Here is a 288,358-nt window from a genome sequence, read left to right as displayed (position 1 = left end):
CTAATAGGTGTTCAATAAATGTGGAGCAAAATGGTGGAACTCTATAGTTCTCTCCCCACCACAGGATCGACCCTTCCAAAAATAGAGGAACAGTTAGTTAGCTTAACATGTTTACAACAAATGTTAGCACAATACATTAAAAGTGATTAAAAAGAGAACATTTCTTGGTCTACCTACTTCTCTAATACAAATGTATATGTTATATGTATATATCAAAAAGGAAAAAACGTAATAATACATCACAAATGTTACCATGTGGGAAACCGGAGGAATAGAAATTGGGTTCCAGATGGTTGATATGCAGGTGCAGCTATTCAACTGCCAGTTCATTCCACCAGTCATTTCCATCTCTGAGGATTGACACCCCTTCACGTTCGATCTAAAATGAGATTTATAAATCAGCCCATTTGGGGAAATGACAAATCTACCATTTAAACATCTCGTCAGGATATAGCCTTTGAGACAATGTTTATGGCCATCAATAGGTAAAATATAATAGGAAGGAATCACAAGAAAAGATTTTTAAAAAGACCACTGGCTATTTTCTATATTAAGTTAAGGTATCATTACAAAACTAAATATTTCAGCTTACTTTTTATAAATAATGCCGAATTTAAATCTCCCACTAACAAAGTTTGAGAGTTCATAGAAGGAATTCAATAGTACCAGTTGCCCATTTAAAAAAGTGACTTGGGGCTTCCCTGGTGGCGCAGTGGTTGAGAATCTGCCTGCTAATGCAGGGGACACGGGTTCGAGTCCTGGTCTGGGAAGATCCCACATGCCGCGGAGCAGCTGGGCTCGTGAGCCACAACTACTGAGCCTGCGCGTCTGGAGCCTGTGCCCCGCGACGGGAGGGGCCGCGATAGTGAAAGGCCCGCGCACCGCGATGAAGAGTGGCCCCCGCTTGCCGTAACTAGAGAAAGCCCTGGCACGAACCGAAGACCCAACACAGCCAAAAATAAATAAATAAATAAATAAAGTAGCTATAATTTTTTTTAAAAAATAAATAAATAAAATAAAAATAAAAAGTCACTTGAACGAATACATTTAATTCTAAACTATTTTAATAGTTTATATAGAAGGAAAAAAACCTAGTATTCCCCATGGTGGTGGGTCAAAAGGGCACTAGAGTAAGAAGCAGAAGTATTGCATTCTGAGCTTCACCAGGCTATTAACTAGCTGTGTAACCTTTACTAAATAACTTAACCTCTTTCCTCATTTGTAAAATTGGGATAAACTATGCTTCATAGAATTAGAGTTATTCAGAGAATAAATAATACAAGATGTGTAATATTTTGTATAAATAGAAACAAAAGGAAACAAACTCTCATTGAACATTTATTCTTACTAGGCTCTGTGTTAGGTGTTTTCACAATCTTAAATATCATTTAACTTTCATAACAACTATGTGAAGTAGGTATTATAAATTCTCATTTTATGGATGAGGAAACAGACTCAGAGAAGGGAAATATCTTGCTCAAGGTCTTACAGTTAATTAATGGCAGGACTAGGAGTCTATATTCTATGCCAGTGGTTAAGATTATTATCCCTGTTTTCTACATCTATTTCAACTCCTCTACCAAATTATGTAATAATCTATTCCACATACACTTTAGTTTTAATTCTAAGAAATGGTTCTTGTATCTAAAAGCTCATATTTATTCTGTATTCATTTGACTTATTGAAATTTAGTTTTTATCCACGTGATGCAGAGTTTAAAAAGTCAACCAGTGCTAAAAGATCTAAAACCAAAAATACCAGTCACCGCTTCCCCTTCGCAAAAGTAGCCACACTTTTCCTTATGGTATTTAATTCCATAATCCTAAAGAATCTCTGTATCTCAGTTGTCACATATGTGAAATGTGGATTCACTGCATTCATTCAACAAATATCCATTCAATATCTACTAGATGCCAGGCACCATCCTTGGTGCTTGGAATATATAAAACAGATGAAACTATTTGCTTTCATGGAGCTTGTGATCTAGTGGAAATAATAACTTTCTCAAGTAGAAAGATTGAGTTATTATGTGTAAAATACTTAGAATGAACAGTATCTGTCTCAGAGTAAACAATAAATGTTAGCACCAAATAATACGTCATTTTGATTTTTTCCAGGAGACATCTCCCCTGGAGCTCTACATCCTTCGGTTCCATTCTAAACTGGCTGCTGTACAAGTAAATATAACTTCCATTGTTTTTATATTGTAAATTCCCTCCACCTCTCACTTAAGTAGGGTACTCTGTTTCCCTGAATCCCATGTGTTCCTCTTTCTTAGTTTACTTCTCTGTTTTGTTGGAGCACACCCTGTAGGATCTTCCTAAGCAAAGGTGCATGGTAGGTAATTTTTTTTAAGATTTTGGGTGTCTGGAAACGGCTATCCCTTTTATTTCCTCGAGAGCTTGTCTCAGTACAGAATTCCATCCATGTAGTAGCTCAGGCCAAAAACCTAAGCACCATCCCTTGGTCCCGCTTTTCTCCTCACCTCTGACAGCAACTGCTATCACCTCTACCCCAGAACATGTGCCAGGTGCATCCACTTTCCATTATACCTAACCTCTACTACTGCCATGCCAGACAGGGTGCTTCATGTGGCACACTCAAAAAGAAAAGGGGCACTCTGTACAGGTAGTGGAATTTTTTAATATATTCCTGGATTTTATTTGTGAATATTTTATTTAGAATTCTGACATCTGTAATGAATATATGAGCTTAGTCAGCACTTTCTTCTATCTTTACTGGGCTTTCATATTAAGGTCATGTCACTTCATACACTGAATTGGAGATCTTCCCTTTTTTCTATAGCCTGGAACTGAAATTTCCTATTCTTTAAGGATAGATAAAGCTCTACTCTATGTGGCAATTGGTCTATGCATGTTTCTGTTTCTTCTTGGATGAATTTTGTCATTATATTTTGCTTGGAAATCATCAATTTCCTTTAGATTTTCAAATATGTTGTTACCAAACAGTTGCACAAAGTATTCACTTATAGTTACCTTAATCTCTCCTACGTCTGTGGTTACATCAGCTCTCTTATTCCTCATGTTGTACACTTTTACACTCTCTTTTCGGTTGAATCAGAGGACCTCATTTTATTGGACTTTAAAGAAATAAGTTTCAGATTTACTTTTCTTTGCAATTTTATTAATTTAAGCTTTTATCTTTATAAATTTTATCTTCCTAATATATTTTTATTATCTATCTTCTTAAGAGAAAACTAAATTCTTGTTAATTTATCTTTTTTAACAGTGATGAAATCTTTTTCTGTTCAGCTTTCACGGTGCCCCATTAGCTTTGGTATGAAGTTCTCTTTTTCATTACCTTTAGATAGTTAACTTTCCTTTTGATTTCCTCTTTGGCAAAAGGATTATATTTTTGAATTTATAAGTAGTTAAGATTTTCATGGTCAACTTTTCATTAAGTAGTTATAATTTTATTGGATGAGAGAATGTAGTCCATAAAATTGTTTAGGAGTTTTTAAAGGTTTTCTTTGTGATTGCTTTGAAGAAAATGAACATTCTGTGTGTGTGTGTACACTTAGGTTTATTATTTATTTATTATGTATTATTTAAATTCCTCTGTGTCCTTTCTTGTTTTGTCTACTAAATTTGTCCAACAATGAAAGAGGTGGTTCGAAACTGCCCATTTTAACTATACTTTTCTCAAGTTCTCCATGCATAATAGTTTTTGCTTTATGTATTCACCTTTGTGCATAAACTGTTAAGACTGTTGTATCTCCCTAAATAGTGTCTTGTTCTGTTCACTGCTTTTAACCTTACATTCTACATTATTTGTTGTTAATATCACTTCGTCCTTCCTTTGGTTTCCATTTGCCTGGTTTTTTTTTTGTTTGTTTTGGGGGTTTTTTTTGGCTGAAAATGTAGGGAAGCACTCACTGAAGTAACATTGATTACCTTACGATGCTGAGGCACTCCAACTGGTAGTTTCATTGTCTTTGTTTAATAAAATAAAAAATTATTACCCATTTAATACAGTTTATATCATAAAGTAAGAAAAGAACCAAGAATACAAAGAACTATGAGGAATGCCAACATTTAAGATGTGCTTAGAAAACCATCCTTCCAATGAACCATGAAGGGTTAAATCTACGTTAAAAATAACTCTTTTCAGGTATGAGTCTCATCCGTCCTTCCTCTAACATGTATTTATTGGCTGTCTTTTTTAAATAATAAAAAACTTACCTGTTGACTGGGTTTTCTCCAAAGTTAAGATCTGTTTTGTAAAACAAACACAAATTTTACATTATTTTTGTATAAATACTTTTTTTAAAAATGCATTTAAAAATATATATCTCAAATATTAAATTAAAAATAGATGCTTACTTCTTACAGGGCTAACCAGTGAGCCATCCAGGTTGTTTGCTACAACTCTTCCACTTTGCTGTCTGGCTGCAATACATTTGTGGACTTGTGAAGGCAATGTCAGTTGTAATATATCACATAGAAAAAACAATCTGAAAATAAGAGACAGAATCAGATGAAACCCTAAACCAAATTTCTATCAATACAGTAATTATATATATATGTACCTTCCCATTACAAAGCAACAGGACTTCAATTTATTAGGTTAATTGGTATAAATAAGGTCGTTTAAAATGATTAATTAAATAAATTTTAATTGAGCACTTGTGTGCTAGACACTGTACTAGGTGCTAAAGATACAGTTGTGAATAAAGAAGATAAAAATCTCTGCCTTCATTTAGCTTATGTTCTATTGGAGACAGAAAATAAGCAAGACAAATAAAGTACATAATATGTTAGATCGTGATAAGTGCTAAGGAAAACATATCAGGGAAAGGATTATGATATGCTGGTGGGAGAGTGGGCACTTAAATGCTAGACAGGAAAGGCTCACTGAGAAGGGGACTTTTAAGTAAAGAGCTGAAGCATGTAAAAGAGTGAACTGGGCGGATCCAGCAGAAGGAACAGCATGCACAAAGGTCCTGAGCAAAGAGTGTCCTTGGTGTGTTTGAAGAACAGGGAGGAGGCCATGGAGGGGTTCGTAAGGAATTGTAAAGACCTTGGTCCGCCCAACTGTTTTACTCTTCCAGCTCCAGCCTTTTCTCTAGTACTCTCCTCTCCTGGCACCCGTCCTCTAGCTCAGTCCTCTGTCCCACCCACCTTCCTCATTCCTTCACATTGGTCCTAGTCACATTCTTCTTAGAAAAAATGAACTGCTATTTGCCATTAACTGAGGTGGGGAAAACCATGGATAAAGCAGGTCTGGGGTCAAGTATCAAAAGCTTAGTTTTGGACACATTGAGTTTTGGAATCCTACTAGACATTCAAGTGCTACCACGGAATAGACACTTGGATATACAACCCTGGAGTTCAGGAGGTATGGCTGGAGCTGGAGATAATAATTTGGGAGTTCTTATCATGTAAATGGTATTTAAGGCCATGAGCTTGGATGAGGTCATCTAGGAAATGTGTGCATATAGATAAAGAAGAGAAATGAGGATGAATCAGTGGAAAACAGTCTAAAAAGTAGCCAAGAGTTAGATAAGAAGAAAAGGAGTGATGAACCATGTCCAGTAAGATGAAGACTGATGAAATTATCATTGGATTTGCAACCTAGAGGTCACTGGTGACTTTGACTAGAGCAGATAGGGGAAATGTTAGCACACCTTTCTTAGGAACTGTAAGAACAAGCATAGAAAATAATCAATGAAGATATAGAGGATTTGAGCAACAGAATTAAAAACCTCAACAGGATACAGTTTTCAATGGCACATGAAACTTCTACCAAAAAGAAAAAGGTTATATGCTAGGCCATGAAGCAAGTATCAACAAATTCCAAAGGACTGAAATACAGAGGTTCTCTGACACAGTGCAAGTAAGCACTATGTCAACAACAAAATTCAATAACAAAAGAAAAAGATAATTAGAAGGCCCCCATATACATGAAATTTTAAAAATACACTTCTAAGCAATACATGGGTCAGGTCCTGTTCTAAGCACTCTACATTTCTATTGACTCATTTATCCTGACAGCAACCTTCTGAGGATAAGGAGGCTGAGGCACAGAGAGGTTAAGTGATCTACCCAAAGTCACACAGTCCATGAATGGTAGAGCGAAAATTAAAGTCAAGTACTCTGGTTCCATGGCCAGTATTTTTAAGTCACAGTGACTGAAGAGAAAAAGTGGTTTCAGCTGGCCACAGGCTTTTTCAACACAACTGGCTCAAGCAATGACTGTTAGGCAGCCTAGGCTAAGTCCTCAGGACAGCATGCGCAGACAGCACCAGAAGCCAGTTTTGGGCTGTTGGGAACCAGGCCCAGAGGCCTTTATAACACCATAATAGTACTTCCCCTCCTCCCCCTCTACCCTACTTGGGATTCACATTCACATCAGACTGAATCCACAGCTTGTCAACCACTACATTTAACCTTACAATGATTCCCAAACCATAGGGCCTCAGAAAAACAGTCCTTCTTTTGGAAATGAAGCAAATGTACAGTTTTTGCTATACATACGGTTTTACTCAAAGGACTTATGTTCATCATGGTTTTGGTCAAACTCACCCGTTGAAAATGCAGAAAGTGTGTCCATTGAGAAAATATGCACAAAAGAAAAAAACAGTTAAAATAGATACAGTTTAAATCTTCAAGTTGAATTAAGAGCAAACAAATTCTAAGACATATAAACCCTATGATAGTATAGCTCATTATTACAGGGATTTTCGTCTAGCATAGAGGGTCAAGTAACATCACTGAATCAAACTCAACCATTAAAAAACAGAATATGGCTGATTTTGAGCAGTTGCACGCCAGGAAATGTATAACAGCCAGCTCTCCAGGAAAAGGCCTGTTTTATAGTGTTTGTCCATTTTTGTGGTATACATACTTCCATCATAGCCAATTTCAAGTTGCCAATGTGTCATCAACCAGCTTTCAAATTTCCTGACTATGAGGCAAACTAACCTTAGGAGCTTACCAAGGACTTACCTGGTAAGCATGACAAGGTCTGTACACAGACATCACTCCGGATTTACGTATGTCTCATTTTTTTTGGTAAAATTTATCTTTTAAGTAGTAATTATTTGCACATTTTATTCATTTCTCAGATATCCTTCCAGAAGTATTCTTTAAGAAATGAAATAAACATATATATTCTTTCTTTCTGTTTTGGAAAAGAAAAAGTGGTAGCATACTATGCACTGTTTCCCACCTTGCTCATTTTCTATCTAACAATACACGTTGGAGACCATTCCATTCCGGTACATTAAAACAAGACCCTTATGAAGAGTCATTTTGTTATTACAATGTTGTAATGGATATCCTTGTTCATATGTCATTTCACAACTATGAATATATATACGGGATAAATTCCTAGAAATGAAGTTGCTGGGTCAAAGACTGCTTTAGGAAGAGGCAGCAGACATAGTAGGTGGTTAGGAAATGTAAGAATTAAAGGTTCTAATCCTGCCCTCAATTATCACTGACATCATAATCATACAATAGCGTTATATTACCTTCAAGCCAAGCTCTGCTTGCTGAAGCTTTCACAACTGGACAATTTGGGATGGAGGGAATCAATGCACGCTGCACACTGAAGAGATCACAAGAAAGATGAATAGAGTCACATATATCCTACCCAGCTGAGCCTGCATTTCTTTCATTCACTCATCTATCCATCCATGTATCAATCTATCCATCCAACTATACACTAACTATACATCCATCTATGATAAAGAGATAATTAAGAAATAGTCAACAGGGCTTCTCTGGTGGCACAGTGGTTAAGAATCCGCCTGCCAATGCAGAGGACACGGGTTCAAGCCCTGGTCCGGGAAGATCCCACATGCCGCAGAGCAACTAAGCCCGTGAGCCACAACTACTGAAGCCCATGTGCCACAACTACTGAGCCCACGTGCCACAACTACTGAAGCCCACGTGCCTAGAGCCCACGCAGCCCAACAAGAGAAGCCACCACAATGAGAAGCCCGTGCACCGCAACGAAGACCCAACGCAGCCAAAAATAAAATTTTTGAAATTTTCACAATACTGAAAAGTACAAACAGAAAACTGAAATCAACCATAATTTTTCCAGTCAGAAATAGCTAACGTGAACATTTTTGAAGTGATATACCTCAAAGTTTATATTATTCAATTTGTGTATGTGTGCACATATAGAGGAGCACGTGTATGTGGGTTTGTGTATATGCATGCGTACACACACATTCATCTTGAATGTTACTATGCACAACAGTTATTCTCACTAGGGGAGTCCCCAAGGGAAGAAATCAAATTCTTCAAAGAGGGGTTATTCAAGTGCCAACTTCTGACTTTGAGAACCACTCAGTATAACAAAAGATGTTCCTTTGTGAAGCGTATGGAATCCCACAAAAGACTGAAATACTGTATCCCATATTATCATTTAAAATGGCTGTATAGCATTTCACCATATTCAAAGCCTGTAATTTATTTAGTCACTGTGATGTTGCTAAAATGAGAGAAATTACTTAGATGAAAACAAAATTAACCTATATTAAGACATTTATCAACTTACCTATAAGGAGGTAAAATGTCATTTTTCTCTTCCAAAGAAGCTAAATGCTGTGTTAGTGCTTCAAGTAAATTGCAGGATACCTAAAAATAAAGTTATTAGGAAAAAAGTTGTTTTTTGATAGATAGTTCTTAGCAAATTCATACTCTCCTATATCATAAAAAGATTTTGAATAAAATTAAGATACCTGTATAGCAAATGATTAAAGCTAAATAATTGCTAGAAGTAAATTCATTATTAAAAGTAGCAAGATGCTGCTAAAATATGTATTTCCTTTGGAGGAGACATTGGGCTTGAAATTATTCATTACTTATGGTTCCTTCATGAGTCACTAGATTACTGAATAAATTTAAGTAAAACATTAAGCCTACTGGGGAAGAGGGAGAGAGAATCTCACTCACCGTCTCTGGTCTCTCCTGAAATGTCACCTCCTCAACTGGGATTTCCTTGGCCATCCTAGATAAAACAGTACCTACCAACAGTCTCTGTACCCTCACTAAGTTTTCTTTTTCTTCCTGGCAATTATCTTCCCTGAGATTATAGGTTTCTTTCCGTGTATGTTTATTATCCGTCTCCTTGCAATAAAATATAAAACTCCATGAAGACAGAGATTTGGTCTGTTTTGTTCACTGTAGACTGGAGCTTCCCAGGTCATGGAGCCTGCAACTAGGTTGTTTTTGCTTGTGGCCCCAGTCTACAGGTCTGGCGCAGGAGAGGTATCAAATAATCCAACAACTAAATGTAAAATGAAAGTTGTGAAAAGTACTGTGAAAGAGAGGTGCATGATAGGTAGTGTTTAAGTAAGTGAATCTGACCAAGTCAGGGATGTCAGAGAAGCAAGCACTCCTGAACAAAGTAACAACTGAGCTGAGAGCTGAAGGATACCCAGGAGAAAAGTAGGATACTAGGAGAGGAATGAGCATGGCAGGAGGGCATATGGCACAGACCACGAATAAAGGTGAACCATGTTGCCAAGGGGAGCGTGGAGGAGATGAAGCTGGGAGGGATTCGACGATGCAAGACCTTAAAATCAACGCAATGTTGTGGAGTTTGGACTTTAACTTGAGAATACCGGATGACTTCGAAGTGAGGAGTGATCTGTATTTTGGAAGTTCTCAGATCAGCATTCTGGTTGCATTGCGGAAAAGAAACAGCAGGGGGCAGATATATGGGGAAGCGAAAGGATCCGAGTTGAAGCTAGGATGATGGTGTGGTGGCAAAGACGGACATAGATGCTGCTGAGCTAGCAGCTGGAGAAGGGTTTAATGAAGGAACTGTTCACAGAGGTGTGGGCAGGGCTGAGGGACCATTCTGAGAGGAAAAGGGAGTGCTATGAATGACAATAATGGCACAAGAGGTATACACACTCAGAGGAGCCTGGATACCACTCAGTGCGGCCGGGCTGCCGGGCTGAGGCATCCAAGCAGAACTCTGCTCAGAGGGATTTCCTGCTGGACCAAATATGAGGACCAGGAGAAGATCCCCCTAGGGACGCCTCTTAACCACGTGGGCACCCTGAACACAGAGGAATTGGAGAATCTGTTCCTTGCCAGAGCTCACAGGCCCCTCAGCAGCAGGGACACCAGGAAGTCTGGAGTCCAGAGTGAGCTTCAAAGGTTCAAACATACTAGACAGCAAAGAGGGGCGGAGGGAGCCCAAAATGACCAGGCGACTCCCAGCATCACCAGGGCAACACAGAGCATTTCTAGTTCACTCATTCAGTCACTCAATAAATATACAACAAAATAATAAATAAATAGAAGTTGTCACTACTTGCACAGTGTTGGTTGGCAACATTCTTTTTCATCCGATTTGCTTTCAGATAATTCACCGACAGCTATAAATTTGTGGCAAAGCTGTCACCCGTGATTAGCAGAACCCTGCTCGGAACGACCGAAAACTTACAAGGCCCCAAAACGGAGCTTCCCAGCGAAAGGGTAGGCGTGAGGCTGTCAGAGCGCTTGTGTGAGGCACACAGTGGCCCTCCGCCCACCAAAACCACGGCTATGCTAAGGCAAAGCTGGTACCCAGCAGGGCGGAGCCATCTGGTAGGTCCCCGAGTTTGTGCCCCTGGAGCTCTGATGAGGGGTGTGGCCCAGAGACGTAGGTTTGAACGGCTCTGGGGAAAAATAAAAGTGCATCGAATGGCAGACAGAGCAGACGCTGCTAGCGAGTTTCCGGGAGTTGCACTCAACATGAACGGCAGGTGATGGTGGAAAGAAGACGCATGGACACAGGCAGACGCACCAGACAGCCACTCGCAGGAGGCTCTGTGAGCCCTAGACAGTGTCGAAATCAAGGAGGAAGGATCAGCCGAGGAAATGAGGGAGACGCCCCTTCAGAAGACACAAGGGTTTGGCAGAGCCTGAAAATGGTGAGCCTGCACCTAACAGTTTAGCAGCTCTTGCTTCACATAAAGACTGTTGCAAGCACGAGAGAAACTGGCCGACCGACAGTCAGATGTCCCCTAGAGCTCTGGCCACAGGTGCTGAGCACTGAAGGAGGCCAAGGCCAAGATGCCAAGCCCAGGTCAACTGATGCTCCTCTGGGCCCCCATGACAGCCAAGCTGTGGTTCTCAGCACAGGAACCCTTCCCAGCTTCACCACCTCAAGGAAGTGAGGTCTCTTTTGCAGGAACTCAGGGGCTAGGAGTGTACCTCATTCATTATAGCTCCTTCTTCCTGGTAGGGGTCAGGCCTGTGTCTGTGAATGAATGTTGATTTAAATCCACCAATTATGGTGACTTTGGGCAATGAAATTCCATCTTCTCCCCTACTAACCCAGATATTCTCATTGTCTCTCCGTCTGGTTATCTGAATTCTCATTCAGGAATTTGTGCGTTATTTCATCCAACAATGGTTCCTGTTGTGGACCATTCTGTGGGGTTCAATGTCTGTGCACAAAATAGGTCTCTTTCGTACCTATCTGTACATGAAGGAATGCTTGTGAGGACACATTTCTTTCCTTGAAAGATTTTTTTTTTACATCTTTATTGGAGTATAATTGCTTTACAATGGTGTGTTAGTTTCTGCTTTATAACAAAGTGAATCAGTTATACATATACATAAGTCCCCATATCTCTTCCCTCTTGCATCTCCCTCCCTCCCACCCTCCCTATCCCACCCCTCTAGGTGGTCACAAAGCACAGAGCTGATCTCCCTGTGCTATGCGGCTGCTTCCCACTAGCTATCTATTTTACGTTTGGTAGTGTATATACGTCCATGCCACTCTCTCACTTTGTCCCAGCTTACCCTTCCCCCTCCCCATATCCTCAAGTCCATTCTCTAGTAGGTCTGCAATTTACAAGCAGCTCATGCAGCTCAACATTAAAAAAACAAACAACCCAATCCAAAAATGGGCAGAAGACCTAAAGAGACATTTCTCCAAAGAAGATATACAGATTGCCAACAGACACATGAAAGGATGCTCAACATCATTAATCATTAGAGAAATGCAAATGAAAACTACAATGAGACATCATCTCCCACCGGTCAGAATGGCCATCATCAAAAAATCTACAAACAATAAATGCTGGAGAGGGTGTGGAGAAAAGGGAACCCTCTTGCACTGTTGGTGGGAATGTAAATTGATACAGCCACTATGCAGAACAGTATGGACGTTCCTTAAAAAACTAAAAATAGGGCTTCCCTGGTGGCGCAGTGGTTGAGAATCTGCCTGCCAATGCAGGGCACACGGGTTCGAGCCCTGGTCTGGGAAGATCCCACATGCCGCAGAGCAACTAGGCCCGTGAGCCACAATTACTGAGCCTGCGCATCTGGAGCTTGTGCTCCACAACAAGAGAGGCCGCGATAGTGAGAGGCCCGCGCACCGCGATGAAGAGTGGCCCCCGCTTGCCGCAACGGGAGGAAGCCCTCGCACAGAAACGAAGACCCAACACAGCCATAAATAAATAAATAAATAAATATAAAATAAATGTGATTTGAATAAAATATTTAAAAAAAAAAAAAAAAAAACTAAAAATAGAACTACCATACGACCCAGCAATCCCACTACTGGGCATATGCCCTGGGAAAACCATAATTGAAAAAGAGTCATGTACCAAAATGTTCATTGCAGCTCTATTTACAATAGCCAGGACATGGAAGCAACCAAAGTGTCCATCGACAGATGAATGGATAAAGAAGATGTGGCACATATACACAATGGAATATTACTCAGCCATAAAAAGAAATGAAATCGAGTTATTTGTAGTGAGGTGGATGGACCTAGAGTCTGTCATACAGAGTGAAGTAAGTCAGAAAGAGAAAAACAAATACTGTATGCTAACACATATATATGGAATCTAAAAATAAAAATGGTCATGAAGAACCTAGGGGCAAGATGGGAATGAAGATGCAGTCCTTGAAAGATTTTTGAGAAGACATCAGACAGAAACTCTCTCCTTCTCTGCCACCAAACCCAAGATTTATTTGCATCTGCAACTACCTTCTCCTCCCAACCTCCTCTACCCTCTCACCTGAGGCCACTGCTGGGTGCACCGTGTTCTGGATCCCAAATCCTCTCAATTTCCTCACCCCACATCATCACCCTCTCTCTCTTTACAGACTTCTCCCCATTCCTCCAGTCCCAACCAAGGCAGGTCTGCCACACCACAGTCAGGCACTGGGAAAGAGTAAAAGCCCTGACTCATGGGATGGGGAGATCCAGGGGGATGGCTGTGAAAGTCCTGAGTCTCCCTTGTTGGAGACGATATGGAGACCTCTACTCCACCCCCCTTCCTGCCATCCAGTCGCAACAGTAAAAATAAACAAGATCCTCCTAGGAAGATGGCAGCAATCAGTGCCAATCTTAAAGATAAAAAGGATGCAGGGGTGATGGTCCCCACCCTATCTCCATATAATTCACCAGTATGGCCCCCAAACCAGTCAGGCCCTGGAGAGTGACATACTACAGCATAATCAATCAAGTAGTAACCCAACTGCAGCCACTATAGTTCCTTTGGTAGAGGTGGGTTAATGTAGTCTCAGGAACATGGTATGTGGCTAACAGTTCGGTCAATGTTCTGCTTTCCATTGCCATCTAAAGTGTGGATCAGTAAGAGTTTGTAGGCACGTGGAATGGGCAATGCTATACATTTATACTCTGACCCAGGCTGTGTTAACTCTCTCAACCCATATGTCAGAATATGGTCAGAAGAAGTCTAGACCATCTGGTCACGCCTCATAAATCGCATTGATCCACTTCTGTTCATGATCTTCATGCTAAATGGATCAGATGAACAGGGAGGTGCCAGTACAGTGGAGACCTTGGAAAGTTATATGCACTCCAGATAGGAGGTAAACCCTACAAACATTCAGGAGCCTTCCATAACAGTAAACTTTTTAGGGTTTCAGTGGCCAGGGATCTACCAGAAAATCCCATTGAAAACAGAAGACAAATGGTTGCATCTTGCACATCTCATCCCAAAAAAGGAAACATGACTATTGGTAGGTCTCTTTGCATTCTGGATACCAAGGAAGACTGCTTTGGCCCATATTCCAAGTGACCTAAGGTGGCCTGCCATATTAGTTTGGGGCCCAGAGCAGGTCCAGGCTGGGCCAGCAACCCCTGCTGCTCAAGCCTTATGATACACCTGGGATGGGGTGCAGGCTGCCAGACCCTCGCTTCATCCTCACCTGCTGCATGGCCACCTCTGCCTCACATCACACCCACTGCGGAAGGAAAAGGCCTGAGTTCATTTGATTCTCACAACCCTGCTATGAGGTAGACAAGAGTAACACGCCCATTCTGCATTTGCATAGACGAGGGACGGAGAATGGAAATGAGTTGCTTGAGATTACACACCTGAAAGGTAGGCAAGGTGGCCTCAAGCCTAAATTCATTATTCCCAATAGTCTCCTGTTTCCTCCAATCAGTTCTGTCCATTTAAAAAGCATGCTGGCATATGGTCACCTTATCTTTGATAAAGGAGACAAGAATATACAATGGAGAAAAGACAGCCTCTTCAGTAAGTGGTGCTGGGAAAACTGGACAGCTACATGTAAAAGAACGAAATTAGAACACTCCTTAACAGCATACACAAAAATAAACTCAAAATGGATTAAAGACCTAAATGTAAGGCCAGACACTATCAAACTCTTAGAGGAAAACATAGGCAGAACACTCTATGACATACATCACAGCAAGATCCTTTTTGACCCACCTCCTAGAGAAATGGAAATAAAAACAAACAAATGGGACCTAATGAAACTTAAAAGCTTTTGCACAGCAAAGGAAACCATAAACATGACGAAAAGACAACCCTCATAATGGGAGAAAATATTTGCAAATGAAGCAACTGACAAAGGATTGATCTCCAAAGTTTACAAGCAGCTCATGCAGCTCAATATCAAAAAAAACAAACAACCCAATCCAAAAATGGGCAGAAGACCTAAACAGACATTTCTCCAAAGAAGATATACAGATTGCCAACAAACACATGAAAGGATGCTCAACATCATTAATCATTAGAGAAATGCAAATCAAAATTACAATGCGATATCATCTCCCACCGGTCAGAATGGCCATCATCAAAAAATCTACAAACAATAAATGCTGGAGAGGGTGTGGAGAAAAGGGAACCCTCTTGCACTGTTGGTGGGAATGTAAATTGATACAGCCACTATGGAGAACAGTATGGAGGTTCCTTAAAAAACTAAAAATAGAACTACCATACGACCCAGCAATCCCACTACTGGGCATATACCCTGAGAAAACCATAATTCAAAAAGAGTCATGTACCACAATGTTCATTGCAGCTCTATTCACAATAGCCGGGACATGGAAGCAACCTAAGTGTCCATCATCGGATGAATGGATAAAGAAGATGTGGCACATATATACAATGGAATATTACTCAGCCATAAAAAGAAATGAAATGGAGGTATTTGTAGTGAGGTGGATGGAGTTAGAGTCTGTCATACAGAGTGAAGTAAGTCAGAAAGAGAAAAACAAATACCGTATGCTAACACATATATATTGAATCTAAAAAAAATAAAATAAAATAATTGGTCATGAAGAACCGAGGGGCAAGACAGGAATAACGACACAGACCTACTAGAGAATGAACTTGGGGATATGGGGAGGGGGAAGGGTAAGCTGGGACAAAGTGAGAGAGTGGCATGGACATATAGACACGACCAAATGTAAAATAGATAGCTAGTGGGAAGCAGCCGCATAGCACAGGGAGATCAGCTCGGTGCTTTGTGACCAGCTAGAGGGGTGGGATAGGGAGGGTGGGAGGGAGGGAGACGCAAGAGGGAAGAGATTTAGGGATATATGTATATGTATAACTGATTCACTTTGTTATAAAGCAGAAACTAACACACCATTGTAAAGCAATTATACTCCAATAAAAGTATTTAAAAAATAATAAAAAATAAAAACAAAATAAAAAGCATGCTGGAGTTGTTATACTATGAGTCGCCACTTAGCTCTCAGAGAGGAATGCTCTCTTTTATGAGACCTACAGCTCACAGACCTGTTCAGAAGACACAAGCCTATGTATATATAAGTATAAATATAAATGTTACTCTTGGGGAAATGAAAATACACATGTAAGTATATGGAAAATGATGGAGTCTCAGATGATGATTAATATAATAAACACAACATAAAAACAAAAAGTCACTTAGGGACTTCCTTGGTGGTGCAGCGGTTAACAATCTGCCTGCTAATGCAGGGGACACAGGTTCGAGCTCTGGTCCAGGAAGATCCCACATGCCGCGGAGCAACTAAGCCCGTGCACCACAACTACTGAGCCTGTGCTCTAGAGCCCATGAGCCACAACTACTGAGCCCGTGCACCATAACTACTGAAGCCCACGCATTAGAGCCAGTGCTCCACAACAAGAGAAGCCACCGCGATGAGAAGCCCACGCACCGCAACGTCAAGTAGCCCCTGCTCGCCGCAACTAGAGAAAGCCCGCGCTCAGCGACGAAGACCCAACACAGCCAAAAATAAATAAATAAATAAAATTAAAAAGCCACTTAAACACAGATGAGAGATATACTGACCTGATTAAGATATGGAATGTCATTCTGGTCAATTCCAACTTGCTGAAATCACAAAAAAAGGGGAAAAAAGAAAACATTACAGCCAGGAGTGTTAACAAAGAAAAGTAAGTGTGAGACCAATTTGTACGCTAAAGAGAAAATACTCCAAGAGCATGAATGCCTTGCTGGGCTGGTTCACACCCTGATCAAGAAAAACATCAGGCTAACGTATACCTTGCACACTTAAGCATAAACTTATATTTGTTCTTAGGATAAAATTAAAAAAGAAAGGACTCACCAGATGTTGAATCTTTGCTGTTTTGGGAAGAGCTAAGCTGCATTTTGGATATCATACAAATGTGTTCTAATTTTTCAAGTAGTCAGAATCAGCTATTGGGGCAAACATGCGGCTCACCTCATATATTTCCTTCTCTCACTGATCACAGACCTGTTCTACCTATTATCCGCTGCCTTAAAAGACTCATGTCATATATCTTTTGGCCTGGTTTTAGAGTTTTTTCTGGTGGGAGGGTAAGCTTGGTATCAGTTATCCTCATGGCCACAAACAGAAATCCTTCTAAGATTGTTTTTGACCACAAACGCATTGGAAGGTACATTTGAAGTACCTAATTCTAGCTTTTAGCTGTACTGTTTACAAAATAGTTTAAACTACCAATGTCTGTGTGTTTGTGTGGCATGGTGGTGGGGTAGAGGTATAGTTATACAGGATACTAAACTAATACAGAAAACAGCACAAAAGCCTCGTATACAAATAGATTTCTGTACCTTTGCAACTTTCAGGAACTGTGCCAATTTGGTCCTTCTTTCAAGGAACCTGATGTAAATACCCAAACTTTCCTTGCATTGGTTCTTCCTCATGTCAAAATACTTGCCTAAAAATAGAAAAATAAATTACAACAAAGGAGCTAATATCGTAGCAATTCCAAGTTTCACTCCATTCTGATGATTCTGTGTTAAGTTGACTCTGGATATGATTTTAACTTGCTGAAAACAATTAGTTTTAATCTAGTTATTTTCTGCTTTAACAAGCAACAACACTGCTTGTATAAGTATAATCAACAGATTTTTATAGAGGAACTACTGCATGCTGAACAGTGGTGCTGGTAATATGTATGGCATGTAATAGTGTACACATATAATTTAGATAGTTTAATTTCTACAACTTCTGGTCTGGAATCTTTTTGATTAACATCAAGCTCTGATGGTCTCTGACGGAAGGGGCTGTGTTTCCTACCTTTATAACTCTACAAATGTATTATACACTTCTTCAGTATGAGAAATATCTCAAATTCTCATCAACGAAGTTTGGAGAACACCTCCTATGAAATGAATCACTCATTAGGGCTAAATGATGACTGAAATTTCCTGAAAAGCCTAAGAAACATACGCTTGTATATGATCAAAACAATTAGTTATATTATAGGCTATATCTTAGGAAAGTCAGAACTGTATTATCTGACCTTGGTGGAGTGGGACTTAGTGTGTAATGTATAAATATGGCAACCCATGTTGATTTCCTGATAAGTTTCCCAGAAATAACAGTTAGCACTTATATACAAACTGAAAACTTCTGTGGCTGATTAGCCAATTATTTTTAACCAAAAAAAGGAATATGATGTCTCATTATTTAAAAATACGTATGACCCTGCAAGGATCTTCTATTTTGAATCTAAAACACATATGAGTCTAAATGTAGAGATAAAAGATTTTTACAAATAAATTATTTTTACCAGTTTATTTTTTTTAAGTAATGCCTATTCTTTAGCTTACCTAGCAGATTAAGGATCCCCTCATTATAGGCTGCAAAGAGGCGAAGAAAATCCTTAAAGAGGAGCATGAAAGCAGCATGTATTATACCATTAGTTATTTCGTCAGGATTTGCCTGGAAATTAAATAAAAGAGTAATCAATTACCACCACAATTTTTAAAAATTCCCTCTCCCACCTACAGGTAAACAATGCTGTTTACCAATATTTTTCCAAAGGATTTATAAAGCTCTTACATTAAAATAAAGAAGAGCATCAAACTGAGTTTGAATAACCGCAAGAGTGTTCAGCAGCTCCTCAGTGTTCATCGTTCTCATCACACCATCCGTCCTGTAAGAGAGAAAAAAATTCATAACAGCAATAATAATTGAGTGTGAGAAGCACTGTGACACTGGCATCTTCAAATAAAGCTGTGTTTTTGACAAACTACATATCAGAGCACATATGTATTTCAGTACTTCTTGCTTACAAACCAATGATATTTACCTACCCTCTCTTGGTTTTGGTGATGTCATATGCAATCAGTCTATATGCGAGTGACTTTTCATTCAAGTACCTGCTATATCGTCTGATGAAGGTTGACATAGTATAGCCTAAAAATGAAATATTTTTATTATTTCCAGTTTCACCAATGTTAACCATTTACCATATATGTGAATAAATGCAAAGACTTACCATTTTACATTCACCCATATAACTCAACAACATCTTTGAAGCACAAAGACTAGAATGGCTTATTAATCATCTAGTACAACATTCCTCAAACTTTCTGTTAAAGATTATTTTTTATTTCCTCAAAGTCTTGATATCACCTCATGATGTAGTATTGATGGTGACATTATTGAACAGGGGAAATAACTGAACTTTATTAGTTCCTTTCACATTTCCAAGGAAACTATTGTAAATTCTTAGCATTTTCCTGACACTCCCTATCCCATTGGTACCATCCCTCCCCCACCCTCCTTCCACTCAACAAATGACCTTGACCCTACTTCATAGACAAAATGGAGAGAGACAGGCCATGATAGAAACTCAGCTCCTCATTGAATTCATTTATTCAATTTATTTTTTCATTCAACAATTGTTCAGTGCTTCCTATGATCCGGGCACTGTCCTAGATGCTGAAGGTTCAGTAGTGAACAAAACAGACAAAAATCCATGCCTTCATAGATCTTACACTCTCAATGGTGATTCATAGACAAACAAAAGAAAAGAAAAACACGAGATGGTTAGTTGCTGAGAAGCGGAAAGAATAAAACTCAGGCAGAGAAAGGAGACTGACCCAGGAAAGCCTCACTGAGTAAAGGCCTGCATATTGTGTTATTCTCAGTAACTACTCAAATATGTGTTGTATGAATGAATTTAGAAATTATTTTCCATCATAAAATGTACACCACATCACATCGTTCATAATTCAGAACGATTTTTTTTTAACCACGGATGGTTTTCAGAACATTTCCCTCCTTGCCACAGAGAAATATTTCCATCAAAGAATCAGCTTACCTTCTGTGACACTTTTATCCAGGAAGTTGTATAAAGTGAACAAAGAGTTTCTAGATGCAAGATGTTGGATGAATCGCTATGAAAGAAATGTGCCAAATTCTAAAATTAGTTTCTGTCCACAAAGAGAGTTCCCTCATGATTTTGTCATTGTGAATGCATACTTAACATAATTCTATCATACAGCTTCTATCTATTTCAGGAGCATTGATTAAGGCGAGCACCATCACACCCTGTGCTAGCCAACTGAAGGATATGCAATGCTGCCTAGTCTGTTTATATACCCACTAAATAAACGAGGGGTTAAACATTAAAGCTAATGTGAATACACACTTTTCACCCATGACTTTCTATCTAGTCACTTCTCCCTTTTTGAATTTTGAGGAATTTGAAATACAGTTGACCCGTGAACAACTCGGGGGTTAGGGGCACCAACCCACCATGCAGTCGAAAATCCACATATAATTTATAGTCAGCTCTCTGTAGATGCTGTACCTCTGTAACCATGATTCCACGTCCACGATTCAACCAACCACAGATAGTGTAGTGCTATAGTATTTACTATGGAAAAAAGCCACATACAAGTGACCCGTGCAGTTCAAACCCATGATGTTCAAGGGTCAACTGTAATTATAGAATTATTTTAATAATTAATGTTAAATTATTTAATAATTTAATTAATAGAAAAATAAAAACAATAATCTGGTACATCTGTGTACCCCACTACCCATAAATGACAACTACTAACTTTTGGACATATCTACTTCAAGTCTATTTTTAAAATAAGAGGAATAAAGTCTTACACGTAAAGTTAAAAGTGCCCTTTGCCCCATCCCCAAGTTCAATTTCCTTCTCCTACCTGGAAGTAACCATTATCATAATTTTAATGTGTTACCTTTACAGCCTATTTTCTTTATAGTTTCATATATATTTGTTCCGTGGACAAATATTTACTGTGAATTTTAAAAATTTATATAAATGATATTGGACTCTACTAGCATTGTTTTTGAGATCTAGCCTTGTTGGTATACATCCTATTAGTATTTCATTGTATAAACACTTCATTTTAGTTATCTGTTGCCCACTGATGGAAATTCAGGTGATTTCCAACTTTTAATTATTATAAACATGCTATGAGAAGTGTATTTGCTGGGTCACTGGGCATTTTCAATTTTATTAAACATGTCTCAAGGCACTCCTCTCCAATCCTTCACCCAGCATTAGATACAGAAGTACACAGAGTTGTTCATAGTATTCCTTTATCATCCTCTTAATATCCATGGAATCTGTTGTGATGTTACTTCTCTCATTCCTGATATGGTAATGTATGGATGGCATCCACAGGGTATGCGAGTTCCCATTTCCTCAGGGTCCCAGCTCTTGATACTGTCACACATTTTATTTTATTTTATAAATTTATTTATTTTATTTTATTTATTTTTGGCTCTTGGGTCTCCGTTGCTATGTGCAGGCTTTCTCTAGTCGTGGCGAGCGGGGGCTACTCTTTGTTGCGGTGTGCGGGCTTCTCATTGCAGTGGCTTCTCTTTGTTGTGGAGCACGGGCTCTAGGCACGCGAGCTTCAGCAGTTGTGGTGCATGGGCTCAGCAGTTGTGGCACACGGACTCTAGAGCGCAGGCTCAGTAGTTGTGGTGCACGGGCTTAGTTGCTCCGCGGCATGTGGGATCTTCCCGGACCAGGGCTCGAGCCCACGTCCCCTGAATTGGCAGGCGGATTCTTAACCACTGTGCCACTAGGGAAGCCCTGTCACACATTTTAAATTGTGCTTATCTGAGTATGTTTTCAGATGGTTATCAGCCACTCTGGTTTCCTTTTCTATGTACTGTCTGTTCATTTCTTTTGTCCATTATTCCAGTGTACTGCTTTTTTCTTACTGATAATGTAGTCCGAATATCAATCTTTTGTCTGTAGTATATGTGCTGCAAACATCTTACTGCAACTTTATGGTGTCTTCCCTACTCAAATGTCATAAGCATATTCTCCTACATTTTCTTCAATTTTAAAATTTAGATTTTTGCATTTATAGATATTTCATTCATGTGGAATTTATTTTTTATATGGAGTAATATAAAGATCTCATTCTATTTTTTCCATAGGGATGTTATTTGTACCAAACGGCTTTATTTTAAATTGCATACTTTCCCCCACGTTTTTAGTGCCAGCAAGCTCCCATATAAGTACAGTTCTACTTCTGATCTATTATGCTCCCTTTATATATATATGTTTATTTTTACCAATACCATACTGTGTAATTACTGTTGCTTCTTAATAAGTGTCAAAACGCAATCAATTTCTAAATCTTAATTTTTTTAATGCAAAGCTTACTGAGACAAAAGTTAATTTAAAGTAGGAAATAGGGCTTCCCTGGTGGCGCAGTGGTTGAGAGTCTGCCTGCCGATGCAGGGGACACGGGTTCGAGCCCTGGTCTGGGAGGATCCCACATGCCGCGGAGCAACTAGGCCCATGAGCCACAACTACTGAGCCTGCACTCTACAGCCCGTGCTCCACAACAAGAGAGGCCACAATAGTGAGAGGCCCGCGCACCGTGATGAAGAGTGGCCCCCGTTTGCCGCAACTAGAGAAAGCCCTCGCACAGAGACGAGGACCCAACACAGCCAAAAATAAATAAATAAATAAATAAAATAAATTAAAGTAGAAAATAATAAGTAATTGAATGTTGTAGAACATTTCAGTTGTTCTGTAAAACACAAAGAGTGTGTGTGGGGAGAGGTCTTGTGGTGATGCTGTAGTAACTCTGCTTTACTTTACCTGGTAAAGTAAAGCAGTTATGCAGCAATACGTTTTTGAGGGTTTTCTCTTTTTTTGGTCTAAATCATCTAAAGAATTGAGAGAAATAGCCACTCTATTATCCACTTTATTATCCAGTGGTTAAAATAATATACTTTAAATACTGATTGCAAAGATATATTCATAAGTAAAAATGGAAAAATTTGTTTTTTAATATCTACCGTTACATACTTCCCCCACTTGTCACTAATGAAAGCAAAAGCAAGAGGTAGGATAAAAACCGATAACCATCTTTAAAATAAAATAGAGAGCATCATTATTCTCCGTTTTAAAAAAATGTAGTAAGCCCTTGACAAACTAAGCATATTCAGCAAGTGTGTACTGACAGTCCTTTGTAATAAAAGTAAGGAAATGACTACCCTTTGAATAGAGGCCATGCTCACCTCATTTCCATGCACCATAAGGTGATGCACAGTAATCAGGGCTTTGAACACCACCACCCAGCTGCTGCTCCTAGTTTTCTCAGAAAGAATATCAGCCAGATGTTCAACACTCCTTTTTGTTCCATTTATGTATTGGATTAGATCTAAATTAGAGACAGTGACAAGCATTAAAATATAGACTGAGAAATAACTTTCAAAACCAAAATTGGTAACTTTAACTTAAATACAGATGCAATCAAATCTCAGAGAAGTGACAAAGGGAATAATCCAAAACATTTTCTTCATTACGAGTACTACAATTTGTACTGACATGTTACATGATATTTAATGCCCGTCTATCCTATTGTTCTGTATACTTGATGAGGGTTGGGATTGTGTCCATTTTGGTCACCACTGTCTCCCGAAGACCCAGCACAGTAGCTGGCACATAACAAATTATGGTAAATACTTCTTAAATGAATGAATAAGACTCAAGAAGGTAAGTAATATGCCCAAGGTCATACAGGTAATTAAGTGGAAGGGCTGGGATTTGAAATCAGGTTTGTTTGACCCTGAAAACCAAGGTATTAACCATCATGTCATTCTGCCTCTCTCAAGAAAAGTGTCATTCTATGAAGATTCAGTCAGGAGCTTTCCTTGTGGTGTCTCCCAATGTCTGACCCTTTGGTTTGCATCTTTTAATTCCTTATTGCTTCTTCTTCTTGAGTCCACTTCCTCATAGCCTTGTACCTGGTTTATTGCAACAGCTTCTGATTTCCTGCCTCAAGTTTATAACCACTAATCAACTGACTTTATACAGCCCCTCAAAACCTAAGTTTCATTGTTTCGTTTTTCCTATTGAAGAATATGCAATGATTCCCTGCTGTTTATCAGCTGAAATATTCTCCTTGCTTCCCAAACCATCTATAAACTATAATTATAAAACAACTTCATCCCTAGCACTTATTCATTACTTAGCATCTTCATATGCATATATGTAGGATAGGTACTGAGAAGGATGCTTAACAAATATGCTAGCGGATTAGCGCAACAGGCTGACCCTGTCAAGTCAGATTCACTTATTCAACAAATGTATGTCCTCAGCGTCAACGCCTTACCATGTGCCGGTTGCTGTGCCATGTCTAAGGTTATGAAGCATGAGATTCTCTGCTATGTTGTAAATCTCTAGGTCTGCTTCATTCCTCTTCCTGTGAAGTTTCCTCTGCAAGTCTTTTATTTCTGCTTTTGCACGATTTCAGCCTTTGGACTGAATCTTTCAGCTATCCTGGTACTGATTCAAGTGCCCCTGTTTGCTTCCATGCATCATTCACATCGATAACTATTGCTCATCCTTCAGGTCTTGAGAAGTCAATTCTGGCACATGTTACATCCCAATCCAGGGCTAGATTCCATACATCGCCCCAGAATCAAATATGGGGCCTGTTGAGAATAATGCTCAGGAAGCTTTAAATATACATATAAAGGAAATTAATCTACTTAACTTGGTGAACTGTTAGTTGCTGTAATACATGCCCATTATCATGATGATAAGAAGATAAAACTTTAGAAGACAAATGCATATTAAGTCAATGAAAGCCAAATACGAAAATCAAGAGGTGATCAAAAGGTTGAGTCGGCTACGAAGGTTTCAAAGGCAGTAGGATTTATGTATATTGCCAACAGCACAGATTGCGAAGTCACTGTGTGCTGGGGCGTCTTCGGGCAACAGCCAACGTTAAGAACGAGACCCTTCTCAGAAGCCTGGGTTGTTACTCCACTGCCTGTTACGTACTAAGGTACATGAGGAACTCGTAAAGAGTTAAATGTTTGGAGTTAAAGAGGCCAGTGGTTGTGTTCCAGGCTCAATCAAAGCCCCCCTCCCCCCCCCCCACGAAGTGCACGGCGCGGGGCGTGGTGGGGAAGGGGCTGGGAGGCCGCGCGCGCCGCCGCCATTAGAGGCACGGAGATGGCGCCCTAGCAGGGCCTACTCACCCGCCAGGTGTTTCGGCCCGGGCTCGGAGGGCTCATCGGTGGTCGCTCTGAGGGCAGCCTTGGATGCGGACGACCCCATGCGGGCGTCGCCAGCCGCCGGCTATGAGGGTAATGGCTGCAAAGGCTGGTCCCTCCTCTTCTGGACCAGCGGACTGATCCGGGAGCCGCACCGCGGACGACGAAAGGGGCGCCTGAGGTAATGGAAGAAAGGCCTGGCCCCGCAGGTGGCGTTCACCAGGCGACTCTGTCCCCGGGCCGCCTGACACGGGCCTGCATATTTATGAGGTGAGACGTGATGTCGCGAGGCGCCGGGGCCGGAGAAGCGGGTTCAGGGGACAGGATCCCACGTGGGACGGAGCATCTGGGGGGCGGGGCGCTAATGCAGACCCTTGGCGTGGTAGACGCTCAGTAAGAAAATAACCACTATTGAAAGAATATCATGAGAAAGAGGGACATATTGGGGACTCCAGGTGAAAGATCTTGAGATCTTCAGGTCTTGGGAAGTCAAGCAGTCCTGTGATAGTGCTTTGGAAATCCTTGACGTGGCCTCGTTAGGGAGGCTTCGGTCACGTGTGATGGGAACTGTATCCTGCCCGAGTCCATGTCCTGCAACCCTTCACCCAGCATCACATACCGAAGTCCATAGACTTGTTCATACTATTCCTTTTATCCCTGGAATCTGTAGTGGCGTTACTTCTCTCTTTCCTGGTACTGTTAATGTATGTCTTCTCTCTCTCTCTCTCTCTCTCTTTTATTTCTTGGTATATCTGGCTAGCCAGTTATCAATTTTATTGATCCTCTCAAAGAACCACCTTTTGCTTTCACTGATTTTCTCTATATTCTCTTTTCTATGTCATTGATTTCTGCTCGTATCTATGTTACTCCATTGCTTCTACTTGCTTGCAGTTTATTTTGCTCTTCACTTTCTGGTTTCTTAAGGACATTAGCTTAACTTATTTAAGATTCTTCTTTTATAATATAGGACTTTAGGGTTAAGTACTGCTTTTGTTGTTGTCAAAGAACATGTTTCTTATTATTTAAATCTTTTAAATTTTGTTGAGATTTATTTTATAGAACAGAATATATGCTCTAAAAGGTAAATCTTCTGTGCACCCTTGAAAACTGCATATTTTTCTACTGTTGGATGCAGTGTTCCATTACATGTGTATTACAGTTATTGATATTGTATCACCAGTGACTGAGACTCTGTTCATTTGCATTTTTAACAGCCTTTTTCCCCCCTGCACTTTACGTTGCAGACTTTCTTTTGCTATGTCGTCAAGTTCACTGATCTTTTCTTTCTTTTTTTTTTTAAACATCTTTATTGGAGTATAATTGCTTTACAATGGTGTGTTAGTTTCTGCTTTATAACAAAGTGAATCAGTTATACATATACATATGTCCCCATATCTCTTCCCTCTTGCGTCTCCCTCCCACCCCCCCTCCCTATCCCACCCCTCTAGGTGGTCACAAAGCACCGAGCTGATCTCCCTGTGCTATGCGGCTGCTTCCCACTAGCTATCTGTTTTACATTTGGTAGTGTCTATATGTCCATGCCACTCTCTCACTTCGTCCCAGCTTACCCTTCCCCCTCCCCATGTCCTCAAGTCCATTCTCTAGTAGGTCTGTGTCTTTATTCCCGTCTTGCCATTAGGTTCTTCATGACCTTTTTTTTTTTTTCTTAGATTCCATATATATGTGCTAGCATACGGTATTTGTTTTTCTCTTTCTGACTTACTTCACTCTGTATGACAGACTCTAGGTCCATCCACCTCACTACAAATAACTCAAATTCGTTTCTTTTTATGGCTGAGTAATATTCCATTGTGTATATGTGCCACATCTTCTTTATCCATTCATCTGTCGATGGACACTTAGGTTGCTTCCATGTCCTGGCTATTGTAAATAGAGCTGCAATGAACATTGTGGTACATGACTCTTTTTGAATTATGGTTTTCTCAGGATATATGTCCAGTAGTGGGATTGCTGGGTTGTATGGTAGTTCTATTTTTAGTTTTTTTCTTTTGCAGAGTATCTTCTCTTAATCCCATTTAGGACAGTTTGCATTTCCAGTAAGGTATTTTTCATCTCTAGAATTTCCATTTGACTCTTTTTATCTTTCAATGCTCTCTTCATTATGTCCACATTTTCCTTTAAACCCTTGAGGATATCATAACTATCAAGGATATATGCTTATCAACCATTTCCTTCTAGCTCTGTTTCTATTGACTTATTTTTCTCTTTGGTATCAGTAACATTTTTCTGCTTCTTCCTGTGTAATTTTGTATAGATGTCAAATATTAATTTTAATTCACTGAGTGCTGTATTTTTATGTATTACTTTAAAGAATGTTGAATTTGGTTTAGAAAGGCACATACATTACTTTGATATCACTTCTATCCTTTCAGAGCATGTTTTCTCAAGTAGCTGTGTTGGTATTTAATTCACATATCATACCATTCACCCATTTAGTCTACAAGTTGGTAGTTTTTAGTATATTCAGAGTTGTACGACCAGCACCAAGATCAATTTACAACATTTTCACCACCTTAAAAAGAAACCCCACACTCGTTAGCCATCACTCCTCATTTCCACCTAAACCTCCCATCCCTAGTCAATCACTATTCTACTTTACGTCTCTGAAGATTTTCCTATTCTGATCATTTCATATAAAAGGACTCAGTCAATATGTGGACCTTTGGGACTGGGCTCTTTCACTTAGCATAATATATGCCAGCTTCATTCATGTTGTAGCATGAATCAGTACTTCATTTCTTTTTATGGCCAAATAATATTCCATTGTATGGATATACTACAGTTTATTCGTTCATTCATGAACACTTGGGCTGTTTCCCTTTTTGAACTATTGTGAATACTGCTTCACATGCAAGTATTTCTTTCAATACCTGTTTTCACTTCTTTTAGGTATATACCTAAGCATGGAATTGCATGTTCATATGGAAATTCTGTGTTGAACTTTGTAAGGAACTGCTAAACTATTTTCCATAGTGGCTGAACCATTTTACAACCCCACCAGCAGTGTATGAGGGTACCAATTTCTCCACATCCTTGCCAATATTTGTTTTCCATTTGTTCAATTATAGCCATCTGAGTGGGTTGGAAGTGGTATCTCTTTGTGGTTTTCATTTACATTTCCCTGATGACTAATGACTTAGAAAATTTTTTTCATGTGCTTATTGGCAATTTGTGTATCTACTTTGGAGAAATGTCTATTCTGATCCTTTGCTAATCTTTTAATTGAGTTTATCTTTTTCTTCAGCTTTACTGAGGTATGATTAACAAATAAAAATTGTATATATTTAGTTTGTACAACATGATGTGTTTTTTTTAAAGACACATTTTTATTTATTATTATTATTTTAAAATTTTATTTATTTTTGGATGTGTTGGGTCTTCGTTGCTGCACGTGGGCTTTCTCTACTTGTGGCGAGCGGGGGCTACTCTTCGTCGCGGTGTGCTGGCTTCTCATTGCGGTGGCTTCTCTTATTGCGGAGCACAGGCTTTAGGCATGTGGGACTCAGTAGTTGTGGCTCGCAGGCTCTAGGGCACTTGGGCTTCAGTAGTGGTGGCACACGGGCTTAGTTGCTCCGCGGCATGTGGGATCTTCCTGGACCAGGGCTCGAGCCCGTGTCCCCTGCATTAGCAGGTGGATTCTTAACCACTGCGCCACCAGAGAAGTCCCAACATGATGTTTTCTTTTAAGGTGTACAAGATGAGGATTTAATATATGTATACATTGTGAAATAATCACCACAGTCAACACATCCATCACCTCCATACTTAAAATATTTTCTGTGGTTAGAACACTTGAGATCTATTATTTTAGCAAATTTCAAGTATACAGTATTATTAATTGTGGTCACCATGCTGTATATTAGATCACTAGAACTCATTCATCTTTTTTTTAAATGAATTCATCTTATAACTGAAAATAAGTACCCTTTGACCAACTTCTCCCCATTTCCCCCACCCCATAGCCCCTGGCAAACATCATTCTACTTTCTGGTTAAATAAGTTCAACATTTTCAGATTTCACATATAAGTGAGATCATACATTATTTGTCCTTCTGTGCTTGGCTTATTTCACTTAGTTAGCATAATATCCTCGAGGTATATCCATGTTGTCACAAATGGCAGAATTTCCTTCTTTTTAATGGCTGCATTTTATATATATATAAAATATATTTTATATATATACATACACATTTTCTTTATTCATCTGTCAATGGAATTTAGATTGTTTCCATATCTTGACTGTTGTGAATATTGCTGCAATAAACATGGGAATGCATATATCTTTGAGATCCTGACTTCATTTCTACGGATATATACCCAAAAGTTGGATTGCTGGATCATATGGTAGTTCTATTTTTAATTTTTTGAAGAAACTTCATACGTTTTTACATAATGGCTGTACCAGTTTATATTCCCATCAACACTGCACAAGGGTGCCCTTTTGTCCACATCCTTACCGACACTTGTTGTTGTCTTTTTGATAACAGCCATCCTGACAGGTGTGAGGTGATAATCTTATTGTGGTTTTGATTTGCATTTCCTTGATGATTCGCAATGTTGAGCATCTCTTTATGTGCCTGTAGGTCATATGTATATCTTCTTTGGAAAAATGTTTATGCAGGTCTCAGGCCTATTCTTAAATTAGATTGTTTGTGGGGGTTTTTGCTATTGTTGTATAAGTTCCTTATATATTTGGGGTACTAACCTCTTAGCAGATATATGGTTTACAAATAACTTCTCACATTCTGTGGGTTGACTTTTCATTTTGTTGATGATTTCCATTGCTGTATAGCTTTTTAGTTTGATGTAGTCCCACTTGTTTATTTTTGCTATTGTTGCTTTTACTTTTGGTGTCAAATCTAAAAAGTCATTGCCCAGATGGATGTCAAGGAGCATCCACCTAGGTTTAATTCTAGGAGTTTTATGCTTTCAGGTTTTACATTTAAGTATTTAATTCATTTGAGTTAATTTTTCTGTATGGTGTAAGACAGTGGTCCAGTTTCATTCATTTGCATGTAGATATCTAGTTTTCTCAACACCACCTGTGGAAAAGACTATCCTTTCCCCATTGTGCATTCCTGGCTCCCTTGTCAAATATTAGTTGACTGTGTATGTGTGGGTTTATTCCTGTACTCTATTCTACTCCATTGGTCTGTGTGTCTGTTTTTATGCCAGTGCCATAGTGTTTTGATTACTGTAGTTTTATAATATCATTTGAAATCAGGAAGCCCCCAGCTTTGTTCTTGCTCAGGATTACTTTGGCCATTTGGGGTCTTTTGTGGTTCCATATGATTTTTGGGATTGTTTTCTTCTATTTCTGTGAAAAATGCCATTGGAATTTTGATGGGGATTGAATTAAATCTGTACATCACTTTAGGTATTATGATCATTTTAACAACATTCATTCTTCCAATCCATGAACACAGGATATGATATAATTCTTTTTTTTTTTTGGCCGCACAACTTGGCTTGCAGGATCTTAGTTCCCCCATCAGGAATCGAACCCGGGCCCTTGGCAGTGAAAGTGCAGAGTCCTGTCCACTGGACCGCCAAGGAATTCCTCATGAACACAGGATATGTTTCCAATTATTTGTGTCTTCTTCAAATTCTTTCATCAATATCTTATAGTTTTCAGTGTACAAGATCTTTCATCTGCTTGGCTAAATTTATTCCTAAGTATTTTTTTGATGCTATTGTATATGTGAATGTTTTCTTAATTTCTTTTTCAGATACTTCATTAGTATATAGAAATACAGCTGAGATAGGTTCAAGATGGCGGAGTAGAAGGACATGCTCTCACTCCCTCTTTTTTTTTTTTTTTAGGGTGATTTATATGTTTGTATTTCTTTTTAACATCTTTATTGGAGTATAATTGCTTTACAATGGTGTGTTAGTTTCTGCTTTATAACAAAGTGAATCAGTTATACATATACATATGTCCCCATATCTCTTCCCTCTTGCGTCTCCCTCCCACCCCCCCTCCCTATCCCACCCCTCTAGGTGGTCACAAAGCACCGAGCTGATCTCCCTGTGCTATGCGGCTGCTTCCCACTAGCTATCTATTTTACATTTGGTAGTGTCTATATGTCCACGCCACTCTCTCACTTTGTCCCAGCTTACCCTTCCCCCTCCCCATATCCTCAAGTCCATTCTCTAGTAGGTCTGTGTCTTTATTCCCGTCTTACCCCTAGGTTCTTCATGACCTTTTTTTTTTTTTCTTAGAGTCCATATATATGTGTTAGCATATGGTATTTGTTTTTCTCTTTCTGACTTACTTCACTCTGTATGACAGACTCTAGGTCCATCCACCTCACTACAAATAACTCAATTTCATTTCTTTTTATGGCTGAGTAATATTCCATTGTATATATGTGCCACATCTTCTTTATCCATTCATCTGTCGATGGACATTTAGGTTGCTTCCATGTCCCGGCTATTGTAAATAGAGCTGCAATGAATATTTTGGTACATGACTCTTTTTGAATTATGGTTTTCTCAGGGTATATGCCCAGTAGTGGGATTGCTGGGTCGTATGGTAGTTCTACTTTTAGTTTTTTAAGGAACCTCCATACTGTTCTCCATAGTGGCTGTATCAATTTACATTCCCACCAACAGTGTATGAGGGTTCCCTTTTCTCCACACCCTCTCCAGCATTTATTGTTTGTAGATTTTTTGATGATGACCATTCTGACCGGTGGGAGATGATACTGCATTGTAGTTTTCATTTGCATTTCTCTAGTGATTAATGGTGTTGAGCATTCTTTCATGTATTTGTTGGCAATCTGTATATCTTCTTTGGAGAAATGTCTATTTAGGTCTTCTGCCCATTTTTGGATTGGGTTGTTTGTTTTTTGTTATTAAGCTACATGAGCTGCTTGTAAATTTTGGAGATTAATCTGTTGTCAGTTGCTTCATTTGCAAATATTTTCTCCCATTCTGAGGGTTGTCTTTTGGTCTTGTTTATGGTTTCCTTTGCTGTGCAAAAGCTTTTAAGTTTCATTAGGTCCCATTTGTTTATTTTTGTTTTTATTTCCATTTCTCTAGGAGGTGGGTCAAAAAGGATCTTGTTGTGATTTATGTCATAGAGTGTTCTGCCTAGGTTTTCCTCTAAGAGTTTGAGAGTGTCTGGCCTTACATTTAGGTCTTTAATCCATTCTGAGTTTATTTTTGTTTATGGTGTTAGGGAGTGTTCTAATGTCATACTTTTACATGTACCTGTCCAGTTTTCCCAGCACCACTTATTGAAGAGGCTGTCTTTTCTCCACTGTATATTCTTGTCTCCTTTATCAAAGATAAGGTGACCATATGTGCGTGGGTTTATCTCTGGGCTTTCTGTCCTGTTCCATTGATCTATATTTCTGTTTTTGTGCCAGTACCATACTGTCTTGATTACTGTAGCTTTGTAGTATAGTCTGAAGTCAGGGAGCCTGATTCCTCCAGCTCCATTTTTCGTTCTCAAGATTGCCTTGGCTATTCGGGGTCTTTTGTGTTTCCATACAAATTGTGAAATTTCTTGTTCTAGTTCTGTAAAAAATGCCAGTGGTAGTTTGATAGGGATTGCATTGAATCTGTAGATTGCTGTGGGTAGTAGAGTCATTTTCACAATGTTGATTCTTCCAATCCAAGAACATGGTATTTCTCTTCATCTGTTTGTATCATCTTTAATTTCTTTCATCAGTGTCTTATAGTTTTCTGCATACAGGTCTTTTGTCTCCTTAGGTAGGTTTATTCCTAGATATTTTATTCTTTTTGTTGCAATGGTAAATGGGAGTGTTTTCTTAATTTCACTTTCAGATTTTTCATCATTAGTGTATAGGAATGCCAGAGATTTCTGTGCATTGATTTTGTATCCTGCTACTTTACCAAATTCATTGATTAGCTCTAGTAGTTTTCTGGTGGCATCTTTAGGATTCTCTATGTATAGTATCATGTCAGCTGCAAACAGTGACAGTTTTACTTCTTCTTTTCCAATTTGTATTCCTTTCTTTTCCTTCCCTGATTGCTGTGGCTAGGACTTCCAAAACAATGTTGAATAGTGGTGAGAGTGGACATCCTTGTCTCGTTCCTGATCTTAGAGGAAATGCTTTCAGTTTTTCACCATTGAGAATGATGTTTGCTTTGGGTTTGTCGTATATGGCCTTTATTATGTTGAGGTAGGTTCCCTCTATGCCCACTTTCTGGAGAGTTTTTATCATAAATGGGTGTTGAATTTTGTCAAAAGCTTTTTCTGCATCTATCGAGATGATCATATGGTTTTTATTCTTCAATTTGTTAATATGGTGTCTCACATTGATTTGCGTATATTGAAGAATCCCTGCATCCCTGGGATAAATCCCACTTGATCATGGTGTATGATCCTTTTAATGTGTTGTTGGATTCTGTTTGCTAGATTCTGTTTGGAGAGATTTCCCTTTCTCTTCTGTGTTCGCACAGCTCCTGGGGTTCAGCTTTGGATTTGGCCCCGCCTCTGCGTGTAGGTCGCCTGAGGGCGTCTGTTCTTCGCTCAGACAGGACGGGGTTAAAGGAGCAGCTGATTCGGGGGCTCTGGCTCACTCAGGCCGGGGGGAGGGAGGGGTACGGATGCGGGGTGAGCCTGCGGCGGCAGAGGCCAGCGTGACGTTGCACCAGCCTGAGGCGCGCCATGTGTTCTCCCAGGGAAGTTGTCCCTGGATCACGGGACCCTGGCTGTGGCAGGCTGCACAGGCTCCTGGGAGGGGCGGTGTGGAGAGTGCCCTGTGCTCGCACACAGGCTTCTTGGTGGCAGCAGCAGCCGCCTTAGCATCTCGTGCCTGTCTCTGGGGTCCGCGCTGATAGCCGCGGCTCGCACCCATCTCTGGAGCTCCTTTTAGCGGCGCTCTGAATCCCCTCTCTTCGCGCACCCCGAAACAATGGTCTCTTGTCTCTTCGGCAGCTCCAGACTTTTCCCGGACTCCCTCCCGGCTAGCCGTGGCGCACTAGCCCCCTTCAGGCTGTGTTCACGCCGCCAACCCCAGTCCTCTCCCTGGGATCCGACCTCTGAAGCCCGAACCTCAGCTCCCAGCCCCGCCCGCCCCAGTGGGTGAGCAGACAAGCCTCTCGGGGTGGTGAGTGCTGCTCGGCACTGATCCTCCGTGCGGGAATCTCTCCGCTTTGCCCTCCGCACCCCTGTGGCTGCGCTCTCCTCCGTGGCTCCGAAGCTTCCCCCCTCCGCCACCCGCAGTCTCCGCCCGCGAAGGGCCTTCCTAGTGTGTGGACACCTTTCCTCCTTCACACCTCCCTCCCACTGGTGCAAGTCCCATCCCTATTCTTTTGTCTCTGTTTTTTCTTTTTTCTTTTGCCCTACCCAGGTACGTGGGGAGTTTCTTGCCTTTTGGGAGGTCTGAGTTCTTCTGCCAGCATTCAGTAGATGTTCTGCAGGGGCTGTTCCACATGTAGGTGTATTTCTGATGTATTTGTGGGGAGGAAGGTGATCTCTACGTCTTACTCTTCCACCATCTTGAAGCTCCTCCCCTTTTCATGTTTATAAGTCATTTCTCTGACACTGACAAACCTAGCTTCCACTTTCCTCAACACATTTACTTATTTGCTCCATCAGTTGACTTACTTGTTTAATGTACCTGACTGCTGGCTGCACAACACAGCTTTCACTAGATGTCCCCCACCAAGGCCCTCATGCAGTAATCCCAGCCCTGCTTCCTCAGCCACCAGGTACTTTGACACTTCCATGTACCTGCCTCCTCTCCCCACATTCCTATTTTACAGATTACAGCTCGAATTATCAGGTTAGAAAAAGAATTTCAAATTGCCGTAACTCTGTCAATGTAAATAGCTTAGAAGGGACATGTGCAGAAGGTTGGCCTGTAAAAATATTCAAATCATTTTATTCCCCTCAGATTTTATCACTCTTTTCTTATTTCACAAAATATGTACCATACCTCCTAGTTCCTTATTTAATACTTAACAACTTTTTATTTTGCAATAATTATAGATTAACAGGAAGTTGCAAAAATAGTACAGGGAGTCGCATGTGCCCTTCACCCAGTTTCCTCCAGTGGCAAGATCTTACACATAACTATAGTACATCTTCAAAACCAACATATTGACAATGGTAGAATACTGCTAACTAGATTATAGACCTTATTTGGTTTCACCAAATTTTACATGCATTCATTTGTGGGTGTGTGTAGGTCTATGTAGTTTTAGTACAGATATAGATTCATTTAATCAACACCACAATCAAGATACAGAACTGTTCCATCAGCACAAAGGAATTCCTTGTGTTATCCCTTTATAGTCACCCATATCCCATACCCCCTCCAGTCCCTATCCCTGTCAGCCATTAATCTGTTCTTCACTTCTATAATTTTGTCATTTCAAGAATTTATACAAATGCAGTCATACAGTATGTGAGTTTTTAAGACTGGCTGTTTTTCATTCATCATTATACCCTTGAGGTCCATCCAAGTCATGTGTATCAAGTCTGTTCCTTTTCATTGCAGAGTAGTATTGCATGGTGTGGATGGTTGGTTTAACCACACACTCAACTGCAGGTCATATAGGTTGTTTCCAGTTTGGGGCTATTACAAATGAAACTGCCAAGAATGTCTGTATAGAAGTTTCTGTGCCAAAATAGGTTTCATTTCTTTGGGATAAATGTCCAGGACAACAATTGCTGGGTAATAAAGTACATGTATGTTTAACTTTATTAGAAATTTTCAAACTCTTTTTTTCAGAGTGGCTTACCATTTTACATTCTGTTCAGCAATGTATGAGAGATCCAGTTTGTATGCTCAATAGCATCTGGTATTTTCACTGTTTTTTCTTTAGCCATTCTGATAAGTATGTAGTCATAATTCATTGTGGTTTTAATTTGCATTCCCTGATGACTAATGAAGTTCAACATCTTTTCCTGTGCTTGCTTGCCTTCGATACACCCTCTTTAGTGCTGTGTCTATTCACGTCTTCTGCTCATTTTCTAATTGGATTGTTTGTTTTTTATTCTTGACTTTATTCTAGATAAATGGTTTGCAAGTAATTTCTCTCAATAATTTCCTCCTCTTAAATTTTTGGCAGAGCAAAAGTTTTTCATTTTGATGAAGTCCAATATACAGTATCAACTTTTTCCTTTTACGATTGTGCTTTTGGGATGAAGGCCAAGAAGAACCTGTTGCCTAGCCCACGATCCTAAAGATCTTTCTATGATTATTTTTCCTGAAAGTTTTACATCTTACATCTAAGTTCATGATACATTTTCAATTAATTTTTGTATAATGTATGCAGTTTAGGTCAAAGTTCATTTTCTTTGCCAACTGCACCAGCATCATTTGTTGAAAAGACTATCCTTCCTCCATTGAATTGCTTTTTTACCTTTGTCAAAATCAGTTGGGCATATACCACACTGTCTTGATTACTGTAGGTTTATAGTAAGTCTTGAAGTCAGGTAACGTGAGTCTTCCAAATTTTTCTTCTTCAAAATTCATTTGGCTTAATTAATTTTACACCTGGATATTTTCATCCTTCCTACAAGGAAAGAAAAGAATAGAGAAGAACTGTGGCTGTGGGAGATTAGGGAAAATACAACATTTACACTACATATGCCCGAGGGAGTTCATGAAGATTTCTGGGTTCCACTCCCAGAGCTCAAGTTTGACCTCCAAATGATTATGGTGCATGTAGTTCTGGACTGTACTTTGAAATTTGATAAACAATAATTTAGGGAGAAACAAGAAGAAAAAACAAAACCAAAACCAACACTTTGTCACTGTTGTTGGGATGGGGGCTTTCTTTGTTTTCTTTCTTTCTAACTCCTCCAATTCCCACTTTAATTTCTGATCTGCAGTAGGCTTAGCTCTTTTCTGAAGACACACTTAGCATTTGTGGTTACACATGGTAAGAAGCTTGCAACAGAACTTTTTAAAGCATGATTTTTGTTACATCCTAAGTCCTGAGTGTTTCTGGAAAAACACATTTATATTATACTGGAAATTCTTAGGGAAATAGGATCTGCTCAACAGGAATTTGCTTCAGAGCCAAATATGCTAGAACTCATGTTTTTGGTTAGAAAGAGCACCCACATAGATTCAACCTTTGCTAGGTATCTCAGAATACCTATTTTAGAGATCAAGAAGGAAGACATAAGACATATGCCTCTCAATGGGGGCAAAGAATAGAGGTGGGGTGCTGATGAGTCACCTTCACTTCATTCCACTAACCCTTGTGTACTTATTTATTTGTCCAACATCAGCATCATAACTACAAAATTGAACATGAAATACTCTTATTCCTTTAGCTTACTCTAGGGAAAAAATAAACATTTGAAATATGCTCCCCAGACATTTTATTACAGGATGTCCTTGCCAATGTACCTTGCATAGCCTTTAAAAAAAAACTTTCATATTCTACTTAAATCACCCTGCATATGCTCTTTGTAGGCCAGTTCCAGGTAGGAGGGTTCATTAAGCCCTAATGAAACTTTTAGGAAGACATCTTATGTTTGTTTATTGTATGCATAAAACGCACCCACTGCGATATAGAGAGCTGCTCCATCGTCTGCCTACACATCTCCTGTATACGAATTTTCAGACCATGTTTAATACACAAATTGGAAAACAAAAGTTTTTTACCCCATTTTGTCTCCTGCTTTATTCTAAGGAAGAAAGTTCTTGCATAAGCTCTTCCTTTTCTTGTTGCAACTCCTGCAAATGCTGTTGGTTTTGCTCCAGTCTGTCCTCCAGCCACTGCAGTAGAGGCCCGCTGACTGCCGACATCTGACTGCACAGGTTCTTGGTAAACACTTCAATAGGAAAAACACAGAGATAACAATCCACCACCAGTAGCGCCCAACAGTGAGTACAGAAAGAGGGGGAAGGAGGAGGACGTAGAAAAAGTGCAGAAGTAGAACTGGCAGACAACTTTGTATGGGCAGCCAGGGGAAAGGCAGGAGAGCTGAGCAAAGAAGATACCTATTCGGAGGCCATGCTGAACATCCCTGGATCCATAAGCCAGACGGAAGCCTTGCTATGCAGAGAGCAGAAAGATATCCAGCTTTTTACTTCCATAGCAAAAGGGTAAGAGCTACAGAAGGGTCTCTTTCCTCAGCTCTCAGACCTTCTCACTGTGAATGACCATAGCTTCCCAGTGAGCTAGAACTCTGTCTTCTGCAACTTAATTTTTCACGAGTTCAGAAAGAAAATTGCTTACCAAGTGTTACATACATTGAAGAATACATTAATGCAACTCACCTGAAAGCTCCTCTTTTAAAATGAGGAAAAACCAGAGAGATGAAGGGAGTGATCACCTTTCATGTCTTCCTAGGAATGTTCAGCTTCACGGTGAGACAGAGATTCTGTGGCCCTCTTTTTAAAACAAATTCTGCCTAATGGAAATATCTTTTTCTCTCTTATGATACATGACTTATTAAAATGACCACTGTAATATTGTGGGGTATACCTTCCAAGATATATGTATATGTATATGTGTGTGAACCTGTGTGCATATGTATATATACTTTTGAATAAAAATGGTTCTGATGAACCTAGGGGCAGGACAGGAATAAAGACACAGGTGTAGAGAATGGACTTGTGGACACGGGGAGGGGGAAGAGTAAGCTGGGACGAAGTGAGAGAGTGGCATGGACATACATACACCCCCAAATGTAAAACAGATAGCCAGTGGGAAGCAGCCACATAGCACAGGGAGATCAGCTTGGTGCTTTGTGACCACCTAGAGGGGTGGGATAAGGGAGGGCAGGAGGGAGAAGCAAGAGGGAGGAGATATGGGGATATATGTATATGTATAGCTGATTCACTTTGTTAGACAGCAGAAACTAACACAACATTTGTAAAGCAGTTATACTCCAATAAAGATGTTAAAAAATTTTTTTTTAAATAAAGTTAAAAAAAATATGATTTTGGACGTTACTTTTTTTTTTTTTTTTTAAATGAAATGGTGGTTGTTTTTTTTTTTTAATTTATTTATTTATGGCTGTGTTGGGTCTTCGTTTCTGTGCGAGGTCTTTCTCTAGTTGTGGCAAGTGGGGGCCACTCTTCATCGCAGTGCGCAGGCCTCTCACTATCGCGGCCTTTCTTGTTTTGGAGCACAGGCTCCAGATGCGCAGGCTCAGTAATTGTGGCTCACGGGCCCAGTTGCTCCGCGGCACATGGGATCTTCCCAGACCAGGGCTCGAACCCGTGTCCCCTGCATCGGCAGGCAGACTCTCAACCACTGCGCCACCAGGGAAGCCCGTTGGACGTTACTTTTACCTCACACAACAATAAGCCATAGACATCTTCCTGTGTTGATAAAGATCTACCTTTCCTTCTTAACAGCTGTACAGTATTCATCAGAATGGATGTACCAGTTTAATAAGTCTTCTATTGATGGACCTTTCAGTGGCATCCAATTTTTTGCTATTATAAAGACTGCGATTAATATCCCTTAATTTTTGCGCACTTGTCCTACAAATTTTTGAAGGATACGTTTTTCGATGTGGAATCGCTAGATTCAAGTCCACATATATTTAAAAATTATACCTCCAGGAACAGTATATGGGAGTGTTCACTTCCCTCACATCCTCATCTAATTCTCTCTCAATTTAATCTTTGTCAAAAGAAAAGGAGAAAACCTGATGACTTTATCTTAATCCATACTTCTTTTATAGATTATTATGAACAATTTGATTTTTCTGTAGGGATCTATAAAAGTCTTTAATTCTTATTTAGTCAGTCTTTTGTGACTTCCTTATATTTTCCTCCTGTATTTTTTTTAACTTTTAATGAGCTTTATTGGGGTATAATTTACAGACAATAAATGACCCCACTTTAAGGGTACAGTTCAGTGAGGTTTGACAAATGCATACCCCTTATAACCACCCTCCAGTCAAGATACAGGCCGTTTCCATCAGCCCAGAGGCCCCTCTGGGTTCCCTCTGCAGCCGGTGCCCCTCGCCCAGCCCCAGGTGGCTGCCCATCTGCTTGCTGTCACCATAGGTTAGTTTAGCCTATTCTTGAATTTCATATAAATGGAACTATAGAGTATGTAGCACTTTGTGTGATGCTTCTTTCAGTTGGCATAATGAGATTCATCCAGGTTGTTCATGTATCAGTAGTGTGTTCTTTCCATTGCTGAGCAATACCTTGTTGTATGGATGGATCACACTTCGTTTATCCATTCACCCACTGACAGACAATTGGGTGTTCCCACTTTTTGGCTATTGTGAATAATGCTGCTACAAACATTCCTATACAAGTTTTTGTTTGAACACCTGTTTTCAACTCTTTGGGGTATATGCCTAGGAGAGGAACTGGTGGGACATTTGGTAGTTGTAATTGCCAATCTCTTTTCCAAAGTGGTTGTACTATATTTAATAGTAAAAGTTTAAATATATCTGGAATTTATTTTTTGTGTAGGACATTAAGTAGGAATTTATTTTTTTCCCAAATGGAAATAGAAGTATAAACTAAGAAATAAATGAACTGTCCCAACACTATTTAGTGAACAATCCATCCTTTTAAAAATTGATTTGAAGTAACATCTTTCTTAGATATAAATTCTTAAATACATATACATGGGCTCTATTCAGTTCTGATTTATCTGTCCATGTCTGAATTATCAATATACTTTTTTAGTTGCTGTGGCTTTAGAGTACGGCTACATATCATACATTACCTTATATTATTAACTCTTTGCCATGTTTTACCTCCAGATAAAAATTATGGGACAGATAAACCAAGCCATCTCTGTCTTTTTTCTCTCAAAGTACTTGCCTATAATACTTGGAAGCCTCCTTTTCTTCCTTCCTAGTGACTTTGCCAGAATGGCCTGGGAGTCAGGGTTAGTCAGAAGGTGTGGGTGGGTAGGTGTGTATGTTGGAAAAAGTGATTTAGTGTGTATATTGAGCAGAAATCCTTGGCCTTGTATAGGAATTCCTTATATATTTATTTACATGAAAAGATCTCCCTCATGCTCTCCCTTTTATGTCTGTCTGTCTGTCTATCCATCTCTTTCAACTCCCACCACAATAGGCTGGTATTGATATTCTGGAAACTGGCTCACAACAGCCAACTGTTGAAATTTCAGGAAGTTTGCAAACTGGTTACAGCCATGTTAGTTGTTTGAAATCAGCCACAGTAGGTGTGTTACACTATGGAAACTTGCAAACACAACAAATCGGGGCCCTCCCTGTCTCCCTGAGAACTGGTGTTAAACATGTCCAGTCATGTATAGTATTCAGTGGTCCACAGGATTCAATAGAAAAGTTGGGAGCAGGATTAGTAAATGGCAAAGCTCTTGGGAAAGAAAACTCAAGGGTAATTTGTACTCATCACTTCAGTCACTTCAACTAAATTTGCTTCTGTCATGTGAGTATTTCACTGCCTGTACTTGAGAAAAAAAATCTTACCTGAGCCATTATGGATCTTGGTTACTGAGTCCAGATGTGTAAGGCTAAAGGGATAAAATAGTTTAGGTTAGTAGCAAAGCAGCAGTTCATCTAATCCGTTTGGCAGTGGTCTGCTACAGACCTCTGCCAACCAGATTAGAGAAATATGTATCATTGAATTTCCCATTATTGTTCCGTGTTTCATGATTTGGGGGATGTAATTTTATTCAGAACGTTGAGATAATTCAAAGAAATAATTTTAAAATTATTGTTTCTCGCTGGAGCCTTCCTGTAGTACACAGTACTTGGCAACAGGGCTACTAAGATGTTAATGTTTTTTAACAACTAAAAAAAGTGTCTTTGCCCCAGAAGGATCCAAAGTGCACCAGGAGAGAAACAAGTGTTAAAGAGATTGTTATCACACAGGGTGAGACATGTGATGACTTTCTCCCAGAGAGCTGAAAGGAAAGGGGGCTCATGGCTTGAGCTGCTAAAGATGAGAGGACACGAGAGAACAGGGACCAGGCCCGAGAAGTGGGAAGAGGAGCAGCGAGGGTCTCTACCTGTGGATCCTCCTATATGCATCCTGCTCCTCTTGGCACAGGATCTTGGGCAGCTCAACTGCTGACTCAAGGCACACTTTCCCAATGGTTACATGAGGTACAATATGAATTGGAATTTCAATTCTCTCATACCTGTAAGACAGTCAGTTCAGGTCAGTTTTTGTTTGTTTGTTTCCAGCTTTACTGAGGTATAATTGACAAATAGGAATTATATGTATATATTTAAGGTGTACAAATTGATATTACGATATATATACACATTCAGAAATGATCACCACACTCAAGCTAATTAACATATCCATCACCTCACATAATTACCATGTTTTGTGGCGATTTAACATTTAAGATCTACCTTCTTAACAAATTTCAAGTACAAAATCACCATGTTGTACATCAAATCGCCAGAACTCATTTATCCTAAAACTTTGTACCCTTAGACCAGGGGTCCCCAACCCCCGGGCTGCGGACCAGTACCGGTCTGTGGAGGAGGAGGTGAGTGGTGGGCGAGCGAAGGAAGCCTCATCTGCCGCTCCCCGTTGCTCCCCAATGCTCGCATTCCCGCCTGAACCATACCCCCTCCACCCACACCCGTGGAAAAATTGTCTTCCATGAAACCGGTCCCTGGTGCCAAAAAGCTTGGGGACCACTGCCTTAGACCAATACTTCCTCATTCTCCCCTCTACCCCCCGTGCCACAGCACCACCATTCTACTCTCTGGGTCTATTAGTTTGACTCTTAGATTCCACATATAAGTGAGAACATGCATTGCAGTATTTGTCTTTCTCGGACTTATTTCACTCAGCATAATGACCAGGTTGATCCAAGTTTTTGCAAATGGTATGTATATATACATACGTATACACATACCATATTTTCTTTATCCATTCATCCACGGACAGACATTTAGGTTGTTTTCATTCCTTGTGAATAATGCTGTGATGAACATGGGAGCACAGATATCATTTTGAGATACTGATTTCACTTCCTTTGGATATATACCAAGAAGTTGGTAAGTTTTTAATGCTGACTTGTCATAATCAGAAGTTTTCTATAGTTTTAATAGAAATTTTGGGACACAGTAAGCTTCAAAGATTAAATATTCCTGTTACTTATTTAGTAACTCAACTCCAAAGGGGACACAGTTCAAACTGAGTTCATGTGGGGAGCAAATTGGAAGTACATACATTTGCAGAGCCAATATTCTCATAGAAAATCTGAGGCCACTTTGTAAACTTAACAGAAGCCTTGGGGGTGCAAGGTCCTTATGCTCATTCCCCAGACAAGGGAAATAGCTAATTAATACTGTTTTCAGCCAAAAAGTTGCCAGTGGGGTTGAACACATTAATCACAAAGCCTGGGGAAGAGGAAATGTAGACTCTTCAGTGACTCCATCAGATTCATTATGTGGAAGAGATTACTCATATAAATACTCACTTGTTCTAACTCAGTGTTCACCAGTGGCCCTCACTTCCCATTTTCTCCCCTGGAGGGAAATAGGTAAGTAATTTACAAATACTTCCATTTTCATGCTAGAGTGAGGTCAACCAATCTACCTCTCAATACTTCTCACCCCAAATCCACCTAAACTCCACCTAACAGTGGGTTCAGTGGAGCAACCAGGTTGAGGGTCCCTGGCACTGTGTGACCTCATTGGCACATGGTGGTATATCAGCATAAGATCTAGCTCCCTCCTCTCCCTTTCCCACCCAGCAGAATGCGTCTGGCCCCCTCACCACTTCTATTCAAAATAATATTAGAAGTCCTAGCCAAAGAAATTAGGCAAGTAAAACAAAGGTATCTAAATAGGAAAGGATGAAGTAAAATTACCTCTGTTTGCAGATGACTTAATCTTATAGATAGAAAACCCTAAATACTCCTCCAACCCCCCCAAAACCGATTAGAACTAATAAATTCAGCAAGGTTGCAGGTGTCTTCAGGGCCCCACATCTGAAAGCTCTAGAGGGGGAAATCCTGCCTTGCCACTTGCAGATTCTCGTGGCTTGAGGAGATTCTTTGCTTGTGGCAGCGTAACTCCTATCTCTGTCTCCATCTGTGCATTTGGGAGGTGATCAGGTAATGAGGTTGGAGCCCTCATGAATGGGATCTTTATAAAAGTGTCTTTATAAAAGAGGGTATATTTCTGTAATCTCTCTTCTGTTCTATTGAACTCTGATCCTTTCACCAGTACCACCTGTCTTGATCATTATAGCTTAATAGCAACTCAGTATCTGGTAATGTGATTCCTCCCAATTTATTCTTGTTTCCCCAGATCTTTCTGGCTATTAAGGTTCTTTTGCCCTTTCATAAAATTTTAGAATCTAGTCCCTCAAAAAATTCTGCTGGGAATTTGATTGCTATTAAATCTATAGATTTGGGGAGAGTTGACATATTTGCTACTCTCACTGTTCTAATCCATGAACATGATATGTCTCTCCATTTATTTACTTATTTTTTATTTATTTTATTTCTTTGGCTGCGTTGGGCCTTCATTGCTGCACGTGGGCTTTCTCTAGTTGCGACGAGCAGGGGCTACGCTTTGCTGCCGTGCGCGGGCTTCTCATTGCAGTGGCTTCTCTTGTTGCAGAGCATGGGCTCTAGGCGTGCGGGCTTCAGTAGTTGTGGCTCACGGGCTCTAGAGTGCAGGCTCAGTAGTTGTGGCGCACAGGCTTAGTTGCTCTGTGGCATGAGGGATCTTCCTGGACCAGGGCTCGAACCCATGTCCCCTGCATTGGCAGGCGGATTCTTAACCACTGCGCCACCAGGGAAGCCCCTCTCCATTTATTTAGATCTTTGATTTTATTCATGAGTTCTGAATTATTCAACATACAAATCCTGTATGTGTTCCTTCTATTTGCACACAACATGATTGTCTATATGAGGTTAGCAAGGTCATAAAGTACAAGATTAACACAGACATACAAATCAGTTTTGTTTCTATATTCCAGCAATGAACATTTGTAAATGGAAGCTTTTAAAAAATGCCACTCAAAATAGCTTCCCCCAAAATGAAGTACATTTAGGTTGGTTCCACATCTTGGCTATTGTGAATAATGCTGTAATAAACATGGGTGTGCAAATCTCTTTGAGATCCTGTTTTCAATTCTGTTGGATATACATAGAGATTGCTGGATCATATGGTAATTTTAGTTTTAATTTTCTGAGGAACCTCCGTATTGTTTTCCATACAGACTACACCATTTTACATTCCCAGGGCACAAGGGTTCCAACTTCTTCACATGCTCACCAAACATTTGTTCTTTTCTGTGTTTTTGATAATGGCCATCCTAGTGGGTATGAATTGATATCTCACTGTGGTTTTGATTTGCATTTTTTAATGATTAGTGATGTTGAGCATCTTCTCATGTTTGCTGGCCATTTGTGTATCTTCTTTGGAGAAATGTCTGCTAAAGTCCTTTGCCCATTTTTAAATTGGGTTATTTTGTTGTTGAGTTGTAGGAATTCTCTTTATATTCTGGGTATTAACCCCTTATCAGATATATAATTTGCAAATATCTTCTCCCATGATGTAGGCTGCCTTTTCACTCTGTTAATTATTTCCTTTGATGATCAAAAAGTTTTTAAGTTTAATGTAGTGCATTTGTCTATTTTTGTTTTTGTTGCCTGTGCTTTTGGTGTAATATCCGAGAAGTCATTGCCAAATTCGATCTCATGAGCTTTTCCATTTTCTTCTGGGACTTTTATAGATTTAGGTCTTACATTTAGGTTTTTATTCCACTTTGAGTTAGTTTTTGTATACTGTGTAAGGTAAGGGCCCAACTTTATTCTTTTGCATGTGACTATCCAGTTTTCCCAGCATCACTTATTGAAGAGAATGTCCTTTCCCCATCAAGTGTTCTGGAACCTTGGTCAAAGATCATTTGACTACATACATGAGAGTTTAATTTGGGACTCACTATTCTGCTCCACTGGTTTTTATGTCCGTTTTTATGCTAGTACCACACTGTTTTGATTACTGTGGCTTTTTAGTAAGTTTTGAAATGAGGAAGTGTGAGACTTCCAATTTTGTTCTTCTTTTTCACAATTGTTTTCGCTATTCAGGGTCCCTTGAGATTCCATATGAATTTTAGGATAGATTTTTCTATTTCTGTAGACAAACAAAACACAACGCTATTGGGATTTTGATAAGGACTGCATTAAATCTGTAAATCGCTTTGAGTAGTATTGACATCTTAACAATATTAAGTTATTCAATCCATGTACATGGGATGTCTATTTATTTGTGTCTTCTTTTATTTCTTTCAGCAGCACTTTGCAGTTTTCAGTGTACAAGTCTTTCACTTTTTGGTTAGGTTTATTCCTAAGTATTTAATTCATTTTGATGCTATTGTAAATGGATTGTCCTCTTAATCGTCCTCTTAATTTCCTTTTTGGATTGTTCATTGTTAGTGTATGCAAACACAACTGATTTCTTGGCACTGATTTAGTATCCTGCAACTTTGCTGAATTCATTCATTCTAATAGTTTTTTTAGTGGAGTCTTTGGGGCTTTCTATGTATAAGATTATGTCATCTGTAAACAGAGATAATTTTACTTCCTCCTTTCCAATTTGGATGCTTTTTATTTCTTTTTCTTGCCTAATTGCTTCCAGTTCCATGTAGAATGCCCATTTTTAAATTGAGTTGCTTGTCTTTTTATTGTTTAGCGTAAGAGTTCTTTACATATTCTGGATGCTATACCATAATCAATTGGGAGAAGCCACAATGGGGGCTTCTGGAAGGATAGTAAGTTTCATTTCTTGATATGTGTTGCAGTTTCATAGACACATTTCACTTTGTGAAAATTCATGGAGGTGGTGATCTGTGTTGAGGTTGTGTGGGTATGTTTATGAAAGTTGATTGAGCTGGACACATAATTAGTGTGCTCTTCTGTATGTGTGTTATACTTCAACTGAAAAGCTAAAATCAACAAACCAAACTAAGGTTATGAAGAAGCTCTAGAGGTTGCTAGAACTCACAGGTCAGAATACTAGTTTTGAAGTCTATAGCTGAAGGGATATTCAACAATTATTTATTGAGCACCAGGGATACAGTGATTAAAGGGAAGCATTTGTTTCAAGAATCTTACAATGTTAATAGAGAGACAAAATATTAAAATATACTGTTACAAGTATTATGAAAAAGGAAATATAGGATTCTATTTAGTTCTCAGAAGAAGTACTAACTGGGTTGGTATTGGAGGTTGAGGGGTACCAGAGAAGAATTCCTAAAGTTGAGCTTAGTCTTCAAAAACGAGTGTTAGCCAGGCGATGGCTGGAGAAACAGGCCAACTATGAAGGGCTTCAGGTTTGTTTTCTGTTTCTTTTCTGAGGATGTTATGGAGAAGGACCATTTCAGAAAAGCTACAGCATAGATACAAGATAGAAGGGAAGGAAGACAGGAACACAATGGGTGGGTGAAATGGAAACCAAAATTAAACGACTTTTAAAAAAATAATGAAAATGAAAATACTGCTACTATCCTAGCATCTATGAAATATAAAGCAGAGATCAGCAGAAATTCATAGCCTTAAGCACTTATATCAATAAAAATGAAAGACAAAAAATATATTAAATAAATTCCAAACTCCAAATGCTAAGATAAAGCACAAGAAATAATCAAAATAAAACATAAGGAAGGAAATAATAAAAGATAAAATAAAAATTAATGAGGGTGGGAGTAGGAAAAAACAATCAAATTAATAAACAAAAACGATTGTCTTGGGGGAAATTAACAAAATAGACACACTACTAGCTAACATAATCAAGGTGGAAAAGGGACAAAGCACAAATATACAAAATACGAAATAACGAGGGGGAGATAACTGTTGAAATAGAAGAGATTTAAAATACCATAAGAGACTCTCTGGCAGATAGATCTCTATGCAAATAAATTTGAAAATGAGACAAAATGGATAATTTCTTAAGAAAATACAGTTTACCACAATGGACCTCATTAGGAAAAAAAGCATAAATAGATCAATTACCATAAAAGAAACAGAGGAATACATCAAGGAACTATCCCCCGCCCCCCAAATAAAAGGCCCTATTGCTTTCATAGAGGAATTGTCAAAGAATACATTGTCCCCAATGTTACATACATTGTACCAGAGCCTAGAAAATGAAAGAAAACTTCAAACAACTCTTATGAATCAAGTATAATATGGAAACCTAAACCTGATAAAAACAATACAAAAAAATTCCAAAAAGTTATCACTTATGACTGTTGATGCAAAAGTACTAAATAAAATATTAGCCAAAATAGCCCAATATCATATTAAGAAAACCTAGTAGGATGTTTTTCCAGGAAGGCAAGCTTGGTTCAATAGTAGGAAATCTATTAATATAATACATCATATTAATAGATCTAAAGAAAAAATTACCTTCATAGGTCCTGAAAAATTAACAAAATTCAACAGTCATTCCTGATTAAACACAGAACAAAAGAGGTAATTATGGATTTATGGATATTTTCTTAATAGGAAAAAGTACGTATACCTTAGTCCTGAATACAATCTTAATAGTGAAATACTATAGGAATTTCACAAGGATCAGAAACAAAGTAAGACTGCCTACTATTTTCCACCGTTATTTAAATATAAAGGAGATACTAGGCAATGCACTTACACATAAGAAATCAATTAGAGGCACAGGAACTGGAGAAGTAAAACTATTTCTATTTACGGATAAGACATAATATTTATCTGGAAAGCGCTAGAGAATCAAAGGTAAAATTAATGCAAGGAATATAATCATTCTGGAAGGTAAAAACGTTAATACAGATGTAATAGCCTTCAAATATACAAACAATAAAAAGAGTCACAGTGGAAAAAACAAACCCATTCAAAATGCAAACGAAGAATCCCATGTGCAGCAAAGTTTCAGAACCACTGTGTTAGAACACACAACCTCCTTCCCTGTCAGGCCTTCCAACATGCTATGTCCTCTGCCTGGGGTTTCCCCCTATTTTTACTTGACTAATTTCTACTCACCCCTCAGAAGCCAGCTTAAGAATGCTTTCTTCAGCAAAGACTTCCCTGATCACCTTACAGCACTTATCACAGCTGCAACGAATTAATTGTGTAATTAACTTTTAAATTTCTTTTTCCCCTATTCTTTTTTCCAGCTTTTTTGAGATATAATTGACATATAAACTGTGTAAGTTTAAGGTGTACAATGTGTTGATTTGATACTTACATATAGCAAAATGATTGCTACCATAGTATTAGCTAAGCCTCCATCAGGTCACATAATTGCCACTTCTTTTTTTGTGGTGAGAACATTAAAGATCTCTCTTTTGTAAGTCCTGACACTCAGGCCTCATCCTTTACCCCATTATAAAAATCACCATCTCTGGAGGAGGGACCCACACAGAATAATTTCACTGCCCTAAAAATTCTCTAAGCTCTGCCTATTCATTCCTCCCTCCTGACAAACCCCTGGGAACCACTGATCCTTTTACTGTCTTTCCTTTTACAGCATGTCATTTTGTTGGAATCATACACTAGATAGCCTTTTCAGATTGGCTGGGTATAGTTTTTAAACTGCTTAAGTGATTCCAATATTCAGCCAAGTTTGAGAATGAATGGTCTAACTCACGTTTCTTCCTCCACATCTTCCAATCTACTCAGGTCAAACCTTCCCTAACTTTTGGTGAAAAAATATTCCCTAGAGTTGCAGAAGTAAAGCTTATTAGCCATTCTTTGGAAAGAAAAAATAAGGTCAGGTACATGAGTTTTCTAACAGTAAAAGAAAGCTTCTGATTAGCAAAGTGCTTTCTGGCTACATGTGAAACATCAAAGAGACTTGTAGTTCCATTACTCCCTAAGTCACAGACTTTCAAGGGGGCGAAGGTGAGAACTCTGCTAGCTCTAACAAGCTAGTTTGTTTACTTTCCTGTGACACTCACTTATATGGCTTATTCTTTCAAAATTGTGAGATAGGTTTTAGAGAAATTATGTCATAAAAAGATGGCTATTGTAAACATTCAGTTGATTCAAACATTGTATTAGTTATATAAATGATTTGATAATGAGCTTGCTCTGCTTTCTGCAAGATAATTTGTATTCAAATTTATAAAATCCTCTCATTGTGAATATGATGTTAAAGGACCAATCACATTATTCTCTTCCCATTTGTACAGAATTTTAAGAAATGAAGTGATTTTGAATTTAAAAAAAGGAAGATAAAATAGGAATAAACCTAAACAAAACATGCACAAAATCTATATAAGAAAAACTTAACACTTTCTTGAAAGACACAAAAGTAGACTACAGCAAATGGAAAGACATCCAGTGTTCTCAAAAGGGATTATGCAAACATCATAAAGATTAATTACAAATTAATTTATAAATTTAACACAATCACAATAACAATACCAAAAAGTTTCTGCTGGAGCTAGCCAAGTTGACAGTAAAGTTCACATGGAAAACTAAACATGTAAGAATAGGGAAACACAGAAAAAGAAAACCTATTGAGGACTGGCTGTAGCAGACAGTAAAACATACAATAATTATGTGCCGGTACACAAATAGACAGCCAGACAGAATAGAAAGTCTAGAAATTGATCTAAACAAATAGGGAATTATTGAATGTGATAAAAGGAAGCATCTAAAATAACTGGGGTAAAGAATAGCTTTTTAGTAAGCGGTTTTGGGACAGGTGGATAGCCATTTAGAAAGACATAAAATCAGATCCACATCTCACAATACACAAAATAAACTCTAAACTATATAGTTCTGACTTTTGACTTTTAGAACCATGTTGATATTTCACATACCCCAAAGGGAAAAAAAAGTACGGGTTTAAAAAATTCTAAAATGGAAAACAACCAGGAAAAAGCCCTGTCTTTCAAAAGAATAATAATAACCACAGGGAAGCGGTGGAGGGCAAAAAGACAAAACTCAAGTAACTTTTGAACACATTTGAGTATGTACTCTCAGGAAGAAGACAAAAAGAACTTCAAACAAATTTTGATCTTCAGTTAGTAGGTTAATACTCAGTTCAGGCTGCTACAACAAAAATATCAGAGACTGGGTGGCTTCAACAACAGGATTTTATTTCTCATAGTCCTGGAGGCTAGGAAATGCAAGATCAAGGTGCCAGCTGATTTGGTTCCTGGTAAAGGCACTCTTTCTGGTTTGCAGATACCTTCTTGCTGTGTCCACACATGGTGGAGAGAGTGATCATCTCTCTTGTGTCTCTTCTTAAAAGGGCAGTAATCCCATTCATGAGGGCTCCACCCTCATGACCTAATTATCTTCCAAATGCTCCACCTCCAAATACCATCACATTAGGGATTAGGGCTTCTACATATGAATTTGGGGGTAGGTGGGGGGCCACAGACTGAGTCCACAGCAGTTTGTATAGGTTAGCAATTCTGAAACTACTTTCTGTATATTCTAGGATTGAGCAATAAGTTAACATATTATGGATAGCAGGAACAAAGTTTCTCTAGGTCAGAGAAGAGAATTGTAAGTATGGAAAGGGAGAATGCTAGAATGAACCCTAAGATGTGGGAAAGGATTGGAGTTATTGGTTTGAACTCATGGGGTGTGTGTGTGTGTGTGTGTACATGAATATGCACACATACATACTTCTTCCTAGCTCTATCTACTGAGAGAGTCTAGAAGCAATGACACTCTAAGAGTAATGAGTATACCTAGCACCCAGACCTTGGTTTCTAAATAGCATTGTTAACTTAAAAGAACCACAGTACAGGCTAAGATGGAGGGATGGGGACCAGACTTATCCCCTTCTTGAAACAACTAAAAAAGTTTAAAAAGAAGAAAAAAAAAGTGAAACAATGACTCACAAGACCTTGGAAAACAGGCAGTGAAGGACAGTGAAACCTGGGAGATGAGAAGCAAGATGAGTCTCAGCTTACTACACAAAGAAAGTTTCCAGGCTGCAGCAAAGGGAGGGGAACCCCACCTAGAGCTTGAAGGTCTCAAGTTGAGAAGATAGAGCTGAGGCTCTGGGAAAGCCAAGGAGGCTTGAATTTGCAGGGCAAAGGACTGTAGAGGAGAAAGCAGCAAAGAGAATTCCAGAGATCTTTAGAGGGTCACCTTCAAGTGTTCAGTTGAGTAGTGATCAGGGCACATATGTGAGGAAACTACATAAGGCCAGGGAAACAATAACCCAGAAGGATTAAAGGGAACTATCCTCAAAGTATACCCAGGGCCAGTAATACTGCCTGTCCCCAAAAGCCTTAATGGGAAATCTCATAATTCAGAAGACAACAGAGTACTAAAAAGGGTCTAGCCTCAGGAGTAGAGAAAATGAACCTTACGTTAAATACTGTTTTGTTTTTGCCTAATAAAACTTAAAAGCAAGACCCAAAAGGATCAAACTATTTCTATTAACAGTATCTCAAAGCAAAGCTCAAGAATATTTTTAGGAATATAAATATATCTAACACCCAATAAGGTAAAATTCAAAATGTCTGCATTCAATCAAAAATTGCCAGGCACGCAAAGCAGCAGAAAAACCCAATCCATAATGAAGAGAGAAAATCAAATGAAATTGACCCAGAAATGAGGCATATCTAGCAACAGTAATTAGCAGACACATACATTAAAACAGATATTATAACTATTCTATATTTTCAAGAAGCTAGAGCAAAGACTGAACATGTTAAGTAGAGACAGAAAGAAATAAAGACCCAAATCAGACTTCTGGAGATGAAAATTACAACACATGAGATAAAAAGTACACTGGATAGGGTTAACAGAAAATTAAACATTACAGAAAAAAGATTAGTGAACTTGAAGACACAGCAGTTGAGACTCTACAAAATAAATCACAGATTTATTTTCTGTCAAAAAAAAGATTAAAAGCAACGAACTGTCAGACAATATCAAGTAGCCAAATGTATGTGTAATTGGACTATCCAAAGAAGAGGAGTGAGTAGAACAGAAAACATTTTGTAGAAATAACGGCTTAGATTTTTCTAAATTTGATGAAAAATGTAAATCCACAGGTCTAAGAAGCTCAATGAAACCCAAGCACAGGACACATGAAAACAATTACACCATGGTACACTATAATCAAATCGTTTTAAACCAGTGATAAAGAGAATCTTAAAAGAAATCAGGAATTATTAAAGAAATGCAAATCAAAACTACAATGAGGTATCACCTCACACCAGTTAGAATGGGCATCATCAAAAAATCTACAAACAATAAATGCTGTATAGGGTGTGGAGAAAAGGGAACCCTCCTACACTGTTGGTGGGAATGTAAATTGATACAGCCACTATGGAGAACGGTATGGAGGTTCCTTAAAAAACTAAAAATAGAACTACCCTACAACCCAGCAATCCCACTACTGGGTATATACCCAGAGAAAACCATAATTCAAAAAGACACATGCACCCCAGTGTTCATTGCAGCACTATTTACAATAGCCAGGTCATGGAAGCAACCTAAATGTCCATCCACAGATGAATGGATAAAGAAGATGTGGTACATATATACAATGGAATATTACTCAGCCATAAAAAGGAACGAAATTGGGTCACTTGTAGAGATGTGGATGGACCTGGAGACTGTCATACAGAGTGAAATCGGAAAGAGAAGAACAAATATCGTATATTAATGCATATTTGTGGAATCTAGAAAAATGGTACTGATGAACTGGTTTCCAAGGCAGAAATAGAGACACAGATGTAGAGAACAAAAGTATGGACACCAAAGGGGGAAAGGGGGGTGTGGGATGAAATGGGAGATTGGGATTAACATATATACACTAATATGTATAAAATAGGTAACTAATGAGAATCTGCTGTATAGCACAGGGAACTCCACTTCACTGTACATTAGAAACTAACACAACATTGTAAAACAACTCTACCCCAATTAAAAAAAAAAGAAATCAGGAAAAAAAGACAAGTTAAGTAGACAGGAAAAAGCTAAAGATGATAGTCACTTTCTTGTTGGACAGTGGAGAAATAGCTTTATAGTTCTGAAAGGAAAAAAAGTCAACCTACAGTTCTTTACCCATCGAAAACATGTTTTAAAACTGGAATTGAAGTAAAGACTTTTTTCAGATATATAAAAGTTGAAAGAATATATTGCTAGAAGACTTGCATTATCAGAAATATTAAATGACATTCTTCAAGAAGAAAGAAAATGATGCCAGATGGAAACAAAGAAATGAAGAGCACTGGAAACTGCGTAAATACAGACATTTTTTTCTTAATTTAAGTTTCTTGGAAAGATAATCAACTATTTAAAGTAAAACTAATAACAACATACTATGGGTTTATAGCATACATACAAGTAAAATGTATGACAGTATTAGCACAAAAACCAGGAGGAGAGAAATGGAAGTACCGTGGTGCAAGGTTCTTAATACTGCATGTGAACTAGTATAATATTACTTCAAGGCAAACTGTGATAAGTAAAATATATATATATACACACACACACACACACACACACACACACACACATATATATATATATATATATATATATATATAATATATATATATATACCAGTGCTTTTCAACCAGGGGTGATTTCACCCTTCAGGGAACATTTGGCACTGTCTGGAGACATTTTTGACTGTCACAACTAAGGAAGTGCTACTGGCATCTAGTGGGTGGAGGCCACAGATGCTGCTTAATATCCTACAATGCACAGGACTTCTCCTTGCCACTATAGTTGTCTGGCCCATGATGTCAATAGTGACAATATTGAGAAACGCTACTAAAGTAATATAACAAAAGATTATCACTAATAAACCTACAAAGGAGGTAAAATTAAATCATAAAAATTACTCAATCCAAAAGAAGGCATAAGAAAGAGGGAAAAGTGAACAGAAATTAGATGAGACAAATACAGAAAACGAATAGACAATAGAAGCAAGATGGTAGATTTTAAACCTAACTTCTTTAATAATCACATTAAATGTAAAGGATCCAAATATGTCAATTAAATGGCAGAGATTGTCAGATTGGATAATTCCTAGACCCAACTATATGCTAACTACAAAAATCACACTTTAAATTTAAAGACACAAATAAGTTAAAAGTGAAAAGATACAACATGCTAACAAAACTCAAAAGAGAGTAAGTGTGGTTATACCAATATCAAAGTTAATTTCAGAGAGAAGAATATTAACAGAGATGAAGATAATTTCCTAATGATAAAAAGGTTAATTCATAAAAAATACATAACAGTCCTAAACATGTAGGCACACAATAACAGGGCTTCAGAAGCTATAAATAAAAAGCTGATAGAATCATGAGGAAAATAGACAAATCTACAATTATAGAGATGTCAATACCCTTCCCTCAAAAATTGATAGAACAGTGCACACAAATGCCAGTAAAAGTAATGAACTACATTATAAAACATCTTGATCTATGAGTCTCCTTATTCCTAGTCATTGATATTTTTTCAAGGTTCAGGCCAGTCATCTTGTAGAATGTGCCACACTTTAGATTTGATTATTTTATTATTACACCAAGGTCTGGCAAGAATACTACATAGGTATTGTTGTACCTAGGTTTGTTATATACATGAAGTTTTAAAAACTCATTCTTATAGAAAATTATTAGTAAAAACAAAAATATAAAGCATGAAATTAAAAAGAGAAACATTCTAGCTTGGTTTAAAATAAAATTTCCACTCTCTTTTTCCTTGTGCCTAAGAAATGAGTACAGTGTTCACATTTGCACCTGTATATTTGCTGGCATTCTGTCACCTGTGTATGTGTTGTATTTTAACAACAACAACAACAAAAATGTCTTAAGGGCAAAGCTTTTCTCTTCCTTTATTTTTCACAAAATGTGTATTCCAGTCTGCTAAGTCTTCTTATTACCACAGAGTAAATTATATTTAAAGAATGAACTGGGGAGAGAAAAATCTGTACTGGAAATATTTAAGGGATGAATTGGAAGGGAAAAAAATCAGTATTGAAAATGAAGAGAAAAGGGCAATTACTATCTTAGGCAGCCTTCTGAGTAATTAGTGCTATACAATCTCAGACTGCATACCAGCTGTTAAGTTGAGTAAATGTCTTTATTTTTATTGGTTTTGCCCTTTATATCTCTAAATGAGAAACAATAAAGAGATTTTGATTAACTTAAAAAAAACTTAATCTAATTGATATTTCTAAGCATACTCTACCCAACAGCAAAATACATATCCTTTTCAGGTGTACGCAGAAAAGTTACCTATATAGACCATTCTGGGTCATAAAACATTCTCAATGTATGGCATGGGGAACACAGTCAATAATATTATAATAACTTTGTATGGTGACAGATGGTAACTTGACTTATCGTGGTGACTGTTTTGTAAGGTATAGAATTATTGAATCACTGTGCTGTGCACCTGGAACTAACATAGTATTGTAAGTCAATTATACTTCAGTTTTAAAAATTAGGACTTCCCTGGTGGCACAGTGGTTAAGAATCTGCCTGCCAATGCAGGGGACATGGGTTCGAGCCCTGGTCCGGGAAGATCCCACATGCTGCGGAGCAACTAAGCCCAGGTGCCACAACTACTGAGCCTGTGCTCTAGAGCCCGTGAGCTGCAACTACTGAGCCCACGTGCCACAACTACTGAAGCCCGCATGCCTAGAGCCCGTGCTCCGCAACAACAGAGGCCACCGCAATGAGAAGCCCGCGCACCGCAACAAAGAGTAGTCCCCACTCACTGCAACTAGAGAAAGCCTGCGTGCAGCAAGGAAGACCCAGTGTGGCCAAAAATAAGTAAATAAATTTATATAAAAATTAAATAAAATATAATTAAACAAAACATTTTAAATAATTTTAATAGGATTCAAGTCACAAAAAGTATTTTTTCTGACCACAATGGAATTAAACATCAATAACAGAAAGATATCATGAAAACCCCAAGTATTTAGAAACTAAATAACATACTTTTAAATAACTTGTGGATCAAAGAGGAAGTCAAAAGAAAAATTAGAAAGTATTTTGAACTTAATAAAAATGAAAGCGTACCAAAATTTGTGGGATACAACTAAAACAGTACTTAGAGAAGGAAATTTATAGCGCTCAACATTTATATGAAAAGATAGGTCTCAAATAATGGAACTCAGCTTCCATCCACCTTTTAAAAAACTAGAAAAAGAAGAATGAAGGAAGTTCAAAGTAAGCAAAAGTAAGGAAATAACACAGATCAGAGTTGACATAAATGGAAAAACAGAGAAAACGAGTGAAACCAAAGTTGATTCTTTGAGATATGCAGTAAAACTGTTACACCTCTAGCCGGTCTTATCAGAAGAGACACAAATTACCAATATAGAGATGAGAAAGAAGATGCAAATTACCAACATAGGAGTCAGAGATGACATTACTATAGATTTTACAGATAATAAAGGATAAAATATTATGAACAACTTTATGCCAATATATTCAACTACTTAGATAAAATGAATAAGTACCTTAAATGACACAAATTACCAAAGCTCACTCAAGAAGAAATAGATAACATGAATAGCCCTATGTCTATTAAATAAATAAAAAGGTTCCCACAAAGAAGCCTCCAGGCCCAGAAAGCTTGAATGGTGAATTCTACCAAATACTTAAGGAAGAAAGAATATCAATTCTACCCAAACTCTTCCATTAAATTGAAAAGAAGGCTAAGCTATCCAACTCATTTTCTGAAGCCTGCATTTCTCTGACACCAAAGCCATAGAAAGACTTTCCAAAATTGAAAACCACAAACTAATATCCCTCATGTATACAGATGCAAAAATTCTTAATAAATTTTTAGCAAATCAAATCCAGCAATACATAAAATGGATAATTCATCATTATTCATGGGGTTTATTCCAGGAATGCAAGGTTGGTTTAGCAATCAAAAAATCAGTGTAATTCATCAATATTAACAGACTGAAAAAGAAAAAAACTATATGATCATCTAAATAGATTTTTATAGAATAAGCATTTGATAAAATACAACATCTATTTTTTTTTTAATACAACATCTATTACTGATGAAATAGAAAACTCTCAGCAAACTAGGAATAGAAGGAAACTTCCTCAGACTGATGAGAGAACCTATGAAAAACCTTCAGGTAACATCATACTTAATGGTGAAAAATTGAATGATATCTCCAAAGATCAAGAACAAGGCTACCGTGACTGCTCTCACTGTCATTAAACTGTATTCAACAGCTTATTAGAGGTTCCAGTGAATGTGGTAAGGTGACAAAAATAAACATAAGCATCCAGATTGGAAGGAAAGAAGTAAAACTGCCTCTATTCACAGATGATGACCTGTGTAGGTAATCCAATGGACTCTTCAAAAAAGCTACTAAAGGGCTTCCCTGGTGGCACAGTGGTTGAGAATCTGCCTGCCAATGCAGGGGACACGGGTTCGAGCCCTGGTCTGGGAAGATCCCACATGCCACAGAGCAACTAGGCCCATGAGCCACAACTACTGAGCCTGCGCGTCTGGAGCCTGTGCCCCGCAACAAGAGAGGCTGCGACAGTGAAAGGCCCGCGCACCACGATGAAGAGTGGCCCCCACTTGCCACAACTAGAGAAAGCCCTCGCACAGAAATGAAGACCCAACACAGCCAAAAATAAATAAATTAATTAATTAATTTAGAAAAAACCTTTATATAGAAGGCAAAGGGGCTAGCATCTGTTAACTCCTTCCTTTGTGCCAAGCCCTTAAAAAAAAAAAGCTACTAAAATTAACAAGTGAATCTAGCAAAGTTGTAGGATACAAACTCAATATATAAAAATCAAATGTATTTTTGTATAGCAGCAGTGAACAGTAGGAAAATGAAATTAAAACAATAGAACAGTAGGATAAACATATGAAATGTGTAGGGATAAGTCTGACAAACGATATGCAAGACCCGTATACCGAAAACTACAAAAAATTGTTGAGAGAATTAAAGACCTAAATAAATGGAGAGATATGCCATGTTCATGGACTGGAAGACTCAATATTTTTAAGATGTCAATTCTCCCCAAAATGATCAATAGAGTCAATATAATCCCAATAAAAAATCCCAGCAGGCTGTTTTGGAAAACAGCCCCTGGTAATTTCTTAAAAAGTTAAATATACACCTACCATATGATTCAGCCAGTCTGCTCCTAGGTATTTCTCCAAGGGAAGAGAGAGCATATATCCAATACAAAGACTTGTACACAAATGTTCAAAGCAGCTTTATTTGTAGTAGACAAAAACTGCAAGTAACTCAAATGTCTATCAACAGGTGAATGGATAAAAAAATTGTGGTAATAATTATATCATTTAATACTACTCTGTAATAAAAATAATGATACATGCTATAACTTGGATGAATCTCAAAATAATTCTGTTGTTTGAAAGGAAACAAAGAGTACATATTCTCTATATATATATGTATATATATACAGATATATTTCTACAAAATGCAGAGTAATCTATATTGACAGCAGGTCAGGGTTTCCTGGGGTTAGGGAAGGGATATGAAGTGGCAAGGGGGAGGAATTACAAAGGGGCACAAAGAAAATTTGAGGGGTGATGGATATGTTCATTATCTTGATTGTGGTGATGGTGTGTATAGGTGTGTATATGTCAAAACTTATCAAATTGTATACTTTAAACATGTAGTTTATTGTATGTCAATTATACCTCAATAGAACTGTTAAAAAAAGTAAGGGAACCAGGGCTCCTTGGAGAAATGCTGAATACAGGGCTGAATGCAGGAAAGGAGGAGATGAAGCTGAAACGTCTTCTTATGCCAGAAAATCAGGTAGTACTAAAAAAATGATGGGAACATGTCAATAGAACATCGGAGGGGCTTCCACTGTGTGTGTCTACTATGTGTCTCAAAGTAGCTAATGACAATAATGGGTTAGAACCTATTGGTAAAATAAGAATCCAGGTGTCCACACTAATATAAAAAATGAATGAAAAAATAAACAAATGGGAAGAAGGAAAAGCCCTTCTCTGGAGTAGAATGCTAACTAGTAAATGTAGACGGAATGATGGAATTAGACCATTGCCTTCGATAACCATCTTAATAATAAATAATTAGGAAAGGATCACTGATGAATGCTAATACTCCCCACAAGATACTTATTAATTTCAAAGGGAAAAATTTATAGTGGAAAACCTCATAGACACTTCCTTAAGGGCATGGTCAAAGTTGCAATCACATATGATGGGACAAATTGATATCATGTGCCTCCTAAAACAAATCACTGAGAAGAACACAACATCACTTTTGTGGTCTTATTGCCAAAGTATATAATCTCCATATAATTATGATAAAACATAAACAAATCCAAAATGAGGGACATTTTTCCAAAATAACTGGCCTGTAGTCTTCAAAAATATTAAGGTCACAAAAGACACAGGAACTGTTTCCAATCAAAGGAGACTAAAAAGTCATGACAATTATGTACAATGTGTGAACCTGGTCTGCATCCTGGACCAGGATAAAGGTTTTTTTGTTTTGTTTTTCGTACTGTAAGGGATGTTATTAGGAAAACTGATGAAATTAGAATACCATCTATGGATCAGATACAGTATTATATGAATTTTAATTTCCTGATATTGATTATTTTATTATTGTTATACAAGAGAATGTCCTTGTTCTTTAGGAAATATCCACTGAAGGGACATCATTTGTGTAACTTATCCTCCAATGGTTCAGGAAAAATTATCCATAGGTATAAAGAAAAAAAGATAATGGAAATATGATAAAATTCTGACATTTGGGGGATCTGGGTGAAGGGTACACAGGAATCCTTTGTACTATTCTTGCAACTTTTCTGTAAATCTGGAATTATTTCAAAACAGAACGTTGTAAAACATTAAGAGTATTAACTAAAAGAATCAAAACAGTAAGGACAATTTCTAAAGCTGAAAAAACAGGTAATGGAAAACTCAATCAGAGTAACAAATGGAAGGAGAGGTAAAAAGAATTAAACAAAGTATGGCACAAAGAAAGCAGAAAAAAAATAATGGCAGGAATACTGCCACATATACCAGCAATGATAATAAAATGAATGCATTACACTCACCTATTAATAGACAGATGTTCTGATTGTTTAAAACCAAGTAATTCAAGATCTTGCTATATTCTATTTAAAAGAGACATACCTGAAACAAAATAACTGAGGAAGGTTGAGAATAAAGGGATGGAGAAAGTTATAACAGGAAAAGGATACTAACAAGAACTACAACATGCACCAAACAGGGAGTGGCAGAAGTTGCTAGCTGTCCTAATCCAAATGTCCTTGGTAACAGTGCCAATTTTTAGCTGACAGAGCTATCTGACAGGCCTCCCTGGAAGCGGAGGTGTGGCCACTTGACTAAATTCTGCCAATGAGATGAAAATTGAATTGTTTTCTGGAGCTTTCTGGGAAGGTCACTTATTAGAAATTGGCAGAGCTGGGACAGGCCCCTTTTTGCCCTCCTACCTTTCCTCTTCCTTCTGGCCCTCAATGGAGATGTGCTGGCTGGAGCTCCAGAAGTCTCGTGGACCATGAGGGGACCTTAGGATGGAAACCATACACCGAGATGGTGAAGCAGAAGATAGGAGCCTGGGTCCCTGATAGTATCGCAGAGCCCTTGAATACCTATCTCCAGACTTCTTCTACCCAAGAAAAAATCTTTCTTCTTTAAACTAATTTTATTTATTATTTTTTTCCTAATATATGTAGTTGAACCTAATCCTAACAGGAATAGTAACATTCTTTACAAAGAAAGAATTCAAGGCATGTATAAATATATGCATAAATAAATGGGACAAAGAGGGCTACTTCATATTTTATGAAGGAAAAACATACCAGGACAATATAAAAGTTATGAACCTTTATAACAAATGGGAAACAAATTCCCACTAACAATGGGTATTGTTAGTGCATTCTTTATGCACTAACAATACAGCTTCAAAATATATAAGGCTAACCCTGACTAAAATATAGGAAATAGACAAATTTAGTTATGATGGGAGGTTTATACATATCTCTCTCAATGAGGAAGGATATAAGGATCAGTATAACACAACTTAACAAGCTTATTCTAACAAAGCTATAAGGGACTTTTACTCAAGAGACAATATACATATTTTTCAATTCATATGAAAAAGTTACAAAAATTGACCATGTTTGAAGTCAGGGGTCAGCAACCTTTTTAATGGAAAGACCAAACAGTATATGTTTTAAGCTGTATGGGCCACAGGGTCTCTGTTACAGCCACTCAGCTTTGCAGTTGTAGCTGGAAAGCAGTCATAGGTAGTATGTAAGCAAATGGGTGTGGCTGTGTTCCAGTAAAACTTGATTTCCAAAATAGGCGCCAGGCCCATGTGGCCTACAAGCTGTAGTTTGTGGATCCCTGTTCTAGGTAACAGAGGAAGTATCAAAAAATTTCCATAAAGCTGATATCACACAGGCCACAATTACCATAATGTAGTGTTAAAAATGAACATAATAGCAAAAAATATCCCCCCCAACCTGGCCCAGTTCTACACACCTGGACGTTTTTAAATGCATTTCTAAATAACTCTTGAGTTGAAGAGAAAATAAAAACAGAAAACACAAATGAGTTAGAAGTTAAAAAAAACCACTGGAACTACTATACAACAAAACCTATGTAATGGAGCCAAAGTGAGGAGGAAAATATATGGCCTTAAATGTATTTGTTAGAAAGCAAGGGAGACAGAAAGTAAACTTAGTTTTCATCTCAAGAATTTAGAATAAGGATAACAATAAGAAGAACAATGCAGCAATAATAAAACATACAGAAAATACAATTAGGAAATTAATAAAGAGAAAAGCAGACATTTTTTTAAAAAGAAAGCAAAGAAATTGAGTTGATCAAGAGAACCTAAAGCTGGTCCTTTGAAAAGACCAACAAAATAGATAAGCCTCTGGAAAGAGAATCAAGAAAAAAGAGAAAAAACAAGTAAATAGCATTAACAATGGAAAAGGGGACATACTTAAAGAGAGATCACACAATCATCCACTCAAGAAATATTTACTGAATGGCTACTATGTGGCAGGCCGTGACACAGTCCCCACAGTCATAGAGACAACAATCTAGTGGAGAAACCATAAATAATGAATGAAAAATTAAATTACATTAGTGATAAATGCTACAAAGAAAATAAAACATTTAAAAAATAAAACTACATATTTCCTCAAGTCAAAAAAAAAATGGAAAACTTAGATGAAACAGACAATTTTCTAGGAAATATAAATTACCATAATTGACTCAAGGAGAAGTAGAAAACCTGAAAAAAACAGAAACCAAAGAAGAGATTTAAATAGTGAGGAAAGATCTACACCCTCAAAAGGCATGAGGCCAAGATGGTTAAGGAAGAGAAATTCCAGTCTGATATAGCCTGTCCCAGAGCATACAACTACTACAATAAAATAAAACATAGCTAAAATATAGCTAAGAGAGGAATTTTCTTAAACAGATAAAGAATATCTGTCAAAAATCTACAATAAACATCACTTATTGGTGAATTATTAAAAACTGTCTCCCTGAACTTGGGAATAAAAAAGGATGCCTAATATCATCCCTGAAAGTCCTAGCAAATTTATAAGGCAATAAAAGAAATAAAAGGCATGCAGATTAAAAAGGAAGAAATAAAATTGTGATTATTCACAAATGACCTGACTGTGTTTGTAGAAGATTATAAAAACCCATACACTATTAGAATTAATAAATAAATTAGCAAGGTCACTGGGCACAAGACCAACATAAACAAATCCATTTAATTCATATATACTAGCAAAAAATAGGAAATGAACTTTAAAAAATTATGCCATTTATAATAGCTTTACAGTATTTTTAAAATAAAGATCAAATAGCTAGGAATAAATCCAACAAGAGGTACAAGGCCTCTATACTGAAAATTATAACATATTACTGAGAGAAATTAAAGACCCACATAAAAGGAGGGATATAACATGCTCATGGAGCGGAAGACCTCACTTAAAAAATGTCATTTTTCCCTGAATTGAGCTATAGACTTAAAGTAATCCAAATCAAAACCCCAGCAGGTCTTTTTCCTGTGGATATTGAAAAGCCAAATTCTGCAATTTATGTAGAAATGCAAAGGGCTAAGAATAGCTAAGGCAACATTTGAGAACTACACAGCCAGAGGACTCATGTATTGGGTTGGCCAAAAAGTTCCTTCCATTTTTAAAGTTAAAAATAAAAGACACATTTTTGATTTTCACCAAGAACTTTATTGAACAACGTATTCACCATTTTGTTCCACTAACTTTTGCCATTTTTCAGGCAACTTCATAACTCCATCTTCCCAAAACTTTTAATCTTTTTGAGTGAAGAACTGTTCCAGGTGCCTTTTACAGTCTTCCAGGGAACTGAAATTTTTTCCATTAAGAGAATTTTTGTAAAGACTGAAACAAATGGAAATCCAAAGGTGCAATGTCTGGTGAATACGGCAGATGAATCAGAACTTCCCAGCCAAGCTGTAATAGTTTTTGCCTGGTCATCAAAGAAACACGTGGTCTTGCATTACCCTGATGGAAGATTATGCATTTTCTGTTTAATAATTCTGGACACTTTTCCTCGAGTGCTGCTTTCAGTGGTCTAATTGGGAGCAGTACTTGTTGGAATTAATCATTTGGTTTTCCAGAAGGAGCTCATAATAGAGGACTCCCTTCCAATCCCACCATATACACAACATCACCTTCTTCGGATGAAGACCGGCCTTTGCTGTGGTTGGTGGTGGTTCATTTCACTTGCCCCACGATCTTTTCCGTTCCACATTGTACAGTATCCACTTTCCATCGCCCATCACAATTTGTTTTAAAAATGGAATGTTTTCATTACGTTGCAGTGGAGAATCGCATGTGGAAATATGGTCAAGGTTTTTTCTGCTAACTTATGTGGAACCCAAACATCAAAGCGATTCACATAACCAAACTGGTGCAAATGATTTGCAACACTTGATTTGGATATTTTGAGTATGTTGGCTATCTACCACATGGGTGTAACGTTGATTGTTCTCAATTAATGTCTCGATTTGATGGCTATCAACTTCAACTGGTCTTCCCTACCGTGGAGCATCATCCAGTGAGAAATCTCCAGCACGAAACTTTGCAAACCACTTTTGACACGTTTGATCAGTCACAGCACCTTCTCCATACACTGCACAAATCTTTTTTTGCATTTCAATTGCATTTTTACCTTTCTTGAAATAATAAAGCATAATATGCTGAAAATATTGCTTCTTTCTTCCATCTTCAATATTAAAATGGCTATACAAAAATTCACCAATTTTGATAAATTTTCTTTTAATGCATGCTGATATGACAGCTGTCACAATGCAATCTAACAAAATTGTTTTGAATGAAGTTAAAGACAACTAAACGCTACTAGAGCCATCTTATGGAAAAAACCAAATGAACGTTTTGGCCAACCCAATATTACCACATGTCAAGACCTGTTGTAAAGCTACAGTATCAAGACAGTGTAGTACTGGTACAAGGATAGACAACAAACCAAGGATAGAACAAAGTAAAGAATCCAGAAACATCAACACATAAACAAATGCCTGATTGATGACAAAAAAAATGGTCTTTTCAATAAATGATTCTGACTCAATGGACATCCATGTGAAAAAGAAAATGAATCTTGACCCCCTGCTTCAGACCATACACAAAAATCAAATCCAGGTGTATTATAGATATAAATGTGAAAGGTAAAACAATGAAACTTTTAGGTAAAAAGTAGAACATCTGAATGAGCTTCGGGTAGGAAAAATTTTCTTAAACAGAACACAAAGAGCTCCAAAATGGGGAAAAAAATGGTACATGTTAAAATTAAGAACTGGTATCAAATATTTGCAAACCATATATCTAATAAAGAGTTAATATCCAGAATACATAAGGAACTCCTAAACAGAAATAGAGTCACAGATGTAGGAAACAAACGTATGGTTACCAGGGGGGAAAGGTGGGGGGAGGGATAAATTGGGAGATTGGGATTGACATATACACATGATGCCACTTATATGACGAATCTAAAATAGTCAAACTCAAAGAAGCAGACCATACAATAGTGGTTGCCAGTGGATGTGGGTAGGGGAAAGAGGAGTAGTTATTCAATGGGCATACAGTATTGTGCATTTCAAAATTTGCTGAGGGTAGATCTCACATTGTCTTCTTAACACAAAAACAAAATTATATGAAACAAAACAAAAACAACACAAGGAAACTTTGGAGGTGTTGGATATGTCTATTACCTGGATTGTGGTGATGTCAGCCCTATGCCTGATTTATATGTAGGTTCTAGATCCTATGTAACCCAATAAAGGCAGAAGCAAAAATTTAAAAGCAGAGTGCAGATAAAACAAGGATAAGGTTCAGGAATTCAAACAGTGCTTCTAGTGAGGACTTCGGTAATCTTATCCATGCCTTCTTAAGTTAAATAGATTTGGGATTTGACATTCTTAAAAGGGGACACAGAATGAGCACTGGCCTTGCTCTTGCCCAGCCACGTGGTCTTGGATGAGCCCCTTTATTTCTACAGACTCAAGTTTCTGAAGGACACTCAATGACCTTTTAAAGTACTTTAGGCTCTAATGACTAAGAATTCAATTATTCTTCTCTTTTCTTCCATTCTGATAGCATTCTTCCTTTACAAGATCAGCCACCATTTATTGAGAATGCAATGAGAAACACAGTCTAAAACTTGTAGAACACGGAGAATAAGTTTCCAGCTAAAAATAGATTTTTTCAGATCTCTAATCTTCACCATGTTACAAAAATAAATTTGTTCTTCATGCTTAAAATGTTTCCCTTACAGCATTCTGGAGTTCAGAGAAAAGCAGTGCTCTTTACTTCAATTAACAGTAATCACCAATCATCCATAAAAAATAATATCATCAACAAGAACAGATAGTTACCTAGAGGAATTAATAAGCATTTGTAGACACTTTCAAAAATGAGAACACGAGATGCAGTATCCCACTTTTGCAGTCCCCGCATTTGCTTTTCATCTAGTGAAACAGCTACTGTCTTTTTCTCTTCCTGAAAGAATGGAGACTGAAAAAACAAAGAGGCTTTCACATCCTAATTCTGCTTCTGTTACCTTTTATTTATGTTCGCGCTCTCATCTTGCATGTAATTTTTTTTCAGCTTTACTGAGGTATAATTGACAAATGAAAATTGTATATAATTAAGGTGTACTTCTTAATGTTTTGATATATATTGTGAAATAATCACCACAATCAAACTAATATATCCATCCCCTCACATAGTTACCATTTTTGGTGGGGAGGGGCATGGTGGTGAGAACACTTAAGATTTACCCTCTTAGCAAATTTCAAGTACACAATACAGTATTGTTAACTACAGTCACACTGTTGTATATTAGATGTCTAGAACTTACTCATCCTGAATAACTGAAACTTTAACCATCATCTCCCCATTTCTCCCTCCCCTCAGCCCCTGGCAACCACCATTCTACTTTCTGGTTCTATGTGTTTGACTATTTTAGATTCCTCATATAAGTGGAATCATGCAGTATTTATCCTTCTGTGACTGGCTTATTTCACTCCAGGTTGACCCATGTTGTTGCAAATGGTAGGATTTCCTTCTTTTGGGGGCTGAATATTCCATTGTGTGTGTGTTTGTGCGTGTTTGTGTGTGTTTGCACACATCCCTGATGACTGATGATGTTGAGTACCTTTTCATATACCTGTTGGCCATTTGTATGTTTTTTTTTTGAGAAATGTCTATTCAGGTCCTTTGTCCACTTCTTAATAGAGTTATTTGGGTTTTTTGTTACTGAGTTCCTTGTATATTTTAGGAATTCACTCCTTATCAGATACACAGTTTGCAAATATTTTCTCCCATTCCATAGGCTGCCTTTTTACTCTGTTGACGTTTCCTTTGCTGTGCAGAAGCTTTTTATTTTTTTATTTTTTATTTATTTTTGGCTGTGTTGGGTCTTCCTTGCTGCACACGGGCTTTCACTAGTTGCAGCGAGCAGGGGCTACTCTTCGTTGCGGAGCATGGGCTTCTCATTGCGGTGGCTTCTCTTGTTGCAGAGTACAGGCTCTAGGTGCGTGGGCTTCAGTAGTTGTGGCACACGGGCTCCAGAGCGCAGGCTCAGTAGTTGTGGTGCACGGGCCTAGTTGCTCCACGGCATGTGGGATCTTCCCAGACCAGGGCTCAAACCCGTGTCCCCTGAATTGGCAGGCGGATTCTTAACCACTGTGCCACAAGGGAAGTCCCAGAGCTTTTTAGTTTGATGCAATCCCACTTGTCTATTTTTGCTTTTCTTGCCATATCAAATAAAAATTCATTGCCAAAACCAGTGCCAAAAAGCTTTTTCCCTATGTTGTCTTCTAGGAGTTTTATGGTTTTAGATCTTATATTTAAGTCTTTAATCCATTTTGAGTTGACTTTTTGTATATGGTGTGAGTAAAGGGTCCAATTTCATTTTTCTTGAAGTGGATACAAAGTCTCCCCAAAATCATTTCTTGGTTTTATTGTGTATTCTTGGCAGTCTTGTCGAAGATCAGTTGACCATAGGTGTATGGGTTCATTTCTGGGTTCTCTATTCTGTTCCATTGATCTATGTGTCTGTTTTTTGTGCCAATACCATGATGTTTTGAATACTGTAGCTTTGTAATATCATTTGAAATCAGGAAATGTGATGCCTCCATCTTCATTCTTCTTCCTCAGGATTGCTTTGGCTATTTGGGGTCTTTTGTGATCCCATATGAATTTTAGGAGTTTTTCTTATTTCTGTAAAAAAATAATGCCATTGACATTTTGATAGGGAATGCATTGACTCTTTAGATCACTTTAGGTAGAATGGACATTTTAACAATATTAATTCTTGTAATCCATGAACACAAGATGTCTTTCCATTTATCTGTGTCCTCTTTAATTTCATTCATGAATGTTTTTATAATTTTCAGTGGGTATATGTCTTTGACTTTAGTTTATTCATAAGTATTTTATTATTTTTGTTGGTATTGTGAACAGGATTGCTTTCTTAATTTCCTTTTTGGATAGTTCATTGTGTATAGAAACAAGACTAATTTTTGTACGTTGATTTTGTATTCTTCAACTTCACTGAATTTATTAGTTCTAACAGCTTTTTTGTTGAGTCTTTAGGGTTATCTGCACATATTATCATGTCATCTGCAAGCGGAGATAAATTTTACTTCTGATTTGGATGCCTTTTATTTCTTTTACTTGACTAACTGCTCTGGCTAAGACTTCCAGTATTATGTTGAATAGAAGTGGAAAGAGTGGGTATCTTTGCCTTGTACTGGATCTTGGAGGGAAAGCTTTCATTTTTCCCCCCACTGATTATGATGTTAGCTGTGGACTTTTCATATATGGCCTTTATTGCATTGAGGTAAGTTCCTCCTATACCTATTTTGTTGAGAGTTTTTACAATGCTTTTTCTGCATCAATTGAGATGATCATGTGGTTTTTATCTTTCATTCTATTAATGTGGTGTATCATATCGATTGATTTGCATATGTTGAAACATCCTTATATCCCAGGCATAAATCCCAATTGTTCATGGTGTATAATCCTTTCAATGTGCTGTTGAATTCAGTTTGCTAGTATTTTATTAAAGATTTTTGCATTTCTGTTCATTAGGGATATTGGCCTGTAGTATTCTTTTCTTGTGGTATCTTTGTCAGGCTTTCATATCAGAGTGATGCTGGCCTCATAAAATGAGTTTGGAAGTGTTCCCTCTTCTGTGTTTTGGAAGGGCCTAAGAAGGATTGGTATTAATTTTTCTCTGAGTCGTAGAATTCATCCATGCAGCCATCTGGTCCGGACTTTTCCTCCTAGTCCATCTTGCATATGTCGCCCTTCATGTAATTTATAGTTTATGCCAGTAGTTACTTCCCTCCTGGATATATCACAAAGATGAATGGGTATTGTTTTTAAAGTTATTTTTCATTATTATCTTTCTGCATGGTGGGAGGTTGGCCTTATCTGTAAATACGCAATACCTATAAGCTTTGGAAATGTTGTTGCATTTAGGGAAGGGAGGATTTTGCGCAATTGGAATATTTTTTAATTATCTAATGCCTCGCAACATCCGTAAGATACTGGAAACATTCCACTTTTATCCCTTTTGAAAAAGACAGGAGTACAAACTTCAAAAAGAATGTTTATTAATACAAGGTGTATAATTGATTATATATATGTTATTGCACTAATCCCCCAAAGTATAACCCGTCATTATAAGAAATTAAATGTTAAAGTAACTCCCTCACAGTATTGTGTGACTTTCAGCTGTTCTCAACTGAAAAAAAAAATTAGCCAAATGCTCATTTACTCTTTCAATTATCTATTCATTCATTCAATTAATGTTTATTCTGTGCCTATGTTATATTTTCTGTTTCTGTCCAGGCTGCCCCTTTCATGAATTCCTAGGTCCCTTAAATTTCCTACCACAATGTTTATTCTTTGTACTTTCTGGTTGAATCTTGCATTACAGTCTTTACTACTCAATACATTTGAGATTCTCTTATGAATATGGACTGCGGCTTTTACTTCTTTGAGTTCTCTCTACCACTTCCTGTATGAAAGATACTGCTCTCAATATCCTTTAAGTATCTTTCTTAGTAAACAGAAGCTAATTTTTAGCTAGTACGTTCCTGTAAGCTAAAATATTTCTTAGTATCTCTTGCAGCTAGTTGTTACCATATAATTGCTAGCCAATAAGACATTTATGAAAAGGTTATATGTACAACCAGGGAGATTCCTTAAAAGGAAGGTTTTGGGTTTTTTTTAACTTCCTTCCATTTGCTGTTTAGAATATCACTGTATGTCTGAAATTTTAACATCTATCTTGGACTATTTGGAGACCCTGTAAATGGAGCAATAAGATATAAGATACCTATTTCCCTAATAACAGCCATTTACTGTCTACCCGTTTACTTTTTTTCCATGATGGAGGATTAAACTTTAACTTTGCTGAAGGCATTATTTTTAGAGTTTTTGCTTGGTTCTCAACCAAATGTAATTTTAACTAATACAACCTAATAAATTGTTATGCACATGTTATGGACCTAAATAAAAACATCCTGATTATGACTTTAATTTTCGGGCTATGAACATAGGGTTTAATCCAAGGACTATATCCATGTATAATACGGATGCTATTCATATAATAATAAAATGCTAGAACTAAAAAAAAAATATGAAAAGGTTTTCAACTTTATTAGTGGCCAACAAAATGGAAATTAAAGCCACAATGCAATACTACTACACACTTGCCAGAATGGCAAAAATGAACAAGACAGACATTATTAAGTATTGGCAAGGATGTGGAGTGAAAGGCAGTAAAGATACTTCAGGAAAATTGTTGGCATTATCTATTAAAGCTGAACATATATACATATGTATTCCACTCCCAGGTATGTATCCAACAAATGTACATATGTTCACAACAAGAATATTCATAGCAGCGCAATTTGTAAAAGACTTTTAAAAACTGAAATTATCTCTTAATAGTAGAATGAATAAACAAACTGTGGTATATTCAGACAATGGAACACTATACAGCAATGAGAATTTCTAAACTATTGCTTCATGTAACCACACGGATGAACCTCACAAACATAATACTGATTGAAAGAAACTAGACCCAAAAGAGTACATACTGTATGGCTCCATTTATATATGGTTCAAAAATAGGTGAAAGTAACCTATTGTGCTAGACATCAAGATAGTGGCAAATCAGGATTCCAACCAAAGCATCTGGCTACAGAGCCATGTTCTTAATTATTATGCTATATTGTCTTTCCAAAAAAGAGAAAAAAATCCAACTCATTTTATAACTTAATAAAATAATCCTGATACCAAAACTAGACAAGAGGAGCCCAAGACAAGAAGAACACTTTAGACTAATCTCACTTATGAACATAGATGTAACAATCTTAAGCCAAATATTAGCAACTAGAATCTACTTTGTATTAAAAGAACAATAATACATCATGGCAAAGTAGGGTTTATCTGAGGAATGAAACATCAGTTCACTGTTTTAAAAGCTTTCAATGTTGGAAACTTTTAAAACAATGAAACAACCACATTGTCATCTCAGGAAATGACAAACAGGCATTTGATAAAACTTGAGACATTCATGATTAAAAATTCTCAGTAAACTAGAATTAGAAAGAAACTTCCTTAACTTAATAAAGGAATAGAGGGTGTCTACCACAAAATCATAACAAACTCATACTTAATGATGGACAAAAGTATTCCCATTAGAGTCAGAAAGAATGATATTTGCCACCCAACTCTGCTATTCAACTTTTATAGGTCCATACCAATGAAATAAGAATGCTCCTGAAAAAAAGGATACACACACACACAAATATTGCAAAGAGTCAAACCTGTCATTATTTGCAGATGATATGATCATCTACTTAGAAAAAAACCAACATAACCCACTGACTCTACTATTACTATTAAGAGTGTTCAGCACTATGAACAGAAGAACAAAAACTATGAATCTAATGAGAAATACCATAGTAAACATCTGTTGGTTTTGCTGCCATGTATTCTGTCCTCCTTCTGGAAATAGTACCTCTGAAAGTAGGATTACCAAACCCCTTTCTCCCTCGAGGTGAGGCACTGACCTCGGATTCACTTTCTAGTTTGGTTGCCCTGGAAACCTGATGAAGGTGGATGGTCAGCTGTGGGATGGGCGGGCCTGCTTCCGGCAGGTGTCCCGGGAGGTACCCTGCGCCTGGTCTGGGAGGGCTGCGACTGCACATCAACACCTGCTGGGAGTCACAGCTCAGGGTCCCTGAGTGCAGTGGGCCTATCGTTCCTGGGCCCTGACCCTGGCTGGGACCGAGGCTACACACAGGGAACAAAGACAGAGTGGTCCCTAATTTGGGACATGGGGCTTCTAAGCCATAGTGGCTCCTGTTCTCCCCCATCACCCCCCCCATATGCTCTCATTTCTTCACACCTGAGCTGTTAATGGGGGCAGAAACAAGCCCTAGACAGCTGAGAATGCTTGCTGATGCCGGCCTGCTGGCAGGCTGGGTTTCTTATTCTGCAGTCTGCAAAGTTGAATATATTCGGGTGCCAGGATGGCCTATTTGGGTTTTGTGAGTGTGAACTGTCTAGCTGAACCTGCTGATTGAACAGAGTGGATGTGGCAATATGCCAGTTTTTATTGTGAAGAAAATGTCAATATATTTCTGAAAAAGATAAAACGACATGAATGAAGGGAGGGACATACACCAAGTTCATGGATGGAAAGACCCAATGCTGTACAGGTGTAAGTTCCTCCCTAAATTAGTCTATAAATTCAAAGCAATCCTAATACACAATTGCTGACTACGAGATACTTTTGAGGAAGTAGAATGGCCTGTGTGGAGAGTAAGTGCCCTACCAAGTCCAAATCCTGGAATAGGTTGCATTTACTGAGTCTTCCCCTTTGCCATACATTATCCTAAGTGCTTTATTTCCATTAATTCATCTTACCCTCACAATAACTCTAAGAGATGAGCAGTGAATTAATATCTCCATTTTACATATAAGGAAACTGATGTAGAGAGAGCTTGAGTCATTTGCCCAAAGTCACATACCTAGTTAAAGGTAGTCTCAGGACTCAAACCAGGCTATCTGGCTCAAGGCCCCATGCTCTCAGGCTCTGTACACACTGCCTTTCTGTTTCCATGCTAAAAAGCCCTAGTAACTAAAGTATGGTATTGGCAAAGGAACAAACAGATCAAGGGAATGAAGGAGAAACCAGAAATGGGCTCATGTATATATAAAGAAACTTAATATATGATCAAAGTGGCCTTTCAAACCAATGGGTGTGCAGGCAACCGCTCAAAAAGTGGTGCAGGGACAACTAGTGATCCAGTTGGGATAAAATGAAGTTAAACTCCAACTGCAAGGAGTTAACATCATAAGTTCCAGATGACCTAAGGTTCTAAATGCAAAAACCAAAATTATAAAAGAAGAAAGTACATAAAACTCTTATTTATGGTCTTGAGGAAAAGAAAGGTCTTTGAAAGAAGAAAGACAAAGGCATAAAATGAAAGATAACATTGATTCATTGTTTTAAAGCTTTTGTCTGACATATGACACAATAAACTAAGTCAGCCTGGGACTAAATATTTGCAACATACCAGACAAAAGATGAAATTTCCAGAACATACAAAGAAATTATGCAAATCAGCAGGAAAAAAAGACAAATAACTCTATAGAAAATAAAGCAAAGAATATGAATGGGCAATTCAGGACTGACAAACATGAGGAGATGGGCACCCTCACTAAAACCACTTTACTGGCTGGCATACTGTTGTTCATCTGTCAGATTGGTAAAAATTAATGTTTGACATTGAAAATGGCCCTGTACACCAACTCTGTGACTTCGAGCAAGCCTCTTAACCTCTGAGCTCACTTCCACATTAGTAAAAGGGTTGTTAGGAAAATTAAATGAGAGGATGCACATCAAGTACCTGACAGTTTCCACTAGCATGACTTTTATCAGATGTCTTCCCAGGTTTTTCTCCTTCAATTTGTTGATGTAAAGAATTATATTACATTCTGAATTACATTTAAACTTCCTGAAGCTGAATGAACTTTATATTTCTGGATTAAACTGAACTTGTTCATTGTATATTATCCTCTAATACAGTTATATTTGATTTGTTGATATTTTAAATTTTTGTATCTATAGGTGAGATTGGTCAATAGTTTTCTTATTCTTTGCTATCTCTATCCAGGTTTTGGTGTTAAAATTATTTTAGCTATTTAAAAAATTGAGGAGCTTTTAACCTTTTTGTATGGTGTGGAAAAATGTATAAATTGAATTAGAACCACCCATCCTTCAAAGGTTAGAATTCAGCTGTAAAGCCATGTAAACTCACTATCTTTTAAAATCATAGATCCTTAATCACCATTTTCAGTCTCTGCTTTGATAATTGCACTGAATAAGTTTTCTATTTCTTAATTTTGACATATCTTCCTAAGGAATCAACCATTTCCTTTAGATTCTCAAATTATTTGTTACAGAGGTCATGTACTAATGACTTATAACTTAATTTTTTTTTTTACTTTTGTCATACAAAATGACTTATGGAGTACAGTTCAATGGATTTTACATGTACAGATTCCTGTAACTACTTTAATGAGGATACATAATTTTCCATCACCCACCCTAAAAAACTCCCTCATGCTGTCCCTTTATACTCACACCCTTCCCCTCATCCATAAGCCCTAGCAACCACTGACCTGATCTCTATTCCTATAATTTTGTCTTTCTGAGACTATCATATAAATGCAGTCATACAGCATATAGCCTTTTGAGACTGACTTCTTTCACTCAGACTCTGAAATCAAAAGTTCATTCCTTTTTATTGCTGAGTAGTTCTCCAATGTATGGCTGTCTTAGAGTTTGGTAATCAATTCACTTATTGAAGGAATCTGGGTTGTTTCCACTTTGTGGCAATTATGAATATATATATGTGTGTGTGTGTGTATATATATATACACTGAGCACAGGCTCAGTGGTTGTGGCTCATGGGCTTAGTTGCTCCGCAGCATGTGGGATCTTCCCGGACCAGGGCTCAAATCCGTGTCCCCACATTAGCAGGCGGATTCTTAACCACTGAGCCCCCAGGGAAGCCCAAAAGATTTTAGTTTTTATGAAATCCAATTTATCTGTTTTCTTTTGTTATTCATGCTTTTGGTGTCATATCTAAGATTCCATTACCAAATCCAACATCATGAAGATTTACCCCTATGTTTTCTTATAAGCATTTTATAGTTTTAGCTCTTCTATTTAGGTCATTGATCTATTTTGAGTTAATTTTTATATATAGTGCATGTGGATAACCAGTTGTCTCAGCACCACTTGTTGAACAGACTCTTCTTTCCTCATTGAATGACATCAGCACCCTTGTTGAAAATCAGTTGGCCATAGATATGCAGGTTTATTTGTGGACTCTCAATTTTATTCCATTGGTCTCTGTGTCTCTGCTTATGCCAGGTCCACAAAGTTTTGGTTAGTGAAGGTTTGTAGTAAGTTCTGAAATCTGGAAGTATGATTCCTCCAACTTTATTCTTCTTTCTTGATATTATTTTCACTATTCAGGGCACCTTGCAATTCCTTATGAACTTTAGGATCATCTTTTCCATTTTTGTAAAAAGGGCCATTGGAATTTTAATACAGATTTTATTGACTCTTTGGGAAGTACTGTCATCTTAACAATATTGGGTCTTCCAATCCATGAACAAGGGATATCTTTTGATTTATTTAGGTGTTTTTTCTGTCACCAATGTATTCTAGTTTTAACTTTACAAGTCTTTCCCATTCTTGGTTAAATTTTTTCCTAGGTATTTTATTATTTTGTATGCTGTCATAACTGGATTTTTAAATTTTATTTTTTACATTGTTCATTGCTGGTGTGTAGAAATACACACTGATTTTGTGCACTGATTTTGAACACTGGAACCTTGCTGAACTCATTTATCAACTCTAGTAGCTTTGGGGGGTTTCTTTCAGATTGTCTATATATAGGACCACATGATCTGCAAATACATAGTTTTACTTCTTACTTTCCAATTTGGATGCCTTTTATTTCTTTTTCTGCCTAATTGTTTTGGCTAGAACTACCAGTAAAATACTGAATAACAGTGGTGAAAGTGGGCATCCTTGTCTTGTTCCTCATCTTATGGGAGAAAACTTTTCACCATTGAGTAAAACGTTAGCTGTGGGTTTTCATAAAAGCCCAAAAATGTTGAGGAATGTTCCCTAGATTCCTAGTTTTCTGAGTGTTTTTATTATGAAAGGATGTTGAAATTTTGCTTTTTGTGCATCAGTCGTGGGTTTTTTCCTTCATTCTATTAATGTGCAGTATTAATCAATTGATTTTCTTATGTTGAACCTCACTTCTATGCCAGGGATAAATCCCACTTGATCATAGTGTATAATCCTTTTAATGTGCTATTGGATTCAGTATGGTAGGATTTTGTTGAGGAGTTTTGCATCTGTATTCATAGTGAATATCACTTTGTAATTTTTTTTTTTGGTGATATCTTTGTCTGGCTTTGGTATCAGGGTAATACTGGCCTCAAAGATGAGTTAGAAGTGCTCCATTCTCTTCTATTTTTGGAGAGTTTGAGGATTAGTGTTAATCCTTCTTTAAATGTGTGGCAGAATTAACCAGTGTAGTCATCTGGTCTTGGAGCTTTCTTTGTTGAGATGTTTTTGAATACTGATTCAATCTATTTAATTTTTATAGGTCTGTTCAGGTTTTCTATTTCTTTTTGAGCCGGTTTTGGCAATTTGTGTGTTTCTAGGAATTTGTCCACTTCATTTAGGTTATCTAACAATTGTTTGGTTTTACCTTATAATCATTTTTTATTTCTGTAAAGTTGGTAGTAACGTCCCTACTTTTAATTCAGATTTTAGGTATTTGGTTCTTTTCTCATCTTTTTGTCAGTCTAGCTAAAGATATGTCAATTTTGTTGATCTTTTCAAAGAACTAACTTTTGGTTTCTTTGATTCTGTTGTTTCTGTATTCCCTATTTTGTTTGTCTTCACTCTATTATTTCCTTCCTTCTAACTGCTTTGAATTTAGTTTGCATTTCTTTTTCTAGTTCCTTAAAGTGTAGAGTTAGAAATACCTTAAATACTGATTTGAGGGATTTCTTTTTTAAAGTAGGCATGTATAGCTATAAATTCCCCTCTGAGCACTGCTTTTGCTGCATCCCATAAATCTTGGTATGTTGTGTTTTCATTGTCATTAGTCTCAAAGTATTTTCTAATTTATCTTGTGATTTCTTCTTTCTCTTAAACATTGGTTGTTTACGAGCATGTTTTTAAATTTCCACATATTTGTGAATTTTCCAGATTTCTTCCTGTAACTGATTTCAGATTCCATTCCATTTTTGCAGAAGATGCTTTGTATCATTCCAGTCTTCAAAAATTTATTGAGACCTGTTTTGTGAACTAACATGTGGTTTATCCTGGAGAATGTTTTATGTGCACTTGGGAAGGAAGTGTATTCAGCTGTTGTTGGGTGGAGAATTCTGTATGTGTCTATTAGGTATAGTTTGCTTATAGTGTTGTTCAAGTCTTCTGTTTTGTTATTTTTTTTCTAATTTTTCTATCCTTTAAGGAAAGTGGGGTGCTGAAGTCTCCCACTAGTACTGTTGAACTGTCTACCTCTCCCTTCAGTTCTGTCAATTTTTGTATGATATATTTCGGGGTCCTTTTGTTAGGTGCATATATGTTTATAATTGTTATGTCTTATATCATTTTTTGTTCCTCAATTCTTCCTTACCGCCTTTTGTATTAGAAAGGCATTTTCTAGTACACTGTTTTGCTTCCTTCCTTCCTTTCTCTCTCTCTACTATATATCTCTATTTTCTTAATGGTTTCCCTGGAAATTACAATTAACACTTTAGTTCAAATTAATACTAACTTAGTTTTAATCAAATACACACTGTTCCTGTATAGCTCTATTCCCATACTTTTGTGTTACTATTACAAATTACATCTTTATACAATATGTGTCTATCAACTTAGATTTGTAACTGTTGCTTTATGTAGTTGTCTTTTGAATCACATAGGGGGAAAAAGGGAGTTACAAATTGAAAATACATTAATACTGACTTTTGTATTTAACTATATAGTTACCTTTCTGGTGTTATTTCTTTGTGTGGATTTAAGTTATTGTCTAGTGTCCTTTCATTTCAGCCTGAAGGACTCCCTGTAGCATTTCTCATAGGGCAGGTCTACTAGTGACAAAACTCTCTCAGTTTTTGTTTACCTGGGAATGTCTTAATATCTCTTTCGTTCATAAAGGATAGTTTTGCCAGATACAGAATTCTTGCTTGGTAGTTGTTTTCTTGTTGTTGCTGCTGTTGTTGTTGTTGGGTTTGTTTGTTTTCCTAAATCAGTATTTGAATATGTCAGCCCGCTGCCTTTTGGCCTCCCTGGTTTCTGATGAGAACCTGCCCCTCAATCTTACTGAGAATCCCTTGTATGTAATGAGTCACTTCTCTCTTATTGCATTCAAGATTGTCTTTGCCTTCTGACACTGATTATATCTCAGTGTGGATCTTCTTGAGTTTATCCTGCTTGGAGTTGAGATTCTTGGATGTATATAGGTCATGCCTGTCACAAATTTGGGATGTTTTTGACCATTATTTCTTTGTATACATTTTCTGCCCCTTTCTCTATCTCATCCTCTACTGGGACTCCTATTATGAGTACACTTAGAGTGTTTTAAGATGTCCCACAGGTCTCAAGCTCTTTATTTTTCTTCATTCTTTCTTTCTTTCTGCTCCTCAGACTGGGTAATGTCAATTCACCTATCTTGAAGTTTGGTGATTCTTTCTTTTGTCTTCTCAATCCTGCTATTGAACCTATCTAGTGAATTTTTCACTTCCCTTATTGTACTTCTCAGTTCTAGAATTCCTATTTGGTTCCTTTTTATAATTTCTCTCTTTATTGATATTTTCTATTAGATATTCTCTATCATTCTCATGGTTTTCTTTAGTTCTTTGTATATCATTTCCTTTAGCTTTTTGAGAATATTTTAAATAGTTGATTGACAGTCTTTGTCTAGTAAGCCCAACATCTTGGCTTCCTCCAGGAATGTTTTTATTAATTTCTTTTTCCTGCTTTCAGCCCATAATTTGTTTCTGTGAATGCCTTTTTTGTTGTTGTTGAAAACTGGACATTTCGAATATTATAACTATGGAAATCGTATTCTACCCCCTCCCCAGGGTTTATTGTTGCTGCTTGTTTTGGGGTTTTTTAAATTTATTTATTTATTTATTTATTTATTTATTTATTTATTTATTTATGGCTGTGTTGGGTCTTCGTTTCTGTGCGAGGGCTTTCTCTAGTTGTGGCAAGCAGGGACCACTCTTCATCGCGGTGCGTGGGCCTCTCACTATCGCGGCCTCTCTTGTTGCGGAGCGCAGGCTCAGTAATTGTGGCTCACGGGCCCAGCTGCTCTGCGGCATGTGGGATCTTCCCAGACCAGGGCTCGAACTCGTGTCCCCTGCATTAGCAGGCAGATTCTCAACCACTGCGCCACCAGGGAAGCCCGTTGCTGCTTGTTTTATCTGATTTTGTTTGTCTGTTTAGTGACTTTCCTGAACTAATTTTTTATAGTCTATATTCTTTGTTATATGTGGCCACTGAGGTCTTTGTCCTGTTAGCTTAGTAGCCATCTAGTGACTTGACAGAGATTTACTTAAATACTGAGATTCTGGTGTTTTTTTTTTCTGGATTTAGTAATTGCCGGGTTGCTATAAAATATTGATTAGTTTCTAGAGTTCCAATAAAGGTGATTCTGACAGTTTTTGCCAGATTATTCACTGCTTTTGTGGAGGACTTTTGAAGTTTCCTACTCTGCCATTTTTTGTTGATGTCACTCTCTCTAGTCACTTTTTCAGTTTTAATGTTCTGAGGGGGAAAATGTCAATTTAGAATTCTTTATCCATTAGGGTTATTAATGAAGAATAAAAACATTTTCAGGCAAGCACAGACGCAGAAGGTTTAGCTCAAATGCACACCTTTCTTAGGAAGTTACTAGAGGGCCTTTAACAGCAAAATGACAGAGTGAACCAAGAAAAATGACATGAAATCCAGACAACAATGGATCCAACCCAGGAGAATAATGAAGGAGAGCCCCAGGACATCAGCTGAGACCTGATTAGCATAGGAAGATGGAGGGCTTTAGGGAGCGATCCTAGGAATTTGGAACTCAGGGAGGTGATAAAGTCAGAGAAATAAGGGAGAAAAAGCCATTCAAAACCCCATGAAAAAGCAAAAAGCTATACAGGAAAGGAAATGGAATCATAGTATACTACTTTATAGTGCTTGGTTGTACATGGAATAATATTTATATAATCATAACAATATAAACATTTTGTTTTCTATTCTTAGAATCAACTAGTACACAAAGCACAAAAAACACAATTGTGATTACAACATAGAACACAGATTTTTGCAACTGTGAAAATATAAAGGTTTATGGTAAAACTGCAAGTAACACTAGGGAGCCAAGAGATATTGTCTATTGTCTGTTGTTGATAGGATAAATAAAGGGGCAAACTTTATTTAAGATTAGAAAAGTAACAACAGAAGAACAAAAAGTAGTAATATAACTACATTGGGCAGAATGGAGATGGGGCAGTGTGAGCTAAATCCTCATTTGTGAGACCACGATAACATAATAAGAAGAATAATTAATATCTAAAATTAGTAAATCAAGACAGAGTATCAAAAGTATATTATTTAGGGATATCAAAGTAAACAACAGAAGAACTAAAAACAAAATTGGGAGAAAGAAGTGGTTCCCCCTGAGGAGTGACAGTATTTCTCATAAATTCTGTGCCATCTGATATTTTTATGCACGTGCACCTATTACTTTGATGAAAAATTTTAAAATTAACACTTGTGTATGGTTCAACATTCCAAAGCTATGTAAAGGTACAATTAAGTCTCCACACCTCCTTCCTACTTCCTCTCTGCTGAGGTGACTGATGTTTCCTTCCAGATATTCTGTGTATTTCCAAGCAAGTACACTGGTGTGTCATGCGTATATTTCTCTTCCATATCCTTATATGAATGGTAGCATTCTATACAGACTGTTCTTGTACCTTGCCTTTTTTACTTAACAGTGTATCTTGGAGATATTTATGTATCACTACTGAGCGTCCTTTCTTTTTTTTTTTTTTTGGTTGCACCATGCGGCATGTGGGATCTTAGTTCCCCGACCAGGGATTGAACCTGGGCCCATTGCAGTGGAAGCACAGAGTCTTAACCACTGGACTGCCAGAGAATTCCCCTCATATTTTTTTTTTCCCCTCATATTTTTAATAGCTGAATATTATTCCATTATTTAGATGCATCATAATTTATTTAATCAGTTCTGTACTGACAGACATCTGTTATTTTCCCCAATTCTTTGCTATTTCAAACAATGCTATCATAATAAATTGACAAATATTATAAGAAAAAAATATAAGGCATTCTTTGTTTCTGTCTCCCAATTAGATAATGAACTTGGCTTTCATCTCTGCCTCCTTGGTGCCTACCATGGTGCCTGGCATATAGTAGTTACTGTATTTGCTAATTTAGGTTGAACTGAATTTAAATGAGGAAACTAAGCTATGCAAACATTTAAATGAGATACTGTAATTCTAAAATCAAGTTTATGGCACAACAAAGACAAGAGCTTATACAAATCTATAAGACTCCGCACACTCAGTCTTTGTTTTACAATTCATCAGAGAAAGGGAAAGTAACAGTGCAACTCAGTTTAGAATAATGCAGGAAAGGAAATGTGGGACAGGGCTGTGGTGATGTAACTGCAATGAACAGACTCCTTGCTTATATGATCCTAGCTTTCTAGATCCCCGATATCCAAGATGCTAAAGAGATTCTAATTCCTCACAGAGATGTTCACGTGTATAAGTAGACTATAGAATTCTTAGTGTCTTACTAATGAGAGAAATAAAATGAAATAAAACAATCAATTCCCTGGACTGGAGATTAACCCACCAATACATACATATATCTCTGTCATACTTACTCTGAGCTCTTTTGGGCCTGTATGGACTGAAAGCAAGTGTAGAGTACCCGTCCAGTCTAAAAAAAGAAAGAAAACAGAAAAAAAGAAAGGTCACACAGAGGATTAATAGTGAAAAAGGTATAGCAATTTAGTGGGCTCTAACCTAAAACTCAAAGGCCCCTCTGGGAGTGGAAGGTTAGAAGAGACTCCAAAGACAGACTATGCATAAATCAGTTTCTGTAAGAAGGATCAAATACTCAGTCAACATGAGATGGCCACAATCAAACATCCGCTCATGTGACAGCAGAGAATTGCTCACAAACATGAGAACCAAGAAACTAAGAATGAGACCATTCAGACTCCTTTTTTGGAAGCTGACAAACTCATGCAACAGCTATTTATAATGACAATAAATTTATGATGACAAAGCCAGAAGCGTTTCAAATGAAGTATGAAGTTCAAGATAGTGAACTTTAACGTTTTCAGAAAAGAGTGATTTTATGAAGAATATTCATTATTAACATAGATTCTGAGAATATAACTAATGTACTAAACAATAGGAGGACACACTTGGTAAGTCGGCAAAATTCATAGTTGCAGTGTTAAATTTTCTTTTTGTTTGAAGTGACACATAGTAAAACCTCTTGATCTGAACGTAAAATTCAAACAGAAGCACTCTAAATAGAGAATAGCAAGACTAGCCATTGATTGAGCTGTTAACTTCTCTGAGTTTCGGTTCGCTTATCCATAAAAATCGATAATAATAATCCTCACGGGTTGTTGTCAGGGTTCGAGTATATTTATGTAAAACACCTAAAGAGTAAGTGCCATACAATACGTGATAAATGGTAGCACTTGTTACTGTTATTGGCCTCCACTCCTACCACCGTGGTCAAACATCCATCATCTCTTTCCTAGATTACTACAGTCGCTTCCTAACTGGTTTCACGGACACCATGGATTCTGCACCCCCTCCCTCCCTGTCCCCCCAGCCCCACCCCCAGTTGTCTTCCAGACCTCACTGTAGGATGACCACATGAGTTACCATGCAAACCAGGACACTTCCAAGAAGGAAAGGTGCTAACTGAATAGGAGACTGGGACAGTGGGTGGAACTGGGACTGACAGAGGCAAGCCGGGACATGTAGTCATGTTCTGCCTCACTGTGCTGCAGCCACACTGACTTCCTCGATGTCCCCTAAACATGCCACACTCACCTCAGGGTCTTTTCACTGGCTATTTCCTCTGCCTGGAACGCTCTTCCCCCAAGAAATCCACAAGACTTGCTCCCTCACTTTCTTCAGGTCCTGACTCAATGACCCTTCTCATTGAAACCTTCCCTGGCCACCCTATTAAAATTGCAAAAAGATTTTTCTCTATTCTCTGTGTCTGTGTGTTTATACACACACGCGTGCGCATGTGCACACACACACACACACACAATACCTTTGTATTTTTATCTTCTATGAAACAGGAAAATATAAGTCCTACAAAGCCTTGATCCATCATCTGGTACATGGCTTGTGTACGAACATCTGCAAATAAACAAAAATAAAAATCTGCTGTTAAACTGTATCTCCCAGACATGAAAATATAAAGATAACAGCAGCATACAATCCTCGTGGGATTCAGATTCTAAAGGCAGAACAGGGGTACATCCTAATGACAATATTATTGTCAAAGTATAAACATTTTACTAGGTTAGGGAAATACTACGGGAGTCGGCAATTAAATAATAAAATTTATTACTAATTCTAGGCTGCCTAGCCCACAACTAGCCCTGCTATGAAATGTAGCATAGAAAGAAAAAAATGGAAAACTTCCATTATCCCAAAAACACCTGATAATTTCTTCCAGGAGGACTCCAAAAGAAATGAAGGCATTCGAAGGAGACAGCAAGATTTCTTAGAATAAGCCTTTCGATGGACAGCTTCTAGGGAAGTGAATATATTAGACTTGATACTAAAGAATGGCAGTGTAGAACTATTACAGAGGAAACTATTGTATAGAAGTGACTGCAATAGAATTAAACACTGCATTCCAGGGAACAGAAACAAAATCTCACTAAATGGTTATACAATTTTTGAAAAGGAAATCATAGACAAGCACCAAATAACATTTGAAAGGATTAGTTAAAAGATTACCAGAAACTGAACAGAGGCAAAGTTTAAAGATGTGAAGTACTCAGACCATTATTTATGGATACAAAAGATCTGGTATTACAACAAAACAGTGCACAGCATGGTTTGGTCCGGTGACTTATGCCCAGTTAGCTTGTTCTATATGTTCTTAAACATACTTCGCATTGATCTGGATTGGGACTTCTACCCAATATATTCCTAAGTAAAGAGTAAGGCCCAACAATACCCAGCAAAGAATATGAGAAAAATACTGGCTGAAACAGTTGGTGAAAATAAACAGCACTGTTTGAATGATCTCTGTACCTGCTACATGACCTTGGTAAAATTTTTAATACCTCTAAGCCTATTTCTTCATCAGTTAAATAAGGATAAACATCATCCGTACTTTTTCAGGGTTTTGTATTTTAAAAGTTGCAAGATGCTTTTAGCACAACGCCTAGCACATCAGAGGTACTTCATAATAATTCATTACATTTCGTTCCATCCACAGCCATTGTTGATGAATTGCTGAATCTGAAATGGATTAGTATCCATACTGTGCCACCCAAAGTGCTTCTGTCAAGATCACCAACGATGCATTTTTGGTTCTCAATTTACCCGATTGCTCCCTCCTTGAAACACTATCTTCACTTGGCCTCACATTCCCACTCTTCTCATCTCTGTCCTCTTAACTTCCTGGCTGTTCTTCTCCAGTCTCTTGCTGGATCCTTCCCGTCTTTCCATCCTCAAAATATGGCATGCCCAGGGCTCAGTCTTCAGCCATTTTCTCTTCTCCATCTACACTTACTCCCTGGGGGAGTTCATTTAGTTCCACGGCTTCAAATCTCATCTCCATACTGGCCACTCCCAACTCCTACTCAATCAACTCTAGTTCCAGTCTTCTACCCAAACTGCCGAATCATATATCCAATTGTGTACCTGACACTGAGACTTGGTTGTCTTAATACTGTGCTCCTCAGGGCAGTAGGTCCATGAACTATTTGTTACCTGTTCACAAGGAGACAAGAGCTTGAGCTGGAACGGAAATTAATCTCTGCTTCCTTCATTGACAAAGTCTTAAGGAAAATGTAAGCTGAACTAAACAATATGCTAAGTTGACATAGATGATTTCTTTTTTTTTGGCCATGCCAAGCTGATTGCAGGATCTCAGTTCCCTGACTAGGGATTGAACCCGGGCCACAGCAGTGAAAGCCCAGAATCCTAACCACTAGGCCACCAGGGAACTCCCAACATAGAGGATTTATGTTTGGTGTAGGCTCCTTATCGAATTGGTCACAGACCAAAGCCAGGCTAGGTGAGCATCACTTGCCTACCAGACATTTGAAACTCAACATGTCCAAAAGCACACACTTGATTTCCTCCACAAAATCTGCTACTCCCAAAGCCACACTGGCTCTCCTGCTTTTCCTCAAATATTCCAGGCATGCTCCTCCTCAGGGCCTTTGCACTGGCTATTCCTCTCCGCCTGGGACGCTCTTCCGCAAGATATTTGCACGGCCAACTCTCACTTCCTTCAGGTTTTTGCTCAACTGTTACCTTCTCCATGAGGCCTAATCACGTTACTTAAAATATAAACCCTATGCCCCTTACCCTGATTTACATTTTTCCCTGAGGTAACTTAATTACTTCTAAGTTACCTCCTAAATGCCAAATCCAAAAGATACACTTTAGTCTAAATGAGGACCATCCAAGAGACCTTCCTGCAACTGTGCCATCCAATTTTTCTTTCAGCATTGGACAGTCTGAAGGGACAACAGAATCACACCTCCCATTTCCTGGTGTAAAAGTAGAACAGTCTGAGCACCATATTCTTTCATTTACTCTCGACTCAAAATTTTCCTGAAACAGAAACCACGGACCCCAGTTCGTAATAAAGGATTTTAAAAGAATGAGAGACTATATATACAAGTGTTTTTAGAATACGAGCCCTGAGATAGCCATCACATTACAATAAAATTTTGGTTCAGCCTTCACTTATTCTATCCCTTGTCCTAACAGAGCTTCCATCTAAGTCAGTTTGCTAAAGAAGGGCATAGAAATGTATTGTAATATCAAAAAATTTTGTTTGTAATGATTCCAAGGAGTATTGACTTATAACTTCTAGAAGAGAATGTTTGGGAAAATGTAATTTTTAAAAATGACTGGTTATAGAAAACTGCTTAATTAAAACTACAGCCTATATTTGTCATGGGAGGTTGATCTGACCCACCAACTTTGGTAATAAATTAACTCACTATGACATCACCGTAGCAGTGCTTCCCTTCTTATAAAAGGATCAAGCAGATCTTATAATTAGGAACATAACTACAGGTGCATGTCTCCTTGTACTATGCACTTACAAGGACAGGAAAGTTAATGTAAGAGTAACTGAAAAACAGTGCCAAGTCACATGCGATTTACAAAATAGGCTGTGCTTTTTAAATTGCTTCCCTTTTTCTTTTGCAAGCCACGTCCTATAGGTAAAATTTGGGTAAGTTCGTTGCATGGGTATGACATAACTCAACTATATATCTTTTTCCCCACCACCAAACCTATGCTTCCTCCTCCATTTCCTATTTTCATAAATAGCGTTCCCACTTGACCAGACAGAGCAGACGCTGGAGAATGCCAAGGCCTCTGATTCACAGAAACCTCCGCTGAGGTACTGACTCTGCCACTTATTAGCTGACTGGTTTTGCACAAAGTATTTCAGCTCGAACCTCAGCTTAGTTTCTTAGGAGCCACACACTCCTCATGATTATTTGGGAAGTGTTTCAAGAAGTAGAGAGTGGATGCAGTATCAAACGCTACAGACTTGGGAGACAGATATGGTTCAGACCTCAGCACTGCCACTTACTCAACCCATAGGAGCCTCTGTTTCCTCCTCACTGCCATGAGGGGGAAGGTCTCTAAGTCACGGGTTAGACGAGGAAACATTCATTTCCGCAAGTAAAGTTATTCTAATTCTTTCAAAAGAGTCAGATAGAGACAAAAAGTGACCATGATTAGAGAAAAAGGGTAAAGAGAAAGAGAAAGAAAACAGGGCTTCCCTGGTGGCGCAATTGTTAGGAGTCTGCCTGCCAATGCAGGGGACACGGGTTCCAGCCCTTGTCTGGGAAGATCCCACGTGCCGCGGAGCAACTAAGCCTGTGCACCACAACAACTGAGCCTGCGCTCTAGAGCCCATGAGCCACAAGTACTGAGCCCACGAGCCTCAACTACTGAGCCCACGAGCCTCAACTACTGAAGCCCGCGCACCTAGAGCCCGTGCTCCGCAACGAGAGAAGCCACCGCAACGAGAAGCCCTCACACCGCAACGAAGAGCAGCCCCCGCTCGCCGCAACTAGAGAAAGCCTGCATGCAGCAACGGAGACCCAACGCAGCCAAAAAAAAAACAAAAACAAAAAACAAAAAACAAAAAACAAAAAAAGAGAGAGAGAGAAAACAATTTTGTTACATTATACTGATTAGAGGGCTGAGGAGGTAGGTTGACAGCCCCAAGAGCTAGGATGATATATGTATCAAACAGAGATTGTAAACATCAGTTTTATAAATTTCACCCTTCACACCTTTGATTCTTCCAAATGGTGGTGTACTAGACAGTGATAGTCACAATCGGCAATTTTCAGTTATAGCTTATTTATTATTATTATTATTATTTTGGATACCAGCCAATTGTCAGGGTTTAGTCTTGATTTCCTGAATACTGTCAAAATGGAGTGCCAAGGGCTTCCCTGGTGGCGCAGTGGTTGAGAATCTGCCTGCCAATGCAGGGGACACGGGTTCGAGCCCTGGTCTGGGAAGATCCCACATGCCGCGGAGCAACTGGGCCCGTGAGCCGCAATTACTGAGCCTGCGCGTCTGGAGCCTGTGCTCTGCAACAAGAGAGGCCGCGATGGTGAGAGGCCCGCGGACCGCGATGAAGAGTGGTCCCCACTTGCCACAACTAGAGAAAGCCCTCGCACAGAAACGAAGACCCAACACAGTCATAAATAAATAAATAAATAAATAAAAGAACGTGAATTTCAAAAAGAAAAAAATGGAGTGCCAAAATGTTATCTCTATTGAAAACAATCAATATGACATAAATCAGTACTTTTAAAACAGCAAAATAAAAATAAGGACATTTGCTTAAGGATACTTAAATTTTGATTTAAAATAACCATAGCCCATGTAATGGAGAAGGAAAAATGATATTCACTTCTAAGAACAAAAAACATTGCAATCCCATAATACTTACCGACATGTGAAGGCCAAACAGTTATATGGGGATGGGAATGATACCAGCCCACAACTCTCATGGGGCGACCAGTTAGTTCAGCCAACCTGTGTGTCTGTCAAGGTATTTTCAACTTGTGGGAACACAATTTGTGATGCTAATAAAGGCTCAGAAAGCAACCTGAAGTTTAAAATAAACCTATCACAATTTAATGTCAACAAAAGAATGAAAAAAGGTCAATGCCCAGAATTTCCCAGACTTCCCTTCTAAAGCCAAAGGTATTTCTTTTTTTTAAATAGAATCCATTTGGTTTCCATTATTGTATATAGTTATATGCTCTTAATGCAATTTAGCTAATATTTGGTCACTCAAATACTTACCACTGTGCTATCTGAAAAGAAGCTTCTAAATCTTTGGATGTCACATCATTAACTTGAGTAATCTGTCCTCTCTCTAGCCCAACCTACCCTCATTCCTGAAAAAGTACAAAATTTTAAAAATTCATTTCATTTCTCTGTGGCAGGCTGCCAGTGTCAACAATAGCAAGTAGGGTGGTTTCAGAGACCAAATGAACAAAGACCCCCAGTTTAGTCTCCTCATTTGTCTAGAAATATCCCCCAAAAGAACATTTTCCTCCTTTGTTCTGGAAATAAAAATTTACCATAACTGTCTGAGGCTCTGACTTGAGATAAGAACTCGGTTGGAGATAAGAAGCTGTCCCCTTCTGTTGCTACTCACTGTAAAGTGCTGGTTCATTTTCCTGTGAATTACTTACATTGAAACCCAATAGTCCTTTCTATACAGCTAAGTGTAAGAATACTTTCTAGGGACGTCCCTGGCGGTTCAGTGGTTCGGACTCCATGCTTCCACGGCAGGAGGCACAGGTTCCATCCCTGGTCGGGGAACTAAGACCCTATGTGCTGCGCGGCGTGGCCAACAACAACAACAAAAAACTTTTTAAATAATTTTTTTTTAATTTCAAATGCCAAGAGAAGTTACTTAACTTCCCTAAGCCCACTTCTTCAGCTAAGGCGAGGGAAAGGACCGCCCGAAAGGATGGAAGGTGACTCTGCCCAGCGCTCAAGCAGGACAGGGGCTGGGGGCCGTCCCCACCGGCCACAATGCAAACCTCGTAATTCCAGGCGGCCTCGGGCAGGGGGCTCAGAAGGCTCTCGCCTCAGTAGTGTGGGGAAAAAATGACTCCTACACTGAAAGCTGCTCTGGTCCCACGCAGCAAATCTTCAAACAAGTATCAATAGGATCTAACCGTCCCCGGTAATCTAACAGCATCCCAGAACAAAGCTCAGAAAAATATGTCTAGGAATACAAAGATATCCAGCCCCCAGGGGAAAATCATAATGCTGGCATCCAATCTAAAATTACCAGGTGTGCAGAGAATTGGGAAAATCCAACCTATAGTGAGGAGACAGAGAACAGATTCATGGCTCCCATGGTTTGAGGTGTGCAGGGTGAGGGTGGCTATCCAGGGGAAGCTTGAGGCAGATCTTTACGGTAATGGAACAGTTCTGCACCTTGACTGCTGTGGTGGTTTTTTATATATGTATCTCTACACATATGACAAAATGGCATAGAACTACACACATTAATGTCAATCTCCTGGTTTCCATATTGCACCGTAAGTTATGTAACATGTAACCTTTGGGGGAAACTGTGTAAAGGTACAGGGACCTTCCCATACTATTTTTCCAACTTTCCATGAATCTATAATTATTTCAAAATAAAGAGTTAAAAAAAAGATGCAAAAGGTACACATCATAAGAAGAGATTGATATATCTGATTATATAAAAGTGCAACAAGAACAATTTGATTGGGAAAAAACACACACATACCGTGAAAAAGCTGACAAAAATCACTATCCTTATCACAAAAGGCTAACTTTCTTAACATAAACTATAAATTATTAAGAAAAATATTTCCAAATCAATAGAAAAATGGGCAAAGGAAATAACCATATAATTCAGAGAAAAATACAAATGACTCCTAAAAATTAAAAGCTGATCAAATTTACTCACAAGAAAAATGCTAATTAAAATTGCAACAAAGAAGATACAATTTTTTGCCAATCAGGTTGGCAACAACCAAAAACTTTGATTTACCAGGGCCTCGCAGCACAAAAACAAAACTTTGATAACACACAATGTTTGGAAGGGTGTGGGGAAACAGATACTCTTGCACATGGCTAGAGGGTAAACTGGTCAAACTGCTACAGGTGCAAGTCGATATAACCTTTGCCCCAGCAATTTCACATCTAGGAATTGATTCTACAGATACACGCACACATTTGTGAAATGCAATGTCCAAGGTTAGTTGCTGCAGCCCTGTCAGTAAAAGACTGCAAATAACCTAAACATCTGCATGAGGACAGCACAGCCATCCAGGGCTGTATTATGTAGTCATAAGAATGAGACATCTCTATATACTAATGTGGACAAATCTCTAGATACACTGTTAGGTAATGTCATAGCTACCATATGTATTAAATACTTTTTAAAAAGAAAATATTCTTATATGTTTCTGTATGCACAGAATTCATCCGTAAGGACACATGAAAACCTGATACCCCTGGTTATGTCCAGGGAGGGATGGTGGGGGAATTGGGGCACAGAGGCTAGAGAGAAATACTTACTTTGTATACTTTTTTATACCTTTTAAAGGTTGTATCATGCATGTTTTCTACTTTTAAAAGTTACTTTTTAATTGACTACAAGATTAACTTAATCTGAAAGAATGATAAATTACTAAAACCACTGATGCAAATTTAATTTGTTACAGTTGAGGTATGGAGTCCATATCGTAGGAAGCAAATGTCCCAACTGATCGCTCTTTGGTTATATTTAACATGGAATATTGCATTCAGTTCTCAGCACTGCATTTTTTTGAGAGGCAGCCTCAAAAGAGAATCTCCAAAGGAGAGAGACCAAGATAGTGAAAGGCCTAGAAACTAAATGATATTACGAAAACTGTGGGGGCGGGGGGATGGGGTAGACGGGGCAGAGGGGAGTGGAGAGGAAGGAGATAGGGACTCCCCAGAGAGTTCACTGTCATAGTATTGGACCCTGGGATCTTTTGGCATTTCAAGAGCAGAAATGTTAGAAATGTCCAGTTCTTCCAATAAAAGCCACTCAAAAAGAGAAATGGAGAGAAATTCTGATTAACCAAGCAACTGGATCTAAGGGGTAAATATGAAAACTGGGAAAGAGTCACTAGGAAGAAAAGCTGTGAAATCTGCTTAAGCAGCAAACAGAGGAACCTGGAAGCCTCAAAGCACATAAAAGCTTCTTATCGACCAGTAAGGATATCTCTGCCTCTGTCGAGGCTGCAGACAGCTGCTCTGGAGAAATTTCCACGCGATCCTTCCTCTTATCAGAACGTCGCAAGATGATGACAGAATGAATGTGAACAATTCTGACGGTGTCAACCTAAAGGAAAATCCACAGAAACGTTTACTTCTGTCTCTCTCGGATAACATCTCTCCCTGCAATTACGGGACTGCATCGTATTACATTATCAGGTTAAAGTTTCCATCTTAGAAAACAGGCATTTTTTCTCATGAATAACAGAATGTTTCAAATAAAAGACATCGGACCTCAATATATACATTTCAAAACAAAAATATAAAGGCTAATGTTTAGATCAAGGGAGGACTTTTGCAATGATCAACTAACAATCATTTGATTTCCAACTATGTGCAGGAATACAAGTCAGAGTGCTGACAATCCAAGTGTTCAAAATGCTAACATGTGGTTGCACAGCAAGAATCACACATGAAACTACACTAAAATAATACAGTAAATAAATGCTGCAGGAGCCCAGAGGAAAGGAGTCTCTTAGATTAGAAAAAAATCTTTACAGAAAAGGCAGACGAGTGTTATCTATTTCCTGATTGTCGTGTGTGTGTGTGTGTGTGTGTGTGTGTGTGTGCGCGCGCACGCACACATATAGATAGAATTTCTGTAGATGCCAAATAGATGTGAATGACATGTTTGGGAGACAAGTTGGCCAGCTCATTTAGGTAGTACAGAACTTGAGGTGGAATGGCAGACAGTAAGGCTAAGAAAGAAGGTTAGAATGAAAATATGCAAGGTCTCAAATGCCAAGCCACGATCTGCAGGATGACCTAGAAGGAAGGACATTATTTCAGAGAGCTTGACCATGAAGCACTGGACTAAGTGTATGTCAGAGATGGAAGAAACAGACTTGAGGTTCATTGAGAAGCAAGGATCCACAAGATTTGGTAGCTTATGGACCATGGGTGATACAGGACAGCAAACTGTCAAGGATGACTCTGAAGTTTCAGGGTTGAAACTAGGTAGAACAGAGAAGGCAGATCTAAGTTTAGAAAGGATCAAGAAGGAAGGGACATGAGTGTGTTTTCAGATGAGCTGAACTGAGATGAGAGGATGTAAATAAAGGCAAGGAACAGTGTGGGGGCGGGGAGCAGAGGTCCAGGGCGAATCCAGGGGGATACCCATGGCATAGGATGGGGTACAATAAGAGGAGCCAGGAAGGAAGACAGCAGTCAAAACCAGAACAAGGAAATCGTTCAAGAGTTGCAGGAGAGGGCTTCCCTGGTGGCGCAGTGGTTGAGAATCTGCCTGCCAATGCAGGGGACACAGGTTTGAGCCCTGGTCTGGGAGGATCCCACATGCCGCGGAGCAACTAGGCCCGTGAGCCACAACTACTGAGCCTGCGCGCCTGGAGCCTGTGCTCCACAACAAGAGAGGCCGCGACAGTGAGAGGCCCGCGCACCACGATGAAGAGTGGCCCCCGCTTGCCACAACTAGAGAAAGCCCTTGCATAGAAATGAAGACCCAACACAGCCAAATAAATAAATAAATAAATAAAGTCAGGAGCTCTTTAAAAAAAAATAGACTTTTAAAAAATTAAAAAAAAAAAAAAAAAGAGTTGCAGGAGAAAAGGTGGGTATGGCATTGCCAGACGTTGCCCGGACAAGGGTGAAATCTGAGACAAGATTTTGAAGTAACATATAGACCTACACTGTGCAACACAGTGTGGCTACTGAGCTTCAAATGTGGTTCCCTTTCATGCCTTTTTTCACCTCATGAACTCTTTCATAGACTTTAAATTCCTTGCTCATCCTATAAAGAATGAATCATTCTACCCTCACATACAACTTTTCTTATAATACACACACATGTCTGGCAGGCACAAAGTATACAATAAGGAAAATCAAAAGCAGAGACAGAAAGACACTTGACCTTCCAAGGAGCAACAAGACAAAGAGCTGACTTTTGAACAGAAACAATCAAAGCATAAAGAGAATGGGTGATATGTCAGAGTGCAAAAAGAAAACATCTGCCAACCAAGAACTCTATGAAGAGTTCTTTGAATAAGAACACATCCCTCAAAAATGAAAGCAAAATTAAGACATTTTCACATGCAAAAAATTGAGAGATCATTATCAGCACAGAAAATACTAAAAAGAGAAACGAAAATCCCAGATAGGAAAGAAGGAATGAAGAACACTGTAAAGGGTAAAATATGTGAGTAAATACAAATGAATGCTAACTGTACAAAACAGTAATTACAATGTCATGTGGGGGGACTTCCCTGGTGGCCCAGTGGTTAAGAATCTGCCTTCCAGTGCAGGGGAAGCAGGTTCGATCCCTGGTTGGGAAACTAAGATCCCACATGCCGCAGGGCAACTAAGCCCACGCACCACAACTACTGATCCCGCGTGCCACAACTAGACAGCCAGCATGCCGAAATGAAGAATTCGTGTGCTGCAACTAAGGCCCGACACAGCCAAAAATAAATAATAAATAAAAAGTCACTCTGCCCTTTAAAAAAGAAAACAAAAACCAAAAAAAACCCCAAAAAACAATGTCATGTGAGGCTTAAAATGTCCATATAATTAAAATGCATGAAAACTATCATCCAAAAGGTGGGAGGATGCAAATGAAATTTAAATGTTCTAAAGTTCTAGTACTATCAGTGAAATGGTAAAAATAGTAATTTGTATTAGACTAACAAATCAAGAATGCATATTGTAATATGTAGGATAATGACTAAAAGGAGAGTAAAAAATGTTATAACTGATTAATGGAGGATCAAAGGAGAATAATAAAATATACTGATGAATCCAAAAGAAGTCAAGAAAGGAGAAAAAAACAAAACAGAGAAGTGGGTCAAATAGAAAGCAAAAATATGACAGCTATAACATATATATGTATATGTGTGGGGGGGTATATACATATGTAATTACATTAAATGTAATTGGACTAAATAGTCCAGTTAAAAAGATTATCAGATTGGATTTTTTTAAAACTATATGCTGCTAATAAGAGACACACTTTAAAATATTAGTACACAGAAAGGCTAAAAATAAAAGGATGGAAAAAGATATGGCATGCCAACATTAACTAGAAGATAAGGTTGCTGAACTCATGAAGTTTAATATCTAATTTGCATGGTACAAATTGACATAGAATTCAAGATGAGGACACGGACTCTTGAAAAATAAAATTACATCATTAAGACTGGGAATGTATTTTAGTAGGAGTTGATGCCCAGCATGAATTTTCTCTGTCTCAGAGAAAGTTTCAGTGCCTAAGAGGAATGCGTAAAAGAAGTTCAGGATAGGGTGGTGAGACCAGCCCAGGAACAGATCAAAAACAAAATGAAACAAGCATAAATAAAAGTCACAAAGGACTGATGGATGTCCCTGAAAGTCACAGGTAGCTGAAGGGTTTGAGGAACAGACTGTTGTGGTCATAGTCACACAAGAAATAAGATATTCCAGCTGGGCTAGATTGGTCTCTATGCTTTTCCAGTCTTGGAATTAAGGTACTAAAGCCCAGTTCCTTTTGCTCTTCTGCCTTGGTACAGATAAAAGGTCAGCAAACTATGGCCTGCTTGGCCTCCCTCAGGTCAAATCTGGCCACGTTCATTCATTTATGTTCCAGTGGCTGCTGTTGCACTACACTGGCAGAGCTGAGGAACTGCTCTGTATGCCCCACGAAGCTAAACATTTACCATCTTGCCCTTTACAGAAAGTCTGTGCCCCCTGGCATGGCTCTCCATGGATCACAGGCAGGTAACACTAATTTCCTCCTGTAGGGGATGTATGTTAATTCATACAACATGTATTTATCAAGTATGTACTAGATGTGAGGCACTACATGAGGGCCTGACTATACCAAGATAAACAGGATACAGTAGTCACATCCAGGAAGACAGACAGGTAAACAACTCTAAGACAACATATATGCACTGCAATAGATATGCTCAAGGAGCTAGCCTACAGGTCAGGACAGGTTCCTTCAAGGAGGCAGGTGGCACCTGGGATGAACTGCAAGGAATAAGGAGTTAGCCAAGCAGACTTATGTTCTCAAAAGATCACATCCTAAGTAGTCAAAAGAAAAGACTAGAGGTGAGACAGACTCACGGCAAGGAGACCAGTGGAGAGGCTGATGCAGTATTCCATAAAGGAAGTGATAAGGACCTCAACTAAGGTAGCAGTTGTTGGGATGGTGCATTGGAAACAAACGGTAAAGCAATCTACATTAATGGTTCTGAATGGCAGGCAGTGGTTCCCAAACTTGGCTGCACATTAGGATCACCTGGGGAGCTTTTTAAACTCCTGCCACACAGGTCTCACCAAAGACCAACTGAGTCAGTATCAGGATTTTGTAAAGATTACTGGGTGATTCCAAGGTGCAGCCAGGTATGGGAACTACTACGGCAGGAGGAATGCTGGAGGAGAGGGTTTGAGGAAGAGGAAAGGTTCAGTTTTGAACACGTTAGTTTAAGATGCCTGTGTCTGGATAAACGTGGATGTCCAGGAGGCAGTGGAGTATTAAGTTCTGGAGCTTGGGATAATTCATACTAACCATCACCTACGGGCCATTAACAACAACAAGTCAGAATGGCCAACGTTGGCTACCAATCATGCGTCAGGCACTTGGAAAGTGCATTTCGTGTATTAATTTAATTAACTCTCCCCATGACCCAGTGAGGTTGGTACTATTGTTATGCCCATTCTACAGATGAGTGTTTTACACACATTACCCAGATCCAACTCTCCCAACAATTCTACGAAATTGGTGGCTGTCATCATCCCTGTTTTGCAGATAAAGAAAGCAAAGCTCACAGATGTTAAGTAACATGCCCTAAGTCACACAAGTATCAGAGAAAAGTATTTGAAGACAGATCTGTCTAACCTCAATGTCTGCTGCAGGTAAAGCCATAGGGGAGGCAAGGCTGGCCAGGAAGACATTCTGGGAAGAGGAGGAGGTGAAGGCAGAAACTTGGAGAATACCAGTATTTGATGCATAGGCAGAGGAGGAAGATTCCATAAAGGATGAGAGAGAGAGGGGAGGAATGGTAGACACAGCAAAAACAAAACAAATAAAAAACCCCATGAGAGTTCAGAGTTCTGAGGACAAAGATTAAGTAAGATAAGCACCAAGGAATAATCCATTGATGTAGCAATGAGGAGGTGGCTGGAGAGGTAGAACTGCAAACTGGAGGGTGGTTGCTTTCACTGGAGAAGGTAAATCAGGAATGATTGCAGCCTATTCTTTTAAGAGGTCTGACTATTAAAGGAAGGATACAAGAAGCAGTTAACTACAGGAAGATACAGAATTGAGAAGTTATTTTTCTTTCCTTTCTGAAAATGAGAGTAATTTAAGCACAGTTGTATCCTAAGGGAAAAAAGCCAGATGACAGGAATAGGTTGAAGACTCAGAAGAGAGACAAGATATTTGATAAGCAAGGTCTTTGAAGAAGCTGCAACTCTGAATAGGAAGTGGACTTCTTTCCTTGATTTGGGAAGACTGTACATGGGGGTAATAATTAGATGGAGTTGTTGCCTGATAGCTTTTATCACCTCCATTGTCTGCTTGGTGGGAGAAGAGGACATAATTTATTTTTATTGTATTTTACAAAAACGTTGGTCTGCAACAGGTTGGGAAAAAATTAACTGGTCCTACACCACAATTAGGTTGAGAAGCATTATACTCGACCATAAAAGCTCGAGCATGCCAGAAAAGGCAGGGCAGGGGGACTTCCCTGGTGGTCCAGTGGTTAAGACTCCGCACTCCCAATGCAGGGGGCCCGGGTTCGATCCCTGGTCAGGGAACTAGGTCCCACATGCCACAACCAAAGATCCCACACGCAGCAACGAAGATCATGCGTGCCACAACTAAGACCCGTGCAGCCAAATAAATAAATAAATATTAAAGAAATAAAAAGGAAAGGAAAGGCAGGGCGGGAGTGCAGACAGGTTGTCTGTAAGCAGAGAGGGGTTGCCTGAGTAGATACTGGGACTTGGGATAAAAAGATAACAATGATGTGAACCAGATCTCAAGGATGTGAACCAGCCAAGGTCTACAGGAAGATGGGAGAAGGGCCAGAAAGCCAGCAGAGGATAGCAAGGAGGAGAGCTGACAGTGGTTACTCATCTTGACCAAGTAATAATAATTTGCTAGAAAGAATAGAAAATTAGGTCCCATTCCTACTGAGTAGATTCTTCATCTGATTTTCCTAGAGAGAACACCCCACCCAGCCAAATGTGGGTCTGCATGAACTGGGTTAATCCCTGGCTGAGATCATCAAACAGAATACAGAAATCCCTCCCCAAGTGCAAGTTTTCATCATGCAAAATTATAGCACACGTACCTTTTCAGCAACTGTGCGCATATCAGTTCCAGTATATGTAAATTTGGGGTCACTCCTTTTGGGGATAAATTAGAAAAAAAGGGAACTGAGGTTTGGAATATAAAAAGGTATTAAAGCAAAGTAACAGGAATAGCGGTTTTTGCAATGAAACAGCAGAGACAAAGGAGGAGGAGGGAAAGTAAACTGAGGCTAGAGCTGTGCTCATATGTCTGTTAGAAGGACTCTGAGACATATGCGTAAGTGGCGAGTGCATAGTTTTCATGGGCAAAGCTAAAGTCCTATAATCCTGGGTATTAAGGAGGTGAGTTTGACAAGGAGAAACTGCTGTGCTCTGACGTTTAAATAAAGGTAGACCAAAGCTTTCACCACCTCAAGCATTCAAGCCGCTGCGGATCTCTGAGATCACTGTAGGGTCCACCAGGGGGAGGCAGAAAGCCATTGACAATTTAGATAGAGAAATGGATTAATAGGGGGAAATGTCTCCTCATATGCACATCATCTGCCACAGAGAGCTTTCACAGGTTCACTTATGATCTTGGTTCCCCCAACCATATTTTTCACATAGGATCATACATATCTCAACTGAAAATCCTCCTACTAGAAAGTAAGGTGGAAAGCAACTTTCAGGGTTGGGGTGGAATTGAAACTGTGTTCTTGAGGGAGCTCCACAGTCATAATGGTAACTTAAAATACAACCTGTACAAAACATTGCGAAAGTTGTGATAATTTTGAGTTAACAATGACAAAGAGATCAAAAGATAGGAGTAAACAAATATAGTCTTACCTTGGGTCATCATTCAACTAGAGTGGGAAAGAGCAGAAAACATTATTGATCACATTAAGTGTATTAGATGTACATGGATGCAGATAATATGAAAATTAGGTTATGTGTTCCTGTACACCGGCATGAAAGACTGGAGAATTCTTACTTCGGATTGCCAACAAGTAAGCTCTATTTCCTCATCCTCTTTCACCCCTCTGCAATATTTAACGCAGTGGAAACTTGGGATTCTTGGAAACCCTCACCTGTCTTGGGTTATTTGGAACCGAACCCTCAAAATGAATCCTAGAGGGAAGAGTGGAGGCGAGGCTAGGGGCCCTAATCGTGGTCAGCTGCTTCCTGATACACTGATGTCCTCATTATAAAAGATCGTCTTTCTGATCTGACTTGCAGTTTTGGTCAATGGGGTGATAACTCCAGACCTAAAGAAAAGCCACAGACTACAAGAAAAAGCGAGCCTCCCATCCCTCCCCCCCTCCCACTCCCCGAGGCTTAGGAGGATCGCTGGTGGCTTGCGGAAGGGTAAAGAAGCCTTAAGCGACGCGAGGAAACGGGGCCCAGGCGACAGGACCATCCAAAGGATACGTCCAAGGATCTGAGTCAGGAGTGCCTGTGGCCTCCGCAGCCCTGGGCGCTGGCAACACCCAACCAGGCGACACGGTGGGGCTGCTCAGCAGGGTTCCGGCCGGGCTTACTGGCTGACTTACTCACCTCCCCTATGCACAGCCCCATCACCTCCTCCTTCTCTGTGCTCAGAGCGTGGTTGAGACAAACTAGGAAAGCATCCGACTCCAGATGAACCGCCTGCACCGCCTGCACCACCTGCACCGCCATCTTGGTCTGGTCCTGCTCACGTCCGCCTCGGGCCCACTCGGGCCTGGCCAACCGGCTGCTCCGGCGCTTGGGTTCCGTGGGGGCGGGGCCTGGGGCGCGGGGCGGGGCGGGCGGGCGCGCGGGGGCGGAGCTTGGGACGCGGGGGCGGGGCCGGCCCGGCGGCACCTGGGAAACGCCCGCGCCGGTTGGGGCAGGCGTGGCCGTCGGGGCAGAGGGCGGTGGCCGGCCGCGGTCTGGACGTCGGGCCGGGCGCGGGGGGCGGCAGGGAGGCGGCGCTCTCGGGCCGCGGGCGGACGTGGTCTGTGAGGAGCGCCCGGACGGCCGGGCCGGCGCCTCCTGAGCGCCGGCGCCCATTTTGCCCGCCCGCCGAGAAGAGCCGTGCGCGGCCTACACGCTCCGGGGACCTCCCTCAGGCGGCATCGCCGCGCGCGCCGGCCTCTCGAGCCCAAGGGACGCTCTTTTGAAATTCGGTCCTGAGTTAAGGTTTTCTTTTATTTTGTTTTGTTTCCAAGTTAGGGGCCCTGAATTTGGGACCACTCTCTTTCCCTGGACCACTTCCGGTGGCCGGCCCGCGCCCCGTAACTTCGGTTCGGTGACCTCGGCCCGGAATGCCGCTCGGCTCGCCCCGGGCTCACGTCCCGATCCCGGCTTGAGTGGCCCGGGGTGGGTGACCTGAAGTTGTAGCCTCGCTGCTCTCGAGGCGGATAATTAGCCCAAGAAACACTATATTCATGTGAGTAACCTCTTGGCAGAAACAGTGTTATACTGTGTCTGAAAAAGTATCACTCCTAAGCTTGGCGGCTGCTACTTTCTCCAAAGGCTTTTAGGTATTTATTTGTTCGATACAGGGAAGGGGAAAGGGGAACTGAAGTTTCTGTTCGAGGTCGGATGTATCGCAGATCGCAGCAGATATGCACAAGTTTCCTCAGCTCGCCTTGTCTCGGTGATATCAGACCTGGTGAAATTATATGTAAAAGTAATTTTCTTTTGAGGTGTGATAAACATGCAATAGGGGACAGTACACATCTCCCACTCCCGAGGCTAGGAATTACACGCGGATTCTGGGAACGATTCGAAACCAAAGAAAAATCTATGCCGTGCTGCCGCCACGGCCAGTCAGTGCCTCTGTGGGTTTGATCTGCTTCTCTGTTCCGTGTGTAGTTGGGAGACAGGCGGACAGGGCAGTACTGGAAAGGGAACATGCCCAGGGTGCTGCTGGAGGTGTTGATGCTTTGCTCTTTTCTCCCAAGTCAGTTCCAACCCCGATCTCCCCACAAATAGGGCCCACGTCCAGTGGAACTATCTGGAACATCCATGCCAGCAACCTCCATTTTTACCTAATGTTTAAGAATCATATTGCACATCCTTCCATGATTAATTTTGATAATGATGAAGCTGGGGCGAAATGTCAAGTGTGCAATTACACTGGACCCATCTAATTTTTCTCTTAAGCTTCAATTTTACAGCATATATTATTTTCAATGGCTATTCGCGGCTAGTATGCCCTGCGCTGATGGTGCAAGTATGGCTGTTCTTATTTTTATGTTTTGTGATGGGACGTCTTGCGTTTATAAGCACTTTTAGGCAGCTTCGAGAAGAAAAACACCTTTTGTCTATGGTTGGTGTTAGTCAATCTCGTATTCCACAATGATATTCTCTAACTTTTATAATGCTCATGGCTGCATTTTACAGCTCTAAAGTTTAATTGGAGTAGAAAAAAACTATTAACATTTATGGCAAGCTTATCATGTGCTAGACACTCTACTAAGCATTTGTATACCTTGTATGTGTAAACTGCCCCAGTTGGAATCAGCCTCTGCAACTTCCTAGCTGTGTTACCTCATGCAAGTTAGCTAACTTCTCTGTGCCTTACTTCCCTCATCTTTATGTGGGGGTAATAATAGTATCCATCTAATGGGTGACTGTGAAGATTAAAAGAGTCAATATATAAACATGCAGGAAGTGCTAGGTAAGCGCTGACAGTTACGATCAATTTGTTCTTTAATTCTCATTTGACATCTTAGAAAACTGGAGTGTAGAGAGCTTAACTTATCCGAGGTCACAGAGCTAGTAAGTGGCAAAATCAGCATTCATACACAGGCCGGGCTGACTCCAGGGCTTGGTAACTTCACCCATTGTAAGTAGATGAGTTTATTAACTGACTTCAAATAAAATAAGTGTATTCAACTGATTCATGTTTAAAAACTGTTCAAACACCTGGAAATTAAACCAAATTATACTTCTTTTAAAAGACACAAAATAATTCATTCTGTAAATGAAAAATAATGGTTTTACTTGCATTACGTACCTAAGCAAGCCCTTCTGTGTGGTCTGTCTACTTAAAACATAGTTTACAAACTGCCTTACTAAGAAATATTCTGTCTAGGCCAGTGTGGTCCCTGGCCGTGGCATCAAGGTAACCCCCACGGGGACAATCTTTTTTAGTGCATTCATGGGTAATAAAGGTATATAAACCCTTTTTTTTTTTTTTTGGCCGCGCCGTGCGGCATGCAGGATCTTAGTTCCCCGACCAGGGATTGAACCTGGGCCCCCTGCATTGGGGCCGCAGAGTCTTAACCACTGGACCGCCAGGGAATTCCCTATAAACACTTTTTTGAATCCATTTGAATTTGCAGCTGGTAGTATTCCTTGAGTTGAGTGGAACAGGTTTATGTTCTGTGTTTTGTATTGCACATTGTACCTAAGTTTATCTCGAGGTTTTCAGAGATTCATCTTAGTTCAAGGGGTCCTGGATTTTGTGCACAACTGTCATATGGAGGAGAAAGTTCTCTAGTCAAATAAATTTGGGGAATGTTAAAATAAAGGTTCTTTACTGCATAACTTGCCAGAGCTTTTACTGTACTTACGTGCTTTATGATTCTACAAGATTCCCAAACTTATTTGACCAAGGAAAAAGTTAGGGGCAAGTGTTCCAAGGATCACTTTTAGGGAAACTGTATTCCATTCATACAACCTGCGATTTTGTGGCTTTGATCTTAATCCCTCTCACTGAGCCTTGGCTTTTCTCTGCTGAGGCTCTTGATTCGTGCTCACAGGGCAGCTTCTCAGTCCCTTGATCACTGCAGTTGCCTTTCGCTGGGCCTTCACGCTGTCTCTGGTAGCGCATGCAAGTCCAGGGTTGTGTGCTGGCGTTTGTTCCCAGGTTCATCCTGCTGATGCCCAGCATGTTGTCCTTCGGGTCACAGCAGCACACCACGCTGCCTTTCTTCTGAGAATATTTTGTAGTGACTCATAGGCCTCTTTGTAGTGATTCTTACTAACTCAGAGCATCCAATTTGTTTGCCCTCTATGCCAGTGGAATTATTTCCCTTTAATGTCGGTATAACCAGTAAAATTTTGCTTTTCATTCAAAACAGATTTAAATGTCAATGTGTCAACGTGTTAGTTGTTGCTAGGACCTATCTGTGAAGTTGAGATGGTCCTAAAACCCTTAACATTTGGTTTCTACTTTGGGGGGGGCACGTGTTTCTTTTGTACTCAAAATTCAGACTTTAATATATTTTATTTTGACATTAGTATTTACTGGGTTTTGTTTTTATCTCTACTTTCCAAAATCTTGGGGAGAAAGAGAGGCAGAACAATTGCATCTGCTAAATGGAAAAAAATGGCTTTGAACAAAATAATGTATAGCTATATAACAGACCCAGAGAGTCACTCTCTACCCATGCTCATGTGGCCTTTGCCTTCCCTCTCTACTCAGCATACGTATCCATCCACTCACAGGAACACTGTTTGACTAGTATTTGAGGCTTAGGGTGTCCAGTGCTGTATTATTCCTTCTGTTGAGGTGCTTATAACACTGTACTGGGGTGGGGGGGGAGGCGGACAGGACTTGTGAAATAAGCAGAGCAAAATGTGAAGCAATTTATAATTAGCGGTCAAATCTGAGTTTTAGTTTAGACATAAATGCTACAGTATTCATAAGAGGCAGGAAGTTTTCATCAAGAAGGCAGGCACCTGCCTTCTGCGGTAATAGTACTGAGATAGGCAGAGAGGCCCGGGGAGGAACATTAGGCGAGTGGAAAGCGAGAGCAAGGATACGGCGCTAGACATGATGAACCTGGTATTGGGGGAAAGTTGGTCTCAAGTACAGTGATAGTGGTGCTTGCTGGAAATGGTGACAGGTGGGGTGCACCAACTGAAGAAGAGGAAGAAGTCCACGATAACTCACAAGTTTTGAGTCCGCAGGATCAGGAGAGGCTGTGTTGCCACTGCGAGAAATCAGGATTTGGTTTAGGAGAAGGTGTTCCACTTTAGGTGAGTTTGAAATGAGAGAGCCCTATGAGACAAAAGCTACGATGGGCTCGGAGTCAGGTCCACTCAGGGTGCAATGGGCGAGGCAACTGTGATGCTCGTAAGTTATTCACTACAATCAGACCATTTCCTACGTCTATAAAAGACATTTTCCACTTACCTTTTAGGGAAGGTAAACTAACAATGTTAAGGAAAAACAACAACAAATCAGACTCAGATTGTTGTTCTTGAAAAGAAGGCTCGGTTCAGCTCAATTAGTTCTTCTTTCTGGCATCATCCTGTGTTCTGGCATCTCGTTTCCTCTTGACAATCTCATTTTGAGGGTTTAACAACCTCCCAAGCTGTGCTGCAGTCCCTCTCCTACCTAGAGGCCGCCTAATGGGAATAGGAGGCCTCTGGTTTTGGAGCAGATCCCCCAATGCCGTGTCTGCGCTCTGCCCAACGTAGACACCCAGTGAAAGTGCGCTGTGACGCTGTAAGCTGGCTCCAAAAGGTTCATTCCTGTAAAATGCAGCTCAAGTTGTTGTGAGGCCCTGAATGAGATCCAGACCTGGGCGGAGGATCCTTATGGGGTCGGAGCTGAGTCTGCGTTATGGAAAGAGTTTGCCCAGAAGGTGTGCTTCCTTTACACCTCCCAAAGGGCAGATGGGCTTTTCTGACCTTCTGACTTGGGAAAACAGAATTTAAACCCACGCGTCTGTGGAAAAATGGGCTCCTATGACATCCTGAAGCATTATTAAAATGAAACAAGGACCTAGATGGGTGACTATCATTTGCTGTCTCTCAGCTCTGAATCATCATGATCCCCAGGGTCTGTTGCAACTGAAAAATTCCATGATGCGACCATAAGTATTTTCCCTAAAATGAAAACTCCCTTCTGGAAATGCCTAGCCATTATAAGTAACCTTTCTAAGCAAACTGATAAATAGGTCGTTTGCCCTTAAAACAAACTTCTAATTTCAGTTTAGAAAGCCATGCACATTACATGATTTGACCTTCACAGTCTTACCTTTTAAAATGGAAACTGCTTGGAAGGGGCTTTTACCTGGAGAATATGGCATGCATGTGTCTGTTATACTGCTTTCCTGCCCAAATAAGTGTGCCCTTATGCGCACTCCTGTGCATATTCCGTTGCTCACTACATTTTGTCAGATGCTGCTTGCTGAATGCAGAGACTGTGAGACCACTGCCCGGCTTCCTGTAGCGCTAGGCCTACATTTCCACGGAACCCCTCACCTAGCAGAGTTCTTGAGTGCTTCGCGGTCAGCAGCATCAGCCAAGGTTCTGCCTGAGTGTCACTTCAGTGTCTGCCAGGGAGCTTCAGACGTCCTCAGTTCTGTTTAGGCTGTTCAAATAGACATAGATGAGGTTTGCTTCTAGTTGGTGGTTGCTAGTACCAGGTCACCTTGCTCATTGGTGAGTTCATTCCAACCCAAAAAGTCACACCTGTGTCCTGTGCGCGGGTGCTGCAGGCTTAGGTGGAGAAAAGCAGGGCTAGAATTGGAATCCAAAGCCCAGGATGGCAGGAGAGGATGTGGGGGCTCCACCCGATCACCTCTGGGTTCACCAAGAGGGTATCTACCGCGACGAACACCAGCGCACGTGGGTGGCCGTCCTGGAAGAGGTAACTGTTTACATTTTGTTTCTTTCTTTCTTGATTTTTGCTTTCAAGCAACTTGGTTTCTAACCAGTCTCAATATCCTGAAGTCTTTGGTTTTATTTTTGATCGTTTCTTTCCATTAGGAGACGAGTTTCCTAAGGGCACGAGTTCAGCAAGTTCAGGTTCCTTTAGGTGACGCAGCCAGGCCAAGTCACCTTCTCACCTCCCAGCTACCTCTCATGTGGCAACTCTACCCCGAGGAGCGCTACATGGATAACAACTCTCGCTTGTGGCAGATCCAGCATCATTTAATGGTACACATGTTGCTTAATAATTTTTCATTGTACTGGGACCCTTATAACAGAGTACTCTATAAACTTTTCTTTTTCTGACAGGTCAGGGGAGTACAGGAGCTGTTGCTTAAGCTTTTGCCTGATGATTAATCTGGTATGTATTTCTTTTTCTCCCCTGTCCCCACCCCCCCCTTCTTCTTTTTCACCCTATTCGATTGTGATTTTAATGATCTTTTTTTTCCAGGTGCTGGGATTCTAGGAAGATATGCCCCTCTGTTCTGTTCAGTATATGGCAATCACGTCATCCACCACTGCAGTGCACCCACCTGTGGGCCTGGGGGGAGGGAGTGGGTTGAAAAACTGCTCAAGAACACAGAAGTTTAGGAAGGGTCATGAAGAACACCGAAAGTGGAACTGCAGAGAAAGGGTTATGCAGGCAGAAAGCAAGTCAACAAAAGCACTTAGTTAGGATACGTAACTTGAAATTGACTCCTTTGGAAATTGCCGTAGAGCCGTTAATGGACATCATCAGCTGGAACTGGGGTCTGATGAATCCCACAAAAGTCAGCACCTGCCACAGAACAGATGCCCTGACCACCAAGGACTTGGTACTGGTTTAGAGAGAAGAGAGCAGCTCCTAGCAGCATCAACATCTATTTGTCGCTTATTTGCCCTGCAGCAATTCACCTGCCTTTCCTTCTCCCATCCTGTAAATATCCTAGGTTTTGCTCCAGTGTTTCCCATCCCAGTACTGACCTAACTTGGATCTACTAAGAACTTAGGGGGCTCTGAGAAAAAAAAAAAGGGGGGGGGGAGATCATTTGCATTAATGAAATTAGCTACAAAGGCTCCTGGGCCTTTTTCCTTTCTGAAATTGTGTCTTCAAATTTTTAGAAGTTGCTGATCAGAATCGTGGGCACTTAAATTTATTCTCTGGTTACAAATATTTTAAATAAGTTGGTTTCTGTAAGAACTCCAAAAAACATTTTAGCTGCTTACCTAGCACCTTTCTCAGGAAGTAATAATGGCACCAAATATTGCTGATTCACTACCTGATAAAGAATTTCCTGAGTTAAAATACTCATAGCAGTTTATATACATTAAAAGAAAGGTTTTACTTTTTAAAAAATCTTGGGAATAATAGCTATCACGTCTTGAGTCCTTACTGCCTTCCAGGCACTGTTCTATGCACTTTATATACTGTATCACGTTTAATCCTTCCATCAATGCTTTCAGGTAGGTATGATCCCTATTTTACACACAAGTAATAAGGAAAAAGGCTCAAGGAGTTAAATCATTTATCAAAAGTGGTTCTCTGAGTGACAGAGCCGGGCAGTGGGCCGACTTGTCAGGCTGCAGCACCGGCTCCTCTAGCCCAACGTTGGTTTACAATAGTCAAGATGAGTTGAAGTCAAGGGTTTTTTTTCCCTATGTAAAGCTATTTATATCTTCCAAGCCAAATGGAATATTATAAAAATACAGTTAATTCATCCTATGAGGAGGAAGAATATTTTTTAGTGTAATTGTTTTCCAGCAATTGTAAGAGCATACTGCTTGTCTCAGAAGAAAATTCCATCGAGGGGCTTTAAAGTCTTTATGTATAAAAGACAAAATAAAAATCATTTTTCTTATTTTAGTTTTCTGGATATGCCGCAGAAGGATCCGTGCCAGAAACAAGCCTGTGAAATACAGAAATGTTTACAAGGTAGTATGTTAAATGCTTTTCTATATTTATCGACTTTATCTGTGAACTAACAAGAGAACAATTGTTCTTTTTATCAGCAGACTATATTAACTCCTCTCAGAATGTAATATTTCTGTAACTAACTTATCTTAAAGATTTTCCTCACTGTGTCTTCAAGGATGGCAGAAAATAAAAAGTGGCGTGACCTAAGCTCGGGATTTACAATCCTGGTTGTACATTTAGAATCACCTGGAGGGCTTCAAACACTTGCCTAGAACAGTTAAATCAGACTCTCTGGGGGTGGGGTCTGGGCAGGAATCAGTCTAAAAAGCTAACCAGGTGATTTTAATGTGCAGCCAGAGTTGAGAATTACTAAGCTGAACAAAGTCCTTTTTAAAAAAGACTAGTTTTAAATGGGTTGGTTAGACTGCACTGTGGCTGACAACTCACTTTTTAAAAGCAGTCAGGTTAGAAGGGGTGAAAATACAGTTGGAATTCAGGCAGCTAACTCTTAAAGGCAAAAGTAAATCAGCTAAAGCGTATTTGATGTCAGTGATTTGTCCATTTTGTTTTAAATAAGCTGATAAATTTGACCATATGCTAGAGGATTTTACTTTTTTAAATCAGCAAATGGTTACTAGCAGAACAAACAGAAAAGGCTACAAGGCTATCTGAATTTGAAAACTGACTTTTTGGATAACTTTTTCCCATTACTAAAGTAATAGATAGAGATGGATGCCCACGAAAATATAGAAAGGGAGGAGGGAAAAATGTTCAGAGTTCACCCAAAGACTCACCACCAAAGAAAACCCTTGTTTGTATATTTCCTTTGACTTTTAACTTTCATTCTTGGACTTTTCATTTTATGGTGTAAGCAATATTTTTAAAATCTTTTAATCTGAAATGTTAATGTATAATAATAATGCCATTTTATTCATCCTTTTCTTCCCTTCCTCCAAATTTAAGAAAAAGGAAGGGGAATTCCCTGGAGGTCCAGGGGTTAGGACTCAGCACTTTCACTGCCGTGGGCCCGGGTTCAATCCCTGGTCAGGGAACTAAAATCCCGCAAGCCTCGAAGCGTGGCACCCCCGCCAAAAAAAAAAAAAGAATTTTCTTCCCCATTTCTTCTCCCAAATAAATTCTTACCTGATTCTATCTGATTCTTACCTGATTTGAATTAGCAACATACAGCTAAAGGAGAACACAAATCAAGTTAGAACTGGTTACACCCCCCTCACTACAATGTGGGTGGATTGAGAGCTAGAAGGGCTAAGAGTGAGCATTAAGTACTCCCTGGATGACAAGCTCAGTTGTAAGGGCTTTAAATAATATTAAGCTTTAATCCTTGCACCCATGAGGTAGATACTACTGTGACCCATTTTTATAGATAGGGAAATCAACACAGAAGCTATGTAACTTGTCTAGGGTCACAGAACTATTAAGGGGCACAGTGATGGTTTGAACCCCTTTGGTCTGGGTCCAAACCTGGACTTAGCCACCCAACCATACTCTCTTTCTAATCAGAATTGTCTTTCCTATCCCAGGCTAACTCCCATGCACCCCATTTTAGTACTGGGGGACTCATCACCTGCAGTTGACCTAGGACCTTTAGGTCAAGTCCTCCTTGACTTAGGGTCTATGTATAGCAGGGATCTGCAAATGTTTTATGTAAAGGACCAAACAGGAAATATTTTAGGATTTGGAAGTCAGGAGGTCTTTGGGTGTGTGTGTGTGTGTGGGTGTGTGTGTGTGTGTGTGTGTGTGTGTGTGTGTGTGTGTGTGTGTGTCTGTGTGTGTCTGTGTGTGTCTGTGTTTCCAACCTTTTGCAAAACCCATTCTTAGCTCAGCTGTAAAAAAGAGTGGAATTCAACCCTGGGGCTGCAGTTTGCCAACCCCTAATGCACAGACTTGGTAGGGAAGGTTCAGCAGCCACCTTAAACTGAGTGCAAAATAATGTGCATGGTTCCTGCATTTCTCTAATTCACCAAATTAACAAAAGGGATTAGTGACCAAACACACACACACACACACACACACACACACACACACACACACACGAGAGAGAGAGAGAGAGAGAGAGAGAGAGAGAGAGAGAGAGAGGGAGGAGGTTAAAAACCACTGCCCTGGAAAAAGGCACGTAAGTAATCAGCGTTAAAGAAAAGGAAATTATATGTAAAAATACCTTTCGACCACTTTGTACATCATACTTCCTTATTAACCTGTTGATGGGTCTCTAAATCAGAAAGAATTCAGTGGACTTGGCTACACCCTCTTTCCTCCAGGTCTGTAGATACAACAAAGTGAAAAGGACTGGGAAGCTCAGATCTAACCCTCCCTGTGCCCCAGTCCTATGAGATCATGACTAGGGTCTGTGTATCTGTCTTTCAGCCAACAACTACATGGAATCTAAGTGTCAGGCTGTCATCCAAGAACTGCGTAAGTGTTGTGCTCGATATCCCAAGGGAAGATCTCTCGTCTGTTCAGGATTTGAGAAAGAAGAGGAAGAAAAGCTGACGCTGAAGCCCACATGACAGTAAAGTTCTGCTGAGAAGCAAACTGCTGCCCCACATTTCCACCACGCGGGTTTTATCTATCCTCCTGACTCTTTCTTCAGGCCAGGTAGCAGCAAATATCAAATGAAAAAGTCAACTATAAAAGTTAATATGCCATCTATGCAGAACAAATATAAATATATTAAACAAATAAGTAGAATGTGATAAAACTGAGCTGCTAAAATAAACCTTTTAAGTGAAAATTTTTGGTTTGGTATATGTGATATGTTGACTTATTGTTACCGAAGTCAGATTTGGCTGCTTGCCACTCGAAAGCCAATAATGGAGAGACAAGTGTCAGTGGAAAAGGTGCTTTAATCAGAAAACCCGGCAACCTGGGGAGAAGGTGGGTTTGTGTCCGGAGACCAACCCCAAAGATTCTGCTCAGCCATGACATTTTTTTTGGGTTTTTAAAAATTTATTTATTTTTGGCTGCGTTGCGACGAGCGGGGGCTACTCCTCATTGCGGTGCACGGGCTTCTCATTGCGGTGGCTTCTCTTGTTGCGGAGCACGGGCTCTAGGCACGGGGGCTCAGTAGTTGCGGCATGTGAGCTCAGTAGTTGTGGCTCGCGGGCTCTAGAGCGCAGGCTCAGTAATTGTGGCACACGGGCTTAGTTGCTCCGTGGCACGTGGGACCTTCCCCGACCAGGGCTCAAACCCGTGTCCCCTGCATTGGCAGGCAGATTCTTAACCACTGCCCCACCAGGGAAGCCCCACCATGACAGTTTTTAAAGGGAAAAACGGGGTAAGAATCTCAGTGAATCATCAAGGAAGGACGTTGGATTCTGCATCATTCTCCTTTGCATGCAGACTGGCTGACTTTCTTCAGATGTTTTCTTGCCCGTGTGATCTGCGTGCAGGATTGCTTAGGGGGGCTATTGTGGGTAGAGAGCTAACTACTTCTATCTAGGAACAGAATCAACAGGTTAGACAAGGCATGGTGTGCTTTCAGGAGAGTATAAGTCAGGAGTTAGGTTAAACTGCCTGGTGATCTCATTCCTATAATTAGGTTCTTTTAAGGTTACAGGGTAACAGAAATGGGCAAACAGGAAAGGGGTAAAAGAGCTGCTTTCATTATAACAAAATATGTATTTGGTTTTTGTCTCCATTCCTGGCACTGTGGTCCTAAAACCCTTGGAATTTCCTAAGTGATAAGTGCAATAAAGGTGTCTTCTGTTATGTTAATGAGACTTTTGAAAGCCCTTAGGTAACCTTAGGATGGGGGCTGGTTGCCACGGGAACCAACTTGCAGGGTTAGAGGGTTAGAACTTTCAGTTCCCACCCCCACCATGACCTCTGGGGAGGGAAGAGGGGCGAGAGGCTGGAGAAGATTGAGTTCAATCACCAACGGCCAGTGATTTAATCAATTGTGACTTGTCAAACGATCACAGAAAAATAATAGAAAGCCAGTGAATCATCAAAGTAGTAATTAGTGAAAGTTTATTGTGCACACACCAAAAAGACAGTTTGTGAACACAGAGCACTCAGACCAACACGTGGAATGAGCAGTTTACACAGCATGAGGGAAGTGACTGCTTATTCTTCACAGTGATTGGTTACAATATTAGAATTTTCTTAAATGGTAGGGAATTGGTCAGTGGTTAACCTCATATCAGCCTTAGGAAACAGTTTAGCTTATGCTTTCCAGAAGCATAAGCAAGAAATGACCCAGGTCAGGTTAGTCTCCTAAAATAAGCTAAATTAAGCCTTGCTTGTGTGACTAAACTGGTTTTGTCTGTTCACGGAGTTTTCAAGGTAGGGCCTTGTTGTTTATCCATTCTATATATAATAGTTTGCATCTACTAATCCCAAACTCCCAATCCTTCCTTCCCCCACTTGTCCTCCCCCTTGGCAACCACAGGTCTGTTCTCTGTGTCTGTGAGTCTGTTTCTGTTTCGTAGATATGTTCATTTGTGTCATATTTTAGATTCCACATATAAGTGATATCATATGGCATTTGTCTTCCTCCTTCTGACTTACTTCACTTAGTATGATAATCTCTAGGTCCATCCATGTTGCTGCAAATGACAAAATTTCCTTCTTTTATATGGCTGAGTAGTATTCTGTTACATATATGTACCACATCCTCTTTATCCATTCATCTGTCAATGGACATTTAGGTTGCTTCCATGTCTTGGCTATTGTAAACAGTGCTGCTATGAACATAGGGGTGCATGTATCTTTTTGAATTAGAGTTTTCTCCAGATATATGCCCAGGAGTGGGATTGCTGGATCATATGGTAGCTCTATTTTTAGTTTTTTGAGGAACCTCCATACTGGCTGCACCAATTTACATTCCCACCAACAGTGTAGGAGGGTTCCCTTTTCTCCACACCCTCTCCAGCATTTGTTATTTGTAGCCTTTTTTTTTCTTGGCTGCACTTTGCGGCTTGCAGGGTGTTAGTTCCCCAACCAGGGATCGAACCTATGCCCTCGGCAGTGAAAGCTCGGAGTCCTAACCACTGGACCGCCAGGGATTTCCCTGTTATTTTTAGACTTTTTAATGATGGTCATTCTGACTAGGGTGAGCTGGTACCTCATTGTAGTTTTGATTTGCATTTTTCTAATAATTAGCAGTGTTGAGCATCTTTTCATGTGCCTATTGGCCATTTGTATGTCTTCTTTGGAGAAATGTCTATTTAGATCTTCTGTCCATTTTTCGATTGGGTTGTTTGTTTTTTTTGTTATTGAGTTGTATGAGCTGTTTGTATATTTTGGAAATTAAGCCCTTGTCAGTCGCATCATTTGCAAATATTTTTCCCAGTCCAAAGGTTGTGTTTCATTTTGTTTATGGTTTCCTTTGCTGTACAAAAGCTTATAAGTTTGATTAGGTCCCATTTGTTTATTTTTGCTTTTATTTCTATTGCCTTGGGAGACTAACCTAAGAAAACATTGGTACAATTTATGTCAGAGAATGTTTTGCTTATGATCTCTTCTAGGAGTTTTATGGTATCATGTCTTATGTTTAAATCTTTAAGCCATTTTGAGTTTACTTTTGTGTATGGGGTGAAGGTGTGTTCTAACTTCATTTATTTACCTGCAGCTGTCCAACTTTCCCAAAACCACTTGCTGAAGAGACTGTCTTTTTCCCATTGTATATTCTTGCCTCCTTTGTCAAAGATTAATTGACTGTAGGTATGTTGGTTTATTTATGGTGTCTCTATTCTGTTCCATTGATCCATATGTCTGTTTTGTGCCAATACCACACTGTTTTGATTACTGTAGCTTTGTAGTATTGTCTGAAGTCTGGAGGGTTATGCCTCCTGCTTTGTTCTTTTTCCTCAGGATTGCTTTGACAATTCTGGGTCTTTTGTGCTTCCATATAAATTTTAGGATTATTTGTTCTAGTTCTGTGAAAAATGTAATGGGCTATTTGATAGGGATCACATTAAATCTATAGATTGCTTCGGGTAGTATGGCCACTTTAACAATATTAATTCTTCCCATCCAAGAGTATGGGATATCTTTCCATTTCTTTGAATCATCTTCAATTTCCTTTATTAATGTTTTGTAGTTCTCAGCATATGTCTTTCACTTCTTTGGTCAGATTTATTCCTAAGTATTGCTTTTTGATGTAATTTTAAAATGGATTGCTTGTTTACATTCCCTTTCTGATATTTCATTGTTAGTGTTAAGAAATGCAGTCAATTTCTTTTTTTTTCCTGCTCCCTCCTCCACCCCTCTGCCCCTGCAACCAATTTCTGTATGTTAATCTTGTATCTTGCTACCTTGCTGAATTCATTGATTAGTTCTAGTAGTTTTTTTTACTTATTTATTTATTTATTTTATTAATTTTTTTGGCTGTGTTGGGTCTTCGTTTCTATGTGAGGGCTTTCTCTAGTTGTGGCAAGTGGGGGCCCCTCTTCATCGCGGTGCACGGGCCTTTCACTGTCACGGCCTCTCTTGTTGCGGGGCACAGGCTCCAGACGCACAGGCTCAGTAGTTGTGGCTCACGGGCCTAGTCGCTCCGCAGCATGTGGGATCTTCCTGGACCAGGGCTCAAACCCGTGTCTCCTGCATTGGCAGGCAGATTCTCAACCACTGTGCCACCAGGGAAGCCCAGTTCTAGTAGTTTTTGTGTGGAGTCTTTAGGGTTTTCTATATATAGTATCACGTCATCTGCATATAATGACAGTTCTACCTCTTCCCTACCAATTTGAATAACTTCTATTTATTTTTTTCTTGTCTGGTTGCTGTGGCTAGGACTTCCAATACTATGTTGAAGAGAAGTGAGAGTGGGCTTCCTTGTCTTGTTCCAGATTTTAATGGGAAGGCTTTCAGCTTTTCACCATTGAGTATTGGATTGGCTGTGGGTTTGTCATAAATAGCTTTTCTTATGTTGAGATATGTTCCCTCTGTACCCACTTTGGTAAGAGTTTTAATCATGAATGGATGTAGAATTTTATTGCATGTTTTTTTCTGCATCTATTGAGATGATTATGGTTTTTTTTTCTTTTGTTGATGTGGTGTATCACATTGATTGATTTGCACATGTCAGACCATCCTTGTGACTGTGGGATGAATCCAACTTAGTCGTGGTGTATGCTCTTTTTTATGTGTTGTTGGATTAGGTTTACTAATATTCTGTTGAGAATTTTTGCATCTATATTCATCAAAGATATTGGCCTGTAATTTTCTTTTTTGGTAGTGTCTTTGTCTAGTTTCAGTATCAGGGTAATGGTGGCTTCATAGAATGTCTTTGGGAGTGTTCCTTCCTCTTCAGTCTTTTGGAAGAATTTGAAAAGGATCAGTATAAGTTCTTCTTTGTATGTTTTGTAGAATTTGCCTGTGAAGCCATATGGCCCTGGACTTCTGTTTGTAGGGAGCTGGGATTTTTGTTTGTTTGTTTTATTACAGATTCTATTTCACTTCTAGGATTGGTCTGTTCAAGTTATCTGTTTCTTCTTGATTCCGTTTTTTTGGGCTGTATGTTTCTAGAAAATTGTCCATTTCTTCTGGGTTGTCGAATTTGTTGGCAAATAATTGTTCATAGTATACTCTTATGGTTTTTTGTATTTCTGAGTTATGAGTTGTGATTTCTCCTCTTTCATTTCTTATTTTGAGTCTTCTCTCTTTTCTTCTTGGTGAGCCTAGCCAGGGGTTTGTCAATTTTCTTTACCTTTACAAAGAACCAGCTCTTGGTTTTATTGATTTTTTTCTATTGTTTTTTAAATCTCTATTTTATTTATTTCCTCTCTGATCTTTAGTAAATCCTTCCTTCTGCTGACTTTAGGTTTTGTTTGTTCTTTTTCTGATTCTTTTAGTTGTGGGTTAGGTTGTTTATTTGAGATTTTTCTTGTTTCTTAAAGAAGGCCTGTATTGCTGTGAACTTCCCCCTAAGAAATGCTTTTGCTGCATCCCATGGATTTTGTATGGTTGTGTTTTCATAGTCATTTGCCTCAAGGTATTTTTTAATTTCTTCTTTGATTTCATTGTTGACCCACTGGTTTTTTAGTAGCATGTTGTTTAGTCTCCATGTAATTATTTTTTTCTCGTTTCTTTTTCTGTGGTTGATTTCTAGTTTCATGCTGTTGTGGTCAGAAAAGATACTTGAAATAATTTCTATATTCTTAAATTTGTTGAGGCTTGTTTTGTGCCCTAGTATGTAGTCAATCCTAGAGAATGTTCCATGTGCACTTGAAAAGAATGTGTAGTCTGCTTTTTTTGGATGTAACGTCCTGAAAATATCAATTAAGTCTGTTCTGTTGTATCATTTAGGATCTTTCTTGCCTTATTGATTTTTCTGTCTCAAAGATCATGCCCACTGATGTGAGTGGGTTGTTAAAGTCTCCTACTATTATTGTATTCCCATCAATTTCTCCCTTTATGTCTGTTAGTATTTGCTTTATGTATCTGGGTGCTCCTATATTGGGTGCATATATGTTAACGAGTGTAATATCCTGTTCTTCTGTTGATCCTTTTATAATTATATAGTGTCTTTCCTTATCTTTCATCGTGGGCTTTTGGGTGATCCTATATTGGGTGCATATATGAGTTTTTTATTTTAACACTGTGTAATGAAGCCTCCATAAAAACCCAAAAGGATGGGGTTCAGAGAGCTTCCGGGTTGGTGAACCAGAATGCATCCACCTGTCAGGAGTGGATACACTCCAGTTCCATGGGGACAGAAGCTCCTGTGTGTCAGACCCTGCTGGTCCTCACCCTGTGTACTTCTTCATCTGGCTGTTGTCCATCTATATCCTTTATAATATCCTACATAATAAACTGGTAAACGTTTAAGTGAATGTTCCTCTGAGTTCTATGAGCTGCACTAGTAAATCAGTTGAACCCAAGGAGGTGTCGTTGGGAAACTCAGATTTAAAGCCAGTTGGTCAGAAGCACAGGTAACAACCTGGACTTGGAATAGGTGTCTGAACAAGTGGGTGCAGTTTTTTTTTTTTTTGTAAAATTCAACCTTTCCTAAAATTGCCACTTTTGGATGATTTCTGTATTGACCAACTTTACCCACACAACAAACAACCTCACATCTCAGTGATTTACAGAAACAAACAGTAATTTCTTTTTAAAAAATATTTATTTATTTGGCTGCATCAGGTCTTAGTTGTGGCATGAGGGATCTTCGTTGCGGCACGCAGGCTCTAGAGTGCACAAGGTCAGTAGTTGAGGCGCACGGGCTCTCTAGATGTGGCGCACGAGCTCTGGAGCATGCAGGCTCAGTAGTTGCAGCACACGGTCTTAGTTCCCCCAGGGATCGAATCTGAATCCCTTGCACTGGAAGGCGGATTCTTAACCACTGGACCACCAGGGAAGTCCCAAGTGGGTGCAGTCTTGTGGGACTGAGCCCTCCACCTGTGTGACCCAGTCAGTGTCCAATAATTTGGAGCAAAGTGTCCTTCCAGATGCCGGTAAGAATATTTCTTTCCACTTTTGCATCCCCCACCATAGTGCCTAGCCCAGAAGCCACTTAATATTTGTTCAGTGAGTGGCAGGAAAGGCATATAAATGATTCTTAGAATGTTTAATGACTCTTAATTTATCATCAGGAGAGAACTGGGGAAAAAAAGTTCTTTGGAAGTTAGGCAGCGACAGAACTAGAATTCTTAAGTGGTTTATCTACACTTTATAGCCTCATAATCAAAACCTATTCCAGTGGGTCCTGATGGTGCTGACACAAGGCTACTGAAGCTGTGTGACTTCACATAGTGGTTCAGGGGGGGACAGTATCGACGGGGCCATTTGGTTTCCTCAAATAGGTGCTAGAACCACCATCACTCTACCCTCCCCCGCAAATAAAGAAAAAACATGACTTCTTAAGCAAGAACTGAAACAAAGTCTGATGGGTCCTTGTCTTAGTCCATTCGGCTTGCTATAACAAAAAGACCATAGACCGGGTGGCTCAAACAACAGACATTTATTTCTCAAAGTTCTGGAGGCAGAAAGTCCAAGATCAAGGTGCTGGCAGATTCAGTGTCTGGTGAGGGCCCTCTTCCTGGTTCATAGGTGGCTGTCTTCTTGCCATGTCCTCACATGGAGGAAGGGACAAGGGAGCTCTCTGGGGTCTATTTTATAAGGGCACTAATCCCATTCACGAAGGCCTTGTGCTCATGACTTCATCACCTCCAAAGACCCCACCTCCAAATACCATCACCTTGGGGGTTAGGATTTCAACATGAAATTTGAGGAACCACAAACATTCAATCCATAACAGGGAGGATCCCTCCTTCCCTCTGCCAGCATGCTAGAGAGAAGCTACATTGCTGTGAACAAACTAAGATAGTCCCTGATATTCAAATAAATACCATTACTGTTTTGAGACCAAGTGTTCTTTAAAGCAGCATTTCTAGGAATTGCTGTAACAGGTGGAAAAAAGGCTTGCCTGGCAAGGTAAGTTTGGGAATGCTAGGTTACACAGAAGTAAACAGGTTTCTTTCCTGTAAGACTTCAAAGCTTTTCATATGCTCATGTGAAGTATGATTCTTTGGAAAGGACTACTGTATGCAATACTTGCCAACTTGTACCAGCAAACCCGTTTTGCAGATAGCATCTCTCAGGGGAGGGGAACATCCTCCTGAGACTTGGAGAAATGCTGCCTTAAGAGATGTTTGGTCCACAAACTAGGGAAAGAGTGCTATATTCTCATAAAATCATTTGAAGTCTTGTGTTAATAGTAGAACAATTTAATGAAACATTTTATAACTACATTTACATCATATACAAATCTAAATTACATTTAAAAGTATCAGTTGATAGTGATGTTGGATTCACATTAGCAATCACTACATGATCAAAGAGATTGCTCTCCTGTGCTTTATTACAAAATTATTTTTATTGAGTTAACTACTCAAGTTTCAGACTTCTAATTTCTTCCCCAAGTATACTCCTTTCTTTAGGGCTCCTAAAGCTTCAAGCAATTATTCCTTCCTATCTTTAAACTCAGTACTGTCTCAGTTTCATTCAACATCTATTAGCAGACACTGATTTCAATCTTATTCTTCTTAGCTATTACTATGACATACAGGGAAATAAAAGAGACATCAAAGAAGCTTAACACTTACCAACTGTTTTTTATTTATTAGGGACCATGATTAGCACTGAATCTCAGTCTTCAGGGAAGAGCTGGGAAGGTGAGAAATATGATCTCATCCTCTATTTAGAGACTTCTTAAAAGCCTGCTGTAAGTGGGCTCTGAGTGATGCTAAGTTTCATCACTTGGTTAACCAGTGACTGAGACACACCTCTCCACTGGAAAGGTGGTTTTCCCTTGGTCATGGGAGGTCATTTGTGGGGTGATGACATGTTGGCACCATATGAACACTTCAGTACCCAACAACCTTCTGCCCAAGAGCTTTACATCCACTGATGACAGAAGGCCCTGGTCGGCCATCATGCTACTCATGCATCCACTCCACACGATTCTTATAACATTTAATAAACTAATATTATACTCTGTTCAGTATTTGGAAGGCATCTGAAATTGTATGGCACTTAATTTAAAAGGCATTAAAGGCCTGTTCAGCAGAGCTGTGATGTTATTACACCAGCTTCCAAGTCTGTAGTTCAGTGGTTCCCAACTTCAGATGCTCCTCAAATATGAGGCTGCCCCGCCGCTACCAGTGCGACCAGAGCCTCCAGGACGGCAGCCAGGCAAGCAAGGTTGCGACCCACAGCTCTCAGTCATCATAACGGCATTTTTTACCATTTCAAATTCACGACGGTAGTTTTGGTGTTTCAATAAGCTGACTTTACAGTTTTCTAAAAATGTGAAGAAAGTGCAACACTCGGTTTTCGCTAGAAAAATAGTGCTCTTGAAATTCACGATTCCTTAAGTATCAAGTATCAGAGACATAAGCCACACTGTATGATTTCTGGGAAATCAGGTCCAGAATAAGGTATGTTTTCTGCCCAATTCTCCAAGAGATCACACTACTATTGTGTAAGTGCTTAAGAAGCCCCCAGACCTAGAACCATGACAAAGAAATGAAGCTGGTGAGCTGGTGGAGGGAGCAGAGAGGGGAGCAGCCTAATTTTGCCTGCAGGGTCCAAACCTGGCCGTGAGCAAATTTCCCTGAGAGAAGAAACTAATGTTTCATCGTGAAACATTAATGATTCTCAGATATTTAAAATCTATCCCTACACCATTTTTTTCAATCAGAAATTTATTACATCTCCCAAACTACACAAAAGTAGAGGTTTCAAATAAGAGCGCAACCATTAGTCATGTCCATCTTTCCGGCAAAAGTCAAACAAAAAGATGATGGAGAGAACATTTTCACAGTAGTTAAGCATTTCAAAACCATGAGCACCCACCCCAAGAGTATGTTAGCTAGAATTATGTAAGATTCACTCCTTTAGTCATGTCCTGTGTCTGCCAAGTCCAGTAGGGAGGGCTGTCAGTCTGTTAATGAGTGTCGGGAGGCTGAGGGGCGGGAGCAGAGAAGTGGCCCGGATGGGCAGCCGGAGGAAAGTCAATGACAGTGACACTCATGACAATGGGGCCACTCAGGCGGAGGTGTCCCCAAGCTCAAACCGTGTTAGCAGTGAGGATACAGAGCCTTAGCAAGACTGAAGACACGGGAGTCTATTTGTTGGCCCTGAGCGGGCAGCAGCCGGAAAGCAGAAATGCCCGATCCCTGTCCCCCTCCTTTGCTTACAGCTCCCCATCCCACCTGGAGCATCACAAGGAGGGACGCTGGGCTCAAGGGTGGTCCAGAGTGGCAGGGATGCCAGGAGGGGAGAGAAGGAGGACACGGGGGCTCTGGGGTGAACAGCAAAAAGGGAGAAGACCCTCATAGGCACTCTGGCCACCAGCTGTCAGAGGTTCTCTGGTCCAGGCCCAACTACAGATAGGGAAGCCCCGAACAAGGGGAGCCAAAACCCAAACACGGTCAAAGTGACGACTGAAAACGCTTAATCCCTCTGTCAGTCAAAGAAAATCTGCCATCTCTTCAGCCCCCCATCACTAAGGAGGCGCAGCATGTTATTGGATTCTGGGTACTGGAGAAAAATGCATCATGAAACAGGCCTTGCCAGTCACATGGAAACAGAGTATCCATGGGTGAAGTTGCCTGGTCCTGGTGTCTCAGTTTTGCGTGAAGGGGTGGCAGCTGTTCTTTGGGGGGAAACCTCTCACTTCACCTGAAGCAAAGCTGCTGACAACAGGGCCTCCATTTAGAGGCTCCCCTAACTGCCTGGGGGAGCTCTCCGAAATGCCACCAGTGACGAGCACCAGAGCACCGCCACTGTTCAACCTCAGCACCCACTCTGCCCGGCCACCCGTGGTGGCCCCACTCAGCGGGCAGAACTCAAGGCCATCCTGACTGCAATAGGGTGAGGCCAACCCGAGACACTGACCTCAACCACGTCCCTCAGGTGAAAGCTAGAATCTTACTTCAGTCTATTCTCTATTATAACCCGCTCAAAGCAGCTTAGAGCAACCTGCTAATCTTTGTCATCACCAATAATCACAGGAAAAACAGATGGAGAAAGGCCACCCCACCCCACTACCTGCAGCCCCCATTCCACGGGTCTGAGTGGGGTCAGATGGTTATGATGATAGGGTATTGCACTTATGATTTTTAAGATGACTTCTTACCTTTTACAGACACATACCAAAATATAATAAAATGACACATTTGGTATTTGTTTCAAAACGATTGATAAAACAAGCTATAATTTGATGATCATTATAGGTGGGTGATGGACAGATGGGGGTCATTGTACTATTTTCTGTATTTTTATACATGTTTGAATGTTTCCATAATAAAAAGTGAAAAAAAATTTGAGTTCTTCTATAAAAATATGGAACAATGTGGCTCATACCGTTATGATTTGTATATAATTCATACATGTTACAAGCAAGACAACTTAATGTTGCCTTAAAATACTACCATAACATAAGGAGAAAAATGCAAATGGATGAATTCTAAAAAATTCCACACATCCACTAGTAGCTACAATTTCCAAATTCAATACATCATTCCCAAGGTAAGTTAAAAGGCAAACATTTTAAAAGGAAAGCCTTAAAAACACACATTTTGCAAGGGATCACCTGCAAGTTTAAGAAGTTTATTCCAAGTTTTCCGAATTTTCAGAACTCATGAAGTCTCACAAATCCTGTGGATCAGTGCCTTTTCCAGATACTTTTCTATGAGCTCATTATTCATATATTCAACAGATACTGAGTACTTATTAAGTGTTTGGCTCCATGGATATAATGGTGAAGACACAAGCCTTGCCTTCCTGCAGTGGATATTCTAGATGGTACAATAGAAGGCCATTATAGAAAAATGTGTTAAGTTTCTAAGCATGGGTATATCTATAAACTTTTATTTTAAAGAAAAATTCTAAGAGTTGGGGTCATCCTGAGACAGCAGATTACCTTTGATGATAGAAATAATTTATTTCACATGTGCTGTTGCTATTGCTACTGTTCTTAATTCTTAATGCTTGGAATGTCACCATTTAAAAACTCTGGTTCAAATGTTATATATTTCATACTAACTGGTTAAATAGTAGAATTGGCACAGAGGAGCTACAGCTACCCCTGATGTTTTGACAAGAGGTAAAGAATATTCCACATTTCAAAGCTCAAAACCTTTTCTATTAAATAAAAATCCAAGAGCTTCTTCCCTCTTCCACCTAAAGTCACTTATTTTACCATAAATAAATCCTTTGGAAACCATCATGAGATGCATTATCCTGTATGATGGAAAACATCCCTAGATAATACCTGAATGCCTCTAAGTGACCATCCTAAATGTATCTATTGGTTGGTTTCCCTAAAGACCTTCCCACCAAACACAATACCTTCTGCTCAGCATATGTATCTTTAGTACAAGTTCATTCCATATGCAGATTTTTCAACTGTAGTGCACATGCCCCATTTTGTCAGGATAATTAGAGCCAGTACAAGTAGTTCTCGTTCTGTAACCTAAAATCTACTACAAAAGAAAGTAGACGCCAAGATACCAAAATCTTTCATGCTTAAAGGCAAATGTATTCAGTTCCTTTCCATGCAGAACATAGTAAGGTATCTTATATGCTTGTTACTTCTTTTCCAAATCAAGTTTGGGACAACCTTTGAGGATCCGCTCATGCTCCATGGCGAGCCATCTTGTACCATGTTCTGCTAAGTATCTTACCTAGGGGAGAAAGGAATATTCTTGCTGACCTACAGATTAGTCAAGGGGGGAGTGTGCTGGGAGAAGAGTTAACGTCCACTGTCTCTTCCGTTGCCGTCAAGGTCATGGTGGGGCCGTTATCCACTTGTACCAACAGATGCCTACAGAAGCCATTCAGATACGCCATGGCAGGGAGGAAGGCACGGGAGAAGAGGGAGAAGAGGACGAAGAGGAGAGACTTGCTATCCTACGATGGAGTGAAGAGGCTGCTGGCTGGAAAAACCAGGAATAAGGAAGTGAAGTCATCCTCTTTAGGACGCCATACCAAGCAGAAAGCCTCCAAAGAATCCACCAGTCACTAGAACATTCTTCTTCACAAATGACACCACCTAGGAACAGAAGACAGCACAATGGATTACTTTGCTGAGGATATTATTAGGAAGCAGGACGCAGATCAGAAGGTGAGATGACGTGTCTTTGGATAAGGTAGTGGCGGGGTGCTAGTGCAGCGATCACATTCAAGGGATGCTTTTCAGGCGGGACTTTGCAAAGAGAGAAGGCACCACATTCAGTAAACTGGTCTCTCCTCCAAACCTGTCCACACGTTGCTCCCGCCCACACGTCTGTCCATCTATCCATACACCCTCCTCTGAAACTTTATTTTCTCACATTCCTACAGCTTCCCACGCATGTGCTCTATCATACGATATTTGTTTTTCTCTTTCTGACTTACTTCACTCTGTATGACAGTCTCTAGATCCATCCACTTCTCAACAAATGACTCAATTTCGTTCCTTTTTATGGCTGAATAATATTCCATCGTATATATGTACCACAACTTCTTTATCCATTCGTCTGTTGATGGGCATTTAGGTTGCTTCCATGACCTGGCTATTGTAAATAGTGCTGCAATGAACATTCGGGTGCACGTGTCTTTTTGAATTACGGTTTTCTCTGGGTATATGCCCAGTAGTGGGATTGCTGGGTCATATGGTAATTCTATTTTTAGTTTTTTAAGGAACCTCCATATTGTTCTCCATAGTGGCTGTATCAATTTACATTCCCACCAACAGTGCAAGAGGGTTCCCTTTTCTCCACACCCTCTCCAGCATTTGTTGTTTGTAGATTTTCTGATGATGCCCATTCTAACAGGAGTGAGGTGATACCTCATTGTAGTTTTGATTTGCATTTCTCTAATAATTAGTGATGTTGAGCATCTTTTCATGTGCTTCGTGGCCGTCTGTATGTCTTCTTTGGAGAAATGTCTATTTAGGTCTTCTGCCCATTTTTGGATTGGGGTGTTTGTTTCTTTGATATTGAGCTGAATGAGCTGTTTATATATTTTGGAGATTAATCCTTTGTCCGTTGATTCATTTGCAAATATTTTCTCCCATTCTGAGGGTTGTCTTTTCGTCTTGTTTATGGTTTCCTTTGCTGTGCAAAAGCTTTGAAGTTTCATTAGGTCCCACTTGTTTATTTTTGTTTTTATTTCCATTACTCTAGGAGGTGGATCGAAAAAGATCTTGCTGTGATTTATGTCAAAGAGTGTTCTTCCTATGTTTTCCTCTAAGAGTTTTATAGTGGCCAGTCTTATATTTAGGTCTCTAATCCATTTTGAGTTTATTTTTGTGCATGGTGTTAGGGAGTATTCTAATTTCATTCTTTTACATGTGGCTGTCCAGTTTTCCCAGCACCACTTATTGAAGAGACTGTCTTTTCTCCATTGTATATCTTTGCCTCCTTTGTCATAGATTAGTTGACCATAGGTGCGTGGGTTAATCTCTGGGCTTTCTATCTTGTTCCATTGATCTATGTTTCTGTTTTTGTGCCAGTACCATATTGTCTTGATTACTGTAGCTTTGTAGTATAGTCTGAAGTCAGGGAGTCTGATTCCTCCAGCTCCATTTTTTTGCCTCAAGACTGCTTTGGCTATTCGGGGTCTTTTGTGTCTCCATACAAATTTTAAGATGATTTGTTCTAGCTCCGTAAAAAATGCCATTGGTAATTTGATAGGGATTGCATTGAATCTGTAGATTGCTTTGGGTAGTATACTCATTTTCACAATGTTGATTCTTCCAATCCAAGAACATGGTATATCTCTCCATCTGTTGGTATCATCTTTAATTTCTTTCATCAGTGTCTTATAGTTTTCTGCATACAGGTCTTTTGTCTCCCTAGGTAGGTTTATTCCTAGGTATTTTATTCTTTTTGTTGCAATGGTAAATGGGAGTGTTTCCATAATTTCTCTTTCAGATTTTTCATCATTAGTGTATAGGAATGCAAGAGATTTCTGTGCATTAATTTTGTAACCTGCAACTTTACCATATTCATTAATTAGTTCTAGCAGTTTTCTGGTGGCAGTTTTAGGATTCTCTATGTATAGTATCATGTCATCCGCAAACAGTGACAGTTTTACTTCTTCTTTTCCAATTTGTATTCCTTTTATTTCTTTTTCTTCTCTGATTGCCGTGGCTAGGACTTCCAGAACTATGTTGAATAATAGTGGTGAGAGTGGACATCCTTGTCTCGTTCCTGATCTTAGAGGAAATGCTTTCAGTTTTTCACCATTGAGAATGATGTTTGCTGTGGGTTTGTCATATATGGCCTTTATTATGTTGAGGTAGGTTCCCTCTATGCCCACTTTCTGGAGAGTTTTTATCATAAATGGGTGTTGAATTTTGTCAAAAGCTTTTTCTGCATCTATTGAGATGATCATATGGTTTTTATTCTTCAATTTGTTAATATGGTGTATCACATTGATTGATTTGCGTATATTGAAGAATCCTTGCATCCCTGGGATAAATCCCACTTGATCGTGGTGTATGATCCTTTTAATGTGTTGTTGGATTCTGTTTGCTAGTATTTTGTTGAGGGCATGTGCTCTATCGACCTCCATCCCAGAGGGAACTTTCTCCCAAGTGCTACCATAGAAAAGTATTCACGAGGGGAATACACCCTGTAGCCTGGCCTACTGGTTTCCTGGACTTAAGTACAGGGGTTCATCTCCCTAACCCCACCCCGACCTTTCCCACTCCACCACCCAGCCTCCTGGGACCCTCGAGCCCCCTCATTCCCACTGTGCCTGTGTCTTCACTCCTCCCCGACTTGACTGGAACTATATTTCCCTATTTGACGCATTGTCTCTTGCCGTCTGCCCTCAGGGGGAATGAAAAAAATCATACAATTTCCTGACATCACTTCTTTCATTCATCATCTTTACTCATTCCTCAACTTGCTCAACCTTGGCTCTCAACTCCACCACCTGACTGTAACTGTTCTCGCAGAAATCACCAATGGCCTCCTTGCTGCTAAACACTGACCCGAACATTTTCATTTCCTGCTCCCCAAATATGACTACGGGCTCTCAGGGGGAACCAGCCACTCTCCCTGGGGCCTGTGGGGGCCAGGCCACAAAGAAGGATACTACAAACATTTGTGGAAGGAACCAATTCCAAACCTTCTGGGTAGTTTATAATAAGTGCCCACTGTAAGGCAACAGTCGGTTCTAATCAAACGTTAACCTTATACTTTTTATTATATACATTCCTGTATCACTAAAGAAGTTTTCAACAATCATGTATTACTTTTGTAAATGTCTGAAAAATAAAAAAAATTTTGAAGTGAAAAAAGTGTAAGTTTCATAACCTTGAGCTTGAGGAGGGATGGAAGGAAGGGAGGAAGCGGGAGGGACTTATCTAAGTGCACAAATGCCACGTTCCACTCTGGGAAATGGACAGCTTTTTTTTTATAAGAAATTTATTTATTTGAGGGGTTTTTTGTTCTTCTTTTTGAACTTTTCCATCTTACTACACTTTATTGAGGTATAATTTACATAAAGTAAGATGTGCTCATTTTTTCATTGAAGTGTAGTTGATTTACAATGTTGTGTTTATTTCTGCTGTGCAGCAAACTGATTCCGTTCTACATATATATGCGATCTTTTCAATATTCTTTCCCATGATGGTTTATCACAGGATATTGAGTATAGTTCCCTGTGCTCTACAGTAGGACCTTGTTGTTTATCCGTCCTCTAGATAATAGTTTGCATCTGCTGACCCCAGACTCCCAGTCCTTCCATCCCTCCCCACCCCCTCCCCCTTGGCAACCACAACTCTGTTCTCTATGTCTGGGAGTCTGCTTCTGTTTCATAGATTCATTTGTGTCGTATTTTAGATTCCACATGTAAGTGATATCATATGGTGTTTGTCTTTCTCTGTCTGACTTATTTCACTCAGTATGATAATCTCTAGGTCCATCCATGTTGCTGCAAATGGCAAAATTTCCTTCTTTTATATGGCTGAGTAGTATTCTGGCAATGGACACCTTTGGCTGAGCACTCGCCACTACACAGAATCGTCTTTTTCTTTTTTTCTTCTTTAAAGGGAATGTCATTTTTTTTAAAAAAATATTTATTTATTTGGCTGCACCAGGTGTTAGTTGTGGCATGTGGGATCTTTTTTTTTTTTTTAGTTGCGGCACACAGGATCTTTTAGTTGTGGCATGCGGGATCTAGTTCCCTGACCAGGGATTGGACCCAGGCCCCCTGCACTGGGAGCGCGGAGTCTTAGCCACCGGACCAGGGAAGTCCCTCTGCTAAGTTATCTACCACTCATCTATCTGCTTTCCAACGTTCAAACATTTGCTAATATTTCTTATCTCCTGGTATTCCCTTCCTGTTCTCTTGGTCCTTGTAGGTTTAACCAGGCACCTTCCTGACACCTTGATCCTGGTTTATTTCTCCCCGGTTAAGTGCACTTATATGTTTGGGACATTTGACATTTTTCCAAAGGTAATAAAGAAGTGACAAAATACATCCTTTTAAAAAAGAAGCCCTTCTCCTGTCTTGTCGGGAACCAGCTGCAAGCTGACACAGTCCTTGCAGCTTAAAGCATGGCAAAGTCCTGCTTAATTCCTGACAGGGCCGGAAGAGTTATTAGAGAAGATATGAGTCTTGGCCCGTGAGGTTGCTTGTGGTTTCTCTAACTATAGTTTGTCCTTGGCATATTTTGGTAATCACAGTCTGTTCTCACGCATGTTTATATTCTGGTTCGCGGAATGTTTTGTACTATAACTTCAACATTAAGGAAATACTGTCTGATGATTCTGTCTTGTGATTTTAACAAAAACATGTATTGCCTACTGCAATCTATAAAAAGAGTTTTGATGGGAAATAAAGTGTGTGTGTGCTTGTACACCACCCTCTTGACCCCGTCTCTTCTTAATCCCCTCACGTGCTCTCAGGACTTGTTCCTCAGTCTAACAGCGACTGACGCTGTCCCTCCAGTATAATCTGACCTGATTTTCTGCCTTAGGTCAGAGGTTAGCAAACTACAGCCCGTGGGCCAGCTCCAGCCGGTCACCTAGTTTTAAATAAACTTTCACTGCAACGCAGCCACACCCACCTGCCTACCCATCGTCTATGGCTGTTTTCACGCTACACGGTGGAGTTCAGTAGTTGTGACAGAGATCACGATGCCTACAAAGCTGAAAACATGTACCATCTGGCCCTTTACAAAAAAAGCTTGTGAACCCCTGGGCTACACATTCTGGACATTTCAGAGATGTGTGTGCGTGGAGACAAAAACATGACTCGAAACGATCAGCGTGGCTGTAAAAGCTACACCCTCCTCCTCCTCGCTTGCTGCTCCCGTCCCACCAGGAACCTGTTCGAGGGACGCTCAAAGCACGTGTGTGCCTGCAGTAAAAGTCACCGAAGCTACTGGTCCTTGTGGGTTTAACCTTTTAAAATGCCGCTGAGGTGAGGACACCCCACCTGAGGCTGGCATGTGGTGTGTCTACCCCGCTTGCGCACACAAGGCCTCACCTCCTGCGCTCTGCTTGTGGCCCCCGCGGGCGTCCGGCCGCTCTGGCGGATCCTCAGCTGCTCCCGGGCTTTCTGCACGTCCTTCTCCACCCGCCGCCAGTCTACTCTGATGTAGCCAGTGTGGTTCGCAAGCTTTAGTTTAAGAAACAACAGCAAGAAAGGAGAAACGCAGGATCAATCCCTGGAATCTGTTACCAAAAACCCTTCTGAGTCTCTATCTTTGGAGGTATTTGCCATCCAGCTTTTTGTATTACAGCGACATTCGCCCCACAGCCACTCAGCATCCACCCTATGTGCGAGGCCCTATGCCTGCCGACGGAAGTCCGCACACTGCCCTTCGATGACTGCTGGCAATCCTTTCGCTTTATCTATACTCTTACCCATCTCTATAAAATTAATGAGTTACTGTACTTTTTTAAATCAGATTGGAGATGATTAAAATACTGAAAATATACAGTGTTGGTAAGGAGGTGGGAAATGGACACTCCTATCACACCCTTACTGAGGGCGTCTACCAGCAGCCTTTTAGGGGAGCGGTTTGGCATCATCTGCCAACACTGAAACTGCACGTGCCATTATGCTATACCCAGAATGGCAGCTCTTGTCACAGCAGCTTTACTGGAAATAAACCAAATGTCCATCCACACATGCATGAATAAGCAAATTGTGTCATGTTTACACAACAAGATGTTGCTCAGCACTAAAAAGAACAGACTACTTGTAGCAGCAACATAGCTGGATCTCAAAAGTCGTACACGACATCCAAGTTCCGATTCTGTCACTCCACCCTGTCTCTCCCACAGGACGAAGTACATTGAACAGCTACTTGGGGGCTCGGAAGAAAACAAGAGCCTCTGACTGGAGAAGCCCAGAGCCGTGTACTTCCCATATTTCCTAAGGTATCACCTGGCCTAGACTTCAGGCAGGACTCAGAAACATTCTGACAAAATTCAACACACATTCCTGTAAAAGCTCTTGGAAAAACAGAAACAGGGAGAACTTCCTCAACTTGATAAAGAGCATCTACAAACATACAGCTAACGTCAATCATACTTACTGGTGAAGGACTGAATAGTTTCATCCAATGTTAACAAAAAGGCAAGGATGTCTACTGTCTCTATTCCTATTCAACACTGTGCTGGAAATGAAGTCATAGTGCAACAAGGAAGAACATAAGGTAAGAGGCGTCCAGATCAGAAAGGAAGAAGTCAAAATGTCACTATTTGTAGACATGTTTGTCTACATAATTTCAAAGAATCCAACAAAAAACAAACAAAAGCTCCTACACACAAAAAGCGAGTTTAGCAAGGCTGTACACTACAAGATAAACACACAAAATAAATTGTATTTCTATATGCTAGCAATCTGAATTGGAAATGGAAATGAAATTTATGATTTTACAATAGCTGCAAAATAATCGAATACTAGGTACAAATCTAAACAAAAATCATATAGGATCTGTACACTGAAAACTACAAAATGTTTGTTGAAGAAAGAACTCAAAGAGAAATGATTAAGCCAGAGTTATTGCAATCCCAATCCCAGCAAGATGTTTTATAGATATGTAAACAAGCTGGTTCTAAAATGTGTATGAAAAGACAAAGGAACTAGAACAGCCAAAACGATTTTGAAAAAGAACAGAGTTGGAGAAATCACACTACCTGATTTTACAGCAATCAAGACAGTGTGGTATTGGAGAAGACACACAGATTAATAGGACAGAATAAAAAGTACAGAAACAGACAACCCAATTTAAAAGAGGGCAAAAGACCTGAATAGATACTTCACCAAAAAGGAGATCTGGACAGTAAATAAACACATGAAAAGATGTTCTACATCAGTAGTTGTATCACTCTGAGTCCAACTGGGAGACAGCTTTAGGGCTCAGGGTGAGTGCCCGGGGAAAAGCACAAGAGCAACTAAAGCTCTTATAAGGTATCTAGGAATAAAACTCAACCACAGATGGACAAGATCTATATGAAAAAAATAACAAAAGTCTAGGCAAAGACATTAAAGAAGACCTAAATAAATGGAGAGAAAGCCTGTGTTCACAGCTAGACGATACAATATCATAAAAGATATTAATTCTCCCCCAATTTATCTATATGGTTCCCATGCAATTCCAGTCAAACATTTTTCTTCTCTTTTTTTCCCCTCTTTTTGGGTGTACTGTGCGGCACACGGGATCTTAGTTCCCTGACCAGGGATCGAACCCGCGCCCCCTGCAATGGCAGCGTGGATGGAGTCATAACCACTGGACTGCCAGGGAAGTCCCCCAATCAAAATTTAAACAGAATCTTTGAAAGGAATTGACAAGCCTGTTCTAAAATTTAGATGGAGAAGCAAAAGTACAAAAGCAGCCACAACGATCCTGAAGAATATGTGGAGGAACTTGTCTTGCCAACTATCAAGGCTCAGTAGATACAGAAAGTAGAGTCAGAGCCACACATATATGAACTTTGATATATGATAAAGGCAACGGTACAAATATTGAGAAAAGGAAGACATTCACTAAATGCTGCTGGGACAATAATCTGGATGAAAGAAAGGAAACTGGATCCTTATGTCAAACCACACCCCTGATCTCCCAACATCGTGACTGCCCTGGTGACAGGGCACATGCGTGCACAGCACAGACCCCCATGTCCCACCTGCACTGCACTCCTTGCACATCTGACCCAAGCAATACCAGAATCCCAGTGCGAGGGTCCTTCCTGGAGATTATTCTAATGCCCATTACTTCTGTCAGTCAGAACCCCCAAAAGAAACAGAGGGTGCACTCAGCTTAAGGCATTTCAAAGCAATATGAAGATACTCAGGGAAACCACAGGGACAGAACAGGATTGTGGGTCTAGTGCAAGAGAGCTGTCACCGCACTTGCATCTGAAGGGGTGCGAGGAAGGAAAGATGACTGCAACCCAGAAGGCAACAGGAGGGGTGAGGAGGGGCCTGTCTGCTCACAGCCACAGGGAGGGAGCCAAGAAGCTACACAGGGAACGGGTCCGGGAGCAGCTGCTGGTGCCTCGCTAGTCGCAAGCAGGATGCTGCCGGAGTCATGCTATGGAGTTCCCAGGCTTGGGCAGAAACGGGCAGGCAGCTCTCACCATGTTTCTGAAACAAGGGCGCTTGGAGCACTGAGGCTGCAGGAGGAGCTGAGACCCGAGGGAGGGAGGGGAGGGAGAGGCCTGGACCCGCCCCAGCTCCCTGCTCACCCAGCTCCAGTCCCCTCTGGCTAGAACCCCTTGAGGCTGCCAGCCCAAGCGCCCACCCTCCCCTCCCCGAATTGCTGAGGCACAGAAACTGAGATGATAAAAAGATGGTCATTTCAAGCATTGGGTTTTGAGGGCATCTGTGATGCAGTGATGCTGTACCACACCCACCCCGGCCCACCAGTCATGAGCGGGCCTCTTCTGGCCTCTTCCACACACTTCGTTTTCACCTGACGCACCTGGAAAACTCACTCAAATTGTGATTCTAACGTGGGACGACCTTGCTAAAATGAGGGCTGCTACCTTCGAGAGGAGACAAAGAGCTGCGGGTCCGGACACTCTGGCTTGGCTGCACCTCAGAACCACCTGCAACTTTAAAAATACTCCGATATCCAAGCAGGCCTACCGCCCGTGAAATCACACAGAGGTGGGGGGCAGGCCCCAAGCACCAGTGTTTTATAAAATTCCCAGGTGATTCCAACGTGGAGTCAAGTTTGCAAACCAACTGTACACAGCAGCCTCAGGGAACCGGCAGCCGGTGGTTCAAAAACAAACTCCACGCCAAGGGCCAGCAGAGGCCATCTGACCAGTGTCATTTAGCCCTCATGTCTCGCATCGACTTAGTGTCTAAGAATAAATCATATCACAGGGCACTTGCATCACACCTGGGATTTCTGAAATCACACTTGCTTCATATTTCAAGTGGTCTTGAAAACCCTGGAAGGGAGCTATGGTAAGGGATATGCACGTGTCCCCATGTTATAAATGACAAAATGTAATCCACCTAGTAATTGAAGAAGTCTGACTCAAAAGGTTACTAGCATTTCAAATGGTACATGAAACCGTCTAAAGTAACAGAGCCCGGACTGTGTGTGACGACGGCCAGGGAAACACTCCACATACAGACCTGAAGCAGGAAGAATCCACCTCCCAGAGCTGTGGCAGCCAACCTTCCAACCTTCTGGAATATGAAACCAGTGCACCTACAAAGATCAAGTTAACAAGCTGTCAGACAAACACAAGCATGGACTTCTAACAACATTCAGAGCCTACTTACCTTGGGATGATCCAGCTCCTTCCTACTCCAGGCATAAAGCCCGAACCCTCCAGAACGAGGAAACGGCAGAGGCTCTGACCTCAGAAAGACCCTGACTCAGATCTTGGCTCTACTACTCACTTCATTTTGTGGTCTTGAGCAGATCCCTTAAACTCCCAAGCCGTGTTTTGAAAAGATGACTCTGGCTACACTGTGAAGAATGTATCAACAAAGGAAAAGATAAAGCAGAGACCCCAGTCGGCGATATGGGAGAGAAATGGCGGCAGGGAGGGAGCAGCCCTGAGAACTCTTGGTGAAGTGAGTAAACACATGACTGTGTATGAGGCCAGAGTGGCCGCACGGGATGAGGGACAGGCTCTCAGTGCCATCTTCTCTGGTCGGCATCGTGATCCAAAACACACGAGCATTGTTAGAGCTTCTTCTCTGGTCCCCTGGCCTCCATTTAGCCCCTGGGAGTCTATTCTCAACATACGGTCCTTCTCGAACAAGGCTCAGCAAACAAACCATGGCGGGGGAGCCCAGTTGGCCTGCTGCCTCGGTCTGTAAGTCACGTTTCACAGGCGCACGGCCACACCAACTCCTAACATACTGTCCACAGCCGCTGTCTCACTACAGCGGCGGAGCGGAGCAGGTGCGACTCAGGCCGCGTGACTGGCAAGGCCTAAAACACTTACCACATGGCTCTTAACAGAAAACTCTGCCCTGAAGATGGCGTATAAAGCCCTACACTTACATCTAGGCTCCCTTTACCTCTCTGCCCTCATTTCCTACCACCTACCACTTGGTACACTTCAGTAGGAGAAAAAATATATCAATATCAATAAAACATTGCATGGAGGACCGCACAAGGATTTTAAATGTTTTTAAACAAAAGCTAGGTATATCTCAGAAGGGACTCCTAAACTGGAGAAGTGATAGGACTAGTAAATAAACCGTTAGGACTCATCTTAATTCTTAAATGTGATTATAAGCTGAAGTAAACTGCCTGTACCCTGTATCCACTGGCCCTAAGTCCCTGACGTGAAGGCATTAACTGACATTTTGCAGCTAAGATTCATTCATGATAAAGGCAACCAACTGGATCGTTAACTAGCTCTTATTTCTCCGATCTTTTTTTCAAAAACCTAACATGGATAAAGGTGTTTTTCCCCTCCAAAGAAATTTGGGAGAAAAAAATGAAGTATATATAAACTCCAGCAATTTTCTTCTCAGTCTCTTTTAATTTTATCTTTAAAATTAGTTCTGTAGAGTAAGGTACAGAACACATGTGGAATTTTTTTAAAGCCATGTGTAAATGTGTCCCAGAACAAGAATCAAGACTCAATTATATAAGAATAAAAAAGATATCTAGCACCCAATAAGGTAAAATTCACAATACTGTCATTCCATTAAAAACTACCAGGCGGGCAAAGCAGGAAAACAGACCCATAATGACGAAAAACGAAGTCAACTGAAAGCAACCTAGAAATGGCACAAATGACAGAATGCTGACAAAAACATCAGAAGTTATTATGATTGTATTCCATGTTCAAGAAGCTGGAGGAAAGATTCCACGTAGTAAGTAGGGACAAGGAACATATTTTAAAAGGATACAAATCAAACTTCTACAGATGAAAACTATATGTCTGAGATGAACACTGTACTTGATGGAACTAACAGCAGTTTAGATACTGTAGAAGTAAAGATTAGTAAACATAACATAGCAATAAAAACTATCAAAATGAAACAGAAAAATACATGAACATGGTTGTAATATTGAAATATAGTTATACACTGGGGAAAACTGGAGGATGGGCTCTCTGGATTTTTTTTTGCATTTTTTAAAATGTATTTATTTATTTTTATTTATTTTTGGCTGCATTAGGTCTTCATCGCTGCGCGCGGGCTTTCTCTAGTGGCGGTGAGCAGGGGCTACTCTTTGCTGGGGTGCAGGCTTCTCATTGTGGTGGCTTCTCTTGTTGCGGAGCATGGGCTCTAGGCACGCAGGCTTCAGTAGTTGTGGCATGCAGGCTCTAGAGCGCAGGCTCGGTAGTTGTGGTGCACAGGCTCTCTGGATTATTTTTAACAAGCACCTGTGAATCTACAGTTATCTCAAAATAAAAAGTTAAAAAAAATAAACAGTGTCAGTGAACTACAGGAAGATTTCAAGCAGTGTAATAATATGTCTAACTAGAACTGCTGAAGGATAGAAAATATTTGAATAATGAGAAAATATTCTAAATTTGATGAAAACTATAAATTGATAGATCTAAACAGCTTAATGAACTCAAAGCACAAAACAAATGATAAATATCTTAAAAGCAGCCTGAAAGGCGGGGGGAGGGACATATTAGGTACAGAGGAATAAAATTCAGAGATAGCACATTTCTCATAGAAAATAATGCAAGACAAAAGATAATGGAACATTTTTAAAGTACTGGGGGAAGAAACAACCCTGTCAATCTAGAATTCTATACCCAGTAAAAATATCTTTCAAAAACCAAAGATGAAATGAAGACCTTTCTCAGATATACAAAAGCTGAAAAATAAATCATCACCAGCAGCCCAAAAGTACAAAGAATGTTAAAAGTGGAGGAAAATGATACCAGATGGAAATCTGCATACACACAAAAGCATGATGAGCACAAGAAATAAACTATAAGGGTAAATATGAAAGGTTTCATTTTCATTATTTAAAAATATAAGAATTAAATATTTAATGAAAAAATGTAAAAGTTAAATGTATGACAATGAAAACCAAGGGTAAAAGGTAAAATGGAAGTATACTGTTTTATTTTTTTTTAAGATTTTTTTGATGTGGACCATTCTTGAAGTCATTATTGAATTTGTTACAATACTGCTTCTGTTTTATGTTTTTGGTTTTTTGACTGTGAGGCATGTGGGATCCTAGCTCCTTGACCAGGGATTGTACCTACACCCCCTGCATTGGAAGGCACAGTCTTAACCACTGGGCCACCAGGGAAGTCCCAGAAGTATACTGTTGTAAGAGCATTACACTCTACATGAAGTGGTATATCTCTTGACGATAGACTGTGATAAGTAAAAGATACATCCTATAAAACCTAAAGCAACCATTAAAATTACACAATTAAGAGACATAGGTAATAAACCAAGAAGGGGCAGAAACAGAATTATGAAAAATATGTGATTCAAGCAACAAAAGAACCAAAAAGAACGAATAAACTCGACTTCATCAAAATTCAAAACTTTTGTCCATCAAAGGACATTATCAAGAAAGTGGAAAGACAACTTAAAGAATAGAAGAAAATATCTGCAGTCATGTCTGGTAAGAACCTAATATCAAAAACATATAAAGAATTCTTACAACTCAAGAACAGAAAGACAAACAACTCAATTTCTCCAAAGCAGATGTACAGATGGCCAACCAACACATGAAAAGATGCTCAACATCGTCAGTCACCACTTCACACCCATGTCATGCCCACTAAGGTGGCTATAATGTTTTTTTTTAATGAAAATAATAAGTGTTGGCGAGATGTAGCCATAACAAGGAAAGAAGTCCTGACACACACTGCAATGTGAATGAACATCAAAAACACGATGCTCAGGGGGCTTCCCTGGAGGTCCAGTGGTTAAGACACCCTGCTTCCACTGCAGGGGACACAGGTTCAATCCCAGGTCGGGGAACTAAGTTCCCACATGCCACTCGGTGCGGTCCCAAAAAACCAAACCAAAACAAAACATGATACTCAGTGAAAGAAGCCAGACATACAAGGTCACATATTGTATGATTCTATTTATATAAAATAGGTAAATCCATGGAAACAGAAAGCAGACAGATGGTTGCCAGGGGCTGGGGAGAGGGGAGAATGGGGAGTAACTGCTCAGCGGGGATGGGGTTTTATTTTGGGGTGATGAAAATGTTTTGAACCTAAAGAGAGGCAGTGGTTACACAAAAGTGTGAATGTACTAAATGCCGCTGAATTGTACACTTTAAGATGGTTGGTTTCATGTTATGTAAATTTCACCTTAATTTAAAAAAAAAAATATATATATACACACATACACATTATACCTATTTTTATTACACACACGTATATTTGATCCAAAAGAAAATAAAGAACAGAACACCCAGATGGTAAATTTAAACCCAATGATAACAAAAATAAACTTAAAGGTAAATAGTCTAAGCACCCTAATTAAAATGAAAAGATTGTAAAATTGGATTAAAAAAAGGAAGACCCACCTATATGCTGCCTATAAGAAACCCATATTAAAGAACTGTTTTTAAAAAAATATTTATGTATGTATTTATCTTGGCTGTGCCAGGTCTTAGTTGCAGCACTGGGGATCTTCATTGCAGCATGTTTAGTTGCAGCATGTGGGATCTTTAGTTGCGGCATGCAGACTTCTTAGTTGCAGCATGTGGGCTCTTAGTTGCGGCATGCAGTGTGAACTTCTTAGCTGTGGCATGCATGCAGGATCTAGTTCCCCGTCCAGGGATCGAACCCGGGCCCCCTGCATTGGGAACGCAGAGTCTTACCCAATGGACCACCAGGGAAGTCCCAAGAAACCCATTTTAAACATATAGACTCCACTTTCCTGAACTTTGCCCCATGTTCCTCTTCCTTTGGCTGATTTTGTTTTTAATATTTATTTATTTATTTATTTATTTACGGTTGTGTTGGGTCTTAGTTGCGGCCCTTGGGATCTTTCATTGTGGCATGTGGGATCTTTCATTGCAGCACGCGGGCTTCTCTCTAGTAGTTGCGGTGCACGGGCTTAGTTGCTCCGCGGCATGTGGGATCTTCCCAGACCAGGGCTCAAACCCATGTCCCCTGCATTGGAAGGCAGATTCTTAACCACTGCGCCACCAGGGAAGCCCTGGCTGATTTTAATCTGTATCTTTTTGCTGTAAAAAATCGTAACCATGAGTATACCAGCTCTCAGTGAGTTCTGTGGATTCTCCTAGGGAATTATCAAACATGAGGGTAGTCTTAGGGACCCCCAAACTCTGCAAACTAGTAAGTGACTTTGGCAAGATTGCAGTATACAGGATCAATATACAAAAATCAATTGCATTTCTATAATATAAGCAATGCACAATGAGAAAGTGAAATTTAAAAAGTAATAGCATTTACAATAACATCAAAAATATGAAATATTTAGGGATAAATCTGATATAAGATGTGAAAGACCTACCTACATAGCATTGTTGAGAGAAATTAAAAGAAACCTAAACAGGGAATTCCCTGGAAGTTCAGTGGTTAGGACTCAGCGCTTTCACTGTTGAGGGTGTGGGTTCAATCCCTAGTCGGGGAACTAAGATCCTGTAAGCTGCACGGCCCAGTCAAATGGAGAGATAAACCACGTTTATGGATCAATGCAATCCCAGTCAAAATCTCACCAGGGTTTTTGTAGAAATCAGCAGCAAGCTGATTCTAAAATTCATATGAAAATGCTAAGTACCTAGAACAGTCAAATCAACTCTGAAAAGCAACAGAGTTGTAAGATTTACACTACCTGATTCATGACTTATTATAAAGTTACAGTAATCAAAACAGTGTGATAGGGCTTCCCTGGTGGCGCAGTGGTTGAGAGTCCGCCTGCCAGTGCAGGGGACACAGGTTCGAGCCCTGGTCTGGGAGGATCCCACATGCCGCAGAGCGACTGGGCCCGTGAGCCACAACTACTGAGCCTGTGCGTCTGGAGCCTGTGCTCCGCAACAGGAGAGGCCGCGACAGTGAGAGGCCCGCGCACCGCGATGAAGAGTGGCCCCCGCTTGCCGCAACTAGAGAAAGCCCTGGCGCAGAAACGAAGACCCACCACAGCCAAAAATTAAAAAATAAATAAATAATAAAAATAAAGGAATTCCTTTAAAAAAAAAAAAACGGTGTGATATTAGCACCAAGACAGACAAATCAGTTTAACAAAGAAGACATATAGTCAATTGATTTTCACCATAAGTACAAAGGCAATTCAGTGTAGAGGAGTATAGTCTTTCAACATTATCATGTGGGCACAATCAGATATCCATATGCAAAAAAAAAGACCTTGGATTCCTACCTTACAACATATACAGTAAGTAAATCAAAATGGATCATGGAACTAAATGAAAAATCTAAACCTATATATCATATAGAAGAAAACACAGAAGAAAATCTTGGTGACCCTGGATTAGGCAAATATTGTCAGACATGACTCCAAAAGCTAGAGCTATAAAACAGACAGTTGATAAACTGTATTTCAAGATTAAGAACTTCTGTTCATTGAAAGACACTGTCAAGATAATAAGCTACAAAGTAGAAGAATATATTTGCAAATCACATATCTAAGACTTGTGTCCAGAATACATAAAGAACTCTCACAACTCAGCAGTGAGAGAAAACCAACTCCCCAGTAAAAATATGTAGAAAATATCTAAACAGATACCTCACCAAAGACATATGGAGAGCAAAAATAAGCTCATGAAAAGATACTCAACATCATTATTCATCAGGAAAATGTAGATTAAAACCACAATGAGATATCACTTCACAGCCACTAGGATGGTTGTAATCAAAAAGACATTATGGGGCTTCCCTGGTGGTGCAGTGGTTGAGAATCTGCCTGCCAATGCAGGGGACACGGGTTCAAGTCCTGGTCTGGGAAGATCCCACATGCCGCAGAGCAACTGGGCCCGTGAGCCACAACTACTGAGCCTGCGTGTCTGGAGCCTGTGCTCCGCAACAAGAGAGGCCGCGATAGTGAGAGGCCTGCGCACCGCGATGAAGAGTGGCCCCCGCTCGCCGCAACTAGAGAAAGCCCTCGCACAGAAACGAAGACCCAACACAGCCAAAAATTAAAAAAAAAAAAAAGACATTATGCCAGAAACAGACTGAAAGATATAGAAAACAAAATAGTGTTTACCAGTGGGCAGAGGGAAGTGGGGAGGGGCAAGATAGGGGTAGGGGATTAAGAACTATAAACTACTATGTATAAAATAGATAAGCAACACGGATATATTGTATAGCACAGGGAAGTACAGCCATTATCTTATAATAACTTTTAATGGAGTATAATCTGCAAAAATACTGAATCACTACACTGCACACTTGAAACTAATATAACACTGTAAATCAATTATACTTCAAAAAAAAAAGGACATTATGCCAAGTGTTAGTGAAGAGGTAGAGAAACTGGAACCCTCATACACTGCTAGGGGAGATGTAAGATGTAAGACGATACTTTAGAAAACTGCTTGGCAGGTTCTTAAAAAGTTAAGACATTCATCTACTATGACTCAGCCTAACTCTTTCTAGATATTTACCCAAAAGAAATGAAAGCATATGTTCATACAAAGGCTTGTACACAAATGTTAACAGCATTTTAGCCCAAAAGTGCCAACAAACCAATATTCATCAAAGGGGAATGGATAAACAAACTAGTTCATCCATACAGCGGACTACTACTCAGCAGTAAAAAGCAATGAACTAGTGATACACACAACAGCACAGATGAACCTCGAAATTAGTATGCTCAGTGAAAGAAGCCAGACAAAAAAGAATACATACTGTATAATTCCATTTGTATATAATTCTAGAAGATGCAAAGCGATCTATAGTGACAGAAAGCACTTACTATGTGGCCCTGGTCAAGTAAACCTTTCTAAGCCTTAGTTTCTATTCAATGAGGATAGATAATAACAATAACAATTTCAGAGCTGTGAGAAGGAAATGAGATACCTATATAAATATCTAAAATAGTACCTGGCATGTAGTAAATACTATGTGTAACCATTAAATAGCACTTTAACATTATGTTTAGATGTATACTCTTCATTAAGTGATCAATTTCACAAGTCAATGTATTTTCATTGGTTAAAAGAGATGGTTCCTATAACCTCAACACTGAGTCATGCAAAAAAGGATACTGGACATCTTTTACATCACTTACCATCCAGTGACACCTCCAATTAACAGCTGGGTTGCCACGTTATACTTTTCAGCTGAAGGCCCAGATTCCTGCCCAAACAGCTTGCGCCACCATGGCTGCTTTTTAGCAAGTTCTGCAAGGTCCAGTGACTCAAAATTTCCCTCAAAGTTTCCTACAAGAGTTAAGATACTGAATAAGAAAAGTTACTTTTACAATAAATCACTAACATTCCTAACCTAGATAAAGAGATTTTTAAGGAAACAGAGACAGTTGTAATAAGGACATCTAAATATTAATCTATTTTAAAGAGTAAACTGACTCTGAAATTCTGACCAGCAACTTTTGAAAATCAGACTAAAATCAACAAATATCTCAGAGGAAAAAAACCTAGACAATTTAGAATCTGTACTCTAGTTTTTCCCCTGAAATTTAAAAACAACCAAAAGGACCTAGGAAAAACTGGTAGTAATACTTAATAATGCATCCTAAATGAAATGGGTTTTCTTCATTTGCCTCTCCTTTTCAGGAGTAACTCAATACTATTCAATAGCCCACAAATTCACAAATTCTCAGTACTATGTGTATCTCCAGTGATAATAAAGATAGGAGGTAACCCTGAGAAAACCATAATTCAAAAAGAGTCACGTACGACAATGTTCACTGCAGCTCTATTTACAATAGCCAGGACATGGAAGCAACCTAAGTGTCCATCAATAGATGAATGGATAAAGAAGATGTGGCACATATATACAATGGAATATTACTCAGCCATAAAAAGCAATGAAATTGAGTTATCTGTAGTGAGATGGATGGATCTAGAGTCTGTCATACAGAGTGAAATAAGTCAGAAAGAGAAAAACAAATACCGTATGCTAACTCACATATATGGAGTCTAAAAAAATGGTACTGATGAACCTAGTGGCAGGGCAGGATAGAGAACGGACTTGAGGACACGGGGAGGGGGAAGGGTAAGCTGGGATGAAGTGGGAGAGTAGCACTGACATATATACACTACAAATGTAAAATAGATAGCTAGTGGGAAGCAGCTGCGTGGCACAGTGAGATCAGCTCGGTGCTTTGTGACCACCTAGAGGGGTGGGATAGGGAGGGTGGGAGGGAGGCTCAAGAAGGAGGGGATATGGGGATATATGTACACGTATAGCTGATTCACTTTGTTGTACGGCAGAAACTAACACACCATTGTAAAGCAATTATACTCCAATAAAGATGTTAAAAAAAAGATGTAACGTTTAATTGAGCTGTTACTATTTACCAGGCAATGTGTTAAGGAATAAACATGTATATATAATTAAATACACAGAACAAAGTAGGTACAGAACAAGGTACTATTTATTAACTCCATTTTGTAATCAAGAAGTAGAGGCTCAGAGGGTGATTTATTTGCCCAAAAATGGAAAGAGTTTTAACAAAATGTCTAATCCCTCTCTGTGTGGGAAAATAAATTTAGTGAAAGAGGCAAAAGAACTCTACACTGTAAATAAGGAAACACTGCAGAGTTGCAATCTCAATCAAAAAGTAAGTTTTTACCTAGAAATTGAGAAGCTGGCTCTAAGATGTATATGGAAGTACAAAGGACCTAGAGTAGTATTCCAGTTACTATGGCTGTACAACAAATTACCCCAAAACTTCATTCACAGAGCAAAACAATCACTTTCTATGCTCCCAGACTCTATGGATCAGGAATTCAGACAGGATACAGCTCGTCTCTGTTGCATGACGTCTGTGGCTTCAGCTGGAAGAATTACAGGCAGGCGTCTGGAATCACCTACTACATTCACACATCCAGGCTGCCTTGCTCTGGGTTAGTTTGGGCTTCCTTACAGCATGGTGGCTAGGGTCAAGGGTGCCTGTCCCAAGAAAGGGAGTAAGAGAGTGAGGAAACTCAGGGGCTCAGCAGAAGCTATATTACCATTTCAGACCGAGCCTCCAAAGCCATGCAGTGTTGCTTCCACTGTATTCTGTGGCAGCAGTCACAAACTTCCACTCAGATTCAAGAGGGAATATAGACCCCAGTACTCAGCAGGAGGAGTGTCAAAGTCACACGGAAAAAAACCACATGTGGAATGGGGAGATACTGCTGCAATCACTTAGGAAAATACAATGTGCCACCCGTGGCCAAAACAACTGTGGGGAAAAAAACAACAAAGTTCAAAGAATTTCAAGACTTCTTATAAAGCTACAGTAACACACAGGTAACTAATTTCAGGACTTATAAAAGTACCCTATTTGACACAGCGTAGAACTGACCTAAGCATATAAAAATATATCAGTGGAAGAGAATATAGAGTCTAGAAGTAGATCTACACATGCAGTCATTTGATTTTCACATGGCACCAAAGTTATTCAATAGGGAAAGAAAGTCCTTTCAACAAATTGTGTTAGAACTATTAGGTATGTGTACTAAACAAAAAAACCCTCAATCCCTACTTTACACAATACACAAAATATAATTGAAGAATTCAAGATGGACCATAGATACCAATTTAGCAAAACCAAAATATGGATGTTTAAGGAACTGGGCCTTCTATGGCCTCACAAGTAGTTAAATGAAAATTTTTGTTCTAACGTAACAACAAAACATTACTGCTGTATTGAAGAAGAAACTCCCTCCCTGGGTTAAAGAACATCACTGAAAACAAGAATGAGTTTTGAGTTTTGTTTTAATGTCATTTTAACAAGCTCCTTAGCTCAATAGAGGGCTCCAGCCAAAAGGGATCAAATCAGAGACACTGAGTTCACCCAAGGTCACTCAGTCATTCAACACACACTACTAAGCACTATGCTGACCAGTCAGCAGCCTTGCTTGTGAGCCCAGGAAAGCAATGATTACAGTATTATGTGATCATCAATATGATAAAGATTGAAATTCCTAATGTCAGCCTCAAAGTTTCTCCCAACAATTTCCTAGGTGCAAATATCTGAGCAACCTACACATTTTAACTAAATAAGGGCAGTCTGCTCTGCAGGAAAATAATTCCACTGTGCATTCCAACACCTGAGTCACCTCAATTCAGGTGTGCTGGTAAACGGTTTGGGTTTTTTTAGATTTTTTTAAAATCTGGACCATTTTCAAAGTTTTTATTGAATTTGTTACAATATTGCTTCTGTTTTATGCTTTGGCTTTTTGGCCGGGAGGCACGTGGGACCTTAGTTCCACGATCAGTGATGGAACCTGCACCCCCTGCACTGGAAAGCAAAGGCGTAACCACTGGACCGCCAGTGAAGTCCCCAAGTAAACGTTTCACAAGCGCGCTGGGGTGGGGGGAGGGCTGACTAGTAGTGTATACCAACATCCAGGGTGTGACGTCACTGAAGTGTGACAGCGCTGAACGCAGAGCTGGCAAGAGACGCGGCTTATCACGCTACGTTATTTCCACCACACAGACACAACAGATGTCCACAACCTCAAGAGTACAGATAATAACTAAACATGGCAAACAATAAGGAAGTAATAAATTTTGAGCATTTTCACTGTTTTTAACATAATTTATGTAATCTTAAATTTATATAATTGAGTTTTTGATAATGGTTCTGTGAGCCAGTACTGAACTGAACATAGCCTGAAGCATTCAAAGAAGTAAGATAAGAAGTACAACTGAAAGACGTGGTCCACTGTGTATTTTATTACAGGCTTTTTTTTTTTTTCACGGACTCTTCCCTTCACTGCGCGGACTAAATAGGCGATTTCCAAGAACCATACCACGTGTACTCTTTCAAAACCATCAATAGCGCAAGTAGAGGCGGCCTGCACGCGGAAAGATGCCGGCCGGGTGTTTGAAATGACAGTCCAAAGGGACAAAGAACCTGCGTTAGTCTCAAGGTGCCAGAGTGCTTCCGGGAACAGGGACAAAATGTCTCCAGGCCGAGGCTGTCGGGGGCGGGGCCGGAAGGCGGAGGAGCCCGGCCGGAGACAACACTGAGGGCAAGTTCGGTTCCAGCCAGGCCACTGACCTTGGCCGGACCTCGGGAGCGGCCGGGCCACGGACGAGCTCCGGGCGCCCTCCCCGCCCCTGCGGCGCTCAGGCCCCCCCAGGGGCGCTGCTGGGCCTGGGAGGCGCGGAGCCCGTCCCCTTCCGGGGCCCGGGAAGTCGGCTCCTCGCGGCGCCACCGGCGCGCGCGCTCGTCCTTACCTTGACTGGCTGCGGCCATTTCGGCGAGCTCCTCTCGCGATGACACCCGTAGGGGCTCGGCTCGGTAGGACGCGGAGTGGCGCGCCGCCGTCGGCGCTAGCTGGCTTCCGGCACGTGGGGTAGATGTTTCCATTCCCACGGCGGCGGCGGAAGAGGCGGGGCGGGGCGGGGCGGGGCGGGGCGGGGCGGGGCGCGGGGAGGCTATCCCCTTCCCTGCGCGCAGCCGCTTCACAAGGCGCCAAGGGGGGGGGTGTCACAAACCCCGCGGCCCCGCCCCCCAGGCGCGTCAGGACGCGCGTGCGCGGAAGGTCTCTCGCGGAGGAGCTACGTCGTTGTACGTAGTCTAGCTCGCCGCTCGCCTGGGAGGGGGTTCCCTGTGGGCGACCGCAGTGCGGCCTTTCCCCACTCCTTACTTTACTAAAAATAAAGAAAGCGGGCTTGTAGTGGTTGTTCATGTCAACATTGAGCACGTATTTATCAGTGCTTGCAGTCACAGTGACCGAGACGGGCTCGGAAAGGGAAGCGCTCGCTGCCCGCAGGGCCCGCCGAGCCCTTTAACCACGTGCCGCGGCGCACCTCCCTGCCCCAGCCCCAAGCGACAGCTTTCGCTGTTACTCCGTCTCAGTTCGCGGCAACGCCACCTTTCCAAAACCCTTGCTGTTATTCTGAACTCCTCTTTCTCAAAGCCCACAAACCCAGTTCGTCAGCAACCAGCAGAAGCGCCACCTTCACAATGAATCCAGCCCTGCTCGCCCCTCCACTGCTTCCGTCCCAGCCCAAATCACAGTCGTTTCTCGCCCTCAGTTAACAGGTCACCTGCTCCTACCCTTGTACCACTAAAGCCTATCCTCTCCGCTGCGGCCAGAGCTCACGACCCTCCCCTGCTCAGAACCCTACCATGGCTCCCTATAGCCCTCGGTGTATGAGCCACAGACCCTTTACTACCGTGCAAGCTTCTCAGGCGCGCCTTCCATGACCATCCTCATTTAAAACTGCGGCCTGGTACACCCCTCCGTCCCCTTCTCCTACTTACTTTCCTTTTGGGCACAGTACTTACTTCACCTTCTAACATACGTAAGGTCTTCCTGTCTTTCAGGTATTGCTTACGGTCTCTCAGTTGTTTCTTTTTCACTGCTCTGCACCCAGTGCCTAGGACACTCACTGTCTGGTTAGGACAAATGGGTAGGCGTGTGCTCTTTGGCAAACCATTAACCTCTCTGCCCCTCAGATGGTTCATCTGTACTCACTTTGCAGTCTTATTGTGAGGATTAAATCACATAATGTGTAAAGCACATGACAGAAAATTATCACTCTGTATTGTGACTATGTCTACCTTTTTGTCCCTGCCGCTGCAGCATGACTCCCAGAAGACAGAAATTGGATTTTATTCGTCTCTGAAGCATGGACGTATAGCAAAAGGATTAGGAGCAAGACTTCTGGAGCCAGATTAAATGGGTTTGAATGCTACAATTTACAAACTGTGTGACCATGACCAAGTTGCCTAACCTCTCTGTGCTTCAGTTTCATCACCTGTACAATGAAGACAAGAATGCTTGCTGCATTAGAAAGCACTTAGAACAGTTCCTGGAATATATTACATGCCAGCTATTATCTCTGCAAACTTGTGCCTGGCAGAGAGACGGTCTCAGCAAATGTTTACCCAAGGGGCTTCTTCCTGATTGTTTCCAAGCTGGACAATACCTTGCCAATGGCTCCCAAACACATTCCTATCCGTGCAGAAGTGGACTCTCCGTGGTAACACTTCTTATAGAAACCCTGATCAAGGTTCTTATTAGCGCCTATACTTTGAGGCCCTTGGGAGGCTCTCATGCCTCCTAATATACATTAAACTGAGTAGGTTCTCTGCTTGAGCTCAGCATGGCTATATTTTGATGTAAGGAGATATAGCCTATACTCAGGCCAAATGTAAACAACCTTAAGAAGCATCAGGTAGCAACGATGCAAGGGAAATAGGTACGTGGATGCTGGGTAGTTATGAGTGCTCTGTAAGCAAATGAAGCCAAGAGAGATATCGGTAGTGCCGGTAGGGATAGAGAGCTTACAGTGTCAAGGCGCTGGTCCAGATTTGAGCTCATTAGAAGGTGAGATTTGAGCCAAGACTTGCAGGAGATGTGGGAGTGGAAACATGTGGCGATCTGGGGAAAGGGGTTTCAGGTAGAGGAAACGGCAGATGCTAAGGTCCAGGTGCAAGGGTGTGCTCGGTGTTTTAAGGAAGAGCAAGGAGGCCAGTAGCCGGAGTGAGATGAAACCTTGGAGGTGGGGGGAAGGGACATGCAGATCATGCGGGAGACTCTAGGCCATGGTCAAAGTGTAGGATTATACTCTGAGTGAGGTCAGAAGCCAGCAGAGGTTTCTGGGCAAAGAAGTAACTGGATCTGCTTTATGGTTTTAAAGGTCATTCATTGGTGTCTGTGGGGGGCAAGGGCAGAAGCAGGGAGACTATTAGAATGTTACTCTTGCTGGTGCAGGTGGATTCCAGAATCTTCAACAACATCTTTGGCATCTCTTGCTGCTGCTGCTACTAAGAAAGACGGAGCGCGCTAGGACTAACACAGATTGGAGCTCCTCTTCACCTTCGGCCCCCTCTTTCCTTTCCTCAAAGGCTCTGAGCAAAGCAGCATTCTTGTGCCCCTGCCGCTTTCAGAGGTGAACGGGTTAAGCTTTAGCTCAGCCTCCCTTTTCCTACTCAGTTCTTCCTGTGGCTGCTTCCCACTGCCAAAAAGGAAGCAATCCTATCCGTCACTGCTGAGCACTGATGCTGCTGTCACTCCAGCCAGTCAAGTTCCCTGAAGTCCTTTGAGAAAATTTTGGGACTTTTCACTAAATCATACAAAATTTACCTTTTTCCTCCTGGGAGCCAAAGATATTTTTAGAGAAGAATTAATCTTTCGTTTCTCCAGTCGAACATTTTCTAGCAATCAGAGCCATGCAAATAGAGCTCTCCACCTGCTTCTTTCTGTGCCTTTTGCCTTTCAGCTTTGGCGCCATCAGAAGATACTACCTGGGCGCGGTGGAACTGTCCTGGGACTATATGCAAAGTGAACTGCTCAGTGAGCTGCACGTGGACACAAGGTAAAGGCCTGTTCTAGACGGGCCGGTCAGGATGGTGGGGCTGTGACTCTGGCTGTTTTGTCCATTGCTTCTCTTGGTCACATGCTGCCACTCTGGAAGCTAGAGAGTGGAGTAGAGTGAGGGCGAAGAGGCAAGCAGCCTAAGAGACAGAGGAAACTTCCCTCAGCCTACCCCCCAGCTTCCACAGGGAGAAGGGCACTAAGACTCATCAATATTACACGCAATTTTGCTGTAAGGATAGTATTAGCCATGAGTTCAGAAACTTTTCATCTTTTCTGGGTTCTGGTGCATTTGGGGAGAGTAGTATTAAATAATCTTTCCAATATTATCTATGGTCGTTGATTTATTCAGATTTTTCTACCTCTTCTTCAGTCAATATTGGTTATATACATTTCCCTAGAAAGCAATCGGTTATCCCTAGATTTGATAATGTATTGGTATCAAGTTACATAATAGTCTTGTGATATTGTTAAACTGTTCTGTGTCTGTGGTTATATCTCCATTCTTAGTTTGTGTATGTTCTCTTTACCTCTCTTATAAATAATATTTCCAGGAAGTTTCTCGATTTTATTGCTTTTGTCAGGACCCATCTTTTGGTTCTATCAATTTCTGTTTTTACTTTCATCAATTCATTTCTTCTTCCTAGTTTCCTTTGGTTCATTTAGTTGATCTAACTTTTTGCTTATTGAGTTGAATGCTGAAGTCATTTGTTTTAAATTTTGTTTTGTTTTCTTTAAATGTGTATTATAAAGATTTAAACCCAATACATATATAATGGTAATGTAAATATTAAATATGGTTATGTCATACATACGTTACAATCTTTTCTGTTCTTTTTGCTTTGCTCCCCACTCTCCTTCTACTTGAGCCCCCTTCTTGATTATCCCCAGTCAGGTAACCCTAGTATGGTAATATATATTCATGTACACTCACGTATGCACATATATGCAAATAAAGGTTTTCTTGGTCATTGTTTGTTTTACAAAAATGGGATATTATACACTATTCTCACTCACTAACACCTAATAGAATTCTGTCCAAGTCAGTTGGCATAACTTCAATCTTTTTAAGGGCTAAATAAAATTCCCTATTATTCCAGGTTTTTGGCCATTATATCCTATATCATTACATACTGATGCTTTTTTTTTTCATACTGATGCTTTTATTCCTATAGGACAGATTCTCAAGAGGGATATTGCTGGAATGAAGGGAATATTTCCTTTTTAGTTTTAATTTCCAAAAAGGCTAGAACTCTTCAAACATTTCTACCATCAACATATAGGAGTGCCCTTCTCCCTGCATTCACATCAGCAATAAGTTTTACCTTGTTTTTTAATTTTTGCCAATCTAGTAGGTATGGAGTGATATTTCATCATTACAATAATTGCATTCCTTTTATTTCTAATGAGGCTGAACATCTTTTCAAATGCTTGTTGACTACTGCATTTATATTTTGAGATTTGACTATTCACATGTTTTGCCCATTTTTCTTTGGGCTCTTTCATTTTTTTTTTTTAGATTATGAGAACTATTTTATTCTTATAAGTGTTAACCCTTTGTTAGACTACATTAATATACTAATGTATATTGCAATTTCACCAAAGACTTATTGTTTGTCTGTTGACTTTGTTTTCTGCACATGAAGTTTGTTTATTCTCCCAGATTCTCTTGCAAGACTTTTACTGTTTTGCTTTTTACATTTATGGCTTCAATTCATCTGATAGTTATTTTTGTATATGGTATGGGAGTGGGATCTGTCTAGTTTTATTTCCATCCAGATCAATAGCCTATCGCAAGGCACCATTTATCAAACAATACATCTTTTGCCACTGATTTGAATAAAAACATTCATCATATAAAATTCTCATATATATTAGTATCTATTTCATTAAATTTCATTAAATTTATACATAAATTTTATTAATATAATAAATGTAAGTAATTTATTATGACATCCCTATGCATTTTATAAATATGTTGCTATTGTTTTTTGGGTTTATTTATTTATTTAATTTATTTATGACTGTGTTGGGTCTTCGTTTCTGTGCGAGGGCTTTCTCCAGTTGTGGCAGGCAGGGGCCACTCTTCATCGCGGTGCGCGGGCCTCTCACTATCACAGCCTCTCTTGTTGCGGAGCACAGGCTCCAGATGCGCAGGCTCAGTAGTTGTGGCTCACGGGCCTAGCCGCTCCGCGGCATGTGGGATCTTCCCAGACCGGGGCACGAACCCGTGTCCCCTGCATTAGCAGACGGATTCTTAACCACTGCGCCACCAGGGAAGCCCTATGTTGCTATTGTTAATCAAATGTTTTCTCCTATGTTCTTGATGTTAAGTACCAGAATAGAGAAAAGCTATTGGTTTGTGTATATTCATCTCAAATCTAGCTACCTTACTGAATTCTCATATAAATTCTAATAATTTTACATGGCAGTCTCTATGTGTATTGAATCATATTCAAAATAAGACAGATTCTAGCTCTTTTCCAATGTTTAATCAGTTATTTCTTTTTCTTATCTTATTGATTTTACTTGAAACAGTCTTCATATTTTGCTTTTTAGAATAATATTTGCTGTTTGTTCTTGATAAGTGGCCTTTGTTACTCCTTGCCATAAAATTTTCATTAGTAATGGCTTTTCAGCATTCTAGCATCATATGAATTTTGGCCTTTAATATGTTGAGGACAAATAGATTATGTCAATAGACTTCCTGACATTGAATATCCTTACATTCTTGGAGTAAAATCTAATGTTCATACAATTTGATTATTGTTGGGTTCTATGTGCTAATATTTCTTTAGACACTGTGTGCCTTTATTATGTGGGATTTATCTATAGCTTTATTTTTTAATTTAAGTATAGTTGATTTATAATATTGTGTTAGTTTGAAGTGTAGAGCATAGTGATTCGGTATTTTTACATATTATATTCCATCATAGGTTTTTAGAAGATAATGGTTATAGTTTCCTGTGCTATACTGTATATCCTTGTTGCTTACCTATTTTATATATAGTAGTTTGTATCTGTTAATCCCATACCCTTAATTTGTCTCTCCCTCCTTCCCTCTCCCCTTTGATAACCATAAGTTTGTTTTCTATATCTGTGAGTCTGTTTCTGTTTTGCATATACATTCATTTGTATTATTTTTTAGATTCCACATATGAGTGAAATATATAGTATTTGTCTTTCTCTGTCTGACTTATTTCACTAAGCATAATATTCTCTAGGTCCATCCATGTTGCTACAGATGGCAAGATTTCATTCTTTTTATGGCTGAGTAGTATTCCATTTTGTGTGTGTGTGTGTGTGTGTGTGCGTGTGTGTGTAAAACACATCTTCTTAAGTCAGTTGTCTGTTGATGGGCACTTGGGTTGCTTCCATGTCTTGGCTATTGTAAATAGTGCTGCTATGAACATTGGGGTACATGTATCTTTTCAAATTACTGTTTTCATTTTTTTCTGGATGTATAGCTTTATTTTTTACTATTATTATTAGATTTTGGTATTAAAGTTTTATTGGCTTTATCAAATGAATTGGTGAGTGTTCTATCCTTTTCTATTGCCTAAAATAGCTCAAATAACATTAGAGTTATCTATTGTTTTAAAGTTAGATAAGACTCACATATGAATCCATTTGGTCTAAGTGACATTTGCAGTATCTTTAATCATCTCTTCAGGCTCTTCTATGATAACTAGTCAAATCAAAATTTCAACTTATTTTTGGAGTCAGCTTTAATAACTTTATACCTTTCTAGGAAATCATTTCCTTTATTTTTTCAATTTTGTTGCCACTGTGTTGCATATAGCACTCTCTCATGATTCTTTTACTCCACATTATCTGTAGCTATTTGCCCTTTCTCATTCTTAAATTCCTAAATTTTTGTTATTTATCTTTTCTACATGAACAAGTTTATCAGGGATTTCTCTTTGGTTGTTGTTGGGGGTGGTCTTTTCAAATAATGAGCTTTTGGCTTTTTTTGTTCTTCGTTATTTTTTTTTAATTAATTAATTAATTTTATTTATTTTTGGCTGCGTTGGGTCTTTGTTGCTGTGCACGGGCTTTCTCTAGTTGCGGCGAGCGGGGGCTACTCTTCGTAGCGTTGCCGGGGCTTCTCATTGTGGTGGCTTCTCTTGTTGCGGAGCATGGGCTCTAGAGCACAGGCTCAGTAGTTGTGGCACCCGGGCTCAGTAGTTGTGGCTCACGGGCTCTAGAGCACAGGCTCAGTAGTGTGGTGCACGGGCTTCGTTGCTCCACGGCGTGTGGGATCTTCCCAGACCAGGGCTCAAACCTGTGTCCCCTGCATTGGCAGGCGGACTCTTAACCACTGCGCCACCAGGGAAGTCCCTGGTTATTTTTTATATTTAATTTATTTCCAGATTTTATCTTTATCCATGATAGTTTCTTTTGGCTTGTCATGCTATATTTTTTCTAATATCTTAGGAAAAATAATATGTTCTTTTCTCTTTCTTTTGTCCTTTGTTTTTAACAGTGAAGGCATTTAAAGCTATATGTTTTTCTCTGAGAACAGTTTTTCCATATCCCATAGGTTATGTTATGAAGAGTTTTCTTTTCATTGTTTTCAGTAGAGTCTGTAATATCCTCTTTGATTTCATTTAGAAGCATGATTTTTAATCACGTTTTTAATTTGGTTGTCAAGTTATATTTTTGGTATTTGGATCAACTTTGAGCATCCTGTTAGTTTCCTACTGCTGTGTAACAAATTACCTCAAACTTAGCAGTTTGCAACATCCATTTATTATCTCACAGTTTCAGTGGGTCAGAAGTCCAGGTGGGCTCAACTAGGTACTCTGCTCAGGATCATACAAGGCCAAAATCAAGGTGTTGACAGGGCTTTGCTCCTTACTGGAGACTCTTTGGGGGAATCCACTTCCAGGCTGAGTTGGAATTTAGTTCCTTCTCTCAGTTGATGTTACCAGTATTTAATTTTAGTCATTTTAATGACTATGTGGTGGTATCTTACTGTATGTTTAATTTACATTCTCTGGTAACTAAAGATGCTGAGCATCTTTGCATGTGTAATTGACCATTCCTGTATCTTATTTAATAAAATGTTTATTCAAATCTTCAGCCCATTTTTAAATTGGGTTGTCTTATTGTTGAGTTTTGAGAATTCTTTGTATATTCTGGATAGAAGTACATTTTCAGATGTACCTGTTTTCAATATTTTCTCCCAGCACAAAGGTTTTCATTTTAATGAACTCCAATTTATCTATTCTTTTTTCTGCTGGTTGCTTGTGGTTTTGGTGTCATATCTAAAAAGCCATTGCCAAATCCAAAGTCACAAAGATTTACACCTGTTCTCTTCTAAGAGGTTTATAGTTTTAGCTCTTATATTTAGTTCTTTGATATACTGAGTTAACTTTTGTGTATGGTTTAAGGAAGAGATCCAAGCCTGTGGTTTTGCAGTGTTAATGATCCTGAAGTAGAGGCCCAGATGGTCAGTAGCCTGGTATCTAAATGAACCATTGACCATTTATCCATTAATGTTGGTCTTTTTGAAAATTAATATTGAGATATTTGTACTTAATACATTGTGCTTGTATTATAGCTTTCATCTAACATGCAGGCTGAGGTATAGTGGATAATAGACTGACTGTAAAATTGAATTGAATGGAGAAAATGATTTATTATCTAGCTTTCTGTTGTTTTATAGGCAGTCACATGTATTCACCAGGCAAAAGTTGATAGAATTTTTATTTTGATGATACCATTTTATAGTCTAGATTATTTTGATACTGATTAACAGGATAAGCTGACTCTGGACACATCCTGACAACCTCTGCCAAGGTCTGAAACAAACATCTGGGAAAATTCAGTTTTGTATTATCTATTCCTGCAGCTGCTCAACTTCTTCTAAGCAAGGGTCAGGGAGTATAATAGGTTTTCCGATTGGTTTTAGATACAATGTGAAAGAACAGTTCAGGTCAAGGACATTGTTGCCAAATATATTTGGCAAGATTTATATATCAAACCTCAAGGGAAATACACAAACAAAAAACCCACATAAGCTAGGAAGGAGTAAAACCTGTGAACCCGGGAACATTTTGTCACTTACTGTGCAGATTACCCTGAATCTGAGACATAAATCACGTCCCACTTGACTAGGGCCTAGGCCTTCTGTTTCTGTCTCACAATCTTGATCTTTTATCTAGCTTTTGGTTTTCACTCTTCCCTCAGAGAGAGAAAAATTTGTTTTCTGTGTGCTCATGATCCTGTTCCTTCTCTGCTCTTCCAAGATCTTGATCTAGTAAACATTTTTTATGTCTTATATTTTCATTTTGGTCATAAATATTAAAGTGAAAGTACTGTGCTAGTGTATGTCAAAATACCTATCTCTGGACATGGGTCTGAGTCTTGTTAGAAACCAATGGAAACTTTGGAGAAACTGAGTAGGGTATACTCAGGAGAACCAAGGAGATGGAGTGGGAAAAGGGGAAGGGAACAAACTAGGGATGAGTTGATGACTGTGGAAGGGCATAGTCTCAAAGCGGCCAGGAGATGGGACAAATGAACTGAAGGGAGGAGTATACGCCATGATGTAGGCATCAAATAATGTTAAATGACTAAAAGCCATGTAGGTCTATGCCTAGGCTAATGCCATGGAAATTTCTAGACATGGATGAAATTAGAGCACATTTAAATATGAATTAATATCACCATTTGGGTTCCCCAGAAGCAGACTGTGAGATGGATATCAACGTGCAGGAATTTTATTTAGAGTGTTCTTGGGATCAATACCTGAGAAAGCAGGGGAGGGCGGAGGGAGAAGCCGGGCCGCAGTGCAGGCCAGCCCTACAAGGAGCTCTGGAACGGGAATGACCCTTCTTCGTTGTCCCGCTTGGGCCAACGCGGCCAGGCCCCCTCTGTCTCCGTACTGATCAGTCATTAAGCACTGGCTCTCCTGGGAAGGGGGCGTGACCTGCTCCAGAAAGGGGCTGTGGTCTGCTCTGGGGATGGGCGTGGCCTCCCTGAGAAGGGCCAGTGGGCTGCTTTGGAAAAGGGGCGTCCAGGCCCTGTGCGCGGGGCATGAGCCCGGCGGGCCGCTCCCCGAAGATACCGGAGCTGAGGGCTGTCCTCCAGCAGCACCCACCGCCCAGGTGGCCGGGTTCGAGTACTTTCCGGGCCGCCCCCTCCCCATCTCCATCACAGCCCCACTCACTCACCCTCCATGTCCTCACCTGCATCGGGGGCAGCTTCTCCAGGCCCCAGGGGCCGTCGCATCGCGCCCCTCAGCTGGTGTGGCTGTCCTGGGGTGTGACCCACTCCTGCCCGCTTCGCGTGGGACGGCCCTCCCCCCTTGGTGGTCGTGCCCCGGGGGCTCCTCGTCTGGCGTGCCGCTCCTTGGGTACGGTAGCCCCAGTTGCCCAGGCGGCGCCCCTGGCTTCTCACTCAGTGAGACTCTTGTGTTTTGTGCAGTGAGGACCTTCTGCACTGCCGAGCCCAGAGCTACAGGTGGGGATGGGCGGCACACACTCCCCGGGTGAGTCACGGGGGAAGAGAGGTTCTTTTGCTGCCATTCTTTGGTTCCTAAACCCGTGTGTTCTCATTGGGGCCACAGAACCATCTTTGAATCAATGAACATCCAGCACCCTGGAAGTTGACCCTCTATCCTTATGGAGCCCTGCCTCCACGCTGGAGCTTTAGCTGTGCCTGTAAGAGGTCATTCCATTGCTCTCTCTGTCTGGCAGTTTCTGCATGGGGTGGCATCTGATAAAGCCAGTGGATGCTTTATCCACTTTATGGGCTCACTCCAGCACCTCCTTTGCTGTACAGTGGTCCCCTGGTCTGATATGATGTCATATGGGAGCCTACATCAGTGAATCAAACCCTCTGTGAGGCCTCAGACAGTGGTGCTGGCTGAGGTCCTGCAGGCAGGAAAGCTAACATATCCCTGAAATACATGTCTCTTCTCTTCAGAATGAAGAGCCAGCCCTTCTAGGGTGGAAGGGATCCAATGCAATTTGCCACCGAATAGCTGGCTGGTCTCCATGATGGACAGCGCCCAGTGAGGAACTCAGCATTGGTTTCTGTTGCTGGCAGGTTGGATCTGGGGAGGCAACACAAGTTAAATGAGCCTTAGTCAGTGGGAACCCTTGCTTTTGAGTCCATGCATTAATTCTCTCCACGCCGCTGCAGCCACTTGGCTCGCATCTTGCCAGCAGTGAGATGGCCCATGTAGAGGCTGGCTAATGGTAATCGTCAGTCATTTTGTCTCCGTTATTGTTCTGCACTTCTTCCACAGTAGCTATTCTCTGATGGCATTAACATATGACATGAAGGTTCTTTTATTTTGCACCCACTCACTGATATGCCTTTGCCCCAGACAGCCTTGTCCTTGACCTTCCATTCCTTTTCTTTCTAGGCCCTTGAACAGCCAGCCAAGCCATTTGCTGCTGTCCATTCGTCTGTATATATTTGAACCTTGGGCCGTTTCTCTTTCTGCTCAAAGTGAACATCCAACATTAGCCAAAATTTGGCCCATCGGGAGATTTTCCTTCACCATTGTCTATTAAATCCACCCCTGAGTGGGGCTGTAATACAACAGCAGTCAATTTTTGGCTCGTACCTGAATACCAAGCTGACCCAACTGTACATAATCTCAGGCTTTCCCCCCCCCCCAGCAAGTGGTCGCCAGGGACCCCCCACATGGCTGTCGGTGTGACTTGAGGTAAAGGTGGCTGTGTAGCACGAGTAGATGAGATGGGCCTCTGACAATCTGCTCATCCAGCCTGCTCGTGCACTCTGGTCCATGCAGATCCCCACGCCTTCCTCCGTAAATCAGCTCCTTTTACTGGAAGGGCTTCCTTATCAGTACGCTGGCTTCTGGCCCGAAGCCAGTGCAGAGAGTCACTTGTCCTGGCCTTGGGCTGGCCGAGCTGCTGCCAGCACGTGCTTTCTCGGGTGTCCTGGAAACCCTGGGATGGAGTGAGCTGCAAGGCTCCCTGGGAGGGGAGGGCTGTCAGGGAGGAGAGAATTAAGTCAGTCTCATCTTTGCCTCCTCCCTGAGAGAGGTGTACGCAAAGCAATGCACACTTTGAACGAGTGTTTTCAGTCCGTCTGCTGCTGCATCCCTCCAAGGCTGCTGAGGTCTTCCTCTGTGACTGTCGGTCGGCCAGTTTCTCTCGTGCTTGCAACAGTCTTTACGTGAAGCAAGAGCTGCTAAACTGTTAGGTGCAGGCTCACCATTTTCAGGCTCTGCCAAACCCTTGTGTCTTCTGAAGGGGCGTCTCCCTCATTTCCTCGGCTGACCCTTCCTCCTTGATTTCGACACTGTCTAGGGCTCACAGAGCCTCCCTCTGCGAGTGGCTGTCTGGTGCGTCTGCCTGTGTCCATGCCTCTTCTTTCCACCGTCACCTGCCGTTCGTGTTGAGTGCGACTCCCGGAAACTCGCTAGCAGCGTCTGCTCTGTCTGCCATTCGATGCACTTTTATTTTTCCCCAGAGCCGTTCAAACCTACGTCTCTGGGCCGCACCCCTCATCAGAGCTCCAGGGGCACAAACTCGGGGACCTACCAGATGGTTCCGCCCTGCTGGGTACCAGCTTCGCCTTAGCATAGCCGTGGTTTTGGTGGGCGGAGGGCCACCGTGTGCCTCACACAAGCGCTCTGACAGCCTCACGCCTACCCTTTCGCTGGGAAGCACCGTTTTGGGGCCTTGTAAGTTTTCGGTCGTTCTGAGCGGGGTTCTGCTAATCACGGGTGACAGCTTTGCCACAAATTTATAGCTGTCGGTGAATTATCTGAAAGCAAATCAGATGAAAAAGAATGTTGCCAACCAACGTTGTGCAAGTAGTGACAACTTCTGTGTTTCCTTGGGTGATTTTATAGCTTTTTAAGCACACAAATTTAAAAAAAAAAAAAGGATTGTCTGCTTTTTTTCTTTTGTGTATGTATGTGTGCAGGAAATTTATTGGGGCTTAGCTTACTGAGGCTCACCAAGTGTCTGGATAGTTTCCTTGAGAATGGTGACGTATCAGGGCCTTAGCATTGGTCTCCGTTCCTGGCAAGCTGGACGCTTACAACAGCAGTAGCTAGGTCAGCCTTGGTGAGTCCACGATGTTGAGCCCGTACATAGTCACCATCATGGCTCCTCCATTTATATGTCCATTTTGGCAGCATTGGGGTGCCAACGACTGAGGCTGGCTAACATCAACTGGCTAAGTCATTCAGTTTACTTGGTTGTTTGGTGCAGTTTCCGTGGCAGAAAGTGCAGCATTTATTGCAAGACCCCCAACCTGGGGCCAAGCAAGGAGAACGGGCAGCTCATGCTCAAAAGACCCGAACTGCCCGATGGCTTCTGGGGAAGGGCTTTTAAAGGCAAGGTGAGGGAGGGGGTGGCGGGATACCTGATCAGCTCATGGACGTTCTTCTGATTGGTTGGTGGTGAGGTAACCAGGTGGTATTTCAGGAGGGAGTCAACATCATCAACCTCCTGGTTCCAGTGGTCTGGGATCTACACGCCGGTGGTCAGCATGCTGTTACCTTCTTCCACATGGTGGGGGTTTTAGTATCTGCAAAACAACTCAAGGATATGACTCAGGATATGATCTATAGCCCTTGAGGAGCAACTTTCTCTCTCCTTTTCAGTGTTGGAAGTTTCTGTTGTCATATGCTCAAGCTCCGAGATTTTTTTTCTAACAATATCCAGTTTACTAAGGAGCCTATCAAAGGCACTCTTCATTTCCATTACAGTGTTTTTGATCTCTACCTTTTCTTCTTGATTTTTCTTAGAATTTCCATCTTTCTGCTTATATTATCCATCTGTTCTTACATGTTGTCTACTTTTTACATTAAAATATTTGACATATTAGTCATAGTTTTTTTTTTTAATTTCTGGTCTAATACTTCCAACATTCTTGTCATATCTGACTCTAGTTCTGCTGCTTGTTCAGCCTTTATGAACTGTGGGGTTCTTTTTTAATGCCTTTTAGTGTGCCTTGTAAGTTTTTGTTGAATGACGGACATGATGTACTGGATAAAAGGAACTTTGGTAAATTAGGCCTTTAGTAATGTGATGGTGAGGTGTGGGGAAGCGCTCTATAGCCCTATGATTAGGTCTCAGTCTTTTAGTGAGCCTGTGCCCCTGGACTGTGAACTTCACCACTGCTTCTCAGTCTCACCCCTTGACACAGGATGGCTAGAGTTGCGTATTTCCTTTCCTCTACGTGGAAGGAGAAGCAGGATGATGTTGGGTATCGTCCTTCTTCCAGGTAGATTAAGCTGTGATTAAAATCCCAGAATGATAAGCTCTGGTAAAATAATTTCTCATGAGGGCAGGCATAAGAACAGAATGCTCTGGCATATTTTTATTTTTTTATTTTTTATTTTTATTATTTTTTAAAATTTATTTATTTTATTTCCTACTACAGCACTGGTTCCCACAGGCATTTCTGCTTGAAGGTTTCTGTTCTAGTAAGTTGTGATTCTCTGCATTCACCTGTCTGTCTCTCTAATTTTGGGGGCAGCAGTTTTCTCTGTGACTTCATATACAGCTTCCAATCTGCCTTGTTAACAGTAGAGGAGAGTGGGATGGAAGCATTACTTCCAGCTGTTTTTTAAATTATGTTTTATTTTTTTGGCCACACCACACGGCATGCAGGATCTTAGTTCCCCGACCAGGGATCGAACCTGAGCCCACTGCACTGGAAGCGTGGAGTCTTAACTACTGGACCACCAGGGAAGTCCCTCAGCTGTTTTTTAAAGTGGGTTCAAAGAAGGGTCAACCAAAATGAATGACTTTTTCCTTTCTTCACACAGGTTTTCTCCTAGACTGCCAAGATCTTTTCCATTCAACACCTCAGTCATGTACAAAAAGACTGTGTTTGTAGAGTTCGTGGATCAGCATTTCAACATTGCCAAGCCCAGGCCACCATGGATGGGTAATGCAAACAATATTGACTCATTGTTATGAAACTGGGTATCTTATTTCCTTGCAAGGATTCCCCAGTCTTGGGGCTGCAGTTTTCTTGGCCAGGCTTCCCTTATTACCACCCCTCGGGGAAATACACTGGCTGAATGGTCTCAGTCTTCTTACTGGGCCCTCCTCCTCTGCTTGAGTGCCCTTTATCTTGGACCTGGGTTCATTTTATTTCCTCTCTGCTTCCAATCCCTAGCTGATCTTATCCAGTCTCATGGCTTGAAAATATCATATATGCCAATAAGTCCCAAGTTTATATCTCTAGCTCAGACTGCTTGCTTGATACCTCCACTTAGGTGTCAAATAAGCATGTAACAAGATGTCAAGATGAGACATTTCCGACCTTAGAATGATTGCTCAGAATTATAGGTGACAAGTACCCCCAAATTCTAAAGAGTGATATCAGGCCACCTATTCAGGACTTGGTCAGGTAGTGGTCCAAAATTGGTTCAGCAACCTTTAGCCCATCATATACCTCCAGCCTATATAAAAGAAGGTTAGGAACTTATGAAAGAGTTTAGATTTGAAGATTTATTTTTTTTAAATTTATTTAATTCATTAATTTATTGGCTGCCTTGTGTCTTTGTTGCTGTGTGCCGGCTTTCTCCAGTTGCCTCGAGCAGGGGCTACTCTTCGTTGCGGGGCACAGGCTTCTCGTTGCGGTGGCTTCTCTTGTTGCAGAGTATGGGCTTTAGGTTTGAGGATTTCTTTTGAAAGCATTTTGGTGTTTTGTATATTCCCATGGTGGGAGGGAGGCCTCTCCCTCATGCCAAGTTGCAGTGAGGGAGGCTTCAGGAGAATCATTTAGAAAACTTAACATAGTTCTTCTGGAGCTTGGAAGATACTGACTAGTGCCTGATTTTTATCTGGAAAAACTTTCACTGCCAGAGTGTTGGGGAGCTTCCCCTGCAACTGTTAGGTGTGAGACCAGGAAGCTCATAGGACAAGACTTGCCTCAAGAAGACCCTGCCTGAGAGGACTTCCTGCCAGGGCTAGGTGATCCCAACAGAAAAGATCTATGTGATTGTACTGTCAAAGCAGAAACCAAGAGGAGAGAGAAAGTGACAGCTGGAGAGGGCGTATCCCATGCCAGGAGGAGGTGGAGTAGGACGTCCCCACATTGAGAGGGAGAGAGTCTCTAAAGAACTCATATAAGTTCTCTAGGAAAGAAAGACCCAGAATTTTGGCATGTGCCACATCCAGGAGGTACCAAAGCCAAGAAAGATCTTGTCAGCAGGTCTCTTTTTGCACTCTTGTCCTTTGTCCACTAGCTCCAACTTTAGAAAGTCCAGAGGCAGTAAAGCGAGAAAGCAGTGAAGCTGCCAACCAAACTTCCTTTTCCCATCACAGGTTTCTGAGCCTGTTTCAGAACTGAACTGGAGGAGGGAGGGAGCCTTAAATTTCAGGTGACATCAAAAGTTTGGTATTAGACCAGACTGGACTTATTAGTACCTAAAAATGATACTCTTAATATGTGAAGGTTACTGGAAAAAAAGTGGCACTGTTCAAAATGCAACAAAGGGAAATTCCACATACAATTAAAAAGTATGAAAAATAAACCTATTTCATATTTTCATCCCATTGAATCCAGCCCATTCAATAAAACCATTTGTAGGCATCTTATACTTAGTATGTGTATAAGTCAGAAGTCTTGATTTTTCCTCTAAATTTTCTGTGCCATGGCCTGACTACCACCCACTTGCACAAACCAAAATCACAGGAGTCATTCCTGGCTCCTGGCTCTCTCACTTCTTTACCCCCCTATCTTCAATATCCAACCCATGAGCAAGTCTTGTTGACTTGTTGACCTTGTTGAGATAAATAGGCTACCAGATATTTCTCCAGAAAAGATGGGTTTATTCAGGATCAGCAGAGAATTGCAGTTTGGGATCTGCAACCATGGCAAGCTACAAACAAGTCCCTGAATAGCAAGGGGAGAGGAACACAGTTTATTGAGGGGAAAAGGAAGTTGGAAGGCCTAGCGTAAACAAAGAGTCCATGGCTGCTCATTGGCTGAGTCCTTGCCAGGAAAGATGAGGAGTCCTCTTCCCGTTGGGTTCTGCTATTGTCACAGGGCGTGAGAGCGCCCCCTTCTGGTCTCCCAACTCTATTTAATTGATGTTTCTGTTTATTAATATTTTTTACACTCTTTCTCCAAAACAAGTCCCAGGTCTGCTTCTTCTAAATTCCAAATTCATCCAAACTGCTGTAGCCTACAAAGTCCTACATGTTATGTTCCCTGCCTGCCTCGATAACCTTATTTTCTACTATTCCCTTGCTCATTCACTTTGCTTCAACCACATGTTAGTTTACCATATTTAAAGTGTCCTCTACTTCCTGCCTCATCATTTTCTAGCACGCCATCATCATTTATAGCATTTATAACAACCTACAATTTTCTTCTTTCTTTATTTACATGGTTAATGTCTCTAGAATGTGATCTCCATGATCTATCTTGTTAACTACTGCATCTCTAGTGCCTAGGGCAGTTTCTAGAATATAGTAGGAACTCAACTATTAGTTGAATGAATAAATGCATTGAATGAATTGCCAGAAATCTGTCTTCAGAACAACTATGAGGCTGAGCTGGTTATAGCAGTTTATGTATTCATTCATTCAGCTACTACTTTTTATCAATAACCATAGGGGCATGCTTCTCTACTGTGACTTTGACCATCACTTTTGTGATAACAGGTTTTCTGGAGTGCCACCCTCCAAATGACCTTTGGGGGACATCTCATTCTTGCAGGTCTGCTGGGTCCTACCATCCAGGCTGAGGTTTATGACACAGTGGTCATTACACTTAAGAATATGGCTTCTCATCCTGTTAGTCTTCATGCTATTGGTGTATCCTACTGGAAATCTTCTGAAGGTGAGTCAAATGCCCTCCTATTGTCCTGTCATCCTAGGGACAGAAGAGTATTGAGTATAAGGGCATACAGCTACTGAATGGTGGATTCGGGATTCAAACCTAGGCCCATTTCATGAAGTCAAGAACCTTGTCATTTTAGTCTGAACCCTAAAGTTTGTTCCTGTCCCCTGTTCTCCCTTGGGGAGCCAGGCCGCGGATGTTAAAAATCCCACTGTATCTGCCTTCCTATGCCCAGAAAACTTCCTAGGGAGGATCAAGGCCCATGGTATAGAAATGAAACAGAATTCTTCTCCTTCCTTAGATTCAGACTTTCCAGATATCTCCTCTGCCTCCCCTTCCCCCAATTTCTAAATATGTGATTAGGGCCAACTAGCAGAAGCACAAGCTGACCTCATTACAGCAAACAACCTGTTTGGCCACAGCCCCCACTTCACCTAGCTTCTCCTTAACCTTCACAGTGCAGGAAGGGAGGGAAGGCAGAGCCACAACAGACTGTGATATTGCCCAGATAGACTATGGCATATACAGATCAAGAATATTCAAGTAAATCATTAAGAAATGATTGGCGCACATGCCCTGTATTGTACGGTCTAACTATGCTTATGCATTGACTAATTTCTCATCCTGAAATTGGAAAGCATTAGTTTTCTAGGTTGCACTCGTTAGGTCAGGGCAGACCTGGACTGGGGGAAGGTGAAAGACAGGAGGGGGCAGGTGCCATAGAGGAAAAGTCATCCCAGGTTCTGACTGGTGCCTGGCAGGCTGTTTCCATGAGGCTTATCTACTTGGAAGCTTCCAGAACTAATCTAGGGGCATTTTAGAGAGACCAGGGTTCCCACAATTCTGTAGCTGGGAGCTGACTGTAGAGATGACTCTTTTGCACCCTAAGCCTGGTGAGTTCTGGGAAAATAGACTATCATCTCTCACACATACATCTACAGTGGTTCTTCCCAGGAACAACACAGTGAGTCAATGGCCTAATGCCCATGCGATTTACGGTCCTAGCATGAGCCTGTGTATTTATATGTTATGATCCACAGGCTCCTGGCCTTCTTAGACTAGCCTGGGGGCCCCAGGATGTAAGTTAAATCCGTGACGATGTTGAGTATCACTTCATATGCTTGTTGACCTTTCTGATATCCTTTTGTAAAGTATCTGATCAACTGTTTAAGTGTTTTCCTGTTGAAAAAAAATGAGTTGTTTATCTTTTTCTTATTGATTTGTGGAGGTACTTTATATATTCTGAATACAAATCCTTTGACAGATATAAATATTTGCATATCTTCTTCCAGTCTGTAGCTTGAATTTTAATTTTTAATTTTACTCTCTTAATAGTTTTCTTTTTTGGTAAACAGAAGTTCTTAAAGTTAATTAAGCACGAAAGTTCAACAGTTAATGAAGCACAAAAAAGGTATCACATTTTTTTCCTTTTATGTTAGAGCTTTGTGTCTTGTTTAAGACATTTGCCTATCCCAAAGTCATGAAGAATTTCTTCTATGCTTTCCTCTAGAAGTTTTATTTTCCCTTTCATACTTATGTCTGTGACCCATCTTAAATTAATTTTTGTGTATGGTTTCCCTATAGCATCTTTAAACAGCTTTGTTGAGGTATAATTTACATACCACAAAATTCACTCATGTAAAGTAGTTTGGTGACTTTTACTAAATTTAGACAGTTGTGCAGCCATCAACACAATCCATGTCAAGAAGTTCTGTCTTTGCAGTTCAAGCCCCATTCCCACTCTCAGTCCCAGACAACTTCTGATCTGCTTTATATCTCTATAGCTTTGCAAGCCTGTCATTTTTATCTCCCAAACCAACTCTGGTAAATTATATTTCAGTTTACCAAATAGTCATCCCCTCCCCCAGAGTGGCAGGAGTACATTTCCCTGCCATATTGTTGTTGGACGTGGCCATATGATGTATGCCAAGATAGCTGGTTCACATGGAGTGTCTGTCAGAGGAAATTTCAAGTTTGGTCTTGAGCTGAAAATGGAAACCCAATACTAGAGAAAGGCTTTTAATTTCTTCTCTGGACAAGTGGCGTTCTAAGACACCAACCTAGGCTGTAAGTAGGTCCACAAAATGAGGCTCTGAGTAGGAATGAGATGAGGTTGGCCATGAGCTGCAAAACTTTGAGGGAGCTGTGAAAGACAGCATGGGGGCATACGAGTTAAGAAGTGCCAACCCAAAGCTGCTGAGCAGACATACAAAGGAAAAATAGCTGAAGGCACCAGAGAGTGAAGTGGAGTAGCCTCTGAAGCACAGCATTTGTCCTGTGGTAGAGTAGTCATGCCCAGGGGTCACTGAGCTGTGGCCCTTCAGAACTGAGACCAACAAAAATCCTTGGCATGGGGAGTCAGAATGTGGGTCTCAACTCCTGCTGGACACCCAGGAATTTGGGATGTCTCAGAAGGCTAGCTTCTGGGGGCCTAGGCCAGACCTGGGGCAAGGCTGACCCAGCAGCAGCATGGGGTTGAATAGAGGGCTAACCAGGACACTGGAAGCAGACAGGCAGACTTTCTGAACTCTCAAATGTCCCAACAGTGTTCTTCCTCATATAATAGAAGATAAAAATTACACAAAACACATTCTGCTTAGAATATTTGTGGTGGCTGATATATAAGCTCAGGTAAGACTCTGATGGAGACATTAGTAGATATGTAAACTTTAAGGGCTGTGCACAATGCTTTTTCCCAGGCACTGCCTACTTCACTTGGTCTTGACAAATCAACTTTGTCTTCACCGAAGGATAGACCTTGTTATTAGCAACCTGAGCAGAACCCAAAATCTCAGGTTCAAGCTTTCAACATTCTGAACATCACTTCCTATTTTTCCAGCTGTCATTCTCTCACTGCCCACTCCTACAATTCTTCATTCTCATTGGGATCCACCATGTACTGACCCTACAATTTTTCACCGTCTGCCTTGCCAAGACAGGTATAGTTTTCACGCATTCTTGGCCTCTCATCAACCCTCCAACCCCAACCTTAGTATTAGGAAAAAGGGCATTCTTTTCCTAATGAAATATTTCAAACAAAAAAAGGTACAGGAAATAATAGAGCAAACAAACATGTATCCATTACCTCACTTTGGCAAATCTTAACATTTTGCCGTGTTTGCTTACTTTATTTTAAGAAATTAAACATTATAGATATAGTTGAAGCCCCTTCTTTACCCGGCCATGATCCCCTACCTCCCTATCCAAATGTATTGACTATTCAGAATTTTATACCAACCCACAATCACACAGACACCTGAACCACACTCGCCAACCTGAGGTACAACTCACGTTTTTCTGAATGTCCCCCAGGATCTGCCAAGCACAGGTATTGGTCTGCTGTTGCTTCTGGATGAAGCCAATTGTCCCTAGTGCTCACTGGAGGGGCACCCCTTTACCAAAGAGGCTGACTTCGTAGTGGGCCAGTGCAGGGGTCTCTAGTACAGCTCTGCTGGAGAGGTCCCTCTATTAGATGTATAGCTGTTGTGAGGTACGATGGGATATAGATGAGGAGCACCCTGAATGCCTTGGGAGGCTCTGGAGTCCCAGAGACCATTATGAATCCGAGAAGCTAAGGTGAGTTGCTAGAAAAATAGTTCAATAGAAGTATAAGTGTTATGGTCAGTGAGTTTCAATATTTTCTACTTCAGTCCACTGAAATGACGTAGAAGCAATGACACTTCACTAACAATGAACATATATAGTGCTCAGTGTAGAATAAAGGTATCAGGATAATCCAGGGGTCAATTTTAACATCACTAAGGATGGGACAGCCAGAAAACATCTGCCCCTGATATGGTCTGACCCGCCAGAGAAGAACCAAGTTAAAAGCAACATTTAAAAAAATCTCTGCATCTCACCCTTCCCTGACCCTCACCAGTGCTTAGTAAAGAGTCTGGGACAAAAGTACATACCCATGTATGTCTACTGAATTGAATTGACTTGAATTAGGTAAAAAGATGCAATAATGAAAGCAGTATTATAGTTACAATCTGGAGGTCTCAGAGGACCACTCAACCGCTCATGTTTGCATTAGTGGTCAAGAACTCCTCTGCAATATATAAGGCTTCTCCCCGTGTATAGCTGCTACTTGTTAGTATTCCAAATTAAGTTTCAGAAACACTGTTTCTTGTGTAGAGTCTACTGGTGACAATAAACTTGATGTTTTCTTGAGTGGGCAATGGCATAGAAAGGACAATTTTATCCCTCCTTGATTTAGGTGCTGAATATGAGGATAAAACCAGCCAAAGGGAGAAGGAAGATGATAAAGTCATTCCTGGTAAAAGTCATACCTACGTCTGGCAGGTCCTGAAAGAAAATGGTCCAACGGCCTCTGACCCACCATGTCTCACCTACTCATATCTTTCTCATGTGGACCTGGTGAAAGACGTGAATTCAGGCCTCATTGGAGCCCTGCTGGTTTGTAGAGAAGGTAAGTATAAGAAAGAGTAGGATTGAGATGAAATAAGCAGGGAAGTACAAACATCTGAAAGAGGTTTCTTTTCCCTAGCATCATGCCATGGAAAGGAGAATAATGTAGTCTACGAGAAGAACAGATGCCCATCCTATGTAGCCAGAATGCACTCTAATGTTCAAGAAAAGCCAAGTTCTGGAATTAGGTCTCTCTTCTCTTCTTCTACTTTCTACTTCAGATATCCTATGGGCTGTCTCAGTAGTGCCTTTTATAATTTTGTGTTAGGTGCCTTGAAACCTCCATGAAGGTAAATACATCCAAGTGTGTGATCAATGGCGTATAGACCACTTCAGGAGGTTAGTTTGTCATCTGTAACCCAAAAACATAAAAATCTGAGAAAAGCAAGCATTTATACATGTTTATAAGTTCTTATTCTAAAAATCATAGTAATTTAAATTAAACCTTTTATAAAAAAATTTTTTCCCAGGAATTCCCTGGCGGTCCAGTGGTTAGGACTCTTCACTCTCACTGCTCAGGGCACGGGTTCAATCCCTGGTCAGGGAACTAAGATCCCACAAGCACACAGTGCAGCCAAAAAAAAAAAAAAACAAAAGTGAAAAAAACATTTATTGAAGTATAATTGACCTACAACACTATTATAGTTCTAAGTGCACAACATAGTGCCAAATGAATGAACAAATGAAAAGATGCTCAACATCGCTAATCATCAGGGAAATACAAATCAAAACCTTGAGCTATCACCTCACACATATCAGAATGGCTATTATCAAAAAGGCCACAAATAACAAGTGTTGGCAAGGATGTGGAGAAAAGGGAACCCTTGTGCACTGTTGGTGGGAATGTAAATTGGCGCAGTCATTATGGAAAACAGTATGGAGGGTTCTCAAAAAATTAAAAATAGAGCTACCATACGATCCAGCAATTCCACTTCTGGGTATCTTTCAGAAGAAAATGAAAGCTCTAATTCGAAAAGATGTATGTACCCCAATGTTCATTGCAGCACTATTTACAACAGCCAAGTTATGGAAGCAACCTAAGTGTCCATCAACAGATGAATGGATAAAGAAGATGTGGGGAATATTACTCAGCCATGAAAAAGAATGAAATCTTGCCATTTGTGACAACATGGATGGACCAGAGGGCATTATCCTAAGTGAAATAAGTCAGAGGGAGAAAGAAGATACTGTATGATTTCACTTATATATGGAATCTAAAAACCAAAATAAATGAGGGACTTCCCTGGTGGTCCAGTGGTTAAGAATCCATGCTCCCAATGCAGGGGGCACGGGTTCAGTCCCGGGTTGGGGAATTAAGATCCCACATGCTGCACAGCACGGCCAAAAAATAATAATAACAAAACAGAAACAAATTCATAGATAAAGAGAACAAACAGGTGGTTACCAGAGGGGAGAGAGGTGTAGGGATGAGTGAAATAGATGAGGGAGACTAAGAGGTACAAACCTCCAGTTACAAAATAAATGAGTCACAGGGATGAAATGTACAGCATGGGGAATATAGTCAATAACACTGTAATAACTTTGTAGGGTGACAGATGACAACTAGACTTATTGTGGTGATCTCTTGTATAGAAATATAGAATCACTGTGTTGTGGAGTTGGATTATATGTATAATGACGTGTGTCCATTATATTAGTATCATACAGTATCATATATGCCATATAGTATCATATATCATATAGTATGATATATATGTCATATATAGTATCATATCACTGCCCTAAAAATCCTCTGTGCCCTGCCTATTCACCCTTCCCTCTCCTACCCTCCGGCAACCACTGTTCTTTAAATTGTCTCCATAGTTTTGCCTTTTCCAGAATGTCAAATAGTATGTAGCCTTTTCATATTGGCTTCTTCCACTTAGTAACATGCATTTAAGGCTCCTCCATGTTTTTCATGGCTTGATAGCTTCTTTCTTTTTAGTGCTGAATAATATTCTGTTGTCTGAATGGACCAGTTTATTTATCCATTCACCTACTGAAAGACCAATTTCACTACTTGATAATTTAAAAAATATAATAAAAAGAATTAAAATCTTTTCAGACAGCTTTACCTGTATTTTAAATTTGTATGGGTGAGTTAGTTTCTTCGTCCAATTTAACTTTTACTTTCCAAGCATTAAGTGTACAAGAGAGGACTTCCCTGGTGGTACAGTGGTTAAGAATCCGCCTGCCAATGCAGGGGACACGGGTTCGAGCCCTGGTCCGGGAAGATCCCACATGCCGCGGAGCAGCTAAGCCCATGCGCCACAACTACTGAGCCTGCACTCTAGAGCCCACGAGCCACAACTACTGAGTCTGTGTGCCACAACTACTGAAGCCCACATGCCTAGAGCCCATGCTCCGCAACAAGAGAAGCCACCACAATGAGAAGCCCGTGCACTGCAACGAAGAGTAGCCCCCGCTCGCTGCAACTAGAGAAAGCCAGTGCACATCAATGAAGACCCAATGCAGGCAAAAATAAATTAATTAATTAAAAATAAAAGAGTACGAGAGAGGAAAGAACATTATAAACAAAAATCTTCCTACTCAAAATAAACCTGCAAAGAAAACTTCCCAATCAAGTGAAAAAGTATAATGCTAAGAAAGACAACTAACAAATTCAACAGTTAAAGCATGAAGCAAGCTCATTTGTAACATTGATAACTTTAAATATTGATATACATGGTGTTCATTTAAAGTGTGAGTATAGGTGTTTAATATAGACAGTAGTTATTTTGTTCATAACTTTTAATTTACAATTGCAGAAGTAAGAAAAAGTTAAAAGTGTAATAGAAATTTTCTATATTAATTACCTATATGCACATTTCCATGAACAGTGTGTATGATTTTTGTAATTTTTCTTTTTCTGTTTTATGTTTGTTCTGAATATATACATATATATGAAATATGGTTATATGGACTTGTAGTTTGTATGTCTTTTTAATTTCTTTTTTAGTAATTAATTTTTAGTGTATTTTATAAAAGTAATGGTCTGCAACAAATCTGAAATTTTAAAAAAAGTCCTTTACCCCGAATAATTTTAGAATTACTGGCATAAGAGATGTGACACCAAGGAAATAATGTTATGGTAACGTTAATAGGAGACCAAGAGACAAAGCAGTTGATGAAGTAATGTATCCTCCTAGCGTCATTTTCCTATGAGAGGATTTTCAATAGAAGATAAATGCTCTCACTTCTTTTTCAGGGAGTCTGACCGAAGAAAGGACACAGACCTTGCACGAATTTGTACTACTTTTTGCTGTATTTGATGAAGGTTAGTGAGCTGCAGTCTGAATTTTGTTCTCCTTAAAGAAAGGAAATATATTAACTTAATGTGGTACTTAAGCATGAGGGCTGTTAATGTCCAGAGGAAGTGATTACAGAAAGATCATAAACTACATTATCATTCAGGAATGATGCAGACGGGGATGAAAATGAATTCCAAGGAAAAAATGCAAGCTGAGTTCCACTGGCAGCTATGAAGTAAGAAGATAGAGTAGCTGGGTAACCTTGTCCCTCTTATTAAATCCATCAACAAAGACTTTTTGCTTTACTTTCTCTTTTTTTTTTCGGTTTGAAGCAAAGGAAAGTTTTATTCTTTGAGCAAAGAACGGAGACGTTCGAGCTTGCGCTCTAGAGCAAACGCCCTTCCGACAGGCCGTGGGCGGGGCTGCTTTACAGGGACGGGGGGGTGGGGAAGGGGCGGAGCTCTCCCGCAGGCGCAGCCGCAGACGGCAGTGCGCGCGCAGCGTCTCTGCACACGGCCTGCTGCCGCCGGCTGGCCTTGAGCGTCGTGGGCAGCTTCTGCTCCCAGCGGCGGAGCTGCCGTGTCGGGGCAGCCATTTTGCACCAGGAGCTCTGGTCTGAAGGGCTACGGGCAAGGCCTCTGACCCCGACGACGTTTCATGTATGTAATTTTGTTTTGTTTGCTTCTTTGTTAGTTTTGGTTAAACTTGGGAGACATTTATTTACTTTCCCACATCGCCAGTCATGGATACGAGTGGCTGAGGCTTCTATCTCCTCAGGAAAACACAGCCCAATTGAGTGACTATCACATCCTTTGGAGAATTTCAATCTTTGGCCACAGCATTTAAGAGATCCTGGTTTTGGTCCCACAAGCCCTTTTTGAAGTGACTTATTGCTTTACTTTCTAAATGCCCCCTGTTACCTTTTAAATAAATTTTTACTAAAAATCATATATATTTAAGGTGTATAACATGATGATTTTAGATAAATAGAGAAATGATTGCTACAGTCAAACTAGCATATCTCCTCGCAGAGTTACCATTTCTTGTGTGTGGTGAGAGCACCTGAAATCTACTCCCTTCGCATATTTCCAGTGTTCAATGTAGTAGGATTAACTATAGTCATCACGCTGCACATTAGATCCCCAGAACCTGTTCATCTTAAAACTGAAAGCTTGTACCATTTGACCAACCTTTTCCCCATTTCCCCAGACCCTGGCAAGCCCCCTTGTGTTCTATGTTTCTATGAGTATACTTTTTCTTATCTTCATCTCTTACTTTTAAGTAACTTTGGCAAGTTACTTAACCCCTCTGTGTCTCAGTTTTATCCAGTTGAAAAGTGAAATAATAAGTACTTTTTCATAGGATGGTTGTAAGGATTAAGCGGGTGATTTCTTCCTCGTCACCATCATGATCACCTTCTGAAGTGAGATCCCCCATCATCTCTCTCCTGACTAGTCTCCTTGTCTTTTTGTGCCCCCTGACACTTCATTATTACTATAGCAGCCAAAGGGAGCTTACTGAAATGCGAATCTGATCTTGTCACCCCAGCGCTTAAAATCCTTCAATTTTACATCAAGGCAAAATGTAAACTTCTTAACACACTGATACGTGACCTAGTCTTTGACGACCTGCCTACCCCACTGTGCTCCTCTTCCTGCCTCACCGTCCATCACCGTTCAAGTTGCAGCCACGCTGAACACATTTTGTGTAACACCCAAAACGTGCCATGCTTTTTCTTGCATCCAGACCTTTGCTTATGCTGTTTCTTCTGCCTGGAAAGCCTGTCTCCAGCTTCACACCAAGTTTCTCCTCCTTCTGGTCTAGGTTAGATGCCTCTTTACATATTTCCACAGCACCTTGAGCTTCCTCCTTATGACACTAAATCATCATTGCTGGCTTTATTTAATATTTGTCTTCTTTGACCTCGTATTCCTTCCTCTTCAGGCAAAGTGAGGTTCCTTCTCCTCTCTGCTCCCATAATATCCTGTTCTTATCTCTCTTACATCACTCTTCAGTCTGTATTATAATTGTCTGCTTCTCTGTCTATTCGAGCTAAATTGTAAGCGCCTAGAAGGTAGAGGCTGTGTCTTCTTTGTCATCAGTGCCTAGCGCTCAGTAGTGTTCAGTAAATATGTTTAACTGAATGAACAAATGAGTGGATCAAGGGATAAATGAACTTATGAGAGTTCCCCAAAGGCTGGGTGCCTCAGAAAGTTTCAGTCCTTTGCACAAAAGGGCAACCTCAGGGAGCTGCTAATAATAATATTTATAGTGCTTTCACTCTTGTCAATTTCAGAGACGAGGTTGGAAAGCTTTCGGGTTCTTGGGCTTTCATTATTACAAACTGGATGAAGCAGTTAGGACAGGGACAGGTACCGACAGCCTTTTCCTAGGAAGCTTTTCATGTGCTTCCTTTTAAATAAGTCAGCTAATGAATACAATGAAATCATCATGGTGCAAATTAACCAATATCTGTCATTATTCCTTTCCAAGTACTGTCATGGATAAGTATAGGGAGAGATCATTACTTTGAGCAAGAAATATCTGCCTTTTGGTAACTTTGTCTTACTGACTTTGAGGGCACGTCATCTGTGCCTACTGTGCTGACATGAGAAAGACACTTAGCTGGCCCTCTATTCGCATCCTCTCTCAACAGGGAAAAGTTGGCACTCAGGAAAAAATGAGTCCTTGACACAGGCTGTGGATCCTGCATCTGCAATGCACACAATCAATGGCTATATAAACAGGTCTCTGCCAGGTATGTACAGCCTGCTCAAGAATCCTCAAGATCTTCTGCATTCACCACCAGAGCTCTCTTCTCCACTTCTCCTCAGTTATCTAAAAATTAAGGTTTCTTTTGCTTAAATGTAAATGGGCATCCAAGGATGAACAGATATTTAAGGAAAGCCTGAAACACGAAGAGATATGCAAAGATAAAGAAAAGTAGTATGCCTTGCCTTATCATCTCTTCCATCTGGATGTTCCTGAGTTACATCCTTTTATAATAAATATAATAAACAGCTTTCTAGTAAGTAAAAACAGTAATAAAAGGATTATATGAAAAAGAAACAATCAAAACAAGAATATGCTCACAAAATTAGGAATATGATTGTCAAAATACAAACTTAATAGGAAGTGGTACAAAGCAAATCTCCCAGAAAGCAAAACAAAAGGAGATTGAGAGAGCAAATCTCCCAGAAAGCAAAAGAAAAAGAGATTTTTAAAAATCAAAGAAATGATAGAATAAAGTGTTAAAAAAAGAAAAGAGTTGAGTCTTTATATAAAAATTTCCCAGCAGGATAAATAAAAAAATATCCCCACACAAAATTAGGTTTGTGCAATTTCAAAGAACAAAGAGAAGATATAAAAGCTTCCCCTGGGAGAAACAGGTCACATACAAAGGCATGAGAATTAGACTGGCAATATAATGAACCAATACCTTAAAAGTTCTAAAGGAAAAGTTATTTTCAACCTGGAATTCATAGCCAAACTATAACTTAACTTTGGGGGAAGAATAAAGACATTTTCAGAAATGGTAGCCCTTAGAAGCCACTGAATATGTGCTACAATAAAACTAGAGAGTAAACCAAGAAAGAGGAAGTTGGAAGTTGGAAAATTCAGGCACCCAAGAAAATAATGAAGGACGAGGAAGGATATTTTCTTAACTCTTTTCTATATTTTTCAAGAATTCTATAATTAATATGCATGATTTCAGAATTAGAAAAGAAATTAACTTTCAAAACATACAAGTCCCTGCTCTCACATATCAGGTTAATTAACCTCTCTGGGCACCAGTTTCCTCTCCTCTAAGTGAGGGATGATAGCTATAGTTTCTACACTCATTGGGTTATTGGGAGTTAAAACTTGTAAAATACTTTGGACAGTGCTTGATGTTACACAGGTGCTCAGTAAACGTTACTGTTATTATATTGCCATCGTTGGTGTTAGATTGGATGTGAGAAGTGAGAGTGGGGACAAGAATAGCTCTCACTTGCATAATTGACTTCAGGATGGTACCATTCACTGAAATGAAGAAGTCTGGAATAAGATGAGGTGATAAAGATTGAAAATTTGGTTTTGTACCTGTGGGTTTTATGAGATATCCAGGTGAAGATATTGAGAAGGTATCAGTCTGTATCAGTCTGGAGTTAATACCATGAGAATGAATGATATTATTCAGGGAGAAAATTTGATTAACAAGAGAATAAGGCCTAGGGATGAGCCCTGGAGTGATCCATCATTTAATGGATGGGTAAAGAAGGAGCAGTCACAAAATGAGACAGAAGAAGGAGCAGTCTAAGCCTTAGGGGAACAAAACTCTGTTGAAACAGAGGCCAGGGGAGGAGAGAATTTCAAGAAGAAATGAATGGTCAACGGATGCAGGTGAAGACTGAAAAATACCCATTGGATTTAGCAGCATGATAGTCATTGATGACTTTGGCAAGAGCTGTTAGTTTGACAGTACCCCAGTGTCCTTGGAAATTTTGGTTCCAAGTCAAGATAATAAAATTTGTAAGGACAATTTGTTCATCCTATCCTAGAAAGTGTTTTCCATTTCAAATTCTCTACTTCTTGATTATAGCCGTGTTATTCTTACTTTACAGGTCTGATTGGATGTCATAAGAAATCAGTCTATTGGCATGTGATTGGGATGGGCACCACCCCTGAAGTGCACTCAGTTTTCCTCGAAGGCCACACATTTCTTGTGAGGAACCATCGCCAGGCTTCTTTGGAGATCTCACCAATAACTTTCCTTACTGCTCAGACACTCCTGATGGACCTTGGCCAGTTTCTACTGTTTTGTCATATCTCTTCCCACCAACATGGTAATATCTGTGGATCTTAAAAATGAGTATTATAAATATCCAGCTCTTCTTTTAATGGAATTTACTGTCCACTGTCCAGTATAGGATTATGTTAGACCTCAACTGAGATTCCCTAGTTGCCAGTTTTCAGAGCAAATATTTCACCTTGAGTATAAGAGGGCTTGATTATTATTAGTACTTGTGAATGTACTGGTGAATCTACCTGTGATATAGGGAGGGGAAAATGAGGTGGCAGGAGTGAGGAGGACAGCGTATCATTGTTTTCCCAGCCTGATCACATTAAATAGGCTTCAGTACTATGGACAGAGGGATTTGGGGTCATAGCTGAAGAGATGTTTTATGAGAAATTTAGGGAAAAGGAAAAAAGTGCACTGTCTAGGTTGTAATCATAAGGGCTCCAGGATATCAGTAGTGATGCCCAGAGCATTATATAGCAAATACAAATGGATATTGTGAGCAAATGAGTGAGTCTTGAAAAAGGGGTAAAACATATATTGGAGGAGAGTCAGGCAGAAGGGAAATGGTGAGTGCAAAGACCACAGGAAGAAACCAGAAAGTACCAGATATGGGGAAGGTAATACATATAGGACAATGGCAAGAAAGGATATTGGTGTGGAGAAGGGAATACTTAAGGCCTTGAAGGCCTAACAAGGAAGAACAAAGTCATAAGAGTTAAGGCAAGAAAATCTCATTGGAACCTGACATTCGTTTGTCTGACTCCAGATGGTATGGAAGCTTATGTCACAGTAGATAGCTGCCCAGAAGAACCCCACATGTGGAAGAAAAGTAATGAAGAAGAAGATTATGATGATCTTTATGACTCTGACATGGACGTGGTCAGATTTGACGGTGACAGCGCTCCTCCCTTTATCCAAATCCGCTCAGTTGCGAAGAAGCATCCTAAAACCTGGGTCCACTACATCGCTGCTGAAGAGGAAGACTGGGACTATGCCCCCTCAGTCCTTACCTCCAGTGACAGGCAAGTACCTTTTGACCCTTGGCGCTATCTCTTCCCCGTAATCAAAAATTCTTCCCAGTTATTCAGAACAACAAATTCTTAAGCCATGTCTAAGGTGAGGTACAGGTATAGAATCAAATGGCATGGGCATTAATATGTTTGGTAAATTAACATAGCTAAACATCAGAGATGCTTATATTTTTCTCACTCCTTTCCTTGATTAAATCATATGAGCTATTTTAGAGTTGGATTTTAGCAACCTGTCCTTTACCTAGAATTCTCCATTCCAACCTCTCATCTTTTTGTGTCTCACACAGAAGTTATAAAAGTCTGTATTTGAACAATGGTCCTCAGCGGATTGGTAGGAAGTACAAAAAAGTCCGATTTATAGCTTACACAGATGAAACATTTAAGACTCGTGAAGCTATGCAGTATGAATCAGGAATCCTGGGACCTTTACTTTATGGAGAAGTTGGAGACACACTTTTGGTAAGTTGAGGAAAACATACAAGGTTGGGTAAGAAGACAAAGTCTGGAGGGTTTTGAGTTTTTTAAAACTTCATAATTCAGCCTTGTCTCCAATGGGCAGGATCTTTTAAAAATTATAAATGTTATGCAAATAAATGTGGATTATAAATTTGTTTTAAAATATTATAGAACAAAATATTTAATGCCACCCATTAAACCTGACACTCCTTTGAAATACTCATTGCTTAGACTTTCATACATATCCTTCTACAACTTTTAGAAGGATTTTACATTTGACTTGTAAGGAAAAGAATAATAAGAAGAATATGTGACAGAGAGTAGATACAGCTCACAAAGCCTAGAGCATTTACTATCTGTCCCTTTCCAGAAAATGTTTCCTGACCCTTGATATAGCATATTAACAATACTTACGCTTCAAATAACAGTGGTTTTAAAAAATAGGGAGTTATGTTTTCACAATCAGTTTAGAGATAGATAGATGGTCATGTCAACCGTAAAAAAATGCACAACCTAAAAGTTGAGAGTTATGTTTTATTCAGCGGACATTCTTAGGACTTCAAGCCCGGGAGACAGCATCTCAAGTAACCCTGAGAAAACTGCTCCAAGGAGGCAAGCGGGGAGCCAGGGTATATAGGAGTTTTGCAACAAACAGCAGGTAGTAGGAACAAAAGATTACTGTTAAGTAAAGAAAACCAGATATCCCGAGTTAAGGAATTTAGCACTTTTCTATGTATGGGAAGATGCAAGAGTCTGGGCTTATTGAAATCATTCCTTTGAACTGCACCTCAGCTACCTGGGGCCAGTATCCTGTGCTTTCTCATCCTGCGTTTCCTTAGGCTGCACCATTGGGTGTGGCTGCAGTCTGATGACTGCTAGACAGCCGGGCATTCTTTGTTTCCTCTCCTGAGTTACCTCAGGGCTCACTGATGGCTTCGACATCCTTTGTTTACTGATATGGCAGGCAGCGTTCTTAACATGGCTATATTTTGCTTATATGTTTGTAAAAGGTTTTATGCATTATGAATATTAACACATTGTTATTTATCTTTCAAATATTTTTCTCAGTCTCTCACTTGTACTTTAACTCCTTTGTGATGTCTTTTGTCCTATAAAAATTTTCAGTCTTTATGTAGTCAAGATCTTTTCTCAATCTTTTTTTTTAAATTTTTTTTAATAGCTACTTTATTTATTTATTTATTTATTTTTGGCTGTGTTGGGTCTTCGGTTCGTGCGAGGGCTTTCTCTAGTTGCGGCAAGCGGGGGCCACTCTTCATCGCGGTGCGGGGACCGCTCTTCATCGCGGTGCACGGGCCTTTCACTATCGCGGCCCCTCCCGTCGCGGGGCACAGGCTCCAGACGCGCAGGCTCAGTAGTTGTGGCTCACGGGCCCAGCTGCTCCGTGGCATGTGGGATCTTCCCAGACCAGGGCTCGAACACGTGTCCCCTGCATTAGCAGGCAGATTCTCAACCACTGCGCCACCAGGGAAGCCCTCAATCTTTAAATTTATATTTTTCTGGATATTTTTCATTTATGTTTTCTGCCTAGGAACATCTTCACTACCTCTAAGAGATTATAAATATGGTCTACTATATTTTATTCTTTTACATTTACAGTTTTATTTTCATAATAAGCATTTTAATTGCTCTGGAAGTCACTTTTGGGTATAGAGCATCGTGTCAAATAGGGATTTCCCCAAGTGACAGCCAATTGGTCCAATCAATCCTTTCTTCACTAATTTTAAAATGCCTTTTTTATTATATACTAAAATGATAAAATCTGTTCTGTTTAACTGATCTGTTACCACACTGTTTTAATTACTGCAACCTTGTGATATGTTTTGATATTTGTAGGGCATGTCTACCTTCATTTTACTTCTTTAAAATTTTAATTAACTATTAATGTACAGTTTTTCTTCATGAATTTTATTTACCTATTTTTGAATTAGCCAGTACAAATAACTCAAAAGGCAAAAAAGATTATGCGAGAAAAAGCAAGCTTTCCTTCCTCCCAGACTTCCAGTCCCATAGTCTGACCAGCTATCATTGCTGTCAGTTTTTTATATTCCCTTTCAGAAAGAGTATATACATATACAAGTGTATGTGCACATATTTCACACAAAAACAGAAGCACTATGTAGATTTTAACAATATATCTTAGATATCATTTCATATCAATATATATAGTTCTACCTCATTCTTTCGTTTTTGTAAGTTATGCTCATATATGCTGAATCCTATAAGGCTTTTCTGTTAATGTGAGAATTTGAGGACTATTTTTTACTTTTTATACAGAAATTATCAAACATACCCAGAAGTGGAGAGAATAGTAAAATAAACTTCTTTGAACCCATCACTCAGCTTCAACAGTTATCAACAAATGGCTAATCTCATTTTGTCTATAAACCAACTAGGCCTAACAGACATCTACAGACCAGGCCACCCAACTCCAGTAGAATACATATTCTTCTCAAATATAAAAGAAACATTCTCCAGGATAGATTATACATTAGGCCACAAACCAAGTCTCAAAAATTTTAAAGAAAACTATAGTTCAAAATTCCTTGTGAATATAGACGCAAAAATCCTCCACGTTATTAAGCCAAATCTAGCAACATTTTAAAAAGATCATACACTATAATCACGTGAGATTTATCTCAGGAATGTAGGGATGGTTCAACATATGAAAATTAATGCAATACAACATATTACTTGAATAAAGGACAAAAGCACATGATCATGTAATACGTGAAGAAAAAGGGCTTGACAAAATCCATTACCCATTCATGATAGAAAAAACTCTCAGTGAACTAGCAACACAATGCAAGGTCCTTAACTTGATGAAGAACATCTAAGAAAAACTTATAATATGCTGAAAGACTAAATGTTTTCCCCCTGAGATTAGGAACAAGTTAAGATGTCCACTCTTGGCGGGGCAGGGGCAGGGGCGGCAGCTCCGGGGGCGCAGAGGCCCCACTCGCCCCATCACGCCATTGCTGCCCAGACGCTGCGGCCCCCCGTCCACCCCGCTGCACCTGCGGAGACTCGGGAAAGTGCCGGGTGGGCACGGGGCGGTCTCCACGTCCTCGAATCTGCCCTTTCAGTTGTTTTCTTGACGTGGCCTTAAGTCACCCAGAACTAACTGGGACGCCCAGTCCAGCGGTCGAAGGGGAACCGGAGGGTCTCTGCCTGACCGAAATGGTGACCTGGCAGCAGGGGAAGCTGGCGAAAGGTTCTAGAAGTTGCCTGAGAACTTTGTGCCATCGGCAGCTCCTGCCTAAAATCGTCGGGAGCTGCTAAAATTGTCTTCAGGAAGGCTGGCAGCCAAGTTTGACACCCCAGCATTCCATACAAGGATAGACAGTGACTTGGGAGGTAATTTCCACATCCTGCTATTTGTGTTCAGGGTCGAGACGAGGGAAGGATGATGGATGCGAACACGTCCACGGAAGCATCGCCCCAGCTCCAAACTGGGTCAGCCTACTGCTGGCATCGCAGCAAAGGGTCAAGGCCAGGCCAGGCCTGCAGACGGTGTCTCCTAACTTCGCTGTTGACCCCAAGCACGGACTGTTCTACAAACGGGGCAGAAAGGATGACTTGGGTTCCTAGTCATTAGAAGTTTTTTGAGGTTTCTGTTTAAAATTTTAAAAGAGATTTAGAAACACTAGGCATATTTTGGTGGGAAAGCAGATGAAAGACAAGCGTTTTTCTTCTGCATGAAAACCTAAATATAAAGGTATGGCTTATACTAGGTGGGCGTTCCCACCTATAAGGGTCAAATTCAGAATAAAATTGAAGAGTGTTTGAAAATCAACTCAATCAATGCCAAGTATGGAGGATGCAAAAACGAACTGGACAATGTCTTTTTTCATAAGAAGTTTACAATTTAATAAGGAAAAAAGAGAACAGGACTTGTGGAGAGAACATATTTCAAGAAGAGTGAATGCAATATGTAGTCTGGTTTGGCAAGAAAATAATGCTGCTGTAGAAGGGCATGGTGAGTGATAAGCTCATTGGATGCGGTTAAAGATGTTGTGAAAGGCTCAGCTGGTTTTGAACACAATTGAACAGATGAGGAACCTTTGTAAGTGTGAATTTGTGGTGCTGGAGCAATTGACTCTCCACATAGGAAAAATTTGTGGTGCTGGAGCAATTGACTCTCCACATAGGAAAAAATTAAATTAAAAATTTAATTTTTAATTACAAAAATTAAAGTATTACCTGCCATTATACACAAAAATAATCTCCAGGTGAATAAAGATGTAAATGTAAAAGGCAAAATATTATACTTTGATAAGAAAATATAGGAGTGTGGACTTCCCTGGTGGTGCAGTGGTTAAGAATCTGCCTGCCAATGCAGGGGACACGGGTTCGAGCCTGGTCCAGGAAGATCCCACATGCCGCAGAGCAACTAAGCCCGTGCGCCACAACTACTGAGCCTATGCACGGCAACTACTGAAGCCCGTGTGCCTAGAGCCCGTGCTCCGCAACAAGAGAAGCCACCGCAATGAAAAGCCCACGCACCACAACGAAGAGTAGCCCCCACTCGCCACAACTAGAGAAAGCCCAGGTGCAGCAATGAAGACCCAACGCAACCCAAAATAAATGAATTAATAACTTAAAAAAATAAGAAATAACAGATAAGTTATGCCAAGGTCCAGAGAATTATGTCATCTACCTGAACCAAAATCTGTCCACACATCTTTAAAAAAAACCCATGAGGTGTACAAGGAGTACAAATAAAGTTACACATGATTCATACAATACTAGGAAATGGAGGGTACCACAAACATCAAATTACCAGAAAATTGGTAAGTAGCAAACTCCAGCAAGATCAACCTTCCTCCACTGCTGCAAGACTCTAGACTGATACTGGAGTTAGAAGAAAAGGCTTCTATTTTATTCTTGAATTGCAATATAGTTGATATACAATATTATGTTAGTTTTAGCTGTGCTACATAGTTACTTGATATTTGCATACATTATGAAATGTTCACCACAGTAAGTCTAGTAACCATCTGTCTCCATACAAGTTTATTGCAATATTATTACTTAGGCTGTATATGACATCTCCATGGCATATTTCTTATTTAAGTGGAGGTTTGTACCTCTTAACCCCCTTCACCTATTTTGCCCTTCCACCACCCTCCCCTCTGACAACCATTGGCTTGTTCTCTGTATCTGTGAGTCTGTTTTCATTTTGTTTGTTTTGTATTTTAGATTCAACATATAAGTGAGATCATACAGTAAAAAAAAAGAAAAAAAAAAGATGTCCACTCTTGTTACTTTTATTTAATACTGAACTGGAAGCCAATGCAATAAGGCAAAAAAAAAAAGGAATTAGAGGCATTTGGATTGGCAAGAAAGAAATAATACTGTCTTTATTTGCTGATGATATGATCTTTTCTGCAGAAAATCCTAAGGCATCTACTAAAAAGCTATTAGAACTAATAAACAAGTACAGTAAGTTTGTAAGATTCAAGATCAATACTAAAAAATAAGTTGTATTTCTATACACTTCAATGAAAAATCTGCAAATGAAATTAAGAAAACAGTTTTATTCATGATAACATAAAAAAGAATGAAATAACTTGGGAAAAATTTAACAAAAAAGGTGCAACACTTGTACAGTGAAAACAACTAATTGTTACTGAGATAATTTTTTAAATATCTAAATAAATGGAAAAACATATGATATTTATGGATTGGAAGAGTCACTTACTGTTAAGACTCTTCCAAATTTGTCTATAGATCCAAATTGAATCCCTATCAAAATCCCAACTGCCTTTTTTGCAGAAATTAACAAGCTGATCCTAAGATACAGATGGAATTGCATAGGACCCTTAATTGACAAAGGAATCTTGGGAAAAAAAAAAACAAAGTTTGAGGACTCACACATCAATTTCAAAACTTACCACAAACTACAGTAATCATGACAGTGTGGTACTGGCATAATGATAGATATATAGATCAATGGAAAACAATTGAGAGTCCAGAAATAAACCTACATATCTATGAACACTTGACTTATTTTTTTAATTGAAGTATAGTTGATTTACAGGATTGTGTTAGTTTCAAGTGTACAGCATGGTGATTCTGTATTTTTGCAGATTATACTCCATTATAGGTTATTATAAATATTGGGTATAATTCCCTGTGCTATACAGTATATCCTTGTTGCTTATCTATTTTATGTATAGTAGTTTGTATCTGTTAATCCCATACTCCTAATTTGACACCCCCCCCCCTTTCCCCTTTGGTAACTATAGGTTCGTTTTCTATGTTTGTGTGTCTGTTTCTGTTTTGTAAATAAGTTCATTTGTATCATTTTTTTAGATTCCACATATAAGTGATACCATATGAAATTAGTCTCTCTTTGACTGACTTCACTTAGTATGATAATTTCTAGGTCCATCCATGTTGCTGCAAATGGCATTGTTTTACTCTTTTTTATGGCTGAGTAGTATTCCATTGTATATATATACCATGTCTTCTTTATCCATTCATCTGTAGATGGACATTTAGGTTGCTTCCATGTCTTGGCTATTGTAAATAGTGCTGCTGTGAACATAGGGGTGCATGTATCTTTTAGAATTAGAGTTTTCATCTTTTCTGGATATATGCCTAGGAGTGGGATTGCTAGATCATATGGCAGCTCTATTTTTAGTTTTTTTAAAGGAACCTCCATACTGTTTTCCACAGTGGCTGCAACAATTTATGTTCCCACCAGCAGTGTAGGAGGTGAACACTTGACTTTTCACAAATGTCCTAAGACCAATCAATGGGGAAAGAATAGTATTTTTAACAAATAGTACTGGGACAACTGGATACCCACATGAAAAACAAAGAAGTTTGACCACTTCCATGCCATACACAAATTGAAGGTGGATCAAAGATATAAATGTGAGAGCTAAAACTAAAACCCTTAGAAGAATATACAGGAGTAAATCTTTGTGACCTTGGATTATACAGTGGTTTCTTAGATACGACATCAAAAGCAACAAGCAACAAAAGATAAAATAGATTGGACTTCATCACAATTAAAAACTTTTGTGCCTCAAAAGATACCAACCAGAAAGTGAAAAGACAACCCATGGAATGGGAGAAAATAATTGCAAATCATATATCTGATAAGGGAATAGTATCCAGAATTTATAAAGGACTCTTACAACTCAATAATAAAAAGGCAAATAGGGACTTCCCTGGTGGTCCAGTGGGTAAGACTCCATGCTCCCAATGCAGGGGGCCTGGGTTCGAACCCTGGTCTGGGAAGTAGATCCCGCATGCATGCCACAACTAAAGATCCCGCATGCCACAATGAATATCCCGCGTGCCGCAACTAAGACCTGGCACAGCCAAAACAAATAAATAAATAAATGTTTAAAAAATAAATTAAAAAATTAAAAAGGCAAATAATCCAACTGAAAAATAAGCAAAGGATTTGTATAGACATTTCTCCAGGGATGATATATAAAGGAGTGACCAATAAGCACATGAAAAGATGCTGAGAACATTATTAGCTATTGGGGAAATGCAAATCAAAATCGCAATGAGGTACCATTTCACACCCACTAAAATAGCTATAATCAACAAGGCAGATAATAACAAGCGTTGGTGAGGATGCAGTTTGGAAAACAGTTCGTCCGTTCCTCAGAATGTTAAAAATGGAGTTACCATGTGATCCAGCAATTCCTTCTAGGCATATACTCAAGAGAAAGGAAAACATAGGTCCACACAAAGACTTGTTTGTGAATGTTCATAGCAGCACTATTCATAATAGCCCCAAATTGGAAGCCATTCAAATGTTCACCAATCGGTGAATGAATAAACAAAATGTAGTGTACCCATATAATTGGAACACTAGTCAGCAATTAAAAGAAATGAACTACTCATACATGATACAACATGGATAAAACTCAAAACATTATGATAAGTTAAAGAAGCCAAGCAAAAAAGACATATTACATGGTTTAATTTTGTGAAATATCTAAAAAAGGCCAATTTATAGAGCAGAAAGCATATTAGCAGCTCAGGACTCCAACTGTGTGTGTTCCACTAAACCAGTCAGAAAGTGCCTCACCTTTAATGACCCAGCATCAGAAGTCACACAGCATTTCATGGCATAATCTGAGTAAAAGCAGTCAAAGCCCACCCAGAATCAAGGAGAGGGAAACTTTGGCCTACCTCTTGTTGGGAGGAGTGTCAAAGAATTTGGGAACCATGTTTTAAAACTGCCACATAAATTGACAGCTTACTTCTCAAAAGCAACAGAGGAAGCCAGAAGACAATGAAATCATGTCTTTAATGTGTTGAAAGAAAATCACTATCAACCTAGCAAGAATTACCATTTTATTGGTGATTTATACCAATATTCAAGGAATATATAATTTTATATTAAAATTTTAAATGTAGAGTATAAGAAAAAAGTAAAGACCCACCAGTTCTTTATTAGGCTAGCATAACCTTAGTTGTAAACCTGACCAGGACAGTATGAGAAAGGAAAATTAAAATTACAGACCAATTGCATTATAAACATGGATTCAAAAAATCCTAAACAAAAATTAATAAACCCAATGGAGCAATATATTTAAAAGATAATACATTATGACCTGGTTGATTTATCCGAGGAGTACTAGATGAATTTAACATTAGAAAATCAAATATGGTAATCCACCATATTAACACATAAAAGGGTAAAATATAGTTTGAAAATCTCAATAGTTTCATACAAATATTAATCAAAATTCAACATCCATCCATAATAAAAAGTCATAGGAAATTGGGATCACAAAGGACATCCTTATCCTGATAAAGATCTGAAGAAAATCTATAGGCACCAAAAAAAAAAAAATCTATAGGCACCAATCGTACTTGGTGGTGAAACTCAGAAATCCTGTTTAAGATCAGATCAGGACAAGAAACAGTTAACAAGTATCACCACCTGTATTTAATATTTTACTAGAAATCCTAGCCAGTATTCTTAGGAGAAAAAGAGTTTTAAGATTGGAAATGAATAAACAAAACTGTTATTATTTGAAGATTAAGTAAATGAATGACATAGTGGGAGCTATATTTGTCATTGTTGAAGAGGGTAATTATAAATAAACAAAAAGGAAAGGCTAGAATAAATCATGTGATACTGGATTAGACTTGCAGACATTACTTTGAGTTCATGTTTGCGTAATATAGATAGATGGATGCATACAGAAATAATTACATATGTGTGTGTATGTTTAGGTTAGTATATTTCCTAGTGCTGTCCACTGAGAGGATCTAGAAGCAATGACATCCCAGTAGCAATGAGCACACCCAGATCTTGGTTTCTAATACCATTCTCTGATGAAAGGAACCAAGGCCATCTGGAGAATGGATGATTCTAGGGCTGGGCCAGGGAAAACATAAGATGAGCCTGGAGAATCTTGTGGTTCCAGAAAGTAAGAAAGTGCTCAAAAAATAAAAGGATGGGACAATGTTAAAGAAATACAGGAGCTTCTAACGGCCAAGGTGGAAGAATATGAGCAATAAAATAAAGTAATATTGGAGTAAACCTTAAAGTATAAAATAAATATCCATGAGTATATACTGCTATAAATAAATGATTGAATGAATAAATAAATGGAAGAGTAGAGGCAAATCTCACATACAGAAGAATTCCAAATCAATTTTGTAGGTCTATAATCCATTTTGCGTTAATTTTTGTGAAAGGTGTAAGGTCTGCATCTAGATTCTTCTCCCTCCTCCTCCTCCTCCTTCCTCTCCCACTCCCTCTCCCTGTCCTTCTCCTTCTCCTTCTTCTTCTTCTCCTTCCTCTTCTTCTTTCTGCATGTGGATGTCTAGTTGTCCCAGCACCATTTGTTGAAAAGAGTATTTTTGCTCCATTTTATTGCTTTTGCTTCTTCGTCAAATATCAGTTGACTATATTTGTGTGGGTCTAATTCTGGGTTCTCTCTTCTCTTCTAAAAGGAACTTTTTTAAATGGAACTGTATTATGTAGTAGTACAAAAGAGGAGATGTTGGATTAGATAGGAGCTGATCTTAACAGGAGAGAATATGGCCATATATGCATATAGGTTGGTAGATTTGATGGTGGGAGGATGAGGAATTTCTTTTCTGAATGCTTCTCCCTTCTCAGGGAAAAAATAAGCACCTGAGAGTGAGGATCAGGAAGCAAATATTAGCTGACTAAGTGGGAAGGTGAATTTCTAGGAAAAACGTAATAGGATAGCTAGGTAGCTTGAGCGTCTGTTTGAGATTTTTGGTCAACAATTTAAAGAAGCAGAGCTGTGTGATTTTTCTCCTACATCATACTGCTGCTTAGGTGCAGGCAAGGAATAGGCTGTTAGTGGGTTTTACCAAATGAGTGGGTTTAAGACAAGACTGCAAGTAGAGGGCTTCCCTGGTGGCGCAGCGGTTAAGAATCCACCTGCCAGTGCAGGGGACACGGGTTCGAGCCCTGGTCCAGGAAGATCCCACATGCCGCGGAGAAACTAAGCCCGTGCGCCACAACCACTGAGCCTGCGGTGCCCTTGAGCCACAACTACTGAGCCCAGGTGCCACAACTACTGAAGCCTGTGCGCCTAGAGCCCGTGCTCCGCAACAAGAGAAGCCACTGCAATGAGGAGCCCACACACCACGACGAAGAGCAGCCCCCGCTCGCCGCACCTAGAGAAAGCCTGCACACAGCAACAAAGACCCAACGCAGCCAAAAATAAATAAATTAAATAAATAAGTTTTTTTTAAAAGGCTGCAAGTAGAAGTTGGTTTTTTATCCTCATATCATAGAACCTCAGACATAGAGCCCAGTTGATATGTTCAGGGTTCTTAATGCTGCTTCCATGTTATCACTCTTCTATCCTTCCTCTCTTTTAAAGCTCGTGCAATCAGACAATTCCAACTGCCACCCTTGCTTAATGCTGTAATCAACTGTCCTCCTGGTCATGCCTGCTCATCCAGTGAAGATTTTATCACTTGAACCACTGTTTTCCCTTCTACTATTGGGGAATTCAGGGCCCAAATGGTGGGAAAGGCTGAGGGGAAGCAGTGTCCTCAGCAGACATCCAAATTTCAATTACTAATGTCAGAAGGTGCAAGGAATTCTTCCTGAAGTGATTAAAATAATTTTAAATAAATGGAAAGGAACCTTTAGTGAGAAACCTAAGTAGCTGTCTGAGCAATTTTATGAAAAGAACAAACATTTTGAGCTTTATCTAGGCTCAAAGCCCTATACTGTTGATACAAGGCAGCTTTTGTTTTCTGGAGGTAGGCCACACTTTTCTTGTTGATCCTAATTGTCTTGTACCTGATCTTATATCTCATTTATACTTTCAGATTATATTTAAGAATAAAGCAAGCCGACCATATAACATCTACCCTCATGGAATCACTGATGTCAGTCCTTTGCACACAGGGAGATTTCCAAAAGGTAAGTGTTACCTCAATTTTATAGGTCTTCCTTAACTGTAGATACAGATGAGGGCACAGCCTCAATAACAACTAAAATCATGCACATTTATCACCCCACCATCCTTATTCTCTTAAGTTTTATTTTATTTGAAAATATGTCTTTATTTTGCCTTCACTTTTGAAGGATAATTTTGCTGGACATAGAATTCTGGGTTGAGAGGGTTTCTTTTTCCTTTTAGCACATTCAGAATATTGTTTTACTATCTTCTTGCCTTTATAATACCTAAATTCTATTCAGTCATTCTTCCCCTGTATGTCATTTTTCTCTGGCTCTGATTTTCTTCATATTTATCCTACTTGGGGTTCACTGCTCTTCCTGTGAGTCACAATATTTGTATTTTTGTTTTTAACAGCCAGGCCTTTGTCCCCAAATGAAGTAATAAGTTGCACTTCTACTAGTCATGTATGAAAATATAATTTCCCACATCCTTGATAGCTAGAAGATAATAGCCTTTTAAAATCCTGCTAATCTGGTGGGTGAAAAGTGGTATTTCATTGTTGCTTTAATTTTACTTGGGGATGAATATTTATTTTATCAAAATAATACATGCTTAAAATATTGAAAGGCTGTAAGTTCCACTCCCTAGAGGCATCCATTTTTAAGCATTTCTGTTTTAGATTTTTGGTAGTTATCTCTATAGCTCTAAAAAATCATTTATATGCTACTCCTTTGTTTTTCAGCTTTAGACATTATATATTTATTTTGTGTTAAATGAGGATTTAGCATTGTGCTTCTTCCCATTCCAGTTGTTTTAGACTTTTATCAGTGCTTTTAGTTCCTCAACTGGCTATCATTAGAATTTAAAAACCATGCTAAATACCTACGTTTTATATACATTAAGGTACTAACAACAGTTTCCCATTTCTTCTCTATTCTTCCATTTCCCCACTGCTGCCAGCTATACCTTTACTTTTATAAAACTAAAGTTGATAACATTTACATTTTGCACTGTAATTTCAAATAACTCCTTGCTTTTTCTATATATTTATTCTAAACTTTAAAAGTCAAAAAACTAGCATTTATATTATTTTAGTATGTGTTTCTTATTATAAGTATATGAGTTTACTGCAGAACTAGGTGCTATGATTATTCTTTTGTCTACAGTTCCAGTGATTTTACTGTTAAGGTCAAATGGATTATCCTTCTTTATTCTCTACCAGTAGTTCAAAATCATGGTAAATTTTAGTTTGCTTTATATTAAGACCATGCTGATCTTGTAATTTTTGTGTTTGTATTCCTGAAAAAAGACTTTTTAAAAAAATATTTTGTTGCAGTGTTTTGTTTTTTTAAAAAATAAATTTATTTATTTTTGGCTGCGTTGGGTCTTTGTTGCTGCACGTGGGCCCCCTCTAGTTGCGGCGAGTGGGGGCTACTTCTCGTTGTGGTGCGCGGGCTTCTCATTGCGGTGGCTTCTCTTGTTGCGGAGCACGGGCTCTATGTGCACAGGCTTCAGTAGTTGTGGCTCGTGGACTCAGTAGTTGTGGCTCGCGGGCTCTAGAGTGCAGGCCCAGCAGCTGCGGCGCACGGGCTTAGCTGCTCCGCAGCATGTGGGATCTTCCCGGACCAGGGCTCGAACCTGTGTCCCCGCATTGGCGGGTGGACTCCTAACCACTGTGCCACCAGGAAAGCCCCGACTTTCTTTTCTTTTATCAGGAGAAGAAATGTATGCCTTTTCACCATATCCCTTAGGTCTTCCAGCTTCTTAATCATGCTGTTTATTGGTATCTGATCCTTTTTTCTTCTAAAGATGTTCTTGTAGTTCACCAGCTTACTATTCTAATTTGGATTATATGCTTTCTAGGCCTGCTACAAAGCTGCCGTCTTTGGATTTTTTTTTATTTGGACTTGTAGGCTAGTGCCATTACCGCTCCTATCTTGTACATTTCTGGTTTTTGATTTCTTTTGTTTTTCTGGAAGTATTTCTTCTGAATACATTTAGTATATAGAGGGAAACTTTGAGTCCTTCAGTATGATATGATGTATAGATAGGTGCGATGGTCCAGCCACCGCAGAGGGTCTTCCAGGTCCCTACGGACAGGGGTAAGGGACTGAATAGCCCCGTGAGTATGGGGTCAGAAGGACCAAGACAACTGATGGTTGCAAGGCACTTTATTTAGAATCTACTGAATCTTATATAGACAGAAGAGGAACTCATTATTAGACAATAATCCCATGGAATTGCTTATCGTCTCAGTTCAGTCACTACCACGGATGTCAACAAGTTTACAACGACCATCCTTGAATATTATCTTCCCTTAACCAGGCTCACACACAGCCCCCAGCCTTAAGGAACAACCAGGACTCTCAGTTCCCTGAGGTCTCCTGGCCTGAGATAGCTTTGCTAATCTCTTTTACATTCCTCAGGCCTGGGAAAAAGAGTGCATTCCAAGGCAAGGGGGCAAAGCCCTTGAGTGACTTTGCTTTTTGCGAGAGACATACTGTCTCCACCAGGAGTTACCTCCGGCTAAGACTGCATGCCTCCCACGGATAGGCTGGTTATAAATAATTTTCAATCCACTGTTTTCTAATACTCATTGTTGCTGGTGAAAATTCTAATGCTAAATTGATTTGCAATTCCTTTATGGGAGAAGGGCAGTGTAACAATTCTGGGGAGATATTGAATGTGTACCCTGAAATTTGGGGGCATATACAAATACAATTCCTGGTAACTTGCTTTTTATGTGGAGAACTCTGAAGGCTTTACTGCTCATAATTAGCAGATAAGAAGAGAGGGTAAGAGTGGAGCAGTCTGCCCTTCTGCTGTTTGACCTGGCTAGGATGCATGAGTTTTCTCTGTAAAAAGTAGATACTGTTGCGAGTAGCTGGCTTGCTGTCTTTTGAAGATACCCTGCCTAAGAAGGCAGCCTGACAGGGTGAGGGATGCCAGAAATAATAGGCTCTTGCATATATCACTAGACGTAAGAAGAGCTGGGGAGGGAGGAGGGCTGCAGAAGGATAACTGAAGTAAGCATCTCTCATGTATGCGGTGCTGAGGTCCCGATGGTTACCCCAAGGAAACCATACATGTACCCTAAGAAAAGACCAGCATCTCAGCACCTGCCGCACAGAAAGCATTGGTGACCAAATAGTGTTGTCAGAGAGAGAGTACTCACACAGCAGGACCTATTAAGCAAAAATCTATTTGCCCTTTCCTCTAATACCCATCTACCCTCACTCCCTATTATGTTAACCCTGACCTATGGTTAGGGAATGGATATAGACTGGATCTTTAGGTATTAAACATACGCAAAAGTGAGTTTTAATTACTAAAATCAGACGGTTCTTGTCCTGAGGACCCTTTAGCCCAAGGGCAGATTTTAATTCTTGCTTCCATTCCTCACAGAGGCCAGATACCACAAGTCTTGATACCACATGTGAGTTAAAACTTCAGTGTGCAGTCTTTCAGCATCTATTCAGGCCACTCTGGCTTTGTTGTGTCTTTTTTTTTTTGGCACTTGAGTTTTTTTTCTTCTTTATACATTTTCAGTTATCTATTTTAAATGTTTAAAAATATTATTATCTATTATTTCTATTAGTGGGTAGACCTGCTCATTTCAACTCAAACTAACATGGTAGCAGAAATCTCCTGAACCTATTTTTATTGTAAAAAGTTGTGTGAATCTTAAACTTATAAGAGGTGCAAATTTAGTTTTCACTTATTGAGAAACTTTATATGTACATATAAGTTTGTAGAGCCATTGTAATAATGGCATGATTACCAATATATGCCTTGTTATACTTCTAATCAAGCTATTTTGGGGTTTGGGTGTGGGTAGGTGTGAAGCATTTGAAAGATATGCCAATTGTGCCAGGAGAGATATTCAAGTATAAATGGACAGTGACCGTAGAAGATGGGCCGACTAAATCAGATCCTCGGTGCCTGACCCGATATTACTCAAGCTTCGTTAATCTAGAGAGAGATCTAGCTTCAGGACTCATTGGCCCTCTCCTCATCTGCTACAAAGAATCTGTAGATCAAAGAGGAAACCAGGTGAGTTCATCTCTTTCCAAGTGCTGGGTCTGAAGCTAAAATGGAATGATGATGTACATGAACTTCCAGATAGTATTTCCTATATTCTCTCAGTGGACATCCACCTATAGCCTGCAGAAAATATAGTAGTCTGCAATGTTGAGCAAAAAAAGAAATGATCTGGGTTTCTCACTGCTTTTATTGAATTTGACTTTGGTATAATAAACTTGCCTGCTGGATGGATAGGAGAGCCTGGGCCCTAGATTATTTCTATAATACTCATTCTCAGTCTAAAATTCCTCTCTCTGTAAGTGATCTTGCCCATTTTTACATGATCAGTTACCACCTATTTTTAGATGACCCACAAATGTATATGGTAGCTTAGACGTCTCCCCTGGACGTCTCACTGTGGGTGATTCAAAGACACTTCAAAAGGAACACATGTGCAGCATCTAGCATAGTGTGCGGTATTTTAGTGGGAGTTCAGTAAATATTTGTTGAGCAAAATTCAAGGCAATATGTAAAATATTTCAGAATATGGTTAGAATTTGGACCACTTCTTCCATTTTAGAAAAAATTAAGTTAAATACTCTGAATTTAAAAAGCTTGATTCTTCACAAAAACTCACTGCTTGGCTGCAAAATAACTCATTGCCATATTGCTGAGGCTTGACTACATGTCCATTTGGTTATTTATGATATATAGGATTCCTACTAGTCTGAAAACATTTTATGAACTTTAATGCAGGTAAAACACGTGGCACACAAACCCAGAGAGGCATCAGTTTGGCCAAGTATCTTTCCTAATTTTTCCTAATTATAGTTTTCCATCAGTTTTTGGAAGAGGACTGAAATGTACCTATATTCTCTAATCTCCTCCCCTCAGCATTTTCATTTCTGTAGTAATAGTTTACACAAAATGAACTTTATACATATTAGTGAAGTTTATACATTAACTCTTAGCGGATTCAATTAGCAAGTGACTAACTCGTGACTTCGGTTCATATACAAACAGCTCTTCCCCCAAAAACTTTCAACTTTGTAAACATAAAACTGAAAAGTGTTAGTGTTAGTAAACATTTTATGGTTCATCTTAGCTTTGTTATTTTACTTCTATTTTGTATTTTTAATTTTTCATAGACTGGTAGTCTTGTGGAAGGGCATTTGCTAGATGAAAGTTTAGGGAAGGCATTCACCTTACTTGATTTGACTAAATTGTTTAAGAAAGACATTGAATAATCACTTGGGTCTTTAAAGAGTGAAAATTCTCTAATCTGAACATGGAGAGAACGAGACTACAGACTCTACCAAAACAATCAGCCAGCATATAGCCTTGGGTCCAGAAGAAACTAAGTTTAATGGGTCCAGTCACCCTCTTGCCCTGAGGACACATTTGCTCTAAACATATACTCACTGCTCCCAGGCCCTGGGACATGCCACAATAGTGACCCTAGGGAGAAATGGCATTGAACCAGAGGATTGTAGATACATCATATGTATGCCATCACTTCCATCATAGACTGCTAATTTCTACCTGACAATACTAGTAGCATTTCTTTCTTCCTTTCATTGCATGTAATTAATAGATGATGTCAGACAAGAGAAATGTCATCCTGTTTTCTGTATTTGATGAGAATCAAAGCTGGTACCTCACAGAGAATATTCAGCGCTTCCTCCCCAATGCAGATGGAGTGCAGCCCCAGGATCCAGAGTTCCAAGTCTCCAACATCATGCACAGTAAGTAAAGCAGCACTTGAGTCCAGTGGGTAATGGATAAAGGGAAACTGAGGACACCAAATTGATGTGCAGTTAATGCATTAATTTATATGCCACATAAGAGTCATATTTCCTTAAAAATTATTACATATGAACATATGCAATTTTATATAAATGCATAAATATGATCATATAATGCATATATTTTCTTTTAGAAGGCATCAAATATTCAGTGAAGTTTATTTTTAAAGGATAAATCAGACACACAGTTTTCATTTACCCAAACATACATAAGCCATCCTTAATATGAAATGTGCTCAATCAGTAAATTACACATGAAATACAAAGGGAATGCAATTTTACATATGTAAAAAAGTTGCCAGCTATAACAATTTAACAGTCAAATTAATCACGACATTGTACATTTAAAAAAACCCAACATCTTTTTTTGCAGCTTTATTGAGGTATAATTGACAAATAAAAATTGTATATATTTAAAGTGTACAACATGATCTTTTTGATATTTATTTGGCTTTCCCTTCCCTCTTATCTTCCCTCCTCCTTCCATATTATACCTTTCCACTAATCATTTTGTGTCCAGGTAGCCCATGTTAAAACATATTTTTCTATGATTATATAATAATATATAAACACATATATGTTGTATTAGTCTGCTAGGCTTGCCATAACAAAGTCCCAGAGACTGGGTGGCTTCAACAGTAGACATTTATTTCCTCACAATTCTAGAGGCCAGAAGTCCGAGATCAAGGTGTCAACAGGATTGGTTTCTTCTGAGGTCCCTCTCCTTGGATTATAGGTGGTCTTTCCTCTGTGTGTGCACATGTCTGTGTACAAATTTCCTCTTATAAGGACACGAATCATATAGGGTTAGGGCCTACCCTAATGACCTCATTTTAAAGAATTACCTGTCTAAAGACCCTATCTCTGAATGCAGTCACATTCTGAGGTACTAGGGGTTAGAACCTTCAACATATGAATTTGGGTGGGAGCACGTATGTGTATGTGTTTATATACACACACAAGTCAGAATGGTCAAAAATTTGATTAAAAATTTCAATCTCACTACAGAGAAATATAAAATAGAATACCACTGTGATAACAATTTATACCTGTCAGACTGGCAAAATTATAATATAATTATCACTAGTGGGCTTGTGAGTAAAAGAGTATTACCATACAATGCTAGTGGATAACTAGCACAGTCTTTTTGAAACCAATCTGATTGAAACCGTTAAAATTAAAAATATATGCCTTTTGCAGTTCTGGCTCTATTTAAGATGGAATCACCCTGTCTATCCTACTGAATGATAGTTAAGGATTGTTCCATACCAAATGCATGGAGCAGCTATCTGAGAACCCTGAAAAGCAGTTGGCAGCAGGTAAATTGGGGAAGGAAACTAGAAAGATTTAAAAGCATGCAGATTGGAAGTAAAGAAATAAAACTGAATATGACATGATTATCTACATAGAAAATCTCAAGATCACCACAAAAAAGCTCCTAGAACTAATAAGTGAATTTAGTCTGATTGCAGAATACAAAGTTGACATACCAAAGTCAGTCATATCTCTATGTAGCAATAGCCAACTATTGGAAACTTAAATTACAAAAATAATACCATTTATAATAGCTCAAACAATGAAATACTTAGGCCTAAATCTAACAAAACATGCAGGATCTGTACACTGAAAATTACAAAACACTGATGAAAGGAATTTTAAAAGACCTAAATAAGTGGAGAGACATGCAACATTCATGGATTGGAAGACTCAATAGAGTGAAGATGTCAGCTATTCCCAAACTGATCTATAGATTTAATGCAATTCCTATTAAAATCCCAGGAGGATTTTTTTTGTTGGTAGGGAAAAGTATATTATAAAATTTATATGGGATATAAAGAAGGAAGATGGCGGAAGAGTAAGACGCGGAGATCACATTCCTTCCCACAGATACAGTAGAAATACATCTACACGTGGAACTGCTCCTACAGAACACCCACTGAACGCTGGCAGAAAACGTCCGACCTCCAAAAAGGCAAGAAACTCCCCCCGTACTTGGGTAGGGCAAAAGAAAAAAGAAATAACAGAGACAAAAGAATAGGGACGGCACCTGCACCAGTGGGAGGGAGCTGTGAAGGAGGAAAGGTTTCCACGCACTAGGAGCCCCTTCGCGGGCGGAGACTGCGGGGGGCGGAGGGGGGGAAGCTTCGGAGCCACGGAGGAGAGCACAGCCACAGAGGTGCGGAGGGCAAAGCGGAGAGGTTCCCGCACAGAGGCTTGGCGCCGAGCAGCACTCACCAGCCCGAGAGGCTTGTCTGCTTCCCCGCCGGGGCGGGCGGGGCTGGGAGCTGAGGCTCGGGCTTCGGTCGGATCGCAGGGAGAGGACTGGGGCTGGCGGCGTGAACACAGCCTGAAGGGGTTAGCGCACCACAGCTAGCCCGGAGGGAGTCCGGGAAAAAGTCTGCAGCTGCCGAAGAGGCAAGAGACTTTTTCTTGCCTCTTTGTTTCGCGGCGGGCAAGGAGAGGGGATTCAGAGCGCCGCCTAAACGAACTTCAGAGAAGGGCGCGAGCTGCAGCTATCAGTGCGGATCCCACAGCAACAGGGGCGCAGAGGGAAAATCGGAGAGACTCCCGCACAGAGGCTCGGCGCCGAGCGGCGCTCACCAGCCCGAGAGGCTTGTCTGCTCCCCCGCCGGGGCGGGCAGGGCTGGGAGCTGAGGCTCGGGCTGCGGTCGGATCGCAGGGAGAGGACTGGGGCTGGCGGCGTGAACACAGCCTGAAGGGGTTGGCGCACCACAGCTAGCCGGAAGGGAGACCAGGAAAAGGTCTGCAGCTGCCGAAGAGGCAAGAGACTTTTTCTTGCCTCTTTGTTTCGCTGCGCGCAAGGAGAGGGGATTCAGAGCGCCGCCTAAACGATCTCCAGAGAAGGGCGCAAGCCACGGCGATCAGCGCGGACCCCAGAGACGGGCGTGAGACGCTGGGGCTGCTGCTGCCGCCTCCAAAAAGCCTGTGTGTGAGCACAGGTCACTCTCCACACCTCCCCTCCCGGGAGCCTGTGCAGCCCGCCACTGCCAGGGTCCCGGGATCCGGGGACAACATCCCCGGGAGAACGCACTGCGCGTCTCGAGCTGGTGCAACGTCACGCCGGCCTCGGCCGCCGCAGGCTCGCCCCGCCTCCTCTGTACCCCTCCCTCCCCGCGGCCTGGGTGAGCCAGAGCCCCCGAAGCAGCTGCTCCTTTAAACCCGTCCTGTCTGGGCGGGGAACAGACGCCCTTAGGCGACCTACACGCAGAGGAGGGTCCAAATCCAAAGCTGAACCCCGGGAGCTGTGCGAACAGGGAAGAGAAGGGGAAATCTCTCCCAGCAGCCTCAGAAGCAGCGGATTAAAACTCCACAAACAACTTGATGTATCTGCATCTGTTGAATACCTGAATAGACAACGAATCCTCCCAAATTCAGGAGGTGGACTCTGGGAGCAGGAGATACTAATTTTTCCCCTTTTCCTTTTTTTTTGAGTGTATAGGTGTATGCTTCTGGGTGAGATTTTGTCTGTATAGCTTTGCTTCCACCATTAGTCTTAGGGTTAGGTCCGTCCGTGTTTTTGTTTTTGTTTTTGTTTTAACTTACAAAATTTTTTTTTCCTAATAAATGTTTTCTTAATAATTTTTTCCTTATTTTCTATTTTTAGAAATTAAAAAAATTTTTTAATAAGTTTTTTCATATTTTTTATTTTAAAAAATTAAAAAAAATTTTTTTTTCTTAATTTTTTTCTTATTTTTTACTATAAAAAATTAATAAATCTATTTTTAAAAATTAAAAACAATTTTTTTTCTGAATACATTTATTCTTAATAATTTTTTTCTTATTTTTTATTATAATAGCTTTATTTTATTTTATTTTATCCTCTTTCTTTCTATTTTTTTCTCCCTTTTATTCTGAGCTGTGTGGATGAAAGGCTCTTGGTGCTCCAGCCAGGCATCAGGGCCGTGCCTCTGAGGTGGGAGAGCCAACTTCAGGACACTGGTCCACAAGAGACCTCCCAGCTCCACGTAATACCAAACGGCAAAAATCTCCCAGAGATCTCCATCTCAACATCAAGACCCAGCTTCACTCAACGACCAGCAAGCTACAGTGCTGGACACCCTATGCCAAACAACTAGCTAGACAGGAACACAACCCCATCCATTAGCAGAGAGGCTCCCTAAAATCAAAATAAGGCCACAGGCACCCCAAAATACACCACCAGACGTGGAAGTGCCCACCAGAAAGACAAGATCTAGCCTCATCCACCAGAACTCAGGCACTAGTTCCCTCCACCAGGAAGCCTACACAACCCACTGAACCAACCTTAGCCACTGGGGACAGATACCAAAAACAACGGGAACTACGAACCTGCAGCCTGTGAAAAGGAGACCCCAAACACAGTAAGATAGGCAAAATGAGACGACAGAAAAACACACAGCAGATGAAGGAGCAGGCTCAAAACACACTGGACTTAACAAATGAAGAGGAAATAGGTAGTCTACCTGAAAAAGAATTCAGAATAATGATAGTAAGGATGATCCAAAATCTTGGAAATAGAATAGACAAAATGCAAGAAACATTTAACAAGGATGTAGAAGAACTAAAGAGGAACCAAGCAATGATGAAAAACACAATAAATGAAATTAAAAATACTCTAGATGGGATCAATAGTAGAATAACTGAGGCAGAAGAAAGGATAAGTGACCTGGAAGATAAAATGGTGGAAATAACTACTACAGAGCAGGATAAAGAAAAAAGAATGAAAAGAACTGAGGACAGTCTCAGGGACCTCTGGGACAACATTAAACGTGCCAACATTCGAATTATAGGGGTACCAGAAGAAGAAGAGAAAAAGAAAGGGACTGAGAAAATTTTTGAAGAGATTATAGTTGAAAACTTCCCTAATATGGGAAAGGAAATAGTTAATCAAGTCCTGGAAGCACAGAGAGTCCCATACAGGATAAACCCAAGGAGGAACACGCCAAGACACATATTAATCAAACTGTCAAAAATTAAATATAAGGAAAACATATTAAAGGCAGCAAGGGAAAAAAAACAAATAACACACAAGGGAATCCCCATAAGGTTAACATCTGATCTCTCAGCAGAAACTCTGCAAGCCAGAAGGGAGTGGCAGGATATACTTAAAGTCATGAAGGAGAAAAACCTAGAACCAAGATTACTCTACCCAGCAAGGATCTCATTCAGATTCGATGGAGAAATTAAAACCTTTACAGACAAGCAAAAGCTGAGAGAGTTCAGCACCACCAAACCAGCTTTACAACAAATGCTAAAGGAAATTCTCTAGGCAAGAAACACAAGAGAAGGAAAACACCTACAATAACAAACCCAATACATTTAAGAAAATGGGAATAGGAACATACATATCGATAATTACCTTGAATGTAAATGGATTAAATGCTCCCACCAAAAGACACAGGCTGGCTGAATGGATACAAAAACAAGACCCATACATATGCTGTCTACAAGAGACCCACTTCAGACCTAGGGACACATACAGACTGAAAGTGAGGGGATGGAAAAAGATATTCCATGCAAATGGAAATCAAAAGAAAGCTGGAGTAGCAATTCTCATATCAGACAAAATAGACTTTAAAATAAAGACTATTACAAGAGACAAAGAAGGACACTATATAATGATCAAGGGATCGATCCAAGAGGAAGGTATAACAATTGTAAATATTTATGCACCCAACATAGGAGCACCTCAATACATAAGGCAAATACTAACAGCCATGAAAGGGGAAATTGACAGCAACACAATCATAGTAGGGGACTTTAACACCCCACTTTCACCAATGGACAGATCATCCAAAATGAAAATAAATAAGGAAACACAAGCTTTAAATGATACATTAAACAATATGGACTTAATTGATATTTATAGGACATTCCACCCAAAAACAACAGAATACACATTTTTCTCAAGTGCTCATGGAACATTCTCCAGGATAGATCATATCTTGGGTCACAAATCAAGCCTTGGTAAATTTAAGAAAATTGAAATCGTATCAAGTATCTTTTCCGACCACAACGCTATGAGACTAGATATCAATTACAGGAAAAGATCTGTAAAAAATACAAACACATGGAGGCTACACAATACATTACTTAATAACGAAGTGATTACTGAAGAAATCAAAGGGGAAATCAAAAAATACCTAGAAACAAATGACAATGGAGACACGACGACCCAAAACCTATGGGACACAGCAAAAGCAGTGCTAAGAGGGAAGTTTATAGCAATACAAGCCTACCTCAAGAAACAGGAAACATCTCGAATAAACAACCTAACCTTGCACCTAAAGCAACTAGAGAAAGAAGAACAAAAAAACCCCAAAGCCAGCAGAAGGAAAGAAATTATAAAGATCAGGTCAGAAATAAATGAAAAAGAAATGAAGGAAACAATAGCAAAAATCAATGAAACTAAAAGCTGGTTCTTTGAGAAGATAAACAAAATTGATAAACCATTAGCCAGACTCATCAAGAGAAAAAGGGAGAAGACTCAGATCAATAGAATTAGAAATGAAAAAGGGGAAGTAACCACTGACACTGCAGAAATACAAAAGATCATGAGAGATTACTACAAGCAACTATATGCCAATAAAATGGACAACCTGGAAGAAATGGACAGATTCTTAGAAATGCACAAACTGCCGAGACTGAACCAGGAAGAAATAGAAAATATGAACAGACCAATCACAAGCACTGAAATTGAAACTGTGATTAAAAACCTTCCAACAAACAAAAGCCCAGGACCAGATGGCTTCACAGGCGAATTCTATCAAACATTTAGAGAAGAGCTAACACCTATCCTTCTCAAACTCTTCCAAAATATTGCAGAGGGAGGAACACTCCCAAACTCATTCTACGAGGCCACCATCACCCTGATACCAAAACCAGACAAAGATGTCACAAAGAAAGAAAACTACAGGCCAATATCACTGATGAACATAGATGCAAAAATCCTCAACAAAATACTAGCAAACAGAATCCAACAGCACATTAAAAGGATCATACACCATGATCAAGTGGGGTTTATCCCAGGAATGCAAGGATTCTTCAATATACGCAAATCAATCAATGTGATACACCATATTAACAAATTGAAGGAGAAAAACCATATGATCATCTCAATAGATGCAGAGAAAGCTTTCGACAAAATTCAACACCCATTTATGATAAAAGCCCTGCAGAAAGTAGGCATAGAGGGAACTTTCCTCAACATAATAAAGGCCATATATGACAAACCCACAGCCAACATTGTCCTCAATGGTGAAAAACTGAAACCATTTCCACTAAGATCAGGAACAAGACAAGGTTGCCCACTCTCACCACTATTATTCAACATAGTTTTGGAAGTGTTAGCCACAGCAATCAGAGAAGACAAAGAAATAAAAGGAATCCAAATCGGAAAAGAAGAAGTAAAGCTGTCACTATTTGCAGATGACATGATACTATACATAGAGAATCCTAAAGATGCTACCAGAAAACTCCTAGAGCTAATCAATGAATTTGGTAAAGTAGCAGGATACAAAATTAATGCACAGAAATCTCTTGCATTTCTATACACTAATGACGAAAAATCTGAAAGTGAAATTAAGAAAACACTCCCATTTACCATTGCAACAAAAAGAATAAAATATCTAGGAATAAACCTACCTAAGGAGACAAAAGACCTGTATGCAGAAAATTATAAGACACTGATGAAAGAAATTAAAGATGATACAAATAGATGGAGAGATATACCATGTTCCTGGATTGGAAGAATCAACATTGTGAAAATGTCTCTACTACCCAAAGCAATCTACAGATTCAATGCAATACCTATCAAACTACCACTGGCATTTTTCACAGAACTAGAACAAAAAATTTCACAATTTGTATGGAAACACAAAAGACCCCGAATAGCCAAAGCAATCTTGAGAACGAAAAATGGAGCTGGGGGAATCAGGCTCCCTGACTTCAGACTATATTACAAAGCTTCAGTAATCAAGACAGTTTGGTATTGGCACAAAAACAGAAATATAGATCAATGGAACAGGATAGAAAGCCCAGAGATAAACCCACACACATATGGTCAACTTATCTTTGATAAAGGAGGCAAGCATATACAGTGGAGAAAAGACAGCCTCTTCAATAAGTGGTGCTGGGAAAATTGGACAGGAACATGTAAAAGTATGAAATTAGAACACTCCCTGACACCATGCACAAAAATAAACTCAAAATGGATTAAAGACCTAAGTGTAAGGGCAGACACTATCAAACTCTTAGAGGAAAACATAGGCAGAACACTCTATGACATACATCACAGCAAGATTCTTTTTGACCCAGCTCCCAGAGAAATGGAAATAAGAACACAAATAAACAAATGGGACCTAATGAAACTGAAAAGCTTTTGCACAGCAAAGGAAACCATAAACAAGACCAAAAGACAACCCTCAGAATGGGAGAAAATATTTGCAAATGAAGCAACTGACAAAGGATTAATCTCCAAGATTTACAAGCAGCTCATGCAGCTCAATAACAAAAAAACGAACAACCCAATCCAAAAATGGGCAGAAGATCTAAATAGACATTTCTCCAAAGAAGATATACAGATGGCCTACAGACACATGAAAGAATGCTCAACATCATTAATCATTAGAGAAATGCAAATCAAAACTACAATGAGATATCATCTCACACCGGTCAGAATGGCCATCATCAAAAAATCTAGAAACAATAAATGCTGGAGAGGGTGTGGAGGAAAGGGAACACTCTTGCACTGTTGGTGGGAATGTAAATTGATACAGCCACTATGGAGAACAGTATGGAGGTTCCTTAAAAAACTACAAATAGAACTACCATACGACCCAGCAATCCCACTACTGGGCATATACCCTGAGAAAACCATAGGTCAAAAAGAGGCATGTACCAAAATGTTCATTGCAGCTCTATTTACAATAGCCAGGACATGGAAGCAACCTAAATGTCCATCGACAGATGAATGGATAAAGAAGATGTGGCACATATATACAATGGAATATTACTCAGCCATAAAAAGAAATGAAATGGAGGTATTTGTAATGAGGTGGATGGAGTTAGAGTCTGTCATACAGAGTGAAGTAAGTCAGAAAGAGAAAAACAAATACAGTATGCTAACACATATATATGGAATCTAAGGGAAAAAAAAGAAAAAAAAAAAAAAAAAGGCCATGAAGAACCTAGTGGCAAGACGGGAATAAAGACACAGACCTACTAGAGAATGGACTTGAGGATATGGGGAGGGGGTGGGGTGAGATGTGACAGGGTAAGAGAGTGTCATGGACATATATACACTACCAAATGTAAAATAGATAGCTAGTGGGAAGCAGCCGCATAGCACAGGGAGATCAGCTCGGTGCTTTGTGACCACCTAGAGGGGTGGGATGGGGAGGGTGGGAGGGAGGGAGATGCAAGAGGGAAGAGAAATGGGAACATATTGTATATGTATAACTGATTCACTTTGTTATAAAGCAGATGCTAACACACTATTGTAAGGCGATTATACTTCAATAAAGATGTTTGAAAAAAAAAAAAAAAAAAAAAAAAAAAAAATTTATATGGAAAGCCAAAGGCATTAGAATAGCCAAAACAATTTTGAAAAAGAAAAATTGAGTTGGAGGACTCATATTACCTGATTTTAAGACTTACTATAAAGCTACAGTAACCAAGATAGCATTGTATTGACAAAGATGAATGACATAGAATATATAGTGCAGAAATAGACCCACACATATATGACTAATTGATTTTTGATGAAGATGGAAATGCAATTCAATGGAGAAAGAATAGTCTTTTCAACAAATAGTGTTGGAACAATTAGTCACCCATATACAAAAAGATGAACCTCAACCTAAATCTCACACTTAAAGATCAACTTAAAATGGATCATAGATCTAAATGTATAATGTAAGGGCTTCCCTGGTGGTGCAGTGGTTAAGAATCCGCCTGCCAACACAGGGGACACGGGTTCGAGCCCCAGTCCGGGAAGATCCCACATGCTGTAGAGCAACTAAGCCCGTGCGCTACAACTACTGAGTCTGTGCTCTAGAGCCCGTGAGCCACAACTACTGAGCCCACGTGCCACAACTACTGAAACCCATGCACCTTGAGCCCATGCTCTGCAACAAGAGAAGCCACCACAATGAGAAGCCCATGCACCGCAACGAAGAGTAGCCCCCGCTCGCCACAACTAGAGAAAGCCTGTGCACAGCAACAAAGACCCAACGCAGCCAAAAATAAATAAATAAATAAATTTATATTTTAAAATATAAATGTATAATGTAAAACGACAAAAAGTTTCAAAGAAAACATAGAAGGAAATTTTCATGACCTGGAGTTAGGCAAACGGTTCTGATAAATGACACCAAAATCAAAATTAATAGAAGGAAAAACTTGATAAATTGGATTTCATCAAATGAAAAACTTTTGCTCTACACAGGATATTGTTAAAGAGAATGAAAAGACAAGCCACAGATTGGTAGAAAATATTTGCAAATCACATATCCATATGTAAACTCTCAGACTCAGCAGTAAGAAAACAAACAGATCCCTAAAAATGTGCAAAAGATTTGAACAGACACATTACCAGAGAAGATATATGGAAGGCACATAAGCATATGAAAAAATACATCATTGGCCATTAAGGAAATGCATATTAAAACCATAGTGAGATACCACTACATGTCTATTTTAACAGCTAAAATAAAACAAAACGGACAATATTAAATATACTGACAAGAGTGCAGAGCAACAGGAACCCTCATGCATTGCTGGTGGGCATGTACAATGGTATAGTCACTCTGGAAGACAGTTTGGCAAATGCAAATCAAAACCACAATGAAATATCACCTCACACCTGTTGGAATGCCTATTATCAAAATCACAAAAGATAACAAGTGTTGGCAAGGATGTGCAGAATGGGAACCCTTGTATATTGTTGGTGGCTATGTAAGTTGGCACAGCCATTATGGAAAACAGTATGGAGGTTCCTCAAAAATTAAACATAGAACTACCATATGATCCAGCAATCCCACTCCTGGGTATTTACCCTAGAGAAATAAAAACTTAGGTTCACACAAAAACCTGTCCATGAATGTATACAGCAGCTCTATCCATAATTGCTAAAACTTGGAAATAATCAGAGAACCTGGAGCCAGCTCCAAATCCCTGAGCCTTGAGCCAGGGACTCTCTGCCAAGCAGCCCCAGGAAGGAAAGCCATATGAATAGAGGAGAAACCCCCCAAGGATGACTCTGCCAATCAGGAGGAGCCAATGCCCAGAGCCCCAGGCCAGAGCAAATCTGTGCGGAGACCCTGGGAGAATCTGTGCTAAGGACAAGATCCCATTAGACCATATCTCTCTCTCTCTCTCTCTCTCTCTCTCTCTCTCTCTCTTTTGGCTGCGCCGCCTGGCATGCAGGATCTTAGTTCCCCTGAACAGAGATTGAACCTGTGCCCACTGCAGTGAAAGCACGGAGTCTTAACCACTGGACCACCAGGGAAGTCCTAGACCATCTCCCTCTTAAATGGGGAGTTTATCCTATCTACATGGGATTTATTTATACTAATTTGTGTTTCCTTTTTTTCTAAATTTTTAGTATTTTCTCCTTTATTTTTTGATCAATTAAGTGTTTTTAAATTTCGATTTTTCTTTACTATTTTGGGAGTTATGCACACGTCTTTTCCCATTGTGGGGGGAATACCTTTGAAATTTTATCCTTTATACACAGACTGTTGTTGTTTGTTTTGTTTTGTTTCCAGCATTATTAATATAAAATTGTATAAGTTTAAGGTGTATAACACCATAGTGTTAGCTAACACCTCCACCAGATCACATAATTACCATTTCTTTTTTGTGGTGAGAACATTTCATATCTACTCTCTTAGCAAGTTTCAAGTATATAATACAGTATTATTAACAAAATCACCATGCTGATCCCCAGAACTTATTCCTCTTACATAGCTGGAAGTTTGTACCCTTTGACCAACGTCTATCCATTTCCCACACACACACCCCAGCCCCTCGTAACCACAATTCTACTCTCTGTTTCTATGAGTTCATATTTTTTAGATTCCACATATAAGTGGAATCATAGAGTATTTCTCTTTCTCTGACTTATTTCACTGAGGATCACATTTCCCTGATGATTAGTGATGTTGAGCATCTTTTCATGTACCAGTTGACCATTTGTATGTCTTCTTTGGGAAAATGTCTATTCAGTTCCCCTGCCCATTTTTAAAATCAAATTGTTTTTGTTTGTTTGTTTGTTTTGTTATTAAGTTGTATGAGTTCTTTATATATTTTGGACATTAATCCCTTATCAGATACATGATTTGCAAATATTTTCTCCCATTCCATAGGTGGTTGCCTTTTCATTCTGTTGATCGATTCTTTTGCTGTGCAGAAGATTTTTAGTTTGATGTAGTCCCACTTATTAATTTTTACTTTTGTTGCTTGTGCTTTAGGTGTCATATCCAAAAAATCATTGCAAAGACAAGTTTCCCTATGTTTTCTAGGAGTTTTACAATTTCAGGTCTTATGCTTGTCTTTAATCCATTTCAAGTTAATTTTTGTGTATCATGTAATGTAAAGGTCCAAATTCATTCTTCAGCATGTGGCTATTCAGTTTTCCCAGCACCATTTATTGAAGAGACTATCCTTTCCCCATTGAGTATTCTTGGCTCTCTTGTCATTTATCAGTTGGCCATATATGGAGAGTTTACTTCTGGGCTCTCGATTCTTTTCCATTGATTTATGTGTCTATTTTTATGCAAGTGCCATACTATTTTAATCACTATATCTTTATAGTATAGTTTGAAATCAGGAAGTGTGAGGCCTCCAGCTTTATTCTTTCTCAGGATTGCTTTGGCTATTCAGGGTCTTTTGTGGTTCCATATGAATAGTCATATTTTCCATCAGCGTTTACCAAATAGTTCATTCTTTCTGCTACTGTTTTGGGATGCTCCCTTTGTCATATATTAAATTTCCATTTATATCTGTGTCTGTTTCTGGACTCTATATTCTGATTGACATAATCATCTATACTTGCATTAAGACCATGCTTTTAATTACGATAGCTTTAAAATATCTTTTAACACTTTGTAGGGCAAGAAACTTTGATTCTCAATTAGTTGCACTAAGCTAGTGTCTGAGCATTGCTTAGTGGATTTGTGGGCCTCTACCTTGCAGAGTAAACAAATGTTTATTGAAGGGATGGACAGATAGATGTATGGAAGAGGCTTTCAGAAACAATTCCGTTTATAAATTGAAATCTGTGTTACTTTTACTTACTTTTTATTTAGAAATAATTTCAAACGTTCAGAAATGCTGCAAGAATAGTAAAGTCCCATATACCCTTTATCCAGATTCACTCATTTTTAAGATTTTGCTATTTTTGCTTTATCATTCTCTCTTTCTTCTATATATACTTTTTTTTTCATTTTCACTTAATTTGTTTTATTGGGATAAAATATACATAACATAAAATTTACCATCTTAACCATTTTTAAGTGTTCAGTTCAATTCAGTGGCATTAAATATATTCGCATTGTTGTGCAACCATCCCTCTGCAGAACTTTTTCATCTTCTCAAACTGAAACTGTATATCTGTTAAACAGTAACTCCCTATTCCCCTTCCCCCCAGGCTCTGGTAACCACCATTCTGCTTTCTTTTTTTTTTTTTAATCAGTCATCAATTTTATACACATCAGTGTATACATGTCAATCCCAATCACCCAATTCAGCACACCACCATCCCCACCCCACTGTGCTTTTCCCCCCTTGGTGTCCATACATTTGTTCTCTACATCTGTGTCTCAACTTCTGCCCTGCAAACCGGTTCATCTGTACCATTTTTCTAGGTGCAACATACATGTGTTAATATACGATATTTGTTTTTCTCTTTCTGACTTACTTCACTCTGTATGACAGCCTCTAGATCCGTCCACATCTCAACAAATGACTCAATTTCGTTCCTTTTTATGGCTGAGTAATATTCCATTGTATATATGTACCACATCTTCTTTATCCATTCGTCTGTCAGTGGGCATTTAGGTTGCTTCCATAACCTGGCTATTGTAAATAGTGCTGCAATGAACATTGGGGTGCATGTGTCTTTTTGAATTACGGTTTTCTCTGGGTATATGCCCAGTAGTGGGATTGCTGGATCATACGGTAATTCTATTTTTAGTTTTTTAAGGGACCTCCATGTTGTTCTCCATAGCGGCTGTATCAATTTACATTCCCACCAACAGTGCAAGAGGGTTCCCTTTTCTCCACACCCTCTCCAGCATTTGTTGTTTGTAGATTTTCTGATGATGCCCATTCTAACTGGTGTGAGGTGATACCTCATTGTAGTTTTGATTTGCATTTCTCTAATAATTAGTGATGTTGAGCATCTTTTCATGTGCTTCTTGGCCATCTGTATGTCTTCTTTGGAGAAATGTCTATTTAGGTCTTCTGCCCATTTTTGGATTGGGGTGTTTGTTTCTTTAATATTGAGCTGAATGAGCTGTTTATATATTTTGGAGATTAATCCTTTGTCTGTTGATTCATTTGCAAATATTTTCTCCCATTCTGAGGGTTGTCTTTTCGTCTTCTTTATGGTTTCCTTTGCTGTGCAAAAGCTTTGAAGTTTCATTAGGTCCCATTTGTTTATTTTTGTTTTTATTTCCATTACTCTAGGAGGTGGATCAAAAAAGATCTTGCTGTGATTTATGTCAAAGAGTGTTCTTCCCATGTTTTCCTCTAAGAGTTTTATAGTGTCCGGTCTTACATTTAGGTCTTGAATCCATTTTGAGTTTATTTTTCTGTATGGTGTTAGGGAGTATTCTAATTTCATTCTTTTACATGTAGCTGTCCAGTTTTCCCAGCACCACTTATTGAAGAGACTGTCTTTTCTCCATTGTATACCTTTGCCTCCTTTGTCATAGATTAGTTGACCATAGGTGCATGGGTTTATCTCTGGGCTTTCTATCTTGTTCCATTGATCTATATTTCTGTTTTTGTGCCAGTACCATATTGTCTTGATTACTGTAGCTTTGTAGTATAGTCTGAAGTCAGGGAGTCTGATTCCTCCAGCTCCGTTTTTTTCCCTCAAGATTGCTTTGGCTATTCGGGGTCTTTTGTGTCTCCATACAAATTTTAAGATGCTTTGTTCTAGTTCTGTAAAAAATGCCATTGGTAATTTGATAGGGATTGCATTGAATCTGTAGATTGCTTTGGGTAGTATAGTCATTTTCACAATATTGATTCTTCCAATCCAAGAATATGGTATATCTCTCCATCTGTTTGTATCATCTTTAATTTCTTTCATCAGTGTCTTATGGTTTTCTGCATACAGGACTTCTGTCTCCCTAGGTAGGTTTATTCCTAGGTATTTTATTCTTTTTGTTGCAATGGTAAATGGGAGTGTTTCCATAATTTCTCTTTCAGATTTTTCATCATTAGTGTATAGGAATGCAAGAGATGTCTGTGCATTAATTTTGTATCCTTCAACTTTACCAAATTCATTGATTAGCTCTAGTAGTTTTCTGGTGGCATTTTTAGGATTCTCTATGTATAGTATCATGTCATCTGCAAGCAGTGACAGTTTTACTTCTTCTTTTCCAATTTGTATTCCTTTTATTTCTTTTTCTTCTCTGATTGCCGTGGCTAGGACTTCCAAAACTATGTTGAATAATAGTGGTGAGTGTGGACATCCTTGTCTCGTTCCTGATCCTAGAGGAAATGCTTTCAGTTTTTCACCATTGAGAATGATGTTTGCTGTGGGTTTGTTGTATATGGCCTTTATTATGTTGAGGTAGGTTCCCTCTATGCCCACTTTCTGGAGAGTTTTTATCATAAATGGGTGTTGAATATTGTCAAAAGCTTTTTCTGCATCTATTGAGATGATCATATGGTTTTTATTCTTCAATTTGTTAATACGGTGTATCACATTGATTGATTTGCATATCTTGAAGAATCCTTGCATCCCTGGGATAAATCCCAGTTGATCGTGGTGTATGATCCTTTTAATGTGTTGTTGGATTCTGTTTGCTAGTATTTTGTTGAGGATTTTTGCATCTATATTCATCAGTGATATTGGTCTGTAATTTTCTTTTTTTGTAGTATCTTTGTCTGGTTTTGGTATCAGGGTGATGGTGGCCTCATAGAATGAGTTTGGGAGTGTTCCTTCTTCTGCAGTTTTTTGGAAGAGCTTGAGAAGGATGGGTGTTAGCTCTTCTCTAAATGTTTGATAGAATTCACCTGTGAAGCCATCTGGTCCTGGACTTTTGTTTGTTGGAAGATTTTTAATCACAGTTTCAATTTCATTACTTGTGATTGGTCTGTTCATATTTTCTGTTTCTTCCTGGTTCAGTCTTGGAAGGTTATACCTTTCTAAGAATTTGTCCATTTCTTCCAGGTTGTCCATTTTATTGGCATAGAGTTGCTTGTAGTAGTCTCTTAGGATGCTTTGTATTTCTGCGGTGTCTGTTGTAACTTCTCCTTTTTCATTTCTAATTTTATTGATTTGAGTCCTCTCCGTCTTTTTCTTGATGAGTTTGGCTAATGGCTTATCAATTTTGTTTATCTTCTCAAAGAACCAGCTTTTAGTTTTATTGATCTTTGCTATTGTTTTCTTTGTTTCTATTTCATTTATTTCTGCTCTGATCTTTATGATTTCTTTCCTTCTGCTAACTTTGGGTTTTATTTGTTCTTCTTTCTCTAGTTCCTTTAGGTGTAAGGTTAGATTGTTTACTTGAGTTTTTTCTTGTTTCTTTAGGTAGGCTTGTATATCTATAAACTTCCCTCTTAGAACTGCTTTTGCTGCATCCCATAGGTTTTGGATCGTCGTGTTTTCATTGTCATTTGTCTCTAGGTATTTTTTGATTTCCTCTTTGATTTCTTCAGTGATCTCTTGGTTATTTAGTAACGTATTGTTTAGCCTCCATGTGTTTGTGCTTTTCACGTTTTTTTCCCTGTAATTCATTTCTAATCTCATAGCGTTGTGGTCAGAAAAGGTGCTTGATATGATTTCAGTTTTCTTAAATTTACTGAGGCTTGATTTGTGACCCAAGGTGTGATCTATCCTGGAGAATGTTCTGTGCACACTTGAGAAGAAAGTGTAATCTGCTGTTTTTGGATGGAATGTCCTATAAATATCAATTAAATCTATCTGGTCTGTTGTGTCATTTAAAGCTTCTGTTTCCTTATTTATTTTCATTTTGGATGATCTGTCCATTGGTGTAAGTGAGGTGTTAAAGTCCCCCACTATTATTGTGTTACTGTCGATTTCCTCTTTTATAGCTGTTAGCAGTTGCCTTATGTATTGAGGTGCTCCTATGTTGGGCGCATATATATTTATAATTGTTATATCTTCTTCTTGGATTGATCCCTTGATCATTATGTAGTGTCCTTCCTTGTCTCTTGTAACATTCTTTATTTTAAAGTCTATTTTATCTGATATGAGTGTAGCTACTCCAGCTTTCTTTTGCTTTCCATTTGCATGGAATATCTTTTTCCATCCCCTCACTTTCAGTCTGTATGTGTCCCTAGGTCTGAAGTGGGTCTCTTGTAGACAGCATATAGATGGGTCTTGTTTTTGTATCCATTCAGCAAGCCTGTGTCTTTTGGTTGGAGCATTTAATCCATTCACGTTTAAGGTAATTATCAATATGTATATTCCTATGACCATTTTCTTAATTGTTTTGGGTTTGTTTTTGTAGGTCCTTTTCTTCTCTTGTGTTTCCCACTTAGAGAAGTTCCTTTAGCATTTGTTGTAGAGCTGGTTTGGTGGTGCTGAATTCTCTTAGCTTTTGCTTGTCTGTAAAGCTTTTGATTTCTCCATCAAATCTACATGAGATCCTTGCCGGGTAGAGTAATCTTGGTTGTAGGTTCTTCCCTTTCATCACTTTAAGTATATCATGCCACTCCCTTCTGGCTTGCAGAGTTTCTGCTGAGAAATCAGCTGTTAACCTTATGGGAGTTCCCTTGTATGTTATTTGTCATTTTTCCCTTGCTGCTTTCAATAATTTTTCTTTGTCTTTAATTTTTGCCAATTTGGTTACTATGTGTCTCAGCGTGTTTCTCCTTGGGTTCATCCTGTATGGGACTCTCTGCACTTCCTGGACTTGGGTGGCTATTTCCTTTCCCATGTTAGGGAAGTTTTCGACTATAATCTCTTCAAATATTTTCTCCGGTCCTTTCTCTCTTTCTTCTCCTTCTTGGAGCCCTATAATGTGAATGTTGTTGCATTTAATGTTGTCCCAGAGGTCTCTTAGGCTGTCTTCATTTCTTTTCATTCTTTTTTCTTTAGTCTGTTCCCCAGCAGTGAATTCCACCATTCTGTCTTCCAGGTCACTTATCCGTTCTTCTGCCTCAGTTATTCTGCTATTGATTCCTTCTAGTGTAGTTTTCATTTCAGTTATTGTATTGTTCATCTCTGTTTGTTTGTTCTTTAATTCTTCTAGGTCTTTGTTAAACATTTCTTGCATCTTCTCGATCTTTGCCTCCATTCTTATTCCGAGGTCCTGGATCATCTTCACTATCATTATTCTGAATTCTTTTTCTGGAAGGTTGCCTATCTCCACTTCATTTAGTTGTTTTTCTGGGGTTTTATCTTGTTCCTTCATCTGGTATATAGCCCTCTGCCTTTTCATTTTGTCTATCTTTCTGTGAATGTGGTTTTTCTTCCACAGGCTGCAGGATTGTAGTTTTTCTTGCTTCTGCTGTCTTCCCTGTGTATATATACTTTTTTATTACTTATTTTCAACTTGAGAATAGGTTGTAGATATCATGCCCCTTTATCTCTTAATACTTCATTGTGTATTTCCTATGAATAAAGATATTTGCTTATATAATCAAAGTGGAGTTATAAAATCCAGAAAATTTAACATTGATAGAATACATTATCTAATACATTTATACAATAATCTTACCTAATGGGTAGCCAATATTCCAGTTGTATCAATCAGTGCTGTCTTTTGTAGCATTTCCTCTCTCCGTTTCAGGGTCTAGTCATGGATCTAGTTGTCCTGCTTCTTTGAAATCTGTTTCCTTGAATTTGGAACACTAGCAGATACTAATTTTGATCACCAGATCAAGAGTTTTTTTTCTGTTTTTTTCTCTGTGTAGTTATTATTTTTCTCCTTGCAACTAATAAGCAGTGTGTAGGGAGATACTTTGAAACCATGCAAATGTCCTGCTCCTCATCAAACTGCCACCCACCATATAGCATCTAAATCCATCATTACTATGATGGTCTATGACTCTCCTCACTTTGAGATTGGAACTTAGCTGATCAAGTATTAACAATTCACTTTTTTGAAAGGTATAATGTTATTTCTTCTTGGGAATAAGGTAACGGGCATAACATATAACCACTTCTAATCAGATCATCACAATCCAAAATAATAAATGCAGATACTGCTAAAATCTTTTATTCTCCATTCTTTTTACAGGCATCAATGGCTATGTTTTTGATAGCTTGCAGCTGTCGGTTTGTTTGCATGAGGTGGCATACTGGTACATTCTAAGTATTGGAGCACAGACTGACTTCCTGTCTGTCTTCTTCTCTGGATATACCTTCAAACACAAAATGGTCTATGAAGACACACTTACCCTATTCCCCTTCTCAGGAGAAACTGTCTTCATGTCAATGGAAAACCCAGGTTAGTTATTTATATTATTCTTTTACTAACAGTGGTGTTTGCTTCACTAGCCATTCACATGTTCTTTTGCCCACTAGCTTACATTTGGGTAGATACTAAATGGTTCAAGTGATTTTGGTAATTACAAGGCATTTTAAAGACAACACCACATCAAGTATTTAAGTTAAAAGTCTTTGTTGTAAAAAGTGCTTTTACTTGCCATCGGCCAAAATTTTAAGTGTGTTTACTAAACTGTAATGGTGAATATACATTTATACATGCAGTTAACACACAGGGACTAAACATGTTTCTATGTGTGTTGTGAACATTGGTATTGCTGGGAAGTACATCGTAATTTCCTTTTGCACACATAACATCAAACCACTGTGAAGCCTTCTGGACGAATGTGGCTGTCAGCTTCTCGTCCTCTCTCTCCCTCCATAACTACTGCAAGGCTTTTGAGAGCACCAGCCCAGTGATCAGGAGGAACACAGACCTGGCCTAAATCTAACACAGATTGTTGCAGCTTAGTAACAAGTGCTCCTTGTCCCTCCCACCCCCATCATCTGCAGAGGGAAGTACATAAAACTACCTACAGATTGTAGTTATTCTCTTACACTTATGGCTTTTCTGGAGATAAATTCTCATGGGGAAATTTCTTGGGAATAAAAACCAATCTCATCATATAAAAATATAGATTCACCTTCATACCCAGAAACTTATCTTACTTCAAGAAATGCAGTTTTCTAAGAAGTGAGTGAAGAACCTGACAAAACTCCAGTAACACCTCTGAAAGTATCTTGTTTATTCGTGTTTATGTCTTTGTTATCTGTTTTCCAGCTAAGTTGTTAAGGTCTCTAAGGACAGGGACCTTGTTATCTTGCTCATCACTGAATCCCGAATGTTTACAGTGCCTGGCCTATAGTAGACGCTTAATAAACATTTTTTCGATGAATGAATGAATTAAATACCTGCAAAAATATTATAAAACAGTATGCATAATATGGTTGTAATTGTCTAAACCAAAGAAAGAAAGAAAGTGTGTGTGTGTGTGTCTGTGTGTAGGCAGAGAAAGATATTTAAAATATCAATATTTTGAGAAGCTTTTAAACTACTTTGGTGATCACTTAAATTTTAAAGACAAATTAAAACTCTGCTTTATGTGTCTTGAGGGAAAAGTCTGATCCCTTTTATTTGTCCTTTTGTGTCTGGTTTATTTCACTTGGCATAATTTTCACTCAGCTTCACTCAGCCAGAGTCATCCACGTTGTGATATGTGTCAGTGCATCATTCTTTTTTTTTAATTTTATTTATTTATTTTAAAAAATTTATTTATTTTCGGCTGCATTGGGTCTTTCATTGCTGCGTGTGGGCTTCCTCTAGTTGTGGCGAACGGGGGCTACTCTTTGTTGCGGTGCACGAGCTTCTCATTGCGGTGGCTTCTCTTGTTGCAGAGCACGGGCTCCAGGTGCGTGGGCTTCAGTAGTTGTGGCGCATGGGCTTAGTTGCTCCACGGCACGTGGGATCTTCCTGGACCAGGGCTCGAACCCGTGTCCCTGGCATTGGCAGGTGGATTCTTAACCACTGCACCACCAGGGAATTCCCTGTCAGTACATCATTCTTGCAGCTCACTTTACACCCTGCTTTAACCGCATATCACCACAAAAAAATGATAATTATGTGATGTGGTAAAGGCACATAGCTACCACTATGATGGTAATCCATATTGCAATATATAAATGTATCAAATCAATACACTGTAAAGGTTAAACTTACACAGTGGTATCTATCAATTGTATCTCAATATAAAAAGAAACTATAGTGAGCAGGTTGGTCACCTGTTTCTGTAAATAACGTTTTGCTGGAACATATACACGAAAGATATACAGTTAATTTTTGTATATTGACCTTGTATCTTGCAACCTTGCTAAATTCACTGTAAGATCTGGCAATTATTTTATAGATTCCCATAAGATTTTCTTGTACACAATCAAATTGTTGCAAATATTGACAGTTTCAGTTTTTCCTTTCCAACACTTATGCCTTTTATTTCTTTTTTTCTGTGCCTTAATTTTGAATAAAACTGGTAAGAGCAGGGAAAAAACCCATATATCAGAAGTTTTGATGAGTCATTTTTATTATCAATTATATTAAAATATTAGAAGTATTTTCTTTTTTTTAAAGAACGCCTTTATTTATTTATTTATTTATTTATTTATTTATTGGCTGTGTTGGGTCTTCATTTCTGTGCGAGGGCTTTCTCTACTTGTGGCAAGCGGGGGCCACTCTTCATCGCGGGGCGTGGGCCTCTCACTATCGCGGCCTCTCTTGTTGCAGAGCACAGGCTCCAGACGTACAGGCTCAGTAGTTGTGGCTCACAGGCCTAGTTGCTCCGCGGCATGTGGGATCTTCCCGGACCAGGGCTCAAACCTGCATTGGCAGGCAGATTCTCAACCACTGCACCACCAGGGAAGCCCTAGAAATATTTTCTAATATCCATTGTGACTTCTTCTTTTATTCATAATTATTAAAACTGGTTTACTAAATTCCTAAACATATGGGTATTTTCTAGTTTTCTGTTGCTCATTTCATATTTTTACTTCACTGTGGTCATATAACATCCTCTACATGATTTCAGTTCTTTGAAATGTGGTGAGACTTGCTTTATGCCCAGCATATGGTTTACTTTGGCTAATGGCCTGTTGGAACTTAAGATGAATGTGTCTTCTGCAGTTGTTAGGTGGACTGTTCCATGTATGTCAAGTTGCTTTATCATTTTGTTAAAATCCTTATAAGTTTACTGATATTTTGTCTGCTTCTTACAGTTACTGAGAGAACTATGTTAAGAGCTCTACCTATAATTGTTGGGTTTGTTGTTTCAAAATAAATGAGGCAGAATAAAATCAGGTGCTTACAAATTTAAGATTGTTATGTAGTCTTGTTAAATTAACCATGTTATCATTGTGAAATGTCCTTCTTTTTCTGAAGTAGTACTTGTTGCCATAATATCTGCTTTTTCTGAAATTTATGTGCCTCAATCACCTTTATTTTGCTTAATGTTTGTGTGGTATATATTTTTTTCCATTCTGGTACTTTCAGCCTATCTATGCACTTACATTTATAGTGTATCTCCGTAACATTTCTTATAGTGCACGTCTGCTGGTTAATTAATTTTATCAGGTTTTGCTTGTCTAAAAAGTCTTCATTTCTCCTGAAATTGTGAATAATATTTGCACTGTGTACATACCAATGAAAATAGCTCTTGGACAAATCTAGAACAGAACAAAGAAGTATCAGAAACACTGTGGAGCACAAAAATGAGGATGGCCAAATAGAAGAGCGTATCAAAAATTTGACTTGTGTCATTCTGTCCCTCAGTCTGAAGCAGCTTGGTGCCAAAGGGGATCCCCTCTAAGGGATTTCTTCCCATGGGGAAAGGACAACAGGAGAACTGTAACACCTCTTGTCACTACCAGGAACACTAGCAGCCTTCACCACCTGAGGAGCTCCATAGTCTTCACAGATACTGAAGCCAGCTGATGGACCGTCTCAGAGTCCAAGCCACTGCACTCCCACCAGAGGAGGAGCTGCATCCTCCCCTCAGGGCTTAGGCCTCCCCCAGCACCCACCATCTTCAGGGCTTGAGTTGCTGGTGTGCTTGCAACTCAGAGCCTGAGGACCCCATCATCCCTGGGGCCCATGTTGCTGCTCTACCTTGTCCCCCCAAGCACCAAGACACCACTGCACCCCACCCACCAGGATCTGAGCTGATGTGGCATGCCCTTGGAGAATGTGGACCCCCGCTTCATTGGCGATCTGTGCATGCCTATGCCTTTGAAACTGGCACCGCTACAGCAGATGTGCTCATACTCCAGGCTCAAGAACCATGAACTACACTGTCACTCTGAGCACCTGCACCCCAAACAGTGGCACCACCATCAATGCATGTACATCTCTGTCCCAGAACCCAGCACTGCCATCAAGGCCTGTGTGCTCACATGCCAGACACAGCACCAAGAAGAATCCCCTCAGCTAAGACCTCAGTCTGTGGGTGAAAAGAAGAACAAGAGGACCCCAGTATCCTTTGCCATCTAGGAGGCCAACAACCCTCACCACTACTGCCATCACAGACACTCACAGCCTTGACCACCAAGGACCCTCCACAGTCTTCGCTGACTTTGACCTCAACTGACAGAGCTGCATGGAGACTATGCTGTTGTGCCCTCCCTGGAACTGGAGCTGCTGAACTGCAGAAGAAAGAAAGAGAGAAAGAGAGAAAGAGGGAGGGAGGAATGAAGAAGGAAAGGAAGGAAGGAACCCAGAAATCCTGGAGCTAAAGAATATAATGAATGAAATGAAAAATGCAATAGAGAGCTTCAACAACATACTTGATTAAGCAGAAGAAACAATCTTCAAACTCAAAGATAAATCTTTTGAAATTATCCAGTCAAGAGGAGGAAAAAAAAGAATAAAGAAAGCCTACAGGATTTATGGAATACCATTAAATTTTTCCAGACAAGACATACAAGTGACCAACAGGTATATGAAAATGTTCTCAACATCACTAATCATCAGGGAAATGCAAATCAAAACCACAGTGAGATATCAGCTCAGACCTGTCAAAATGGCTATTATCAAAAAATCACATGATAATAAGTGTTGGCAAAGATGTGGAGAAAGGGGAGTCCTTGGGACTTCCCTGGTGGTCCAGTGGTTAAGACTCCATGCTCTCAATGCAGGGGGCCTGGGTTCAATCCCTGGTCAGGGAACTAGATCCTGCATGCTGCAACTAAGATCCCGCATGTTGCAACTAAAGATCCTGCATGCCACAACTAAAGATCCCGCATGTCACAACTAAAGATCCCGCATGTCACAATGAAGATCCCATGTGCCGCAACTAAGACCCAGCACAGCTAAATACATAAATAAATATTTTTTTTAAAAAAAGAAAGAAAGAAAAGGGAATCCTTGTACACTGTTAGTGGGAATATAAATTGGTACAGCCATTATGGAGAACAGTATGGAGGTTCCTCAAAAAATTAAAAATAGAACTACCATATGATCCAGCAATCCCACTTCTGGTATATATACAAAGGAAATGAAATCAGGATCTTGAAGAGATATCTGCACTCCCGTGTTTATTGCAACATTATTCACAATAGCCAAAACATGGAAATAACCTAAGTGTCCATTGATGAATGAATGGAAGAGTAGAAAGACCCTGAGCTCACCTGCTCTCACAGGCACACCAAATCACAACTATTTTCAGAACAACCATCAATGGAAAAGACTGGAACCTACCAGAAAAGATTGTCTACAACTAAAGATATAAAGAAGGAACCACAATAAGATGGGTAGGAGGGGCATCATCATGATATAGTCAAATCCCATACCCCTGGGTGGACAATGCACAAACGGGAGGATAATTACCATTGCAGAGGTCCTCCCCAAGGAGAGAGGGGTCTGACCCCATGTTGGGCTCCATAACCTGTGGGTCATATACTGGGAAAACGAGCCCCCAGAGCATTTGGCTTTGAAGACCAGCAGGGCTTACTCTCCAGAGTCCCAGAGAGCTGTGGGAAGTAGAAACTGTACTCTTAAAGGGCGCACACAAACTCTCACATGCTCCAGGATCCAGGGTAGAAGCAGTAATAGGAGCCTGGGTCAGACGTACCTGCTGATCTGGAGAGTCTCCCAGAGGGGTAGGAGGCAACTGCAGCTCACCCTGGGGACATAGACACTGGTGGCAGCCATTTGGGGAGCTGATTCTACCAGGAGGACACTGGTGCTGGTAAGCACCATTGTGAAATCCTCCCTCTAGCTTATAAGCCTCAGGACCCTCCCCGCCCTGGCCCAACAGCCTGTAGGCAAAAGTGCTGAGACACCTCATGCCAAGCAACTAACTGGGCATGGACACAGCCCCACCCACCAACAGACAGGCTGCCTTAAGACCCCCTGAGCCCACAGCTGCCCCTGGACATGGCCCTGCCCACCAGAGGGCACGGGATCTTCCCCACAAACCAGTGTGCAGGCACCAGACCCGGGACCCCCAGGGACCTCCAGCCAGAGACCCTGGGACCCAGCTCCACCCACCAGTGGGCAGACACCAGCCCCAGAATCCCCTGGGCTCTGGCCCTGCCCTCCAGTGAGCCTGCTCTAGCCTTGGGACCAGCTTCACCCACCAACAGGTGTCACTCTTTGTCACTATTTGCTGTCACTATTTGCAGATGACATGACACTATACATAGAAAATCCTAAAGACACCACCAAAAAACTACTAGAGCTCATCAATTAATTCAGTAAAGTTATAGGGTCCAAAAATAATATACAGAAAATCTGTTGCATTTCTATACACTAACAACAAACTAAACTATCAGAAAGAGAAATTAAGGAAACAGTCCCATTTACAATCACATAATAAAGAATAAAATACCTAGGAATAAACCTGCTTAAGGAGGCAAAAGACCTGTACTCAGAAATCTATAAGATGCTGATGAAAGAAATCAAAGATGACACAAACAGATGGAAAGATATACCATGTTCTTGGATTAGAAGAGTCAATATTGTCAAAATGACTGTACTACCCAAGGCAATCTACAGATCCAATGCAATCCCTATCAAATTACCAATAGCATTTTTCACAGAACTAGAACAAAAATTTTTTAATCTATATGTAAACACAAAAGATAATGAATAGCCAAAACAATCTTGAGAAGGAAAAACAGAACTAGAGGAATCATGTGCCCTGACTTCAGACTGTACTACAAAGCTACAGTAATCAAAACAATATGGTACTGGTACAAAAAACAGAAATATAGATCAATGGAACACGATAGAGAGCCCAGAAATAAACCCACACACTTATGGTCAATCTGCAACGAAGGGTGCAAGAATATACAATGGAGAAAAGACAGTCTCTTCAATAAGTAGAGCTGGGAAAACTGGACAGATACATGTAAGAGAATGATATTAGAAATTCTCTAAGACCATATACAAAAATAAACTCAAAATAAATTAAAGACCTAAATGTGAGACCAGATACTATAAAACTCCTAGAAAAAAACATAGATGAGACACTCTGACATAAATAGTAGCAATATTTTTTTGGATCTGTCTCTTAAAGGAGATAAAAGCAAAAATAAACAAATGGGACCTAATTAAACTTAAAGCTTTTGCACAGCAAAGGAAACCATCGACAAAAAAAACACAAAAAGACCACCTACTGGGACTTCCCTGGTGGTCCAGTGGTTAAGAATCCGCCTTCCAATGCAGGGGATGTGGGTTTGATCCCTGGTCAGGGAACTAAGATCCCACATGCCATGGGGCAACTAAGCCCATGCACGCTCTAGAGCCCATGCACCACAACTAGAGAGAAGCCCGCCTGCCCCAACAAAAGATCCCGCATGCTGAAACTAAGACCCAATGCAGCCAAATAAATAAATATTAAAAAAAAAGACAACTTACTGAATGGGAGAAAATATTTGCAAATGATATGACAAACAAGGGGTTAATATCCAAAATATGTAAACAGCTCACACAACTCAACATCAAAAAAACAAACAGCCCAATTTAAAAAATGGTCAGAAAGCCTGAATAGACATTTTTCCAAAGAAGACTTACAGATGACTGAGAGGCACATGAAAAGGTGCTCACCATCATTAATCATCAGAGAAATGCAAATCAAAACCACAATGAGATATCACCTCACACTTGTCAGAATGGCCATCATCAAAAAGACAACAAATAGCAAATGTTGGCAAGGATGTGGAAAAATGAAAGGCTAATACAATATTGGTGGGAATGCAAATTGGTGCAGCCACCATGGAAAACAGTATGGAGGTTTCTCAAAAAACTAAAAATAGAACTACTATATGACCCAGCAATTCCACTCCTGGGTATATATCCAAAAAAAAACCCAGAAAACTCTAATTGAAAAACAAGATGTGTACCCCAATGTTCATAGCAGCATTATTTACAATTGCCAACCTGAGTGTCCATCAACAGATGAATGGATAAAGAAGATGTAGAATATATATATATATATATATATATATACAGTGGAATACTACTCAGTCATTGAAAATTGAAGTTTTGCCCTTTGCAACAACATGGATGGACTTGGAGGGTATTATGCTAAGTGAAATATGTGAGACAGAGAAAGACAAATACTGTATGATATCACTTATATATGGAATCTAAAAAATACAACAAACTAGTGAATATAACAAAAAAGCAGCAGACTCACAGATATAGAGAACAAACTAGTGGTTACCAGTGGAGAGAGGGAAGGGGGGAGGGGCACAATAGGGAAAGGGGATTAAGAGGTACAAACTACTATGTATAAAATAAATACGCTACAAGGATATATACTATGACACAGGGAATATAGCCAATATTTTGTAATAATGATAAATGGAGCATAACCAAATATTGTGAATCACTATGTTGTACACCTGAAACTTATATAATATTGTACATCAACCATACCTCAATGAAAAAGAAGAAAATTTTTGAATAAAAAAAATTTAAATTAAAAAAACTCTCTGAAAAAGAAAAAAAGTGATATATATGCATATATATATATATATATATATATATATATGATGGAATATTATTCATCCATTAAAAAAGACAATATGGATGAACCTGGAGGGCATTATGCTAAGTGAACTAAGCCAGACGAAGACAAATATTGTATGGAATCACTACTATGGGAAATCTTTTTGAAAAAAAGAAAAAGAAAATGTAGAACTCACAGAAACAGATAGTAGAATGGTGGTTATATCATGTTTCGTAATCTTCTTTTTTTCCCCTCACTTAATAATGTATTTGATGTTTTTCTATGTCAATAAATATAGATGAACATCATCATTTTAAAAGATTGGTTAATATTCCATGCTAGAAATATTGCACATGCTAGGGATATTGCACTATCATTAAAGAGCTCTTGTCTAATGAAGCCTGAGGTGTGCTCCTACCCACTTGTGATCAGCTGGGCTCTGTCTCCCTAGGTTACTTTGATAGGAACTAGCTCCAGGATTGAATATCAGCCTAAATAATTAGTTCATTGAAAGCCCCAGTTATATCACTGAGGTCGGAGGCAGGTCCGTATATTTGTAGTGCTGACCAAATCTCAAACTTGGCCAGGCGTCTTATGCCTGTTTCAGAAGTTGGAGTAGGAGGTTGGCAGCTGAGGTGTCTCCAAGGGAATTATAAGTTAATTTTCTTTGCATCTGTGGTTATATCTCCTTTCTTATTTCAAATTTTATATGTGTGGAATTTCTTATATTTATTTGGTTATTTATTTTATTGAGTTTTAATCAAAGAATCAACTCTTCTTTAAGCTCTTGGATTGAAATTTATTAATTAATTACTATAATGTTTTACTTTATTTTTATTCACACATGTAATAGAAAAAGATGTTCTCATTACAAAAATTCAACCAGTACAGATATAACTAAAGCTCCTCTTGATCACTGTTCCCAGGCCCTTCTCAGAGTATGACGGATGTCATTCTAGACCTGTTTATGGAGTTTCATTTCCCCTTTTCTCACCCAATTACTGTCTTCCTCAGGAAAAGGAAGTATTAGATTTATCTAAGTTATAACAGTGGAATTTTTAGAGTGAAAAACCTTATTTAAATTACTCATTTCGGCTCCAGTCCTGGTCTACTCTGACCCAACATGGTTTTATACCATCAAAAATATGCTTTAAATATCATGAAATTGGGTTCTTGTATCCCATGTCTTCATATTTTTTAATATACTCCTTTATTTTGGTAGAAGACATTCTCTAATCATTTCCTGAGAATGGCTGAATTAGAGGTAGATGTTCTGAATCCTTGTATATTAGAAAATGTCTTTATTCTCATTTCCCATTTGAGTGATTATCTGGCTGCACATAGATTGCAGTGTGCATTAATTCTAAAATGTTTGACCACAGGAACCTTTTCCATGGGCATCCCATTGTCTCATAGGGCTCTGTGGAAATACACTTTGAGGAAAGTTTTCTCTTTGAGGAAGAGCTGTATTCAGTGGATTTTGCTTGCAAATATTGTGACTTGATGAGACTGTTCAGGTACCTGATGGGTAGCTTAGTAAAGCTGTATTTGTTTTCATTTATGTTTATGCATATACTTTACCACCATGAAATCCTTTTACTCAGATAATCCTGTTCATAGTAGAAATTAATATTGCTAGAACTGTGGTGGGATTTTATGTTATTTGTATCCTAAACCTAAGTCCTGCTCCCTTATGCTTACTTATCCTACAAATTGGTCACCAAAGAGTTCTGTGTGACTAGTAAGACTCTCCACTATTGTGTATAATTACATTTCTCCATTTTTCTCCATATATATATATGTATATTCATTTTAAATCACAGCCCTTTCTTGTGGTCACAAACAGATATACCACAACAGCAGCAATGCAAAACCACTTTTACTACCATTGTTGGACTACTGTTCCATGTGTCAGGGATTTAACCTAACGACCTGCAATATAATGGTACTGAGTAGTATTTTTTCATTTATCTGGGAATAGAAGAGAACCTCTAACAGAGATCTTGCTTGGGACCTGGGTTATGAGTAACCAGAATCTTATTCTTCCTCATCTCCAGGTCTGTGGGTTCTGGGGTGCCACAACTCAGACTTTCGGAACAGAGGCATGACAGCCTTACTGAAGGTTTATAGTTGTGACAGGAACACTGGTGATTATTATGAGGACACATATGAAGATATTCCAACCCTCTTGCTGAATGAAAACAATGTCATTGAACCCAGAAGCTTCTCCCAGAATTCAAGGCACCCTAGCACTAGGCAAATGCAATTCAAAGCCACCACAACTCCAGAAAATGATATAGAGAAGACTGACCCTCAGTCTGGAGAGAGAATGCAACTGCTTAAAGAACAAAGTGTCTCCTCTAGTGATTTGTTGATGCTCTTGGGACAGAATCCTACTCCACATGGATTATCCTTATCTGATCTCCAAGAAGCCAGAAATGAAGCGAATGATCATTTACCGAGAGCAATAGAAAGAAACAAGGGCCCGTCTGAAGTGGCACATCTCACACCAGAGCTCCATCACAGTGGGGAAAGAGTATCTACTCCTGAGCCAGAGCTGCCATTAAGATTGAATGAGAATTTGGGGACAACTATAACAGTAGAGTTGAAGAAACTTGATTTTAAAATTTCTAGTTCATCGAACAATCTAATGACTCCACCAACAATTCCATCAGGCCATTTGTCAGCAGGTACTGAAAAGACAGGTTCCTTAGGACCCCCAAATATGCCAGTTAATTTTAGTAGTCAATTAGGTGCCATTGTATTTGGCAAAAATTCATCTCACTTTATTGGGTCTGGTGTACCTTTGGGCTTGAGTAAAGAAGATAATGATTCCAAGTCGTTAGAAGCAGTTTTAACAAATAGTCAAGAAAGTTCACTGGGAGAAAATGTATTATCAGTGGAGAGTGATAGGTTATTTAAAGAGGAAGGAGTTCGTGGACCTGCTTCATTGACCAAAGATGATGCTTTGTTTCAAGTTAATATCTCTTTGGTAAAGACAAACAAGGCACTAGTTAACTCAACAACTAATACAAAGACTCACATTGATGACCCAGCATTATTAATTGAGAATAGTACATCAGTCTGGCAAGATATTATGTTAGAAAGTAATACTGAGTTTCAAGAAGTAACTTCCTTGATTCATGATGAAATGTTTATGGACAAAAATACTACAGCTTTGGGACTAAATCATGTGTCAAATAAAACTACTTCATCAAAAAATATGGAAATGATCCACCAAAACAAAGAAGACTCTGTGCCACTAGATGCAGAATATCCAGATACATCATTCTTCAAGACTCTGCCAGATTCAACAAATTGGATAAAAAGGACCCATGGCAAGAACTCCCTAAGCTCTGGGCAAAGGCCCAATCCAAAGCAATTAACATCTTCGGGATCAGAAAAATCTGTGAAAGATCAGAATTTCTTGTCAGAGAAGAATAAGGTGATAGTAGGAGAGGATGAATTTAGCAAGGGCACAGGTTTTAAAGAGATGATTTTTCCAAATAGCAAGAACGTATTTCTTACTAACTTGGCTAATGTCCAAGAAAATGATACACACAATCAAGGAAAAAAGTCTCAGGAAGAGATAGAAAGGAAAGAAAAATTAATCCAAGAGAATGTAGTTTTGCCTCAGGTGTATACAGTGACTGGAACTAAGAAATTTCTGAAGAACCTTTTTTCACTAAGCACTAAGCAAAATGTAGAAGGTTTAGATGAGGAGACATATACTCCAGTACTTCAAGACACCAGGTCATTAAATGGCTCAGCAAAAAGAGCAGGGATTCACATGGCCCATTTCTCAAAAATAAGGGAGGAAGCAAACTTGGAAGACTTGGGAAACCAAACAAAGCAAATGCTAGATAAATATCCAAGCACCACAAAGATGTCTCCTATTCCAAGTCAGCAGAAGGCTATACCTCAGCGTGATAAGCGGGATTTGAAACAATTCAGACTCCCACTAGAAGAAATAAAGCTTGAAAGGGAGGTAATTCTGAATGACACCTCAACTCAGTGGTCCAAAAACATGAAATATTTGACCCAGGGCACCTTCACACAGATAGAGTACAACAGGAGGGAGAAAAGGGCCATTACTCAGTCATTCTTATCAGATTGTTCTATGAGGAGTCATGACATCATTCAAACAAATGGCTCTGCATTACCCATTGCACAGGTATCAGTATTCCCATCAATTAGACCTACAGATCTGACCAAGATTCCATCCCAGGACAACTCTTCTCATCCTCCAGCATCCGCCTGTAGTTATAGCTTTGTGGAAAGGAGTTCTGGGGTCCAAGAAAGCAGTCATTTCTTACAAGGAGCCAAGAGAAATAACCTTTCTTTAGCCTTCCTAACCTTGGAAGTGATTGAAGGTCAAAGAAAGATCAGCGCCCTAGGGAAACGGGCCACAAACTTACTCATGTACAAGAAACTTGAGAACACTGTTGTCTTGAAACCAGGATTGCCTGAAGCATCTGGCAAAGTTGTTCATCAGGAAGACTTTTTCCATACAAAAACTAGCAATGATTCTCTTGCCCACCTGGATCTCAGGGAAGAGATACTCCTTCAGAAAACACAGGGACTTGTTAAATTGAATAAAGTAAATAGACCTGGAAAAGTGCCCTTTCTGAAATGGGCAACAGAAAGCTCTGAAAATACTCCCCCCAAGCTGCTGGGTCCCCTTGCTTGGGATAACCAATATGCTACCCTGATACCAAGAGAAGAGAAATCCCTAGAGAAGTCACAAAAACACACAGCTTTTAAGACAAAAGACATCATTTTACCCCTGGACCCTTGTGAAAACAATCATTCAATAGCAGCAATAAATGAAGTACAGGATAAGACCCAAAGAGAAGCCACCTGGGTAAAGCAAGGAGGGACTAGAAGGTTGTGGTCTCAGAATCCACCAGTCTTGAAACGCCATCAAAGGGAAATAACCCTTACTACTTTCCAGCCAGAGGAAGACAAAATTGACTATGATGATACTTTCTCAATTGATACGAAGAGAGAAGATTTTGACATTTATGATGAGGAGGAAAATCAGGGCCCCCGCAGCTTTCAAAAGAGAACGCGACACTATTTTATTGCTGCAGTGGAGCGGCTCTGGGATTATGGGATGAATAGATCCCCCCATGCACTAAGAAACAGGTATGGGTACATTGATTATTCCTTTGTCCTACTGTTGTGACCTTTGATTTTTACCAGGTGCTGAAACAATAGGAAAGGCACAACCAGCAGTGAGACTCCAAAGATTGAGGAAACTGAGAACCAGATGGTGAAGTCTAGATGAAGCTGAGGAGCAAATGGGAGATTAGATGATGACACTAACAGTGAGAGTTACGGGATGGTAAACCCAGATGGCATGAAACTCACTCTGGTGGGATGGTGAAGAAGAGGGGTCTACGAAAGGGTAGGGGGGGTCAGAGTCAAGAAGCAGCCATGGGGAGCAGGAAGAAAGTCAGCCTCACCTGTCAGCCCTATGAGCTGCAGGGTAAGGTTTAGTCTCCTGAGAGAGCCCTGATAGAGGCAGGAGGAAGCAGTGAAGTGTGTGGTAAAGAGATTGAGGATGCAGGGAAAGCTGTTTTCCATAGTACTGGGGATCCAGAGGGCAAAGTGGGAGGATTTGATTGTTAGGGGAGCAGAGGGAGGTTGGGCAGGGGAGAGAAAGCACAGAGACATTTGGAAGATAAACATAAGGAGAGTCAATCAGTCAACCAATATTTATTGAGCACCTATTATATGCCAGACACTTGCATAGACACTGGAGTGCAGCAAAGTAGGAGCTTACATTCTACTGGGGAGAGCAAGGGACAATAAATTAGTAGAAAACTAAATAGGGGAATCTTGGTGCCGTTCAAAAGGTAGACTTGAATAATATGGTAGAGTGACGGGGGTGTTACTTTAGCTGTGATGGTCAGAGAAATTCTCTTTGTGGAGTTGAGACCTAAATGATGATAAGAGGTCAGCTAACAGAGGTCTGAGAGAAGACATTTCCGGCAGAGGGAACAGGAAATGCAAAGGCCCTGAGAATGAAACAAGTTTAGCATGTTTGAGGAACAAAAAAGGACCAACATGACTGTAGTACAGTAAGGAAGTGTGTGCAGGGGTAGGGAGATGAGGTGGCAGAGATGAGCAGTGGTCAGATAATATAGGTCCTAGAGGAAGGGTAGATGCTCTCCCTCTTCATTAGTCATTGTCACTTCCCAGCCTTGCTTTCTACCTCAAATGAGCCCTTATTGCTGCACAGCAACCGTAGACTATTTCCTGCTCTCCTGGACCTCTATCTTACATTTTCTGCTTTTTCCCTAAATCTCCAACACGTTTTGCCCATTGTCCAACACCCCTTCTCACTCCTAGTTGATGCTTTGCACTGAACTCCACAGACTTCCAACACCACATTTACTGACATCTGTACCAATATACTGCCCAGTTTTGCACTCGATCCCATCCTTTCTCCCTTCATAAAAAACGTTGCTTTAGCAAGTCCCTTGTTCTCTCTTACATCATCAGTTTCTCACTTTCCACCGGATTAGTCTCACCAGCGTCAATCAAGCTATTGATTAGAACAGGGTAGTGGTGGTGAAAATCAAAAGAAATGTAAGGATGTTGATTATGATTTAAAGATACGCAGAGAGGGCTTGGTGTTAGATTGAGTATGGGGAGGAATGGTGAGAGAAGACTCAAAGAAGATTTTCGGGTTTTGTCCTGAGCAACTAGGTGGATGATAGTGACATTTAATGAGATATGGAAGGCTTGAAGCAGAACAGATTTATTTGAGGAAACACTCAAGGGTCTGTTTTGTACATATTTAATTTGAGATGCCTATTAGAGATCCAAGTTGAGTTTTTTAAAAATTTATTTTCTTTTAATTTTTTTGGGGCTGCATTGGGTCTTAGTTGCGGCACGCGGGATCTTCATTGAGGCATGCAGGATCTTCTCATTGCAGCGCATGGGCTCTTTGTTGTGGCGTGCGGGCTTCTCTCTAGTTGTGGCATGCTGGCTCCAGGGCACGTGGGCTCTGTAGTTTGTGGCACATGGGGTCTCTAGTTGAGGCTCGCGAGCTCAGTAGTTGTGGCACACGGGCTTAGTTGCCCCGTGGCCTGTGGGATCTTAGTTCCCCGACCAGGGATCGAACCCACGTCTCCTGCATTGAAAGGTGGATTCTTTACCACTGGACCACCAGGGAAGTCCCCAAGTTGAGATGTTGAGTAGGCAGTTAGATATATGAGTCTGGAATCCAAGGAAGAGGTCTGTGCTAAAGATACAAATTTAAGAGTTATGAGCTTATTAATAGCATTCAAATAAGACTTGATGGGATGATGAGGGAGTAAAAGTAGATGTAAACCGTGCCCACTTTACGCTAGGTCCCCAAAGGGCTACATGCTCAAAGTAATGGTAAACCAGTTAACTTGCACTTCATTGACTTACAGCCCAGTTTTCTGTCATCTGTGTTGTCCATGAAATCTCTATCCTTGGTCAAAATTTAAGCATGTCTTGGATTGGCAGTGCCTGCAGACATCTGGCTGAAGAATACATAAAACCTCTCTAGTGTAAGAAACCAACATTCTAGGCCTCAAGTTATTTTCACAAATATTCCAGATACAACTTCTAGCACACAAAGATACTGGGTATGAAATAAAACAAGAAAAATAAGCAAGAAACCATAACTAAGGAGTCCACATGCCGCAACTAAGGAGCCGGCAAACTGCAACTAAGACCCAGTGCAACCAAATAAATAAATAAATAAATAAATAAATATTTTTAAAAAATCTAAGTACTCAGTTAAGTAGAAAGGAAACTTTAAAGCAGGAGGTTTGTAGAGATACAGAGGAAATGTTATAATAATAAAACAGTCAATTCAATAGGCAGCCATACATTCCTAAATTACTATGAACCTAATAATACAGTTTTAAAATACATAAAGCAAAACTTGACAGACTTAAATAGAGAAATAGATAAATTCTCAATCATTATCATCACTTCTATTCAATACTGTACTGAACACTCAAGCAGTAAACACATACAAAAGGTATAAAGGTTGAAAAGAAAGAAATAAAACTGTCCTTGCGTACAGATGATATGATTTTATACATATAAAAAATGTTTACAAATAAGTGATTAGAATTAACTAGGAAGGTTAGCAGGTTTGTAGAATTGAAAATCAATATACAAAATCTATTATATATCGATATAGTAGCAGCAGACAGGTAGAAAATGAAATTAAAAGAATGTGTCATTTACAATGGAATGAAATAGTAACAAGTACCTAGAAATAAGTATGACAAAAATTTTTCAAGACCTCTATGGAAAAACCTATGGAAATTTATTGGGAAACTTTAAAGAAGACCTAAGTAGATGCCAAGATATACCATGTACATGTACTGGAAAATGCGATATTATGAAAATGTAAACTATCCCCAAACCGATCTATAGATTCGGCACAACCTATGTGAAAATCTCAACAAGTATTTTCTCTTGCAGAACTCAACAAGCCTGATTTTAAAGTTACTAAGAAAATGCAAAGCACCAAGAATAGCCAAGACCCTCTTGAGGAAAAGGAACAAGATGGGAGGAATTGCTGTATAACATATTGAGACTTATTTTAAAGCTATAGTAATGTGATAATTGGCTTAGGAGTAAACAAATAGGTCAGTGAAAGAAAACAGAAAGTCCAAAACTAGACTAACACATTTATAGGCATTTGATTTATGGAAAAGGTGTCACAGAAGAGCAGTTTTCAATAAATGTGCTGAAATTTTTTGATATTCGTATGGAAAGACATTAAACTGGATCCCTAACTCACACCATACACAAAAATCCACTAACAGTGGGTTACAAGTCTAAACATAAACATAAAACCTTAAATCTCTTAGAAAGAAAAAAGTAAGAGAATATCTCAATAACTTCAGGGTAGGAAAAGAAAGAGAATTTATATCAAGATACAAAAAGCACTAACCGTGAAGAATTTTTAAGTAGATTTCACTACATTAAAATTATGAATTTATGCTCATCAAAAGATAACAAAAAGAGAATGAAAAAATAGCCACAGAAGGGAAGATGTTTGCAGCACAAAAGGCCAACAAAGACTTATATCAAGAATATATAGAGTACTCCTTTGAATCAATAAGAAAAAAAAGCTGATTATCCAATAGAAAAATTGGCACAAAAAAGAAGAAAACAAACTTGGATAGGCATTCCACAAGAGGAAATCCCCAAATGGCTACTACCCATAAGAAATTAACCTCATTATTAATCAGGGAAATGCAAAATAAAACCACAGAGATACTGCTATGCAACCAGTAGGATGGCCAAAAATGTAAAAACACAGTCAATATCAAGTGTTTGTGAAGATTTGGAGCAAATGGAACTCTCATACATTGCTGATGAAAATGGAAAATGGTGCAGTTCCACTCCTAGATATGTGCCCAGCAGAAATGCATACAAAGGTTCATAGCAGGACTATGTATAAGCACCAAAAATTACTCGAATGCACATGATTGCGTTATATTCACACAATGGAATACTATACAGCAATAGGAATGAACAAACTATAGCTACACACACAACGTAGACGAACCACAACCATAATGCTGAGTAAAAAAATCACAAACAAAAGAATGTATGCAATATGGTTCCATTTGCATACTTCAAAAATAGGCAAAACTAAGCTATATTCTTTAGGTATGTATACATAAGTGGTACAGTTATGAACAAAATCAAATAAATAATTATAAACATCAGAATGGGGATTACATTTCGTGGGAAGGGAGAGGGTGTGATTGAAAAGGTAGATAGATAACAGTGAGTCTTCTGGGCTGCTGGAAAAGTTCTTGATCTTAGTGGTGGTTGCATTTTTTGTATCAAAAGCATTTATGTTTTATGCACTTTATTGTATAGTTTTAGTTCACAGTTTTTACAGAATTTTTAAAAAGCAAAGAAAAGTGGTCCAAGGACTGAACACTGAGGCTCTCATATTTAGAGTATGTTTATAAACCCTACATCCATTCAACGTTCAACAAATTTTTTTTGAGCACCTACTATGTGCCAGGCACTTGTTCCAGCTGCTGGGAGTACAACAGTGGACAAAACAGACAAATCCCCCTGCTTTCATGGATCTTATATACTAGAGAAGCCTGGGGAGAGTGTGTCCAGGAGGATGGAGTGGTTAACTATGCAAAATGTTGCTTAGATGTTGAGTAAGATGAGGACATAAAATTGACTATTGGCTTTGATAAGCCACTTGCATGATTTTGTTACCACCTAAATATAGATGATCTTCATCTAGACCTCTTTTGTGAACTCCCAGTCTCCGTGTATTTCCCAATATAATTCCCACAGATACCCCATGTGTCCAAAACTGTATACACCAATCTACCCTTCTAGGGTTCTCCTTCTCAGTGAACTGCATCACCATCCATCCATTTGCCCAAATCAGAAACCGGGAAGTTATCTTTAATCCCTCTTTCTCCCTCCCTTCTCCATTACATTTCCAGTTCATCACTTTTACCAAATGTATCTCAAATACAGGGAAGACAACAATGTGAGGCATTTTTACCCACCTGGTCCATGAGAATATTACTTTTCCTCTGCTTTTTTCTTCAGAGCTGAGAATGGAGGTGTCCCTCAGTTCAAAAAGGTGGTATTTGAGGAATTTGCTGATGGCTCCTTTACTCAGCCCTTATACCGTGGAGAACTAAATGAACATTTGGGACTCTTGGGACCATATATAAGAGCAGAAGTCGAAGACAATATCATGGTAAGTTGAGGACAGTGAAATTACAAGAAAATTAATCCCGTATATGTTTTTTAGATTTCTGATTCTAAAAATAATGGCCATAAAAAAGAATGAAATAATGCCATTTGTAGCAACATGGATGGACCTAGAGATTGTCATACTGAGTGAAGTAAGTCAGACAGAGAAAGAGAAATATCATATGTTATCACATATATGGAATCTTTAAAAAGGGTACAAATGAATTTATTTACAAAACAAATAGAGTCACAGATGTAGAAAACAAAACTTATGGTTACCGGGGGGAAGGGGGGTGGGAGGGATAAATTTAAATTTTTTTAAATAAAAATAATGTATTCTCACTTTTGAAAAAGTTTAAAGTATAGAAAATAAGGAAGTTGAAAAAGAATACCATAATTATCATTTTGCTGTATGTTCTTATGTTTTTCCTATGTATTCTCTTTATGTATTCAAAATTATATAATGCATCATCCTACTTCTTTTCTAAATAAATATGTCATAAACATTTCTTATGTCATTAAAAACACTTCCTACATATATTTTTAAATGACGGAATATTAGTCCATTATATGATTTTATGGTTTACTTAACCGTTTACTTTGAACGACCTTTTAGTTTCTTTTTTTTTACTATTTAAGTAATGCTGCAGCCACAACCCTTTTCCTAGGATAGAATCCCAGGAGTGCAATATACATGAACATTTTAAGACTTTCTCTAATGAATTCTCTATTAATGTTCTTTGCATAGTTGAAATTTTTGGAGGGAGTGCTTTTCTTGTTCATTTATATTACCTTGTATATTATAGATCATTGATATATTAATGATCATTGATCTTTTTAGTGAATAATATTTTTCCAAGTTTGTTTTCTCTTAATTTTGTATATAATGGTTTTTAAAATAAAACAGGTTTGAAATTTTAGGTAGTAACCCATAAATCTTTCCTTTATGACACTTTCATAGCTTTTTTGTTTATAAAAATCCTTCCCTATACAGAGGGTTTTTTTTCTTAAAATCACCTATACTTTTTTCAACTTTCTTTTACAGTTTAATTTCTTAACATTTAACTTTTTAATCCATCAGTAATTCCTGTAGACTAGAATTTGTTTTTGGTGTGTGTGAGCCAAAGATCAAGGTAGTTTTATTTTTTCCAGAAACAGTCATCCATTGTCCCAATTGATTGTTTACAGGAAGGATATAGGAGGATCTAAAATTATGGGATTGTGAGTGAATTTTTTTCTGACTTCAATTTTATTTTACTTTCCATATATCACATGAAAATGTATAATTTTTTTTAATTTGAAAAACAAGTCTTCTTTAAAGATCATAAGTATTCATCCTGGTATTTGTCATGAAGAACCTTAATTTAAGAGTATCAGTTCCTGGGGTTATGGTCTCAAAACCACTGTGGTGATATTTTCCCTTTTACTTTGGAATTGCTTTTAAGTATTTAGAAATTTTCTCCTTTGCAACTTTGAGTTCATGCCTTAAAGATTTTGGAATTCAAAAATGTCTCAGTTTCTTTTGTAGATCTTTAGGTTTGGGTTCTAATGACATCCATACTCTGTACCATTTCCTCCAGCTATTAAAAACCTGGATAAAGATCCCCCAAATCGGCATTGCTATTAGGGATATAAACCCTAACCTAAGAACTTTACAAGATCTTAAAACATAACACTTGCTTTTTTTATTTCTTTTCTTTTCTTTTTCTTTTTTTTTTCTTGCTCTGCAGGTAACATTTAAAAACCAGGCATCTCGTCCCTACTCCTTCTATTCTAGCCTTATTTCTTATGAGGAAGATCAGAGGCAAGGAGCAGAACCGAGGAAAAAGTTTGTCAAGCCTAATGAAACCGAAACTTACTTTTGGAAAGTGCAGCACCACATGGCACCAACTAAAGATGAGTTTGACTGCAAAGCCTGGGCTTATTTTTCTGATGTTGATCTGGTAAGCAGGTCTATGTTGTGCTGGCCCCTTTCTGGTTTAAAAGAAAGGGTCTTTGTGTTATGTTTGAAGTTTGGTATTTATCCTAAGCATAATGGGAAGCTTTAGATAGGGGAGGTGTCATCATATTTATGACTTAGACATATCGCTCTGGAATCTACTAAAGAGGAAGAAATTGTACTGTGGGAAGATGGGGAGTGGGTTGGAGTGTCATAAAAGTTGATGAGAAATGCACTCTGGTTCATGGGTGAGAGAACTTTTGCTCATAGAACTGGTGTCTTTCCTCTCAGGAAAAAGATGTGCACTCAGGCTTGATTGGACCCCTTCTGATCTGCCGCACAAACACTCTGAGCGCTGCTTATGGGAGACAAGTGACAGTGCAGGAATTTGCTCTGTTTTTCACTATTTTTGATGAGACCAAGAGCTGGTACTTCACTGAAAACATGGAAAGGAACTGCAGGGCTCCCTGCAACATCCAGATGGAGGACCCCACTTTTAGAGAAAAGTATCGCTTCCATGGTAATATATTCCACGCCCAAATATTACTCACTGTGAAATGAACCTTGAGCCTGAGGTTTGGACATTGTATGATTTGAGACTATATGTGTGGGAGTGGAATCCTCATAGGAATCAATATTTTTGACTGGAGTGGAGGGAAAGACACTTATACAATAGATTTTAGCAGCTTTCTCTGTGTTCTTTCTCCAGCAATCAATGGCTATGTGATGGATACACTACCTGGTTTAGCAATGGCTCAGGATCAAAAGATCCGATGGTATCTGCTCAGCATGGGCAGCAATGAAAATATCCATTCTGTTCATTTCAGTGGACATGTGTTCACTGTACGGAAAAAGGAGGAGTATAAAATGGCAGTCTACAATCTCTACCCGGGTACGAGCCACTTTGTGTTCTTTCTTCAACTTACTGTGCTTGCTGAAAACCTACTTTAAAGGTCTATGCCCTGGGGATATGTCCAGTGAACAAAGCAGACCAACTCCCTGCTCTCGGGTAGCTTACTTTGAAAAAGTAACTTTACCCTACAGAGAGATAATAAATAAATTAGCAAGTGAACATGATAATTTCAGATACAGATAATGTGCTATAAAGGAAATAGAACAGAATAAATGGATAATTGATGTCACAGCACTTTCCTAGGAAAAAGGGATTTTTCTACCACCTCAAATCCCACATGGCACCAGTAGTTTCCCAAAGACTGATTTCTTTATGCATGAAAGCAATATATTGATTAAGCACTCCTCACAATGTTGATCAAAACATAATTTCATTTTAGTTCTGCAGTGTCCCTTTAAAACAGGTTTAATAGTGGAAGTAAACTTCCCCTGTTTCTGTGTAAAAATTCTGATAAGCCCAGTGACTTTTCTGTTCACTCTTTTTTTTTTTTAAACATCTTTATTGGAGTATAGTTCCTTTACAGAGGCGTGTTAGTTGCTGCTGTATAACAAAGTGAATCGGCTATACATATACATATATCCCCATAGCCCCTCCCTCTTGCGTTTCCCTCCCACCCTATCCCACCCCTCTAGGTGGTCACAAACCACCGAGCTGATCTCCCTGTGCTATGCAGCTGCTTCCCACTAGCTATCTATTTTACGTTTGGTAGTGTATATATGTCCATGCCACTCTCTCACTTCGTCCCAGCTTACCCGTCCCCCTCCCCGTGTCCTCAAGTCCATTCTCTATGTCGCTTCTTTATTCCTTTCCTGCCCCTAGGTTCTTCAGAACATTTTTTTTTAATTCTATATATATGTGTTAACATACGGTATTTGTTTTTCTCTTTCTGACTTACTTCACTCTGTACGACTGACTCTGGGTCCATCCACCTCACTACAAATAACTCAATTTCGTTTCTTTTTATGTCTGACTAATATTCCATTGTGTATATGTGCCACATCTTCTTTATCCATTCCTCTGTCGATGGACACTTAGGTTGCTTCCATGTCCTGGCGATTGTAAATAGTGCTGCAGTGAACATTGTGGTACATGACTCTTTTTGAATTATGGTTTTCTCAGGGTATATGCCCAGTAGTGGGATTGCTGAGTCGTATGGTAGTTCTATTTTTAGTTTTTTAAGGAACCTCCATACTGTTCTCCATAGTGGCTGTATCAATTTACATTCCCACCAACAGTGCAAGAGGGTTCCTTTTCTCCACACCCTCTCCAGCATTTATTGTTTCTAGACTTTTTGATGATGGCCATTCTGACTAGTGTGAGATGGTATCTCATTGTAGTTTTGATTTGCATTTCTCTAATGATTAGTGATGTTGAGCATCCTTTCATGTGTTTGTTGACAATCTGTCTATCTTCTTTGGAGAAATGTCTATTTAGGTCTTCTGCCCATTTTTGGATTGACTTGGTTTATTTTTGATAGTGAGCTGCATGAGCTGCTTGTATATTTGGGAGATTAATCCTTTGTCAGTTGCTTCGCTTGCAAATATTTTCTCCCATTCTGAGGGTTGTCTTCTCGTCTTGTTTGTGGTTGCTTTTGCTGTGCAAAAGCTTTTAAGTTTCATTAGGTCCCATTTGTTTATTTTTGTTTTTATTTCCATTTCTCTAGGAGGTGGGTCTAAAAGGATCTTGCTGTGATTTATGTCATAAGGTGTTCTGCCTATGTTTTCCTCTAAGAGTTTTATAGTGTCTGGCCTTACATTTAGGTCTTTAATCCATTTTGAATTTATTTTTGTGTATGGTGTTAGGAAGTGTTTTAATTTCATTCTTTTACATGTAGCTGTCCAGTTTTCCCAGCACAACTTATTGAAGAGGCTCTCTTTTCTCCATTGTCTATTCTTGCCTCCTTTATCAAAGATAAGGTGACCATGTGTGCGTGGGTTTATCTCTGGACTTAGGAATCCTGTTCCATTGATCTATATTTCTGTTTTTGTGCCAGTACCGTACTGTCTTCGTGACTGTAGCTTTGTAGTATAGTCTGAAGTCAGGGAGCCTGATTCCTCCACCTCCATATTTCTTTCTCAAGATTGCTTTGGCTATTTGGGGTCTTTTGTGTCTCCATACAAATTTTAAGATTTTTTCTTCTAGTTCTGTGAAAAATGCCATTGGTAGTTTGATAGGGATTGCATTGAATCTGTAGATTGCTTTGGGTAGTATAGTCATTTTCACAATGTTGATTCTTCCAATCCAAGAACATGGTATATCTCTCCATCTGTTTGTATCATGTTTAATTTCTTTCATCAGTGTCTTATAGTTTTCTGCATACAGGTCTTTTGTCTCCTTAAGTAGGTTTATTCCTAGGTATTTTATTCTTTTTGTTGCAATGGTAAATGGGAGTGTTTCCTTAATTTCTCTTCAGATTTTTTTGTCATTAGTGTATAGGAATGCAAGAGATTTCTGTGTATTAATTTTGTATCCTGCTACTTTACCAGAGTCATTGATTAGGTCTAGTAGTTTTCTGGTAGCATCTTTAGGATTCTCTATGTATAGTATCATGTCATCTGCAAACAGTGACAGTTTTACTTCTTCTTTTCAATTTGGATTCCTTTTATTTCTTTTTCTTCTCTGATTGCCGTGGCTAAAACTTCCAAAACTATGTTGAATAATAGTGGTGAGAGTGGGCAACCTTGTCTTGTTCCTGATCTTAGTGGAAATGGTTTCAGTTTTTCACCATTAAAAACGATGTTGGGGGCTTCCCTGGTGGCGCAGCGGTTGAGAGTCTGCCTGCCAATGCAGGGGACACAGGTTCGAGCCCTGGTCTGGGAAGATCCCACATGCCGCAGAGCAAACTGGACCCGTGAGCCACAATTACTGAGCCTGCGCGTCTGGAGCCCGTGCTCCGCAACAAGAGAGGCCGTGATAGTGAGAGGCCCGCGCACCGCGATGAAGAGTGGCCCCCGCCTGCCACAGCTAGAGAAAGCCCTCGCACAGAAACGAAGACCCAACACAGCCAAAAATAAATAAATAAATAAATAAATTTAAAAGAGAAACCTTTCATTAAAAAAAAAAAAAAAAACGATGTTCTCTGTGGGTTTGTCATATATGGCCCATATATTGCCATATATGGGCCATATATGGTTGAGGTAAGTTCCCTCTATGCCTACTTTCTGGAGCGTCTTTATCATAAATGGGTGTTGAATTTTGTCAAAAGCTTTTTCTGCATCTATTGAGATGATCATATGGTTTTTATCCTTCAGTTTGTCAATATGGATTATCACATTGATTGATTTGCGTATATTGAAGAATCCTTGCATTCCTGGGATAAACCCCACTTGATCACGGTGTATGATCCTTTTAATGTGCTGTTGGATTCTGTTTGCTAGTATTTTGTTGAGGATTTTTGCATTTATGTTCATCAGTGATATTGGCTTGTAGTCTTCTTGTGTGTGTGTGGCATCTTTGTCTGGTTTTGGTATCAGAGTGATGGTGGCCTCGTAGAATGAGTTTGGGAGTGTTCCTCCCTCTGCTATATTTTGGAAGAGTTTGAGAAGGATAGGTGTTAGCTCTTCTCTAAACGTTTGATAGAATTCGCCTGGGAAGCCATCTGGTCCTGGGCTTTTGTTTGTTAGAAGATTTTTAATCACAGTTTCAATTTCAGTGCTTGTGATTGGTTTGTTTATATTTTCTATTTCTTCCTGGTTCAGTCTCGGAAGGTTGTGCTTTTCTAAGAATTTGTCCACTTCTTCCAGGTTGTCCATTTTATTGGCATATAGTTGCTTGTAGTAATCTCTCATGATCCTTTGTATTTCTGCAGTGTCAGTTGTTACTTCTCCTTTTTCATTTCTAATTCTATTGATTTGAGTCTTCCTCCTTTTTTTCTTGATGAGTCTGGCTAATGGTTTATCAATTTTGTTTATCTACTCAAAAAAACAGCTTTTCGTTTTATTGATCTTTGCTGTTGTTTCCTTCATTTCTTTTTCATTCATTTCTGATCTGATCTTTATAATTTCTTTCCTTCTGCTAACTTTGGGGTTTTTTTGTTCTTCTTTCTCTAATTGCTTTGGGTGTAAGGTTAGGTTGTTTATTTGAAATGTTTCTTGTTTCTTGAGATAGGATTGTATTGCTATAAACTTCCCTCTTAGAACTGCTTTTGCTGCATCCCATAGGTTTTGGGTCGTCGTGTTTTCATTGTCATTTGTTTCTAGGTATTTTTTTATTTCCTCTTTGATTTCTCCAGTGATCTCTTGGTTATTAGTAGTGTATTGTTTAGCCTCCATGTGTTTGTATTTTTTACAGTTTTTTTTCCTGTAATTGATATCTAGTCTCATAGTGTTGTGGTCAGAAAAGATACTTGATACGATTTCAATTTTCTTAAATTTACCAAGGCTTGATTTGTGACCCAAGATATGATCTATCCTGGAGAATGTTCCATGAGCACTTGAGAAGAAAGTGTATTCTGTTGTTTTTGGATGGAATGTCCTATAAATATCAAGTCCATCTTATTTAATGTGTCATTTAAAGCTTGTGTTTCCTTATTTATTTTCATTTTGGATATCTGTCCATTGGTGAAAGTGGGGTGTTAAAGTCCCCTACTATGATTGTGTTACTGTTGATTTCCCCTTTCATGGCTGTTAGCATTTGCGTATGTATTGAGGTGCTCCTATGTTGAGTGCATAAGTATTTATAATTGTTATATCTTCTTCTTGGATTGATCCCTTGATCATTATGTAGTGTCCTTCTTTGTCTCTTGTAATAGTCTTTATTTTAAAGTGTATTTTGTCTGATATGAGAATTGCTACTCCAGCTTTCTTTTGATTTCTTTTTGCATGGAATATCTTTTTCCATCCCCTCACTTTCAGTCTGTATGTGTCCCTAGGTCTGAAGTGGGTCTCTTGTAGACAGCATATATACAGGTCTTATTTCTGTATCAATTCAGCCAGTCTGTGTCTTTTGGTTGGAGCATTTAATCCATTTACATTTAAGGTAATTATCGATATGTATGTTCCTATTACCATTTTCTTAATTGTCTTGGGTTTGTTATTGTAGGTCTTCTCCTTCTCTTGTGTTTCCCACTTAGAGAAGTTCCTTTAGCATTTGTTGTAGAGCTGGTTTGGTGGTGCTGAATTCTCTTAGCTTTTGCTTGTCTGTAAAGCTTTTGATTTCTCCATCAAATCTACATGAGATCCTTGCCGGGTAGAGTAATCTTGGTTGTAGGTTTTTCCATTTCATCACTTTAAATATGTCCTGCCACACCCTTCTGGCTTGCAGAGTTTCTGCTGAAAGATCAGCTGTTAACCTTATGGGGATTCCCTTGTATGTTATTTGTTGCTTTTCCCTTGCTGCTTTTAATATTTTTTCTTTGTATTTAATTTTTGATAGTTTGATTAATATGTGTCTTGGCTTGTTTCTCCTTGGATTTATCCTGTATGGGACTCTCTGCGCTTCCTGGACTTGATTAACTATTTCCTTTCCCATATTAGGGAAGTTTTCCACTATAATCTCTTCAAATATTTTCTCAGTCCCTTTCTTTTTCTCTTCTTCTTCTGGGATCCCTATAATTTGAATGTTGGTGCATTTAATGTTGTCCCAGAGGTCTCTGAGACTGTCCTCAATTCTTTTCATTCTTTTTTCTTTATTCTGCTCTGCAGTAGTTATTTCCAGTATTTTATCTTCCAGGTCACTTATCTGTTCTTCTGCCTCAGTTATTCTGCTATTGATTCCTTCTAGAGAATTTTTAATTTCATTTATTGTGTTGTTCATCATTGTTTGTTTGCTCTTTAGTTCTTCTAGGTCCTTGTTAAATGTTTCTTGTATTTTCCCTATTCTATTTCCAAGATTTTGGATCATCTTTACTATCATTACTCTGAATTCTTTTTCAGGCAGACTGCCTATTTCCTCTTCATTTGTTTGGTCTGGTGGGTTTTTACCTTACTCCTTCATCTGATGCGTATTTCTCTGTCTTCTCATTTTGCTTAACTTGCTGTGTTTGGGGTCTCCTTTTTGCAGGCTGCATGTTCATAGTTCCCATTGTTTTTGGTGCCTGCCCCCCATGGGTAAGTTTGGTTCAGAGGGTTGTGTAGGCTTCCTGGTGGAGGGGACTGGTGCCTGTGTTCTGGTGGATGAGGCTGGATCTTGTCTTTCTGGTGGACAGGACCACGTCCAGTGGTGTGTTTTGGGGTGTCTATGACCTTATTATGATTTTAGGCAGCCTCTCTGCTAATGAGTGGGGTTGTGTTCCTGTCTCGCTAGTTGTTTGGCATGGGGCATCCAGCACTGGAGCTTGCTGGTAATTGAGTGGAGCTGGGTCTTAGCATTGAGATGGAGATCTCTGGGAGAGCTCTTGCCGTTTGATATTACATGGGGCCGGGAGGTCTCTGGTGGTCCAATGTCCTGAACTTGGCTCTCCAACCTCAGAGGCTCAGGCCTGACACCCAGCAGGAGCACCAAGACCCTGTTAGCCACACGGCTCAGAAGAAAAGGGAGAAAAAAAAAGAAAGAAAGAAAATAAACAAATAAAATAAAGTTATTAAAATTTTTAAAAATTATTAAAATAAAAAAGCAATTGAAAAAAAAGAAGAGAGCAACCAAACCAATAAACAAATCCACCAATGATAACAATTGCTAAAAACTATACTAAAAAAAAAATGGACAGACAGAACCCTAGGACAAATGGTAAAAGCAAACCTATACAGACAAAATCACACAAAGAAGCATACACATACACACTCACAAAAAGAGAAAAAGGAAAAAATATATATTTATATATAAAAAGGAAGAGAGCAACCAAATCAATAAACAAATATACCAGTGATAATAAGCTCTAAATACTAAACTAAGATAAACATAAAACTAGAAAGAAATTGATACAGAAAGCAAACCCCAAGTCTACAGTTACTCCCAAAGTCCACCTCCTCAATTTTGGGATGATTCGTTGTCTGCTCAGGTATTCCACAGATGCAGGTACATCAAGTTGATTGTGGAGCTTTAATCTGCTGCTCCTGAGGCTGCTGGGAGAGATTTCCCTTTCTCTTCTTTGTTCACACAGCTCCCGGGGTTCAGCTTTGGATTTGGACCCGCCTCTGCATGTAGGTCACCTGAGGGCGTCTGTTCTTTGCTCACACAGGACAGGGTTAAAGGAGCAGCTGCTTTGGGGGCTCTAGCTCACTCAGGCCGGGGGGAGGGAGCGGTACGGAGGAGGCGGGGCGAGCGTGCAGCGGCAGAGGTGTCGTGACGTTGCACCAGCCCGAGGCGTGCCGTGCGTTCTCCCGGGGACATTGTCCCCGGATCACGGGACCCTGGCAGTGGCGGGCTGCACCGGCTCCCGGGAGGGGCAGTGTGGAGAGTGACCTGTGCTTGCACACAGGCTTCTTGGTGGCGGCAGCAGCAGCCTTAGCATCTCATGCCCGTCTCTGGGGTCCGTGCTGATAGCCGCGGCTTGCACCCGTCTCTCGAGCTCGCTTAGGCGGTGCTCTGAATCCCCTCTCCTTCCGCACCCCAAAACAATGGTCTCTTGCCTCTTCAGCAGCTCCAGACCTTTTCCCGGACTCTCTCCCGGCTAGCTGTGCACACTAACCCCCTTCAGGCTGTGTTCACGCAGCCAACCCCAGTCCTCTCCCTGCGCTCCGACCTCCGAAGCCCGAGCCTTAGCTCCCAGCCCCCGCCCGCCCCGGCGGGTGAGCAGACAAGCCTCTCGGGCTGGTGAGTGCTGGTCGGCGCCGAGCCTCTGTGCGGGAATCTCTCTGCTCTGCCCTCTGCCCCCCTGTGGCTGCGCTCTCCTCCGTGGCTCCGAATCTCCCCCCTCCACCACCCGCAGTCTCCGCCCGCGAAGGGGCTTCCTAGTGTGTGGAAACCTTTCCTCCTTCACAGCTCCCTCCCACTGGTTCAGGTCCCATCCCTATTCTTTTGTCTCTGTTTTTTCTTTTTTCTTTTGCCCTACCCAGGTACATGGGGAGTTTCTTGCCTTTTGGGAGGTCTGAGGTCTTCTGCCAGTGTTCAGTAGGTGTTCTGTAGGAGTTGTTCCACATGTAGATGTATTTCTTATGTATTTGTGGGGGGGGAGGTGATCTCCACATCTTACTCCTGTGCCATCTTGAAGGTCCTCCTACCATACTCTGCTCACTCTTAAGTAATAAACAGTCCTGCAGTCACTTTACATTACAAATATAGTTCAGGTCACAAACTACAATGTCTACTCCAAGCTATTAATCAAAATTCTGAACTTGATTTAAGTTCAATATCTCCTCCTCCAAGTTGGTTGAGTTTTCTGTTTCTCTACCTTATGCTTCCCCTCCACTCCTGGCTGGTGGCTGATTTGAACCGCAGCATGGCACCACTGTCTGCACCTGGCAGATATTTCAGTCTGACTCTTTTTCTGGTTAGGTACTTTCAGGGGCTCTTCAGAGACTCCCTTTTGGGACCCTCGCTCAGGAAATCCCCTTGACCTGGTTGTTTCCGCCTTTATTCCGGATGGTCACTGTGACTGATTCCTCAGCCCCTCAGCACTCACCCTCTAGCTTCTTGCTCCTGGGGTTACTTCACCCCTGAAGGCAGGGAGCCCACATCTCGTCAATGAGAAATACACCTCTGGCTTGGAAAAGCACCGAGAGTGCAGGCCAATCGTTCTCCTGTCTCCACCACCAAAGCATCCCGTCACCTGGTCTCTCCCATTTCCTGGGGTCAGTACTCAATTTCCAGGGTCTCCAGCTGTAGGGGTCACATGCCAAGCACTCTGGGTTTGAGGGGTCCAGGAATGGTGCAACTGACTTGGGTAGATCTCCTTTGATATTCTGCATAAGCCAGTGTATCTTATGCCCATTTGTGTGAAAAGAAATAATTTTTGTTCCTTTTGGTTTTGATAAGGTATTTTTGAGACAGTGGAAATGCTACCATCCAAAGTTGGAATCTGGCGGATAGAATGTCTTATTGGCGAACACCTGCAAGCTGGGATGAGCACTCTCTTCCTGGTGTACAGCAAGAGTGAGTGGCACCTACCTCTGTACCTCTTTCCCCCTTCCTAGGACGGTTGCTTTTGTCAGGAAATGAATACAAGCTCACAGTCATTACCAAATCTAAAATGAATATTGCTGGTAGAAATCATCAGAGTCCTCAGAGGAGGGCAGATATGCTTGAAGCTTTGAACACTTTGACCCTGAAGCTCCAAGAGCAAATTTTGAAACTTAGTTTTGGTTCAGTTACCAAAGATAACTTACAAATATCACTTGGAAGAATTTGAGTTTTAACCCTAAACAAGTAAGAGAACCACTGGTCTACTTATGTATGGACCCTAGTTTCCTCAGCTGCAAAATGTGAGTAGTACTAGCACCTACCTGTTGGAGTGAATTAAATGATATAGTACAATAAAATATTTAGTACGGTTCTTGGCACATAGTAAACACTAAGACATATGAGCATTTGTTGGTGTTCTCATTGACTTGCATTTGTGAAGCTATATTTTCTGCACTTCTAACTATTGTGCTCCCTTCATGTGATTTCAGAATGTCAGACTCCACTGGGAATGGCTTCTGGACGCATTAGAGATTTTCAGATTACAGCTTCAGGACAATATGGTAAATACTATTCCTTTCTCTTAAAGCACTGGGATGATTATATCTTTTTTATTTCTATTGGAAAGATTCAGATAACCAATCCGTCTCCATAGGTGCCTTTCAAATCTATTTTCTCTTCTCCATTTCCCAGTGTGAGCATCTTAATTCAGGCCATCATCACTTCTCACCTGAGTAACGCCACTGCCGCCTTAAATGTCCTGCCTGCCTTCCATATGGCTTCCCTTGAGTCCATTCTGGTCACTGTAGCAAGAAGCTACGTTTTTCTGTGAGCAGTGATAGAAAGCTTGAACTGGATCTAGAGAGAGTTCTCAAACTACAGCCTGCAGGCCACATCCAGCCCATCACTTGATTTTGTATGGCCTTCAAGCTAAGAATCATTTTTCTATTCTTAAATGATTGGGGAAAAAAAACAAAAGAAGAATATTTCATGACATGTGAAAGTTATATGAAATTCTAATTTCACTGTCCATATAGAAGCCACACTCTTTCATTTACAATCATCTGTGGCCGCTTTTGCTCTACAACAGCATTTAAGTAATTGCAACAAAGACCAGATGATCTGCAAAGGTTAAATTATTTATAGAAAAAAGTTGGCCAAACTCTGTTTTAGAGGGAAAAAATTGCATTTGAAAAAGAGGCTTGAAAAACAAACAAACAAACAAATTGCTGGAGGAATTACCAAATTGTAAGGCCACTTTGAAAAAAAAAAAAGAAAAAAAAAAGAAAAAGAGGCTTGAAAGTTATATACTAAAATAGTATTATTTTTCTCTGGGCAGAAGTGTGGTGTTTTTTACTTCTTTTATTTTTATTTTTACTTATGTTTTATTTTTATATTTTATTTTCTAATTTTTCTCCAGTGAACATACATTATGTAATAAAGAAATAATAATATTATTTGATAGTGATGTAACACATTCCAGTATTAGCTAACTAGAGGTACTAACAATCAACAAAGTGACTAAATTTTAGAAAATACGATGGACAACAAGGACAAGCCAAACACTTTGGTAGTCATCGATACCAACATGCTTTATGCCTTTAACTTCTCCACAGCTAGGATTAACCTTTCTCAAAAAAGTGATTTTATTCCTAAGTGTCTAGGACCAACCCAGCTGAATCTAATCTCTCTCCCCTTTCTTGGGCAAAGGACAGTGGGCCCCAAAGCTGGCCAGACTTCATTATTCTGGATCAATCAATGCCTGGAGCACCAAGGACCCCTTTTCCTGGATCAAGGTTAGAAAATGCGTCGCATTCCATCACATCACACATTCCTCTTGCAAGCTCAAAGCATTTTATATCTCCCTTATACCGAAGTCATTTTCATCAAACTCCATGGAATAGACGAGGAAAGAACTGAAGAATAGAGTGGCTTATGATTTGTACCAAAAGAGTCAGGAATGAAAGACTCAGGAATAGAACTGAGTACACTGTGTTTTTAATCTTTCTGTTGGGATTAGAATCTCTGAATATTTTCTATAACATTGAATTTACCACCTCCCAAGACTGTATTCTATCTTTAGATGCCTTCAACTGCCTAGATGTCCTGGAGTCCTCCAGTCCCTTCATTTTAATACAAAAACAAGTGGCTCAATCCGCCATCCCACAAGCCAAGAAAATGTGGCTTCTTCATTTTCTAAAACTGAATCTGTCTTCTTCACAATTTCTACACCACCAAGTAGTAAGAAACACCTACTGAAGTTAGTCCAATCTGATAAACCAACTTGGAGCCATAACTGAAAGTGTCCTAGATTAACTCAATTTCTTTTTAAATGAGCCAGTCTTTCATATTTTCTCACTTCCCCATTTCCTCTGGAGCAGCGCTGTCCAATAGAAATGTAATGTGACCCACAAATGCAAACCACACATGTAATTTTACATTTTCTAGTAGCTGCATTAAAAAAGGAACACGTGAAAATCATTTTAATAATACATTTTCTTGGGAATTCCCTGGTGGTCCAGCGGTTAGGACTCAGCGCTTTCACTGCCATGGGCCTGGGTTCAATCCCTGGTCGGGGAACTAAGATCCCGCAAGCTACACGGCACAGCCAAAAAAATAACAATAATAATAATACATTTTCTTTAACCCGAAATGTCCAAAAATATTTTCATGTCAACATGTGATCAGTCAGGACTAATTTACACACGTTTTACCACCTACTTCCCCCACCTGCATCCTCTTCTCATAGTCCATCAGCTTTCTTCTTCTTCTCAGTCAGCTGAGGAAATTCCCCTACATACTTTCCTCCTTTGCAAGATTGCATCTACTCTCCTATTTTCCCTGAGGTTAAAATGATAAATAGGGGACTTCCCTGGTGGTGCAGTGGTTAAGAATCTGCCTGCCAATGAAGGGGACACGGGTTTGAGCCCTGGTCCGGGAAGATCCCACATGCCGCGGAGCAACTAAACCCGTGCGCCACAGCTATTGAGCCTGCGCTCTAGAGCCCATGAGCCACAACTACTGAAGCCCGCGCGCCTAGAGCCCATGCTCCGCAACAAGAAGCCACCGCAATGAGAAGCCCACGCACCACAATGAAGAGTAGCCCCTGCTCCATGCAACTAGAGAAAGCCCGCACGCAGCCACAAAGACCCACCACAGCCAAAGATAAATTAATTAATTAATCTTAAAAAATAAAATAAAATAATAAATAGGGATCAGGGAAAGATGATCTAGCTTACCAGCAAGCAGACACAAAGAGCGCATCTGTTAATGCCACACCAGCTCATTGTTTTGTTCTGTAGGCACTGCCAGTTATGACTCAATGTGAGCTGACTGTTCGCTAATTCCTAAGGATTGTTTTTGTTTGTGAAGCTGCCAGACCAGATGCTCTCACCTTGTGTTTCTGTGGTTATCACTTTCAACTTTATACGTATCACCGCATAGTGGACATTTTAATCTATTTGGCTGCCCTGCATCTGTTCTACATATTTCCTTTTTGTAATAGCATCCTCATTTCTGTTTGGGGAAATCTATCTGCCTCACTGGATGCAATCTGATCAGACTAATAAACAGAGCACCTTTTCCAAGCGTAGCCAAAGAACCCTGAGTGACACAGCCCATTAAATTTCCACTTCCTAAATTTGGCCATTGTTCCAGCTTGCCAAGCTCTGTCTCCCAAAGTATTCTCTAGTCTTCCCAGTTTCACACAGTTTACTGACTTGATCAGTAAACTTTTTTATACTTTATCAAAATCATGATCAAAATATTAAAGTATCCAGGGCTTCCTTACTGAAAACAAATCAAGCGATTAAATCCCTACCACAACGTTTGATATTATCATCTTCATTTCAGATAAGGAAGGTGAAGCACAGAAAAGTTAAATAACTTGTCCCATGTCACACAGCCAATAAGTGGCATAAACAACTGAAAATACTGGGTACAAAATCATGACTTATGTTGAACTGTACTGTTTCTTTGTGTAGCTGTAAACAAATAAAACATATATATAATATATAGTCTGTTTCCCCAACTCAAATTTAAGTTCCATGAGGGCAGGACTCTTTTTTTAATTGTTCACGACTCTATTCCCAGTACCTAGAACAGTGCTTGACACATAACAAATGCTAAAAATATATTCTTTGAATGAATGAATGTATGTATAGATGGAGCTTACAGTCAACTGAAAAAGATAGTCATTAAGCACAAGAGTCATGACCAGTCCAATCTGAGTGTGCCAGGCATCTGGGAGAAGTTAAGTTTGACTGGCTTGTTAGGGCAGTAACAGATGTCAAAATTCCTGTAATAGCTACTGCCTTGTAATGCTTGTGTGACCCATGCCCCCCCTCTTTAAGACCCACTGTTATTCACTCATTCCAAAACATGTGCTAAGCATCAGTATTATATCAGATGCCACATTAGGTGCTGGGGCTAGAGAGAATATAAAAGCTAACAGGTATTAACTGTTTAGTATGTGCCAGCAGTGAACTCAGCACATGTAATATATTGTATTAACCCTTTAATCCTTCTGGTAACCTTTTGAGATAAATGCCATTATTCCCTCCACTTTACAGATAAAGAAATTGAGACAGAGAGAGGTTAGGTGACTCAAACAGGTTTACTGCATTAAGGATCTCAGTCTAACAAGGAAGGCAAAAAGCAAAGAAAACTTTACAATTTGGTGCAATAATTTACTATAATGAAATAATATATAAAGTGAAATGGAAACATAGAAGAAGCCGCACTAAACTTGTGCAGCACAAAGGATGTGTGTAGAGGAAATTGGGGCTCAATGATGTGGCAGTGATTTCCTTTGTCAGGAAGTAGTCTGGGAACTCATGAGCACATTTCCTATGCGTTCCCATCATTTATTCCGCAGCTTCACATGCATCCACATTTCAGCATTGGTCTCTGCTTCACCTGCACCTCCAAGGTAATACTGGGTGTATCTGTATCGATGTAGATTCTGCTTAAGCTGATAAATGATTTCAGAAGGTGGTACATACATTTAAAATAAAAGGTTGTTTTCATCTGTAGGTGGATCTGTTGGCACCAATGATTATTCACAGCATCATGACCCAGGGTGCCCGTCAGAAGTTGTCCAGCCTGTACATCTCTCAGTTTATCATCATGTATAGCCTTGATGGAAAGCAGTGGCGGAGTTACCGAGGGAATTCCACTGGGACCTTAATGGTATGTAATTAGTCCTTTTAAGAGAATGCATGAATCTTTTAAAGAGCTTTTGACAGATTTCAGGTATGGAACAAACACTCATAGCTTCTACAAATTTAACCCCCCAAAAAAGAATTTTCCACTCATGGGCAATAGGAGTGATTATGGACATATGGACAAAAAAGTGGTAGCATCAAGGATCTCATAGGTAATAGAAATGAGCAGGTGCTCTATTGAGAGAAACGTGATTCCTGACTGGGTGGATTGATAAGATTGTCAGTTTGCTTATGGATATTCTAGGTTTGAAGTAACAAAAGGGTGAACGGGCTCAAAACCTAGCTTCATCATCTACTCTTCCCTCATGCTTGCGCCCCCTGATGGACAGCCACACACCCAGCCACCTCTTCGTTGGTAACACCTCTCCCATCTCTTCTGTTTCATTTATACAGTTGTTACTACAGCCCGAGGCCCCATCACCTCACACTTGACGTATTATGTTACATTCCTAACTAGTCTTCTCCTGTTTCTAGTCTCTTCTCTAATAAAAGCTGCACATCATTTTTGGGATCATACTATCAGTCCCCTGCCTAAACCTTTCAATGTCTCCCTCTTGTCTTCAGAATAAGGTTCAAATCCTAAAATGGCCCCATGCAAGATGACTTGTTTGCCCCTTCAGATCCGTTTTCCTGCTTCGCTACCGCGCCTCATCTTCTGTGAGCCTGGCATGTGTGGAATATCAGGGTATTTCTTCTCTTGGCTCCTCCTTGTAGAGGAGTTGGCTGTAACTCTCCACTGAAGGTCACTGCTCCCCTCAAAGTGGCTTTCTCTACATGTTCCAGTTACTATCGCTGAGTTGCCAATGACCCCAAAACTTAGCGTCATAAGAAAAAACCATTTTCTTCTGTTCTTGGATTCTGTGGGTCAGGACTTTGAACAGGGCACAGCAGGGATGGCCTGTCTCTCTGCTCCATAATATCTGGGGCCTCAGCTGGGAAGATGCGACAGCTGGGGGCTGCAATCATTTGGAAGCATCTTTACTTGTATGTCTGGTGGTTGGTGCTGAGTGACCTCTGGGGCTGTTGACTGAAGTAGCTTCTCCTAGCATGACTGTCTCAAGGCATCTTAGGGACTCCAGCATGACTGTCCCAGCTAGCAAGGTGGAGATGACATCACCTTTTCTGATTTAGTCTTTTAAGTCATGTAGTATCACTTCCAATACATTCTGTTGGTTATAAGCAGGTCACACATCCACCCACGTTCAAGGGGAAGGGACCTAGACCCTACTTCTCAATGGGAGGAATGTACAGAATTTCTGCTTATTTTGGCTACCTAATCTTCTCCTCATCCTTCCAGACCTAGGGATGGCAGTACCCTGCCCCCACCTTCTTAACTAGTACCTTTATTAACCTTTCCTCAAATTATACGAATTTTAGTGTTCCATGTTTCTTGCTGGAACCCTGCCTCATACAGTAATTGGTGCCAAAAGTAGCCCCAGGAAACAGACCTTCAAAATGGAATTCTAGGATTATGTTGCTAATATAGTCAAGGAACACAGGTATAATTCCTTGCTTGGGGAGAAGACTGGATGCTGAGTAACCTATGACATGTGGTGGCATCACAATTTCTCAGATTATCACCAGTGATACAATGGGATGAGTTACAGATGGTGAGGAGGACATTGGGAGATTAAATTGACAGTGGCATTTAGTTGCTATGGCAACAAGTTTAGCATACCTGATTGTAGAGTGACCTGTCTTCTTTTTATGGCCCTTCTCTTTACGGCATACATAGGGAAAAAAAATTAAATGTTATGAATATATGCAAAGAACACCCATGAACATACATAGAGAATCAGGATGCATCCATGGAGCTCTGGAGGAGCCTTCCATGTCCTGTGGTTATAGGCAGATACTTGGACTTAATGTCAAATCTAGGAGCTGAGCATGTGAACTGCAGAGTCGCAGTGACAATTAAATGGTCAGTCCCACCAGGCCTATTATGCTAAGGTAAGGGCACTGGTGGAAAGGAATGGAACTCTGAGACCAGAGATGGGTACATTTTTTTTAATTGACTGTGCCGCACAGCATGCAGGATGTTAGCTCCCCGACTAGGGACCCAACCTGTGCCTCCTGTAGTGGAAGCCTGGAGTCTTAACCACTAAACCACCAGGGAAGTCCCGGGATGGGTACATGTAGGCAGACATGCATGAGGCTGAGAACCGCAAACCTCCAAATTGCCCTGAACCTCCTTTGCCTGAAGAGGCAACCCTTCCCCAGTCTCTGAAGCAGTCATCCATGCTCTGCATACAAGTCTCTCAGGGACTACAGCTTGAATAGTTGCTTCCCAAGCCAGTGGCTAGTCTCCTTAGGGCCCCTGTTTGGCCACTACAAAAGCCAGACGAGTCAGGGAAAAATGACAGATCATCACAAATTTAATCAGGTGGTGATGACAAAAACCCTGCAGTTCCAGGTGTAGTATCTCCTCTGGAGCACATTAACACAGCCCCAGGCACCTGATATGGAACTACAGACCTGGAAAATGCTTTCTTCTTCATTTGCATTGACAACCAAAATCAGAATAGATTTGCATTTACGAAGCAGGAACAAGAGTATTAACTTTACTGTCCATGCCTCAAGGCAATGCCACTTCCCTTGTTCCTTATCATAATATAGACCCTAGGGACCCCAAACATCTTGACATCCCACAGAACACCATACTGGTCCATTATATGGATGACATTATGCTGATAGGACCTGGTAAACAGGAAATAGTGATCTAAATGCCTTTGTGATTAATACACGCACACACAGACACACACACAGACACATATACAAACACATAAATATTATTGTGTTGTCAACTAAAAGAAAAATACACAACGTGAGAGCTGTGAATCAAGTTTTATTCAGGGTCTTACTGATGACTATAGCCTGGGAGACAGCCTCTCAGATGGCTCTGGGGGACTGCTCCAAAGGGGTTGGGGGGAGGCTAGTTTACATATGATGTTTTTGTTAAGGAATACATGCAGTCAAGCATACATCTTGGTAAAATATTACTGCTATTCACAAAGAACAGATACCTCAAGTTCACGATTATAGTGTTTTTCTATGTATGGGAAGATGCAAGAAGCAGGGTTCATTAAAATTCTTCCTGAAATGCATATTAACTACCTAACGGCCTGTTCGTCCAAAGCACAGAGCATCCTGTTATCATCTTTAACTTCCTGTCTAAAGCACAGAGTGCCTCAGCGTGTTACCCCATTCATCTCTTCCTCTGAACACCAAGTGTACTGTCCATCAGCGGCTGCAGCAGATTAGTCTCTGTAGACTTGGATGGTGACCAAAATGCTCTTTCTTTGCTCTTTTGTTTGCAGTGTGATATATATGTATAGATATAGATATGTTAGCATGTGTTTACTAAATATTAGCAGATCTTGCTTCTGACTTTAATGGGAATGGATCCCATATTTTGCTGTTTAACATGCTGTTTCAAATATTTTTATCATATTTACAGTTTCTTGCTACTCCTACTTTATTTGGAATGGCTGTAGAATTTCATCAAATGCTTTCTCAGCATCTTGGATATGATCACATTTCTTCTCTTTGCTATTGTCAGATTATACTCACACTCAATGGTGGGCTGGCAAATGTTTAACAACCAGCTCTGGGGCAAAGTGGGGGGAAGTCAGCACAAAGGCCTTTATTTGTGGTGTTTGCTGATTTCCATGACGTAAATATTCCCATCACACCTGATTTCAAGCTGCTGACACAATGTCATTGAATGCAGAGTTGGGAGCAGACGCCCACCGTTGGCTCTCACAAGCCAGTCCTAGCTGGGGCTCCAGCACAACGTGGTGCTGCATTCCTGGGAAAACTGCCCTTAAGTCATAGTGTGTCAGTCATTTAAAGTTTAGCTGGATCCAATTTGCTAACGTTTTGTTTAGAATTTTTCTATCTGTACCAATCAATAAAGTTGTTTTACCTCTTTGGGGGGCTGTATTTCTCAGGCTTTGGCATTAGAGTTATACTAACCTTGAAAATAGTGTAAAGGCTTCCATCTTTTTCCATTAAACTATTGCTCTAGAATAGTTTAATTAATGTAGTAATCATCTGTTTAATGAACATTGGATGGAAAAGCCACTGTGCCTCGTTTAGTGGTAGATACTTGAACTATCTTTTCCGTTCCTTATCTGATTACTGGCATTCTCATTTTCTGTTACCTATAGTTAATTGCTGTAAATGTGTACATTAAAGTTCTATCTCCCTTCCCATGCCATATATCTTTACCTACATACACACATGTATCTCTCTTTTTCCCCCTTTATCTGAGTTGGTGAGTGTTTATCTGTTCTATTGGATTTTCAAAGAATCAACTCTTGGTCTTAAAATCAAACATAGATTCGAAGGTGTTGTTTTCTAATTCATTAATTTCTGTTTAAAATTTTAAAAATTCACTTTCATTTCTTGTTTCTTAGAATCTGGAGTTAAATGACTAGTTCATTTATTTTCAGTCTTTCTTGTTCAGTGACAAAGATAAAACAGTTATTAACTACCCTCATGAGGGTCATTCCTTTAAGAGTTGTTGAGTAACTACTATGTTCTAGGTTCTAGTGAAGGGCTGCACAAGCTAGAGCCCATGGGCTTGGACTGCAGCCTCCTTTTGCAAGGACTGGGAGTGAAGAATGGTTTTCACATGTTTAAAGTTTCAAAAACAAACAAAAAGGAAGATTATGTGGTGTGAAAAGACTGAAATATTTCCCTCTCCTCCTTTACACAAAGTGTTTGTGGACTGCCGGTCTAGTCTAACGGCAGTAGAGATGCCTAGACAGTTCACATTAACCAGAACCCTTCTATCCCAGAGCTTTCCCCAGTTCACAAATTTCAGTCTTAGTCATCTTCCTCCAGTACAGTGGTTCTCAAATGACTTAATATCTTTGTACCATTCACATACAAAATATTTTTTCATAAGCAACATTTCTCATCATAGAAGTCCCTTATAAAGGGGAGCCCAAGCACCCTTTCAGGAGCATTGCTTCACTGCCACTATTTTCAATATTCCATAATATTTTGAATGTTAATTTTGAATCGTCAATGAACATTTCAGTGATGCAGATCTTTCCCTCTGGTTTTCAAGTTAAAAAGAACACTAATCATGTCCTGTCAACATAAGTTGATATATAGCAAGAGATTTCTGTCAAAATCACTGAAATGTGGCCTTGGCCCAGCTCTCCGTGCTACGAAGTTTCTGAGGGAGATACATAAATGAACCAATGGCAAACGGAAAACAGTCTTTAGCGTTTTCTATAGTTATGCTTGTATACCCAATACCAGGCTCTCTGGTACTCCCTCCCCCCACCTCCTCAGAGCAAGGAGTTCAGACCAGAGGTCTAAGGAGGCTTTTCCTTGCGCCCAAACCCAAATGCTGTCACCAGCCACAGCCCATAATTCCGAAGCATTCTTGTCACGAGGACAGTAAGGAAGGCGGCCAGGGCTGCAGCCCAGGCTGACAAGAGTGTACCAGAAAAAGCAAAAGCACAAGGGAGCGAGCACCCTTAGCACTTCGGCAACAAGCTGCACTAGGCCTTTAGGGCTCGGAAAGACCCTTCCCGGCAGCCAAGTGAGAGCACAGGAAGGGTGGCCGAATCCGTCCCAAACGGGCCTCCCCTACACTTCCTTAGCCACTGCTTCCACACTGCTGAAACAGAAGTAGAAAAGAATACCCTAAAAGTCCCATCCATTTGGGGACACGTAACTCATAGTGACAACACTCCACATATTCCCCCTCCCCCCCCAAATACACAAAACCAAGATCTGTTCCCAAACTGTGTCCTTAAATCTCACCTCAAAAGATTAGTGCTGTCTACAACTTCAGCCTAAAGGATGCGTTTTCCCAAGCCGAATGAATGAGAATGAGATTACATTCTGAAGAGTTCCTACCATCACTCTCAACACTAAAGAAAATAAAATTGAATTTGAGAAAGCTAAGTCGGTTTGCATGCAACGTTTGGACCAAAACGCCTTGGAAATTTAGTGTTTAAAAATGGAACGCCATCCTGCTTTTGGGGAGCAAGGGCACAGTCTGGCACACACACGATCACACAATACCAAAGCAGCGTGCTGATTTTACACATTTGAGTTAACTGAGATTTGTAGAAGGATCCGCACACAAATGAAAGCTGCCACGTGGACTACCCGCACCTCTCGAAACGGAGCCAGAACTGAAAACTCCAATGCACAGCTGACACCTTTGCTGTGGAGCCCACCCCGCTCTGCACCGAACACATTCGCACTGCAGCTGAGAAAGGCCACATCGCAAATGACCTCTGCAGATTCACAGGCACACTGTCCACTTCGAATGAACGAATCCATCTTGGAGCTAAAAGGGAGCTATCTGCTTCTGCTTGCCGCCTCCTGCCAGGGAGATAAGCTAGTCCCATTTCATAGATGAGGTAAATCCGAACCACAAGCTAGGAGGGTCAGAATGGCTTTATTATGGACTGAGGGCTGTAGCGACAACAGCCTAGTACTGAATCCAGTGATTCCCACGAACACGTACGGGGCGCGTGAAACACAGGGGGAACTGGGCGATCACGCAGGCGGACATCGAAATACGCTAAGCAATCAGAGTCACCGTGAAAAAATCATGCAGCTTAAGTAGCGAGCCAGAGCTGTGCAAATTAATCCTCAGTCGGAAAGAAGGACGCGGGGGGAGGGGAGCCTTGCGGGGGAAGAGGGGTGGGTGGGGACAGTTGGGTGAAAACAGAAGAGGAAAGGGGGCGGAAGGGGCTCTCATGGTTCTGTTGCCGTTTCTGGGGAAGAGAATCAGAGACTACTCCGATTCTACCATATGGTTTCTTTTCTGCCACTATTGTGGAAACAACGTAACTTGTAGTCAACCGCATTCCTCTGGTGGCAACAGGGGTAAGATACACTGCAAAGGCAGAAGCGCCGGGTCAACGCCTCTTGTGTCCCCGTAAACGCGCAGGCGGGTGCGTGAGGTTCGGGGACAGGCACAGAGTCGCTGGGAGTGACTCGTCAGATCCCCTGGCCCGACGGGGAGATGGTTTCCTGCAGAACGAGGTGCAGGAGGTGGTTCTGCTCGGCGCTCAACAGGGGCCACATCTCCACCTGCAGCGACTTGACGGCTTCCGTGTCCTTCTCGTGGGTGGCCATGACCAAGGACTGCAGCAGCAGGAAGAGCTCCTCGGGAAGCGGGCCGCTGCCGTCCTGCCCGTGGCCGTCGAAGGCCTCCCAGGAGTACTTCTCCAGGGTGTGCGCGTGCTCCGGCAGGAGCTTGGCGGGCGGCGGCTGCAGGAGCAGCAGCAGCAGCACGCGGGACACCTCGCAGCGGACCAGCACGTCGGCGAAGGCGCCCAGCGCGGCGGGGGAGGGCGCGGCCGCGGAGCCCGCGCCGGGTGGGAGCAGCGCGAGCGGTGGGGCGGAGGCCGCGCCGGCCCCGGGCTGCGGCTGCGGCGGGGGCTGCGGCCCCGGCGGCGGCAGCGGGTGGGCGCCGTGCTCCAGCGCCAGGCGCTGCATGCGCGTGAAGAGCGCCAGGGCGCCGCTGTAGTCGCGCGCCAGCAGCTGGCAGGACGCGGCGTCGCCGAGCGCCTGCAGGGCGGCCAGGGGCAGCTGGGGCAGCTGCAGCTGCGCGGCGCGTTGGAAGTGGCCGGCGGCGGCGGCCGGCTGGCCCAGGTCGCGCAGGGCGGCCGCCAGCTCGAGGCAGAGCGCGGCGGCGGCAGCCGGCTGGCCTAGCTCCAGGTGCAGGCGCACGGCGGCGCCCAGGGCGGCGGCGGCGGCCTGCAGCGGCTCCCCGTAGGCGGCGGGGCAGGCCAAGCGCTGGCGCGCGTCGCGCTCCTGCCGCAGGAAGAGGCGCGCGGCCTCGGTCAGCGCCAGCGCCTCCCCGGGCCCGTGGAAGAGCGCCTGCTGGCAGCGGGCCACGGCCAGCTGGCACCAGGCCGCGTACGGCAGGCACTCCTGGGCGCGCAGCTCGCGCCCCAGCTGGCTGAACTGCTCGCCGGCCTCCGCCACGTTCGGCTTCCGCAGGAACCGCTTCTTCAGCTTGTTGCACACCTGGCGGTAGCGCGCCAGGAAGTCCCCGGCCTCAGGCCCGGGACCCGAACCGCCGCCCAGCCCGGCCGCGGAAGCCGCCATGTTCACCGCCTAGGCATTTCCGGGCGCGCTGACGCAAGTGTACGCAAGTGCTGGGCGACGGCGGCGGGCTGAGACGCGCACCGCGTCGGGCTCCGGCCCACCGCGCTACCGCGCCGGCTCGGCCGCCCGGAGCTCTCGTCCTCCTGGTGATACACAAAGTAGCAAGCGCGGAGGCCCGTCCGGGACTGGCTGCGGGTGGCGTATGCAAATTGACGGCCCTGGGGCGGGGCCTGGCCCGCCGTCCGGGGTTCCGTGAGCAGACCAAGGGTGCTGGGGCGGGGCCTGGCTGGGCGCCCCCTGTTGCTAGGTGACAGCTTTTTTTAAAAATTTATTTATTTTATTTTTTTATTTTTGGCAGTGTTGGGTCTTTGTTGCTGTGCAGGGGCTTTCTCTAGTTGCGGCGCGCGGGGGCTACTCTTCCTTGCCGTGCGCGGGCTTCTCATTGCGGTGGCTTCTCGTTGTGGAGCACGGCTTCTAGGCACGCGGGCTTCAGTAGTTGTGGCACATGGGCTCAGTAGTTGCGGCTCTCGGGCTCTAGAGCACAGGCTCAGTAGTTGTGGCGCACGGCCTTCCTTGCTCCGCGGCATGTGGGATCTTCCCAGACAAGGGCTCCAACCGGTAGGTGACAGCTTGTTTACGCAGGTTGCCAAGCAGGGCATCTCTTGGCATCTCTAGGGGAACACAGCCAAAAACTCTTGACCCCGCGTGACCCTAATTCCGACTTTGCCTTTGTGTCGATTGTGTCCCGCCCACCCCAATCCCCATCACGCCTCCGTCTTCCCGTCAAAGCCCCTGCCCCATGGGAGTCCATGCCAAGCGCTCTGTCCACCCACCCCTGCATCCCGCACCCAGGGCGGTCGGTCGCCTTGGCACCTTCACGCTATCACGACGCTGCCCTCACGGTGTCGAGCGCCGCCGCAAGGAACCCCGTCCCTCTGGGGACTTTGGCCTGGCTCCGACTTGCTCAGAGCCAGCGGGGGAGCCTTCCGTTGTCCGGCCTCACCCGAGGCCCCAGTCCGCCCCCACCCCCGCCGCAGCCAGCCTCTCCCACCCAGGGCCACCCCAGGCACTGTCACCGTGAGAGACCGCTCCTCTCTGTCTGTCAGCCCCGACTCCACCCCCCCACCCCCCAACTCCGGCCAGACCCCCGCCCTCCATCCCTCCGACGAGGGGTGTCCCACCACCACCACCTCCCACGCCAAGTGAGTGAAGCACGCGCAGGGCATCTCTTGAAACACTTTATTGACTCGCAATGACTGTGCCCAAGGGGGCGGGCAGGCCGGGGCTGCCCGGGCTGTGCGGTCGGTCGGTGAGCGGGCCTGGCGCCTGGCGGCCGCGCCCCCCGCCCCGCCCCGCCCCCCCCGGAGGCCGGGGACCCAGGTGTCGCTGGGCAGCTAGTGCTGGGCCGGGGCCGCCTGGGAGATGGTGCTAGTGCTGAAGAAGCCGCTGAGCAGCGCGTTGTTGCGGGCCGCCACGTCCACCAGCTCCGGAGTGAGGCGCCTCCGGCCGCTGTTCTGGGCCTCATGGCCCGCCCGCTCCAGGACCCTGGCCGTCAGGTACTGGATGATGGCCCCTAGGGAGACGGGTGCGGATGAGCTCAGGCGCTGGGCGTAGTGGCCCTCCCGCAGGAGGCGCTCCATGTGGCTCACGGAGCAGGACCGCTCGGCTCGGGCGGTGCGGGAGCGGCGACCGGGTGACCCTCCACGGCCCCTCTTCCCCGGCATGCTGGCCGTTGGGCAGCTTTCTGCGACGGCCTCGCTCTGCGGTGCGCTGGGATGAGGGGCGGTCGGTTGTGCCTGCTGGTCCCAACATCTCTACACAACCGGTGTTCTCAGGCCCCTACTCCGTATCCTAGCGACCACAGGCCGGGCCCTCATTGGTTGGGGGGGGGGGTGAGCACGCCCCGTAACACGTAGACCCTGTGAGGTCACTGCTTTCCCATAACCCCTCCCCCACCCCACCTCACCCCGCCCCCACCCCCACCGCCGGGGTCCTGGGCCTGCAAAGAAATGGTGCTGGCAGGACCCTGCTCGCCGTGCTCGCTGGACCCTCTCTTTGCTGGAACTCTCACTGTCCACCGGACGGGAACTTTGTACAGAGAAGGCAGCTAATGGCGGACCATCCAGGGGCACCAAGTATACACTGGCGGTGCTGGGCCACCATCACGACTATATATCTACTTCCAAGACGTTGGCACCAGCCCAAAGAGAAACCCCTGTACCCGCCAGGCAGTCACTCCCCACTGCCCCCTCCTGCAGTGTCCCCCACCCCACCCCACCCCCCATAGTCCCCAGGCAACCACTCATCTGCTTCCTGTGCACAGACATTTGCCTGCTCTGGAGACTTCCTAGAGATGGAAGCAGACAATAAATAGGTGGCCTTTTGTGTCCGGCTGCTTTCACTTATGTTTGTGTTAGGGTTCATCCACGCGGTAGCACCAATCAGCACTTCATGCCTTTTCCTGGCTGAGTAATATTCCAATGCGTGGCTAGGCCACACATGTTGTGTATCCGCTCAGCAGCTGATGTACATTTGGGTGACTTCCACCTTGTGCCTGTTGGGCATAGTGCTGTGGTGAACATTCCTGTGCAGGGTTCTGTTTGAACGCCTGTTTTCAACTCATTTGGGTTTGCAACCCATGGGATAGATCTATGGGTTTATTTCTGGACTCGTAGTTCTACTCCCCTGATCTATGTGTCTATCCTTATGCTAGTGCCACATAGTTTTGATAACTGTAGCTTTGGACTAAGTTTTGAAATAGGGACGTGTGAGTCCTCCAACTTTTTTCTTCTTTTCCAAGATTATTTTGGCTATTCAAGGTCACTTGAAATTCCGTATGCATTTAGGATTGGCTTTTACCTTTCTGTAAAACAGAGCATTACGATTTCCATAGGGATTGCATTAAATCTCTAGATAACTTTGGGTGGGATTGCCATCTTAAAAATATTAAGTCTTCCAGTCCACAAAATCTGCTATCTTTCCTTTTTTTTTTTTAAAGTCATCATTAATTTCTTTCAGCAGTGCTTTGTAGTTTTTGGTGCACAAGGCTTGCACCTCCTTGGCTAAATTTATCCCTGTGTATTTTATTCCTTTTGATGTTGTCTGAAATAGAACTGTTGTCAATTTCATTTTGGATTTTTTTTTTCATTGCTGGGATATGGATACACAACAGATTTTTGTGTGTTGATCTTGTATACTGCAACTTGGTTGAATTCGTTTGTTAACTCTAATAGTGTTTTGTGGATTCTTTAGGGTTTCCTATACAGAAGAGTATGTCATCTGAGAATAGAAGTAGTTTAACTTCCTTTCCAACTTGGATGCTTTTCATTTCTTTTTCTTGCCTCATTGCTCTGACTAGGACTTCCATTACAGTCTTGAGTAGAAGCAATGAAAGCAAGCATTCTTCTCTTGTTCCTGATGTTAGGGAAAATGCTTCCAGTCTTCCACCGTTGAGTATGACATTAGCTAGGGTATTTCATAAATGCCTTTTATTTTGTTGAGGAATTTCCTTTCTAAGTTTGCTGGGTGTATTTTGTTTGTTTTTTAATCATGAAAAGTTGTTAGATTTTACTGAGTGCTTTCTCTGCATAACTAAGATGATCATGAGGGTGTTTTCCCCCTTCATTTTATCAGTGTGGTTTTGATTAATCAGTTTTCTTATGTTGAGCCATCCTTGCATTCCTGGGATAATTCCTATTTGGACATGGAATGTAATATTTATAATATGCTGCTGGATTCAGCTTGCTAGAATTCTTCTGAGAATTTTTGCATCTATATTCATAAAGGCTATTGGTCTGTAATTTTCTTTATTCTGGTATATATGTCTGGCTTTGGTATCAAGGTAATGCTGGCCCTATAGTATGAGTTAGGATGTTTTTCCTCTTTTTCTATCTTTTGGAAGAGTTTGGGAAAGGATTGGCATTAATTCTTTAAACATTGATTAGAATTCACCAGTGAAGCCACCTAGTACATAGTTTCTGGCACATAATACATGGAATCTAGGATTTGTGTAGTCATTAACTATTTGTTGAATCAATACATTGTCTTCCTAAGAAGGTATCTAATCAAGACACAATAACTGAGTTAAAAATGAAGCAGATCTATTTATCAAAAATAATGCTGTGCCTATAGATTGTCATACTGAGTGAAGTAAGTCAGACAAAGACAAATACATGATATCACTTATATGTGAAATCGAAAAAAAAGTGTACAAATGAACTTATGTACAAAACAGAAGTAGAGTCACAGATGTAGAAAACAAACTTATGGTTACCAAGGGGGTAAGGGGGGGATAAATTGGGAGATTGGGATAGACATATACACACTACTATATAGAAAATAGATAACTAATAAGGACCTACTATATAGCACAGGGAACTCTACTCAATGCTCTGTAACGACCTATGTGGGAAAAGAATCTAAAAAAGAGTGGATACATGTATGTGTATAACTGATTCACTTTGCTGTACAGCAGAAGCTAACACAACATTGTAAATCAACTATACTCCAATAAAAATATTTTTTAAATGCTGTGATTTCTGGGGCAATGCTATACATTTATTAACATTTTTATCCCATAGGAAGAAAAAATTGTTACATGGAAGAACAATTTTTTAAATTCCCCATAATACTATAACTCTGATGTCTGATTATATAATAGCCGTACATTGATTCCTGTTTCAGTGTATTCAAGCAGATACAGAATCCCAGGTGTTTTATGAGAGAGGATTTTCAACTTTCTTTTTACTATATACCATGATTTAAATCTAGGCCTTTTGAATTGGAATTACTACCATATTTCTCAAACTGTGTTCCTTATTCCTTAAATATGTCATGTACTTTTCTGTAGAACCTAGACATGTCAAGTTCCTAAACCCCAGAAGTTGGATATTAACATGTGTCTCATGAATTCATACACAAGGAGTCATTAATTAATGCCCCACAGTACACACACACACACACACACACACACACACACATATTATTGGAAGATCATTCTGAGACCAGTATGGTAAGCTGCCTACTCCCAGTTCCCTTTCACAGCTGCAGCTGACTCTGCCCTAAGCTAGTGTTTCTCATACTTTATGGTTTGATTCAGTAGATCTGGAACAGGGCTCAAGATGTTGCATTTCTAATTGCTCCCAGGTGATTCTAATGCAGCTGGTCTGTGGCCCATAGTGGATTAGCAAAGGCCTAAATGGCTTCCGCAACTTTGATGAATGACCATTTTACTGGACCCCAAAGTAGACTACTTAACCTGCTCAGACCTAATCTCCCTTGTTCCATTCTTCTCCCTGTGATTTTCTCCTTCGCATATTACATTCTAACATCTGGCTAGCCAGAATGGTTTTATTTGGGTGTTCGGTGCTGTTGAGAAATGCACAGAGCAAATTAGAAGAAAGATATGATTGGGAGGAATTGCTTCTTATTCTTTCTTCATTTTACATGTATCTGTGCTAATACCTCCCTACAGGTCTTCTTTGGCAATGTGGATTCATCTGGGATAAAACACAATATTTTTAGTCCTCCAATTATTGCTCGGTATGTCCGTTTGCACCCAACGCATTACAGCATCCGCAGCACTCTTCGCATGGAGTTGATGGGCTGTGATTTAAACAGTAAGTGTCAAGTCATCCCATGTCCTTACCTCTCCCAACCATGGGTAGGATGACTAACCATCCTAGTTTTTCCGAGACTGGGGGGATTTCCCAGGACACAGAACTATCAATGCTAAAACCAGTACAGTCCTGGGCAAACCCATGACTTGGTCATCCCAACCATGGGATTCCCCAGGGGCAGCCACCTCCTACACTACTATTAACAAGGCAATCAAAGTCCAACAGAGCTGAGCAGAGCTGACCAGAAAACAGGGGGCATCTTAACAATAACATGCAAAAGTTAGTGCCTGGGAAATGACTTTGTGATGACAGTAGCCCTAGAATATATCAGTGGAGACAGGCCAGCAGAACCTCAGCTTCAACTTGTTCTTGTGATTACATTCTTCTTTCATTTCTCTGAGGTTGCAACATGGCACTGGGAATGGAGAGTAAAGCAATATCAGATGCACAGATTACTGCCTCATCCCACTTAAGCAATGTGTTTGCCACCTGGTCTCCTTCACAAGCCCGACTTCACCTCCAAGGGAGGACTAATGCCTGGAGACCCCGGGTAAGAGGGAACAAATTTGCCGTATAACTGATGCAGAAGAAGGAGTAGTGGTTGGGAAAGAATAGGGTAAGCCCTTGACTGTTTCTTCAGTTACTTCTATCACCTGGTTGTTCCCACAAAGAGTGTCAAGGAAAGTTGACTATGCACAGAAAACCCCACAGATATTTATTTAGTGGGTGTGCCATGTGAATTCATTGGGGGAAAATGACCCCTAATTGAACCTCCTAGAAACAGAATATCTATATGTAGTACTGGGCTAATATTTGTCAAAGAATTGGAGTGGCTGAAATCCAGTTTTACAGAGAAATATCAACAAAGCAAAGGGTCATAGTTATGTACAGTTCACTGGGCACAGTTCTTTTCTGGAACCACTGTTTGTGATTTTCAATCACTGACTAGCTTGGGGAAATGGATGGAGTTAATGGTCTCCGTTCCTCCAGGGGCTTATTTTAAACAAAATAGGTTGTATAACACATTGCCAAACTTTTAATACTCTAGTCAGTCTGTATATTACTCATATATTCATTCAGCAAACCTTTACTGGGCCCCTATTAAATGGCTAACTCTGGGGATACAGAGATGAATCATGAAAAATTTCGGCCCTCAATTTGCTTTGAGTCTAATAAGGGAGACTGACAAACAGGTAATTAATATGCAGAGTGAGAAGTGCTGTGATACGATTAAGAAGGGATTTGGGGATTTCTGGGAGCAAATAGTGACCAAAAAGATACTACTCTAACTAACTTCCCCAGGCAAATAATCGAAAAGAGTGGCTGCAAGTGGACTTCCAGAAGACAATGAGAGTCACAGGAGTAACCACCCAGGGGGTGAAATCTCTGCTTACCAGCATGTATGTGAAGGAGTTCCTCATATCCAGTAGTCAAGATGGCCATAACTGGACTCTGTTTCTTCAGAATGGCAAAGTAAAGGTACGCTAATCTCACGGGAAAGGCACAAAGCCTGTCTTAGAGCTTGACATTTAGAAATATAACAAGGTTGATATATGACGAGACTTTCAGGATAAACTTTACTGAGTATCTATAGTAATAGGGCACTATGAAAGGCATTCTGGGAGGACAAGTGACTCCAAGCAAGAATGTATCATCCCAGGAAAGAGCAGAGTAGAGCCCAAAGCTGCTTATCCTCATAGATGTTGATGTCATTCAGGGTGGTGGCCCTTACCGATCTCTCTAGCATAGTCTCTTGCTACTTGCTCCTTTGCTTTCTAAGTTCCACCCATACTAAGAAACCCTCAACTCCCTAAAAACAGCATGTTCTTTCTCACACTAGGCTTTTATATGTACTGTTTCTTCTACCTAGAACATTTTTTCTGGGTACTTCTTATTGACCCTTTCACCTGGTGCATTCTTCAAGTCTCAGGTAAACATCATCTCCTCCAAGAAGAATTCCTTGTTCCCTCAAGGCTGGATTAAACATTTTTGCTTCTGGCAGTTTAGTGAACCAGAGTACTGATAATGCAATGTATGTCCTAGAGGACATTCCCATTTTAAAAAGGGCATATCGCTGATACATGCTGTAACATGCATGGCTAAATTAATTAGAGCAGACATAAAAGGACAAATATTGTATAATTCCACTTATATGAGTATATTAGTCAGGGTTCTCCAGAGAAACAGAACCAATTGACTCACATGATTATGGAGGCTGACAAGTCTCAAGATCTGCAGGGTGAATCAGCAAGCTGGAGAGCCAATGGCATAAGTTTCAGTCTGAGTGTGAAGGTCTGGAAACGAGGAGAGCCAGTGGTGTAGTTCCTGTCTGAACCCAGGAAGTGCCAACATTTGAGTTTGAGCCCAAAGGCTAGAAAAAAACCCAATGTCCCAATTCAAATGGGCCATGCAAAAAGAATTCTCTCTTACTCAGACGAAGGTCAGCCTTTTTGTTCTATTCAGGCCTTCAACTGATTGCATAAGGCCCACCTACTTTGGGGACGGCCATCTGCTATACTCACTCTACTATTAAATGTTCATCTCATCCAAAAACATACTGACCAACACACCCAGAATAATGTTTGACCAAATATCTGGACACCATATGGCCTAGACAAGTTGACACATAAAATTAACAATTACGATGAGCCTGAAATTCGAATAGAGGTTACCAGAGGCTGGGAGCTGGGGAGAATGGAGAGTTATTGTTTGATGGAGACAGAGTTTCAGTTTTGTTTTTGTTTTTATTTTTTGGTTTTTCGTTTTGTTTTGTTTTGGCCACGCTGCGTGGCTTGTGGGATGTGGGATCTTCGTTCCCTGACCAGTGATTGAACCCGTGTCCTCAGCAGTGAGAGCACAGAGTCCGAACCACTGGAGCACCAGGGAACTCCCCAGAGTTTCAGTTTTGCAAGATGAAGCGTTTTGGAGATGGTTGGTGGTGATAGCTGCACAACATTGTGAATGTACTTGTTATATACTTGTTGTCAAACGTACTTGTACGCTTAAAAACAGTTAAAATGTTAAAATATATGTTATGTATATATTACCAAAATTTAAAAAAAGCTATAGCACTGATAGTACATACTTCTTAATGAACTGCTGCACTCAATGAAGAAAGGGGACTCCAGCCTCCTCACCACCAACAGCAAAAAAAACTAAACAAACAAACAAACAAAAAAATGAGCTTTTATTTTAAAATAATGAGCTTAAATCAGAGCAAAGAGAGGTGAAAAATGAGAAAATGTAAAATGGAGGAACTTTCCTAAAGGGAACTGCTTATATTAGTGTTGTTCTCAGGACACCAAGCTTTGAGCAAAATGCAAGAATGGAATGTGAGACTTCTGCATTAAGTAATGAAACCCAGAAAGGAGCAGAACTAGTTGCAGATAAGTAGCACCTCCTGGTTTCTGGAAGAATGCTTTCTCTAGAGAAAAAGCATTCCCAGTTTAGGTCTCCAGGATTCCTACATATTAAAATGATAAGATCATAAACATAGATCAGCAAACATACAAGATAACAAGCCAACTTGACTACAAATGGGCAGAAACAATCAATACAAATTTAGAATCTGAAGAATATCAGATATTGACATTATCAGATATATATCATAAAATAATTATGCACGAAATATTTAAAGCAATGAGCTATGGAAACATAAAAATAAATGACAAATTATTAGGCAGTTTTGGAAAAAACAGTACTTTTAGAAATTAAAAAACATCATTGTTGAAGTTTAAAAATCAAAGAAAGGGCTTCCCTGGTGGCGCAGTGGTTGAGAATCTGCCTGCTAATGCAGGGGACACGGGTTCGAGCCCTGGTCTGGGAAGATCCCACATGCCACGGAGCAGCTGGGCCCGTGAGCCACAATTGCTGAGCCTGCGCGTCTGGAGCCTGTGCCCCGCAACGGGAGGGGCCGCGATGGAGAAAGGCCCGCGCACCGCGATGAAGAGCGGTCCCCGCACCGCGATGAAGAGTGGCCCCCGCTTGCCGCAACTGGAGAAAGCCCTCGCACGAACCGAAGACCCAATACAGACAAAAATAAATAAATTAATTAATTAAAAAAAAAAAAAAAGAAAATCCTTAAAAAAAAAAAAAAAAAAAAATCAAAGAAAGACTTAATAGTGAATTGGGCACAGCCAAAGAGAATTTAGTCACCGGAACATATATCTGAAGAAATTACCCAGAATGGAGCACAGAAGGTGAAACATATGAAAAAGAAATTGAGACATAATGCTATACAGAGAAAGCCATATATATATATATATATATATATATATATATATATATATATATATATATATAAGTGGAATCCAGAATGAATGCAGGAAATAGTGGGGAAGTGGCAAACAAACAAGGATGACCACTTTCGCCACTTCTGTTCAACACTGTACTGGAAGTTATAGCCAGAGAAATTACAAAAAATAAAAAATAAACAAAAGGCATTCAGATTGGAAAGGAAGAAGTAAAACTCTCTCTCTTCACCAATGATATGATTTTATCGTAGAAAATCCTAAAGAACCCACAAAAAACTATTAGAACTAATAGATGAATTCAGTAAAGTTGTAGGATACATGATCAACACACAAAAATCTGTTGTGTTTCCATACACTAGCAGTGAAAAATCTGAAAAGAAAATTAAGAAAAAAATTTCATTTAAAATATCATCCAAAAGAATAAAATATTTAGGAATAAACTTGACCAAGGAGGTACAAGACTTGTACACTCAAAACTACAAAACATTGCTTGAAAAATTAAAGAAGACCTAAATGAATGGAGAGACATCCTGGGTTAATGGATTGGAACACATTATTAAGATGACACTACTAACCAAAGCTTTCTACAGATTCAGTGCAATCCCTATCAAAATCCCAATGGCCATTTTTGCAGAAATGGCCAAGCTGATCTTAAAATTCATCTGTAATTGCAAGGGACCCAAAATAGCAAAAACAATCTTGAAAAAACAGTTACCAGATTCACACTTCCCAATTTCAAAACTTACTACAAAGCTACAGTAATCCAAACACTGTGGTAGTGACATAAAGATAGAATTCAAGTCCAGAAATAAGGCTATACATCTATAGTAAATTGATTTTCGATAAGGGTGCCAAGACCATTCAATGGGAAAAGAATAGTCTCTTCAACAAATAATGCTGGGAAAACTGGATAGCCACATGCAAAAGAATGAAGTCACCACACACCATATACAAAAATTAATTCAAAATAGATCAAATACCTAAATATAAGAACTAAAACTTTAAAACTCTTGGAAGAAAATATAGAGGTAAATCTTCATGACCTTGGATTTTACAAATGGTTTTTTAGATGTGAACCATAATCACAAACAACAGAAGAAAAATAGATATGAAAAGAATTCTTAAACTCAACAAAAAGACAACCAAATTTAAAAATAGGCAAAGGACTTCCATAGGCATTTCTCCAAAGAAGATATACAAATGACCAACAAGCACATCAACACCAACGTCATTAGTCATTAGAAAAATGCAAATCAAAACCACAATGAGATATTACTTCACACTTACTAGGATGGCTGTAATTTTTTTAATACAGAAAGTAAGAAGTGTTAGCAAGGATGTAGAAAAATTGGAACCCATACTGCTGATGGCAATGCAAAATAGGCAGCCACTGTAGAAACCATAGAATTACCATATGATCCCAGCAATTCTGCTACTGGGTGTGTACCCAAAAGAATTGAAAATAGGCAATTAACAAAAACTTGCAGGCAAATGCTCATAGCAGCACTATTCACAATAGCCAATGGGTGAAAATGACCCATATGTCCATCAACTGGTGGATAAACAAATTCTGGTCTATCCATACAGCTGAGTATTATTCAGCCATTAAAAAACATAGACATGCTGATACATGCTACAATATGGATGAACCTTGAAAATATGCTAAGTGAAAGAAGTCAGACACAAAAGACTACATATTGTATGATTCCATTTATATGAAATATCCAGAATAGGCAAATATAGAGAGACAGGAAACAGATGAGTGATTACCAGAGATTGGAGAGAAGGGTAAACGGGGAGTGGCTTCCTGATGGGTACTGGATTTCCTTTTGCAGTGATAGAAATATTCTGGAACTAGATAATGGTGAATGTAGTAAATGCCACTGAATTTTACAATTTAAAATGGTTAAGATGATAAATTTTATGTTATGTACATTTTACCACAATAAAAAGGAACCAGAAGACACATACATTACCATAATAAGAGTGACAAGCTGACAGGCGATTTCTAAGCAATAATGAAAATCAGAAGATAATTAATGATATCCATGTGATGCTAAAAGGAAAAATCTGAAACCTGCCCCCAAAAGAAAGAAAATCTGGTGAAATATTTTTCATGCATTTAAGCAAAAACTAAAAAAAATTTTTCAGGGACTTCCCTGGCAGTCCAGTGGTTAAGGCTCTGAGCTTCCATTGCAGGGGGCCCGGGTTCAATCCCTGGTGGGGGAACTAAGATCCCGCAAGCTGTGCAGCCACAGCCAAAAAAAAAAAAATTTCCAACTTGCATGACTGATTTTACCACCCAGTAAAATCCTGCCAACGTAAAAAAATGAGGATATTTATTAATCTTATGACAGTAAATTTGGAAAATTAGGTAAAATGGATAATTTCTAGTAAATATAACTTACTCAAGAAGGAATCGAAAACCCTGAAACTCCGACAACCATTTTTTTTTTATTGGCCGTGCCCCACAACTTGCGGGATCTTAGTTCCCCGACGAGGGATGGAACCTGGGCCCCCTGCAGTGGCAGTGCGGAAACTCCTACAACCTTTGAAAAATTGAATTGGTGTTCAAAAATCTTCCTACAAAGAAAACTCCAGATTCAGATGGCTATAATAAATACTCTACCAAATTTTCAAGGGAGAAATAATACCATTATTACAAAGATTCTTCCAGAAAAATGGAAAAAGCTTGTATTTACATTATCCAACTCTTTAAATGATGACAACAAATCACAACAAGGACAAGTTTATTAGAAAGGAAAATAATAGGCCAACTTTACTCATGAACATAGATCCGAAACAAAATATTAGCAATATGTATGTGTTAGATTTATCCTAGGAATGCAAGGTTGGCTTAACATTAGAAATTAATGCAATCCATCACATTAATGAACTTCAGGATTATACAGCCAATAAATGCTGAGAAAAAGATTTATAAAATTCAATATCTATTCTTAATGGGAAAATTTAACAAACTAAGACTAGTAGGGAAACTATGCAATCTGATAAAGGATATTCACAAAAATTTTACAGCAAATATACTATTTTAGGTGAAACACAGAAAGGTTTCCCTTTGAGATTAAAAATAAGATACCATTTATCTATTGCTGCATCACAGACTACCCTGAAACTTGGCCACAATTTTGTGGATCAGGAATTTAGGTTGATCTGGCTGGCTGGTTTGTCTGTGATCCATGGGGTGTCAGTGGGTATGGATGGATGGATCTACTTCCTAGATGGCTTCTTTGCTCACTTGCCTGGTATCTTGTTTCTCCTTGACCTTTTCATCCACTGATGTCTCTTCAGGGCCTCTCAGCATGGTGGTCTTAGGATAGTCACTCTTCTTACATAAAAGCTAGATTCCAAGAAACCAAGGTGGAAGCTGTCAGTCCTGTTGAACTTGGCACAGCACCACCTCTGCCGCCATACTCTATCAGCCCACAGAATCAATTGCCCACCCCAACTCAAAACAAATCAAAAGACACATGCGCCCCAATGTTCACGGCAGCAGTATTTACAATAGCCAGGACATGGAAGCAACCTAAGTGTCCAAGGACAGAGGAATGGATAAAGATGATGTGGTACATATAGACAATGGAATACTACTCAGCCATAAAAAAGAATGAAACAATGCCATTTGCAGCAACATGGATGGACCTAGAGATTATCATACTAAGTAAAGTAAGTCAGACACAGAAAGACAAATATCATATGATATCACTTATATGTGGAATCTAAAAGAAATGATACAAATGAACTCATTTACAAAACAGAAATAGACTCACAGACATAGAAAATAAACTTATGGTTACCAAAGGGGAAGGGTGGGGGGAAGAGAGATAAATTAGGAGTTTGGGATTAACAGATATACACTACTATACATAAAATAGATAAGCAACAAGGATTTACTGTATAGCACTGGGAACTATATTCAGTATCTTGTAATAACCTATAATGGAAAATAATCTGGAAAAAATATATATATATAACTGAATCACTTTGCTGTATATCTGAAACTAACACAATATTGTAAATCAGCTATACTTCAATTAAAAAAAAAAACCAAGGGAATTCCCTGGAGGTCCAGTGATTAGGACTTGGTGCTTTCACTGCAGTGGCCTGGGTTCAGTCCCTGGTCGGTAAGCTAAGATCCCGCAAGCTGCGTGGCACGGCCAAAAAAAAAAGTCAAAATACACTTACCTCTCCATGGGAGGAGTATCAAAAAAATTCATAGCCATCTTTAATCTGCCCCGTCCACTTTTATTAAAAACTGTATTGGAGGGCTTCCCTGGTAGCGCAGTGGTTGAGAATCTGCCTGCCAATGCAGGGGACACGGGTTCGAGCCCTGGTCTGGGAAGATCCCACATGCCGCGGAGCGACTAGGCCCCTGAGCCACAATTGCTGAGCCTGCGCGTCTGGAGCCTGTGCTCCGCAACGGGAGAGGCCGCGATAGTGAGAGGCCCCGCGCACTGCGATGAAGAGTGGCCCCCACTTGCCGCAACTAGAGGAAGCCCTCGCGCAGAAACGAAGACCCAACACAGCCATAAATAAATAAATAAATAAATAAATAAAATTAAAAAAAAAAAAAAACTGTATTGGAGGTCCTAAGCAATGCAGTAAGGTAAGAAAAAGAAATAAAATGTATTAGGATTGGAAAAAAAAACTCTCATAATATGTGGAAGATACGATGGCATACATAGAAAATACAAAAGAATCTATCTATCTAAATTATTAGAATTACTAAGATAAGTTTGCAAGCTTGCTGAAAACAAAATCAATAGAAAATTTTATTGTATTTCTACATGCCAGAAACAAATAGAAAAATAATTTAAAATAGCATTTTAAAATTCCAAATACTGAGTTGTACATTCTCATCAAATAATGGCAGCTGCCTAAATCTCTCCATACAGCCTTCAAAAACCATCTGTCTATCTAACTATCTCTCTGTAGATATATTTTAAAATTGCAAATAAAACCACCCATAACTCACAGAATAACTAGAAGACAAAGAATACCATAAGTTTCAGTGGTGGAAATTAAGTGTTCTGGAAAAGCAAAAATGAGTCACAAAATCACAAGACATATCTTCCTATCCTATCTGTTACAGAAATTGCACTTCTCTTTATCAACAGTAGAGGGTGCTTGTGGACTAAGAAACCTAACAAGCCACCCAAACCTCTTATCTCTGACTACATATTGTAAAATCACCTCATTGCTGTGATGAATGAACAGAAAATAGCAGATGAGGTAAAAGGTATTATTCTTTTATTTTTTTTAAATTTATTTATTTACTTATTTATTTTTGGCTGCGTTGGGTCTTTGTTGCTGCAACCGGGCTTTCTCTAGTTGTGGTGAGCGGGGGCTACTCTTCGTTGTGGTGCGCGGGCTTCTCATTGCGGTGGCTTCTCTTGTTGTGGAGCACGGGCTCTAGGCACACGGGCTCAGTAGTTGTGGCTCACGGGCTCTAGAGCACAGGCTCAGTAGTTGTGGCGCACGGGCTTAGTTGCTCCGCGGCATGTGGAATCTTCCTGGACCAGGGATCAAACCCATGTTCCCTGCATTGGCAGGCGGAGTCTTAACCACTGTGCCACCAGGAAAGTCACAAAGGTATTATTCTTGATTTTTCACTTCCTCCTTTTTTGAAAACTCCATTGACTTTGGGCTTCACAGTAGGACTCATGTTGACCAATGCAGTGTAAGTAGACGTGATATAAACCACTTTCCAACAGAAGCTTTCAATGTGATCGTGTGTTTGGCTCAGTCTCTGGTGCCTCTGCTCTCTGCCATGAGATAAAAATGTCCAAGCTGAGAAGACATGGTGTACGTGAGCCTTGGCCTAGAGCAGAGCCTAAGCCAACCCAGAACAGTCTTGGTTTCCAAATACCATTTCCTAGTAAAAGGAACCTGGGCTCCTTAGAGATTCCAAGACCAGAGCCAGGAAACTGCCAGGTGTTACTGGAACATCTTGGAGTCCATTATCATCATCAAAATATAAAGGGAGAGGAGACGTTCTTCTCCACAGAAGAATTCCAGGTAATAAATGTAGAAGACATGACAAAATTAAGAAACCAACCATCAATACAGTATATAATACTTGTAAGGAACTTCAGTAGATACTAAAACCATTGGATGAAAGCTTAATGTGGAACCGAATATTTACACAGTCTCAAAGTCCAACCCCACAGATTGTTAGGTAAGGGAAGTTATTAACCTTTATAAAAGAGAGATCTGGTGGACATCACCTTAACTAAGGGTCAAACTCTGGAGGAATCAGCATCATGTGTCCTCTGATGTGATATGGTGGGAAAGACACATCACCTAGTTAATATTCTCACTAAAGATGTTGAACTGAAATCTAATAATAAGAAAACAGTCACACAAATTTAGAATGTGGGACATTCTACAACGCAATGGTCCTAGACTTTTTTTAAATTTTTTATTTATTTATTTTTATTTATTTATGGCTGTGTTGGGTCTTCGTTTCTGTGCGAGGGCTTTCTCTAGTTGTGGCAAGTGGGGGCCACTCTTCATCGCGGTGTGCGGGCCTTCTCACTATCGCAGCCTCTCTTGTTGTGGAGCACAGGCTCCAGACGCGCAGGCTCAGCAACTGTGGCTCACGGGCCCAGTTGCTCCGCGGCATGTGGGATCCTCCCAGACCAGGGCTCGAACCCGTGTCCCCTGCATTGGCAGGCAGACTCTCAACCACTGCGCCACCAGGGAAGCCTGTCCTAGACTTTTTTAAATATCAACATCATGAAGGACAGAAAAAGACCAGAGACTAGGAGTCTGTTGTAGATTAAAGGAGATTTAAGTGTTCTTTGTATTATTCTTTCAGTTTCTTGAGGGGAAAGATCAAGGAATAAGTCTAGCAGAAGATGTACAAGCCCCCAAAGTATGCCACAAATATTTATCCAAGAATCTCTTTTTTGTTTCCCGAAAGTTTTATCAAACACACAAACTTTAACAAATGTTTATAGTATATTTGCTATGTATATACTATATATATTGTACATGTGGAAGGTCAGTGACCAAGGTCTCTGCTGTCATGGAACCGACATTTGGTGGTGAAAACAAAGGAAACGGTCAATAAGCAGGTAAACAGATAAATGAGAAGATTCTGAATGGTGTAAAGGAAATGAACAAGAGGAGATTTAGAGTCAACAAGAGTCCTGTTTCAGAGATAACACTTAAACTGAGACCCAAAGGCTTGGCAGGTTGAAGTATTTGGGAGTAAAATATCATGATGTTTACAACTTCCTTGAATTAGTTGGGAAAGTGGGTGAGAAGATTCCAGAGGGAAGCCATAGCTGGAAGCACGGCCTCCACAGGAGGTTAGCAAGGGTGCTCTTAATTCTAGATGTCACAACCACCTTCCCAGGTACAGAGGCAGGGGACCGAGTCATCCAGTCACCTCCCAGGGTTCAATCCTGAACTACCAGAAGCGTGGATCCCTCAATTGGAAGTGAAAAAAAGCGTGCGTGCTGGGCGATGGGCATTGGGGTGGGTGTCCATGAGGGGGCGGAGCTTAGGGAAGGTTACAGACCAAGCAGGAGGCCAATGGACTTGGGGAGCCTTGGTGGGGGGGTGTATAAACATAACTCTTTTCCTGTCAACCAACAAATGCTATCTCTCCTCTTTCAGATTTTTCAGGGAAATCAAGACTCCTTCACACCCGTGGTGAACGCTCTAGACCCCCCGCTGTTTACCCGCTTCCTTCGAATTCACCCGCAGAGCTGGGCGCACCACATCGCCCTGAGGCTGGAGCTTCTGGGCTGCGAGGCGCAGCAGCAGTACTGAGGCCCGGTCTCTCCTTCCTGGCCCCGGGCCCTTTCCTGATTTGGGTCCAGCATCCCTCTGAGCCCGCCCTCCAGGTCACTCCTGCCCCACGCTGCCCATGGTGCCATCGTTTTTCTATGTATTTCAACTCCTCAGTACCGGCAGATATGCCCTGAAGCCTCCCAAATCAATCGTCATGTGTCCTTCGTTCTCTGGGGCTGTTGCATCCAATTTACCTCTTGCGCATTTGCTGTGGCCGCTCCCAGATTGTTCCTTCCTTCCAAGGTAAAAAAGCAATGAGGAAACTCAGCTGGAAAGCATTCTCCTCCGGACACGGCCACCACTTCCTCCTCTGTGGTGACCAAGAAAGGTCATGATCATACTAGGCTTCTAAAGGACATATTTTTAATATTTCCACAGAAAAATGAGGAAAATCCATGGCTCTCTGGGATAGGAGATACAACATTGTAATTCTAATCATGCACTCATTTTACTCCCTTCTCAGCTAATTTCCTGCTGAAACAACACAACAAAATGTACCAGGAAATTCTGTTCCCTAACTGCCCAAGAGGAACCCCCACCTCACCCCATCCCTGACAGATAAGGTTGGGAATGGTTTACTGTCCTGTAAAAGTCCATTAAGGTTAGAGGTTAATTTACAGAAATCAATAAGGTGATATGGTTTGACTCCCTGTAAAAGGTTAACCACTTTTATGTCTAACTTAATCATCTTGTTTTGGCATTCTTTTCCCATTGACCACATACATCTTTATTTTTCAAATGCTCTTGGAACCAGCTCTTTTGTCTTCCCGCTGGTTTCCTCAATAATCAGTTAAACAAAACATTGACATGTGAAAACAAATGCCTTTGAGAGTTGTGCTTTTATACTGGAAATAAAAATGTGAACAATGAAATTTTATAATTTATGAGGTGAAGCTAACTTAAAAAATTAGAAATGGAGCCTTACATAATTCTTACATTTATATAACAAAGGTTTCACTGACTGTTCCACCAGTCAGCATTAGCAACAGTGTGACCTCAAGATTCAGAAAGAACTACTTTGTAAAAGCAACCAATTCTGACATGCAGAGTTCTAAGTAACTAAGTAGTAACCTAAGTGACAGTGTTCATTTTGACTCCATGTTATCGACTGTACCTCATTAGAAAAATTAAGTTTATACACATTTTAACAAAGTTTTTTCAATATAACCCAGAGAAATTGTTCATAAAAAAAAAAAAAAAAGAAATGGAGCCTTGATCCAGTAGCAGAGAGAGAGATTCTTAACCTTGACATCCATTAGCACCAGAAGGAGTAAAGGCAGTAGTCTGGGCTCTGGCCCATCCCACAAACCCCCCTTTTATAAGTTTTCTAGAGGTTGTGACCAACCAGAATCCGGGAGAGGCTGCAGCAGAATGTAGTGAACCTAATGTGAGAAATGCTGTACTTGCATTGCCCACATCTCCTGGGATCCCTTTTACGAGTTCAGTGTTTGCAATCATACTCCAGCTGGTTTGGCTAATGGGGGACCTGTATTCAGAAACCTACAAGACCCTGATGAAGATGACACAGATGGACAAATATACTGTGTTCATGGATTGGAAAAATTAATATTGTTAAAATGACAATGCTACCCAAGGCAATCTACAGATTTAATGCAATCTTTATCAAAATACCAATGGCATTTTTCCAGAACCAGAACAAACAATTCTAAAATTTATATGGAAATACAAAAGACCCTGAACAGCCAGAACATCTTGAGAAACAAGAACAAAACTAGAGGAATCATGCTCCCTGACTTCAGACTGTATTACAAAGCTACAGTCATCAAAACAGTATGGTAATGGCTCAAAAACAGACAAAAACAGACACATAAACCAATGGAACAGGATAGAGAGCCCAGAAATAAACCCACACACCTATGGTCAATTAATCTACGACAAAGGAGACAAGAATATACAATGAAGAAAAGACAGTCTCTTCAATAAGTGGTGCTGGGAAAACTGAACAGCTACATGTAAAAGAATGAAATTAGAACATTTCCTCATACCATATACAAAAATAAACTCAAAGTGATATAATTATTTTGGAAAACAATCTGGCATTATCTACAAAAGTTGAGCATAAAGATAGCCTGTGGCAACTCTGTTGGGTAATGACCTAGACCCAGAGCTGCCATGTGAACCAAGAGACAGGGCAGCACTACCCATAACACTTACAAACTGGAAACAACCCTTATTGCATATATTTCCTAGTGGCTCACTTTAATTGCAGTAGAGTAATCCATTATATAATATATATCACAATTTATTTATCCATTGTTTTTCTGACTGATTCATTTATGCCAGTTCTTCTATGGAGCTGATCATCCTTTTTAAAAAATTGATTTGTAAGAGTTCTTTGTATGTTAAGGACATTAACCTATTATCTGTCATATGTTGTGGAATTTTTCACCTAATTTGTCATTAATCTTTTTCTTTACAATGTTTTGCTGTATGAAAGCTTTACATTTTTATGCAATAAATTTATTATTTTCACCTATGGCTTTGGGGTTTTATGACATGCTCAGAGTAGCTTTTTTCACCCCAAGATTACAAAAAACTCCACTCGTGTTTTATCCCAATATGTATATGGTTTTATTTTTGTTTAGTCCTTGATCCATCTAGAATTTATTTTTGTGTGTATGGCTCTCACTCCAGTCAGTGCATCCGAATGAATAGCCAGTCATCACATTAAACCATCTCTTTTTCCCCCACTGAAATGAAATGCCACCTTTATCATCTATTCAAATCCCATACATACACTATTTGAAGGTGCAGTAGATAACCATGTGGCAAACAAAATATCTTAGAAATCTTCAAGCCCAAGAGGATATGGCTACCATGAGGATGGATTTCAGTATCAACACAAATGTTTATGCATAGACAGAAGAAAACGTCTGTATACTTAGCTGTCAAATAGAGGGAGACTGGGGGCGGGTCAAATGCAATAGATGATATCATAAGGAGGAGTAGAATTCTATTTGGAACTTCAGAAACCTTAAAGGAAGACTCTGGCCAGCTTCTTCTGAAGACGGAGGCCTGATTCACTGGCTTCTTTGCCACCTTACCTGACACAGGTCTCAACAGTGGATGAGAGTGTCAGTTCTAAATGTCTTAAGTAATAGAAAGCTCAAATAGGAGTTTATTTTTCTCAGACCTAGTAGTTGAGAGGTGGGCAGATAGAGGTGTTGGTTTAGTGGCTTAAAATTGTCAGAGCCAGAATAGATGTCATTTTCTTGGCCTTTTCCTTGTGTCCATTGCCTGATGGTCACAGGATGGCTCCTCCAACCCCAGGTAACACTTAAAGAATGTTCAAGGCAGCACAAAGGGAAAATGGTAGCGCCATTTCTTTTATCAAGACAGCAGAAAATCTTCCCGGAAGCCACCCATCAGATGTCCATTATGCTTCAGTGTCCAACACTATGTCCCATAGCCATTGTTAGCAGCAAGGCTGGCTGGGAGAAGGCGGATTCAGCTTTTCTAGCCTCTCTGGTTGCATGTAATAAGTGAAAAGGGGGTGGTGATGACAGGCAATGAACAATATCTGCCCAAATTCACCACCCATTCATTCATTCAAAACATATTTATTGAGCACCTGAGCAGCCTATGTGAACAAAACAGAGAGGAGCACATGTGGCTTGTTCCAGAGGAAATGAGGCTGAGGTGGAGTGATCAAGAGTAGATAATAGGACATGAGTTCAGGGAAGTCAGTAGGACACTACCTGACTTACAACAAAGTGAGATCTCTTTGGCTGTTCAGTGGCAGCAAGCAGGAAGCTACGAACTCCTGTGACTGCAGAACTTCTGGGCCACCGCCACCCCCATGATGGACTGTGCCCCCTTATCCACTGAAATTCATACCTGGTTAACCATTTATACTGCTTATTTGCTGATTCAGTAATAAACCCAACTCAAAACAAAACAAAACGAAAAGGATGTGGGACTGAAAAAGCGGAGTCAAAGATGACACCACAGGGTTTGGCCTGAACAACTTAAAGAGTTTCCACTGATTGAGCTGGAAAAGCCCGAAGGGTGATGTGGTTTAGGAGGGGATGTCAGGTACCTGATCCGATGGAGCACAGTCAATTTCTGTCTTGTGTCGTTTTGTTTCTTGAAGACGGGATGGTTTTTGCTTTGGAAACTGGCTGTGTTCAGGACTCAACAGTGGCAGTCAGTGAATTTTTCTTGTGTTCATCATAGCTTTAGTTTTGCAATAAAAACTAAACCACCATTTTCTGACTTTTCAGACAGAGCTGCCTTGGGACAAGCCAAGGAAAAAGCCATCTCCCCTCGGTGCAGGCCCTCGGGAGAGCCCATGGAACCCCCGAAGCTGCTGTGCTCTCTGACTTGCCTCTTGTTGGAAACTGTCGCTTTGTCTCTGTCACCTTTATCTGCCTTCGGAATACAAGACCAGGATGGATTGGAACCACGCTCAAGGGGTGTGTTTGCTGTTACGATGAATGTTCCTCTCTTCATAGGACGTAAGATTCCTGTCTCAGGTCAGGAAAGACTGATTCTGTATTTAAAAATAATGTTCGCAGGAAAGCAAAGTATTTCTGGTTTGGTTCAACAAGCATGAACCCACTAAGCCAAAGCCATAGGTGTCAACCTTCCGTGAAATATGACAAATGCTCCCTGAGGACAAAGGGATAATTAAAGTTGTTTGGGGGGAGGGGTCAAGAAGGACTTCAGAAAGGAAGCGAAATTTAAGCTAAAGCTGATGAGCCAGTGACCCGTGGCTTAGGTGCTCCCAAAGCCCAGCGTGGTGCTCAGTTCCTTCCCATCTCTGGAAAGGGTATCATTGTGAGTGGTGAACCCTCCTGACTTCACGCCACAGACACTTCTGTTTGCCCTGCCTCTTCCCTCTGAGCCTCCTTCTGCCGGCCGCCCGGCCTCCTCCTCCTCCTCTTGGTGCCACTGGGGCAGGTGGCCATCTCCTTTCTCCTCACGGGACACAGGGCGCTCAGCCCCCCGAACACCCTCTAGGCAACAGCATGGTGTCTGTTAAGGCGTGCTCCTCGCTCACAGTGTACCCCATTGATTCACAGAGACCTCCAAACAACCTTTAAGCGATCTGGGGCAGAGATTATTGCTCCTATTTGACATACAAGGAGGAAAAGATGATATCTATCTGAGGATACCTTTTTTTTCCCCAAAAGTGTATTCCTTTAATCTCTTAGCACAGCAAAGTTGTTAGGAATATGGGCCCTGGGCAACTATAAGAACCTGAGATCTGGGACAACTATTTGAACTTGAACCAGGTTTGAAATCCCAGCTTCATCACTTAGCCTCTCCTCAGTGACTGTCTATGCTCTTCCTGCAGAAACTTCCAGGTCCTGGCTGAGCAACTTCAGTGATTACCTGTGGGATCTCATCAGGAGCTCCATCCCTACAGCTGCCATTTTTGTTTTTCTGATCATTTCAGCAATCATGGGGACCCTCTGCTGCCTCACGTAAGCTGCTGGGGGGAGGAGAGGGGGAACCGAGGGAGAGGCAGGAACGGCCAAGTTCCACACCAGCCTGTGCATCTGTAACTAAGGGAAAGTTTTGAGGAAGGTGATTGTGGGAACACCACTCTGAAAGTCCGTGTGTCCCCCTTTGAAAAAGTCTCCTGCACGTTCTCTTTTTTTCTCCAACCCACCCCCTACGTTTCCAACCACTGATATGTGATGTTTAAAGACCAGTGTTTGCAACTGATCTTTTTTTTTTCTTATACTAACTTCATTAACTCCTAATTATCCTTCCCTTTAGTTTAGGAACTATACATGGTAAACATATGACTAACTTTTCAATTGCCTGAAAATTTGCCGAAATATTTATTATTAAATCATATGAAGCCAAAGAGATTCTTGAAATAGCTAACAAAATACTTCAGCTTAGCTAGAAAAGCCTGAATTTCATTAATTCAATCAGTATTTACTAAGAGATGACCACTTGCCTGTCTCTGTCCTGATTACTAGAGACAGAGAAATAAGACAACTGAACAATTACAACCTGGTGGCTGAGGTCAAAGATCAGGTGAAGGGTGTGGCATCCCCACCTAAGGCTCCTGATAACCTCAAAACGACCACAGATCAAGAACCATGTCTAGGAAACAAACTTGGATATGGTTCCTGGCATCTGGAACTGACAGGAGCCAAACAGAACTAAATGAGCTATTCATTGTTTGAGCCGTACAGCAGTATTCGGACCTCTGATCGGCCATGAGAAGCACATGGGCTCTGAAGGCCCCTAGGAGGGCCTGCTCCCGACACTTGCTTCAGGTACAGCCACAGAGAACGGTGGACTGGGGGAGCCTCCTGGAGGATGGGCCACAGGCCAGGGAGCTCCTCCTAACAGGAGGAAGAGCTGGGCGTGATCAGTGCTGACCAGCAGGATTCCAGAATTGCTACAGAGCAGGGACTGCTGTAGGCCTCCTGGTCTTCCTCTTTTCAACGGGGAGCGTTTACGGCGGTTGCCCTCTTCCTGCTCCATCACTGTATGGGGCGGGGGTGGGGAGTGGAAGCTGGAGATCAGGGGCACATGGTCTATTTTGGTTCAAAGCTCTCTTAACCAAGAAGAGCCACACCCAGACTTGAGAGAACCAGATACTCTGGAAGCAGACTGTGTGTCGGGAGTGTGGTGTGCAGGGTATTATCAGGGATCAACGCCTGCCGGGCGCAGGGGCAGGAAGGGAGAAGCTGAACCGCCTTGCAAGCCCTGCAAGGCCTCGGGTGACCCCCTTCAGAGTTGTCCCTCCCCCGCCGCAGGAAGTACAGGCTCTGTGTTCACCAACCCTGTTCCCTCTTCCCAAGCACAGAGGAAAACTGCATTTCCCAACTAAAGAAGCCAGGACTCAAGTCAACATACATTTGATTCCCTATCTTTTAAATCACTGTTGCTCAAACTCTGGCCAGCAGGCCGGCTGCATCAGAAACATCTGAGGCTTTGGTGAAACAACACAGAGGGACTTCTGTGAAGACAGGCAGGCAACATGCCGAGAGAAATATTTCCTTCTTTGAAGTAAATGGCTCAGCCTGGGGAGAAAAACCAGTAAACCCTTGCTGGGAACAAGCAAGGACAGTAAGAGCAAAACAAAAGAAGACATGGATGACAAAATATAAAGGGGTCCAAAAAGCTGGCACTATTAAATAGAGATAAACAAAGACCTTAGTGAAAGTAAGATTAGAGAAAAAAAATAATAGATGCAGGAGACATAATTAATTTTTTGGTAGAAAACAACCAAAATAATTCAACAGAAGAAAACACTTCAAGGCATAATTTTTTTAAATATTGCAAAATTAAAGGAAGGTTTGAGTCTCTAGTCATACGGGGTGCACATAGTAGACGCCGAATAATACTTGATTTTTTATGAATACATTTCACAGCCAGGATTGCAAACAGTTTCTCTGTGCCTCTTTATTCACCCTCTATAACCATTAGCGGTGGCCATAAGGAAGGCTTAGGCTAGCTGCTACCTGAGGAAATCAGCATGGAAGCCTGGCTAACCTCTCAGGGCCCTGGCAAGTACGCAAAAACACACGTATTCAATCTAACGAACTTTTAGTACGGTTTATACTAGTGAAAAAATAGAACCAACTTAAATGATTCTTGGCTGGTTAAACAAAGCAGTGAACATACATACGAGTACTACACAGTCACCAAAACGTTGCTGTAGAAGGGTAATCACATGGGATCAGATTCATGAAATGCTGCTGAGTGGAAAAACGTTGCTGTAGAGGGGTAATCACATGGGATCAGATTCATGAAATACTGCTGAGTGGAAAAAAGCAGATTATAACAGAGGATATACAATTTCACCCAATTTGTTGTGAAAAACTATACGTACAGGGAAAAAAACTTTTAAGGACCTAACGAAAGATTTAGACATTGGTCATCTCCTTGTGATAGTGCATAGGTGACTTTAATTATCACTATTGTTGTTGTTATGTAGTTTCATGTTTATTTTTGTCTGTCTGCACTTTCCAATCTTTCCACAACAAAACGTATTGTTTAATTAGTAACTTTTTTTAAGAGAAACTTTAAAAACAAAAAAAGAAAAACTATCTGATCACACTCCAATACCACACTCTTACTCTTACTTTCTCAAGTCATGAAAGCATTTTTGCAATATGAAATTACTTGGTTCATGTTAAGAAAAGAAGCTGTCCAAAATCCTATCTTGGAAAAGGTGATGTAACTACAAAGTAGCTCTGTGCAGACCAAGACAGTGTACTGGAATTTAAACTCAGTTCAGCAGTCATCATTTTCTCTTCCTTTCCCAGTATCCTCATAGGTGAACCAGTCCAATGAAGTACTAGAAGATTCCAAGAGAGTACAGAGTGTGCTATTTGTGTGCATTGAGGAAGTATCTATCAGGTAAAATTAAATTGTCTTCCATCTTAAACTACCTTTGCTTTTATTTTCTCCTTTAAAACATGCAATTGAAAAAGTGATAGTAGACTTATTACTGTTTTAATTATAAAATAATACATACTTATTTGAAAAAATTTCATAAAATATAGAAAGAAGAAAAAGTACCCATCATTCTAGCACCTAGAAATAAACATTGTTTACATCTTGGTGTATCTCCTTTCAATCTTTTTTCTATGCTTATACTACCAGTTTCCTAAAATTTGTTACCTGAAACAACAGTTCTGTTTTAATAAACATTATGACACAATAGGGCTTTGTGGCCAATTAAGTTGGAGAGATGCTGAATTAAACAAAGTTAAACATATTTCCTTCACTGTATGACATATCGTGGCTATCCTTCCATATCAGGAAGTGTTGCATAACATTCCTTGCAGTGGGTTCGACAGAAGTCGTTTAAGCACCCCCCATATAATAATAATTTAGGGTGTTTGTACTTGTTCACTATTACAAATGTAATGCAGGTGATAGTTTTACACGTTATTCATTTGCTTTCCCCTTTGCCGTTCTCAGTTCATTCACAAACACCTCCTGTTCTGGGCAGGTAACAAAACAAACACCAAGCCTGGCTCGGGTGGAGGGTACAGCAGGGCCAGGGGCCTCAGAAAGCATCTGGGCTCTACTGGGAGCCAACAGAAAGCAGGGAGCAGAGAAGGGACGTCATTTGATGGGTGTTTTTTTTTTTTTTTTTTTTGATGGGTGTTTTTAAAGGGTCATCTCAGTTGCCACGTTGAGAAGGTCAGAAGCAGGGAGACCAGCCGGGAGGTTTACCGAAGTCCAGGTGAGAGACAGTTTCGTTGGGACCAGGGTGGGAGTCGGCAGGGTTGCAGGAAGAGTCAGAATCCAGACAGAGGGTGAAGGAAGAGGATCAGGATTTGGTTATGGGTTGGGTGAGGTGTGGGAAAGGGAGGCTTTGGGGATCCCTCCCGGACTTGGGGCCTAAGCACGCGCAGGGGTGGGTTAGGAATCTACTGCCTGAAAGATGCGAAGAGGAAGAAAGACCGAATGGATGTTCTCATTGACACGGAGGTGAGATCCAGCCACACACCCTTTGTCCCACACTCCACACAGCAGGAGGAGACCATCCTCTGATCAAACTTGAAGTGACAGTTTAACTTATCAGCTTGCACTAACCTTTAAATCAGATTGGACGTTTACTTAAATTTCCCCCCCACTACTCAGCACATGGGAGCTGGGGAGGGAAGTCTAAGTAACAATGAAAAGAAGAGCTGCATCCTTACACACATCTTTATAGTCTTTATATCTTGCCCAGCTTGTTCCTTAAGACAAACCGCTGAACGTGCAGTTGTTGGGTCACAGGCTGGGAGCATGTTAAAGCCTCACGCTGGTTGGGAGCATATTAAAGCCTCACGCTGGTCCACGTAGCGCTTGTACAGAGTTTCCAGGTTCCGCTCGAGGCTCACAGCCCTCCCTCCTCCTACTCTCTTGAACATTGCGTTGTTTCCTTGGTTTTCTTTATATTTTTGCCAGTTATGCTTGGCAATATATTATTTAATTTTGCTTGTATTTTAAAAATTCCTGAAGTATCCCTAGGCTTGGTGCCCCAGAATTTTTAAGCTTCTTTTTCTTTTTATAAATGTATTTATTTATTTATTTTTGGCTGCATTGGGTCTGTAATCCCCATCCTGTCTCCTCACGCCAGAGCCCTGCCTCTTTTTAAACTATAAAAACTAAATCATAGGCATGCATTCTCCTGTGATTTTCTTATTTTGTGTTTTGAGATTCATCCACGTGGATGCCTGTAGCCCATTTCCACCCAACTGTATGAAAAGATCTCCAATCATTTACACCATCGACTGTAGACGGACATCTGTACTGTTTCTGTCTTTTTTATTCTAAATATTACTGCTTGTCTTGTAGTGTACAAGTGCAAGAGTTCCTCTGAAGACTATCACACTGTGACTGACTTTCTGAGTCAAAGGCACCAATTATTAAATACATCCATGGGCTTCCCTGGTGGCGCAGTGGTTGAGAGTCCGCCTGCCAATGCAGGGGACACGGGTTCGAGCCCTGGTCTGGGAGGATCCCACATGCCGCAGAGCGGCTGGGCCAGTGAGCCACAATTACTGAGCCTGCGCGTCTGGAGCCTGTGCTCCGCAACAAGAGAGGCCGCGATAGTGAGAGGCCCGTGCACCGCGATGAAGAGCGGTCCCCGCACCGCGATGAAGAGTGGCCCCCACTTGCCGCAACTAGAGAAAGCCCTCGCACGAACCGAAGACCCAACACAGCCAAAAACAAATAAATAAGTAAATAAAGTAGCTATAAAAAAAATTTAAAAAAATAAATAAATAAATACATCCACATCCTTGAGAAGATGCAGCATCACCAGTCTTTCAATTTTTTGCCAAGCTGGCGGATAAGTAATGGTATCTTATTGTTTTCTTACTTTGCATTTCCCCGATAACTGATGAGATGGAAGACCTTTTCATGTGTTTATAGGACATTTGTCTTTCTCTTCTATGAATTTTGCCCATTTTTCTAATTTTAGTTTCAGTCATTCCTTATTGATCAGTAGGAATTCTTTCTATACTCTGTATACTAATATTTTGTAGGCTATAGATGTGGAAAATATCTTCCCTCAGTTTGAGGATTGTATTTTCATTCTCGATATGATGTATTTTGATCAGCAGAAGTGCTTATTTTATTTTATTTTATTTTATTTTATTTTTTAACCTCTTTATTGGAGTATAATTGCTTTACAATGGTGTGTTAGTTTCTGCTTTATAACAAAGTGAATCAGTTATACATATACATATGTTCCCATATCTCTTCCCTCTTGCATCTCCCTCCCTCCCACCCTCCCTATCCCACCCCTCTAGGTAGTCACAAAGCACAGAGCTGATCTCCCTGTGCTATGCAGCTGCTTCCCACTAGCTAGCTATTTTACATTTGGTAGTGTATATATATCCATGCCGCTCTCTCACTTTGTCCCAGCTTACCCTTCCCCCTCCCCATATCCCCAAGTTCATTCTCTAGTAGGTCTCTGTCTTTATTCCCGACCTAGAGTCTGTCATACAGAGTGAAGTAAGTCAGAAAGAGAAAAACAAATACCATATGCTAACACATATATATGGAATCTAAGAAAAAAAAAAAAAGGTCATGAAGAAATGAAGAACCTAGGGGTAAGAAGTGCTTTTTTTTTTTTTTTTTTTTTAGAAGTGCTTATTTTAATGTAGTGCGATTTGGCAATCATTTTCCTCTGCGTAAGTGCTTTTCTACCCCAGAGTCATAAAGGATGTCTCCTATATTGTCTTCTAAAAGTTTTATAGTTTTGCCTTTCACCTTTAAGTCCTTCAGCTACTTGGAATAAATTTTTGTATGGTGTGAGGTAAAGTCTAATTTCATTTTTTAAAAACACTGTGAGAAACTATATTTTTCCAGTCATGAACTTTGAACTGAATTTGTGTGCCTCGAGGCAGTTCTAGGAATTGAGAAAAGCAGATAGCTGCAATAAATTCCAAGGAGCAAAGCCTGGTTCTGAGCACTGAGCACCCTGAGCTGGAACTGGCCGACCAGAAAAAATCATGGGAATGTCGAAAAAAAGACCGGCTGCATGACCATGCATCCTCTGAGTCAGCCGACTTGCCCTCCCAGTACTTTTCCACCCTGAGCTCTGCCTCGACAAAAACTTTAACTACATTTTGCTCGAGGACTCACTCCCTCTGAAGTCCTCCGACTGCAATAGTTTAGATAGCGTGTTTGCCTTCACCTGTAACCAGTCTCGGTTTCTGTTTTGATCCTATGGCTCCCCAGTTGCCCTTACTGCAAGCGTGTCCTTTCCCTACTGCTCTGCAGTGCCTCTTGTCATGTTACCATTTCTCCTCTCTCTTCTGTTCCAATGGTCTATTTGTCTATT

General features: G+C 40.3%; 9 protein-coding genes, 1 long non-coding RNA gene and 1 other non-coding gene across 17 annotated transcripts in view; 4 read left to right on the top strand and 7 right to left on the bottom strand.

Moving 5' to 3' along the window:
• Nucleotides 1-4,233, bottom strand: part of LOC130706498 (uncharacterized) — a 17,533-nt gene extending 13,300 nt beyond the window's left edge. Inside the window, exons 1-2 of the long non-coding RNA XR_009006731.1 lie at nt 4,203-4,233; nt 253-379 (exon numbers count right to left, since the gene is read on the bottom strand). This is a non-coding gene — a long non-coding RNA (uncharacterized LOC130706498). The remainder of the gene's footprint in view (nt 1-252; nt 380-4,202) is intronic.
• Nucleotides 4,234-13,703: 9,470 nt separating this feature from the next.
• Nucleotides 13,704-25,069, bottom strand: LOC130706337 (phosphatidylinositol-binding clathrin assembly protein-like). The gene is made up of 9 exons (XM_057537726.1): nt 24,991-25,069; nt 23,020-23,162; nt 19,814-19,889; nt 18,801-18,903; nt 18,547-18,640; nt 18,315-18,426; nt 17,310-17,416; nt 16,545-16,586; nt 13,704-13,751 (listed from the first exon to the last, which is right to left on the bottom strand). Exons 1-9 carry the CDS (start codon nt 25,067-25,069, stop codon nt 13,704-13,706), a joined length of 804 nt encoding a protein of 267 aa, XP_057393709.1.
• A 9,188-nt stretch (nt 25,070-34,257) lies between these two features.
• BRCC3 (BRCA1/BRCA2-containing complex subunit 3) lies at nt 34,258-100,153 on the bottom strand. Of its 3 annotated transcripts, XM_007184609.2 has the most exons (12): nt 99,960-100,153; nt 99,252-99,268; nt 98,468-98,522; nt 92,125-92,244; nt 88,825-88,912; nt 83,911-83,999; nt 82,487-82,542; nt 61,350-61,424; nt 41,947-42,078; nt 41,405-41,448; nt 37,629-37,798; nt 34,258-36,525 (listed from the first exon to the last, which is right to left on the bottom strand). In XM_007184609.2, the coding sequence occupies exons 1-11, from the start codon at nt 100,080-100,082 to the stop codon at nt 37,647-37,649; spliced, it is 951 nt and encodes a 316-aa protein (XP_007184671.1). In that variant the 5' UTR covers nt 100,083-100,153; the 3' UTR covers nt 34,258-36,525; nt 37,629-37,646. The 3 variants fall into 3 exon arrangements, with proteins under 3 accessions (XP_007184671.1, XP_007184672.1, XP_007184673.1); XM_007184611.2 differs by lacking the exon at nt 61,350-61,424 and having other exon boundaries at nt 34,259-36,525; nt 99,960-100,151; XM_007184610.2 differs by lacking the exons at nt 98,468-98,522; nt 99,252-99,268 and having other exon boundaries at nt 99,960-100,152.
• A 523-nt stretch (nt 100,154-100,676) lies between these two features.
• On the top strand, nt 100,677-110,689 carry CMC4 (C-X9-C motif containing 4). 2 transcript variants are annotated; one of them, XM_028167104.2, is made up of 3 exons: nt 100,677-100,815; nt 107,888-107,955; nt 110,323-110,689. In XM_028167104.2, the coding sequence occupies exons 2-3, from the start codon at nt 107,898-107,900 to the stop codon at nt 110,463-110,465; spliced, it is 201 nt and encodes a 66-aa protein (XP_028022905.1). In that variant the 5' UTR covers nt 100,677-100,815; nt 107,888-107,897; the 3' UTR covers nt 110,466-110,689. The 2 variants fall into 2 exon arrangements, with proteins under 2 accessions (XP_028022905.1, XP_028022906.1); XM_028167105.2 differs by lacking the exon at nt 100,677-100,815 and adding an exon at nt 106,826-106,959.
• MTCP1 (mature T cell proliferation 1) lies at nt 100,693-106,626 on the top strand. The gene is made up of 5 exons (XM_007184612.3): nt 100,693-100,815; nt 105,830-105,981; nt 106,101-106,271; nt 106,353-106,404; nt 106,495-106,626. Exons 2-4 carry the CDS (start codon nt 105,877-105,879, stop codon nt 106,398-106,400), a joined length of 324 nt encoding a protein of 107 aa, XP_007184674.2. The 5' UTR covers nt 100,693-100,815; nt 105,830-105,876; the 3' UTR covers nt 106,401-106,404; nt 106,495-106,626.
• Nucleotides 110,690-117,844: 7,155 nt separating the features above from the next.
• FUNDC2 (FUN14 domain containing 2) lies at nt 117,845-145,348 on the bottom strand. Its single transcript, XM_057538103.1, has 5 exons — nt 145,185-145,348; nt 141,055-141,205; nt 133,009-133,084; nt 128,893-129,024; nt 117,845-123,457 (listed from the first exon to the last, which is right to left on the bottom strand). Exons 1-5 carry the CDS (start codon nt 145,315-145,317, stop codon nt 123,380-123,382), a joined length of 570 nt encoding a protein of 189 aa, XP_057394086.1. The 5' UTR covers nt 145,318-145,348; the 3' UTR covers nt 117,845-123,379.
• Nucleotides 145,349-147,959: 2,611 nt separating this feature from the next.
• F8 (coagulation factor VIII) lies at nt 147,960-278,555 on the top strand. 4 transcript variants are annotated; one of them, XM_057537754.1, is made up of 27 exons: nt 147,960-148,277; nt 160,050-160,171; nt 162,959-163,081; nt 167,301-167,513; nt 170,721-170,789; nt 173,420-173,521; nt 175,368-175,589; nt 176,313-176,568; nt 176,865-177,036; nt 188,362-188,455; nt 192,274-192,488; nt 194,053-194,203; nt 213,712-213,921; nt 224,518-227,608; nt 233,063-233,216; nt 234,943-235,155; nt 235,443-235,671; nt 235,861-236,043; nt 244,918-245,034; nt 245,553-245,624; nt 246,772-246,857; nt 250,096-250,251; nt 263,854-263,998; nt 264,400-264,548; nt 265,301-265,477; nt 273,362-273,508; nt 275,896-276,028. In XM_057537754.1, exons 1-26 carry the CDS (start codon nt 148,132-148,134, stop codon nt 273,473-273,475), a joined length of 6,981 nt encoding a protein of 2,326 aa, XP_057393737.1. In that variant the 5' UTR covers nt 147,960-148,131; the 3' UTR covers nt 273,476-273,508; nt 275,896-276,028. The 4 variants fall into 4 exon arrangements, with proteins under 4 accessions (XP_057393737.1, XP_057393736.1, XP_057393738.1 ...); XM_057537753.1 differs by lacking the exon at nt 273,362-273,508 and having other exon boundaries at nt 275,896-278,555; XM_057537755.1 differs by lacking the exons at nt 147,960-148,277; nt 160,050-160,171; nt 162,959-163,081; ... (1 more) ...; nt 170,721-170,789; nt 273,362-273,508 and adding an exon at nt 171,289-171,422 and having other exon boundaries at nt 275,896-278,555.
• LOC114238203 (small nucleolar RNA SNORA25) lies at nt 171,525-171,652 on the bottom strand. Its single transcript, XR_003623612.2, has one exon. It is a non-coding gene; the product is annotated as a small nucleolar RNA SNORA25 (small nucleolar RNA).
• Nucleotides 257,128-258,568, bottom strand: F8A1 (coagulation factor VIII associated 1). The gene has a single exon (XM_057537757.1). It carries the CDS (start codon nt 258,378-258,380, stop codon nt 257,265-257,267), a length of 1,116 nt encoding a protein of 371 aa, XP_057393740.1. The 5' UTR covers nt 258,381-258,568; the 3' UTR covers nt 257,128-257,264.
• LOC130706347 (histone H2A-Bbd type 2/3) lies at nt 259,775-260,206 on the bottom strand. Its single transcript, XM_057537758.1, has one exon. It carries the CDS (start codon nt 260,102-260,104, stop codon nt 259,775-259,777), a length of 330 nt encoding a protein of 109 aa, XP_057393741.1. The 5' UTR covers nt 260,105-260,206.
• Nucleotides 278,556-280,041: 1,486 nt separating the features above from the next.
• SMIM9 (small integral membrane protein 9) lies at nt 280,042-286,725 on the top strand. Its single transcript, XM_007184602.2, has 6 exons — nt 280,042-280,128; nt 280,317-280,508; nt 281,393-281,522; nt 284,334-284,427; nt 285,193-285,262; nt 286,363-286,725. Exons 1-4 carry the CDS (start codon nt 280,122-280,124, stop codon nt 284,359-284,361), a joined length of 357 nt encoding a protein of 118 aa, XP_007184664.1. The 5' UTR covers nt 280,042-280,121; the 3' UTR covers nt 284,362-284,427; nt 285,193-285,262; nt 286,363-286,725.
• The last annotated feature ends 1,633 nt before the right edge of the window (nt 286,726-288,358 follow it).

Source organism: Balaenoptera acutorostrata, chromosome X (genome assembly GCF_949987535.1).
Source record: "Balaenoptera acutorostrata chromosome X, mBalAcu1.1, whole genome shotgun sequence".
Classification (NCBI taxonomy): Eukaryota; Metazoa; Chordata; class Mammalia; order Artiodactyla; family Balaenopteridae; genus Balaenoptera; species Balaenoptera acutorostrata.
The sequence above is the reverse complement of the archived record's forward strand: the minus strand, read 5'-3'. Positions and strand labels throughout refer to the sequence as shown.

Bases quoted from the DNA above. Each gene is read 5' to 3' on its own strand.
- LOC130706337 (XM_057537726.1), bottom strand. From the start codon at position 25,069: ATGGGGTCGTCCGCATCCAAGGCTGCCCTCAGAGCGACCACCGATGAG. The intron at 18,904-19,813 runs GTAAGCTGATTC...TTTCATTTTTAG, and splicing joins GGATAAAAGTGTCACAGAAG to GCTATACTATGTCAACCTTC. The intron at 13,752-16,544 runs GTCAGTATATCT...TGATCCATTTAG, and splicing joins ACATTCCATATCTTAATCAG to CATGAAGATCATGAACAGAA.
- BRCC3 (XM_007184609.2), bottom strand. From the start codon at position 100,082: ATGGCGGTGCAGGTGGTGCAGGCGGTGCAGGCGGTTCATCTGGAGTCG. The intron at 92,245-98,467 runs GTACGTGTGCTA...ATTTTCCTTTAG, and splicing joins TGCGCACAGTTGCTGAAAAG to GTTGACACCGTCAGAATTGT. The intron at 37,799-41,404 runs GTAAGATTTTTT...TTCCTATTGAAG, and splicing joins CAAGATCCATAATGGCTCAG to TGTTTACCAAGAACCTGTGC.
- MTCP1 (XM_007184612.3), top strand. From the start codon at position 105,877: ATGGCAGGAGAGGATGTGGGGGCTCCACCCGATCACCTCTGGGTTCAC. The intron at 105,982-106,100 runs GTAACTGTTTAC...TCTTTCCATTAG, and splicing joins GGGTGGCCGTCCTGGAAGAG to GAGACGAGTTTCCTAAGGGC. The intron at 106,272-106,352 runs GTACACATGTTG...TTTTTCTGACAG, and splicing joins AGATCCAGCATCATTTAATG to GTCAGGGGAGTACAGGAGCT.
- CMC4 (XM_028167104.2), top strand. From the start codon at position 107,898: ATGCCGCAGAAGGATCCGTGCCAGAAACAAGCCTGTGAAATACAGAAA. The intron at 107,956-110,322 runs GTAGTATGTTAA...TCTGTCTTTCAG, and splicing joins AATACAGAAATGTTTACAAG to CCAACAACTACATGGAATCT.
- FUNDC2 (XM_057538103.1), bottom strand. From the start codon at position 145,317: ATGGAAACATCTACCCCACGTGCCGGAAGCCAGCTAGCGCCGACGGCG. The intron at 141,206-145,184 runs GTAAGGACGAGC...TAACTCTTGTAG, and splicing joins AATGGCCGCAGCCAGTCAAG to GAAACTTTGAGGGAAATTTT. The intron at 133,085-141,054 runs GTAAGTGATGTA...TGATCTTTGTAG, and splicing joins ATTGGAGGTGTCACTGGATG to GTGCACTGGTTTCATATTCC.
- F8 (XM_057537753.1), top strand. From the start codon at position 148,132: ATGCAAATAGAGCTCTCCACCTGCTTCTTTCTGTGCCTTTTGCCTTTC. The intron at 246,858-250,095 runs GTTAGAAAATGC...TTTCATCTGTAG, and splicing joins ACCCCTTTTCCTGGATCAAG to GTGGATCTGTTGGCACCAAT. The intron at 263,999-264,399 runs GTAAGTGTCAAG...CATTTCTCTGAG, and splicing joins GATGGGCTGTGATTTAAACA to GTTGCAACATGGCACTGGGA.
- F8A1 (XM_057537757.1), bottom strand. From the start codon at position 258,380: ATGGCGGCTTCCGCGGCCGGGCTGGGCGGCGGTTCGGGTCCCGGGCCT.
- LOC130706347 (XM_057537758.1), bottom strand. From the start codon at position 260,104: ATGCCGGGGAAGAGGGGCCGTGGAGGGTCACCCGGTCGCCGCTCCCGC.
- SMIM9 (XM_007184602.2), top strand. The intron at 280,509-281,392 runs GTGTGTTTGCTG...CTCTTCCTGCAG, and splicing joins ATTGGAACCACGCTCAAGGG to AAACTTCCAGGTCCTGGCTG. The intron at 281,523-284,333 runs GTAAGCTGCTGG...TTCCTTTCCCAG, and splicing joins GGGACCCTCTGCTGCCTCAC to TATCCTCATAGGTGAACCAG.